The sequence below is a fragment of the Caenorhabditis remanei genome, chromosome V (assembly GCF_010183535.1).
Source record: "Caenorhabditis remanei strain PX506 chromosome V, whole genome shotgun sequence".
Classification (NCBI taxonomy): Eukaryota; Metazoa; Nematoda; class Chromadorea; order Rhabditida; family Rhabditidae; genus Caenorhabditis; species Caenorhabditis remanei.
In genome coordinates this window covers 9,446,249-9,654,790 of record NC_071332.1, presented here as the reverse complement: position 1 = coordinate 9,654,790, position 208,542 = coordinate 9,446,249, and the positions used below count along the sequence as shown (strand labels likewise).

The following is a 208,542-nucleotide window of genomic DNA, read 5'->3' as shown; positions in this document are numbered from 1 at the left end:
CTTCCTCTCATGCTTCCTTTCGCTTTTTCTTTGTAATGTTAAACCAAAGTCTATGATGGATTGAGTTTGTCGAGTAGGTCAACACTTTTCAGAACTTTTTTCGGTTGAGTAAGTTCAAGGATTTCAGTAAGCTTTCACAAGATTCACAGTTTTCTAAATTCGCTTATCGCTCCATGAATCTTTTTCAAATAAAAAATGTCTAGTCCTGGCTGAAAATACTTGACAGCTCTGAACCATCTGAATTTTTTTCTGTAAAATCTCAAAATTTTGAAAATAAAAATATTTTCTGACAGTACATCTCGAATTCTCATCTGAAGAACTACTCTTAATTTCTATACATCCTGCTGTTCTCTTTCTCTCTCTAAAATTCGGAATCTGTTCATTTAATTCTTGAAGATCCTACAATTCAGCCATCCGTTCTTTCCCTTCGGAAACCTTCATTTTTCATCTCAAAAACCATCATTAGGAGCCGTTTCGATCATATTTTTTATGTCACGCTACAACCAATGCCGTTCCGTTTTTTATTGTTCTTGAAACACATTCTTAGGTTTTTTTCTTGCTTCGTCGTTGCTTCTACTCTTAGGCTTCTTCCGCGAGTATTTGCTTCTCCCGTCCATCGTCCATCGTCCTCTATGAGTGTGTGCACCCGCCGTCCCCTTCCCGCACTTGTCGAAAGATGCCCCCTTGTCGCATAAGATATGTCCCCTTCCTCGCTTCTGTGTATGCGTATGTGTGTATGGGGATGGGCAAAAGAGGGGAGGGGCTGTCTATATGTATGTATTAGAGCAGATGGGCGCAAATTGGTTTTGGCTGCTCTACGATGGAGCAGCCCCGGGCCCCAATGGTCCTTCTGCCATCGAAGTCGTGTACCCCTATTCCAACCAGCCAGTTCCCAAAATTTTTCTGAATTTTGGGTCTTCGAGAATCCGAAAATTCTAGTACCATCACCATGGGTCATTAGGTTGGTCGAGTAGCCAAATGAACCCAATTTCCATAAATTTAGAAATAGCCTACGAAACAGAGTCAGTGGGTTGAAATGAACGTTTCTTGAGTCACTTATAGGATACTTCAACTGACTTCATTCATTCGATTTCTTAGAGAAGACTGATTTTGAAAGATTAATCTCTTGATAAGCCTTCACGTTTTTTATTATATTTTAGTTTATGACCAATAATTCTGGCTGCAGGATTTTTCTGAGAATTTAGAGTTATAGTTTTTCCGAAAGCTTAGTTTCTGCAAACGTGCTACGAGGCTAATCAGTGGGTTTTCAGAGTTACTTCTCTGGATTTTTGCTTGCAAACTAAACAACAGTATTAATGTTTCCAGACAAATAAATGTAGACATGGACAAACGAAATCCTCTACCAAACCGGGAGACAGTAACATGAACCTGATGTGATTTGAAAAATTCACAGTTAACTCATTTCTCATTTCACGTGATTAACAACAGGGCGTATTTGCATGAATCAGGAACGCCTAATAAGAATTATGAAGAATAACCGTTACCACCCTGATTTGAATCATTCCCTTCTTTCTGTTGTCTGAAGTTTTGAAATTCTTCTCACTCCCATTTTTGAAAATGATGATTCAGAATCGTTGATTTGTGATTAGTCAGTGCGCCAGAAAAGTACAGTCCAACCGGCAGCCAACTTCGTATCATACAATAACAAAACTTTCAGAAAATTAGAACACCACACCCCTACTGTCTCTTCTTGTATATTTCTTCTCACCTGTTCTACTTTTTTGTTAACACTTTTTGTCGTCTTAAAACTTCAAAAAATGCTTCCCAGGTACTCCTTGGGATACAAACTCGCATGCGCACAGCTGGCTTTTACGACATGCCACCTGGTTATATGCTTTACAACTTTTCGGGGGGTCCCTTCTTCTTTTTTTGCTCCTCTTCTGCCGGAGACTTAAAAACTTCTCCGCCTTGTAGTCTTCTCGAAATACTTTTCTCTCTGAAATTTTATCTGAATTTTGAAATGAAGTAAAATATTCCATCGATCATCAAACTTTATCTTTTCTATTCAATTGAAAGCTGAAAAACTGCCGAAGCGTCACGGACCTCTATTCTCCTTCATCCCAATTTTTGACAACCTGTCAATTCATCGTCCCTTTTTATATATTTTCCCCCTTCTAATACTTCTGAAGCTTATTCATCATCTTACCAAATAGCACTACGAGGTGCTCCATTGGGCTCTCTTTTGGTGAACCTGCCTGAACATGAAGGTTGAGTGACAGGTCCGACTGGAAAACGAGCCCTGCGGCGGCGCGCAAGTCAAAGCCAATTTATGCATCAGTGGTCCCTCTCCTCCGCCTTCTCTCCTGTCCTACTCACGGGGTCCTTAACAAGCCAATCATCGATGAAGTGTTGACTTTTATTTATTCGAATATATATATCCAGTATTCATTTCTTTTTTCTTTATCTTTCCTTTCAATAAGTTAAAAAAAAAACTTCGTTCTGATTTTGGCATAAAAGGATTATGGCGCAGACATCCGCCCGGATTTTGAGTATTTTCAATTTCCGTCTCTGAACTTTTTGAAAAGTGAAAGGAAAGAGTCTTTTGCGTATATGTTTTATTGTGTTTATTGTTTAAAAATTAATGGTGGCAGTGGTGGTCACTTCACAATCTGGGGGTTTCTCTCAAGTTTTTATAACAATTCAGTTCGAAAATTGATCTTTTTCAAAAAAAAAAGCCACGAAACTTATCATTTTTATAATTTTTTATTGTAAAGTGTAGGTCTATTTCTCTAGAAAGACGGTTACAACCTAGGAAAGGAACCGGAAGCGATACCAATTTTTTAGTTTCCAAAGTATTTGTTGATCAACTTACAATAATCATAATCTTTCGAAAAAAAAATTTAGTTGAAGATGAACTCGAATCAATATTTCATAGAAGCTTTCTAAAATTTCACATCAAACATAAACCAAAAGCAAAAAAAAGCAACCCGGTCAGCCTAGTGGCTTAGTTTCCGACGAGCGAAAGGCTAATCCCTAACCTATTTGACCTGTGGAAACCGTACAAAACTGTGTATGACCACGTGTGAACCTATTTTTAAAGATAGTGTAAATAGAGGTTACAGATTTTTCTGGAATAGCAATGTTAGTTGTTTAAAAATATTTAGATGAACTAGGCTAATGAATCTGTAGGTTTAAGCTGATCACTTGATTTACAATAGAGCAATAACTTTTTCTACTTTCTTGATATTATAAACAAAAAATCACATTTTTCAGAGGGCTTCTTTTCCGATAGGTCTCTATATCGTATCTGAAAAACTGGGATCTTTACATCTATGTCTCCTCTCAAATGTACCAGCTATGCCTTCTGAATTTTGATAAGATTCTAACATCACCTTTTCACAAATTCCTGAATATTTTGATAAGACGACTTCATAACAAAAAAGTGCGCATCACTTCAGAAGACTGAACTTCATGATCATAGAACTATTCTACCGTAATGACTGAATTCCAACTACCCTTTACCTTATCCTATCAATTCCAACACCACCATCAGTGTCGAGCGTATTTTCACTGTGTGTATTTCTGTGAGAGTGTGTGTGCGGTTTGTGTTACAACGACGACGCCATGGGGCCTCGGGCTGTTTTCTCTGATTCTCGCCGTGTCGTCCTTCCATCGGGCCCACACTCGTCGTCCCCACCAATCGTCGCTCTTTCGTCAACTAGCATTCTAACACGTCCGAATATTGTCTCCTCTCCTATCACTACTTTCCTCCTGTTGCTACTGCTGCAGGCAGGCAGCTACCGCCAGAAACCACCATCGTCGTTGATCGTGTCGCTTCGGGTCGCCGTCGTCGGCCTCCTCCGAATGCAACTGTTGCGTCGGTCTGTCCCTCCGCCTGGGTAGTGACTTGTGTATATTCTCTCTTATTTTCCCCGTGTGTCCCTTCCTTCCCGTCGGGACCGCTCTATGTTGCCAACTGCCTTCTCCCCGCTTATCCCTCCTCGGGTATCCTCCCGACGTACCTTCTTATCCACTCGCCGTACTCTCGAGACTATCTTCTTCTCTATCTCTTCTCCCTTTTTGTTAGTTTTTCTCTTGTTTTCTGTTGTTTTTTCACTTTTTTCAATCTATCCCTTTCTGAACGTGTGTCCTTAAAGTGTTTCGAAGTTTGATTGGATGATGGCAAGTAGGTTTAATGGTTTAGTTTCAAATGAGAAGGAGAAGAAGACGATGGTCGTGGAAACAACCGGTTTCGTTGTGGCGATTTTCTAAAAAAGGACTGAACTTAAAGTTTGACACTTTGAACACTCCCTCCTTCAAACGTCCAAGTTTTTTGATTTGATTATTAGAGAAATTGACACTGTCGGTTACTGTAAAATTTTTAAATTTTAACTTGAGATTTGGATCACAAGTTAGTAAAAGTCTGAGGAGTATTGAGCCTTGCGTTCACGGATCATTTTTATTTATTTATTTATTTATTGTAGGAGGGAACATGTCACTTATGCTACACCAGTAAAAGGGAGATAACCGGAGAAAATACATGAATAGAGGTGAAGGGGCTAAGAAGAATGTAAACTGTAAGATAATTATAGAAGATTTAAACAGAGTTTTGAACAAATAAGTATTCAAATAAGTGTCAAAGGTAACCAGCTGGCAGTTCAAGTAGATTGTATATATGAAAAACGATATCTTTGACCTCTTCTGACCATCCCTTACATTTTAGTAAAGGTCTATGAGTTTCTCTCGGAGCTAAGTCTTCGTGACTTTTTCCACGTTTTGAGTTGTGCAAAAATTTCCAGACGATTCGTTTTAAAAGTATTCAGTCTATGATTGATAAGTGGCTTCGATTATTCAGGGCCCAACATTTCCTGAGAAACGAAAAATATATGTTATGATGTAGACCGTGTAAAATGCATGAAAGTCGAATCGTTGCTTTTTCTGTTTGACCAGCAGCCGATTTCTGTGTCGCTAACCTAACCCCAACCTTGAATTCCCTTTTTTTGACATTTCATGTGACCAGTCGGTTGTGTCCATACACCATGACTTTGCGCGAAATGTTTCACCTTTTCACGATTTCGCTCCTTCCAATCCATCCATCCGTCGTTGTGTCACACATACAGAGACTACTGTAAGAAAATTTTTGGGGTCGACATAAAATAAGGACTGGGGAGGGAAAGCACTAGCGGATGGCATGGGACAAAATGTCAAATAAGTGAGTTTGTTCGTCTCGAGAAGAGCCCCAGCCACACACACACACATAGATAGAGCGTCTAACACAAATTTAGTTTTCGGGACGAGTCTTCGGAGTTGTAGAAGAAGTCGTCGACGCTACATCTACATCCGGAGGCCGCCATGCAATTCGGACGACTGATTTTCTTGTTGAGGAGCAACAGTAGAAGCTACCAGAAGTCAAACATTTTCTTCTTTCTGTTTATTCTCCAACTTTTTAGGGGGCCACGAATCTTCTTTTTTTTTCAAAAATGAAGATAGTGTAGACCGTGGGAAAATCGGGGCGATGGGAAAAGGGAAATAGGAAAAATGTTCATCATCTGTGTTTTTCTTTCTTCTCTTTTCCTCCCCTTTCCCTTTCATCTTCAAGTTGGTCACTCTTCCTCTATTTCTCTTTTTATTTTCTTTCTCTCTATCTATCCCTTTCTTGACCTTTCCCTCGTTTTTCTTCTTCTTTTCTCTTCCCGTCTCCTGAAAAGATGATAGAATAATGATGATGATATTACAGGGAGTTTGCATGCTCGAGCCGCCACTCTCCGCTTCTGAACACAATAATAACAACACAAAAGTGACAGAAGACTTGAATGAGTTGAATAAGGTACGTGAAGACTTCTGGAAACCAACCGGGGTACGATAATAGGTCCAATCACTTGAAAAAGCTCCGCCCATTCACCTTGGGTATACCCCGCCAACAGCAATGTCCACTGCACTGATAAAACATCAGAAGGAGGGGGAGAGAGCCACGGCGCTCCCTCTCCAACATATCTCCACGTCTCTATGTCTCCAGCGTAGGTGGGTACTGTAGGTATGTGGGTAGATTGGGGGGGGGGGGGGAGAGGTAGTAAGAGGAAGACCTTGAACCGATAGCATGCATCGTTAGGGTAAAGAAATGTGATACCATCTCGCAACATTCGTCTCTCTTTGCGTAGGTAAACTAGTACTACTATGAGTTATTTCAAATTCATTCATTTTTCAACGATTTTCACAGGAAACTAGAACATTCACTGAACATTATTTCTTTATTGTTTCCTCCAATTTCTCTCTCTCTCTCCTCTCCAAGTTCAGAACCAATTTAAGCATCAAAAACTTAATTTGACCTTTTGTCTCAGTTTTCCGCTTTCGAGAAAAAGTTTAATTTATAGGTGGTGTCTTGTGACCATCGGAATTTTCTACTTCATCTGACAGTATTTCGCCGAGAAGTCAAATTTCTGGAAAAATTTAGAGATTTTGATAGCACAGATAGTTTTCAAACTAAGCGGGATGAAATTCTGGCAATAAAAAGCGAAATAGGAAGAAGCTTCGATCAATAATAATTGTTTCACATTCTAGCTTTCGTAGTCTTGCTCTGAAATATTCAGTCTACGTTTCATTTCTTGAAGTTTCTCACCGATTCTAAAAAGTAACAATAATTTCTTATATCGTTCATTCATTTATTTTTAGCTCAAACATATCTGTTTCTTTGGTTATTGTTTGAGATATCAACCGTTTTTCTTTCCACTGATAGCACCACTTTTCGGAAATTTCTAGATTCCAAGGTCATTGAAAACGTCCCCATCTCCATGTTATCTTGTACTTTTGAACACAGACTACGGTAATCGCTTATCAACATTTTTTCTAAAAAAGTTCATGCAATTTTTTTGTTATCAACTATGTCCATCGGTATGACTGCGCTTCCCCCCAATCAACACACACAGCTTTCTTTTTGAATCCCCCCATTTCCATGGTCACTTTTTATCACGTCTGATTTACTCTTCTCCCACTGATTGATTCATTAATCGTCTCTTCGACTGCCTACACTTTCTTCTCTACGTCTTCTTACAATTCAACACACTCTTATCCTCATCGTTTTGCCTTATCTTCCCTGAGAATCAGTGGACATTTGCCTTGCCTGCGCGACACCTTCCTTAAATTAGACTTATGTAGACAAGTACTTTTGGGGCATACTAACACTAAACGATCTAGGTCATTGTCAGTATTAATCAACCTATTTCAGGGGACAATGTCTGGCCAACAGATTGACTCCTTCTCACCTTGGCAAGCAACATCGTCTTCATCGGTGACCGGAACATCAGAACTTTTCGGATCAACGTATGCGATGTTAAGTGATCATGCTTCATATCCAGATCAATGGTCTGGGAAGCATCTCACACAGTCAATACTCTTCGAACAACCTCAAATTCAACCATTAGTAGGGAACTCATATGATCCTCCAGTACGATTCGATCCACCGTATGCGTATCGTGCTGCTGGAGCAGGATACATGTCAGCTATGCCTAGTCTTGCTGCAACGGCCGCCCAGTATTATCCGCCTAGAACATCTGGATACGTGGGTGGTCCACATTTTTATCCTCCTGCTTTGTCTGGAGTTCCGAATACGCAGCAATTACTGTTGGCTGCTCAAGCTGCTCAGGCATCGAATGCTCAACAACAACTTCAGCAGCAAGTTCTTCGACCTGAACCTCTTCGACCCGCCACTCAAAAAGTTGGGAATGGGCTGAATAGGAGTTCAAGTAACAGTAGTGCAGAGACATTGAGGAACAACTCAGTTTCAGTTGCTACAGTATCCCCTTCAGATGATGTGAGTTTCAGATAGATTAGAACTAACGAACATCTAGAAAGTTTTATTAGTTTTTGTATAAAACTAATGAATTCATCAGATTCATTCTGTCAACGATAAGATCTATTTATATTAGATCGTTTAGATTTATTATAAAGATTGTTGTGTTTCGAATGATTGTTTGCAAACCTTTTAAAGAACGAGTCTCAACTTCTAGCCGCAGGAATTTTATCGACGTTCTGCCTGAACCGAAAAGTACTGAAATTCCTTCCATTGAGGCATTCAATCAAGTTTTCATAGTTTCAGAACTCTCTCAACAGCCCTGCTCTCACCTCTTCTGGATCTGCAGCATCTGGGACTCCGCCCCTTGGAAGTGATCCAAACAACACCGATCTTGAAGGGTCTGATGAGGAACGTGTCATGTGTATGGCCTGTCGAGGTGTCTATCCATCCCGTCGTAGCCTCACTGGTCATATCGGACGGAACGAGAAGTGTCGTGAAATTATTGGCAGAAACTATCTGGACGCGTTGGCCAATGGTGTGAATCCGCCGATTCCTGGAACAGATGCAGCTATCAAATCAGGAGCAATCACTACTGGAGCTGATGGCATGTCACCTGTTTGTCCTTATTGTGACAGATTTATTAGTCATTACAAAGGAAATATAAGAAGGCATATTAACCAATGCTGTAAAAGTGCTGAACCAATCAAAAGGCATCGTGTAGAACAGAATGAGAAACAGACGCCGAAGAAAAGAGCGAAGAAAGATGACAATGGGAACAGATATCCGGAATATGCTGACCATGATTCATCCTCGATGAGTGGTGGAGTTTTGAATTCTCCTAAAATGTCGTCACCATCTTCTTCATTTTTTGGAACTGCGAACTCGTCTGATCTGTGTTCCCCAACAGAATATTCTAGCAGTGCCTATGAACCATATCCAGTCAATGGTCACTCTCAGAGATCACCACGAGAGACGGCAGTACTACAAGACGCGTACATCTGCGAGGACTGCGACTTTGTTACAGTATACAAGGGAAACATGAAACGCCATTTGAACACGTGTCACCCGCAGCCTGAGTGTAAAAGTTTGCAAAGCAATCATCTTGATCGATACAAATATAAATTAATTTCAGAGTGGGACCAAAAACTAGAAGGAATGCGTGCATCGAATCTTGGAATCAGTGGAGATCGGTTACAAGAAAGATTGGCAGCACACAAGGCGAATTCATCAAGAGGAAGGAAGCCAAGAAAGAAGAAGGAGAACAACACCGAAGAGGTCAGTTTCTTTCTTGATTCGGCTCTGTAGGGTTGAGAGAATCGTTGGATCTGAAGAGCTCGTTCTCAAATTCAGTGTCGAACTATTTGAATTACGCGTTGTTGACTTTAGTTGTGATTTTTTAGTTTCACACATTCCAAACGAGTGGCAAAATAAGTTCATAGATATCACGATCACGTGCTTCGATGCTTACGAAACAAGTCAAAAAACCAAGATACCGTACTCTCGTCTATCAATCACTAGTTCAACCAACAACAGTGTAGTAATAATGTATCAAGTGTCCGGCAGAGAACATTCTGCTAGCGATGTCTGCAGATTTTCAAAGAATTCATTCGTAGACTTGCAGAATTTTTAATTGGAAATAAATATCTGAACTTTTTCCAGAGCGAACCAATGGAATTCAAAAACCTTCTCAATGCCGAAGCCGGAAGTTTGCTAGAGGCACTCGCCTCAACATCATCAATAACTATGGAAGGATACAATGGAAATAACTTCCAACCTCCGCCACCACCGCCTCCGCCATCTTCAATGATGCTGTAAATATATTTTTTCACTCTTTTTTATTGGCTCTTTTCTGAAAAATGCTCAAGCCTCGAATGCCAATCTAAACCTGTTTTATTCTTCTTTGTTTCTTTTAGTTCTTCATCCGCGTATCCATCATATTTCGACACAGACATTGACTATTTTGTCTCGGTCTATTCCCCCTCAACATATCTCATTCCATGTTTCACTCCTATTGCTCATGACGTCTTCTGCCACGTCATTTCTCTTTCCCCCAAATAATTCTTGCTCTAATTTCTCCCCAACGATGACCAGTGCCATGTCTTGTGATTAGCATCGAACCGTCTAGTTAGCATACTTGTTCCAGAGATTTATTTCTAGATTCATTTTTAATCTTTATCGTTTTTCCCTTTTTTCAATTGTTTTCCTCCTCTCGCTAGGTTCACACATTTCACACAAACTCCTCTTGTTTTTTCCCGGCTTAATTTCAACTGTCCCCCCATATTCTTTCCCATTTTCTAAAATTCTACTTTTTACCCACTCAGGTGCTACTCTAATTTTATACGATTTGCAACCAAAATATGCCAATTTCTGTCCAGCAAATAGGAAAAGATTTTTTGCCATATGAATCAATTTTTGAAAAAATGAAAATTTCTCTGAAATATGTGTCTTGTTCATTATACTACTCATTTCAACATCTCGAACATTTGGAAACACGTGAAATTTCTCATATGAAATTCTCAAATACTCAGTAACCACAACAACTAGAATATTCATAAAATGGTAGGCACGCGAGCTCATTTAATGTTTGATAGTCAGTCTTCATTTCATAAAACTAGAGACTACTTGAGAGTGACTGCTCTGCAAGATTCATGGTGAGTTTATAAACTTGATTTTATTGAAATTTTGAGATTTATTGTTGAGATTTAGTTTGGATTCATTCATGAAAGTATTCGACAACTTGTCATTCGGAAGTATGGAGAAGACACGTGGCTACAAGTCCTGTGAGTTAACGAAACAGCAAGTATATGAATTTATTCTTACTCTTTCGCTTTGAAAACTTAATATTTTGAGCGATTGTTAAGGTAAAAAAATTCTACAAAAAAGAACTTCCAACTTGATAATGTCATGCATAGTTTTTATTGAATTGTGTTTTTAATTCAGGGAACGATCTGGATTCGAAAATGGAAAAGAGAACATTGTCAACCACTACTATTCGGACACAGACACCTACGTTCTCGTAGACAGTGTCTCTATTGTTATAAGTTAGACACCCATTTACAGATTGACATTTCCTTATTACTATTCAGAAGTAACCAAAGATCAAGTCTGGGAAATGTACGGAGGTTTCTTGATTACTTATTCTATGGAGATCGGATGGGATGAACTTGTTCGTAGTATGAGCCCAAACTTGAAAGGATTCTTGGATAATCTGGACAGTCTTCATTATTTTATTGATCATGTCGTCTACAAAGCAAACCTTCGTGGTCCGTCATTTCGTTGTGAAGAGAATCCAGATGGAACACTGATGCTTCATTACTTCACTGGACGTCCGGGATTGTATCATATTGTGAAAGGAGTAGTTAAAGAAGTGGCTAAACTCGTGTTCAATTTAGATATAACCTTGTCAGTTCAAGGAAGAACTCAGAGAAGTGTTCATATGAACAATGGAGAACGAGTAGAGGAACATGTGATCTTTCTGATCAAGGTGAATATTTCAGATATTTTTAAAAGAACTCAGATTCCAAGATTTTAGAATGTTGGGGAGAATCGGCGTGACTCAGAGGCTTCTACCGTCAGTCTTATGACATCGGCCGCTCCAGACTTCGGCGAAATCGTAGATGATAATCTCAGAATGTCACTTCAAGACTTTTCGAAAGCACTCCCGTATCATTTCGTGTTAGATGAATCATGCAAACTTGTTCAATGTGGAGATGAACTATAGTAAGAACTGGTAAAAAGGAAATCTTATAAAAGTAAAATGTTATTTTCAGCAATCATATTCCGAATGAACTTTTGAAACCGGGAACTCCCATTTTAAGAATTTTTGAGATCAATCGGCCTCAAATACCTTTGGATTTTGAGAACATCTGTAATTTCATCAATGCGGTATTCGTTCTCCAAGTGAAGACTTCTCCCTTGAAGAAGAAACACATGGATGCATTGACAAAAGAGGAACAAGAGCAGGAAGCGTGAGCAGATGACCAATGATTCATTCAATTAGAGAACTCTTTCACATTACAGAGATGCTATGGAAGCTGAAAATACATCAAATGAACTGACTCAGGGTTGCCATTTGAAACTCAAAGGTCAAATGATGATGTTGTCCACTAAGAAACATATCATCTACCTTTGTTCTCCTTATGTTACTTCCATTAATGAATTAATGCAGTTTGGAATGCGTCTTACCGCTATGCCGCTTCATGATGCAACCCGTGATCTTATTCTTCTGAATCAGCAAAGACTTACAGATGTGGAAGTGAAGTAGGTTGGAAATGAGGTAATATCTGCTAATTTATTTGCTTTCAGTCTACAATTGGAAGCAAACAATGAACAATTGGAGACAATGACTCGCGAATTGGAGGTGGAGCGTAAAAAAACTGACTCAATTCTCAAAGATATGCTTCCAAGAAAGATTGCTAAACAATTGCTCAGTGGAGAACATATTGAACCTTGTGAATATGAGGCAACGGTCATGTTTTGTGATCTTCCTGCTTTCCAACAAATCATACCAGTTTGCCAACCAAAGAATATTGTGAAGCTCTTGAATGAAGTCTTCTTCAAACTGGATCGCATTGTTGTTCTTCGCGGTGTTTACAAAGTGGAAACGGTTTCAGACAGCTATATGACAGTGTCTGGGATCCCTGACTATACGAATGAGCATGCTGAAACAATGTGTCACGTAGCTCTGGGAATGATGTGGGAAGCTCGATCAGTGATGGATCCAGTCAACAATACTCCATTCTTACTACGAATTGGTCTACATTCTGGAACAATTATAGCAGGTGTTGTTGGAACCAAAATGCCCCGTTATTGTCTTTTTGGCGAGACAGTTACATTGGCTTCTCAAATGGAATCACTCGGATTGGCAGGAAAGATACAGTGTAGCAAATGGACCTACATGCAGGCAATGGAAACTGGAAGATTTGAATTCGCTCCAAGAGGAAGAATTACAGTAAAAGGAAGAGGAGATGTGGAAACATATTTTTTAACAAGAAGTTTGAAAAAGAGCATTTGGGAAATCACGGATCACGAAAGAGGTTTTTAAGGCTTCACTAATTATTATAAAGTAATTGTCTAACTTTCAGACGTGAACGTCAACAGTATTGAAGGATATGAAGAGCTCGAGACATCGATTGAAAGTGCTCAAGCGGCCAGGAATGATAACACCACAAAAGCTAATCAAAATAATTCTGCAGCGTGTACAATTGCATGAAAATCTAATTCAGTTAACAAAAAAGTTTTATCAATCAAGCCAATAAAATATATTTGAATTCGAAATTCTGACATTTAGTTCAAGTTGGAAACATCAACATCAGCAAAGTAACAGTCACGCTCGATTCCCATATTGTAGTGATCTCCTTCTCCATTTTGGAATTTCGAAGTGACAACACGGAACCATCCGAGCTCTCCCCACGCCTCTCCCCAACTGTTTCTGGCAATCCAATATTCAACACCATTCTCATCAACTCCCCATCCGGTCAAAGAGATAATATGGTTTGAATCAAGATCACTTTTCTCGGAGTAAACACCTTTGACGTATTCATACTCGAATTTTTTAGTGGCTCCAATGGCGCAGGCAATCGGTCCTCCCTTCTTGATTTCAGCCATAATGTTTTCACGTCCCTTGACTTGTCCGTAATCCTTGACGTAATAACGAGTGTAGTTGGTGAGAGAGAAGCACTCATTTGGCCAGCAGGATCCACAACGATGGTATGGGTTGCATTCTGAAAAGACGATGGTAAATTAACGATGACGTTAGCTGTTTTCTGAATTCTGACCTCCATTTGTAGCTCTGTATACATTGCATCCCTCTTCGACAAGCCCTTGAATCTTGGCGTGCTCCAAAACATCTCCGATCTCTCCTCCTTGACAGTTACCCTTTCCATTACAGTCAATAATTTCTTGTGGAGAGAGTTGAGTCATTGGCCATCTTCCCTGACGAGCAACATTGAAACGATCGTTGAGTGCTCCTGAATTACTATTAATAGACAAGTTTGTACGGTTTTCAGAAACTAACCAGTTGTTCCGAACACCCAGCAGGATCCACAATACACTGGAATATGTTGGTTTCTGGTTGGAGAGCAGTAGTTGACTCCACTAACGTTTCTCCAATCCCAGCTCGATGGAAGGTCGTTGGCTAGGAAGTTTTCAGATTCCCACTCTCTTGAAGCAGTCTTCGATTCAAAAACCTTTCCAGATTTCTTCAAACATCCACACTTGAGAAATGGACGAGCCTCCTCCCATTCTTCGTCGTTATCCTCAAAGTACTCCTCTGAGAATTCTTCATCTGACGATTCTTCATCTGAATAGGAGAGGTCTGTCCATGATCCCTCGTCCATAAGATCCTCGATTTTGTCATCAGAATCAAGGCTCTGAAAGATTTTACAACATTCAAAAGTTTCAACGCGTATCTCTCCCACCTCATAATATCCCTTTTCAACCTTTGCCTTGAGAACTGGCTCCAAATCAATGTCTCTTTCATTGCTGGAATCCATAATCTCAATAACATTCTCATTGAAGTCTTCTGGATAGACGATCTCTTTTCTTGGAATGTTAAAATCTTTTTTCAGCATCTTTGGATAATTGACAACTGGTTTTTTGTCCATCTCAAATGGCGATTCCAATTTCATGTTCTGAAAATGAGTCCATTCGATTACAATGATATTCCTGATAACTCACTGGCAAGACAACATCCTCCGACTTTTCTGTTTGCTCCTCATCTTCTACGGAATCAACGATGTCTTCAACCATTTTGTTCACCTCGATCGTCATCTCATAATCTTCCCCTCCGAGTTCTTCTGGTGCTGGAAGCTTCTCCATTCCAGTGAATTGTCTGGTGAGACGGAGAGCGATACGTGGAATGTTGAAAACATTCGCCTAAATGATTCATTTTCATTAAAATCAACATTAGTTGCATACCTGACATAATCCAATAACAAGAAGAAGCCCGAGCAATTTTAAATTCATTTTTCACCAGCCACTGGTAGGGAGAAAGAGAAAAATACAAGGAAAGTCGATGCGGGCAGAAACGCAAATTCTCTTATCTTTGTCATCGTTGGCGCTGGGAAAGATGGAGACAATGAGCACTGATAACATTAGAAAATAGTACGGGAACCTCGGAGGTAGATGGTCTTCTGATAGTTTGAAAGAAACAAATTGGAAAAAGTAGGACAAGTAGAGTTGAATTATGATTTCATAAACCAGGGTTGCGAGAGTGAAATGGAGTTGACGTTTACTGGTAGTTGGGATTTGGTTGATTTTGAGTTTCTGAATATAAAAATAAAGTCATGTAGTTGGTTCAAACCACCTATGTTTAGAATCAGGTGATACTGAATGAGGAGGCATGATTTTTTATCGAAGGTTCAAAAATAGTAAACGACATAGCTTAAAGTAGATCGGTTCGATGTGACTTGAGGGTTCTAGCAGAAGCCTAAAGATGCCATTAGCTTCTTATCGTTCTGTTCCCTCATCCTATTCTGAAAACTTGTAACAACCGTAGCCACCGCAACATCATAGACCCCAAATTGACTTCGATCGTTCTCACATGTGTCATTACAGATTTTTCAAAAAAGTAACATTCCAAAATCACTCTCGCTCGCTAGATAACCGCAACACCCCAGATCGAAAATCAGCGTTGCCGTGCCTTCACCAACCGGTTTCAAACATTCAGTTCCGTCGGTTTTGACCTCGAGTGTGCCGTGTGGATGTGTGGAGGGCACGTACCTCTGACATACACAGTATTAATTAGTTTCGCAACTTTTTTGTGGGCAAAATACTACCGGAGGGCGAGAGGTGAAGTTAGAAATAGAGGAGTAGGGACTGATCTGTCCTCGAGAACCAGTTTCTCAACATCATCGTCGATATGGCCGAATCAACCTCAACCCTGATGCCGACTGACGATTGGGGTCGACGACGACGACAACGTGGCAACATCATCCCGATGACATCGAAGACGGCGTCCTCTTGTTCAGGTTATCAAGGAATGAGCCTGTTTCGTTGGATCACACCACCGGTAAGGGCAGTAATTACATTCTTCTGGGAAGGGGGAGGTGGACGCACAACCTGAAAACCTGAATTCTGAATCAAGAACCTGAATTCCCCAATTTACTACTATGTGTTTTCCTTACGACGCCCTTTCACCATGTGCCTTTACCAGGGTTTCAAAAAAACTATTTATTTTTGTCTTCTCCGATTGAGAGAAGTGACCTCCCTTTCAAAAACGATGTTGCTCGTTGAAATTCATAAAGCGAGTGATTTATTTTTTAAATTTGAATTCAAAATGCCACCACCCGGGGTCAAACCGGTCCGATCCGATTACTGAAAATGTCTCTCTTTCGAGAGAGTCTATAGTTGCAAGTTTCTCATTTTCAGCAAAATACAACTGTCCTCTGATTCTTTTTTGTCATCGCAGATTTTTTGATCCCTAGAACCTTTATTATCGAGACAAGAGACAAGACAATGAAATCGGATCCATTCTGCTGGTGGCGTATTTGCATTTTGACTGGGAGATGTGTTCATTTGGAATTCAAGCTAGATCTGCAAGACCTCAAAGTTCTCAGCAACTTATTCATCTACGTGTGAACCCTCATAATTCTGAATCAGTTGTATAGTTGTTTTTTTAATAGAAGCACATTTCGAGCGCTCTTCGATTAGAGGATCTTTTCTGTCAGAAGAAATATAGTTTACTTTTGTGTCTGATTCTGTGTGCTATCTCAATAGGCAGTTTTGATGTTTTCAGTAGTCTTGTTTGCATTTCAGAAGTTGAATACCAATTATCTTTCATAAAGTAAAGACTCCATCGTGAAATCATAAAATTATGTCTTCCAACAGGAAAATAAGGATGTCCCATTACCAGTAGGAAATCACGTTTGGTTATGTCAGCCTTATCTAGGAATTTTTTAGCTGTGCAACCCACACAGCTCTTTAAAATGCTACATAAAATCTAAAAATAATTTCGAAAAACATTTTTTATGCATTCCAAATCAAAACTGAGTCTATATTAACTTCATAATCACACCCGGTATTTTCCATCCAACCTAGAGCTCTCAACATTACAAATCATTCGAATATCAAAAGAAACGAAACTTCGGGATACGAAGTTCAAAGTGTCAATCGTCGAACAGGTGTTGATCGAGACGGGACCTCATTAATCTTAAACTCTTCGATGCTCTCATCCAATTGAAACCTGACTTATCTCTTCTTGTCTTTTCTTTTCGTTCAGAGCAACAAAAAAAGTGAGATTTATGAGGTCGTGTCTTTTAAAATAGATGGTTAGCAGAAAAAGTTTTGATATTCGGCAACTGCGTCCACATGTTTCATTCATTTCGTATCGCTCTCTTGTATTGAAACACTCATTCCTACCGTACTCATCTATAACACCTACATTTTCACGTGTTTTCCTATATATCGTTCCAATTTGCTCCTAGCAAAACAACTGGAATACAATGTTTATGAAAATCTATGTATTCTCCAAAGAACGGGTGTAATTTTTGTGTTCAATGTCCTTGCCTATTCGTTTTTTCGATGTATTCATTCAGTAATATGTCCTTCTGTTTTTTTGTTGAACTTCTCTTCAATGCCATCACATCTTTCGTCCCGTGCCGATTCCATTTTCCGGCTCATCCACCGCCTAATAATTAGTAACAAACCAGTCAAAAAAAGCGCAATAGTTTTTTTTAAAGGAAAAGACTGAGAGGGCAGGTGTCCTTGTCATTTTCTCTTTTCGATTTCAAGGTCTTTTTTACCACTTTTAGAGGACCAGTAGGCTCATCATTAGCCCCTCGTCTCCTCTCTTTTCTCCTTCTGTGTCAGTCATTGATGCCAATTCAATCGGTCCGGTTTCTGCCATTTAGACCATCTGGAGAAGAAGCTTCCACCACCACCACCTACGCCAACGTCGTCATGTTGTGTCCGGTTTCGATTCACTTTACGCTTATGCCATTGTCCTTTGCCTATTGTAGTAGATCGGAAGAAGGTTTTTGATTACCGTCTCATTGAGACACAGACTTTGAAAAAAGAGAGGAAACCAAGAAGTTTCTGTCGCTAGTTGGTTGATATAAATTGATAACCTGTTCCAGTTTTAATGCTGCATTGTTGTGTACCTAGGTACGTATTGAACTTGAAAACTGTCTTTCGAATTCGGGCTATTATCACCGAAAATGATACTGTCATTTTCTATCTTTTTCTCTTTTCTTTTTATTCTTTTTCTCGAGAGTATGCGAGAATTGGAGACATTACAACAGCAAGTCTTAAGACAGTAGTTGGCAATAAGGGAGAGAGTATATTTTAAATTCCATAACCAGTTTGATCACACAGAAACAAACACAGAAAAGTAAAACATCATCAGTAACTTTTTGCAAGTGTTTCATCTTTTCAAAATATTTTTGAGAAAGCGCTTCAAGGGAGAGATAGGAGAGATAGGAGAGTAGGTGTCGTGGGCTTCTGGCACACAGTAGGATTCTCACAGTGATGTGCTCTTTGAAGAAAACTTATATCAGCCTGAAAGTTGGAAGCTTGAAAACGAGACTAATTCTGGTTATACTGTAGTTGAAGCTCAGATGAACCTAAACCATGACTTTGAGGAATCTATTTTTCACCGAACTCCTAATTCATTTGCAAAACGTCCGTCTCGTAGTTGATGTCTCAGAATATTCAAATTCCGAATTCAAACTTTATGTTTCCCGTTCGAATAAAATCCTTTGTTGGGGTGCATTACCACCATTTTCTAGTTCGTCCCTCCCATTTTAACCTCTCTATCAAGGTCGCTTCAACTTGATACTTCTAGTACAGAACGTTTCCCTCCTATCCTTCCTCCGCCAATTTGTCCTTGCCAGCCACACATTTTTTCAAAAGTATATGATAAGATGTGCTCCAAAAAAGTGTCGAGTATTATGAACCAAGTCCCATGATCATTTGAAAACTGATAATGATAGAAAGTGATAAGAAGGGTGAAGTACAAAGTGCGAGTGTGTAAACGTAGAATGATATTACATGACAACAAGTGAAATTAAATAACATTAGACTGAAAAAAAAACAATGTAACTGGGATGGATGACAAAATTTATAACGAAAACTTGGGTAATTGAGTGTGTAAAACTGGAAGTTCGCCTTCTTTTTTCATTTTTTGCCACCCCTCTCCCTTTTTTCGTTTTCTTTCACCATCAAACCACTACACCAAAACTGGACGCTTTTGGGTCCAGGTGTAAGTGTGTTTCTCTGTATATGTGTATGTATTCCTGTCCTTTTTGACTAGAGGAAGAGGTGGAAGTGAAGAAGATTGCGCCTGGAATCGTGCCAACTCGTTTGACTGGTATCTCCCCCCTTCTTCTTCTCCACGCCTTCTCACTCGATGACGACGACCGGACTGTCCTCACGATGGCAACTTCTGGTGTGCGCGGAAAAGAAGAGGGAGAAATGAGGATTGGAAAGAGGTGGAAAGAGTGTGAAGATCAGTGGAGACAAAGTGATCTGACTGGACAGCTAGCCAGCTACTCTACGATTTGCAAAATGAAAAGAGAAAAGAGAGAAGTGGAAGCAGAGGAAGAAGAAAAGAAATGACTGGATTTCATATAGAAGAATATCTGAAGCTTGTATTCTCTCTCATTCTATGTCTCTTCCCTTTTTAAGCGTTTTTAGTGAAGAGTCGTTCTTTGAAAGAAGAAGGACAACATACTTTATGATGTTGATCATCAAGGTGTTTGAATTTACACTTTTTTAAATCCTTCCTTTTTCTGGAATTCCACTTTTTTATTTCCTTTCTCGACATGGTCGTTCATCTTTTTATTTTCAAAGAAGTCAGATCAACCTTCATTTCATTAGTTTTCAAGTTTTCAATTGTATAGTTAAGCTTCCAATTTGAGCATGAGTCTAATAAGTGACTGAAGAGCTTTTCTACTTACTTGACAGATATTCTAGACTTCCACTTAAATTAATATATTCTTGAGTATCTACAGTATCCATAATATCAAACCAACAGATACCTACCTTCTGATCATTTCAAAATATATCTTCTTCCTATATTCACTACCCTAAGACACCTACCGTACTCTCTGAACCACTGTCCGAACCATTATTTCATATCTCTCATAACCTATTTTCCATCCTCTTTTTTTCAAAACTATTGCCCTTACTCTTCATACTATTTCACTACAGTATTCCAAAAGGTCAGATTCAATTACTCGATATCTTCTTTCTCTTTTTCTCTTCATCTCATATACTCTCTCACTTCGACGACATCTTTTCTCTTCTTCCTCGTTTCCATCTACTTCTTCATTTCTTCATCTCCTTCTCTTCGCCCGTTCACAATTTCGATCAACCGGTTTTACCCGGCAAGGTTGCGCAATCGGACCGCCTCTGCTAGGGGTGAGAAAGAAAACGAGGTTATGTGTCTCTGCACTTTGCATCTATCTAGTTGGGTTGAACATTTTGCTCCAATAAACTTGCAGATCTAGTCTCACGGTTTTTTATTTGTTTCACATCTAAAAATATTCTCCGTTGTGGCAATTTATAGACAAGTAAACTCGGCGGAGCTCTTGTTCTTCCTCTCTATTTTTTCTCTTTACTCTTTCAACTCTCTCCTTCAGGTCTACCTTGGTAACCAGTTACCAGTTTCTTGTTTGTGTACCGCCCGCGCGCCTCCTATCGACCTCTCTCGAATTTTTTGCCACGGGTCTCGATTTATTTGAGTCTTCGCTCCTCTCGATTTGGTTCATTGAATTTGGATCTCAAAACTCATTAAGTGGTTTGAAATCCTGAATTTTTTAAACTTCAAGTATTTTTTGATGTCGGAGTACTCTATACCCAAAATCCCTACCGTAATCCACCTTTTCCTAATCTGAACTGTTTATATCTTTGAAGATCGACTCCCTTTGAACGAATCATGGGTTATCTCCGTTTTCGATTTCAACTCTTTCGGAATCTCCTATTTTCGGGAATCTGTTTCCTTTTTCATGATTTTCTTTTCGTTTTCTAAAAAGTTGTTTTCCACTCTTCCATCTTTCCTTATTCATCCGATTGAATCGAGAATTCTCCTTCAGAAAACTAAACCTGTAGATCACTTTTTCTTGAACATATGTTCCTGTACATACATTTTTACTTCGAATCCAGATCATGCTTTTCCTTCTTCTCAGGTTCAAGAGTTTGAGAAATGAACCACTCTTACACATGCTCCCAATGCATACATTGCGGAGCTCCTCAATCGCAAACTCACAAAACTCTAATAAACTTTCACAGGCGCCAAGAATAACTTACCTAGTTTCTGCGTCTCTATTGCTCTCTCATCTCTCAGTTTTCATTTCCACGTGTCAATATTAGCTGACTAGGGGAAGGGGAGAAGAAAACTAAAACAAGTCATTAGAGATAGAGAAAAAGTTTCTATTATATATTTTCGGTGTTTGTAAAAAGTCGAAGTTTAAACTTATCCAGTTCTATTTGCTACCTACTTATCTGGGTTGGAGGGTGTCGAACCTCCACCCGTTTTTGCCTTTTTTCTTCCACTTGGCCATACCACCAAGGTCAATCCTCGTCTTCCATTTTTCCGCGTGCGCGATCCTTCCGCTCCCGACAGACTGACCTCTACGCGTCTGCGCTTCCTTTCTATTCCATTCCATCATCCATTTTTCCTCGGGCCGTTCTTTTCCTCTACGAGGGAAAAGAAGAAGAAGAAGAAGACCTTCAGTCAATTTCTGTAGTAGTCCTTCTCGTTGGATACTGAATACTAGGTCACCATTTCAATCTCTTTTTTTTGTTTTCCCCTTCGCAGAAACAGTTTTTGATGTGTCTGGTCGGAGGGTATCTCCTCTAGTTTTGGTCAAAGTATCATTCGATTCGAATTCTTGAGGAAACACAATTTCTGCTGAATCATCACTATTGATAAACACTACCCACACATTGAGCAACCAAAAAAGACAACGTATTCTCTATTATTTAGCATATCTATTGTGTGAGCATACCGAATTTGCATATCTTCCTCCCCTTCCTCCTTTTTTCTTTTCATCTCCATCATATTTCGTTCCCATCTATTGTGGCCTGTTTGGACACCAAAGTCTCTTTCCATATTTCCATCAGTTTAAGCCTTTCTTCATTTTCCCCTCCAATCATAACTTTTTATCAGTATCAACTCTTGTGAACTATGCACCAATAAATATTTGTCGGCACGGCCAGCCAACCTCGATGGCCTTATCGGATCGGAGGGGTTTCTCTCGCGCCTTACTCTCATGACTCGCCGAGATACTTTCACTTTTTTACCCATGGAATCACAATCACACAATTCTACTTTGGTCTTCGTACCTCTTATCAGTCTTTCTAAGAAGAAAATGGGCGGGTTTGTGACCTTTCAAACGTAGAAGGAACGTTGAAATATGTCTAGAAAATAGAGGAGTTCTGATAATAACAAGGAAGTACGATTACATCTTGGGTTTGGGATTGAAGACGTGGTAAATAGGAAGCGGGGTTGGCTCACAAGCCCTCGTAGCTGATCCTGAACATATATTTCGAAGATACTCTCATTTAAACGCGTGGTCGATTTAGCATTTTTTGGACAAAATTCCGCTACCAATTTTAACTCGCCTCCTTTCATTTCAATTCCTTGATTGAGATGCAGATCCAATGCAAATGAAATGCACTCCCCAATATGTCTTGTGGAATATGAATGAGGAGGGGAGGTCGAAGAGAAGAGAGTGGACCCACCTCGTTTTTCTCCGTTTTTTCTTTACCAATTCTTCTACTCTTGTACACAACTATAGTAATACAATGTGCTCTCACTCACCCCTCCGGGTCGATGCGTCACAACTTGTCGCCCCTTACAGTCGCCTTCATATTCGTCGATTATTCATTCAGAGTTGTTCGTCATCTTAAGTATTACACATATATCTGTCAGGCTTCTCAGCTCTCCTCCATAATTCTCATAGTTTCGAAAAAATGTTTCACGCAAGAGTCCTTGTTTGTGTGGATTTCTCGTGCAAAATGGAGCAAAAGCGTTCTGTTATCAGCTGCCGGCTTCGTCTTTTATCAGTTGAAAAAGCCAGCCATGCCTAGTTTTTTCACCTCTCGACCCTATTCGTCTTCTCGTCAGGAATCTCTCTTATCTCTAGAATTTCCCCCCTCCTCCAATGTTTCGCAGCGAACTTAAAACGCGCCATTCCCGTCTTCCCAAACCATCATTCTTCTCGCATCACATCTAAATCATTCTCTTTCTGCAATATGAACTCGTTCGCCGAGTCAGCAGCACTTCTACAGGCTACTATGTCCATTTCTCCTCAACCTTCTACTGTCATCAATACCAACAATAATAACAGTAACTCTGTTGACTACAATTCATTATCTATCCAGATGCTAGCGGCACCCAACGCCGTCTCGATGACCACTACCAATGGAACTGTGTCGCTTCTGAATGCAACTCCAGCTGGAATGAAGTCAAATAACAATTCGAGTGATAAAGTACCAAGGCAACAATGCTACCTTTGTGATCTACCACGCTGGCCGTGGGCTATTATCAATGATTATATTGAGCCAGTTTGTAGAGGATGTGTAAATTATGAAGGATCAGATAGGTGAGTGAGAAGTTAAGATGATGTAAAGTTGAGAAGAAATAGATCATTTCATTTCATTTTGAAATCTATCTCTCAATTTCAATTTCATAACTTTCGCACAGGTCACAAGTTGACCAAAACCAAAAGTAAATGACACCTTTCTGATAAGACTTTTAACTTTCTCCTTTTTTAGAATTGAACTCGTCCTTGAAGAAACACGTCAACAAAAGAAACTACAAGGAGTCGGTATCACTGATCCAACGAATGCCAAAAACTCCCATCCATCAGCACAGCTATCCATTCAATCGGTTCCAGTCTCTACACAGAATGGTGTCGGAAGGATAAGTCCTCAGAGAACTCCTCAGCCACCTGCTCTCCCAACATCTCCTTTCCAAGTTCCTACTATGAACAACTTGGAGCAAGCATTGGCTCATCAGAGACTTCTCCAGATGACACAATCAAATCCACGTGCTGTTGATGACCTCATTCAGCAATCCCTCCGAAGCTTGGGTGCCCATAATCCCCATCTCTTGGCTCCATTCATGATGAGCATCATGCCACAGACCACAACATATCCAACCAACCCAAGAAAACGAGAATCTGATGAAGAACAGAAACCCGAGATATACGGAAAAGTTCAACGAGGTATGTAGGCGTTGTCAGTACTAGGGTAGAAATTAATAAAAAAGTTGACATCGTCCTAGAAAACCGGTTGTTGCGTAAAGTAGTGGTGCCCCTTCATCTTTCTATCTTCTCTCTGCGATTAGCCCGTGTCTCTTCGCCTCCTCTCGAATTGCGTAACACCCGATAGACCCCCGACAAAAACCAGCCGAATTCAGAAGAATTAGAAGAATAGTAGAGAGTAGAATGAGTGACCTCGAGAGAAATAAAGGGCTAGATATGGGGTCAACATTGGGAGAAAAAACGGAACCGGTTTTAGAAATAGATGGTAGTGTAGTTGTCTATGGCGGCGCCTGGCACCCAGGGTCATCATCCTCTCATCATCATCATCTACCCTTTTTCAGGTGATGCCCAAACGACGACTGCCTCGCCAACTTCCACCCATTCACCGGAACATCCGGGAACAAAAGATCGTAGAGCAGTAGCTCCAATTGAGAGAATCTTAAGATGCACAATCTGCAACGAACGTCTTGAAGATACACACTTCGTACAATGTCCAAGTGTCAATATGCACAAATTCTGTTTCCCGTGCTCGCGGAGCAGTATCAAGGATCAATGTAGAAGCACTGATATGTACTGTCCGTCCGGAGACAAGTGTCCACTAGTCGGAGCTGCAATGCCATGGGCATTCATGCAAGGAGAGATCGCACAAATCCTCGGAGACGAGTACGATGACTTCAAGAAGACTCGTGAGGCTCATGGACTTGCTCCACCAATGGGAGCCAACTCAGCCACTCTTGCCGCCGCTGCAGCTGCCCAGGTTGGTAGTTATTTTTTCAAAATATTTGTTAATGATCATTCTTCTAATCGCTATCACGTGTAATTCAATGACACTTTTGTTTTGTGTGTTTGTTTGTACTATCAATCTATCATCACTTGCACTTTTTACTTGGTTTCAGTTGAGACGGAGACAGCATGCTCAACGAGCCCAACGTTCACTCACCAGAACCTCGATTAACACAAATTCATCATCTTCTTCCTCTTCTTCTTCGTTTGTAAGTCCCAACTAACATTCACAACAGAGCATGTTTCAATTCAGGAAAAGTACTATTTCTTCATTCAAAAACAATATTTTCAGAACGGAAACAACCAAACATCTCCAGCATCCACGACAACCTCCGCAGCTTCCTCTAATTCTGCTGCCACGTCACCACAAAACTAGATGACGTCATTTCTTCATTAGGCACCGATAATTTCTTTCTTCATCTCTTTTTTCTCAGTCCAATTGACTCCGTTCAAAGCTCTGCTCGCAATGCTTTTGTATGCTTCAATATGATCTCTTTTTCAGACCCTTTGAAACTTTCTACTCATTATTTTTGTTCCCAATTTTCCGGTGTGAATTCCAAATTCAAAGCTCCAATTCATGGAATCCTAATAAATCTAGGCATAGAGAATCTCTTTTTTTCTTCAGCAGCTTCTGGGAATTACGGTTTCAATTCTATGTTTTTATTTCAATCTCTGTCATCTACTTTTTTCTTCTTCCTTTCCTTATTAATTCCATCCTTGTCATTTTTACACAACCGGAAAAAAAACAACAAAAAATCCCACCAAAGCTTTCATTTTTCTAATTTTTCTTCTTTGAATAAAGCTTTGAGCAAAAATAATCAACCCATACGAGCAATAATAAAATGAATTAACGAAGGAAGCACCATCAGATTTGGTATGACATCATTATAATTGAATCTATGCAGATGGATGAAATGAAGATATTTTTGAACGATGCACAAATACCGTTCCTGTTCTTGTATTCGGTTTCACCATCTTCAAACACCATTGCGGATGAATTTCCGTATGAAAATATAACATGACGCTTCTGAAAATCATTTTTCCCGGAAACTGTTATCAACCATGTCCAACGTCCACTCACCCATCAAGCGCGTGAATTGAAAGAAAACTGACGGAAAGAAAAACGAACTGATACCATATTGCTGAATTGAGTTTGAAGAGTATTGTGCAGTTGATCATGTCGATCAAATGAAGTGTGTCCTGCATTACACTCTGGAAAATCAAAAAATATATGGGGTGATTTCAAGGAAAAGGAAGGCAAGAGGAACTTATTTTTACCGCTTTCTAGTTTTGATAATATGTTCAAAGAATACTAATTTTGATAATAAATGTAAACAAACAAAGTCGAAAGAAATTAGAAAGACAATACTGCCTATGAAATTCGCATATTGTTCATTTATAACAAAGTATAATGTCCTGTGGGGTAGAACTTTGGGGAAACTCATATCACTCCAAGAATTGTTATGGTGAACTGCATATACTATGATCTAGTTATTTTTCTCAATTGTCACACGGTGTTCCGGAACATGTACTCGGACTACAGTAGTCACTTTGATGTTATAAACAAAACGTAACTAACCTGGATATACATACTGATCCTTCTCCTCCTTCTGCTTAAGCTCACTCCAGAGGAAACTCCTTCTACCTGAATGCAAACAATATTTCTGATATTCTATTTTCCAATTCTTCTTGATATCACTTCCTGTCAGAAGTCATATGCTTCAGACTCACCCGACTAGAAACTAGTTTCAAGAAAGTGGCGAAGTTGAGTGAATTGGAGGTGATTGATAGGCCAAGAATTGAGTAGAAAATGAAATCAGCCAACCACGCAGCACATTCAAAATCCTCAGGCCGCCATGAAAGTATGTCTGGGTCGAAGACAAATCCACACTCTTCTGGAAAATTGGTTGATGTTTTTTCTGTTGGATTTGTCTCTCAGTATCTCTATCTATATGTTTTTCAGAGTTTCCAGTACAATCATACTGCTCAACAAACTTCAAAGAAACTTTTTGATTTAGTTTCTGTAACTCGATTCCCGAATCTCTGTTATAACTTTTTCGATTTCCTATATTCGGAGATCACAATTTTTGATGATGTTTGAGCCAAAGTATCTCACCTGGAAAACCAATTGCAGTGTATATAACAGCAATGCACAAAGCTATAATTATAGCAATGTTTGTGATCGGAAAATTAGATACTTTCATAGAGGAAACTGGGAAGTATAGAACATAAAACCGATTGAACGACATGCATACCTGGAGAAGTGGACCTGGAATATTGCTATTAGGTTCAGTTGGATCGGGTTCATGGGGTTCAAAATATGAAGTTTGGGCGGTTTGTAGAAGAATTTTTTTAGATATTCAAATTTCACAAAAAAGAGAGTTAATTTCAAAACCTGAGCAGCTTTTTTAATATTTTTTGTTCATGGCTCATAGACTCTAATCTGATTTCAGACATCTAATTTCTGGATAACTTTTTTTTCATGTGGAAACGTCAATTTCTAAGCAGGAATAACAAATGTGAATCAGCAATCTATGTAAATTCCCTATTGTCAATGAAGTTACTCATTTCTTCTGTAATCAAACGAGATTCACAAATCATGTTATATTGCTCATAGTCGTTTTACTCTTGTTTTCACATCATTTTTTTGATTGAAGTGTCATCTAAAAGACTTAACCGATTCACCACTCGGAGAAGATTTATGGAAGAAAGTTTCAGAGTTGCTGACATATTTAAAATTTCAAGATTTGAAAAGAAAGACGTACCCAGAATATAGGCTCCCCATCCCGCAACTTGCCCAAACCCAACATTCACGTATCTGGGAATCGTTGCATACGTCGGATGTCTGAAATTATTGAAAGTTGGTAATCTTCAAGCCCGTTTTCTGATACAAAAAAAGAAGTCTTCACTTACATTGCACATAATGGAGTTGACCAACCTAGAAATGTCAAGCAGACTATTGAATTTGGAACAGCTTTTGTGATGCATAGTTTGTGGAATCCACTGAATTGAATCTTTTTGGTTGAAAGTTTGACAAACACATAGATATTTATAAGGAAACCAGGGAGGCTTATCTGAAAAGTTTTGTTATGTTTAGAGTCAGGAGATCCGGGAAATCTTACCATTCCTAGCAAAAGGGCCGCAAAAAATGAAAGTTCGAGCATCCCAATTACTAACGAAAAGAGGGAATGAAGTCTCAATCAGAACCAAAAAACGAGCAGCATAAATGCACACAAATGAAAAAGTCTCGTCTACCAACTCTCTCTTCACAAGGTATCCGCCCGAAAAATTAGATTACAAAACCAGACTGGCCAATATTTCCTTATCAAAAGGATATTTAAAGAGAGAAAAGGAAATAAGAAAATAAATTACTAGTCTTTTCAATTATTCGGTTCGATTTCGAGTATTTCGTCGTTTTTCTTTTGTTTTCTCATACTTGACATGAGAAAAATAACAAATTATCAGTGTCCGTTCTCTCGTTTCTCGTTATTCCGTTGTGTGTTTTGTCTGAATGAAATCTGACGAATCTGCAGATAAATTATGTTCTTGAGATTACTAGGAATGCAAGTTTTTTTTAGTTTATGAATGGAATCAACAAGATTTGGGGAGTAATAAATCAATGCAATAGTGAAGAAAAATCGAAAAAGTGAAGAAGGAAAAGTAATTGGAATTTATTTAAGTGACTCGGATTAGAAATGCAATAGAATTGATGATAAAATTACACAAAAACATCTTCAATCAAACTAATTGTGTACTGTTTGGGGAGTTTAGCTAACACGGGACCAAACGAAAACAAATAAATATCTCTCAATTTCTTCTGTTGGATCTCGACAAGTTCCAGAATTCCAATGAGTTCCACGTATCTGCTTGGGCCGTCATTTCTTTTTCTGAGACAATAATCAAGTAGAATCTTGGAAAACAGACATCGCTCCTTGTCAATTAGAACTTGAGCAGATTTTGAGAGATCAGGAATCGCTGTAAATAATTATTGGTTTCATTCAACAGGAAGTACACTTAAAGTATTAATTATTCTATTTTCAAGTGATTGTTTACATGAAGCATGTGACGTTGACATGCTTTAACATTTGAGCTGTTATTTCACAAAACTAAAAATTCACCTGGATTACATATACATATTGCCTTCAGTAATAAGTACTCTTCGTGTTGAATTCCAATGCGATATAATGGACCAATAAGTGAAGAAACTGTTTGGTAGCCCTCCTCTCTAAATATGAGCCTTATCGAACAGGAAGTATTACATTAAACATACGATCTGTGTGGGTGTTGTGATCCATCTGGCTGCGTGATAAGCTGGAATGTATTGCTAACAGTGAAGTAACTGATATGAAACGTCGTCAGTCCGACTGACACGTGTCTAATTAATATCAGCTGATCCCAGAGATCCAATTGTTGAAAGATTGAGAATGCTTTGATATTTTCAACAATAGTGAGCAGGTTGAAAAACCACCAGTGTTTTCTGAAAAAATTGATAATAAGGGACACTCATTCATGATAGTAACACCTGTCTGGCGAGAAATATTGAAAATAATTGTTTTGAACTTTTAAGGCGGGATCACATTGAACGGGCCAACCAGGAAAAGGCTGAAAGTTTCTGAAGCATTATCGTTTTTATACTGGAATGTCATACCCCATAGCTATCTGCTAGACTCAATTTATTTGTGTTCTTTAGCAGGTCTTCAACTTTCCGGATCTCTTGCCAATTGGGATTGTATGCTGATCTCCGGAAGTTTTCTACTTTTAATTCTAAATGAGTCAACCATTCGATGACGTCTGGTAAAGTAGTTTCAGTTGATATTATTCGTCTCATGGAATGGTTTATGATGGGACCAGGAGGTGATGAACATCGTAAAACCAACAATGATGGGTTCATTCCCACAAAAAAACATTTTTCAAATCGACAAGCCTGGCATCGAAAGAGTGGTGTTCCTATGAAATGAATTGTTAGTTGCTTGAATAAACGAAAAAATGAATTACTCACTTCTCTTTTTCAGATCGTAACAATCTTTGTTCAAATTGCAAATGACTTCTCTTTCAGATAACAGCTGTCGACGGAAGAACGTTTTACAACCCTTACATGTGGCCACATCGCAGTGAAAACCATGTGCAGGACGGTCACAAATCATACATTTCGCAGGTCGGTCCGTTATCGATAAAGAACTAGATGGAGTAAGATAGTTAGCGGAAAGTGACATTGTAAGTAAATCGTTGGATCAGATTTCTTCGATGAATCTTGAAAACCGGCAGTCTGGCAGGAGACAACTATCTATGAAATCATAAAACAGGTAACAATTAAAAGGTCAAATTGTAAGGTTTCTTTAATGTACAGATGGCCTTGGTCGGCGAATAATGAACATTGTGATGTCCTTGTATAGGCGACAAATGTAATTCGTAGTTTACACAAAATTATACTTTATTAAGCTGATAACCTTTCTCCCGCTTTTCCTGAATTTTTGTCATATTGATTTTAACTTTATTTGTTCATTATGCATGCATAATATCATCCAAAAATTGAATAACATGAGGAAACGTGGATATAATTGGTGCAATGTGATAAATATGAATATCTTTCTGAAGTCTTTGTTGATGCACTAATAATGGTATGATTCCAATTAGCTCCGCAAATCTACTCGGGCCATCTCTTCGGTTTCTCAAACAATAATCCAGCAAAACGTTTGAAAATTGTTGCCTCTCCTTAGAAATTATAGACTGAGCGTGCTCAGAGAGTCCGTGTATTGCTGAAAACAGATTTTTGAAGGGAGTTTGGAATAACTAATCAACTGACTTGGATTGCAGAGACATATAGCTTTCAGTACCATGTACTCAGTCTCTTGGATGTTACATCGGATCAAGGGCGCAAGTGACATTGAAAAAACTGGGAAATGATATTCGCTGCAAAGGAAATCCTTTGATTAACTTTCTCTAGATTGCCCCTACTCATTTTGAGGGTCCTCGGTACCATCTGGTTGCATGCATTTCTGTATTTTTTGCGAAACCGCAAAATAAGAATTATGAAGATTCATACAGATTAATGTGACATGTCCTATCAAAACAACTTGATCTTTCAAATCTAATTTCTGAAAGAAAGTGAACGTTTTTGCGTACTCAATTGTTGTTGCCATATTGAAAAACATCCACATTTTTCTTTAAAAATTTTCAATTTCAGAGTTTGCATTAGAACAACGGACTCACTCATTTGCTACAGGAATAACTGGAAAAGTTTCTTTATCACTCAAAATTAGTTCCAAATCAGGAATACATCTCATTCTTGATACTTTTGGAAGGTTCTTGAGCTCGTTTATCGGCCATCCCTTCATTGGCTGAAATATTGTCAAAACTAGAAACTATTGGTAATTTTTGTCGATCCTCACCCCAAGTTCGTCAGCTAACCCGAACGGATTTCCACGAGTAATAAGTTCTTCTGAGCTCTTCATGTATTCTGGGAACGTTGGATTGTAAGCTGACATCCGAAGTTGGTTCAACTTCAACTCTAGATAAGTCAGCATTTCGACAACATTTTTTGCTAGGGTTTCTTTTGATTTGATAATTGTTATCGTATGGTTTTGAACATTTCTATTTTCTACTTTTACAAGTTTCTTGTAATTCGGAGATTCGTCTTCTCCTTTTTTTAATTCCAATGCAAGCGGATTCATTCCAACATCGATGCATTTTTTATATCTACAGGCTTGACATCGTAATTGAAATTGATCTGAAATAGAAACGTAAATCTAATCTTAATTTCAAATAATTAGTACCTCTTTTAAAATGATCGAAACAATCGTTATTCAATTTACAAGTGAATTCAGAAGTCGACACGCACATCCTGCGGAAAAATGTTTTGCATCCCTTACAAGAAGCAACGCCGCAATGGTGTCCGTGTGCAGGACGAAGACAAATTTTACAATCGGACGGACCATACAAAAGAACACATGAAAACATACTAGTTCTGACCGAGATCCGGCTTTTTCATTGGTGGTTGAATTGGATATACTAGGTTGTTGCATATAGCAAAAAGAAATAACTGAAGAATAAAATATAAATCAGAACGGCCGTGTAACTGAAACAGATCTTTGAAACTGCCGAATTAGGAGGAATCGTATTGGGAGGTTGATATAAGAACATAGATCACAAGTCGGAAAAGGTAGTCTAGTCTTACCGAATATTCATTAAACAAGATACAACAAATAATTTGGTTACGGGATCCATCAGTTAGATTGTAATTTTCACTCTCTACCAGAGTTGAGCGGAATTCCGCCTTCCGCCTTCCGCCTTCCGCTTTCCGCCACTTTTTTCTTTCCGCCTTCCGCTTTCCGCTTTCCGCCGAAATTTTTTTATTCCGCCTTCCGCCTTCCGCTTTCCGCCAAAAAATTTTCCTATTTCCGCTTTCCGCCTTCCGCCTTCCGCTATTTTATGATTTTTTCCGCCTCCCGCCTAGAGAATATCAGATTGAAAAATATGTTTGCCTACTCCAATTTACTGATATTTTTTACGTTTTTTCGCAGCAAGACTATCAGTTTTTACCGAAAAAAACAAAATTTAACCATTTCAAGTGCTTTTTACAACAAAATAAGGCCAAAATAGTCTTCTTAAAAACGAAATTGTATTCCGCCTTCCGCCATTTGGCCTTTTTTTCATTCCGCTTTCCGCCTTCCGCCTTCCGCCAAAAAATTTTTGCTTCCGCCTTCCGCCTTCCGCTTTCCGCCGAATTTTTTAGAATTCCGTCTTCCGCTTTCCGCCTTCCGCCCAAAAATTTCTTATTCCGCTTTCCGCCTTCCGCCTTCCGCAATTTCAAAAATCGCATTCCGCTCAACTCTGCTCTCTACTACAACTTGTATTTCATTAACTAAAAAGGTTTATAATCATATGTAACTGCCAGAAAACTAATAGAATAAATGGAAGAAATATCATTAATAGAAGGTAATTTGAATTTACTTATTCGTTCAATGAACTCTCGAATCCTTATGAGAAAATAATATATAATCAAAGTTTGCTTTCATATGACATAATTTCGTGTAGAAACCCGATTCGGTTTTTGAGAGATTTGGGTAATATTGGAGCAATGCACAACAAATAGTAATCTCTTTGCATTTTTTGTTGTCTTTCCAAGACATGAAATATCCCAAGAAGTTCTGAAAACCGTGCAGGACCATTCGCTTTGCTGTTTCGAAGACAATGATCAAAGAGAACATTTACGATACGACGTCTTTCATTTGAGAGAATAATTTGAGAATCTTGTGATAGTTCTGGTACGGCTGAAATAATTTTGTTGGTCAAACTCGATTGATTCAACTGGTAATCTTTACCAGGGTTGCAGACATAAATTGCTTTCAGCAGCAAGTACTCAACAAGTTGTATTTGGCAGCGAATCATAGGATGAATAGACATAACAGCCATCGAATAATGTTTTTCACTGAAACTTTTCGGTTGAAAGACAGCAACACATTTATCATTACTCTCTCTCAGGTTCCTGAGCTCCATCGGGTTGAATACAGCATTCAAATTCGTGACAAATTGAGAAGTATGAAACTTGTAAATTAATACATGTCAGTATAGCGTATCTAGCCAGTGTATATTGATCTTTCGCAGATAATTTATGAAAAAACGTAAAGGTTTTGATGTATTCCGTCGCTATCAATGCGTTACACAATGACCAGATTTTTCTGAAACAATCAAACAATGACTGAATTCAAAGATAAACCGTACGGAGAATGAATGTTTCTCGTCTTACTGTCCCTCTCACTAATTGGAGTTCGAGTGGTTGTCGTTCTCGTATTCTTCTTTAACGTCCACTCGGGCATAGGCTATAAAGAAAACAACTTAAACCAGAACAGTCACATTCCTTCAAACTCACCCCATATTTCTCAGCTAAACTAAGCTTACAGGTACTTTGAAGTAAATCCTCCAATCCAGAGATATATGACCATTTGGGAATGTATGCAGACTCTCGAAATTCTTCAAGTTTAGACTCTAAATAGGTCAACATTTCTATTACTCCTTGATTTTTGATTTCAATTGAGTGCAGCGTTTTAATGTTTTCTGATTGATCAGTTCTTTTTTCTCGATATGACAGTTGGATTGAATCTTCTAAATTTTGGATAGCGGAGGAATTCATTCCAACGTCAATGCACTTCTGGTACCGACAAGATCTACATCGGAGATATGGTTGACCTAGGGAAATTACGGAATTGACTGCTGAGAATTCTAAAAGAAAACGTACTTCTTGTCTTCAAGTTAAAGCAATCTTTGTGAAATTTACATTCCAATTGTTGTTTGAGAACATAAATTCGTCGAAAGAATGTCTTGCAACCTTTACAGGCAATAACATCATAATGATATCCATTGGCCTGTCGACCACATATCACACATATTGCAGGACGTGTAATTCTAGAACTTTTCTGAACAGACTACGATTTTATTACCTGTCGAGGGAAATTCAAAGTATACCTCTGACATATCCATAATTAATTAATAGTGGTAGTAATTGATGTAATAGACGCAGACGGGGAGAAGAGAACAAAAGTGACAAATGCCCACACGGCACTATTAGATTCTTGGTTTCTACACATCGGAATGGAGAGGGAAAACAAGGGAAGGAATGTCAAGAATATGTATTTTATTGGCGCTTGATACGTTTAAAGAGGTTTGGGAGAAAAGTTATTGCACATTGAATTACAAGTTCAACAGATAAAAAAGAATCTCTTCGGTAAAAAAATACAGAAAAATCGGAATGTTTTAAAGACGTGCAGCAGATTTATCATAAACTCATTCAGTTTGAAAACGAAACTGAGACGGTTGGTGCAAAGATACTGCTGCGCTTGTTTGAAACATTATCGTTCTTTTTGACTTGGATGTCCGAAAAATGATTTCTCGAACATGATTATCACAAATAATAAGCAGATATGGAGATGACAGATTGATCTGTGAATAAATACAATGTTGATTGCAGACGTTCGCCGTTTATGACCTACCACATCCACAACAAATATCAGAATATAATTTTTAGTTTCATCCGACCAACTTGAAAATATCACCATTGGGATCAGTATTCCAAAAAACAGAATAGCATGAATCACCAAATCACACATGAGATAATAATTCAACTTCCGAATACTATTCATGAACTGGCTGGACCGATTCTTTAATGCCAAATGAGTCAAATACCCTATCCAAGTTGTGATTATAAAGTAAACAGAAGTTTCCACATTCATCAGAATCGCATAATAATCTACATCCGATTGTATTGTATCAATAAATATGAAAGGAATTGTAATAATGAAACTGTCAATAAATATGAAAGGAATTGTAATAATGAAACTGTCAATTTCTCTAAATGGAATTTACTCGAAACCTATGGATGTTATTAGTGGAGTGCCACAAGGCTCTGTCCTTGGTCCTCTTCTCTTCCTCCTATACATCAACGATATTAGTGACAACGTGGAATCCAATATATTAATGTTTGCGGATGATTTAAAACTCTTCTCTCCTCATTCCAATCTATTGCAAAATGACTTAGCTACTATATCCGATTGGTGCTCCCAGTGGCAAATGACAGTCGCACCAAACAAATGTGAAGTTATTGCGTTCAGACTCTCGACACGCAACCTCAAAAGCAAAACTTCCCCGGATTTCCATATCTCAGGTTTGAAACTCCCTTTTGTCAGGCATATTCGAGATCTAGGAATATTCTTTTCGGACGACCTGTCATTTACACATCATGTCAATATTATTTTAAGGAGATCTCAATTCAGAGTGAATATGCTTTTCAATATTCTGAAGAATTCGACTATGGAAGTGTTTATTAGATGTTATATTATATATATTCGACCTATCTTGGAGTATGGATGTACTATTTTCTCGCCCTATCTCAAACTTCACATTCGGAAGATTGAATCTATTCAGAAGTCATTTGTTCATCGAATTTTCAAAAAGTTTGGAATAGAATATACATCCTATTTCAACGCTCTGGATATATGTGGACTGGACTCTCTGGAGCTCAGGAGCTCAGAAGATTAGTTTTCGATTTGGTATTCATATATAAATCAATTATCAGCAGAGAGATCTATTGTGCAAATGCCTTATTTACATTTATTCCATCTGTTAAATCTCTAAGAAGACACCCATTTTATTTGCGTTGTAATATTAAAAATAGTCACAAATCCAGCTCCCAGTTCTTGACCAACCGTACTTTAAACTGTTGGAATTCTCTACCCGTTTCTTCTTTCCCGGTTAAATCCTCCTCCCGTTCGTTTAAAACTAACTTGAAACATGTTGATTTGTCTAAGTATCTAACTCTTTCTCCCCTCAACTATTAATGTTTCTACTTGTCTCCCCCCTCCCTCTCTCGTTTTTGGCCTATTCACGAGGTAGCAAAAAAAGGGCAAAACTATTTTTCTCTTTTTTACTACTTCCAAAGGGAAAAATAGTTTTTTACCACCTAATTTTGCGTCCTCCAGAATCGGCCCATCAAATATTTATTTATCTTTTTGAATCCTCTTCGGTTGTATCAGTGGCTCCTTGCCCTTCATATCGAATTAAAATAAAATCGTTATAATAAAATCGTAAATCACAGTTATAAATACTATTTTTCCGAATTTCTTTTTCCAAATCTGAAAATTCTCATCATTCACTTGAGAAGAAACTAAACCTCCGAAGCGAATGGGTATTTTGCGTAAGTATACCTGAAAATACACTTCACAATCAAACTGGCGCATTGAATATGGTATGCCCAGATAGCTAGACCATCTCGAGTGCACAGAAGAATAGGAACTTTCTCAAATATCCATTGTATTTTTTCCTTGTAGAAGTCGTCTGTTTCTAGTTTAAAAGTGACACAGTTCAAGAAAAACATCATATTCTGAAGCATTATCTGAGAGTATTCGATTTACAAGCATGCGACTCACCATCAAAATGTCTAACTGAACAAGACGATAAAATAAAGATTTGAACTTCGGATTGAAAACTAGAATACAAAATACAATTACACTTAATACTATCGAAATGGGACCATAACTCAACCAAATCAACATAAATGGACCCATATCTGTGATCGAACAGATTATAAAAATGACGAATGAATTCTTTGAGAGGAACGAACAAATCAGAAAATAGAAGAGAGTTCTAGTCGTGTTCCACAAGTAAATTAAAATAATGATAGGTAGTATTCCACATTCACGTAGGATGTAATCTCAAGAGGGATTTCTCTTTCTGGGCAGAAGTTTTTGTGGCACACTCTTGTTTTGAGCTTCTTCTCGTTTAATAACACGGAAGATCAGAATGAACAAGATCAGACACATCACTTTTATTTCTGACAAAAATCTACTAAATCAATAGGGGAGAACTGAAGATTTGAGTCAAAGATTGATTCATCTTAAAAATGATTTTTCATTTAACTTTAGGAAGCCAAACTCATTTAATATAAAGATTATTTGAAGGTAGAGTTAATGTCACTCGGGAGAACTTGAATAACTGTTTTCTTTTTGCAACGAATCAAGTTTCGGATGTTGTTGTCACAGATGATGAGAATGTATGAAGGAGTTAGAGCCACCTGGAAAGTTAGAAACTCTTTTTAGACGATCGATTTTCAAAACTAAATTTTTTTGTGATCTGGCTTACCAAGTCAACCAGGGACATCATAATGTGAGTTTTCATAAACTTTTCCAAACTTGGCAACACAAATGCTGGCAGCAGAACTCCCAGAAACACAATGAAATGGATTGATAAATCAAATAACAAGTACCGATTCATCTTCTTAATGCTAGCCATGATTTGGGAAGACCTACATTTCAACTCTCTTTGGGTGAAATACCCTATTGAAATAGTCAGCACAAAGTAGATTGATGTTTCAATATTCATGAATATCGAGTAGACATTCTTGCCCGGATCATCAATAGAAACCACACAATAAGGAATTGTTGCGAGGCAACTGTAGAGAAGTGTGAGAATCAAAATGAGTCGAAAGTAATGTTTCCAGATCTGAACACAAAGAAATTTTGGTAGAGAAAAACTATAAAAGCAAAGTACCTCTGGACCATTTGGATATTTGGCCAGAGTGAATCTGAAAACGCATTTCAGAAGAAGACTGGAACTTTGAATATGGTAAGACCAGTTACAGATGAAGTCTCTGATTAATCTGATAGCAGTATGATTCTCCATAAAAATTAATATTTCTTCTACGTAGATTCCACTTGCAACTAATTTGAAGGAATCAAAATTAATGTAAACTACAATGTTCTGAAACTTGAATAATTCTGAATAGAAAAACTGATCGCCGCCTTACAATTATTATATCAAACTGAACAAATCTGTAGAATAAGGATTTGAACTTTTGATTGCAGGTCAAAACTGTGAAAACAATCAAACTCAAAACAAGAGAAAAAGGTCCGTAGATTAGCCAGAGAGCCATTCAAGAAAAGAGATAGAATCTGAAATAATACGTGCTTCTAGACTTGTTCTGGGTAGAAAGATTATAAGTCAACAGCTGAAATTATGACTGTCTCAAGAAAACGACTGTTGTTCTCTGTTTTTCAGACAAAGACTAGAATGTATTATATGTACTTAACATAAGTAGTTATTAACAAAGTAAACTTCAAATGAAACCAGACGATCAATAACTCAGAAACACGAGTTGAAGAAAAGATCAAACAGATGAACTTGTAAGTTTTCCATATCTTTGATTGACATATTTTTGTTCGAGAAGTTACACGATAATAGTAAGTGTAAATTATTTATACTTCATCGTTCTCTCAAGTTTCCTTCTCTATCTTCACTTCTAAAAGTTCTTCTCTTCTCAGCAATTTCATTCAAATAATTGAATTGTGTTCTGCTTCTCTTCTTGTTTTTGAAGCTGACGATGATTTTTTGAACAATCCTCTATAAAACCCGTCGGCTTCTCCGTACTTTATTCATTCACCTCCGATAGACATCTAATTTCCCCGAAAAAAGAGTCTCTGATTTGGAGATTTGCTTCTTCGCACCTTCGTTCTTCCCTACTATGCTTCACAGGTAATTCCATTTTTTTTGTGCCAAAAATACGAATTTTTCAGTTTTCGACGCGTGTCTGTATACTTCGGTTTGTGTTTTCTACTAATATTAAGTTTCGTTTCGTGGAAAAACTCATGGACGCCCGAGCTGAAACAGCTAAGACCTCTAACATATTACAGTGGAAATGGATTTGTCAGAACTATGGTTAGAAGACATTAATATTTCCTCAAAAAATGAATATCTCCAGATTTTATCAGACAAGTGTGAGAAATGGATTCAAAACTCTATCCAGTTACCGATACCTGCTCTTCTGGTAGATCAAAATATTCTGCAACAGCTCCAGTTGAACATTTGTAATAAAATGAGGTTGAACCGCAAGATAAAAGTGAGTACATGTGTGATCAAAGACTATCCAGTATTGCTTGTACAGATTGCTGTCGATGCTGAGAACTTTGGATCTTCGAAGTTCGATTTTGAAAATTTCGAACTCTTAAGATTTTACAATCACACTGACAAAGACTACTTGGTGTTCGAAGTGTCGTCAGAGAATAAAATAATCATACCAAAGTTGGTACTTAACAGTTATATAAAATATGCATATTCTTATAAAATTTCAGGAACTTCTCATATAAAATAAACAATAACCTTAAAGTTCCAACTCAGATCTCCTTATTCTTAGATTTATGGAATCGTGGGAATTTTGTGAATTGCCGAAACATGACGATGCGTAGAGATTCAACAAAGAAAGGAATATACACAATGCTCAGAAACGTTCTTCTTCCACCAAGAAAACCTATTCCAGTGCTCGAATCTGTTAGAACTCTAGCACAACTTCGAGATGAAATGCTGAAATTTGGTATTTTTCCATTTCTAAACGGTGGAACATTCCTTGGATGGTATCGAGAGTGTTCAGTCATTCCACACACTACCGATATGGATATTGCAGTATTTGCAGAAAACTGGAATCTTCAGTTTTCTGAATTCATGTGGACTCACAACTCAAGTTTTAGAGTTAAAAGACAATTGGGTTTGGTAAGATTGGAGAGCGATTGAGTAGATAAAAATTGAAAAATTCAGGTCAATGATTCGTATGAACTCACACTTGTCCCAAAAAATGGCTTCGAGACTCCCGTCGATGTGTTTTTAATGTACAAAGAAATTGAGAATGGGAAAGAAAATCGATGGGTTGGTGGACTCACAAGTAAGTTCATATGTTCTTAGTTACTGCTTTAGATACGAACAACCTTCTTCGCGGAGTGAAATTTTAAAAACATGTTTGTTTCCAATTTGTATTTTTGAATGGTTGGCGGGGCCGATAAAGCGATCGCCTATACACACACGCATTATTCTTCAATGTTTCAATGCCTGAACGTAGCTTGGTCTCTCATGCAAACTAGAACTTTTCCTATATCTACGCGAGAATCTTCTCTTCGCGCTCTTTGAGATTTGCCGTCTGAAACACAAATTCAGTTTATTCCGCGAAACATCTTACAAGTTTTTTGTAGTCGGAGGTTTTCTGGATTTTTGAAGAAATATCGTTGATTTAATGGTACATCTTTGTTTTCCTGGAAGTAAAACGTTTCTTAGAACCTTTTGAAATAATAATAAAGTTATTACTTTTTCAGCCACTGGTATCAAATACAAATACATGTATCCTGAATATGACCCGTGGTGTGCTGCAGATCTGATGGGTCACTTGTTTTGGGTTTCTTGCACTCCGGAAGACAAAATTCAGGTAATGGAATGACTAACTCATTTATATCATTCACGTTTTCAGAAAGAGTACGGAAACACATGGTATCTAGATGAGAATTCTTCAAAATACATTTGGAATGCAGCTCAAAACGCAGTGGAAAATGGAAGATTCTCTCGAGAACAAATGAAGACTGAAACGTATAATGAGTACAAAATAAACGATTTTTCTTGATTTCGCGTTTCAAATTTTCAGAATTTTGTCGCGTAACCACTGATTCATTGTACATAGTTGTATTTTGGTGGCATGTACCGGTTGTAAAGTTTGAAAGATGAAAACGATTGAAGCATTTTTCGGAGATTTTGGAGATAAGATGTACGCAATGACGTCTGGACACTTCTCTTGTCTCAAAGATTGCCGAATGTCTGAAATGTTTCAAAAGCGGAGTAATGTCGTGGGTTCGTGTTGAATTCACAAAGCAGAAGGAATGAAACTAGTCGATATTTTATTAGTTTCTAAAAATGATATGTACATAACTAAGGAACCTTCATCCAATTCCTGTTCTATTTCTTTTCTGGATCCGAAGTCGGAAGTGCTGTTCTTCCATTTTTCTGTCTCTCAGGCATTGTTTCTGGTAATGGTCTTCCTTTGGTTTCCGGAAGTTGAACCTGGAATGCAATGGCGTCGAACAAACACATTACAGTAAGAACTGCATACGGCAAACTTTTGTACGGGCACTGAAATCAAATCAGGTTTTTATCGAAACACGAATCAGTTCATACCAAAATAAATAATTGAGGCCCAAGAATTGTTCCGATTCTACTCGCACTTGACTTGAAAGAAACTGCAGAGTTTCTGATGACTGTTGGATAGAATTCCATAAGAACCATCGATTTGGTAATGAATACTTGAGAAGCTGTGGCAGAAGCAAGCAACGTGGCAATTCGGATAATCAAGGAGTACTCTTCTTCGTATTCTGGAATGAATGAGATGACTTCGTATTAAAATATGGGAAATCTCACCAAAGTAATAAGTAATGAAAATTGAAAACACACAAACTGTGATAGTCAACTTTGAAATCAAGTGAATATGCTTCCTCCCCAATCCTTTGAACTTTATATCAGCCACTCCGAAGGCAATATTCAACATCCAGCGGAGAGTTCCCATGAGTAGTGCATTGATGTACAATGAACCAGACAGTTTTTCGATATTGAACACGAATCCGTAGTTTGTGAATGAAGTTGAGAACATTCCAAGCCACATGATCATTGTCACAGATGCCATGTATTTATTCCAGAACAAGTGTCTAAAATCGTAGTTTTTCCTTTTCTGTGTTCGTTCTGCTTGTCGTTTCTGCTCCGTTTGCAACATTTCTTCAATTTCAGACCATGAATGATCTGATGTGTTTCCATCCACTTCCATTATTCTCTTCAAAACTCGACGAGCATCATCAATTCTGCCTGCCTGAATCAACCATCTTGGTGATTCTTGAACGAACATGAAAACCAATGCTCCCGGCATAGAAAGTGCAAAAATAGCATACTGATAAGTGATCCAGTCATGACAAAGGTAAGCCACCAAACTGAGAAGCATGTAGTTCGGAGCCCAGCTGATCATTGTTGCGATCCAGAAACGATGTTGACGTGGAACATGCTCCATCTTGTAAACTCCATAAGTACTCAAAAGACCTCCTTTGAAAACGGAAAGAAGAGTTCGGACAATTGTGAAGTAGATCAAATCCTTGACGAAAGTGTTGACGATGCTGAGGGATGACACCATGAAGAAGCAAACCGAGAGTACCTGAAAGTAATCATTCAGTGTTTCAAAATTATTGGAAATCAGTTAAATGATTTAGTATGTGTTGCCTTTTCACAATCTCTGGTTCACTGTTTACTATTTTGTCGTTTTATTAGCTTCCATTCCTCTGGAAACAAGATTTCAATCTTTCTTTCTCTTGTCAGATGAAATAATTCAAGAATGTGATGGTTTTTTGATCTTTCCTAAAACTTCTAACTAGGAAACTCTAAGACAGTCCATGTCTCTCTCGTCGTTAACTTCACAGTTTCCTTTCCCTTGTTCCATTACCATTTTTATTTTTGACCTACCTTCAACCTTCCATACCTATCGGCAACCGCTCCCGACGTAACAGATCCAATCAAAACACCGACCATCTGCACAGAAATACTGGTTTTCACCCATGCGCCTTCGCCACAAAAATGACCAAACTGGAAAAAATAAAAATGAAAGTTGGCAAATCGATGATATCTTCCGTCCTCACATCAACATTAATTGAGTAAAAATCGTATTTGGAAGTGATTGTGCAATTGGGAGGATTATGGAAATCATAGGAAGAATCACATATATCTTTGATGAAAACATCCGGACCTTCACAACTGACTTGCTTTGGAATTGCACCTGGAATCGATTACAACCATTGACTGAATTAGAGTGACTCGAAAACTGACCAGCATACATCATATAAAGTGTATTTCCTGCTCCAGAGAGGAGCATAAACTCTGAGAAAAGCAGGATGAGCCAGCAGTATTTCCCAAGTTTCATGAAATTATCTAGTGTTTTTTCCTCTTTTGGAGGCAGAAGTTGAACCTCATTCTCCTGGTTAGGCCCGAGAGATAAGGTGGCAGTGGAGGCCATCCTGGAAAATGGAAAGGTATTTTTTGATCTTCATTCTCTTTCCATAGAACATAAAAACAAAGCGATGGAATTCTCCTCGACTTGTCCTCTCAACCCTTCTCAACCCCTTTTTTCAACACCTAGCGAATGATCATTAATATCACAGAATGGAACGAAAAAATCGGACAAAAAGAGATGGACGATTGAATGTTTGGTCAACGCTCTATAGAAAGAGATAATAAATGGTGTGAAAAAATATATTTATTATAACTACGAAATAAACGAAAATAATTGATAAGATCTAAAGAACTATCTCATAAGACTTCGAGACAGTGCTGAATGCACCTGATCTACGGCCTATCGGTCACTACGTGAACTCAGTCAGGTTCAACAAATAGAGGGAAAAAGAGTATTGGATTCAAAAAGTAAATGAATGTACGAATGAGAAGAAGTGAACGAGAGGGTACAACCCAAAAGGGCAAACCATTCAGATAGGTCGATTGAACAGAAAGATACGAATGGTAAATGGCAGCAAAGACTAACTTTGGGAGAGACGATTTGCATGAATAAGTGTTTTTTCTATCTCTTTTTTGTCCGTAAACTATGTGCATACACACCAGTTTCAAATTGAAAGACACAATGCAGTTGCAAAGCACAAAATGATGTTCATTTCAAAAAGATTTATGACGTTGAATGGAAGAGGTTTGAATCGCTTCGAATTGGAGGACTCCCTATATTTTTTAAGAAGATAGTTCATATCGAAGTTTGATAGGGACCCCCCGCTTCCAGTTTAAAACTCTGAAAATCCTGAAAACCTGAAGAGACGATGAACCAAAACCTCGAAGATCAGCTGTTTGAGAGAGAGCTCCTCCTGAACTTATTCTTATAATCTCCAAATCTCGATATCACATCAAACAACAAAAACAGAATTCAATTTCAAATCCGTTTATTTACACTGCTACTTTTCATTTCAACAGAATTGCCTCAAACATTTAGAGCTACAGAAGAGATACACGTATTAGAGATAAGACATCACAAAGAATTGGAATGATGGATGGAATGATTGTGAAGGAAGATAGAAAGAAAAAGAGAGATCGTGACTAGGGAAACCCAATGTGGGTTTTATCGTACACGTTACAACTATAACGACTTCGAAAATCCGAGGGAAAAATAAAATGAAAGGTTGTTAGAAGCCTCCTCGCTTCCTGGCATCAACCACTTCAGCTAGGAATCCACTTCTTTGGAACTGGTAAAAAATATCGGATTCGGATACCAAGTCGGATGAGTCGTCAAGAGCATCATTTTGATCGATCAGACGTTCCGGAACCTCTCGAAACGGCAAGAATACATCACGAGGATCGTTGTCGAGATTGGGGAATGTGTTCATGTCTGAAAGATTGAAATTATTATTTGATTCATTTGGAGGAGTCAGTCAACTCACTTTGCCTATCAGTAGGAACCGGCGCGGAGGATACTGTATTGATTATTACAGTAACGAGAAGAACAATGGAGACAAGTACAGAGAGTGTGGAGGCAGACATGATGTTGAGAATGGGGTTGTGAGGAAGAGAAAATAATTATAAGACTGATTGGTCTTCTTTGAAAATCTTCAAAGGGGCGGACTCCTTTCCTCTTTTTCTCTTCAAAACGAAATAGTAGAGAAGGCATGGAGACGCGAAAGATTAATTGATACCCGACCCCTCTTCTCTTTTCTTCTCTGTGATTTTCAAAAACTGTGTATCTATTTCGGGCGAACATGTATACATGTCAGATTCTATGGTCTCATTAGTTAGATTGCAGATGCGCCGGATGTGGAAAAAAGGGGAGAAGACGATGAAGAAGGGGATTACTGTACTGCTTCATGGCATCATCATCGAAGTCTTCATCTACATATCATCACACCATTTTGTTGCTATTCTTGGCATTTCTTCGATAGTCACATGTCAATTCTTTTTCTTTGACTGTGATGAACCTCTTCGGGAACACGCACCGACACACAGATCGCAAATAACTCCTACCGTACTCTCATTATGTTAAACACATCAAACACCATCCTCCCATATTTCTTCTTTTGCTTCGTATTCGATACATTCTTCAAAGATACGTGTACTGTTTCTCTTTTCTGCAAAAGAATATGTCTTCTTCGTATCGAATGTTCTTTAAAAGTGACAAGGCGGAGGTCATTAATCTTATCTTCTACCCTTTCAACACGACAATTTAGTCAGTTGCTTTGACTTTGCAGAATGAAGAATCAAAAGAAAATTTGTTCGATATACTGATTAAAATACAATCTTGATTTCATTGAAAAAAGATGACAAAGTGAATGGACAAAGAAGAATTGTTCTCTTTTCTTTTTATCAAAATGTGCGAGAAAATGAAAACAGAAAAGAACTATAGGTCAAATGAATGGAGGGGAATGATTTCAGATAAAGAAAAATGTGATATGACACGAAGAAAACTGGAAAATGAAGAACAATAAATTAACAAGGAACTCTTGTGTTTGGAAAATTCTTATGAATTTTGAATTTTGAACTTTGAGAGTAACTACTACAGTATCACGTCAATCTTGGTTTCTGTTCATGACATGTAAATATACAAAACCTGAAGAGTTACTAACTAAATGGTAACTGTATTGACCGGGAGTCAGAAATTCGCAGACGTTAGCTATTATAGAATTCCTGATGGGGATAAAAGCCGAGAAAAAGTCGCGGGTGTAAACGTCGAGAATTTCGACTCTATTCAGGTATGAGTTATAGGAAGGGCTTTTTTAGTGTAGAACCTGAGAGGTTTTTCTAGTTTCAACGATTATCAAAATCCACCAATCATACAGTTTTGAATTTTGGATCTCAAGTTTTCTCTAGATCAAAGTCAAACGTTCCGTATCTATTCAAGAGCTCGTTAATCAAATGATGAAATTAACAGTCTTCTTATCTTTTCTTATCGCTCTTTCTGCTCTTTTCTTTCTCCCTTTTCCGGGTTCTTTCTGATCAATTCAACAATTCTTCCCCAGTTAACTATGCACCTCATACTATTATTAACCTTGCTACCTTTTGTTTCATGTACTTCTTCTTTTCATCCTTCGGTCTCGTACCGACCAACTATCCCTGAGAATGCTCGTAAACTATCCGGCAGTGATCTCACTTCATACGTAAACAACCATCAAAAACTATGGAAAGCAGAAACGTCCCGCATGACTTTCCAAGAAAAAATGGTAAACTTTAATGACTATCGGACACAGAAAAGTCGTATTCTGATCGTTTTTAGGCACGTGTCAAAGATATAAAATTCATCAAATCTCACGAAGATCAAATGGTTGGAGATTCTGAAAACAGCCAAGTTCTTCTGGACATTCCAACGTCTTTCGATTCCAGACAGAAATGGCCAGAGTGTACTCAAATTGGAGCCGTTCGTGATCAATCCGATTGTGGTATGTAATTTGGTTTGATACTAACTTGTTATTGATATATCTCTTCTCTTCTTTGGAATGAAGAAACTGAAGAGGAAGAAGGGACAGTCCGATAGTGACGTGATTCGGAGAAGAAACCATTTCCAAAAAGGAGAAAGAGAGGGAAAGAGTGATAGCGATTTATCATTTTTGTGTCTATTTTTTGTCGATTGCGACACAAAAACTGTTTAATTTATCGAAAGTATCAAAACATAGAACATCAATAATATGAAAAAATATGACTCAGAAACGGTCGACCGAAATAAAGGCTAATAACGTGACAAAGTACCACACGCGGAACTAATCTTTAGGCTATCGTTATGTCTAGAGAATGTTGTTTTTAACAGAGTTCCCTCATCTGATTTCAATAAGTTAGACAAAAGGATTTTTACAGGGTCGGCTGCTCATTTGGTAGCTGTTGAGTTGGCATCCGACAGAACTTGTATATTTTCAAATGGAACATTCAATTGGCCACTTTCCGCCCAAGATCCATTATCATGCTGTGTGGGATTAATGTCGATTTGTGGAGATGGCTGGGGGTAGGTTGATGTTATGGTTTCTTTGATTCATAAATGGCTTCAGATGTGACGGTAGCTGGCCGAAGGATATTCTAAAATGGTGGCAGACTCACGGACTATGCACAGGTGGTAACTACGAAGATCAGTTTGGATGTAAACCATATTCAATCTATCCTTGTGACAAGAAGTATCCAAATGGAACGACATCAGTTCCTTGTCCGGGATATCATACTCCAACTTGCGAAGAGCATTGCACATCAAATATAACATGGCCAATCGCCTACAAACAAGACAAACATTTTGGAAAAGCTCACTACAATGTCGGGAAGAAAATGACAGATATTCAAACTGAAATAATGACTAATGGACCAGTTATTGCTTCTTTTGTAATTTACGACGACTTTTGGGATTACAAATCAGGAATTTATGTTCATACAGCTGGAGATCAAGAAGGAGGAATGGACACCAAGATCATTGGATGGGGAGTGGATAGTGGAGTTCCATATTGGTTGTGTGTTCATCAATGGGGTACCGATTTCGGAGAGAATGGTATGGAGTATGGAAACAAAAAGTGTTCTTGAAAATACATTTTTCAGGCTTTGTGAGATTCTTGCGTGGTGTGAATGAAGTCAATATTGAGCATCAAGTGTTGGCTGCTCTACCAGATATAGATAAACATAATTGAGTAAAACATAAAAAAATATATTGTGTGTTGTGAACTTTGAATAAAAATTATTAATAAGACTGGTTAGAGACTCTACACTGGTTCAAACCACCGAAAATGTTCGGAGAAATCTAAATTGAAAATGCAGCTGGATTATTTCAGAATATAAAGAGTAATATGGAGAGGGATTTCTAATTCGAAATAAATTAAACTGAAGATTTGTTATATTGAAAAAGACAAATATTTTGAAGTTTTAATTTCATTTATCTTTGAGTCAACTAAATTCCCAGGTGACTTCATTCATCACTTCCTGGTTGAAAATCATCCAGTAGTCATTCATGTCTCTTATGTTTTACTTTACCAAAAGATCGCTTCGAACATTACTCAGAATCAAGTATCCCTCTGATAAAATGCATCTGAAAAGTAGTGACTAACACTTTTTCTCTTTATCTTGAGATTATTACAGACACCTTCACAATTTGTATATAACACAATAACAAAACGGAGAGTTTATTGAATTTGGAATCTTCTCTCAATATGAAAACTGCTGCAGTTTGTCTCACGTTCTCTTTATTTCTTATTACTTTGTTGCTGTTTCTTCTGGAAAAAACGAAAAAGATTATCGGAAGTTATCGGTATCTTCTAGTAGTGTACAGTTGTTTTCTGATATCATACAACTTTGTGGATTTTCTAATGCTACCGGTGGGATATTGAAATAGATTGAGACAACTATTCTATATTTATAGGCTGTTCATATTCACAAGTCAGGATTCATTTACTTTGCCACCAGTGCATTGAAACAGCGCCCTTTCGGAATGGTTTTGGCTGGACTACAGTCGTTGAGTCAGGGAATCTGTATGTCTCTTTTGTCTATCAATTTTTTTTCGATAATTCAGTAAGTCAAATACAGATTTTTCTATAATGTTTTTTTCAAAACTATTTCAGCAGAGACGGTTACGGCAAATACTGGTATATTTGGCCTGGGGTTTCAGCTGTATTGATGTCAATTTGGGCATTAGCAGCTGTCAAACTACATAATCCTGAATATTTCAGGCAATAACTCCTTGCTGCATGATTTATATTCCAAGTTTTATTTTTTTTTTCTTGGGGGAGAGTATCATTCCGGTGCTCTCCGTTTGGGCGGTAGGGAGGAGTTGGGTAGCGACCCGGAAGTATGGATGCCCAACCACCGCAATCTGATCTGGCAATGTGTTTCGGATGGTCTCTGTCTCTAGATCTGAAATAGAGCTCTGGCCTGAAGAACACACGCGCGGACCGGTTGGATGCCGACTTGACCTGGAGGGTGCAAGCCCAAAAGGAAGAGTTGAAGGCGGTGAAGCTCCTGGCGGGAAACTCCGTCATAGTCAGTTGTGTGCCAACACCCGACGACTATGACATAGTTGGAGGAATCCTGATCTGATAATAATCATTGTTCATATAAGGGAGGGGGATGGTAAATACCCAGGGTCCGAAACCATCAAAGCAGCAACTGACCAGCATAGTAGTGATGAACACATAGATCCTGGGGTTCCCTGAACTCGACCCATCTGCACAAACCCACTTTGTACAAATGAACCAAACTGATGAAGAGTTTAATGATTTCTTACATCACAGCTAGCGGACCTACCGTGAGGTAGACTCCCGCCGCTGTAGCAGGCTCGCCATTTCGCACCACTCTTGAATATGGATGCGAATGTGATTAGGATTGAATAAGTCCAACGTTGCTAATTTCTGTATTTCCTATTATCGACTCTATCATCATTCTTGTATGTTTACGAGGATTTCGAGTCACTCTTGAACGTGAGAAGCCAGACATAAAATAGAAATAGACATCTCAAGGAATAATTTATTTTATAGAAATGATATGGATGGCTCCAAACACTATCTCCAACAGTGTTCGTCTAGCACACATTACCTAAACTGTTTGAAGATAAATTATAATATATAATTCTGAATTAAATAAATGATTTATTTTATTTAATCGTAGAGCATTCGACATAAAATAACCCATAATCCAATTTATACAAACATAGATCATTCGGTACATTTCATTCATAATTCGTAATCATTATTGATGCTTCGGAGTCCTGAATCGACTCCATATCCTTTGATATTCTAAGTACCGTCGCCGCGCCTCTTCACTCCATCGACCATCTTGAGACACAACTTCTGAAAGTATTCCATGTTTCACAGAAGAATATACTTTTCAAGGGCTTACCATTATTCAAATCGTTCAATGCTTTCAAAAGTTTTTGTAGTTCTATGCATTGAGAGGTTTTTCGTGGACCTTCGTTCTGGCTTACTAGCTGAAAAAGATGGATCCTATGTGCTACATCTAGACTTTCAATAAAACTAACGGGTCTATCTGTAACAGAAGCTTCTATATCTGCGTACTGTGCTTCAACAGATTCATATTCCTCATTTACACTGTGTAGTTTGTAGTTTTCATCAGAACTTTCAGTGAGAGGTTCATGATTTACAGTAATCATTCTTGAATCCGAAGATCTAGAGTAAGGAACTCTTATGAGCATTTGCTGGGAGCCGCATGACACTGAAATTAAATGAAAGAGGATTAGAAACAGAGCTGAAAACATAATAACCAGGTCAAGAGATGTTGTAGTTGGTTGGTTGGTTGCTCACACAGCAAAAACAATTCGGTGACTGCAATCATGCTGGAACGATTCTTTTCAGGGGGAACTTGTGTGCAAGTGCTCCGGTTCCAACTCATTCAATATCAAATTTCACGATTTCTTTGGTTCTTTGACTTGAAAACTCAAGTAATTCTTTGGTTTTTGGGTAAAAAACGAAGACAAATTCATGCTCAAACAATAATTCATATTCTTTTGTTTTTCAAATATACACATTTAATTGCACTTGGGTGATGTGGAGTGGATAAGAGGAGTAAATCAATTGAAGAAAATGAAAAATAATTCAAAAAAAATGGGACAATATGAACGTAATAAACTATCAATCTGATAGAATGCAAGTGCACAACAAATGCACCCACAATCACACTGAAAATTCAAATTGATAATTTCAAAAAAGGGAGGGAACCCGCATTTTGACAATATCGACAACATCAATCAAACCATCCAAGCATGTTTCAGTTCAGGGCAGATCAGTTAAAATTCAGAATAATAATTACGGTTGGATTGTAATGTCACTAGGTCATCATCATCCACATAGTGCATTGAACCACTTTCAATGGCTCGCCAATAGTTGGAATTCATCCAGGCACGGTCATTCTGGAAAATTTGGGAAAATAGGAATATGCAGTTATATGAAAGCTCACTCTCAATGTTGTCAACTCTCCAGCTTCTACTTTGATTGCGTCATCAACAAACTTTGCCAGATCCAAGTTTTCCAAATCTTCCACAGGAACATTCAATTGGTCACCAAGATTCTTTACCAATGCCTTCATTGATAGCCTGAAAACATTTCTGAGTATTTTCTAATCAAATTTGGATACTCACTTTTGACCTCCGAACCAAATTTGAACATTATGAACATTGTCCAACTTCCTTCCGAAGTAATGCAACTTTTTCAGTGTATCGGCAGCAATTTCGATGGCAATTGTAGTGAGAGCCAATCCAATTGCACAGTACACGAGTGTTACAAACTGAATACTTGATATTAGTTCTCTTGAATTCTGAAAAAATCTAACCAGCCAATCTGTCGACTGTGGTACCAAATCTCCCAGACCAATGGTTGTTAATGTGACAAAATTGAAGTAGATAGCCAGACCAAAAGTCATTCCTTCTTCGTAATAACTCATCAAAAGTGATCCAGCAATGATATAAATGAGGAATGCGAGGAACAATACGACAGTTTCCGTCACTGAAAAGAATGTTACGTTAACAAAAATTATTCAATTGTGTCGAAGTGAATGAAAAATACAAGTACAATAATGATTGGGAGTGAGCAAATTGGAAATTGTGTTGGCAGAGGAGGTGGAAGTAAATCGGCAAGTGAAACTTTTGAGCAGTAAATCAGCAAAATGTGAGCACTTTCAAGAGAAACGTGGCGTTGTGCTCGAAACTCACCAGTTATGGTACTATCGTCCCCTTCATCATTTACATTACTCTCTGATTGACCTATATGAATCTTCTTTTAGATTAAATAGACAAACCCAACACTTTTCAAATGATATTTTTGTTTCCATTTAATAATTTTCAACTGAAGAAAACTCACCATCGCTTTCTTCCACTTCCTCTTCTGGCTCTTCGTCATCATGCGATGAAATATCATCTTCAATCTTCTTTGCTTTTTTCTTCGAACTCTCCATTAATCTCTGTGTTTCTTTAACTTCATTCCCATTTTGATCTTTTTTATTCATCTTTTTCTTCATTCTTCGACATAAAAGAAGGAAGGGTCGGGTCCATGACTTCAGAAGTGTTGCCAAAAACTTTCCAACATTGGCGATTGCCATCATAGCAGTTGGGATTCCGATTGTACCATAGATAATGACGAATACACGACCCCAGAAAGACTGAGGAGCCACATTACCGTAACCTGAAATGATGAGAGATTACTTCAATGATATTCTCGTATGATTTTCAAAGTGTAATGTTTTCAGTTTCTCGTAAAACCCACCAATAGTAGTAATGACTGTAAAACAAAACAAGATAGCATCTGTTTTCGTCCATTGCTCAAAACCATCAATGACCTCAAACTTCTTCAAAGCGACCGCCGACTTTGGCTCTTGTTCCAGCTCCGTTGACCCTAAAACAAATCATAATTTATCGTCGACAAGTTTCAAACCTCAATCCCATTCCATACTTTCCAAAACGTTTTTATTTCTCCCTGGGGATCTCATATTTGTTCAGATGGACATATGGTGGAAACAAGGAAAAAAGAAGAGACAAAAAAGTGTTGAAATCAAAGCTCGATTTGATCGAACAACTCCAAAGGAAAAATGAGCGAAAGAGTTGCCAAAAGAGAATCTCTGGGGACTATTGGAAAAGATAACCACTACTTTTTTGACTTTTTCTAGTAAACGAGTGGGTTAGAACAAAGAAAACTGACCTTCTGGACTCGGACTATCGTATATTGCTTTCAGTTTTCGGAGATCAGATGAATAACATTCATCTAGAAGATTCACATTTGTCTGGAAAAACATTTTTTCAATATGTAAGAAGAACCAGGGGATACATGAAGATGTGAGCAATTTCCTTTTGACAAATGGGCCATTTTCCGAAGTGTATGGAGAACACATTCCTTCGAACGATCCACTAAAAATAAATAAACAATTTCGAAAGGAAGATTTTTTGGATAATGCAAATTTTTCAGCAAGTTTCTTACTATTCTTCCCATTCGTCTGTTTTATTTTATTTTGTGTTTCCTGAGTTCAAACATAAGTTCATGTAAGCTCCAACTCCATCTACATTCTGTCTCTTTGTCTTCTTCATAATCTTTGTCATTTGTCATATGTCGTCACTATCTCAGTTTTAACATTTCCGCCAATTTTTCTTTTTTTCTTCGTGCTCCGTAGTTTGATGTCTCTCTTCCGCCTAAATCTCAGTGCAGAAAGAGAGAAAGAGCAAGAGAGCAACATTTGTATTAGATTGAGAAGATTGATAGGATCTCTAGACTATGAATGAGGAAAAGAGAATGCAAAAAAGGAAGAAAAAAGACTCACAAGGAATGATTGGCATGTCATCTTTGCTATTCCGTCGAAGTCTGAACGATTCTTCTACCTGAAATATGAGCAAGAACATGAAAAATGGAAGAATTCCCAGAAGAATAAGAAAATGATGATGAATGGTGAAAGTGAGAGCTAGACAAAAGATAACACCTCGAAACCTCTGAAATCCCCCAGTGGCCAAACTCCTCAAAAATCTCATCTCACCTTGACAGGAATCCGTTCAATGTATTGGATGAGAAGTGCTCCTGCATAGACATATATTCCGACAAATAAGACGATACCCGCGTTTAGAAGATAGGGTTTGAACTGGAAAAAATATACAATAAGACAAGTTTTAGAGATTGAGAATGAAATATCTGATTTTTTATCTAGAATCATCATTGTAAAACGCGTTTTATAACTTCTTTAGGTTTCAAATTTCAGAGGAGTTGACTTTTGAGTTTAGGATTCACGTAGTCCGGACCAGGGCTGTGCGAAACATTTTTCGGACGAAAAATTTTTTGGGTTTTTCGGTGGTTTTCGAAAAAAATTGAGGCGAAACATTTTTCGGTCCCATCTTTCGAAAAACTTTACTTTTCGGACGAAAAATTTTCGGATAGTTTTTGAAGAACAGTTCGAAAACTTTTGGAATTTTCTGCTGAAATTTGCAAAAATTAGGCAACAAAAATTGTGATTTTGATTTTTTTTTTCTTGAAATTATTTCTAATTTTGTACTCAAAACAGGTTTCTGGGGTCTGTCCATGAAATACTCAAGGGTTCATACAAATTCAAAACTTCTGACTCCGAAAAACAGACAGTTTTCAGACAGTTTTCTTGAAATTTTTTTCGAATTTTTCGGTTTTTTCAATCAAAAATTTTCGAAAAATGTTTATTTTTCGATTTTTTCGGTATGAAGTTTTCGAAAAAAAAAAGTTTTCGAAAATTTTATTCGAGTTTGAAATCTTTGTCTTCTTTTTCAATCCTATTTCACCAGTCTTCACGCCTCGATCCCGACTTTTACGGATTATTTCGTTCAATCAATTATTTTATGACGTGCCTTTCTTGGCAACTTCTGTTTTCTATCACGTGACTCTTTTTTTTGTCTTCATGGATTAGCATTGGAAAAGGAAGTGGAATTGATGATAGACAACTAGGACCCCCCTTCTCCACCCTCCTTAACTAAACTAGGTTAGACCCAATTGTTGTTTTGTAAGCACATACACATGTTGGTCTCTTGAAACCACAAACTTTCCGCCTACAGCACGGAGTAGTAAATAAGTGTGACAGAGTAGTGACACTTTGTCACAAAACTATTCCCGGATTGTTTCTCTTGTCTTGAATCGTTTTGTGTCGATGTCCGCCCCGTCCACATCTGTCCCTCAGGGGTTGTTTGGCGACCCGGACACATCTTCTGAGAGAGTATCTCAATGTTCATGTGTCTACTTTCATTCTATTTTTCAGGCCAACAACCACACATACTCACACTCAATTGTTTCATATTTGAAAGAAGAACACCCAGTATTCTAAGACATGTGGGTAGAGGAATTCAGAAGAAGTTTCTCCCCAAGGAGTCACGTCTTCTCCACTTTTCTACTGCTCCTTCTCTAGTTGGCAAGTCAAAACATAACGAAGAGAAAACGAGGAGCGTGCGCCTATCTGAACATCTAATCAAGCTCAATTTGACATGATAAATTCCTTCTTCCATCCATCCTAAAAGCAAACATGAACACTTTTTCCACTATTTTTGCGTTCGGGTAGACCAAATGGGGTATCATAGACTCCCCGTTTTCTCCGAAGAGCTAACGGATTTCTATTTCGATTTCAAAATGGATTAGGTGGTGAGATAGAAGAAAGAAAGGGAAACGAAGACAAAAGTCACAGACTTTTCGAAATTGAGTTGTAGCTCGTGCGTGTGCTCTTTTCTTTTCTATTGACCCCTAAGAAATTCAGAGTTTTCAATTGTGCAAAATATTGAAGAAGAAGAGTTCGAAAGGTTCTCTGAATCAGGAATTGTTCTTTTTTTGAAGAAAAAAGGAAAAAGATCTGCATAGGTCTTAGGAATGAGCAATGCTGTTTTTGAGAGTTTTTCGAAAGTTTGGATTAGGAAACAATGGGTTTTCAGTAACTTCATGAGTTGAATAAGAAAGTTTGTTTTCAGAAGAACGAGTCCGAAAAACAAAAATTCCTGAAATACAATATTCTAAGCAACTTTCATGTGGTATTGAAAACTTGCAATAGAACCAAATGTAACTGATCAACAATTTCAAAATCACCTTTTGTTAAACCTTCACACATATTGTGGAACACATTCCTTGAAGCTTTATTTAATAAATTTTACCCAGTTTCTCACGGTGGATTTGAAGAGTAACGAGAAGAATTACTGTAGGGTATGAAACGAGTGTTTTAATAGAGAGTGTTTTTACAAAATGGAGATTATTACGAGTGAAGCACTATCCCTATCTCTTGGATCCTGTTACAAATCCTCACCTTTGCGAGATCAATTTTCTTTTTCGACGTCTTCGCCGACCTCGAATGGAATACCATCTCGATTATAAGAAATCAGATTGAAAATATGTATTAGTAATAAAATATTCCGAAAAATGATTCTCCAAAAGACACAAATGCGATAGCGAAAAGCTGTGAAACGCCCGCCACGAGAGCCCAAAGGGGCGGAGTTCAAAAGAAGACGTCCCGGGGTCCTCCGTATGTGTAGAAGAGAAGAGTCTGTCCACTACGTCCATGTCATCGTTTCCCTTTTTTGTTGGTTTTAAGTATTCAAAAAATGAAAGTAAGTGGAAACGGAAAGGAAGGGGTAATCCTGTGTGACAGTGAAAAGATAATACATTGTTTTTTGGAAGAAAAAGGAGAAGAAGAAAGAAAAATGAGGGAACAAAACAAGATAACAGACCTCCCGTTCATAAATTGTTTATGGAATTCGTGAAGAAAAGTGTGGGAATTTGGGCTTTTGACTTTTTCTTCGAATGGAAAAAACAGAGAATACCGTAGTTTGAACAAGACATTCTGGCATTTTCAAATCGAACGCAGACTGTTTGGCGATATGTTTTGAATGGGGGTTTAGATGAAGACAGAGTGTGATACATGATTATATGATAACAAATTATTTGAAACTTTGGATTTCTCTGTACAAAGCATATTTTCAGTAATCCATTAGATCACGTGATATTTACTTTTTACTCTCTCATCTCTAACCCAATTGCACCCTAATTATCAATCAACAACCACTCGAAAAGTACATCAAAACCACCCATAAAGCCTCTCTTCTTTTTGATGAAACATGGTATTGAATTGCAAAAAGGGTGAGCATACACACTCTCTTCCGGCTCTGATGGTTTTGGCACGTTATTATGAGAGCATGAATCGTCTGGAGTAGGAGGTGGTTTAGAAGGCCTTCCCTCCGGTGCACCCACCACATATGGTATCCGATTTCACGTACGTACTCAGTGGTCGTCATCATTTAAAATGTGTTGATCTATGTTGTTGTTGCTAGTAGCACTTGGTATCCAAAACCAATGAATTTGAAAACAGTGATGCGCCGGCCTTTTTTCGCTGAGGTCCTGGTTTTATCTCGTGGGACCAAACATCATAAAAACGTGTATTCCGAGAAGAATTTCCATTTCACCACGTGTTCTTTTTTGAGTCGAAGAATGTGCGGAGCAGATGAAAAATTACTTTTCTTGCGGAGGAGCAGAAAAGAGAAAGGTCAGCGAAACGAAAGTTTGTGTGAAGGGTTTTTTATTGGAGGTAAGACGGGATGGAGGAAGAGATAAATCTATCACTTTTGCAGACTCTCATATTTCACATTTTTTAGATTTCCGGATTTGCAATATGCAGATAGAAGATTTTGAGAAAAACGTGCGAAATTTGTAAAGGAGAATCGAAAAAGTGATATTTTGGAACCTTGAGTTTTGGAGAAGAACTTTGAAAATTTCCAAATTTCTTCACTTTTAGGGACTGAAAAATAATTTCATTATCCAATCCTTCTAATTTCGTACTGTACAAGATACAGAGATTGTCAGAATAATAAATTCGATGTTAACGGTTCAACCATACGATATTACTCATTCCTCATTGTTTCCCACTTTATCCTTTTCTTGAATTTGAAACTCATCCTTCCTGATCTTCTCACTGAACGAAAAAGGGTCAAAGTCTTAAAAGCCACCTCCATTACTCATTGTCATCATTATATCATCTTGCTGCTTTGCAACAACTTCTTCTCTTTTTTCTTCTTCTCCTCCCATCAAACTAGGCATTACCAGTTAATCCTTCCGATGAGTTACGGCCATGTTTTCCAGGGAAGTCGTCTCTGACTTTCCCACCCACAAAAAGTGCCAAAAATGTCAAAGAATAGAGACTTACTTTTTCAAAACGATCCTTAAACGTTCCCATTTCGCATACCTCCTCGAGTTCGTTGATGGTCACGAACCTGAAAACATGAGGGTGGAAAAAAGGCAAAAACTGAGAAAGAGTGGGGAGGTTGGTTATAATTAAATAAGTTCCAAGAAGACCGGACAAGTTTTTTTTTGAGTTTTCTGAGTTTTTCCGCCCAGTGAGCCATGTCTGGGTTGCACTTGAAGGAAGAAAGTCAAGATGAGGAATGAGAAGAAAAAAGAAGAAGATGAAGACAAAAAGTTATGAAAACGAAAGGACATGAATGATAAAATAGAAGTGTGGAGACACGTACAAAGGAAAGAAATGAGACTATTTTTGGGTTCTTGATCAAAGGATAAGTCGAAGGCTTGGAAGTTTTCATTTAAATTATTCGAATGAGAGTCAAACACAAAGAACTGTTCAGAACAGTGATTATAGGCTTTAGCTACAGTACGACAAGAAACTGAAAATAACAATGATATTTTCCTGCAAGACCTAGCTTTTTCAATCTAGTGATCCTCTAATTTCATGGATCTTTTCATCTTTGACGCTTAACGTAATGGACCACCCCTAGACAATTCATTTATTTAATTTCACTTTATTTTTCAAATTAACCCATAGTGGTTTTTAATTAACTTACTTCTTTTTAGCTGGTTTTGATACTAGATTCACCATTTCATAGTCTTCAATAACAGCTGAATCAGACTTAGAATCGGAGAGAGTTTTCTCAGAAGACGAGGAAGTTCGAAACATTGTGTTATCTTCTTTTATCTTATGATAACAAAGGGCTCGAGAGGAGGATAACAAAACCTCATTAATCATTGTGGTCTCTCCTGATGATGGCTACTAGAAGGAAACAATGAAACATTATCATTTGATTACACAACACATCAAACTCTCAATGTTGTTTCTGGTTGTGGCGGCACTTGCTCAAGAATCCATCTTTTTTGCATCTATTGACCCTTCGATAAGATTTATAGAGTCTCAGAAGAGATTTTGGGAACATTTCATTGAGAAGAGGAAGTGATAGAATGAATGATACTGATGGAAATAAGAGAAATTTTGGAAGTCGTAAAGAAACGTCAGGAGAGCAGAAAATCATAAAATTTAGACGAGATAAAATAAAAAGGTGAGGAGAAAGGTCTCAAAGGTGAGTGATTTCTCAGTTGAAATGTCAAAAATCTAGAAAGCGCATTACTGGGGAAAACTCCTCGTTTCCCATTTTCAATTTACAAAATTCAAGATTCCAAACAACTGGAACACACGGAACGAGGCTATGTTAGTGAGCATAATTTACTACAAAACTAGAATTTCGAGAAGAAAAATAAACATCCTTATCTTGAAAACACAATTCGAAAAAGTATAGTCTGCAGCCTGCTTTACTATTCACAGAAGTCCATTCACTGCAACAAAAATGGGATCGTTGTCTACTACAACTTGACAAGAATGCAACATGAGATCGTATACGAAAGATACTTCAAAAACGAAAACTTACCCAAGATATGTCCTGAAATTTCGAAAATTTATGTTATTTTTTTCGAAAAATGAAATGATTGAGATGAGCGAGTCACGGAAGCAATAAATAATGTGTGCGTCGAGAAACAATGTAGTAAAAAAGGTCGTTACCGTTGAAATCCGAACGACTTTATCTGCTTTAGAAGACTCTCTCATTGGAACACAGCTGACTAAAGAGAGAAAGAGAAAACCTCTTGAAATGGGGCAATTAATGGATTACGGGAGAAAATAGCTCCTCGAGGTCGGGTCTTTCTCGAGCACCGGGACAGGAAAAAGTTGAGTATTAAAGTTGAATATGAGGAAAAAACGAGAAAAAACTACTCGGAAATTCAAAAATTTACGACCTACCTCAGTCTGTCGTCGTAGTTTTGTTCATCTTCGTCCAGTTCTTCAATCATTTCTTTTTTATTAGACAACATTTTTGTACAGACAGAATTTTGACCAAATGAGCGTAGGAAGGAGTCAAAAATGAAGAGGAAATTGAATATGTCCGTCACATATATACATTTCTAGTACAAGTTGGGCGCAATGACCGAATACACGCGATTGGAGGGTGAGGAGCAGGACTAAATGAGCAATTGGCTGGGTGGTCCTTGGTGAGGAATATAGAAAAAAGAGAGGTGGAAATCAGATAAAAATGATTGAAAAATTGTCAGTAGTATTACATCGTTGAGACGAGAAATCAGGGAAAAGTATACTAATTTCACTCAAAAAAGATTGAAAAGACTGATAGCATATCCGAAAAGATTTTCAGAAGTTAATTTATATTTAGAAGTTTTTTTTTCAGATTTCGATTAGAGAATAGTTAACTACGAACATTTTAGCAAATTAAGAGACAATAAACTTTTTGAATTAGAAGAAACTGGTTCAGAAAAATTACCGAAGATAAATTTTAAAACTTGCGTCCGAACATCTACCCAAGCCTTTCAAAAAAGAACCGATTTTGCTAGAGCTTATATTGGGCGTTCAATCTCCGCCAAGAACTCATCAAAATTCATATTTTTGTGGACCGCCATGAAAATAAAATGCAATAAACCTTTTCTCTTTTCAAACATTCTGGAAAATATGCAATGGTTTGTTATGATTTTTTGGATGGCTCGAGTCGAAAATAAACTAAAATGCGTCTACGGATGGCAGAGATGTTCTTGACGAAGCGAAAGATGATGACACGTTAGATGTCGAAGAGCCGAACCGTCAGAGATGAATGGGCTCATATGGAACATATTTTCTAGAACAATACAGAGACATAAGGTGAAAGTAAAAACAAAAAAAGAACAACATGCAAGGACAAAAGAAATTATGAATTTGAGAAATTGAGCAGAAAAGTGTAGAAAAGTGAAAAGCTTTTATTTACGTCAGAATCGAAACCAAACCATAGTATTATTATTATTGAAGAGGGAGGAGGGAGGTGAAAGTATAATCTATCTGAGAAAAAGCATCATCGAAGCTAAGAAAAATATATATAACTGACTGAACTGACTGACTGACTGACACTGGAAAGAAGTGAGCAAAAATGGATGAATGAGAGAGAAAAAAGTAACCGATACGCCTGGGAACAGGAGAGAGAGGGTACAACTTTTGGGAGATACAATCGAACGGAAAAAAATATTTTGATAGGAGGAGAAGAGACATTCCATTTCTTATTCAAGGATTATCCAACTTTGAAACCGTATCGAGCCCAGTAGATTATCTGAATAAAGAACATGTTGGAGATCTATTGAGCCATTCATTGCAGAGGCTCAAAGATCTATATTGAAAAATAAAACATTTTAATTTGAAAGTGGGACTAGAGGTATTCCTTGAACTGCACACTTTTTGAATCAATCGTCATGTTTTGATGGGAAATTCTAGAGGATTAAGACGATTATGTTTAAAACTTAAAGTTGTCTTTCAACAGATTACTGATTTTCCGCTCACATTGAAAATACTGAAACCAGCTGGAAATGCGAATCTCGCAATGCGGTCAACTCTCTCAATGACATGTTCTTTCTCTCGTTGCATTTGAAGCTTGTATCCAACAATAGCCAATTCAATTAGTGACAGAAAGACAAATGTCATCGAGCTCAGCATCCACACATCTGGAATGTAGTACGATAATGAGACGGAGAGCAAAAAATCAGAGACTAGACTGAAGGACGTACCAATCGCTTTGATATAGGATACTCTTGGTAAGTTTTTCATGATGGAACCGAAATGAAATATCATTGAGAGCAACGCATTCACTCCGATCATAGTACGTGGAGTTATTGCTTGGGGTCCGAGAGAGAAGGCAATCCAACTGAAAACTAATGTCATATAGATTCTTGAAAATTAGTGGATACCTGATGAAAATTGAGAAAAATGTAGGAAGGTACGCTTGCAGAAAGTACCACATGTAACGACGTTCGAATACGAATGTCACGACTAATTCATCCCAGTAGCCAGCTGGATAGTCCTAAAATACTTTCATTTCACTTTAATTTATTTTCCCTCAAATACGAATTGGTTTACTTGAAATTGAGATCTAAAAGTAGTCGAAATAAAATGTTTCTGATTTATAGCTTGATGTGGCATCCAACTAATCACATCCTTCATGCCTCTCATCCCTCTCAAAACTTTCAAATCCCTTCCTTTTCTCGGATACAAATCAGAAATGTCTCTTTTCTAATGTTTTCTGATGTTCATACCCTTTTAATGACAGCGGGCGTAATGTCCTTGAGCCAAAAGTCTGCGATCCTTATCTGAAATAACTGATGTTTTAGGAGATAGGCGTCTTACAGATACTTCTTGTAATGCGAAAACGGGCGACCGTTGGTTGTTCCATTGAAGTCGAACTTCGTCATTGTTGTAAGAAAAACTGGAAGAAAAAGTGCAAGATGTTGTTGATTGATGGGATCACACGTGGAGTCTTTTTGAAAATGTTTTAACTTTTATAGGAAAAAGAGTACAACCACTTGTGTTGGGCAAGAAGTTGTTTACATATATTTATATTATGTCACAAAATGAATTATATTCAGGTCAAAGCACATATTTACTACTACTAGGCGTTCCAGTCAATAATAACTCAAGAGCTTTCTCCTATATGGTTTTCTGTAATTACATCAGTTCAGTTGAACCCACCTTTGATAGTTAAGTCTACATGATTGGGTATCCATTGGGAAATCTTCTAAATCCATGTTACATGGTCCCTTGACTCGAACTCTCTGAAATCCACTTTTACTCATTTCTCCAAGAATGACTCACATAATTCACCCAAACAGTTCCGTTATCGAATAGTGTGAGGAAGACATTTTGAAATGGCGACTCATAGATTTCCGCGAATTTCGAGTTGACGAAACATGTATTCGGTGTCCACAACCTGAAATTATGAAAAGGAAAGACGGCGTTTATGTTTTATTGCTCAGAATGACTTAGTGAGTGTCTGCTGGTCTAATGTCAGGTTGGCTTTACATGCTCCGAGATGAGAGAATCTGAAAAAAAGAAGGGCTAAATTTGAAATATCACAAAAGTGATCTTTCTGAAACCAAAAGGATCAGGAAGAAATTATAAAGGCGTGATGGAAATAGTTGTATATTTTTTGATAATATTAACGTACTGAAGTTGTCCCTAAAGAGAGTTAAACGGATGTGAGTCAGAATTTGATGATATGATGATAGAAAACACATTCCTTAATTACGTAATTGTAATATTCTATCATCGAAGGAAAACAAGTGATCTTGTTCTTTTTTGTCCTGCACAAGTTCAAAATTGACGGATAGACTGTTTGGTTTTTTATCGCGTTTTCAGTTTTGTATGTAGAATCATACTTCTCTGAAAGATGCTCTAAGTAAGCTTCAAAGAACAAATTGAAACTTTTTGCAGTTTTGAAACCAAACTAGTCTGGCCAGTGTTTTCTGAGTTTTCATTACGGCCCAGTTCATCTCACAAACAAAAAACCCACGCGTTTGTGCAGTATTCGTAGTTTTGTTTTTTAACCAACAGAGAAAATTTCTGAGATTTGTTGAGCTATGAGGTCGTGCCTGTCTCATCTAAAAATGTTTCACTCAAACTCCGTATGAAAGTGTGTTTTATTTCGTTCAATTTTTAATTCAATGTTCGTTTACTTCTCTGAATTCGGACCCATGAGGAAAAAAGTGTGTTGAACCTTAGACCTTAGACACTTGGGACACTATGGGTAAACAACTCGCTCAAAAGTAATATCCTTGGTTGGGAATAGGCATGACCTTCTCACAATGGCAGCCCATTGAAAACAAGATCTTCTTTTCTCAATCTCACCTCAAATTGGGATCCGTCCACATCTCATTGATGAACATTTCCAACTCAAAATCATTCGTCATTTCGGAGATTGAATTGATCTCCTGAATCCAAAATTCAACACTGACTGTGATTCCATTCTTGTCTGGAAAATTTTTGATTCTGATTTGATTTGATGATGATGAGGTTATTGATTAAAATTTGCCTACTTCTTTGCCAATTTATTTTATTGAAAATACTCGCACTCACGTGGCAATTTATGTTTACTGTAGTCCCGTTTCCTGATCAACGTATCCATAAGTTGTGCTTCATTCAAACATTCTGACCGAAGCTCGTGAACTTCTTCAGAGTACGTCAAAACCAGTAGGTTCAGAAATAAAAGAAAAAATAGCATGAATGAAAGGCTGAATCGAAAAGGAATGAGCTTTTCGTTTATGCCTCCTTATTTTTTCTTTTTAAAATGCACCTCAATCCCAGTGAAATAAGAAATTGGGGCCACACAACGAAACAGGAAATGGGAGAAAGGAAATCGTTGTTTTGATGTGGGAATGGAAAAGATTTTGAACGCTTTACTGGAAAAGAATTGAAAAAAAACGAATAAAACCGAACTGCATATCGAATTTCATTTTAATATTGAAGTGCGTAACAATGGAAACATGATACCGATAGATGAACTTTAGAGAGTTAATGGATGCTCATAGTAGTTCCAGATGTCATTTTCTTTCCAGCTTCGGAATCAGTGTAGCCATCGAAATCACCTGTACCCTTCGTTCTTCCAGGCTCATAAACTATTTTCCATATATTTCTCGAGCAGTCAGAATTCCTCTGCTTTCTCATGGGAGGAATTTGTTTTTTTATTCATTTCTCCTCCTCTTTTCACCGAGATCGTCATTATAGTCTAACTTCAATCCCCATCATTAGATCTAGTTTAAAATGATAGGTGTCTCATTCAACTGATCTTCAAACTAAAACTGAACCCGTCACTTTTTGAGCTTTCTTCTATTTTCATTCTTACAGAAATGTCGTCGATGGTATGGGTCGAAAAGTCTTTTCTCGCTTCGGAAGTCGGGTTTGTCTCTACTCTTATTGTGAATTCATTCCTGGTTTATCTTATATTATTCCACACTAAACAAGTATTCGGAGCATACAAATATCTGATTTTATCGTTTTCATTGATGGGTATTTTATTTGCCACAGCCGAGTTCATAATAAAACCGGTAATTCGAACCTCACAAGCAATACGAAACCGGTTTCATTCAGATGACTCACAACTATAAAGCAAGTTTTACGTTTTTCACATTAGCAAGGCCGTTCGGATGCTCAAAAGAGATTGCCATGGTTCTATTAGGTCAGTCCGATGTTGAGATATCCGAGAAAGAGCTACTAGGGCTGTACAGTTACTTCAAAGGATTGTACAAAAATACTTCATTTTCCATCTCTTCCGCCTTTACATCTCAAAGTGATACATCCAACCCATTACTTTTGAACTTTCGGTTCTTGTGCACCCAGACTTTTTCCCGAAAATTCATAAAGTATCACCTGCAAACTTATGACAGACTTTGCTCGATATGTTGATATTTAGACAAAAAGTTTTATTTAGCACGTAAAATTAATTGCAATAGTAATGGTTTTCAGCTGCCTACTCTAGCACATATGCTGCCACAATTTCCCTGTTGGCTGTGCAGTTTGTCTACCGGTATTGGGCGATTTTTCAGTGAGTTCTGGTGTTTTCACACCTCAATTATACTACTTCAGTGTTTTCAGTACTCGCCGTTTAAGTTGTTTCAATGGATTCCGAATATTGTTTTGGGTTTTCATAGCAATGATGTTTGGTGTAGACTGGAGTTCATCTGTATACTTTTTAGGAATGCCTGACGAAGTCTCTGAGGATTATTTGAGGTATTTTTGGGTAGCATCAACTGTTTCAAAGATCTATTTCTGAACTATTTCAGACGAGAAATCAGTGATCACTATGATTTAAATATATCTCATCTTGCCTATTTTGCAGCTGTTGTCTATGTATGTTTTATCGGTTTCAGGTGATCAATGACAGAACTAATTCCTTTTTTCTAGGATTCGGAATACAACATCAGATGGCGTAGTGTTATGGTTATGGGAAGTGTCTCAAAGGTATTGGTGAGTTTTGAACAATAGAAACTAGGAAGTTATTATTCATCCGTTATTTTTCAGTCAATTCAATATGCTGTAATGATATTTTGTGGAGTCAGAATGCACAGGAAAATGGCAGAGAAGATGGAGCAATTTTCAATAACAAATCGGAAAATGCACACTCAATTATTCAAAACTCTGGTTGTCCAGATCACTGTTCCAACTTTTACCATCTTCTCACCAGTATTAATTATGTTTGTCATTCCATTTTTTGATCTACAAATTGGAATTCCAACAGGAACAATTCTGTGTGCACTTTCTTTATATCCATTCATAGACGGACTAATTGTTATATTTATTGTTTCTGACTATCGAAAAGCAGCATTGGGTAAGTTCACTGTTTGTACTTTACATGAAAAATTGTCTGGTTATTGTTGAATTGATCTGAATGGTATCTGACAAAACAATGCATTTTTCAGACATATACCATCGATTAGTCTACCGTATCACATGTGGGCGTGTCAAACTATTCCAAATTCAGAAGTATGATTTCTCGATTAGCGGAGCAATGGGTACTGATGGAAATTCTGTCGTTCGCACGAATCGGGTCGCTGCTAGTTCCAGATTGACTGTTTCTAGTTTTTAAGTAACTTTCATTGCATTGTTTTGATTGATAAAGTAATCACTTTTATTTTATTTTACAAAAAAAAATCAACTATTTACAACTTCGCTCCTATCTTTTCCGGAAGCTCATTTTCCCGAATAACATCCATCAGCCTTCCGAGTTTCGTCAGAACTTGATCATCCAAATCGAAGTAATGATCTACACCCGGAATTCGATGAAATTCTTTACATTTTGACGCAATACGCTGCATTAACCTTTCCGAATTTTCAACTGATACAATCTGAAATTCTATCGTTACCGTCGTGTCATTAATAGTAAACGTACATTATCTTCCACTCCATGAACTGTCAAAACGGGACAAGTGATGTCAATTGCTTGCTCCGAGTTGTTGCATATATCCGTCTGAAATAAGTTTATCAGAAAATTCGAGAAAATGTCAATGAACCCACATTCAGAAACTCCTTGAGACAGTCGATGGACAAGAGAGCGGGATGACCATGTTTGGATGGTGGATATTTGATAAAACCTTTCTTCATAAGATAATTCAAAGCCCCAGGTTGAATTGTGTCCACGAAATTCATATCCAATCCAGTTCCGGGACACATTAGGAAAAGTCCAGAGATCTTTTCTTTTCGGTGTTTTGCGATGTTCAATGCCGGATGGCATGCTCCACTGGTGGCCATTAGAATCCATTTGTCGTTTGTGGTGTCTGAAAACTTAGAAAAAAGAATTCAAATGAAATCTGTAATTATCAAAAACTTTTCAAAAAAAAGCTTTAGTTCCGGATTTATCATCATAACTGGTGTCAGTAAGATTTCGAATAAAGTTTTCCTGATTAGCTCAAAAACAGTTTACATACCATTAAACTTTTCAGAACGTGATTTCATTTTTCTATTAGAACAAGAAATTTTGTCAGGATTGAAGTAATCTCTGTTTCTTGTGGACTGCGGAATGACTTCAGTATGCTCGTTTGAAAATCGATTACTTGAAAAATGAGCAAGAAAATGAATAAAGTAAAACATTTGCATTTTCAAACAACATTTCTGATCTAAACAGTCGCCATTCTCATTTCAAATTCAACATTTGAAAACCAACACTAATTTTTCTCTTCTCTCTCTCTCTCTCTCTCTCTCTTTACTATCTCCATCAGACCATCAGATTACCTTCACATAGGACACCGACCTTCGGCTGATCAAACACGAACATCATTGACCGTTTTCGCTCCGCCTCCCCTCGTGTTCTCTCATCTTCATGTAAAGGAGAATTCAGATCAATTTAGCCACCAACTAACAGCTAAATAAACTACACTGCTTCCATGTGCACCGGAAACAATGAATCACTCTTTCTTCTGATCAGACTTTTTTTTGGTTTTCATGTTTAATGAGACATCAGATTTTGATAAAATCTTTTTGTTCAAAAAGTTCAGCATTTGTGATTTCTCATAAGTTCAACTGAATCATGAACAATTTTGACGATTGTTTTTGAAAAAGGCGTCACACAACTTCAGATTAACCTAATTTTATTGATGCCTTCTGAATGCCATCTTCATTTTTTATTCAATTTCTTTTCCGGTTTTTGGTTTCTTGAAAAGTTTTTCATCCAACTGAACTCACCAATTCTTTCTTCAATATCTCTCCGCCACTCATTCACATTCCACACATAATCATATGATCCCGGATTTTTATAGAGAAATCTAAAAAAAAACAGTTTTCAAATGTTGAAACTTGTTACTTGTAATCATTACCTTTCAAAATAAACATCTTCTTGCTTCTCAAAAAATGCTTGAAGTTGAGTAGCATGACGACAATTGATGGATGATCCGAGTCCATGACAATACAAAACATTTAGTTTTTTGAGGATTCCCATGGCTTCTAGAAGTTTAGTAAAGTGGAAAATTTATAATTTAACGATTATAAACGGTGAAAATAATCAAGTTCACGCATTAAACTCTTGAGATTCCGTTTTCAGAAAAAAAAACGGTTGAATGTATTGATTGATTGGATAATTTGGTATTTTTCTCATTTGAAAAGACAGCTGCAGTCACTGGCGTTCTGAGTTTTCTAGCAAATTATGAGGAAAATAGATAAAAAGTGAAGGAAATCGGATCCCAGCAAATAATATAAAGCGAACACAAGAAACCCGTTTGTTTTGTTGTCTGTCCATCCATTGGTCATCGAAAGACCTGGTCATTTCTTTTTCTTTTTCCATCTCTGTCTCTTGATGAACATTCTCTCTTCTTCCTGGCAACACGCAAGATTACACGTTCAGATGGAGATACGAAGTGCAAACTTTTCTTTTTGTGTTAATTACTACAAATGAGACGGAATGCTTTGGAGACAGTGATCATCGAAATCAATAATTTTCATAATCAGAGATCAAAAAATAATCTCACGAACCAAGTTTTGGTGTGCTAAATTTCATATGGAGCAGGACTTCATTCGTGTGACAGGAGAATAAGATTATTGAGACCACTGTTATGTTTCAGAAATCTTTTTTACCTTAATAGAAAACATGAATGTTTTATTTTTGGATCATTTTGAAGTTTGGGCTGTCTTATTATATCAGAATAGACTTTTGTTTTCATATTAGAATTCGAATTCTCTAACATCAGTTTGCTATGTGCTATTCATAATGCTGAACTCATTTCCTGCAGTTTGTTTTTAGCGCTCACTCTTATCAAAGCTACCAATTTTCGAGACTTGGTCGACCAACCAACACATCACGAAGAGATTATTCACTTCTTTACATAAAATGGGTTTAGCAAATCAGCTTTCGATTTTTTGGCACTCAGCACAGAAGTTTCACTTCTTCACTCCCTGTTCAAGTGCCACGTGTGTTCCGACTTTCTGTTCCCCTGTTTCGTATTTTATTTCAAAAAGTTTATATCTACGTGCAACATTTTTTATGTGCCTGCTCGTCTATCCTCTACTCAAACATTTTGGTCGTTGGCCTTTTTTCTTTTTTCCTCTTATTCCTCTCTTACTATCCGTGTTCCCTTTTCACACCACCCGAATCCACATTGCACTGCCCTGACGTTATGAATATGAACACCTCTGATACTTTCTCTTTTACTCATTCTGTTTCTTTTTGATTTGTGCTCTGGACAAGACTTAAACAAATATTCAATTCGATTTATCTACATCACCTTTCCTCCCCCGCTCATTGTCCATCCTTCCGAGTGCACGTGCTCTCTATTTGTCGCCATGTCATCGTCTCGCCCTTTGTTGTGAAAATGGTAAAAAGTTAGAATGGAAGTGTTCTAAATTAGGTCAAAGATTATTAGCTTCAATTCTATTTAATTTCCTTCACGAAGTCTACAGAAATGATCTTTCGCACGATCGTCGTTTATTGCAATACAATTTCTTACTATTGTTATGTTATTTGTTCAGATTGCCAAGTTGTTTTGTTGATCTTGAAACTTTTTGTTCGCAAACTTTTGTTCGAAACTTCTCTCCGAAAGTGTTAGAATGGCTCCGTTCGGAAAAGAATAAGTAGTTTGGTGAAGTTAGAATACCTGGATAAGAGGGCAGCAAATATCAATTCCACTGTCCACACGTGGTTCCTGTCTGGCAATTTGATTCCTTACTAACATGTAACTCTTCTCTGATTACTGATCGTTCAATTCCCAACAATTCATCAATCTTCTTCTCTTTCCAATACTTTCCTTGTCTCTCAACCGATTTTTTGATTGAGAGATATTTTTTATTCAGCACATATACTACAATTCAATTCTGCATAGTTAATATTAAACATTTATTCATCTCCTCTTCACAGCTATACACATTTTCATTTGTAATCGTTTTTGATCTATGTATATCCCCATCACCTTTTATTTCTCACTCGATTTGTCTTATTGATGCTTCCAACCATTTTGGCTTGTTTCCCGTAGGAGAAAACTACTCTGAACATTACGAATCGATAATAAAACTCCGTGCATATCAAACTATCAAAGTTTGCAATCTTTGGTTGGTGTTAATGCGTCAGAACCCAAAAAAGGATCCGGAAACTTTTTGGGTTTTGATTGAAAACGAGAATTAGGAAGGCAGGTGTTCCACGTCTTCTTCGGGTTGGCTACGAATACTTTTTTTTTACGAAGTCTGATAAATAGGCAAAGAATCAGTTGTTTGCAGATGACTTGTTTCCGATAGTATACTTTTTACTTCTTATGTTCTAGTGAGGTCTCTTTGAACCCCGATTCTCGAACTTATTTTCAAACTTCCTCAAGTTCAACAGCGTATGTATGCATATGAATTACTACTAGTGTTATTTTCAAATTCTTCTGTTTGAAATGAATCTTTGAAGTATTTTCTCTTCATATTGCCTGGATTCCGCCTCTCTGACTTCTAACCATCCGTTTGCCTTTTCATTTTGATTTGAAACATCTCGACCCTCATTTGGCTACGTAATCTTCTATTTCACACCACCAACTACCAAATCAAATGTTGCCTCATTCTTGATTCCGACTTGATTTTTTCTCCTAATTCTGTTATTCTATTGCACCCACATCACACTCATTCAGATTCGGTCAAAGATTATCGAGATTCTCATCTTTTGCGGGTCGTTTTCGGACTGTATCAGGACGTGGGTGTTTGTGACGTAGGAGGCCCTTTTTCTTGTTTCCGAGAAGGCATTGTGTCGTCCTACCACTCCTATGTCCTTACATCGTTTGCGATCCTCACTGACCTCTTCCCATTTTGATTCACTCTTTTTGAACTTTGTGAAGTTTCAGAAGTACAATGGACTCTCCAAGTTGTTCAAAGATCACAAGCACAGATTCTGCAGAATTCGATCTTCCAGAAGTAGTAGGCCTAACTCAAAACACATTTTTATTTTTGTTTTCCAGCTTCTATCGGTTACACAAAATGAACATCGTTCCTCTAGCTCAGAATCACCTGCACCTGTACGACATCTGAGGCCGACAGAATGCTCAATTTGTGGAAAAACAGCGAATGGATATCATTACGATGTTCCATCTTGTAATGGATGCAAAACTTTTTTCAGGCGACTTTGCATTTCGGAAAAGCATTTTGCATGCAAAGCAAATGGGGATTGTTTTGATTTGACAAAAAGAGGTAAGCGTTGTATCATTTCTTTAACAATCCCTCAAAAACTACAAATTGAAAAATAATTAGTATGATCTCTCACTTTTTGCAGCCACTCCGAACAAATGTCGAGCATGTCGTTATGAGAAATGTATTTCTGCTGGAATGAATCCAATGGCAATGCAAGTTGATGAAAAAGAAGCAACTGCCGGAAACTTCAAGAAGTTAACAAAAAGGGTCAATCGATCAGCTTCAAGAGATTCAGAAGATGAAGATGAAGATCATGAACTTCAAATCGAGAAAATGACTAAGAAACAAGTGATAAAAAACATTGCTACAATCGAAAATAAGATGCAGAGAATGGTGGAAACGTTGAGTTATTTGGAATCAAAAGTCAGAAATTTTCGAATGTCAGCTTACAATCCAGACTGGAAAAAACTACCTGGATTAGAAGGATTTTTGATTATGGCCAACCAGATCAGTATTGCTGATAAATCTGGGGTGAGTACTTGAATGAATCACTGATAGTGAGTAAAAATTAGAGATATTCAGCCGATGCCCGGATGGCCAATGAAGGCTCAGTCTCCTCCTCCAAAACCACCGAATTTTGCAATGCAGAAGGGACCACAGTACTCCCCTGATAAGTGAGTTTTGAAACAAACTATTTTAGAAAAAACTGTTTGTTTTATTTTCAGAAAGCAATGGCTACTGTACGACTTGATGGTCACTATTGAATATGCCAAAACTTTTATGTTTTTCCATCGATTAGACATCAAAGACCGATTGATTCTGATGAGATATGTGACACTCGCTTTGATGAATTTACATATTTCATACTTTTCAATGCTGAGAAAGTTTGATACTGTAATTCATCCGGATGGAAGCCAACCACCAATGAAATTGTAAACTTTTTTGAAAGAATCCATGAATCTAGGCTTCCTGTTTTCAGAGGAATGGTTTACACAGAAGTCGTAATGTCGATATCTCCACTGATCAGATGTGAAATTCAAGAAGCAGAATTCGTGTTATTAAAAGCTATTTGTCTTTGCAATCCAGGTAAGACTTTAATTTTAGAAAAGAGAAAATTTTTTTTAAACTGGAAAACTGTTTCCAATTCACAATACTGTCACAAAATGTCTCACCTTCCGAGTTTCAGCGGTTCCTGATCTTTCTCCACACGCTCAAGAAATTCTTGCCAAAGAGAGAGAACAGTACGCAGAGGCGTTATTTGATCATTGCCTCCGAAATCGAAAAGACGGTTTGGGTCAGTTTGCCGAGCTGATTGGTATGGTCGACCTGCTGGAGCGTCAACAAAGAATGCAAAAAGACCTACACCTCCTACACGTTGCTCCATTTGTTGCACACATTCCACCAGAAAACAAAATGCGTTTAATAGACGATATTATGAATTCCTAGTTTTTTATACTCTAGTTTCATTTTTCAATTTTAAGAAGAATATCATTTTTAGATTTGTCAATTTCCAGTGATACCCGTGTTAATATATTTGATCCACCTCATTCCTACTAACTACTGTGATTTCCGTGACTACAATGTGTATATTTTTGATCTCAATCGAACGTTTTTCTGGTTTACTATAAATTTATGTCATCATAAAAAATGGTTTTAATTCCAAATAACGCCCGTGAATGGGTTTTACCTAACACCTTTCTTTGTTCTTTTTTTAAATGTTTTTTTTCAAATTTCAGAGAATTGGAGACATATATGGATGACACTCGTTGTTCAACAAGTTCGGAGAATACAATTGAATTACCCGAGGTATTTCGAAAAGTAAAAGAAAACTAATTACTTTGATTTTCTGTCTTCTGTTGTAAAGTGATGAACAACTACATCCACTATTCTCCTATTTTATTAAAATCATTGTGTCTTTCTTACAGATCTTGACTCCTAAAGCTACCCGCTCTGCACAAAGGCCAACAAAATGTCTGATTTGTGGAGGCGTGGCTGCTGGGTTCCATTATGATGTTCCTTCTTGCAATGGATGCAAAGCTTACTTCAGAAGATATATAATATCGGATAGAAATCTGAAATGCAAGAATAAGGAAGACTGTTTTGATTTAACTATACGAGGTATGTACGTGCTATGGGATCCTTCCTTTTTGATTGACTTTTTTCAGAGAAGCCAATAAAATGTCGACCATGTCGTTACAAAAAGTGTCTAGACGTGGGAATGAACCCACTTGCTCTCGAAGTTGATGACAAGCAGGCAGACGCTGGTAACTTCAAAAAAGTGACAAAAAGAATCAAAGATCAAGAAGAAAACGAAGAAAAAGAAGAGACGGGTCAATCGAAGCAATTGGTGATGCAAAAGATAGAGTCAATGCATGAGAAAATTCAGAAAATAACTGATATGCTGACTTATTTAGAGTCAAAACTAGAACAATTTCAATTATCAGCCTACAATCCGAACTGGGTGGATATTCAAGGAATAGAGTTTTTATTGCGAAGTGCTAACAGAATCAGTTTAGCTGATAGATACGGAGTGAGTCATTGTTTGTTTTGGTTTTTCTCTTTCAAATTTTACATTTTCAGCCAATGCCTGGCTGGCCCCTTTCCAATGATGAATATACTTCACTGCCACCGTCGGTGATACCTGTTGTGAGGAAAGGACCTCCCCCATATTCTCCCGATAAGTAAGTCTAATTTCTAAATTAAACTTTCAAAAAAATAGAATTCCAGAAAACATTGGCTATATTTCAACTTGATCACAAATATTGAGTACGCAAAAACTTTCATGTTCTTCCATAAACTCAACTCAAGAGACCAGTTTGTTTTGACCAAATATGTCACGTTGGCCTGTCTTAATTTACATGTTTCGTATGCATCGGTGGCCAGAAAATTTGATTGCAGAATACAACCAGATGGATTGAAACAACCAGTTAGAGAGTAAGTGAAACCAAGAAAAAGAGTAAAATAAGATTCAATTATTTCAGTGAAGATCACTACTCCAATTCTGTAATGTCTATTATTCCTTTGATTAGGTATGAAGTCCAAGCGACTGAATATGTTTTACTCAAAGCAATATGTTTATGCAACCCTGGTTAGTTATTTTACTATTTGGATTTCCGAAAAACTAAAGTCTTTCAGCAGTTCCTGATCTATCAGAACATGCAGTCGTATTGTTGGCAAAAGAACGTCAAGTATTTGCAGAAGCACTGTTTGATCATTGTCTACGAAACCGAACTAATGGACCCAGTCATTTTTCAGATCTTATTGGAATCATTGATGTGTTGGAACGTCAACAAAGAATGCAGAAAGATCTTCATTTACTACATATTGCACCACTTGTGGCGAAAGCTCCGAAAGAATTTAAAATACAAGTTATAGAAGATATCATGGATTCATAGAGCTTTAATTTTTATTCAAATCTCATTTACAAAAGGCATCATTTCCTAGCATCAAGGGTCGTTGAATAAACAATATTCTTGGTAGACTTGAACTTAAATTTATTGGCTAGAACGTTTACGAGGCTGGACTTATTTGATGCATATTTGAAGTGGATATTGGATTACTGGCGTCAACGGCAGACCCACATTTCAAGATTTCTGAAAATCTTCAGTGTGATTCAGTTCGTAAAGACTGACTTCATTCAATTACTTCTTACACATGTTCTGTATTCCGAAACGATGAACATAACCGCAATACTATCTAATGCTGGGTACAAACTCAGTGCCCAATAAAAAATATTTGAGTGGAAACTGATTTCCAGATCGAAAATCGGTATCACGAGCATTGGCATCATAGGAAAAGTAAGAAAAATTGTGGGAAGAGCTATTTGAATGATAATAGTTTTGAAGAATTGCATTTCTAGATTTCGATGACGGACGGATACGTGTTTGAGTTGTTTGGTGATGTTTATTTGCATTTTTACAGCACAAAAAATGATGACTGAGTAGATAAAAGATAGGATGGATGAGCCAACAAAGCAGTATGAAAGATTTTTCCAACGAATATTTTTATTCGCATCCTGAAATCAATAAATGACATTTCAGAACCCCTAACTTCGCTCACGTATGCGACCAGAATCAATCTTGCCATTTGTTTTATATTTCTCGAATAAATTTGACGAAATTCCTCTTTTATGTACCCATCAGAGTGTTCATCTGGCTGCATTAAAATCATGCCCATAACACAAAACACAATTCCTGGAACCACAACAACAGGCACCCAAATCATACTTTGAAACCCGTAGAATGTACTCAATAATTTTCGTTTTCCGAGCAGAGTAGCATATCGAAAAATGAATTGAATCGCCACAAACGTTATCAAAGAGCAATATAAACCTGCATAGGCATCGATGAACACCACGTAGAAAAATATTTGATTTTCTGGAATGTGGTTGTGACTGAAATACGTCAAACTACCATTGAAGTTATGGAGATGCGGGCGAGAAAGAAATTCGGTGGCATCGAAAAGAATACAAGCAAAGGCAAATATGATTATCATTTTCTTATAGGTTCCTTTGATGAATGTCACATGATAAACAGTTAGATAAATCAACATCGAGTTTATGAATAATGCAGTTATACACCCGGCCAAGACGATAATTTGGTCTGCATCAACCATCTCGTCGATAAATTGTAAGGCTTCGGCTATTATCAACCCGGGCACGAGTTATGAATTCCACTGGGAAAATGATATGTCTAGTCTTAGAAACAGACGTTCGTTTCGCTAATAATAGGTCATGCCAAGTGTTCAAAGCTCTTTGAATTCAGCTGAAGTAGTCCTGAAACATGGGTGAATGCTTGTGAAACATCAGTTCTTAAGGTCATTTGACATTAATGACGACATTCTCGAACATTCAGTATCTCCTGTGACATTGAAAGAAAACGAACAGTTCATAGAGCCGGCAAAATTTTTCTTCCAAGTTATCTCGTGGTACAAAAAACATATTTCTCCATTATCAGCGAAAATTCCAAATTTAAAGACTCCGATATCAGTACTGAAAACCACGCGGAGACGGCATGTTCAAATAGATCAAAAAGAACAAAGACTGGCGAAACAAAATCAAAACAACGTTTAAGAAAAGTTGACTCATCAATTGACCACTCTTTTTTCTTCTACATTCTTTCAGCAAGATCAAGAACATTTCTGGTAATTTACAACTTATGAATCTCCTCATTTCGGCTAGTGTGTTGTGTCTTGATGCTTATCAAAATTGTAGGTTGTGACATTGAAGTGTCAAGCCATTCCGGAAAGTGGAAGAAGATACTTATGGGTTTACAATCAGTTGGCTATAAAAATAAGGGGTGGACAACACGTGAAGAGCATCGTTAAATGATGAGAGAGTTGCATGCTTTCTCTCGAGTTTGTTTCTAATCAATTCTGTCGGCGAAAACGGTTTCGATGACCTGGAAAGTCACTTTTTCTAGTTGAATGACTTTCATTTTTCTCATTTTTCTCTTTGAAAAACTTGATGGTATCTCTATTTCAATGTTACAAGACCAGGTCGAATGTTTTTTGTTTTGCTTTGGTTGTCTTTGCTAGATCTGATTTTTCTCTTTTTCTCGGTGTCTTTCGACATTTTTTTTGTTTTCTCTATTCCAAAAAGATTGATTCCAGCCATCATCATGCTCAAACAACTCTTGCTTCTACTCTTCGTGGGGAGGTCTTTAACCTACAATTTCTATTGGTATGACAAGACACAAACTCTTCAAAACCGTCAAACGATGGTCCATTTATTCGAATGGAAATGGACGGATGTTGCGAAGGAATGTGAGAATTTCCTTCAGTATTATGGATACGGCGCAGTACAAGTTTCCCCACCAATGGAACACATCAAGGCATTCCCAAATAACAACTATCCGTGGTGGGTCAGATATCAGCCTGTGAGTTACAAATTGGACTCAAGATCTGGAAATGAGCAAGAGTTTCAAGACATGGTGAATAGATGTAACAAGGTTGGAGTGAGGTAAGTGGGGTTATTATGGGGAATGTCTTCAAATACTGTTTCAGAATCATCGTGGATATTGTCATGAATCACATGGTTGGAATTGGACAAAAAAGTGGTTCTGGAGTGAGTTCCAGCGGAAGTTCGAGTTTCGATGGAACTCATGGAATTCAATCATTCCCAGGTGTCCCATACTCTTTGGGAGATTTTAATAACCCTAAATGTGATGGAGACATTCAAGGCTCCGATTACCAAAATAGTGCGGAGCATGTGAGTTTATGCCTGTTCTTTAAATTCAACATGACACTATTCAGGTGAAAAACTGTCGGCTAGTAGGGCTCCTTGATTTGAACCAAGCGTCCCCAACTGTCAGAGCAAAGATTGTTGCTTACTTGAACAAACTCATCGATATGGGAGTTGCTGGCTTCCGTCATGACGCATCGAAACATATGTGGCCTCAAGACATTTTGAATATTTTGAATGATGTTAAAGATTTGAGAAGTGATGTAAGATACAAATCAAACACAGAAAGGTTAACCGATGTTTCAGCTTTTCGGATCAAATCAACGTCCATTCGCAGTTCACGAGGTCATTGATCGAGGAGGTGAAGCTGTCAAATGTGGCGATTATCTTGGGAATGGAAGATACACAAACTTCAATTTTGGAGCAGCTGTATCTGCAGCAGCCAAACAACAATCTGATTGGAAATACTTGGGTAACTTGGGACCTGGATATGGATACGGTAACAATGAGGATCATGATGTTCTTAACTTTATCGATAATCATGATAACCAAAGAGATTCGAGTCCATATGTGGTTAGTTGCATTTTGTTGATTCTCGTTCAATTTAGAATCAAAATTGTCTCCAGGTCACTTACAAAGACGGTCAAAAATACAACCTCGCTGTCAGTTTCATGCTTGCCTGGCCATACGGATATCCAAGAGTTATGAGTAGTTTCGCATTCAGCTATTCGGATCAGAGTCCTCCAAATTCTGGAGCCTCTAATGACTATGCGGTTGGTGTTATTTGAATAATTGAAAATGCCAGAAACCGTATCAATTTCAGACAACAAGTCCTAAATTCAATGCTGACAGTACATGCGACACAAGTTCCGGATGGGTCTGTGAGCATCGTTGGCCCGCCATCAGACAGATGGCAAAGTTCAGAAGCTCAGTTCAAGGAACAGCAGCTGCTGAAATTGTGACAGATAACCAGAGAATTGCTTTTGCGAGAGACGGAGCTGGTTTCTTCGCGTTGAATCAACAAGGAGGAACATGGAATAAGTGAGATCTCTCTCTTGATAAATTGTTGTTTGCAAATATCTACGTTTCTAGAATTTTCGTCACAACGCTTCCTGCAGGAGATTACTGTGATCACTTCTCTGGAGGTATTGACAATGGAAAGTGTGCTGGAACTAAAGTGACAGTTAGAGATGATCGTAAGTTGCAAGTATTAAAAAAACTTTGAATGAACTCTTTTTAGAAACTGCCTACTTGAATGTTCCATCGAACTCAGTGATTGCCATTTCTCTGGGATCAAAACTGGTTCCATACACCCCACCATCTGCTCCATCTGGCTACAGTACCACAGTTATCCTCTTGAAAAAAGATACCAACCCAGGACAGAATTTGTTCATCAGAGGAGGAACTAGCAGCTCTCACAATGGAAGTTAGTTGTTTTTTCTATTTTCCCCTTTTCCTTTATAATACTTATTTCTAGAATGTTCAACTGGGCCATTCCAACAATCAAGTGATCCATGTGCTATTCCGATCTACCACAATACTGATGTTCCATTTGTGTATGCTGAATACTTGTCTTGGAAACAACAAGATAATTATCTAGATTTCGAAGGAGCTGAGGAGAAACAAGGAACACACGACGGAGCAGTTGCTTTTGGAACTCCATTGGCCTACTCTACTAACGATAATACTGCAGTGGAATATCAGCCATACAACAAATACGGACCTGGATATTGGATGGCTGTACTGAAAATGGATTGCTCTAAAGCTGAACAAGGATGGTTTGAAGTGAAAGGATACGAATCTCCAGATATTGGATGGGAAGGAGATGTCAAACAAGGATCTTGCAGTGGAGCTATCGGAGGAACAGCTCCATTCTCTTCAATCAATCACATTGCCAAATGTGGAGCTGTTAATGTTTTCACGTGGGGTTCAGGAAGTTGTATTGTTGATTCTGCGTAATTCACTGAGAAACTGTAAAGTAATGTATAAAAACGTTTATTTGTCATTGGTTCATAAACTTCTTCTATTAGAAACCAAAACGCTATCTTTGTGAAAAGAAACTTGAGTTGAGGAAATAGAAGAAATGAGAACAGTATCTGGGGATCCGGGTGATGCTAAAAACGGTAGAAGAAAGAAAATTATCGATTTGACTCCCTCCCGAACTGGTTTCGTAAATGCAATCATTGCAATAGTTGAAAAAGATCCATGAAATGAGATGAGAAGAAGGAGAAAGTAGGCGACGCCTGAAATCAGAGAACATGACTTAAAGTCAACATATTCTGAATAATCACCATCATACGGTAGAACAAAGACAATTGCATAAATGAATCCAATCAACGGAGCTCCTAACATAACTCTTTTTTTTTTTTTTTTTTTTTTTTGTGTATGCTGAATACTTGTCTTGGAAACAACAAGATAATTATCTAGATTTCGAAGGAGCTGAGGAGAAACAAGGAAAAAAAAAGCCTTCGCTTTTGGGTGCTCAGAGCCTTAGACAAGGTGTCCAAGTGGATTGCTGTGAGAATCCTAAAGCTACTTCGCATTCCTACTCCGATCACCTTTGAGGTTTATGTAGGGTGGTGGATGGTCGGGAACAATTGCAGAAGATAATAATACAAGGATAGAGTAAGAAGGATACGTAGAAGAGACCGGGATGTTTTGTTGGGTAATGAGGCAAGAAAACGGAATGTGATGAGTGGTGAATACAATACGGTGGGAGAGAGGGTATGAGACAAGGGTAGAGAGCTGAGCAGATAAGAACTAGTAATTAAGATCGCTAAGAGTAAGATAGTTTTGTAATGGAAGGGCACGAAGCCGAGTTCTAAAGCAATCAGGTGTAGGGATAGAGATAAAAATACTCTCAGGAAGAGAATTCCAACAAGCAAGGGATCGAATGGATAGATATTGGGAAAAACATTTATATTTGTTCGGGAGAGTAGTTCTGACATAGTATTTGTGTCTCCTTAAATGGCTCAGCTTCGGATAAGTATAGAACAGATGATTCGGCCATGTCGTTACAAAAAGTGTCTAGACGTGGGAATGAACCCACTTGCTCTCGAAGTTGATGACAAGCAGGCAGACGCTGGTAACTTCAAAAAAGTGACAAAAAGAATCAAAGATCAAGAAGAAAACGAAGAAAAAGAAGAGACGGGTCAATCGAAGCAATTGGTGATGCAAAAGATAGAGTCAATGCATGAGAAAATTCAGAAAATAACTGATATGCTGACTTATTTAGAGTCAAAACTAGAACAATTTCAATTATCAGCCTACAATCCGAACTGGGTGGATATTCAAGGAATAGAGTTTTTATTGCGAAGTGCTAACAGAATCAGTTTAGCTGATAGATACGGAGTGAGTCATTGTTTGTTTTGGTTTTTCTCTTTCAAATTTTACATTTTCAGCCAATGCCTGGCTGGCCCCTTTCCAATGATGAATATACTTCACTGCCACCGTCGGTGATACCTGTTGTGAGGAAAGGACCTCCCCCATATTCTCCCGATAAGTAAGTCTAATTTCTAAATTAAACTTTCAAAAAAATAGAATTCCAGAAAACATTGGCTATATTTCAACTTGATCACAAATATTGAGTACGCAAAAACTTTCATGTTCTTCCATAAACTCAACTCAAGAGACCAGTTTGTTTTGACCAAATATGTCACGTTGGCCTGTCTTAATTTACATGTTTCGTATGCATCGGTGGCCAGAAAATTTGATTGCAGAATACAACCAGATGGATTGAAACAACCAGTTAGAGAGTAAGTGAAACCAAGAAAAAGAGTAAAATAAGATTCAATTATTTCAGTGAAGATCACTACTCCAATTCTGTAATGTCTATTATTCCTTTGATTAGGTATGAAGTCCAAGCGACTGAATATGTTTTACTCAAAGCAATATGTTTATGCAACCCTGGTTAGTTATTTTACTATTTGGATTTCCGAAAAACTAAAGTCTTTCAGCAGTTCCTGATCTATCAGAACATGCAGTCGTATTGTTGGCAAAAGAACGTCAAGTATTTGCAGAAGCACTGTTTGATCATTGTCTACGAAACCGAACTAATGGACCCAGTCATTTTTCAGATCTTATTGGAATCATTGATGTGTTGGAACGTCAACAAAGAATGCAGAAAGATCTTCATTTACTACATATTGCACCACTTGTGGCGAAAGCTCCGAAAGAATTTAAAATACAAGTTATAGAAGATATCATGGATTCATAGAGCTTTAATTTTTATTCAAATCTCATTTACAAAAGGCATCATTTCCTAGCATCAAGGGTCGTTGAATAAACAATATTCTTGGTAGACTTGAACTTAAATTTATTGGCTAGAACGTTTACGAGGCTGGACTTATTTGATGCATATTTGAAGTGGATATTGGATTACTGGCGTCAACGGCAGACCCACATTTCAAGATTTCTGAAAATCTTCAGTGTGATTCAGTTCGTAAAGACTGACTTCATTCAATTACTTCTTACACATGTTCTGTATTCCGAAACGATGAACATAACCGCAATACTATCTAATGCTGGGTACAAACTCAGTGCCCAATAAAAAATATTTGAGTGGAAACTGATTTCCAGATCGAAAATCGGTATCACGAGCATTGGCATCATAGGAAAAGTAAGAAAAATTGTGGGAAGAGCTATTTGAATGATAATAGTTTTGAAGAATTGCATTTCTAGATTTCGATGACGGACGGATACGTGTTTGAGTTGTTTGGTGATGTTTATTTGCATTTTTACAGCACAAAAAATGATGACTGAGTAGATAAAAGATAGGATGGATGAGCCAACAAAGCAGTATGAAAGATTTTTCCAACGAATATTTTTATTCGCATCCTGAAATCAATAAATGACATTTCAGAACCCCTAACTTCGCTCACGTATGCGACCAGAATCAATCTTGCCATTTGTTTTATATTTCTCGAATAAATTTGACGAAATTCCTCTTTTATGTACCCATCAGAGTGTTCATCTGGCTGCATTAAAATCATGCCCATAACACAAAACACAATTCCTGGAACCACAACAACAGGCACCCAAATCATACTTTGAAACCCGTAGAATGTACTCAATAATTTTCGTTTTCCGAGCAGAGTAGCATATCGAAAAATGAATTGAATCGCCACAAACGTTATCAAAGAGCAATATAAACCTGCATAGGCATCGATGAACACCACGTAGAAAAATATTTGATTTTCTGGAATGTGGTTGTGACTGAAATACGTCAAACTACCATTGAAGTTATGGAGATGCGGGCGAGAAAGAAATTCGGTGGCATCGAAAAGAATACAAGCAAAGGCAAATATGATTATCATTTTCTTATAGGTTCCTTTGATGAATGTCACATGATAAACAGTTAGATAAATCAACATCGAGTTTATGAATAATGCAGTTATACACCCGGCCAAGACGATAATTTGGTCTGCATCAACCATCTCGTCGATAAATTGTAAGGCTTCGGCTATTATCAACCCGGGCACGAGTTATGAATTCCACTGGGAAAATGATATGTCTAGTCTTAGAAACAGACGTTCGTTTCGCTAATAATAGGTCATGCCAAGTGTTCAAAGCTCTTTGAATTCAGCTGAAGTAGTCCTGAAACATGGGTGAATGCTTGTGAAACATCAGTTCTTAAGGTCATTTGACATTAATGACGACATTCTCGAACATTCAGTATCTCCTGTGACATTGAAAGAAAACGAACAGTTCATAGAGCCGGCAAAATTTTTCTTCCAAGTTATCTCGTGGTACAAAAAACATATTTCTCCATTATCAGCGAAAATTCCAAATTTAAAGACTCCGATATCAGTACTGAAAACCACGCGGAGACGGCATGTTCAAATAGATCAAAAAGAACAAAGACTGGCGAAACAAAATCAAAACAACGTTTAAGAAAAGTTGACTCATCAATTGACCACTCTTTTTTCTTCTACATTCTTTCAGCAAGATCAAGAACATTTCTGGTAATTTACAACTTATGAATCTCCTCATTTCGGCTAGTGTGTTGTGTCTTGATGCTTATCAAAATTGTAGGTTGTGACATTGAAGTGTCAAGCCATTCCGGAAAGTGGAAGAAGATACTTATGGGTTTACAATCAGTTGGCTATAAAAATAAGGGGTGGACAACACGTGAAGAGCATCGTTAAATGATGAGAGAGTTGCATGCTTTCTCTCGAGTTTGTTTCTAATCAATTCTGTCGGCGAAAACGGTTTCGATGACCTGGAAAGTCACTTTTTCTAGTTGAATGACTTTCATTTTTCTCATTTTTCTCTTTGAAAAACTTGATGGTATCTCTATTTCAATGTTACAAGACCAGGTCGAATGTTTTTTGTTTTGCTTTGGTTGTCTTTGCTAGATCTGATTTTTCTCTTTTTCCGTCTTTCGACATTTTTTTTGTTTTCTCTATTCCAAAAAGATTGATTCCAGCCATCATCATGCTCAAACAACTCTTGCTTCTACTCTTCGTGGGGAGGTCTTTAACCTACAATTTCTATTGGTATGACAAGACACAAACTCTTCAAAACCGTCAAACGATGGTCCATTTATTCGAATGGAAATGGACGGATGTTGCGAAGGAATGTGAGAATTTCCTTCAGTATTATGGATACGGCGCAGTACAAGTTTCCCCACCAATGGAACACATCAAGGCATTCCCAAATAACAACTATCCGTGGTGGGTCAGATATCAGCCTGTGAGTTACAAATTGGACTCAAGATCTGGAAATGAGCAAGAGTTTCAAGACATGGTGAATAGATGTAACAAGGTTGGAGTGAGGTAAGTGGGGTTATTATGGGGAATGTCTTCAAATACTGTTTCAGAATCATCGTGGATATTGTCATGAATCACATGGTTGGAATTGGACAAAAAAGTGGTTCTGGAGTGAGTTCCAGCGGAAGTTCGAGTTTCGATGGAACTCATGGAATTCAATCATTCCCAGGTGTCCCATACTCTTTGGGAGATTTTAATAACCCTAAATGTGATGGAGACATTCAAGGCTCCGATTACCAAAATAGTGCGGAGCATGTGAGTTTATGCCTGTTCTTTAAATTCAACATGACACTATTCAGGTGAAAAACTGTCGGCTAGTAGGGCTCCTTGATTTGAACCAAGCGTCCCCAACTGTCAGAGCAAAGATTGTTGCTTACTTGAACAAACTCATCGATATGGGAGTTGCTGGCTTCCGTCATGACGCATCGAAACATATGTGGCCTCAAGACATTTTGAATATTTTGAATGATGTTAAAGATTTGAGAAGTGATGTAAGATACAAATCAAACACAGAAAGGTTAACCGATGTTTCAGCTTTTCGGATCAAATCAACGTCCATTCGCAGTTCACGAGGTCATTGATCGAGGAGGTGAAGCTGTCAAATGTGGCGATTATCTTGGGAATGGAAGATACACAAACTTCAATTTTGGAGCAGCTGTATCTGCAGCAGCCAAACAACAATCTGATTGGAAATACTTGGGTAACTTGGGACCTGGATATGGATACGGTAACAATGAGGATCATGATGTTCTTAACTTTATCGATAATCATGATAACCAAAGAGATTCGAGTCCATATGTGGTTAGTTGCATTTTGTTGATTCTCGTTCAATTTAGAATCAAAATTGTCTCCAGGTCACTTACAAAGACGGTCAAAAATACAACCTCGCTGTCAGTTTCATGCTTGCCTGGCCATACGGATATCCAAGAGTTATGAGTAGTTTCGCATTCAGCTATTCGGATCAGAGTCCTCCAAATTCTGGAGCCTCTAATGACTATGCGGTTGGTGTTATTTGAATAATTGAAAATGCCAGAAACCGTATCAATTTCAGACAACAAGTCCTAAATTCAATGCTGACAGTACATGCGACACAAGTTCCGGATGGGTCTGTGAGCATCGTTGGCCCGCCATCAGACAGATGGCAAAGTTCAGAAGCTCAGTTCAAGGAACAGCAGCTGCTGAAATTGTGACAGATAACCAGAGAATTGCTTTTGCGAGAGACGGAGCTGGTTTCTTCGCGTTGAATCAACAAGGAGGAACATGGAATAAGTGAGATCTCTCTCTTGATAAATTGTTGTTTGCAAATATCTACGTTTCTAGAATTTTCGTCACAACGCTTCCTGCAGGAGATTACTGTGATCACTTCTCTGGAGGTATTGACAATGGAAAGTGTGCTGGAACTAAAGTGACAGTTAGAGATGATCGTAAGTTGCAAGTATTAAAAAAACTTTGAATGAACTCTTTTTAGAAACTGCCTACTTGAATGTTCCATCGAACTCAGTGATTGCCATTTCTCTGGGATCAAAACTGGTTCCATACACCCCACCATCTGCTCCATCTGGCTACAGTACCACAGTTATCCTCTTGAAAAAAGATACCAACCCAGGACAGAATTTGTTCATCAGAGGAGGAACTAGCAGCTCTCACAATGGAAGTTAGTTGTTTTTTCTATTTTCCCCTTTTCCTTTATAATACTTATTTCTAGAATGTTCAACTGGGCCATTCCAACAATCAAGTGATCCATGTGCTATTCCGATCTACCACAATACTGATGTTCCATTTGTGTATGCTGAATACTTGTCTTGGAAACAACAAGATAATTATCTAGATTTCGAAGGAGCTGAGGAGAAACAAGGAACACACGACGGAGCAGTTGCTTTTGGAACTCCATTGGCCTACTCTACTAACGATAATACTGCAGTGGAATATCAGCCATACAACAAATACGGACCTGGATATTGGATGGCTGTACTGAAAATGGATTGCTCTAAAGCTGAACAAGGATGGTTTGAAGTGAAAGGATACGAATCTCCAGATATTGGATGGGAAGGAGATGTCAAACAAGGATCTTGCAGTGGAGCTATCGGAGGAACAGCTCCATTCTCTTCAATCAATCACATTGCCAAATGTGGAGCTGTTAATGTTTTCACGTGGGGTTCAGGAAGTTGTATTGTTGATTCTGCGTAATTCACTGAGAAACTGTAAAGTAATGTATAAAAACGTTTATTTGTCATTGGTTCATAAACTTCTTCTATTAGAAACCAAAACGCTATCTTTGTGAAAAGAAACTTGAGTTGAGGAAATAGAAGAAATGAGAACAGTATCTGGGGATCCGGGTGATGCTAAAAACGGTAGAAGAAAGAAAATTATCGATTTGACTCCCTCCCGAACTGGTTTCGTAAATGCAATCATTGCAATAGTTGAAAAAGATCCATGAAATGAGATGAGAAGAAGGAGAAAGTAGGCGACGCCTGAAATCAGAGAACATGACTTAAAGTCAACATATTCTGAATAATCACCATCATACGGTAGAACAAAGACAATTGCATAAATGAATCCAATCAACGGAGCTCCTAACATAACTCCATGAATGACAGCTTGTATGAACAGACTTGTCAACAACATTTTCTGTAGTTGAATTGTACGTTTTGACAAATGTCTCGAAAGTTGATCCAACTTTTTCCAAATAGTGAAGAATGTTTGAGGGATGATAGTGGCCGCAGTCAACATTGCAGTTATAATGAGAATCATGAGTGGAGTGAAAACTGGATCGAGGAGTGGTGGGGCTGTGACAACTGTGTTACAGAGAACGTGAATTGAAATGCCAGGGTTCTCCTGAAATAGAAAACATGTTAGAAATGAAATGGACCCATCGCACCTCATAGAGAACTTGTTTGTAATGATCTTGTTTTGGATGACATCTGGGAAGGGTAGCGAAGCAAAACACTGGGATAATGATTACAATAACCCAGAAGAAAATAACAATTTTATGAAGGACTTTCTTATTGAGAGTGTCATCACTAATTGTTGCATCGAAACGATATTTGAACATTTCGAGAATAGAGAGACCGGTATCTGAATTCATAGAAAATATTAGTGAGACAATGCAACTATCACTTACGGATAAGACAAATAACTAGCAAATAGAATTGTATGAGACCACTGACATCGAAGTATTTCAAGAATCCAGCTCCACGAAACACGGGATACGGTAGATAGGTGACTGGTAACATAAAGAGAGATATATAAAGTTCAAACATAAGATTTCTGAAATGATACCTTATGATTTGTGTTTCTGAATGCAGCTTACCCCAGAGTATGCCAAAGAAGATAATTTCTGTATTCCTTCAACGATTTGGGACACTTATTGATCAATGCGTAAATTGCCATCAAATAAAGAGGTAAAGTTAAGAAGTGAGTAAAATGCATCATCAATCTAAAACATTGAGATCATTAGTATTTTTTCATCTTCTAAAATTTACTTGTATGGATTAGGGGCGGCAGAGAGACAGTCGGCAGTTGAAGGTGTCACAGATAATATCAATTCAGTAGTTGTATCCATTTTCTAGAAAAAATACTGAAAAGAATTTCTGAATTTTTCTGACGATCAAGTTTTGACGATTCTCCGTTTATTGACCGAAGGGATTTTGATTAAATTTGGGTGATGAATTCAATTTTCCCAATTCTGACAGCTTTCTAAGAAAGAACAAGCATGATAGTTAGTCAACGAACTGGGTTTTCAAACAGGGTGATTGATTAATTTTCAAAACAAACTACTTTGAAAATGGTCAGGAAATTCTTTGAAACACTAAAGATAGGAAATTAATAGAACATTTGAAAGTTGGCTTCAGTTATATTTTTGGTTTTCGCAGTGCATATTATCTAGCAGAAAAATACAAAGACATAAGCTATAATGATTTTTTTTAAAAAGAGATCACCACAGGCAATTTGTTCTCATAATATTTCTTTCATTTTCTCCAACTTCAGATTCAAAAAAAATGATGATGAATTCTGCGAAACATGAGGAAACAAACTATTTTTTTAATTTTCAGCTGTACTGAATAAACGATGCAAACATAAGAAACTGAAAATAAACGCATTTGATTTTTTATGAATGATCTTTTGTAATGAAATTAGTAATGAGCGGACTCGTGCACAAGATGCAAGGAGAAACAAAACTAATTTTAAAAACTCAATTTATCTGAAGTCAATGTGTCGTGAAAACTTTGATATCTGTGAACTTTTCTTCTCAAAAAATCGAATTCGATTTGTTTCCGTACGGAGAACAAACAAACGTCACAAACGGTTTGTTACTTTATTTATCAGTTTTTATTGGAAGCGGAATATCGAACAACATTAATGGAATGTTGGAAAGTTGGAAATCTGAAGATTTGAAGAATTGCAATTTTGATTGGTTTTGTCAGGATCATCATAGCAATTGTAGATACTAATCCATGAGTTGTTAGACAACAAAATGCAATATTTGCCATCACTGAAACAAAACTTTCGGGTCAATCTCAAGTGAAAAGTAACAAACCTTTCTGGCGAGCACCGAAGAATGCAGCATAAAGGAATAGAACATTGGGTCCTCCCAGCATGATTCCGTGGATGACTGTCTGAAAATATGAACTAGGATTAATTGGAAAGCATCACTCATCTGACCTGCACAAAGAGAGTAATCAACAGCATTTTATGCATCCTCATAACTGCAGGTGACCGATGTTCATTATCTCTCAGATATTTCCATAAATAAATTGAGGTTGATGAAGTTGTTGTGACTGCAACAAACACCACAATCAACCAGACTCCTAGATTGAACATTGTGATTGGATCCCTATATGGAGCTGCAACGACCACCGAATCACACGAAATTACTGGAGGAGCCTCTGGATAATTGTATAACAAATCCCGTTTGCTGATAACTTGTTGGTCAAGTGCGTAGGAGTAGGTGGATATGTTTACACCAATAAAAAGTAATAAAGTTATTCGAAAAACATAAATATTGATGCGAAGAAAAGTGTAGAAGTATGTGAATTTGAAGTTGAATAAGCTGGCTTTGAACCGAAACATGAACATTTCAACTATCGAGTAGGCCGTTTCTGAAATTTCCTCTCAGTCAAACCAGTGAATAAATCAATATTTATGTTTTTCGAATAACTTTATTACTTTTTATTGGTGTAAACATATCCACCTACTCCTACGCACTTGACCAACAAGTTATCAGCAAACGGGATTTGTTATACAATTATCCAGAGGCTCCTCCAGTAATTTCGTGTGATTCGGTGGTCGTTGCAGCTCCATATAGGGATCCAATCACAATGTTCAATCTAGGAGTCTGGTTGATTGTGGTGTTTGTTGCAGTCACAACAACTTCATCAACCTCAATTTATTTATGGAAATATCTGAGAGATAATGAACATCGGTCACCTGCAGTTATGAGGATGCATAAAATGCTGTTGATTACTCTCTTTGTGCAGGTCAGATGAGTGATGCTTTCCAATTAATCCTAGTTCATATTTTCAGACAGTCATCCACGGAATCATGCTGGGAGGACCCAATGTTCTATTCCTTTATGCTGCATTCTTCGGTGCTCGCCAGAAAGGTTTGTTACTTTTCACTTGAGATTGACCCGAAAGTTTTGTTTCAGTGATGGCAAATATTGCATTTTGTTGTCTAACAACTCATGGATTAGTATCTACAATTGCTATGATGATCCTGACAAAACCAATCAAAATTGCAATTCTTCAAATCTTCAGATTTCCAACTTTCCAACATTCCATTAATGTTGTTCGATATTCCGCTTCCAATAAAAACTGATAAATAAAGTAACAAACCGTTTGTGACGTTTGTTTGTTCTCCGTACGGAAACAAATCGAATTCGATTTTTTGAGAAGAAAAGTTCACAGATATCAAAGTTTTCACGACACATTGACTTCAGATAAATTGAGTTTTTAAAATTAGTTTTGTTTCTCCTTGCATCTTGTGCACGAGTCCGCTCATTACTAATTTCATTACAAAAGATCATTCATAAAAAATCAAATGCGTTTATTTTCAGTTTCTTATGTTTGCATCGTTTATTCAGTACAGCTGAAAATTAAAAAAATAGTTTGTTTCCTCATGTTTCGCAGAATTCATCATCATTTTTTTTGAATCTGAAGTTGGAGAAAATGAAAGAAATATTATGAGAACAAATTGCCTGTGGTGATCTCTTTTTAAAAAAAATCATTATAGCTTATGTCTTTGTATTTTTCTGCTAGATAATATGCACTGCGAAAACCAAAAATATAACTGAAGCCAACTTTCAAATGTTCTATTAATTTCCTATCTTTAGTGTTTCAAAGAATTTCCTGACCATTTTCAAAGTAGTTTGTTTTGAAAATTAATCAATCACCCTGTTTGAAAACCCAGTTCGTTGACTAACTATCATGCTTGTTCTTTCTTAGAAAGCTGTCAGAATTGGGAAAATTGAATTCATCACCCAAATTTAATCAAAATCCCTTCGGTCAATAAACGGAGAATCGTCAAAACTTGATCGTCAGAAAAATTCAGAAATTCTTTTCAGTATTTTTTCTAGAAAATGGATACAACTACTGAATTGATATTATCTGTGACACCTTCAACTGCCGACTGTCTCTCTGCCGCCCCTAATCCATACAAGTAAATTTTAGATATATTCGACCTATCTTGGAGTATGGATGTACCATTTTCTCGCCCTATCTCAAACTTCACATTCGGAAGATTGAATCTATTCAGAAGTCATTTGTTCATCGAATTTTCAAAAAATTTGGAATAGAATATACTTCCTATTTCAACGCTCTGGATATATGTGGACTGGACTCTCTGGAGCTCAGAAGATTAGTTTTCGATTTGGTATTTATATATAAATCAATTATCAGCAGAGAGATCTATTGTGCAAATGCCTTATTTACATTTATTCCATCTGTTAAACCTCTAAGAAGACACCCATTTTATTTGCGTTGTAATATCAAAAATAGTAACAAATCCAGCTCCCAGTTCTTGTCCAACCGTACTTTAAACTGTTGGAATTCTCTACCCCTTTCTTCTTTCCCGGTTAAATCTTCCTCCCGTTCGTTTAAAACTAACTTGAAACATGTTGATTTGTCTAAGTATCTAACTCTTTCTCCCCTCAACTATTAATGTTTCTACTTGTCTCCCCCCTCCCTCTCTCGTTTTTGGCCTATTCACGAGGTAGCAAAAAAAGGGCAAAACTATTTTTCTCTTTTTTACTACTTCCAAAGGGAAAAATAGTTTTTTACCACCTAATTTTGCGTCCTCCAGAATCGGCCCATCAAATATTTATTTATCTTTTTGAATCCACTTCGGTTGTATCAGTGGCTCCTTGCCCTTCATATCGAATTAAAATAAATAAATAAATAAAAATAAATAAAAACTAACGATGAATTAGTGCATTTATTGTATAAAATTGAAAGAGACCACTAAACCCAAACTGAGTCATTATTCCGGTAAATCTCAGCAATGGGTACGGAAGATGGACAACAGGAAGGAGGAACCAAGAGTTATATACTTCGGAGATAAAGTTTCTGAAGGAAACATAACATTTTTAGCCCAAAATGGAGACAACGAGATACTTACGTCGATGTGTGCCATATCAGAAAATTTTTGTAAGTTTCAAAATATGTCGATTTCGTTCGAAAAAGAGCGACAATTGCAACTGCATAAATAGGAAAAGAAACTATGCAAATAAGGTGTAAAATCCAGTAATATTCTGAAGAAGTCACCACAGAGCAATCCATTCGTTTGTTTGAGTCACTTGGTGTCTATGAAGTGGAGAGATTTAATCATATTTGATATCGCTAAATGTCTCGTGATTTGACATTTTGGTTGCAAAGATAAACTTGATTTGAAGTATTTTTGAACCAAAATTAGTTTACCACTCAGTGGACTGACACCAGCTTAGAGGTCACTAGTGACAAAAATAATATAATTCATTTCAGGTTCATCAACTTGAAGCTAATTGTAAGGCTGCTATGAGGATTAGTAATTAGGTCTCATTCAGTTTTCAACCAATTCAAATTCCTACGGCTTTCTCCGCGGATTTTTAGATGTGTAATCATAAATTCTCAGAAGACATAGGCTTCAGAAATAACATTTATGTGTAATGCTTCTTCTCCCTTATTCTCTGTTTCTTACTTTCTCTATGTTAACTTTCTTTCGGGTATTTTGTGGCTTCTCTTATTTTCTTCGCTGTCCATAATGTTACTACACAAAACACTTCAACAGGACTGTTGTAACAGTTAGAAAAAATATTTTTGAATGCAACATCGAAGATTAGAATAATAGAATGAATAATTCTTTATTGACATACAGATAAGCTTCGAATTGTTTAGGCAACAACGACCTTCGAGGCTCTTCTGCGAGAAACACTGCGTTGAACAGCGACAGATCTTGCTGGGCATGGACAGTAAGCAGCATCGGATCCTGGTTGTCCATCTTGTCCTGGTTGTCCAGCCTCTCCGTCTTGTCCTGGATGTCCTGGTTGTCCGTCTGGTCCTGGTGCTCCTGGAGCTCCAGCCTGTCCTGGTTCTCCAGCGGCTCCTGGTTGTCCATCTTGTCCAGCTGGTCCAGCTGGTCCTGGTGCTCCAGCGGCTCCTGGGGTTCCAGTTGATCTTTGTCCGTCTTGTCCTGGAGCTCCTGGTTGTCCATCTTGTCCTGGTGCTCCTGGTGCTCCAGCATCTCCGGCTGGTCCTTGTGGTCCTGCTGGTCCTGGTTGTCCGGCTGGTCCATCTTGTCCTGGTTGTCCGTCTGGTCCAGCTGGTCCATCTTGTCCTGGAGCTCCGGCTGGTCCTGGTTCTCCAGCTGGGCACTTGATGCATGGTCCACTCTCTCCAGCAACTCCAACAGCAACTCCGTTGGTTCCTGGCTTTCCAGCATCTCCCGGATGTCCATCATCTCCTGGGGCTCCTGGAGCACCTGGTGGTCCTGGTGGTCCAGCTGGGCATCCAGATGCTTGAGCTCCACAGTTGCATTGTCCGGCTTGTCTCTTAGCACGTCCGAAGAGAATCTCAGATGGAGCACGAGTACGCTCAACCATTCCATGCCAGGCACCACGTTCATTCAACTGAAAATCGGTTATAGAGACGTGTCCAACTGGTAAATACTCACCTTGAACTCATCCATTGTCTCCATAGTTTGATCGTAGAACTCATTGATATCATTGAAGATGTATCCAACTGTGAATACACATCCAAGAATAGCAAGACCGCTCAAGAAGCTAGCGCCGTAAACAAGTGTTTTAGCTGACATTTTAGGTGACAGTGGTTATTTGCTTCTCACCGATTCCTTTTATACCTCATTATTACAGCATGGCGACTTCATTTATTCACTTCCGTGTGTGGTATCGCCTGCTGTGAACAAGAAATGGAACAAGCCACAGAATGTATGAACAACAGCGATAAAAAAGAAGAGACTAATTGTAAGCTGGCGGTTGAAAAAAGCTTGTGTATTTTACACTTTTGTTCGAAAAGGTTGTCTTAGGATTCTGTTTTACTCAAATTTCCGATATCGTATTTAACAGTTTATTTGGTGACCAGGATTTTTTGTGAGATATTAAACGGATTGTGAATAATTTTGGAGGGGTGAATGGATGAGTATCCTCGTACATATATATAGCACATTATAACTGAAAATCTATAAAACATTTTTGAGGTAGATAAAACGTAAAAGCAATCACGGGTTAGAAAAACAATGACTGATAAATTAAGACACCAGAAATTGTTACCCAGGAGAATGAACTAATGAACTAACAATAACGACTTGAGATCAGTAACTCAGAAGATTAGAATAGCTGTCTTTGATTTCAAACACATATAGTATAGGGGGTGTATATACAGAAAAATTCTCTAAATAAAGTACAAGAAAATCTAATAACGCCGCTTCCACCTCTTCGGTGCTTTTCCTCCACTTTTTGCAACCTTTTGAGTCTGAAAAAGCTTATTATAAATAGTTTAATTGAATATGTGTTTTTGAACTCACCACAACTTCAGGTGCTGGAACGTCTTCATATTCTTCATCACCATGCACATCTTCCTCTTCCTCTTCGAATTGAGCATCTTCAGGGACGTTACCGCGGCGCCAGTCTTTTTTAAATTTCTCCATCACTAACTTTTGATCTGCGTTGAGAGGACGGGGTTTCGTTTTGAATGTCTGTCGAGCAACATGATGTATCTCTGACAACGACTCAAAAACAATCTTTTCAGCTCTTCCTTTTTCTTCTTCTCGGTGGTAACCTTCCCGCCGCCTGGCACACTCTTCTTCAAAATGTTTCAGAAAATCAGCCTGTACGACGTAAAGTGGAGTGCAAAGTCCAACTTCTTCGGCAGTTGGAACCACTTTCTTGGGATGCACAGGTTTCGATGGAATGGCAGCTGATGTCGACGGTGCGGGATCTTGTCCCTGATCCACTTTGCCTTGTCGAGCGTCTCTTATCTGTTTTCTTGGTGACCCTCGCGTCGATTTTTTTTGAAAACGATTCAAGCTCTTCCTTTGCGGTTGCTGTTGTTGCTGCTTCTTTTGTTCCATTCGCTGTAGCTGCTGCAGTTGTTGTAACCGCTGTTGTTCTTGTTTTTTGCGTTGTTGTTCAATTTCATCATTAACCAGAGCTTCTTCTTGTCTTCTTTTTCTATTCTGACTGATCGGATATTTACGTGGGCGGCCTCCTTTCTTAACTATTCTGAAGCCATCTGGAGACTTGAGCTTTCCTTGTCCATGTAAGAGAATTGTGTTTGATTCCCACTCTAACTGCATTTCCTCAGTCATGGTATCATCGCCGATTTTCCTCCGTGAGTCTAGGACGAGCTTTGGATCAGGATGTCGCAGTAGATACTGAAAATATGTGAATAACAATACTTTCAAAGGTTTTGTTCGAATTGTTTAAAAAAACACATATTGTTTCACTTACTTTCCGACTCCGTTCCCTCATTTCGCTGGCTGTCAATCGTGTTTCGTCGTCAACTGTGACAGTTCCTCCTCCAACTTTATATTGAATGAGGCACCAGAGACCAACAAGAAAAAATTGAGAAAGTGTCCGGAAGTGTGGAGATGAAATAAGTGTAACAAAGTGTTGAGCAACTTGGGTAGCATCTATTGGAATTTTCGGGGAAAGTTTGTCTTCACGACCATGAAGAACACCAACCAAAACGGCTACAACGAACGAAGCGAACATGAGTTTTGGACGATTTTCGTCGTCCTCTATCATTTCCTCTGGTTGATTGTCTGCTTCGAACGGTATTAGACGAAGTGTGAACAGTAATTGCCAGTATACTGACCGCACGAAATTTGTGTTGAAAAACATCGTTTCCCATTCATTTTCTTCGTCAAGCATCAGCTTCAAATGCATTTTCAGGTTTTGTCTGATGACACCTGTCTCTGATTCATATTCAGGAATAGATGAAAAAATGTCAGCTAGTAGAGCAAAAAGATTGGCTGCGGGAAGTCCGGTACCTTGATGTTTGAATAATTTGGTTTGATGAACGGTATTTACAAAATTCGTGAACTGTTGCTGAAAAAAATACTTTTAGATAATCAATAATAAACTTTCCAGTACCGTAGCATTTTCAGGTGAATGAACTCCACTTTCACTTCCTATACGATTTATTACTATGGCGGGATAATCACAGTGAACAAGCATGGCGGACTTTACGACCTCAAACTCAGCACGACGTTTCGTCGGAATTTCGTCAATCCAACTGTCGAATTGAGCCCATATTGGAAGTCTAAAAATTAAAGTTTCAGGTAAGATTTAAATATTGAAGTATAAACCTTGATAAAAATCTGCTTTTCGAATTCCTAAGCAACTGTTCCCCGACATCGCCTCCATCGTCGGCCATCTAGTAAATTTACGAGGACCAGCCTACAAAATTGTATTTTTTATGAACATCAATTTGTTTTAGAAATAAACCATTATATTTAAATAAATTTTTTAAATAAATTTTTTTACACGAAATCAAAAAACTAATTTTGAGAGTGAATTTCGAATTGAAAGATGAAAGCAGAACTTCAACTTTTCGATGAGTTGCCCACGAGGACTACACGGCTGGAGGACTAGCACCACAGGTTTATAAACAAAGCGCGCCCGTTATTTCGGAGTGTCGTTTCTTGGAAGACCTCATATTTATGAGGCCTCATTGAAGCTCTCTTAAAAATAGTCGGTGTTCAACTATGTATAAACATTATATTGAAGGAAAACGACTCACCGTTTCACTCGACTTCTCAAAATAAGTAGCATTCTTATTTTACCGAGTTGTAGTTGTAGAGAAAACTTCTTTATAATTATCTCTTCCACTCTGTCTCTACCAAGACTATGAAAGATCATAAATCAGAATTTACTAACTTACGTAGAACTTAGCAATTATCTTGCATAGAAGATCAAACATTCATCAGCTGACTTCTATTAGATATATGATAATGAACTGTTCGATACATGAAGCAAACAATAATCAGAAATCAGAGATGTATTGGAAATTAGCTTTGCAGTGTTGGCCCATAAATTAAAATAATATATCCCGAGGCATCTACTCACTCTCATCCAACGAATTTAGTACTCACTTCATTTGAAAGATGGAATCTCATTTTCTTTTCTTTCTAATCACCTTCACATTTTCGAGTCCCATCGGCCCAGAGAGATATACTGTATCTTTTTCGCAAGATACTTCGTCAAGGGGTTTTCGTAGTATCTTTCTCAAAGAAATAATAGACAAAGGTTGTTTATGATAGAGATCATAGCATCTTAATATAAGATTTCAGTAAAAAAGGACAATTCTTCTCTAAAGTTTAATATTTTGGCTTCTGATGAAATTCACTTTGGTTTTTACAAATGCTCCGAATACACTCTTGTTACCCGATCAAGAATTCATGAGGCATCTTTCAGTTTTTTCGGAAAAAGTTTAAGAAACATGGAACAAATGATTGGTCGGAGTTGTGCCAGTGATAGTCATACCGAATCGTGAGTAATAAAACCTCGAAACATATTGTTGAATTATTAATGTCACTTCCAGATTTGATATCGTAATCATTTCGGAAAAGCTAACAAATGTCACTGTGAGCTTCGAAATTTCCCCGAATAACTTGATAGTAGCAGAGAGAGATTCGATCTATCGTAAATTATATTTTTGGGGTAGCAAAAAAGAGAATAAATTTACAGTTCGGGCTATGTTTCCCCAAGAGGTGGAATTTCATCTCAAAGGTTTTAGTCGAAGATCATATCCGGTTCAATTGAAATCTGTGATGCAAAGGGTCTCCGAAAACCGTATAGTTCAGGTCAAAATGAATTCAGCACGACCGGTCAATTATACCATACAAAGATGTGGTTGGGAGATTCCTGGACTCGAAGTCATTGATGAAAGTTCTGCGAAAAGTGTATTGCAACTCATCGAACGATCCTGTGAGGACGAATGGCTCGACGACAGCGTGAACATCCTTATCGTGAACGACAAATTCGAGGACACTAGAGGATCGATTCGGTTCGAACTCATCACTGGTTCTGGAGAACTTTCGTTCCATAGAAGTGGAAATATATCTCTGAAACTCGTCTCCACAACAACACAGCCAGCAGCTCTTCATGTTATCACACACTCCAAACAGATGGAAGGCAGTCATTTATGGGTGATTGTAATTGCCTCTGTTCTTCTATTCTCTCTTTCAGGTTTTAATCTGGCACAGAAATGTATTTTGAACTGAATTATTTTCAGTTTTTATAATATTTTGGCTTATTCGGAAGTCCTACATTCGACTGTTCAAATCTGGATACTATGAAGTGGCAAAACAGGAACACTATAGACTACCTTCACTGGGATCACACTTTAATGATATTGAATCGATTCGGTATACAACAACGGAGGAATCATTTTAAACTTCTCATAATTTATTTAATTTAATAGATAGGATCAAAATAAGTAATAAAAGAGAAACAAAAAATTCGGTGGTTGTGATATGACAATATGAAATTCCATCTGGAGATAGTTTAACAAAATATAATAGACAAAAAACAAAATAATATTCGATTAGAACTACTAAGATCTACATATACAAATTAGAATGGGATCTTCCGAAGGGCTAGAATAAAGCATGAAATAGCAAGGGAAATCGGGTGGGAGTTCAATGTGATAACTTTGATAAATACGAGATCTTGATTGTTAGATTGGTGATATAGTAATATAAATACTCACTCGTTTCATGTGTAGCTGCGACAGTAGGTTGTGAGCTTAAATTATGAAGGTTTTCTAAAATTCGATTCATCTCAGTATTACCTGATCACGGCGAATATCTGGACACGCTGATGTGAGGCGGAAGATCTCACGGCTGACGGATCCACTCAAGTCCGGCTTTTCTCTCGCAATGCTTCTGCTGAGCTCTTCTTTCTGTTGAACCTGAAAAATGACTTATGCTATCAATAAATATTTCGGCTTCAAAAGACTGAACCACCACAACTGGCTGCTCAAACTTTCGCATTACTGAACTCTCTTTTCTTTTTTAAACTAACCGTGATTTTGTCTCTTTGTTGCCTTTTTCCATATCTTCTGACCAAAACTTTGTTTCTCGGATCGTTCCGAATTTGACGATCGACCTGAAACAAGTATATCTTTTTTTGAATAAGGATAAACTCATTCCTACCTTGTCGTAATCGATGCTCAACTGTTTGGAGATTTCCTCCCTGTCGCGACTTCCTTGTGGCCAATCCCCTTTCTCTTTTCTCCAGTTGATCATTGTCTTCTCTTTTCCCTGGAACAGTTTTTCTTAATACAGGCTATAATTCATAACCAAATCTTACAGTTATTTTTGGGAGATTCGTTTTTCTTTGACGGTACTCTGCTACTTCCTTCTTCCACCGTAGCTCTCCAACTGGATCCTTGAATGCTTCAATCAGATAACCGGGAGCCTGACCTCTTTTGATCAACTTGATCTGCTCTGGATCAAGAGTCAGGTTACTGAAAGATTCCGGATTGGACGCGGTTCTTTTCACTGCCCTCTTGATTTGTGTTGATCCGGTTGTTTGGGAGTGGATGGAGGAGGTTGATGGTGATTTCTTTGGGATCTGAAGTCAAATAAGAAGGATTGAAGACCGATTCCACATTTCTCACCCGAAATCCCTTGGAGAAATCGGGAACTTTGATAATTGAGCAACTCTGAAACATGTTTTTAATTGTTATTTCCCAAATACACATAGTTTAAAAAAAAATAAAGAACCTCGTCATCCAATTTCGACTTGAAACCATATTTGCTGACGGAAGAATGTGGGTTTGTTCTGAACATTTTCGAATTCTGAAATTGAAATATTTAGAAATCAAAAAAACTCAGAATCTCTCTTGTAACAACATTTTGGATTAAAAACTCACCAGGCGCACTTCGAATTCTGTTTTCTTGAATTCCTGATTATGTTGACTCATAAAAGTTGCAGATGTCTCATTGTTCTTTTTGTCGCTGGATTTCTAAATATAAACTCTGTCATTTACTTCAATAACCAAGAGGAAGAAGAATAGAAATAGTTAGCACGTGGGTGTAAAAAAGATATGCTTGAGCATATACTTTTTTACTCAGAAAATGATTTCCCATGCCTTCAACGGAATTTTTTTAAGAACTCACATTGTTGTGAGACGATCCGGGAAGCATATCACTATCTTTGGCCTCGTTTTTATTGAAATCATTGTCTGAACTGGACGGGATCTGATGGCTAAGAGACGATGAGATCTTCTTCTTGGGAATCTGAAAATACTTATTTATAGTCCCGCGCTAGAAAAACAAATTCAAAACTCACTTTGTATCCATTCAAAGCAGATGGAATGTTTGAGTTCCAAGAGGTAACCGATGAGCAGGAAGAATGCATTTTTCAGCGATTTGTCTAAAAGAACAACTTTCAAATGTGCTACACGAACTAGCTAAATGAAGGAAAGTGAAATGGTGCACTCGCATTCTTTTCCCCCACCTGATAGATGCAGGAATCTTTGGAAAAGTAGAGATGAGGAGAAGAAAGGGGCGGAGTTATTGCACATAGATACTGTCAATGTGGAGAGGAGAGGAGTGCCACCAAGTCACTCACAGCTTCATGCAATTCTTTCGATTACGCAATCCATGCAGATGAGGGGTCATAAAGTTATGATTCATCCAAGATTTGAAAGAAAAAAAAGAAGGAAAATGAGACAAATAGAAACATGGTTATATTCATCAACTCGACAGATGCATTCCTGACTAGAAAAATATACTTCAGAAAGTAATCTCATGAGAGGATGACGGTAAAGAGAAAAAAGTGGAGGTTCAAGAAGGTAAGAACAATTCGACTGTTGATAAAATAGTGGAAATCCACACGAAGAGAAAGAATGCGAGTTTACTCAAATGCTGCACATTCGAGACATATGTTCTGTATGAAGAGTTAGTAGAAATCACGGAGGATTAGAGAAAAACAGAATAAATGGGCGGAATCTACTCTGCTCCGACAGTCCTCTCGAGGAACTCTTGAATTCGTAGAGAGGCAGAGGGCTACAAGTTTCTGTTGAAATCAGTGAGATTGTATATATCTGCGATGATCACGAGCCACATTTGAATATTTTACACAATGTAGTAAAACGAAAAACAACAGAATAAAAGAAAAATGGGCATAGAATGTGAGCACTGAAATCTAATATGATGGCTAAATGGAGAGAGATAGGTGGTGAATGTCATCAAAAGACAAGATGAGTTTATGGGCGCCATGGTGAATTGAGTGACAATTTACTAGGATCAAATGTCGGGATATGCTAAAAGGATCGTAACCCAACATCACAAACATTATACTATTATTCAACAAACACGGTTTATTGAAGAGATGAAAAGCCAAGGGAGCCGCCCATGTTTTTATCATCTTGACTCCATCTTCAAGAGGATCTTTATGCGAGAAAATAACAATATTTTAACAATTTGAAGAGATATATTTTTAGTCCGATGAAACATACTATCAAGGTTAGTGTACTCTAATCAAAGAAGGTTAATAAAGACAGCATTGTAGGAATGAAGGCCCTCGTGTATCTAGCGAACCATCCGAATTTCAAGGTTTTGCGCTGACAGACGTTTCTAACAGAACGATGTATGTGATTTCAAAAGCCACTGCTTTTTAAAGCAAATGGTGATATGTTATGAAAACAGTAGTGTATCAAGGTTAATTCAATTTTTTGAATAGCAACGAACTTAACCCTCATAAATATTTCTGAAAAAAACATGAGCCGGCTTTTAAAAACTGTTTATCATTAATTAAGAATGAAAAAATCAATTAGAAGTAGTGAGATTGCTTTGTTGTGAGCTTCGAAAGTCAGGTTTTCTGAAATGTTTGATCGCAGTTCTCCGAATACGTCTCAATCTAGAGCCATAGTTCTTTATCTGGAAAATAAATGTATATAGGCTGTCGGTCAAAGGGAAAACAATACTTTATACATTGGAATTATGATCTGGTGATGGTATGCCACATACACTTGAATGAGTTTATACCAGCTCGGATTGATTTCTTTTGTTGGGACATTCTTCGAGAGATCATCCAGTATAGATTTCTGCTCCTTCTGAAAACTTGATGGGGTATTCATCATCCGGTTCTAGCTCACAGGTAGTCTTTCAGCACTCTTATTTCCCAAGATTATGGGTTCATATATAAAAGGAGTGTCGCCATTTGACGTTTTACGAATTACACTCTTTCGAATTTTGTGAATAACGCTGATGTATTTACGGGTCATCGTAGTTACTGTAAAGAAAACAGAAATTTAAGCTTAATTAAGAAAAGAAAAATAAATCAATCATGCGAATTGTTCCCGAATGTAACTACTAAAAAAGTAATTTTCTGCGACCACAATGATAAGATGATAACGAACCTGGCACTGTCAAAAAAGGGGTAAGAGAAGTAGCTCTGAGGTGATAGTCAACCACTTTCAGAAGAGGAAATACGATAGCAATACACTGGAAAGGGTAGGGAGAAAGGTTGGTATGAAATTGTGTCTTCTGGAAAAAATGTTGATAAAAGATGGCGACGAAATGCTGAAGTTCTCGACCAATTGGGAAAATCCTGAGAAGGAGATGTAACTCATGGATCGATTGAGAAAATTCCTAGAGATCAGATGATGGACCATCTAACAAAAAGTGTGCTGATGTGAGAAAAGCAACTGTAGTATTCAACCTTGTGCTTGGTTCATAAGCATTACTTGCGTAGTTGTCTGATGTTTTCCAAACTATTTTTCGCATGGAGAAGATTGATCATATTTATTATACAAGTATTTTTTTTACAGATCTGAGATGAACGAGAAGAATTAGTGAGAAGGATTGATTATGTATTTGCAGGTACTAGTTTCCTGCGAGAATTATGCCGCTTGATCGGTTTCCCCATCCTGAGCCGTCTTTGTTCGGCAGTGATGCGATTGAAAAAACTTTTAACCTGTAAAATATATTAGTTAACAAAATGAAAATAAATCTCTCTTACCTGATAAAGCGAAATATTTGTTCTCTCACTAATTCTTCTCTTCGAATGCCTATCCGGAGGGTTCATCGCCAGTCGTCTCGCCTCGTTCTCTAGAATCATCGACGCTTCGTTCTGAAAATGGAGTAAAATATGATTGAAATGTCATGCGACACGGTGAATGAACCGTTATTCGCTGCCTGTATTTGGTACCTGGTTTAGGTCCCTTCTTATGACCTCCTTTAGTTACTGTACTAGCCTGAAATAAAAGTGTGTTGACTTGATTAGAAAAAGTGGATTTGTTACCAGTTCTTGAAAAGTTGGAAGCTTTTGTTTCCGTTTTGGTGCCCGCGGAGGCTTCAGTGGTGGCAAAGCGATGGACGGTGCAGGTGGAACTGGGTCTGTTGTTGATGGTGTCGGAACATGTGGATAGTTTTGATGAGGATCAATTGGTGGATGAATAACTGTTGGAGGGAATGGAGAGAAGAGAGTTGGAATCGGACTCGTGTATCCCAGATATGGATCAAAACTTGGGTGTGGTGGCATCGTCCATGATGGATGAATACGTGACGGTGACGGGATCATTGGACTGGTAATCAGGTCTGGTCTACTGGAGATCTCTGGTAACATTGAGGTCAGAGGGAGTGGATGAGGTTCTTCTTGAGTTCCTGAGTCAACTGAATGTCTCCTTTCAGCTGTTGACTGTTGTTGTTTGATGTGATCAGATGACTCCATAATTTGACAGCATGACGCCACGAATACTTTCGAGAAGTTCTCGAGATGAGGACTAAATATCCAACTTTTCATGTAAGTTTCAAAGTCTTGATGATCTGATACAGGTGGGGCCAATTCCGGATGTTGTTTCAGAATCGAACACCAGACACTTGTTACGTAAATAGATAGGACCAACTGGTCTGCTTCGGCGTGGTTAGCAAGTCCGACTTGTTCCTGAAAAATGATTTCTTTAGTACAGTGTTATTTGAAAATAGATCAACTTACAAAACACACTTGTAGAACATTAGCTAAACTCTTGTAACATCTCATCGCATCTTTTCTGTCAAATTTTATTCTTGCCCAGTTAACGCTTGTGATCATTGGAGAAATTGCGAGATACACTTCATGATAATGCATTCCTCTCTGTAATTAAAAATCGGTGTAAGATTACAATTCTAACTCACCACGTCTGAGTTTGGAATTTTGTCCAAAAGAATATCTAAAAAGGATTCTTCTCTCTGAAAAATCTATATTCTCACTTATTTTTCAAGATTAATCACTTACGAAACGTTGAGGTTGTTCTACCCGTCCATTGATAAAACTAGTGACTATTCTTGCGATAATTTCCTGAAACATGGTACAATTGGTTTGCTTATTTGGAAGGAATACTTACAGTAGGAGGAATTTTGTCATGTTTTGGTTCCGATATGGTTTCGATGAAAGTAACTAATGTAGATGATATAAAAAGAAGTAAACTTCTGAATTTCATAGCAGTGGCTACGTGTCCATGTCTAATTCTACTCCATATGTCCAGTCTTTGCTGTGGTATAGGAGTTGGTCTTCTGAAAAAAAATGGTTTTAAGACATGGTTAATTATGGATCCTGGAAAACACTTACGTTTCTCGTTTCGGTGTTTGGGGCTTGTCATCTTCTGCTTTGGGAATATTTGTAGGGGAAGAAGTACTTTCTTGAACTTCCATTCTTTTGATTGTATTGATTTTAATACCCGGATTTTGAAAATCTAAAAACGATTTTTTTTTGAAATGTAACGTAATAAGTAAATAGGAGATGATTAATCTATCTCTCAAACAAACCGGAATTCAAAGTTCGTTTCTAAAGAGATACGAACTCAATTGAAAAGAAAACAATCACATGTCAAATTCAAAAAAAAGAAACCGAGAATCGAAAGTGGCATACTGCAATGGTTTTTCAAACTCGGAAGGCGAAACTGATAACAGTACACACTCTTTTTCTTTCTCTCTAACTGAATAATGATGGTCACTGATAAGGTAAAAAAGGGAATGATAGTAATAGATTCATTTTATTTCGGAACTCACAATAAAACGGTTTTTATTTCATTTCTTTTCCAATAATCGTATTCAAACAAAAGAAGAAAGAGAGCAAGCGAATTACACGAAAAACCTATGATGGTACAGTACTAAAAAGAGCGACCGACTACAGTTCTAAAACATCAAGAAAGCAAGAAAGGAAGATCATTAAAACGGGGGTGTACACATTCGGAGAAATGGATATGTGTCCAGTGAACACAGTTTGAAAAGCGGAAAAAGTTATATACGCGAAAAAGCAGGAAAAGTAGATGGAGAAGTAAAAATTATTATTATGGCTGTTGGAGATGGATGGATATATCATTTTCTGGAGGAGCTAGCACGCTTGCGGTTTTGATATTCATCATGCCAACGGCGATCCTCAAAGTAGGCGAAGATCTGAAATGATCGAGGTCATATGGACTTTCAGATTATTGAATATATTACTTGTTCTCCACTTTCAATGTAAAGATCAGCGGCAAGAAGTTCGCATTCATTACGACTAGGTTTACGATGACCCAACTGCCAAAGAACTTCTAGTTTAGCAGTGTCTTCTTTCTGAAATTAGAACACATATTATATTGAAAATCTATGAATAAAATTTACCGATAAAATTTCTCTCTGGAAGAGCGCATCATCCTCGTCCCCACTATCCTCATCATTCCCATTCTGCTTCATTTCTCTCAGTTTTCTCCAGACTTGAGTGGTCTCCAATGCCAAGGTTTCCTCGTCTCTGAGACCGCTGTAAATAAGAAGTTTTGAAAGTTCTTCCATGTGAATTAGACTGACCGATACTTATTGTATGTACGTCTACGACGTTTATCGAAGAACCCGTAGACTTGGTGCGGAGCCAAACTCGGGCATCTTCTTGAGAGAAGCATGCATTCCGACGCCGTGACGTGGCGATTACCAGAGTTCCAGTAGCGGCAAAGCATCTGACGCTCTGCTGGCTGAAAATTAACAGCTGCTTATCAAGAGACGGCGAGAGAAGTTCATTACCGTCAGCTGGAATGGTTGTGGAAGAGGCGCAGGCATCTTTGGATAATAAAACGATTTGAACGCCTCTCGGTAGGTCCAGAAGAGTGCCGAGTAGTAGGCGTGCTCGTCGAGCAAGTGACTCTCCACGGGGAAAATCAATTTTAAGTCGATGTTCTGAAAAATATATGAGAGTTTGTAAATGGAAATACCAACAAAAAACCCACGATTTCATGCATTGCCATAAATCTTGCCATTGCTGCGAAAGTGATTGATTGCTCGTGAGCCACGTGTGGTGGGTTAATGGTCTGAAACCCATAAAAAGTTAAAAATAAGAGAAGAAAACAACTAACCCCGAGTGGAGGAATTTGAGAATGAAGATGTTCCGAGTAGCGAAGTGATGACTTGACATCGAATGGATATGGCGCACCGTCAACTGTGAAATTTTCATGATCCTGAAAGTACTGGAATAAGCCATTATCTATTTTAGGAATACACGTACATGAAGTCTCTTCAAGACATTCTTTACGAAGTTAGATGTCACATCATCAACTGGGCAAATCTCCACTCCGTTTATGACCACTTTGGACATGAAACTCAATGGATTAGCACTTGGAGAGCAGAGTCTATCCAAAGCAATTCCTTCGGCAACTATTGAATCTACTCCAGTTTTGTTAAGATTGTTGAGGACGGCAGTCATAGAATTGAAGAAGACTGGAGTATCAGTGAAAGAGTGAGTTTCTTGCTCATCTGGATCAGAAGTGTCCATTGGGGACGGCGACGATTGTTCGGCTGATGAGCAAGATGGCTGAGAAGAAACGGGCGGAGCGGAGCTGCTGCATGCAGAGCTGTAACAGTCTGAATCTTATCTTATAATTCACACATACGTTGATCAAAGACTTCTTCTGATATTCCATGATCTCTGGTCATTTTCAAAAGACCTGAGTGTTCGCCTTTTCTCTTGTCAGGGCGTGTAAAATATGATATCTGCTGATACCGATATTCGTCTTCGAAACCGATCGTTTGTCGCTGATTATTACAGGTTTTAAGGTATGTAATCGAAACTTTTACTTCCCCTCCAGCAGAAACTTTCTATTTTTCATCTCTCTCTGTTTTCTCTTTTTTCGAACAAAATGTATCTGTTTTCTTCCGCTTGAAATTGAATGGTACAGATTCATGTGAACTTTTCTTATTGTTGGTTATCAGTTCTGTTTTCTATTCAACTGTCCTATTCTCTTATTTTCCCGAAAAACACAATTTAAAATCAAATAAAAGCGGACAACAGTTTGATTTATAGAACAGTTCGAGTCGTCTGTATCTATGTGTCATATGATTTTTAATTCTCTTTCTTGATTTGTCCGTCTCCCCTTTTTCTTGACGAACCGAGTGATAAGAAGAGAATGATGACGCTCGTTTTGCTAATTTAAACTTCGTGGAATACAAAACAGTTCAAAAAACCACGTACCTCATTGTGTTGTTGTCTTGGATACACTTGAGTGCAACAACTTTTTGCAGCAGTTCCGAAGCAGTGGTACACTCTTTGTGATGACTTGCGAACAGTAGATTCTTCTGAAATGCCAAAGGTCAGATTAGCTAAGAGATCAGAGATTCTCTGCTTACACAGAATTCTACAAGATTCGGGTCAGCGTCGGGAAGAAGTGTTGGAAAAACGATAGGTACCATAGGAGTTTAGAAGCTGGAAGAAGGGAAATAATATTCGAAAGAAAAGAGAAGAAAGTTCAGTTCGAATAGGAACAACAACACATGAATACACACCGAAAACCGATGCATTTATGGACGTATCAATATAAAGACAATCGGAAAACGCAAAAAAAGAAAAAAAGAAAAATGATAGATATTGTGGGTGGAAGAAGAGACATTGTTGTAACAATGGAGAGGTGATAAGGGTGATAAGCACGATGATGAGAAGAAGATGGAGAACCGCCGAACCCGCGGAAAAGATCACCGGAGTAGTGAAGAGAGTTCGTTGTGATTGATGACTGTGTACCTTCACTTTGTGTGGTGTCTATTCTAATCACATTCTTTTTGACACCCCTTTGACCACACTGTTGAGTGTGTTTGAGTGTAGGTAAAATAAATGGTAACGCATAGTTTAAGAAATAGTGTTCGCACTTTTGAGACAAATAGATATGATTTTATATAGATAGAATAAAAATAAAAGGATATACCCTTGACATCTTCAGGTTCTTGATAGTTTGGCATTTTACAAAAGTATCTTCGTCTTCTGTTTAGTCTTTACTCACAACCACTTCTTCTTCTTCTTCAGTCTTACTGTAACTATCCGCCAAATGTACCAAAATTCAAAGACCGGGAAGATTCATCGGGGAACACAAGAAAAATAGATATGTACGGAAGCGAACTACCAGGGATTTTCAAAACTTTCAGATGTTTACAACACTTCGACCGGTGATAGTAAACATATAATGAAAAATAGGGAAACATGATGCTATTTCCGAATTAGATCATGATAAGAATTCGCAACAACGTAGGTGGAAATACTAAATTGAGAACTGGGAAAAGGAATAACATGTGGAGAAAACTAGTAAAAGAGATGTTCAGGAATTCAGGGAAAATACTCGATATTCTGAGTTCATTCACTAGGGTCTAAAGTTCAGAACTCTCGGAATAGACACCTCCGGAATCTGTATCCAGTAGCATTCCCAGTTGTGAGGTATTCCTGTACTAAAATAAAAGTGATCTCCATCTCCGTACTCGTTTTTTTCTTCACTCTCTTCAAAGTTTCTATGCTACATATTAAAACTTTCTTCCGATTATTACACTAAACTATTGCATTGTTAACATCATGAATCTTCTCTAAACTTTACAGTTTGCAGAAAATTGCTTATCTTGCGAACAGCGTCGAACTTTAAACTAGGGTATTCGTTCTGACAATGCAGGTCAACTCTCATCTCGTCTAGATGTCGAAAACGTCCAAAACCTGCAATAACATGTATGAAAGCACACCACCAGCAGCAGCAACCAATGAAAACTAAAAGGAGAGAAAAAGAGCAGTTCGTCCTCCGGTCTTGTCACATTCTCAATACATTCACTTATGTTTTGTACATGTTTCTCTCGCCGTCCGCTCCACGGAATTGTTATCAAAAACGAAAGGAAAACGTTGGTCGCAAAGAAACATCACACACGCACACAGGCATACAACACTCAGAGACGTGGTGATACATGTTTCTTGTTTCTTTTCTTTTCCGTTTCTCTTTGCCGGCCAAAGCATCATCATCATCAGAGGAAGAAGAAAAAACAGTTGGGACAAGTGGGAAGAGGACGGATAGAGGAGGGACGGCGGCCGATGGAATTCAGATTCAGAGAAGAGATTGTGACAATGATGATGGTCGCAGAACGAGAAAAAAGAAGAGAGTGAGAAAAAGAATGACACGGGATATGAATTGATGCTAGGGCGACAATTGAGAACTTTGAGCTCAAACGGTCGATACATTCAAACATTGGAATGGATGGAGTCCCGAAGAAAAAAAAGAGAAAAGAGAAGAAGAACGAGTTGAGTGTAAAAAATGAAGACAGAGCAAAGGTGACTAAGCACAATAATTATTTTGTGAACTAAAGAGTTGATAAATGTGATTATGATGCATACTGTTTACCATCTATGAACTTTCAATATTTGCGAAATCGTCTATTCAAAAGGTCAAAACATCTCGATGGTGAGTATTGTCAAACTCTCAGAACTATTCAACTCATCGTTTTTGAAGAACGATGAATATTTGAGATTTGGAAACCCTATCCGTTGTTATTTGAGCAGTACCTCCACTACTATACCTAACTTCGAAAGTCTAGCATGGACATGACAGAAGGAGACAAAAAGTGGAATGAGACAGAAACTGACCCCCAAAAAGTTTGTCGAACAGATGTTGCGACGGAATAAGAAGCACATGTTCTTGGTAGAACTTCAGTTTTTCTTTGTGTCAAAGACATGTTCATGTTTGAACAGATGTTGAATAAATTCATGCAGTTTTTTGAGTAACTGATTATTGGGAATGTTAAGTTTCTATTTGGAAATGAGTCTATCGAATAATTCGAATAACAACACTCATTTTGCCAACACCACTGATATCCTTCGAATGATAGTCATAAAAGGCACCCAAAAAGATGCAAAATGTTCTCACAGAAATGACTTTTTGGAATAGGTCCATTCCGTTACTACCCGTAAATAACATTCTACGAACAGAGATACTAAAATTAACTTTTATCAAACTTGGCATTGCACTTATTACGCGTATATATCACGTCTTCTGTGAAGGGGAAATGAAAATGTTCTCTCTCCAAAGAATACTCTCGTCAGAAAATGGGCGGAGCAGACTCTTCTAAAACAAGAATCACCTATTTTCTATCTCTCGCTCTCTTGTTGCTTAACAACATATTTTGAGTTCTATGTCTAATTTTACTTGTTCGAAATACTCCATTTCACTCGTAATAATTGTAATCAAAACATCAGAGCCAGTGGGGAGACAACACAAATGAAAAATAAGAAAGAGAGACATTCTAGAAAATTCTTGAAATCAGAAGACAACGAATATTTTATATTTTCCGAATCGTGTTAAGACATGATAATGTATTTCCGGTGAAAAATAGGAAAAGAGAAGGGGAAAAAAGAAAAAGATATAGAACTAAATCTCGAGAAATGCTGCATCATTTTTTATTGGTTTGGAGGTGTATACACATCATACATTTCGTTTCTTAGGTTTTTGTTTTCGGAAAAAGAATGCGAGGATTATGACGCGGAACTAAATACATTTCGAGGATTAAGGTACATTCATTCACAAATGGATTTGGTTTGGCAATGCGAATAAATGTCAGAAAATGAGGAGAAATCCGAAAATAGAGATATCTAGTATGGAGTTCAAAGCTTAACAGGAAATTGGGCGGAGTGCACGTTTTCTATTTCGAAGGGAAAACAAGAGTAGATCAGAAGGAATTCATCTTTTTCGGATTTCACAAAGTAATCCAGGATTTCAGAAGTTTGGAACTGATCGGGGTCGAATCAGAAGGTATCCTGCAGGACATCTGACTGGAAAAGCAAGTTCAAATGATTCAAAATAGATGCTAGATCATCAACTGACTTCAATATGTTCTCTCACTGATCAAAAATATTTCCCATTAAAAAGAAACAAAAAAACATCAGGAGGGAAAAGGGGACAGCAGGTGGTGTGAAATGAGGAACAAAGAAAAACAACAAAAAAACGTTTTTCACCTTGAGCCGCTTCTACTCTTTCTCTCAGACCTACTACACTCCCGTTTTTAAAAACATAAGACATATGAGTTCTTGTTTTGATTGCAACCGGGAGAGAGACAATCAGAGATGGAAGAGAGAGTTTTTTGAGAGTACAGCCTCCTTCACGACACAAAGTATTCAAGGATTATGTGGTTAGATGTCGACGTGTTTGTGGTTTGAAAAAGAATAAGAGGGGAAAATATATTGGTGTGGAGAGCACATTGAATGTCAAGTTTCGAGTCAAAGAGACACACTTTCTTCTATGCAGATTATCTATTTCAGGAGGTTGGCGTCAAGATTAATGATAATATGTTTGAACAGATTTGGTTTTTCTTCACTTTTCCAGATTAGAGGAGAGAACATACGTATCGCCTGCACAAATATAGATCAATGCGCAATGGCTTTTAAAGTGAATAGTTGAAGAGTAGATACATATGTACTTTACAAAAGCAAGTGCCATATTTTATTCTTGGAGTATCAAAGAGCCGTACAATTGTGTTTGCAGACTGGAAATGAAAGATCGAATAAGACAGTGTTGCAAAACTAAATGAATCTAATATTCTTCATCTCAAAGACATACGGAAGAACATTTTGAGACCAAATAACACATATTTATTCCCAAAAAAAGAAGCCGAATATCTTTTGATTCAGAATGGGAAACAAAGGCCTTCGAACAAATTATCATTGTACTCGCGAAACTTCTCTGGGTTCACAGGGGTTTCGTGCTCAGCTGATTTCGCTGATTTCCTTGCTTCTGTCTTTTTCAAACGTTCATCTCTTCTCACTGTATACAAAAGTTTCTTTATCAAAGACTGCTCCAATTCCACTCCTGTTTTTTTGAAAATCCTGTTATTAATCCTGCCAAGTGCTTTTTTTGGAGAACCGTAAAAATCTTCAGGATAATAAATGAATTGAAGGAGAAATTCTTTCACTTCGCCCTGAAATAAATTATGTATATGAAGAATGAATTTATATAAAACTTACAACAACTCGTGGACGTCGTTTCTTCACAAGATGACGTGGCAGTGAAGGATCGATCTTTGCGCACTGAAATAGAGAATTCCATCGTTCATAAGAATGACTCAAATTCACCTTGGCAATAAGAGCTTTCAGTTTGTCATCATCTGAAATTTCGGCACCAGGTTTGAACTGTTGTTCAGGTTCACCACTCACCACCCCGCTCTGGAACAACAAAGATCTTTCACGATCTTTCTTTTATTGTTGAAAACTTACGGTAGACAACGAAATGGTTTTGGAGATCTCAAGAATCTGGTCCTTTGGTTCAATCCCGGGGTTTCCCGGGAGTTTTGAGTCAGAAAGACTCTCAACAGGCTCCTTGGCAGTTGAACTCATATACAATGATCAAACGATTTGTTCGATAAACATTATCAAGGAAGAGAGGAGAAAATATGGAATGGGCCTATTTCATTTGCATTTTAAACCTCATAAAATATGTGTTTTGGTTCCTATTATAATATTTTATCGCATGGTTACTGTAAAAATGTTTCCTATTCTAACTTCTTAAAAAATATATAATTTATCTGATTTAACACACTTTGGTTCCGAATTATCTCATCAACCGTTTTTCTCAATGGTGCATTGTTTTCCTATGTTGTTTGATTCATTCGCTTCCCTTTATTTGAAATCAATAATTATTTGATAGTCGGAATGTTCTTTCCTCTACAGTAGTTTTCATGCGTTCAGATGAAAACAACAATAAAAATATACCATAAATCAGTCACTTGTTATTTATTGAGAATTGAATGTTTTGAAAAACGGGTGCCAATAAAATTAGATGTATCATTAGGTGCATCATTGATGTGGACCTGCGTGCCAAGATGGGTTTGAATTCTGAAAAAAGGAATAAAGTTTCAGAAATCGGATTGAACATCACTTACGCTCGGAATCGTCGATTGATCCAGATGTCCATGAATGCCATAGTAGTTCGTGTTCATGAAATCCTGATAGTGATGCCAGTATACTTCATTGAGCCAACCCTCACCAAATGGACCTTCTTGGGGAGTTCTCGTATTTTCCTCTCGCAAATCTGATTCCTTAGATCCGGTTGATGCACTCCGAGAATCCTTCAAATCAGCTTGCTGGACCAATCTGTCTGGCTTCTCTCTTTTCGGTGGAGGACTCGGTGAATCTTCAGCTATCAGTCTCTCCAGAATCGACATTGGTCTTTTACGCTCTGTAGCACTGCTCTGAGAAGTTGAAACTGTCGTCTCTTTAGCGGGACAAACTTTTCTCCATGACTCCAGACTTGGCAGTTTCATCGGTGTTGATGGTTCAGAGTTTACCGACTCACTGCGTCTTGGACTCGCATGAGATATCGCAGAGTTATAAGAAGAATTCGGCGAAGTCCAGTATCCTGAATCATCTGCAGGTCGATGTTGAGAACGTTGAGGGGTTTCAGGGGTTTCAGAACGGTATTGATACGATAATGAGGTTTCAGAAGACCTTTGAAATTCATGCGGATCTTCGTACCATTTTGGTATATTTGAATCGATCTGATTTTCATTTCCATCTTCGCTGCTATCTTCTTTGGATGGATTTAGTGCATCGAAATAGCTGTTATCCCAGTAACCGGACATCTGAAATAAAACATCTATGAGAAAAACCAAAAAACAGGCAGAAAAAAGAAAACAAATGATGAACTTGTATGAGTAAACTATGAAAGTGAATTTTAACATCTGTCTGCCAGGGAAAGTATCTAAAAAAGAGAGAACAGCTGAATGATCTTTTTTGGGAGATGAATACACTCGTTTCGAACAAAAAGTGAAGAGGAAATAGTGGGTAGACACGACCAGCACCCTCCCTCTTCCTAATTTTCGACCCGCCGTAACACTTCGGAGTGTTAATGTGAAAATGAGAAATGATTTCCTTTTTTGCCGCCAAAAATACTTTTGAAAACGAGCACAATGACGGAAAGTGCAAAGTTCCACAATGAGAAAAGTATGGGATTAAATCGGAATGACATACTGTCGGACTATGGGCTTCATTAACTTCGTAGTTTCAAGAGAAGTACAATGCAGCTCATATTTGAAACTCAGCCCGATTTCGTATAATATTTCTTGGACCCTTCAATACACTAAAGTCTGGTTAGCGTGAATTTCACTATTTGGAACTCTTTCTTTGAGAAAAAAAAAACTATCTTCCTTGTTTCCATATCCAACTCCGTTAAATGCTCTCATGTGTATATTCCTAAAACACTGTCCATACACTCGATCTTTTACTTTCTCTCATCTCCTCACACATCTTTTCCAATCCCCTCTACGCAATCCAGCACCTGAAATTTAGTATGGCTGGTGTCTCTCTCAGTTTCACACTCTCTCGTTATTTTAGTGCTCACTACGCAACTCGGTCCGAATCTGTTCATCACACCCATCCTGTGCTCCTTTTCTTTCTCAACGGATAGATGACATAACCGTAAAACAAGTGTATCTGTAGATTACGTCAATGAGGTCAATTCAGGAGTGAATAGAGTTGAAATATACGGAGAAAATAAGACATAAAGGGATAGAACGGTGTTTGGTCAATACCAGTGGAAAAGAAAACATTCGAAAGTGCGAAAAATTTTGAAAATTCATTAATACGAGAAAAGAGGTGATATTGACAACACATGCTTTTTAGACGGAATAATTTGAAAATAAATGTGAGTGAGGCTCGTGACTAATTGAGGGTTATTAGAGATTTGCTCATTTCGGTTGTCTCCCAAGTGGTTTGAATATCATTTGGCTCAGTCGTCTTTCGATCTTTTTTCCTGAAATAAAGGTTGTGATCGGTGATTTCACGCTGTATCTTACAATTTTCTGAAATGTCTCCGACGGTTACTGAAGTATAGTCTCAGACGTTTCTCTGTTACATTGTACTTGAGTGAGAGTTGTTGTATCTCTTCGGGACTAAACATCGTGTTTTCATCAGGACAAAGAAGCTGGAGCTGAAAGCGAGTTTTAGTCTGGAATCCAGAAAGATTACGGTATCTGTGAATGCTGAAAATGAGCTCTAACCGGCAAGGACATTGTGCTCCCATCTTCGTTTTTCTGAAAGTCTAACATGTTGTGTTCTTGTGTCTTCTGATAATTGAAAATAAGATTCCACGGGATATGAACATAATTTTTATCCGGTGTGAAAGATGCAGGTGGTGGAGGATCGATTCCCTAAATTGAAAGATTTCTCTAATGTCAAAAGCTTGAAAATGACTTACGTCTTTCAAGAGCAGATTGTCAATTTCAATATGTCTAAGTGCACACTGAACCAACGTTTCGATTCCGTCTGGGTACTTTCCATCATCTTTGAAAACATCGGCCAACTTCAAAGCCTCTTTCGGTTTTCCCTCTCTCAACTTCACAGCTATTTCTAATTTCCAGCGAAACATGTCTTTATCAGGCATGTGAGAGCACAACTCTCTGATTCCACCAGTTGAAGTTCGGCCTTCAAGAGTTGCAGAGAGAACCATCGATTGAACAAAGTTGATTTCTCTGAAAATTCTATTGTCTTCTGAAAAAATGGAATAAAAACACTAACTCATTCATGTTTCCGTGATATTTCGAAATCAAAAGCCGATGAATGAACAGATGAGAAAATGAGAGAAGGTTGAGGGCCAAAAGTGAAATTGTGCGCCTATTGGCAGTTCAATACTGTTGTTTCAATGAGAGAAGAGAAGCAGAGATATGTGGTCAATTGGATGAGAAGTTTAGGGTGGTTTGTAAGGAGCTGCCTAGTTGTAAAACAAGATCGCGGGGACCATATCAAAACCACCGATGTGTCAGTAAATAGATGCAATTTGATACTTCCCAGAAGCTAAATCGGATGAACTTATTCAAGAAAAACCGAGGCTTCAGCTTCGCAACTTTGATTGCAAAGCTGAAGGCAGTAAAATTAAAAGCTGGAATTAACTTCTCTCACGATATGTGCGAGGTTGAGTTATTGATTTGGAAGGCGCCTAAACACCCCAAACCGGAACAAAATGATCGACTTCTTGAAAATCTTTAACCGGAGGCTCTTCAAAACGTCTAATATGACCCAAACAAAGCCTAAAAGACAAAGTCTATTTCCGAGTCTAGGTGGTCCTCATAATCGATTCATTCTCTTGAATTTTTTGTTCACAAATTTCCCTCTCCGGATTCAACCAGGATAATTTCATTATCCTTATTACATATTTTCGAAAGTTCACATACACGTGTGACATGCTTCACACCTAATTATTATTGATCCTCTCACATAAACACTTGCGCATCTAATCGTGTCCGTTGCTCGCTTCCTTTGCAGATGTCATGACACAATATCGTTTGTTATTCTGACCCTCCTCTTCTCTCATAATCTCTTCTCGTAAAGATTCGCACCTATTGATGTCCTCATGGGTCAATGTCTTCTGAGGGGCATCAGAAATCAAATGACATATGCATCCAATGTTTGCATTTAGTTGAAACTGTCGGCCGCTCTTTGTTTTTCTGAAATCCACTGACCACCCAACAGTACCCAGTAGCGCATCTGACCTCAATAGTCGGTAATCGAAAAGGAAAGAGTGAGATACTGTATTAAGGAAATAGAACGTCTCAATAGAGAGAAGGATTATAACAAAAAATAGAAGATACTCAGAGAGCATATGATACTGTTTCGAAAACAAGTCGAATGCCAACAAAAATATGGAGAAGAGAGAAAACAAGGAAATAGTATTGAGATGATGGAGGGCAAATGCTGAACATGCAGGGATACTGTAATTAAATGAGTGACTATATGTGAGAAAACGGTCTGAGAACATATTTAAAAACAATACAACTCGTGACCAAATTTTTGGCGTCATCAACTTTCTCTCTTCTTTCGATTCAAACTTGTTGCGTTGCGAGCTCTGATTCTAGTTCTGTAAATATTGATTTCAACAACAGATTTGACAAGAAGCAACTCACGGAGTTGAGTTGGCGAGGTTTTGGAAATAAAGGTGGATGTTCGCAGGATCCTCTTCGTATTTCTCCGAGTACATTTGAACACATCCTTCAGATATGTGTCCATCGTATCTGTCGTAATGACGGGTAAGCTGTTGACGGGTGATTTTATGAAAAATTCCATTAATTGATTTTGTTTATACGTTTTTTCTCACCTTTAACCCTGTCTTCAAGGATTTTGGATCTTTATTATCGCCAGAGGTTTTCGAGTTTTTACCGGAAACTTTAATTTGGGAGCGATCAATTTCCTGGGGACCATTGTTTTGAACTTCCGTTTTGGACACCTCGGATGTCTCGATATTAATCATTTCACATGCACAGCCAACTAAAATCAGAGCGATTTCTTTCTGATCCTGACCGTTGAATTGATGACTTCCTGCTAGTTTAAGGACTTGTAACGGTTTATTTTCCATTATTGCTTCAGCGATTTGAAAGTTCCATTTCAAACTGTTTTCATCAGAAATGTGTTCAATATACGCCTTCTATAGAAAAGATTTTGAACATTTTCAACTTTTACCAAGACCAATTTCTTACCAGTAATGAAGGTTGGAATGTTCCATCAAGAACCAACGACAATACTTCATCTTCGGTAGCTGCTTGTTCGTCGGTTTCTATGATTCTCATTACTGGAAAGAACTTCTAATTTTGAGATGAAAAAAAAAAACAAAGATAAATCGAACGATTTGGTGAAAAGCCATCAAAAGAATTTTAATCAAAGTTTATCTAAATTTACGACATGATTGGGGTTATTACAATGAAATGGATGCGTATATGTCTGTCAGAAAGAAGAAATGGGGGGGGGGGGGGGAGGAGTTTTAAAACCTTGAGAAATTAATCACACTTGTGTATGCACATTTCAAATGAAAGAGATAGGGAACTGGGTTTCGTCTGGAATCTGGATAGTGAGTGGCTGATCGAGAGGGACACGGGTAAGAGGGAATTGATGATAGACGCTGAAGCCACTAGATGGTGGAGTAGGGTACAATTGATATTCCGGATTGTTGAAGCATTCTTGGTAGAAATCGAAGTTCTCGTACTCATAGTAATCTTCTTCGTCCGCTCTTTCATTGTTTATCCTTTTTTTCGCTTGTCTTCTCACTGGTAATTCATCTCTGCACTTTTTGAAACGAGCTTCAATGACATCGAGGGACAATCCAGTTTTTGCTGCGAGCGATTTTAGTTTGAGAGCTTTCTTTGAGTTGCGTCTGGACATGTAGTAGTTCTTCAGGTACTCGCACATGCTTTTCGTCAAGCCGTCTTGGTAAATTGGATCGATTGAAAGAGGAAAGCGACAGTAATCCATGGGATCAAGCTTCTGAAAAAATAAATTGTCATGTTTTCCGTGATTGAATTGATTCGATAACTTACCGTTCCTGTTTTATTCTCTTGAATTTTCCTATAAATGTATTGGAAGAACGAATGATGGACTTGATCGAAATATCCAAAAAAGATGATTCTTTCAGCTTCGTAGTATTGACCATAGACAAAGTAGAGAACAGTTTGGATCTTAGCAAAGAGCTGAACGTAGTTATGCTCAATGACAGTGGAAACTTGGTCTCGCAGATTCTCCTGAAATTCAAGAATAAAAGAAATGAATTAGGCTTAAAACTGAACTTACCAAACTCTGTTTTGCCGAGATCGAATTCTCTTCGATAACGTTCTTGCACAGTTCATCCACAACATTCATGAGCTGAGGGAAATCGACACTGAAATAAAATGTGAGAAATGGGAATAGAGAAAAGTGAACACAATTGGTAGCTTTCAAAATTGGATGTTTGTCTGTTATCTCAAAGTGTAATTTCTGGTTAATTAGCGTACTATTCTAGTTCTATCCAACGATGTTTTTCACAAAATATAAACTTGCACAGAATATGTTGCCGGAAGCAGCGAATTCTCTGGGCTATGTTCCAGCTCTGACACGGTCATTTTTGGTGATTCAAATGAACAGACGGATAAAAGACCTCTTGACTCTGATGGACCGGATGGATTACCTCTGTAACAAATATGTGTATTAAGAGAGTGACGGATGTCAACGGGGGCAGGCCGAAAGAAAAAAGGAGGTGAGAGAAGGATGACCGTGCGGGAACATTATGTGTTTGGTGTGTGCATCTAGGGGGGAAAAGAAGAAGACGAAGAAGGGAGGAGTTATATATTAGAGTAGAAGAGGTTGCGAGAGAATGGTAGGTTGGAAATTCAAATGAGACAGAAAAGAAGAGAAAATGAAGATGTTGTTTTTGTTTTTAAATTCTTCGAAAATCCAAAGTATGACCTTAAAAGTGAGATGACCAACATCCGGAAAGAAATATTTTAAAATGTCAAATGATAAAGAAAAAGGAGAATAAAAAGCATGCAAGTTTTTGAAAACAGCTACGCATATTCTCAAAAGACTTTGCAAATTAGTTTTGTTATGAGTACATGTCCTTGGAAAAAACACTTTCAAACTTCTCTTCCCAATCAAGTGATCAAATTCAAAAACCGGAAGTAATTGTGAACGAGTTAATTTTGAATTTACGAGTTAATTTCATAGCTCAAAGTTATCTGTTTCGTTGATCTAGAGAAGAAATGAACGTTGATACTTGGTGTATCACTTGAGAAATACAACATTGAATCATTTCTCACGCTTTTCTCTGTGCAAAAATGAAACAAAAGTTTTGATGTTAGCAAAAATCAATGGATTTTCAGTCGGATATCATCTCGAAAAAGGATATGATTCAGTCACTGAAAATTGAAAACAACACTCTTGAATAACAGAACATATGGTATCACTGAATCTGAATCACGATCGAATTTTTGTTGTGAACGAAAGGAATGACACAAACGAAAACGACACATTGCCTCTTCCAAAAAGAAAATATTGTTTCTTTCTCTTCCTCAAAATTTCTTTCTCTTGTTTATGGGACAGTGCCAAGCACGGTGGCAACGAATAATGGAGCGGTTGACTATCAAAACAGAAAATCTTCTCTTTCTGATTAAAGAAAATGTATTTCTTGAACATTTTAAAATGAGTTATTTGATCCCAACAAATAAATGTTGCAATGAATGCAAAAAAAGTATTAGCTCTCATGAAAATCCAATTTCCTATTATTCCCATAATGTGGTGTGAAACTTGCATTTCAAAATACTCGGAGAATTGGTCAAAAAAGGGAAAGTAAGATTTTTGATTGAAAAGTTAAAAATAGTGTTTTTCTCGGAAATTCAGAGAAAACAGAATATGTAGGAGGGATAAATACTTTACTACAACTGCTATAATGACCCGTTTTCTCAAAGTCCAATGAGATCTATGAGATATGATCGCCACTTTCAGAAAGATTTATGTTAGGTGAATGGGACAAAGGTGTTCTCTAAACTAATAGAGCAATCGGAAGAATACTCGTGGGAGTCTAATTTCCATTGGAAGGATGTATTCTTCTCCTGTCTGGTTATTAGTTCATCAGACAACTTTTGTTTTGATGGAAACTCTCATATGATTATGGCCACGAGAGAGTTTTTTTTTGAATTAAAATACTTCTGATTCTGGATTTTTCCGAATACAAAAAGAGGTTTAGATATGGGAAAATAGTCAAAAGAAGGTAATGAAATTTCGATTTATTTCATAAGCTCATCAGAATCATTTGGGTGTTTCAGACTTTTAGATTCTTACACACTCTGATGAACTCGTGTTTGGATTTCGTTCTTAAATTTAATCAAGCGCTCAAGATTACATATTTGCGTTCTGCAGAACTCGGTGAGGTTCTTCACTTGATACCTGACTTCAAGCGGAACTTTGTTCCTTTGTTCAACGTGTAAAATTTAACATCTTATAGAAGACGCAATTAGAATTCTGATAGAGATTAAGATACATGCCTGCTTTCAGAAGAGATTAAAGCATATCAGAATAGTTATAACCTTGAAATCATACGCTTAGAGTTACACTGTCTGGATTTGAAGGTTGAACGAGAACGTCAGATGTCACTGTCTGGAATCTGTACACTAAAAACATACATATTTTGAGGTTGTTTATTGGTGTTTGATCAATAAGCAATCTATGAAATATTAGAAATTCAACTTCGAGTTCTCCTACAATTGAGGGACTTTTTCATGGGTGACAATCAAAGATGAAGAATGAAGGAAATTAGAACATGGGGAAAGTACCCATAATGATTTTTCTTTTTCAAATTAAGAGTAGAAAAGAGAGAACGGGAATGACCTTTGAGCAACGAAAGACAAACAAAGGTATGGAAAAATGTACTTTTAACGATTCGAAGGTAATGTGTTTTTCCGTGGGAGAAAATTTATACTGTTGAGAACGAAAAAGGGACCGAGCATCGAAAACTCTCAACTCGGAGGTAGGGATGTTTGAGCTACTTTTCAAATATATCTTCGAGTTCCAATCAACGGAGTAAGTGCCTGACCTGAAAGCTAACTATTTGAAAATTTTCTGATAATGGAGATTTTTCTTCAGAAAACGAAACAACTCTGTTTGAGAGCTCCGTTGTTGTTTTTGTAGGAAACAAATGAAAAATCACGAAAAGACCTGAAACACTCGTACAACAGTTGACCAGTTTCTTTAAAAAGGGTCATTGAAAAAAAACTACGTACTTTGTTCTGGAATTACTGGCTTCCCAGTATACAACTTTCCTCTCATGGATTATGAAAAATGTTTCAAATGTGATCTGTACTTCCCATTATCCCTATTCTTCCCCTGTTTTGGGATGTTGAAGAACACTTTATTCGAATGCATTTTTCTGAGAACAAGTGTATTTGTGTCTCATTCATTCTGACTGCGGAATGGTTTTTGGAATTTCATTCATTACGGTCAGGACGTATTCCTTCACTTTTCTTTCTCGATATACATACTTTTCACAAGTTTTACAGATTGACAGGTTTGCTTTTTGGTTGCCGGAGAAATTCCACGCCTAATATCAATTAATCAATCAATCATTCATTTCCTCACTCAATTCATCAGAAAATGAAAAACGCCACTTTCATTTTCAGGACACCCAAAAAACTACTTATCACGTAAGCAGACTTCAGAAACACCTGCAGAGAACGTTGTCGGGTACAACTTTATTTACTGATCAGTTTATATTTTCCTCCGTTCCGAGAGTTCCCTGTGTTCTATTCATTAATATTTCTATCTTACATTATTTGTATTTTTGAGTTCAAACAATCAGTTGTAATTCTCATTTCTTTTTGAATTGGTCATGCTAAGTAAAGGCGGAGCTATTTAAATCGTGGGAACAATGGTGATGGATCATGAAAACAAGCATGTTGTCACGGAAGTACGTTTGAAATCAAAAGATTGAGTAATGTATGAATCAGAATTTAATAGTCTAAAACAAAACAAATGAGACAAATTAGCAAGATGAGTCAGATAAAAGCTTCAAGAAAAGTTAAACTGACTCCTCATAAATGAAAATCATCTTCAAGATTAAGGAAATTTATGGATATTTCATTCCGGCAGAACAAGAAATCGGGGATAATAGTTTCTCAAAATTTTGAACCACACAGCGGAAAACGTTTCGTTTCCATTCACAATCCTCTTTCAGAATAGTTCGTATTTACCGGAACAGTTCGCATCGATTGTTACAGTAACAGTTGTACCAATTCATTTCACATTTAAAATTCTGATTCTCAGAAAGCTGAACTTCTGTAACTTAGAAATGATCAGAAGTTCAAATAAATAATGACTCTATGATTTGGATATACTCCTCATAAAACTTTTAAACAACCTGTTATTGGAGGCAAAAAAAGTTTTTACATGAAATTGCATGTATAAATCTCTGTATTATTACATTTCAATACTTATTCTTTCCCTTTTCAGATCAGAGTTGTTTGATCAACACGCTAAACGAGCTGAAGAATATCAATGTTGCTGTTCATATTTATCCCTTTCATTATGACCAAATACTATCCGGAGTATCTTGAAGAGGTGATACTTTTTTCAATTTCCTGTCAATCAATCTCTTGATTTCCGTTCTGCAACAAAAAGTAGAGAGAAAGATGTTGAACATTTGGGTGTGGGAACATAGACCAAAGCCATGACCAAGACTCAGTATCCAATTTTGATCTGAGAAAAAAAGAGAGTATTTCTTATGACTTTTGCCCATTTTTTTCACATCACTACACTTGCATTGTCCTAGAGTCACACATCCTTTTTTTGACTTTCGTTGCAGCTAAAAAAAAGTTTTGAAAAAACAGTGCTTCCTATTTTCAATATAAATTTAAATGTTTCAGATGGAAGAACTTCAAGATCCGTCAATCAGAACATGTGCATATCAAGATCGTACTGTAGTCACTCAGACTATTATGTACATTCTTCAATTGGCTTATGCCCTTCCAATCTCCATTTTGTATTTGTTTGTGATTCTGAAAATTCTGAAGGCCCACAAATCGGAACAAATGTTCTCGGATGCATATTTTAAGATATATGTGCTCGATGGAGTTGTGGTATATTTGTGGAATTCATAACACTAACCATCGTGTTGATTTCAGAGTCTGATTGTGGTGGTTCTGGATTTCGGTCTGACTCGTCCTCTTATCTATGTCAATCCATTATGCTACGTCTTCTGGAATTGGTTTCCAAAGCCAACGTATATTCTCACACCATATCTTTTTGGGTTTAACTACTTTCAATTTGCAAAGATATTCTCAATCTCATTGCTATCTGCAAACAGATTCACATGTGTTGCATATCCGATCTGGCACAAATTGGTTGGTTCCGTTTTCAGATATGTTATGTATAACTATTTTGAACTAATTTCAGTTTTGGAAGAAGCACACAAACCACGTCATCATTGTTTCTATGGTTTGTCCTGTCCTTTTCACGTGGCAACTTGCTATCTCCCCAACGCGACTCGACATTTATGTTGGTGAAGCGCTACTCGGTTATGAAAAAGTAGTGCCATTTGTAAGTTGGAAACTTATAGAAACTATCACTGTAGTACAGTACACTTCCAGGTTCGAACAACACTATTCAAGCTTGTTGTCAGCTTTGCGGCCTTTCTTTTCATTCTTCTCACCAATATAAAGACATATCGACTCACGAAAAAATTCAAAAACAAATTGAAAAACTTGGAGCGTTCATTAACATTATCAACCGTTGTCATCAGTGCGGTTTTTATAATTTATATTATTATTCAGGTAGGATTCTCAAAAATAATTAAAACTTTAATCATTTTTCCTATTGTCGCAACAAAAAAGTTCCGACATTTTTTCCCCCTCGGTGTTTGCAGACTCAAGCCAAAATTTGATAATTTTGGCTTGAGTCTGCAAACACCGAGGGGGAAAAAATGTCGGAACTTTTTTATTTCGATAATATTTCAGGCGATTCTTCTAATATTCTCGACATCTTTTCTTGTTGAGAACCTTGCTTTTGGTAGTATCTTGAAGAAAATAGAGTTCATTTGCAATGATTTTTATCTAATGAGGTGAGAAAAATGCGCAAATTACTCTAAAAATCAGATGACTCTCTCCTTGACGTCTATCCAACTCATCTGATGTTTCAAAAGTGTTAATGAGATCATAATGATCATTTTTCAGCTCTCCCATCGTCCTTCTCATCATGAACAAACGTCTTCGTTCTTCATTATTCAAAATCTCTCCAGAAGTTCCACAGAATACTTCAAATACTCGGCAATCATCCAAAAATGGAGATACTGTCAAGATCATTGTGAAGTCACCATCAGCTAAAACTCTAACAATGTGGTAAACCTATGCTCCTTGTTATTTTATTCATCAGTGTTTGTGTGTAGTATTACCTCTAAATAAAATTATCAACTTTTGATGTGTGTGCATCAGTCAACCGAATATTTATAAAAATAGAATTTCCAAAAATTCAAGAGGAAAAACGAGAAAAGCCAAACATCAAAACATATGAGTTTCGGTTATTGTGACTGGTCTTGCAGAAACTTCGAGAATTCTCTTATCTGAATTCGATCGTCGAAGTGAGCAATGAAGGATGGACTTCCGGATTTTTCTATCGAGAATGAGCAAGACGACGGGACCACTAGAAATGTTTTGAATGAATAAAATTAAAAATTATATTCAGTGAATCTCACCTTAACATGTAAAAATCATTGACAAATTGAGTTGCTCCCAAGAGAAAAGCTGCAATCCACGGGTCATCCACAAAAGTATCAAGCGGAACCACAATCTGAACTACTTGAACTGTCAGCATCAACACAAAACCAACTGAAGTGAATATTGTTGCAATTGTCAGCGAAACTTCAACTCTTCTCATATGCTTTCCGAGTTTTGACAACTTGTAAGTAGTCACAATGCTCGAAAATATAGTAAAGACGAGTGTAGATCCACCAATCAGAATCCGACCGAAAGAAGTTCGAGCCCACCAAAAACGATGCTCATACATAATGAGTCCTTGGCCTTTATTAGGTAGAAAACTGGTTTTTGCAATTCCAACGGGCCAAACGAACAGAATTGGAATGATCAGAACTCCAATGAGAACTTTTTGGCAATGGCGAATCCAAATCTAGAAAGATATAGTTGAAACTGCTCACATTTAAAAATTTGAAAATTTACCGATTTATGGATTAGCGGGTAGTTGACGGATGTGTACCTGTTGACACTCATTGCTAAAGTTGAGAGCATTTTGGCAAATTGAGCATAGAGATAGACTGTGAAATATGGTGTAAGGTAGTAGGAATCATATTTTAGAAAAGGTACAAAGTATTCACAGACTGGTCGAATGTAGGTTGTCAAACGGAGAAAAGATATATCAAGAAGAAGGAATATCAGAGTCTGGAATAGAAGTTATAAAGTATTTTTGGGAAAATAAGATCGAACAGAATCAAAAGTTTGGAACTTTCAATGAAAAAGAACAAAACTGTCGAAAAATAATAATACAAAGTCTAATGAAAAAATCATGAAAAGCGCATACCACAATTCCATCCACGAGGTGTAAAGCAAAAAACGAATCTTCAAATAGCTCGCAGTGTCTTCTTCTCTTGACAATCGCTATCAAAAATGAAAAGTATAAAAACGCAAACGGCAAAACATAAGAGAGTTGAATACCGAATTTCATATATTGAGATTCATCCGAATCTCCAGAATCACAACTGACTCGATCACGAAGATATCCTATTGCAGCATCTATTTCAACCATCATGAAGACAGTTTGAATGAAATGAATGAGAGCTTGAGAACTGATATTGAATAATGTATCAAAATGAAATGAGTGGGAGTGTCTTTCGAAGAAATGCTCATTGATCCGTGATCTTCACTTGTTTTGGCACGTATTCGTGATCCACTATCAATGTAATAAATTATGCTAATGACCAAAACAGAGGATATTCAGAAAACAAGAGGCGCCTTCAATATCTAATCTCTGATTTTCAAATGACACCAGTGTCTATTTGTACATCTGAAACTCAAAAATTGAAGAAGGCAACATCGAATTCCCTGTTGTATTTCCGTTCGGCAAAGAAATATCATCAGCTACATGTTTAAAAGTGCAGAAGTTCTTCATTCCAAAAGCCGAAGGTGTATTGTTTCATTGGAATAATCAGAAAATCAATACAACAAAAGACACACTGACCCATTTCAATTAGCATGAGATTGAACCATTGTAATTGGCTGAATCGATGCTTTCGTTGTTCTTCTCGAGTTCTTTTGATTTTTTCCGCAGATAAATAATGAGGCTCTCATCTTTTTGTCAAGAATTAGCAGCACAACTGGACCACTGTAAATATCAGAAAAGTCTTTGGGAAAAGGCGCTGAACCTACCTCAACATATAGAAGTCATTACTGATCTGAGTGGCAGCCATGATAATCTTGACCACCCACATTTTATCCAATAAATTTTCAGCATTGACAAAGAGATAACATATTTGTAAACCGACAAGCAATACGAATCCACATGCAGTGAACACAGTGGCCATATTCATTGAGAATTCAACTTTCTTCATGTGTCCACCGAGTTTTCGAAGTTTTGAAGTAGTTACAATACTCGAATAGACAGTGAATATAAGAGTGGGAACTGCTACTCCAAGTCTACCGTAGGTGGTTCGAGCCCACGGTAATTTGTGCTCATAATTTATATTTCCATTTCCTTTGAATGGTAAAAAACTTGTGGTTCCGATTGCAACTGGCCACACTAGGAATAGTGGAATTACGAATATTCCGAGAATCACTTTGTTGCAGTGTTGAAACCAAAACTGCAAGAGCAAGTTAAAAGTGAGTTCATATAATTTGCAACTCACAATTTTATGGTTAACCGGGTTATTGACTGAAGTATATCTGTTAACACTCATTGCCAATGTGGACAACATTTTGGCCAGTTGAGCATACATGTAAGCAGTATAAAATGGAGTCAGAGTGTATGCAGGATCCTTGAGTAATGGTACAAGATATTCACAGACTGGACGGAAATAAGAGGTCAAACGGAAGAAACTGGTGTCTGATATTAAGAAGTAGAGTGTCTGAAAATTGAAGAAAAGTTGATGGGAGAATATAGAAATAGTTTAGTTTTAATGATCAAATATGTGAGATTTTTTCAATGGTTAAAAAGCTAAATTTGACTGAAAATGTCTGCAGTTTGAATCTGTCAAGAAAAATTGAAGTTTGAGTTGTATTTGAGCTCCCAAATATTTCGAGAACAAATTGCATCTTTGAAAACTTTTTTTATTGGTACACAAAGTTTAGTATAGAACTACGGTACCTACTACTTTATCTCAAAGAACTCACGATAATCCCGTCTGCCAAGTGTAATGTGAAAAATGAGTCTTCAAACAGCTCTCGATCCTTTTTTCTCTTCACAATTGTGATCATAAACGAAAGATACAGTAATCCGAATGGTAGCACATATGCCAATTGCAGTCCGAATTTCAGATATTGTAATGCATCGGATTCTCCAGAATCACATCCAATATTTTGGCGAAGAATCAAATCGACAGCATCTGGAGTTGACATTTGGAACACAGACTCCAAAGGAACAAATGTACAAGGAATATATCAGAAGAGGAGTAGTCGGGTGTTATTAGCGGTCAACCGTGACTTGTATTCAAATTACTATTTTTCGAATTTCCTATATCAGATGGAACGGAAAGAATGCGTAAGTTTGAAGAACAGAGAAATGATATCAGGCAATGAACGAGGCTCAGACGGAAAGGGAAGAATACGTGAATTTCGAGATCACAAGTTCCCACTCAATAAGAGAAAAGCGCGTGAAAATATATAATTCCCGAAAGAGATGTCTAATTGTTTTGAAGTTTTCCGGTTCTTGTGCTCATTATGAGTATGATTAGTCTATCAAGTGATCAGACAATGAGTTGCTCTCTTGGCTCTTTGGGAATAAGTGATGTTTTGAAAATGAAGTTTTCTGAATAATCAAAGAACTGTATCTTTCTAGATCGAGTCTTATGAATTTCGATCAATTTCGTTATTGACCATATAGTTTAGTAATCCGAGTACTTGTATATTTCGATTGTTCGTATTGTTCAGCAGACATTGCTGCAATCTGCCCCTCGCCCCGAGAAAAAGAGGAAACTTCACACCTATTGAACGTTGGTATTGTTTTTGTTCAGTTCTGCGTTACACTAATTGGCCGACCATTCACGACTTTTCTCTTCCCGACTGCCTAAAAAGCAGCTTACGACCTGTTCTGTTTGTTTTCGGCTTCTCCTTCTTCCCTGTTTCTCATTCTCTATCAAAAAGGTTGTCTCCTATGCTGTCCATCACCTGAATCCTCCGCTCCGAATTATACGCACTTAGAATCATCTCGAAATGTGGTTCCATGGTCACAGGTAGTCCGCCACGGACGCAATATGGGCGATATATGGGCCGCGCGTGGACTCAGCACGAATTCGCAGAGGATTGTATGTGGTCCGTATACGGTCCGTTTTGAGTCCGCGCGCCGAAAAAGTCGCTCCTCTCCCTCCTCCTCCCCCTTCCCGCTTCTCTCTGCAATCGATAGAAAACAGTGAAAATGTGATTATTAAACCAAATTTATTACAAAAAACCAACAGAAATTAACAAAAACGAATGGGGAAAAATTGAAAGAATCATAAAGAAATTAAAGCAAGTTCTTGGTCGACGGTTAGATAAGACAGGCGTAATCGAATTGCGGAGAGTTGGTGGTGGAGAGATCAAGAGCTGTGCTGAAATGAAACGGAATTAGAATTTACGGCGATGTGAAAGAGACTTACACATACGATCCTTCATCTAATTCCTTTACTTCCTCGAGATATTGCTTCAGAGTAAACGCGACTTCTTTCGGGGTGGTGTCCATTTGTGCTTTATATTCCTTACGGAACCGATCACTGTAATTTTAACATTTCATCACCAATTCACAAGCAAATCATCTCACACAAAATTTGTCATAGTTTCTCTAGCCACGCACTGCAAAGTAGTTCGAATGTTTAAGTCGCTGTCTTGTCGGAAACCTCTGATTACAAATCCTATAAGAAAACAGTGACTTCATTTTCGTAGGAAGTATATGGAACGTACGAACTAATGGTCCGAAGAATTTGTCGCCGAATGGAATGTAACCAGCGTTTGAGTAGTCTTGGGCAGAATATGCGACGAAAAACGGGTCTCTTTTAGCGACCTGAAAGAGAATACTGTTATTGAAAGCTTTGTCTTTTCAAAGAATTACTTCTTTAAAAACAAATCGGAAGAGAAGTCGCGCATCGCCATAAAAACGAGATGATGTCCACTTAGAAGCTTCAGATGGAGTAACAATCGAAGAGAGTTTGAAGGTCTTTTTGCACGGTAGCATAACATTTTCCTCGTTCTCCGTGGCCCTCCTTAGATCGAATCCGATTCCTTTTATGAAATCGCACTGGAAATCAGCAACTTATAACAGGGTGTATATGTAAAAGAAGCGTTTACCTCTCTATCATATATTCCTTTGGATTTCTCAGCTTGACGAAGACGGTTTACCAGTTTATTGTTCTGCAAGTGTTAAGTATAAAAACCCTTACCGTGTCAGTTACCATTGCAGTATTAAAAGCCAGACCCAATGCCAACTTTTCCAAATCCGAATTTACGTTATGAAACTTTTGGGCAAGTTCTAGTATTGGGTAGAAGTCTGTTTCTTGAAGGGTTTTAGAGAGCTTTTGAAGGTTTTCCTGTAAAACGTGAATGGAATAAGAATTATAGGAAAAATTATCAACTTCGCATTCCGATCGTGACAGCGGAATTCCTTTTTCCAAGTTGTAGAGATTATTAACGGTAAATCCAATCGGATTCCATTTGTCATTATTTGAAGAAAACTGAGACCCTTCGCCTGTTTTCGAGTGAAGGAAGGGAGTGACACGTGCGGCATATGAAGGTGTCGTGACCAGAGGAGCCGAAGTGGGCGCATCGGACTGAACATTTCTCATTCCATCACTGAACATCGAAGAGCTACTTGTATCAATATCCACTAAATCTTGCAATGGAGCCGTTAGACGAGATGTTGAATTCTTCTTTTTAAAGAAGTTCGTAGGTGGGAAACGAGGTGTTTTCGGAGTTTCGAAGACTTCGTGCTGAAAGCAAACGTTACGAAATTGATACGAGATATGTGACCCACTTTTACACAATTTATAGCTCTTTCCATTTTCACATTTCGCAATTGATGATAAGTGGCTGCTTCTTTAAGAATTTTCGAAGTATCTTCAGTGGCAGTAGTCTCAGTTTCAACATTTTCGCAGTTGCCGAAGTTCTCATCAATTAACATATCGTCTTCAAAGCTCGGAGTAGGTGGAAGTGAATAATTCAAACCGAACCTTTCCGGTTCGATAGGCACTGGTTTCTTTTTTGAACACTCCATAGAAACGGGTTTTGTTTTAGAAGTTACGTTAGAAACGGGTTTTGTTTTCGAAATTTCCTTAGATACCGTTTTTGTTTTATAAGTTTCGTCAGAAACTTGTTCCTTCTTATTCTTCACTCTCTTCGCAGCCGGAATCCCAACACTATCAACTACATCGTTAGACTTCTTTATACGTGTTCGGACCATATTTACCCGTTTTTCTGGAAAAATAAATTCATTGGAAACATTCAGTAAACAATTAAGACTAAGAAGATTTTAAAAAATAATTTGATAAAGCAACAAACAATACGGCGTCGCCGGCGCCCTGAAAAGAGCGAAGAAAAAAAGTCGTCCGAGAGTAGTACACGGCCTAGAATATCAATGACGGCCACATTGAAATTGGAGGGAAACGGAAACATTTAAACAGGAATAAATAGATTGGAGCGGAAAGAAGTGAAAGAAAAAGGACAAAAAGAAATAGAAATTAATTCAATTGTGAATCATAGTGCCGTTCACTGCTAGAACACATAATCCATCACCACAATCTATGTAACTTCCGATAGAAATCACTGATTTCAAAGGTACAACGACCCTTTTTTCCGACAATCGACAGTATTTTACTCCTTCGTATTCTTTCAACATTCGGATAACTTCCTGTCCGTAATAAAAGTTTGTTCCATCCAGTTCTTGGAGAGCTTTAGAAAGGGAGGAAAACTGATTGACATCATCAATCTCCGAAAACGGCTCGGTTATCAACTGAATTTCCCCCAACTCCATCGTAGCAGCGACAAATCTGTGGCACTCCAGCTGCCCATTCTCCTTCACCGCGTAAAACACGTCATCCGTAGTGTTTCGATCGTGATATTCAGAAATAAGTCTTCCACAAGGCAAGGAAAGAGACCCATACAATATACGTCCTTCAGAAAATGGTTTATCTTCAGGTTCCATTTGGGAAGAGATGACATTCTTGCAGGATACTTGTTGAGGGGAAAGTCCTTTGGTAAAGGACAGAAACTTCTTGAAACTCGAACTAGGGTTGTGGGTAGAACGTCGAGAGACTTCACGTCTGATGGAGTTGTGGATAAGTACTCTAAATAAGTTAGAATGGGCAGGAATAAAATATAAAAACTGCTGACCTCGAGCACACCGTTTCCGGAAAGTTTCTTGTCAATCTGGAGCTATATCCCATTAATGCAAATTGATATGAACTCTCAAATGCAAAAGTACCAAGTGGACCGATGTTTCCGAATGTATGAATCACGTCAGGCAAATGGAAGAGTAATTCCTGAAGAGTTTACTGTATGAATCGCTTGCTTTTTTCTAACCCACATGAGTTTTGCAATTCAAGTACTCGTTGCTAGCTTCCTTCAGAAACCACCGTGCCGCAGCACACATCTGCTCATCAAACAGCGGAGGTCCCATCCCTGTCGCGAACATTTTATTGGCAATCATGGATAGCGCAACAATGGCAAATCTTGCTTCTGCCTTCAGAAAATCACCATGAATAGCTGACAGTGCGATGTTGAGTCGGAAAAACTGAAGATTCCTTTACCTACAGAACATAAATTAAGGATCCTTACTGATATTTTGTCTGTTCCATTCCGACAGTTACTGATATCACTGAAACTGGTTGGTAGAGTAACAGAATCCAACGCATTCTGAAGATCATCGCTGTTACAAACGAACAAATCTGACTTCGGAATGATCTTGTTCACTTTCGAGAATAGTTCTGAAACAATACATGTTCCAAATCGTTTGGTTTAGTTACCTTTGGTGATGTGTTCACAGATTCCTTCTCCAAGATTGTGCAATAAATCAATTGGCGTTTCATAAGGTTTTACATATGAAATGATAAGAGTAGGAACAGTTCCGAATCCATTCACACCGTGTTCCGAATCCAGGACGGTGAGATTTCCAGGTCTTTTTTCCACTCGTTCTGAAAAATCAGGTCTCTTTCACTTGGATTATTTTCTGAGAATACTGTACTTTCTCCTTCCATTTTATAAAATGTGCCAGGAGAAAGACAGTAGAAACAAGACGATGATCCATGGTGTGCTCTCATCCCGAACAAACTTCTTTTCGCCTGAACATTTTCAATCATCAAAATTTGTTTCACCCACATTACCGGTTGATCTGCACAAACAGTAGCAATGTGAAGTTTGTATTTGTATTTTCCCACAGTTCCTTCTCTACTCTCACAATCGGTCATAATGATGGGCAACACAGCATTCCATAGGGTCGTGGATGGGTTGCTGCTACTCTCAATGATTCCTTCTAACATCACATTACTGCTCTTCTGCATATCGTTTGTTGGTAAATCTACCAGCATTATAGAAATAGGCCACAGCTTCCTACAAATACCTCACGGTTTGCATAAAATGTTGTACTACTCACTTCTGTGTTCCCGGAACAGCGACTCCATCAATTGACAAGATTCCAGATAATCGAAGTTCGTACTCATTCTCTTCTAAATCTCTCAGGGGAGAAAAAAACTGAGAAGCCAGGTTGTGAGTCTGTTGTTTTCCTTCTTTCAACTCTTTTCTAATCGAAATGACTTTATTTAAATAGGCAGACATTAGCTGCTGTAATTGACCCATGATTCCATTTCTAACAAATTTGGCCGGAAGTTCATTGCAGCTGAATAGATTAACTAAAAATTATAAAATTCCATTAATTCATACCATTTCACGTTGTCTTTTCCATTTGAACCACATTTGTTACAATGGTAGGAGATGCTGCATTTATTCTTTTTGTGATCCCAGATTTTTCTGACTGAACTAGCAAAATCCTCGTCGTGTGCCGATAGGAATCTTTCAAATCCTGAATTATCACCAAAACTATTTGAACTATCATAAATCAACATTATCAACCGTTCTCGGATAATCTTTCCAAACACGCAGAGGCAAGAAATTGAAGTACTCGGTCAGGACACGCTATCAAATCCGTCGTCAAATCTACAAATCTTCCTTGTTTCTCTTTCTAAATTCCTGAAAACCTCTTCTACCTGAAATCAATGCATTCGAACCATTTCCTTCACAATCATGATCAACTTCTAGCTCTCCAAAATCCAATGTAAGGTTAGAGTCATTGACCTCTTCATTTGTTGATAAGAAAACAAAACTTTCACTATCGCGTCTCGGACGTGGCAGTGATTCTCTTTCATCTACCCTAGGATGCATAATATCTGCAAGCTCTATCAGATTCTTCATAATCCTACGACGTGGAGACTTGCCTTTATCATCATGAACTCTTTTCCTATTCGAATGATCTTTGAAAATAGACGAAGGCATTTCAGAATCTTTTCAATTTTGTAACAAAAAACAGAATAAATTACCAGGATCAAACAAATTAATATACTCCGAAAGGAGTCCGACAGCTCTGGAAGAGCTTTTCCAATAAACAGCCACGGCCAGTCCATATGGACGATTTCGCCAATCCATATACAGTCCACGCTGAGTCCGCGCGCGGACGCCTGCCGCCCACTTCCCTCTCTTTTCCCCAAGTCCACACCGCGTCCATATACAGTCCGCAGCGGACGATATTTCCGCCACGGACTCTATACGGACGGGAAATGGGACTGAATCCGCATGCGGTCCGCACGCCAACTACCTGTGGTGTAGCGGTTAGCACTCAGGACTTTGAATCCTGCGACCCGAGTTCAAATCTCGGTGGAACCTATCGTTTTTTGTTAGAATCGCAATTGTTTTGACCATTCACTTCAAAACGTACATTAACACACGTTTGTCAATTCTCTTTCTTCTCCCGTTGAATACTTTTTCATCTTCTTCTCTTCTTCTGCCGACCAGTTCGTTTTCTCTCATTTCTCCCGTTTCCTGTGTCCATCCCGTGCCCCGGTCGGCTGCTCCCCTTTCCTCTCTTGTACAGATATTACATAGACACGACACAGACCGAGGACTGCAAAACGCCCCGCTCTTTCTCTCACTTTTCCTTCTCTAAATCTCTCCCGATTTTCTTCGATTGATAGATGCGAGACTCTTGAGGCAAAGAGAAAATAGAGTCGAATCATTTTTCTTCCAATATTTTTAACTGCTAGTCAATTTCGCAATGCTTTCATTCCTGAATGTTCCATCAAAATGTCATCAACTTCATCAAATTATTATTCATGTTCGAGAACTGTACCAGTAACAAAGCTACTGTAACCAATGAGATCCACAAATAGTTATCTTTGCTTCAATAATAACTAAGTAATCTGCTCTAAACCAAAAATCTAGATGTAACTTTTTTCACTTTTACCAGAAACTTCAAATATTTTCATTAGAAAGGTTTCTACAAACTAAATGTTTCATAATGGTGATGGGCACTAAATTTCCAGTCTGTACAGTATCCTTCCAAATAATGATTTTTGATGTTCACGCCCAGAGAACCGTTTCTGACTTGATTTTATAACGACCGTCGAATACTCTGGAAGTAACATTCTGAAGAAAGTTGACATAAAGTTTCTTGACAACTGGTCATTTTTGAACTACTGATAACACTCAAGCATTTCCATATCGTTATTCCTTCTTGGCCTTTTTTCTCTCTCGTCACCAAATAAAATTTAAAAAACTCTGAAAACCACATTGATAATCCCCCTACTTTTTCTGCTTCGTCCTCTTCTCTCTTAATATTTTCCTTGTTTTAACTGTGTTTTAACATACAGTTATTTGCATAAAACAGTGGTGGTGGTTGGTAAACACAACCTGTTGTTATTCTCTTTTCCTTCATTCCCCCCAGTGCTACTACTCAACTATTTCATTTTCACCTCTTTCTGCTCCTCCTGTTCTGAAACATTTTCTTGTCTCTGCAACTCTGGAATTCTGATATTTCGCAGGGCTCGATATGGATCGTGAAAAGCGACGAAGCGAAGAGCATGAGGCGGAACTCGATCGCAGAATCGCCCTCATTCGGGAAAAAAACCAGCAGATTGAGCAACGCACCAAGGTTTGTTCCTTTCTGAAAAAGCCATCTCTATTCTGAATTTTCAATTTTTCAGGAGATCGAAGAGGATCGTGTACGCAATGAGGATTCGACAGCGAAATCTCCAAAGGTACGACATATTTCATCTTTCTTCATTTTTTGGAAAAAGTAAAACCGGTTCAAAAACTGTACAGTTTGGAAGAAGAATGGGATGAAAGAGAAGGCGTTATTTATGTGACAAGAATAGGAAATAAGAAGAAAGGGGGTGAAAAAAGGAAAAGGGAAGATAGATGAAAAGAGATGATAACACATATTGAACGGGCGGGAGAAAGAGAGAAAATCACAAATTAGTAGTCATATTCGGGGAAATTAGGAGGATGAAGTGGTTACTGAATGGTTTCGCGGGTTAGGAGAGAATCGAAAATCATAGAGAAAGGTATTGAAGTGTGGTAAAACCTGTTGAGAGGGTTGAGGGGAACATTGGTTTCAAAAAACTGTTTCAGGTGAAAAGTGGATAAATTATTCTCCTTTGAAAACGCTATTTTTGTATTCCTTTTTCTCACATAAGCGTATTCTAGTTTTTTGTACATTCAAATAAGTCTATAATTACAGTCATCGTCTCAAACGCCTCCTAAATTGACGACTCCAGACCGTAATGGTAATGGACAGTGGAGTCGCGAGTGGGACAAAGGAAAGACACCGTAAGAGCAATATATAAGCTATTTTTCAATATCTGAAAAATCATATTCCAGTGCCGAAACTTGGCGGGAGAATGTGCCTTCGATGGACTTGAAGGGTCGATTGGCGGGTCAAAATGGCGCTAATACTAATAATAATAATAGCAGTAATGGAAACGGAAATCACACGAACAACGGCGGAAACGGTGGATCTGGAGGAAACCGAAAAGGTGGAAAAGGAGGACAAAATGGACCAAGGAATCAGAAGGATGAAGTGAAGATTCCATCGAGATTGGAGGGTAGAATTACTTTCCCTGGAAAACAACAAGACGAGAAAGATGGAGGAAACAAAGGTGGAAAGCGGGGAAATGCTGGAGGAAAAGATGGAAAAAGTGGAAATCATGGAAAAGGTGGTAATCAGAAAGATGGACAGCAAGAGAAGAAGAATTCGGTAAGAATCAGAACTGTTAAATTCTTTAAATCTCTCGAAATCTTTACATGAGATTATGAAAACTATGAGATACTCAGTAATTTCTGTACTCGTTTTCTCGTTATTGAGCATTCCTGATGACATAATTCATTAGTAGGGGACTGACTCTGACTCTTACATAATATCTGTCATAACCCCTCTCAACACGTCGTGAGTACATAAATCATTGTGCCGATCATAGTTGTTATTTCTCACTTGCCCGCCATCAATCTCTTTGAACAGTACCGCTCTACCACACGCCTGCCGCTTCCACCTGCTGCCACCGTCGGGAGATAGTGTCTCAAGTTTCAATAACACCGACTCCGACACCGATTGGCCTCACCAGACTTGTCTTTTCTTTTTGCAGATAACTGGTGCCGATGGAGGAGAAGCCCACAAAGGTCAGAGAAGACGTGGAAGCCAAAAAGACCAAAAAGAACAGAAAGAGCCGAAGGAGCAGAATGTGAAAGGCCAGAAGAAAGAGAAATATGGAAAAGGAAAAGTGCAACCGGTTGGAGATAAGAGTGCCGAGGATAAGGTATTTGGGATAAAATAGCTGGAATGTTAATGAAATTATTTTTTCTTTAGAAGAAGAATAAGAACAATCGCACCCGTCGTGAGAGTGATAACTACGCGGTTCGAAAGGTTGTTCACAGAATGGTTGACAAAGTCTGTTGGATGGAAAGAGTTGAGAAGAGAAAGGCAAAGAATGAGTTGCTTGGAGAGCATGAAGAGTTGGAAGAGGAACCGAAAAGTGAAGATGAGGTGAGTTTGGAGACAAACCGATAGTTTTGATTTGCCCAAACCTACTGACTACTCTCTCCAAATAACTTTATTTCAGGTTGATGGACAAGACCAAGAAGCGGTAGTTGAAGAAAATGATCAAACAGCTGATCAACCATCTGAAACTCAAAATGAAAAAGATTCTGAGACATCTCCAGAACAAGAAAAACAAGAAGATATCAAGTCTGAAACACCAGAAAAAGAGGAGACTTCTCAAGAAACTCTTCCAGAAGAAAAGAAAGAAGATTCACCGAAACCATCAGAAGAATTGAAAGAAGATAGCAACCAAAATGTGATCAATTTGGTCCGGGAAAAAGTAGTGACCATTGCAACAGCTCAAATCCTTTAATCCTCCGAAATTCTGTGATTGAAAAAATATGACATTTGTGCCTTAAAGCTTCCCATTTTTCAGTTCGTTTCAGTTATTCATCGTCGTCTTATTTATTACTGCAGCTCTTTTTTGTAAATAAAGCTTCTTCCCACGCAAATTCAAGTTTTAAATCGAGAATAATACAGACACACAGAGAGGCAGAATATCTACCAACAGAAGACAGTAAAAAGAAGAGAAAAGAAGAAGACAGCTGTTATGTTATGAGGAATGAAAACGAAATCGCTTTTTTGTTTCCAAACTTCCTTCTCACTTCTAAAACACTATCAGTTTTCAAATATTTTGTCAGGAGAGTCTCAACTTATCTCGCCGTGCGAAGCAATATGCAACCAAACTCCTCGTCGTTTCATCCTCATCACTTTACGTATGTTCTAATGGATATTGACACGAAATTTTATCAGATTTCAACAAGAAATCTGCTGGAATTTCATCCCCTGAGTTTCTTGTTTCTTTTTCTGTTACTTATATCTTTTTGAGTCATTTTTCAGTTGTGATACGACAAGATACACCGAAGAGCAGGTTGCTTGTATTTGTGAAGCGTTGACTAACGATGCCGGAAAGCTGGTCAGTTTTTATATTATTCAATGCTTTGATCATTCAAAAAAAATGGAAAAATGATATGATATTTCAGTCTCAATTTGTATGGAACACGTTGGAACGAGACGATATGCGAAACAATCAATACATCTTAAAAGCACAGGCTTTCTTAGCCTACCACTCCAATAATTTCAAAGTGAGCTACTGATTTTCTATCTAATTTTACCTTCTTTTCCAACATTTCTGTTTTCAGGAGCTCTACAGAATAATTGAAACTCATCAGTTTGCCTCAGAGCATCATTTGCCTCTACAAGAATGGTGGCTCAATGCTCATTATCATGAAGCTGAAAAACTGCGAGGTCGTCAATTGGGGGCAGTTGGAAAATATCGAATTCGTAGAAAATATCCGCTTCCTCGGAATATTTGGGACGGAGAAGAAACTAGTTACTGTTTTCGGGTAAGTTTTTGTGTTTCAGGGTTTTTATTAATTCAAGTTTCACGTTTTTTCCATTTTCAATGCTCGCATTCAACTTTTATTTTCAGGATAAATCTCGAGTCCTGCTTCGTGATTGGTACTGTCGTAATTCGTATCCAAGTCCAAGAGAGAAACGAGAACTGGCCGAGAAGACACATCTGACAGTCACACAAGTTTCCAATTGGTTCAAAAATAGAAGACAACGGGATAGAGCAGGACTGCCTGAAGGAAAGTGAGTAGAATTCTGTAAAATTTGAGAACGAAAGTCTCATCCTTTGATTTGTACAGTGCAAAACTAAACTTTTAGTGATTGTCTGAAAATTTGTAAATTTAAGATGTCCCTATTTTTCAGTATTCATGTATTGCAGCATTTTTGTTTTCAGAGATTCCCTGAAAGACATTGGTGGAAGTGAAGAAGAGGAACTGAAGTTGATCCGTAAAACTGCTACGAAACTCTCAAACCCATTCCACAATCCAGCAGATTTGTCTTCATATTCTGCTGCTGCGGCTGCTGCAACGTTTCCTGGTTTCTATATGAATTATAATGATATGATGATTGGCACTGGTACATCTTATCAATCTTTATAAAGTCCCTTCATGACATCATTATTCTACCACCCAGAACATGCATTTCATGTAAAATATTTGGAAGAGGAGCAAGAAATGAAAAAGAGAGTGGTTGTGGAGAGGAAATTGTGTGTGACCATAGGTGAAATTTGATCCCGAAATGCTTCTCTCACTCACTCTTTTCGAGACTACGGTAGTCGGAAAACAAGAAAAAGAGTAGAGAGCACCCAGAGAAATATCGATTATGTTTTGAAAGATTTGAAGTGAAAAATTTAAGATGAAAAGCTTCAAAAAATTAGTGTTGAATTCGAAAGATGTTTTCTACAGAGTTTATTGTGTTTCAATGCAGAGAAGGCCGATAAATTCCGAGGCGCGCAAGTACTGGTTGAATTTTCACAAAGTCCTTCTTGGGAATCTGAAAAACATTAAAAGATAATTACCGAATTCTAGTTTTGTCCGGCTCGTTTGCTTTGCTTGAAATCTTATCTTTGCTTGAAATCTTATCATCCGATTCAAATGGAGTCATAAATCAATCCGCACCTCTTCATCAACTCATTTTTATTATTCATAAGAACCAGCCAGTTGTCTTCTACATTTCCTCTTTCATCACTGCTTCCAAGACTCCCACGACGATTACAAAGTATACAGAGTAGTAAGCAATTTGATCCGAAACATCTTGTATTTCCTCCTCTTCGTCCGTCCGAAAGAAACAAAAAGTTCGCGCACTGTAACTTCTTTGAAGTGACCGAAGGACCACATGTTTTGGTGTATTTCGATGTGATCATAAGCTATTTTAACGATTTAATTGCTTGTATCCCAAACTTTCATTATGAGAAAGTGAATGTTTAGGTAACTGAGAGTCACCTGAGAATCTTTTGGAAAATGAAATTGTTTAGATTCGAACGCATCGATTGTTACGTAAGTTGTTTATGGTTTCTGTTTCACAAAGTGATAAATAAATGAAGAATAAACAATTAGTCAGCTAGATTCCCTCTCTCGGTGATTCAGATCATTGGAATGAATTTGCAATGTTGCAAAGTTCGTAGAGATGACACATTTCAATGTTGTCATGTCACTTTGAGGTTTCCTACCTGGCATACATCTACCTGGATCTTGAAGAATTTGCGCGCGCAAGGAAGGGAGGCCACTTGTCAATCATTTTATTGCACATTGATGACAAGCGACACAAGTGATATTCATTAACAGGAAGCTACGAGATGTTAACAACATCCATACCTACAGTAGGACAGAAAACAGAGTGGAACAGGTGGAGATTTGTGGAAAGAGATGATCAGAACTCGGATTGCGAAAATTTCTGTTTGGGAAGAATCTCATAGAAATGAATAGAATGATCAAAACTCGTTCATATTAGGTCTTGCCATAGAACTAGATTTCGAAATGCCGATCTTTTATTCAATCGAATATTTCAAAAGCCCCAACTTTCTCTTGAACAGAAGCATGCAGTACAAGTTGTAGAGTACCACTTTTACAAGGACGTGTGGTACATAAACATGACCGTGTCAACCAGTTATCATCTGTCATTGTTTGGACAAGAAGGCACCCTTTAGTAGTCGTTTCACTGGAACATCTGTACCGCGCAGGATGGTGCTCAATATGCTCAATATTGAAAGATACACATCGAACAGAAGGGTGGGAACGTTTTGGAGTGAATGAGGGTTATGAGCTGCTTTGAACTGGGAGATATTAGGGAGCTAAATTGAGTTCTCTTGGTCCAAAACAAATGTTAAATTGCGCAAGGTACTTGGTAGTCAGGTGTATGAAGACAATGGAAGAAGGTGGGTACGGGTTAGCCAAACTTTGTGGATGCTATGGTGAGTAGAAAGTCTAAAAGTAATAGAGTTCAATAATCGTTCAGAAAAGGCCAGAGAACTTGGGTTCAAGACTCATCAGTTGGGTTGCCGCTGAAATTGGAAGTATCTTCGGCATGAATTTCCTCAAGGTTTTATCTCGTTGACAATATTGTAGGAATTTTGGTTTGAGTATTTTATCTTGATTGTCTCTCGATCAAAACTGAAACTAAAAAATAGATAGATACTGGACTACGTGGTCCAACGTATTTCTCCCTTTCCGGGACATTCCATTATCTTTGGGAAAAATTGAATGGTTTTCCCCATTATCACGAATATTCAAAAAATCCTTGAATTTTTCACAAAAAAGCAGAATATTACCGAAAAAGATTTTAATGTTCAAAACGAGGTATACTGATAACTGAGTACGGTATTAAACTCAAACGAATGAAAAGACATTGAAAGCAACGTGTCTAAGAGAGTTTGAAACCTGGTCACCATGATGAGATGCGGGAATATCAAGTGAATGAGTTCTGGGTTGAGGTCCGAGAGCTCGTGAAATAGATATCGGTACAGGTGTAAAATGATATTCCAACTGGCGTCTGCCTCCTAACACTACTGAAGGTTTTTCTCTCGTCTGTATGCTTCAACCCGAAAAGAAACCAGGAGCCAACAGAAGAAACGAGCGAGAAGGAAAGGAAGGCAATGAGAAAATAATAGGCAAGTTTAGAATTTCAAACCTCGGATACTCTTACTTCCCCACTGCGCTCCGGTGCTCTGCCTCTCGCATTTTCAAGAGCTCCCATTACCACAATCCCAATTTTTTCTTTTAATTTTGATACCCAACTGTTTCATGATAATGCCCCAAATGGTCCCAATGATACCGTACTGTCAATGGGAGGTCTTTTATTCTATTCGTCAGAGAAAAAAGAGGCGGAGCTATGAGCACACACACACTGCTGACGAGAGCCGACGGGGAGACCTCTGTGGGACGAGACAAGAGGACGACGCTCACTCACAACACCACTCACCACCGCCTCCTGTCCGCTACCGGTCTACGGCTTATTCCAGATTCAGAAGCTGACACCTTCTGATCTCAGATTGTTCAACATGCAGTCATATAACCCGCAAAATAGCTTGACGTAAGTTGAGACTTCGTGAGTCTGGAGGCAACAACTCGGAGAAGAGATCTCGGGTTACGATCTTCTTTGGTAATTGTATACGTGGCAACGCGACACCGATGGGCGGCGGTGGCGCCACGGATAGTTTTACTTTAGAGGATTCTTTTCTCGTTCTCGTCTCATTCTTCATCTGAGTTCAGTTTCTGTTTTTATGTTCATCATGTTTCAAGTTGAATTCTCCTTTTCCTGAACTGAATCATGTTTTGTTTTTATAAGTTTTAGGCTTTCGTAGACACAAACATATTCAATTTTTGTGATTCTACAGAATTGATATCAAGAAATTCAGTAGGCGTTCAAAACTGTTAATTTTTATTACTCTAGTTAATCAGCTCTGAAGAATATAGGCCTTCTCCCTCCAGTTATGTTAGCTCCCGTTTCCAGACAATATTTTAAACAAGTTACTTTTAAATATCTTATCAGCACTTACAGAGCAACTACCTCATATTCGGAACAAGAAATCGTGTGCATTTGTGAGTCTCTGTTCAACGAAGGACTCCAAAATGGGCGAACGGAGCAGTTGGTAAGTCATTCTAATTTTTCCTAAAACATTTGCAACAAATTCTTCCAATTTTCTTCCAATTCGTTTCTTCCATTCTTTCTCATTTTTCATCATTTTCTGTCCTTCTTCTTCTCGCTTCATCGTGCTTCGAACGCAGGTGTCATGTGTCACTTATCACTAGTTTTGACGAACATTTGACGTAGTCCCAATCACTGATTTCCTCTTCTCTTTTCATCATACACCCCATTTCATCAACGAATTTCTTTGCGGTTTTGAGACACCGGAACGATGAGAAAAAGATGAAACGAAGGTGACAGAAGGAGTGTGGCTTGGCGGAAAGAGAGAATGAGAGAGTACGGTAGTTGGGAGCTCGCGTGCTTTTCCTTTTCTTTCTATAAAGCAAACAAAAGTCCATTATGGATGAAAGCTTGATGACGATGACGGTGTAGGGAGCAGATGTTGAAGATTTTGAGACGGAGAAAGAGCTCAAAGAGCAAGAAACGATATTCAAAAATAAGATGGTAAACAATGAATTTGTTTAAAAAAGAGCATTTGCTCTATCGATAAAATGTATAGCTACATACAATTCGCTGGTCATCAATTTAGTTCTGTATTACTTGTTAGTTTTATCAAACATCTTCCTACATTTTGATTCATGTCTTCCTTCTTGCCTTCAAACTAAAATAGATTCCGAAATTACTTTTTCTCTTCTTTGAACACTGAAAATTGCAACTGTCCTGCCTCAAGTTCATTCAACAATTCCCTTATTTTCCAGGCGACATTCATCTACAACCTTCCACAATGCTACCAAAACATGGAATCCGCACTGAAGGCTCAAGCTCTAGTCTACTTCACAACTCAAAACTGGAAATCCCTATACAGATTGTTGGAATGTCATAAATTTTCCCCTCACAACCACACAGTTCTCCAGAACTTGTGGCTTGATGCTCATTATAAAGAGGTAAGTTTGATGTGATTGTTTACCCTGGATTAGGCCAGTGTATATCCGCTCCAGGTATCGGGACCACTTGTTCAGTTCAATAAACAAACATTATATAATATTATGTCATAGTCCGCGAATGTGAGATCAATATTAGACAACCAGAGTCAACGGTCATCTTATCATTCTGATTTTTCAGGCAGAGAAAACAAAAGAAAGAGAGTTGGGAGCAGTTTGCAAGTACCGTATCCGTAAGAAGAACCCTTTCCCAAACACGATTTGGGATGGAGAGGAGACGAATTATTGCTTCAAATCGAAATCTCGAAATGTTCTTCGAGATGCTTACAAAAAATGTCACTATCCGTCAGTAGATGATAAGAGACGACTTGCTCAACAAACGGAGCTTTCGATTATTCAAGTGAGTTGATTTATCTGTTTCAAACCTTCAAATCGCCTACACTAAATTAACTAGTATCTTTATCCGAACGGTCAACTTTTGCAGGTGTCTAACTGGTTCAAAAACAAGAGACAACGGGAGAGAGCAGCTGGTCAGCTCGACGGGTGAGTATGGTCCGAAGAAGGGACCTTTTGGTACTCTCGGAGTCAAGCGTATCTTTCTGTTTGTCCTTTGATTGCGCAATCGGACATATTACTTGGATAAACGGAATGAAAGGCCAACATGGACTAAGCATAACGTCTCATGAGAGGGAAGTATAAAAGAGAAGGAAAATAAGGATTGGGTATTAGAATGCTTCAGCACAGAAACATGAAAGTCTTCTGATTTTAAAACTTCCTACATTACGGACCCAAACTACTGACTTTCTCCATGTCTCAGCTTCTCCTCTATTCAAAAAGGTGCAAAGAAGAGGATAGGGCACCCCGCTGTCATTAGTGTTTGCCCAAACTTTGAAGTAAAAGAGTCGTTGACACGATCGCGTCGGCTACAGAACAATACGCATTGTTCCGGTGGGATCCTTGTCAGAATGTATATGAAGAGCTTCTCAAACAATACAATTGAGAAGCTCTGAGAAAAGTGTTGGGTTGGTTGCGACGGTACATCTTGTTAATCAGAAGTTCAACGATATTAATTTATTTTAAAAGACTCTTTCAATATGAAACAATTTATTTCAGAAGCTCTGCCCGATCGAACGACAGCGACGATGCGTCTTCTGGATGTGAATCGAAGCCACCGATGAATATTGACAGCCCAGTACCTCCAACTATTCCAAACACCTTTGATATTCCTCCATATTATCCGTCACCATACGCATTTGCTGCTCCTCAATGTGACTTTTCTTACATTCAAAATTTGTGATTTTTTCTTTTTGATTGAGTTATTAGATATTTGGAAAATCGTTTGACATACCCACACCCTGCCATTTCAAGTATACTTTCTACCAGTATTTTTAATATATTTGTTTTAAATAATAGTATTTCTGAATTGAATCGATTCCTTCATGAATTGACAATAAATTATATTTTTGAAAATATCAAAGACAACAGAAGGCAAACTATTTTTCTTTGTGGCAAGTGGAATTCACTGGACACATCTTCGAATCACAACTTTTCCCAATAAGAAGCCTTGTTGAGCTTTTGTAAGTGTACTGCACTTTTTGGCGACCTGGAGGACAAGTCACGTTGAATACAGATCTAAGCTCTGCTGAAATGAATGGCTGGAGAAGATATATTTAATTAGGAACTCACCGAGATCTGCACTTTTACAACATGTTCCTTCTCGTGTACAATAGAGCAAATCCTTCTGATCGCTGTTAACGTTTCGATTGCAATCTTTCTGAAATACAGTAATCATTCTCAGAAAAATTGATTTGGACTTACATTGCTACGACACTGAAACGGTATTACTGGATTCCGTCGGAAAGGGCATCCTTTGTAGTTTTCTGGAAATAAATAAACTCAATTTTTTTCAAGTGGGTAAACTGGTGTGAGAAATCGTTGTTACCTTTCAAGCAAGTTGATGCACAAGTACCAACACTGTCAAAACTATTTTCATTTTTCAGGCATTCATTCGATTGGAAGTTCATACAAAAAGCAGTCGAAACATCAAAATGAAACTTTAGTTTCGGTTTTGGCTTGCAGTTATCTGACCCGTTCGAATTCATTACTAATGGTGCTGTACATTGTGGCGGTAAAGCTGAAACTGGATAATCAATTAAGTGACGAAATAGATAAACTGACACTCCGGAAGTAAAAAAGCAGGTAGAAGATGATAAATATGAGGAATCGCGACCATCAGGGTGCTGAATATAAATATTGAAAAGGAAACGCAGAGAAACTGGCTATAAAAATTTTATTTCTTGAAACGAAAAACAGCGAAAAAGGAAGAGAAGATCAGAAGTTTTAATCACTGCTACAGCAAGAAGCAAAAAAGTTTCCATCATAACAATTGGACCCCAACGGACAAAAATTATGAGTACATCTTTTACCGAGAAGTTGAATCGTGATTCCATTGAGTTTTTGTTTCACGGATGACTGACCAAGAGGGCACGGAGGATTGTAATCGGAGTCAACTTTGTCTGGAAAAACCAGAGTTGTTGTTGAGTTTATTGCAAAAATAGGAAAAAAGTGTATCAGTGTCTCGAAGTTATCAGTTCGTTTACCTCGTTATGTTCCATTTATTCAATGTTAGAATTGAGAGATTCCTCGTTTCATTTACCTTTAATTTCTTGTTCACAGCAATGCCCATGTCCTTGTCCAATATCACAATATCTTCCGGTTCCGCAATCACAATCATCCGTACATGCTGTTCTTCCTGTTATCGTTTTATAAATTGTGCTTGCTGCTGGGCACTTGTGATGATCTACTGAAACTTCACCCAACATGTTTGGATATCAAGAGTCACTGACCTGGCAAACATTGTTCATAGCAAGCTTGAGATGTTTCGAAGTTATTCCAGTTGTCCCCACATCCTGTGAAATTGAAAGCGAGACACGTTTCAGTCGGAACATCCATATGGTACTGTAATTGGCAGGCACTTACACAATGTTTTGAATTGTATTTGTGGTAAAAAGAAATACTTTTACAAGTCTTCTGGTGATGTTTTATTCAAATCAATATACTCACTCGGATTGACCATTGTTTATTGCAGGGAGTAGTTCCAAAAACTAAAGGATCGTGACACGCTCCAGCAATATGTTCCTTACCTGATACTATTATTGAGTAACTGAGATATATCACTCAAGCTCACCTGGTTTAACATTTTCCAAGAAAAACAAAATAACTAGTACTAAAAGAAGCATTGTCTACAAAAAGAAATACAAACAATGACGGTAGTGTAAAACAAATGTTCCGATAAATCTTTTTTATTAACTTCTGCATCAAGTTTGTTTACTTCTTCAGTCGACAGTGACACAGTTACGATGATGAAATGATGGTGATAGTGAAAACACAGTGTTGATCTACTCGACCCGGATAAGTTGGATCTCGTGAAGTTAGAAGTGAACGTCTCTGACTATTAGCGGATTAGAGAAGGTGGTTTTGCATTCTTGCAAATTTCTGAAGGTTTCTCTGAAGACGGACGCTGTGAGATTCTGACAGGATAAAATGTTCGGGCATGACAATTTTTATTCAAATGAAGCATTTCCAGACAAATTATTTCCCATAAACTGGACAGTTGGCTTCACGAACGCAATGTGAGGACCATCCAATCTCCGATCTCACATATCCTTCTGCACATTGACAGACGTTAACGACACATTGGAGAGTGCAAATTTCCGGATTAGGTTCAAAACATGTTGGTTCGCAAGGTGTTCCACATTCTCTGAAGACTTCATTTTTTCCGCAATAATGTCTAAAGAAAGCAGCGTCGCTGGTGGAGACAAGAAGAAGAGCCAAAGCAACGAGAAGAATGAAAAACTTCTGGAAAAGTAAGTTGAAATTATATAGAAAGATAGAGTTTGCTTTCCTGAGACTTACCATTTTCAACAGAAAATGCTGGGTGAAAATGAAGAGAGAGGACACATTTTATAGGTTTTCTGTGAGACAAATTATCAATTGTTGTTATTGTTATTATCAATATAAAACTTCCATTGAGCAATTTCTAAGAACATTTCAGTTCCGTCTTCTTACTTGTTGAACAAGAAATTATTGGAAAATTCTATAAGATCAAAACACCATAAGTTGAAAAACCAGGTTCAAAATTTTAGTATTAAAAAGATATAAGTGAGATACATAAACAACTATAACAGATGAACTCTGATTGACGGGGTGCGACGAAATTATTGTAAAATTATTTGAAAACTGATGTTATGTTTTTTCCTAGCTCTTTTCATTATGTAAGTACCTATGGGAAATTATTTTTACAAATCTCGTTTAGTTTTTTATTAGCTTGTTGTGTAGTTAAAGTTCTTTATCGTCAGTGTCTTGTATCCGTTAGAACTTGATTAAAATTTGAAGTGATTCATCAATGAAACTGAAGACATAGAGAGGCGAGAGATTTCAAGAGCTGGGGGACAAAATAACTGAAAAACGAAAAAACTAAAAAGCAGGGAAGGGAAAGAGAAAGAATATTCTAGTGATATAGCTTCAGATAAAAATGAAAAAACGGAAAAACATAATCACAAAGTGAGAAAAAACAAGAAAAATAAGGGAAAGTAGAGGGGGGTCAAGAGAAATGAAAACGATTTAGGCACCTTTGTCGACCAGAAAAAGAAAACAGTGTTTTTGGGATAAAAACGGTTCTTCGAAATTTCAACTAAAACCTACATTTGAAACTCCAGAGAAACGTTTTTGGGTTGACAACTCGTAAAACTCATTATTGAATTTAAAAACAAAAAAAAAGAAATTATCGTATCCTAAAGAAGTAGCGATGGTACAGATTAAAGGAAGGGAAAAAGGAAGAGAGAGAGTGATCCTTTCTGGAACGAGATGAAGAGATAGAGAAGGAGGGAAGAGAGGAAAAATAAGCGAAACAGTTCGGAAAGTGTTTTGCAAGGAAAAGTTTGATGAGAGTCGCACACAGTGTGCATGAGCAAACTGAGAGAAACGCCCGGCAAATGATAAATGCGGTGATATGATGATTGAGTTGGCTTGAAGAGATTTTGGTTTTGATGTTGATGTTGATGAATGTCAAGAGTCAGATTCTTCTTCTTCGCGATCGAAAAAATTGAAGGAGCTGACACAGACAACCGTCGATTTAGAAGCCTGGGATGATACAGTAGGCCTCGAGAGCGGAGAGGAGAAGGTACATTAACCAGAGTGAGCAGAAGAACATCGAGGTCATCCACTGAAATTAGAATATATACTTTCAGAAGCCTTTATAATGGAATTTCAGTTTTGAAACCAGAAAATAATTCTCAAATAGCTTACCCTCAAGGCGGTTGGTCCTCCCAATTCTCCTCCAACTCTCTTGTTTCTTCTCAAAACCAAAACTGCGATACACAACAAAGCTTCACAGCAGAAGATCAATACGGAGAATCCAAGGTTTCCTGGATCAACAATGAACTTGGTTCCCTTGTTCCAATGGTAGATGGCAGCCATTGACCAAGCGATTCCGATACCCAAGAAAACGTTGACAGCGTTGGATCCCGTGACATTTCCGACGGCATTATCGGCGTACTTGTCTTGAACAGCAGACACCTTTGAGGCGAATGTATCTGGGACAGAGGTTCCGAGAGCGACGAAAGAAATAGCAGTGACGGCATCCTTAAGTCCAACCCAGCATCCGAATTGGGAAGCAAGATCTCCGACAACGGCTGTGAGGACTCCAATCATGAAAATAGCGACAACGAATGTAGCCCATCCTCCGATGTAGTCAGTTGGTGGTATTGTGGCGAAAGTGAGTTTCCATGGAACAGTCAGAACATGCATGAAGTAATCCATACATCCTGGCTCTTCTGGTGCCTTATCCTCATCTCCATCATCATCTCCCTCATCATCATCATCGTCATCTCCGGCGGATACAACAAGAGCCTCCATGAATTGTTCTCTCCATGAGTGAGTTCCGAGCATGATGCGGGTGTTGGCATTCTTGATCATACGGTCGACGATTCCCTGAAATGGTTTAGAGTATAGAAATATTCTATGCTGTTTGATAATGCTTACTTGGAATTCCTTGGATTCTCTGATGGTGATCTGGCACTTGGTGAATTCTCCGAGTCTTGGTTTTCCCATTTCAGCGATCTCAAGTTGAGATGGTGTCAGGGCAGTGGTGACCTCATCATCTCCTATAAAGGAACTATTATTTCAGAACAGTCGGAATTCCAAAAAGAACAGGAAAAGAAAATTAAGCCAGAGGCTCAATCAACTCAACAGTAACAGATTGATAGGCGTGTGTTAGCGTGTGGAACAGAATTACAGATTTTTTATCATGCAAAACTCAAACAATCACAAACCATTACCGCCTTTCATTCCAGCGATCCATGATCCAAGACGATTTCGGAATCGACTTGTGAGGTGAGGTGAGTTGGATTGTGATGATCGACGTGGATCCGAAGATGGTTGGAGCAAGTCAACACTGGCAGCTCGAACGGATTTGTCGGTCGGAGCAAGTGCTGTGAATAAGTATGAGAGGGTGTAACGGGGGAAGACAGTCGGGTGGAAGGAGAAGAGAAATAAAGAGTGGAATAGGGATAGGATGGGTATTTTGAACTTAAAATGTCTGTTTACTATCTGAAAAACGGGGTTCCCAGAAAGATATTGAGGATTGACATGTTAATTACAGAAGCGTTTGGTACCACTACCATAATTAAGGGGGAGGGCTCTGAATCTCAAGAAATGATCCGAGAGAGCACAGTTTCCCCCTTCATAAATATACAACATCACCTACCGGTTTCAGTGTTTGAGTCCTTGGATTCTGAAGCAACTGACGATCCACGCTTGCGTTCCATACGACGTTGGAATCGCTCTTGGATGCGTGACAAGTCTAGAGAGAAAGAGTCAATCACAAACACAACATTGATGAAACGATGAGGTGATAAAAGATAAAAAGTGGGTGTTCTTGTTGATTTTATTGTGAATTAACCCAGCTGAGAGGGCTGTGTGCACGTAGAAGCGTTGTTGTAAGATATTAGCTGAAGACCCTAGAACACACTTACCATTCATCTTCTTAGCCCAGATTGGTGGGGAGAGTTCAATGTAGAAATAGTCGGAGCGTTCGTATTGTTCGGTATCAATAATTCCGATGTCGATCGTGGCTCTGTAAATGGAAAAGTTTCATAGTGTGAGTTTCATTAAGGTTTGCATACTCGGTCTGGTTATCCTCGAAAACGATCTCTCCCTCCTTCATCTCGAAGTGCTTGTCAGCTTGGGCAGTTCCTTCGGTGGTTCTGAAATTAATTATTGGTTATTGTTGTTCGGGAGATTTCTGGGTGTCCAAGCCATGCTCAAGTGTTTGTTCTCCGGTTCTTATGAAACTATCACTTTTTATCACTTTTTTGAATCAGAATATTTGATCATCATAACTACAGTGTAATTTTCTTTCTACATCTTCAGTTGCTCCCGATCTCTCAAAAAATTGTACATACTATATACGCTTTTCTTCATTTCTATCTCTCCTGTATTCAACTTCAGGTCATAGTTCAATTAGTCTGTACTCACCCGTTTTACCTCTATTCTTCCACCAACCCAATCATTAATCAAATAAACTATTTCTACTGCTTTCCCCCCTCAATCTCTCGCAAAATTTCTCAAGCATCGTGTAAACACCGTCCTCAAATGACGCACTTACTCTTCGCGGAAAGAAGGCTAACTGACTTTAACCCCTCGCATTAATCAACATCGAAAAGAGTAACAATACCTGAATGGAATGACGACCTTTCCTCGTGCACCAGAATGTCTCTTCATCTGGAGTGACAAATGTCCGCAGTTCTCAACAACTTGGAAGTGATCGTGCTCGAATCCGAAGACTCCTGCATGATCGTCATCAAGAATCATGATGGTGGCGGTGTTTGGCATCTCAAGTTGAGCAACTGGAAGTCCTCCAATTCTTGTTGGGTCGATGATGATTCCGTCCTTGGTGCGGACACGAAGGTTGGTAAGACGGAGATAGAAGTGCTCGTCCTCCTCAAACACATCATCGTCGACAACATCGATGGTGACCTTCTGATGTTTGTCTTCTGGGTAGAAAGTCAAAGTTCCCTTGACTGGAATATAATCACTTCCAGCGTTGGCAGTTCCGTCTTCAGTAAAGTAATCGACCATGACAGTGAGACCTTCTGGTCCTCCATCTCTGAAAAAACACAACAATCTTATAGATCTGAGAATAGAAAAAAAAACAAACCTTCCGACAACAACATCAAAAGATCCAACACTTTCAAGAACAGTGTAGTGAGCTGGATCCAAGAAGATCTTGCAAGTGTTGTCACGCAACTGCTTCTCTTGTGCCTGTACCAACTGAAATTAGCCGAGGTGTTCAGAGAGTTAGGGTTAGTCCTTGCGATGCACCACACTATTATGATCTGATTTTAAGATATGAGAAGTATAGTTTTAAAGTTTAACCATTCGAATGAAGACCGTGTTGTTTCAGTATTTGACTGTCAGTACTGCCAGGATAGAATTGAGAAGAAGTATGAGCTATCAATCATCTAATTATATACCAATCTCTGCCGTTTCATGCTAATTGTAGAAGTGAGAAGTAGTTGTTGTATTAACTTTTAGTTAAAGAAATATGACATTACCATTGATGCATGTATCAAACTTACAGCATCAAGAGCCTTATTGTGCTCCTTATCAATTCTCTTCTTCACAATATCTCCTCCTCCAATAAGTCTGCGAGTAGCTTGAACACGATAGAAAGCACGAGACTTTGGTCCTCTGAATATTTGAATAAAAAAAACGAGAAATTTTCAGTTGAAATGCATACCTGCTGATCATTTCATACTCGGCTTGTTTCTGGAGTTCTGTTGGGGTAATATGTGGATTTTGTTTTCTGATCTCTCTCATCAACTCAATGAATTCCTGACGATGTTCCTCGAAAGCCTTGAGAGCTGGGTCGGTTCCTCCCTTCAAGAAATTGGTATTTTGACCTCAAAAGAAATAAAAAGATACCTGTGGTGATCCATTCTCCAACATCTTCATTTCCTCAGCCTCCGTGGCGATCATTTGTCCATGGGAACCCCTGCGGTATCTGTGTGGCAAGAATTTGTTTTGGATGATCTTGATGTCAGCCATGTAGGCGGTGAAGACGGTAAGTGGGAAGAAGATGAAAGTAAGAGCTCCCTCCCAAATCTCAATCTCTCCTGGGGAGAAGAAAGCGAGAATCAAATAGAGCCATACATAAGCGAAGATTGACCATGTTGCGGTGACACAGAACACGTCCAAATGCTTCTGACGACGGATCTCTCCTTTTGGAATAACGACGACACAGATGGCAATGATCATGAACAAATTGAAAGCGGCTGAACCGACAATAGTATTTGGTCCGAGGTCTCCAGCTTCGAATCCTCTGGCAATAACCTGGAAAACACAGATTCGGTCAAAGCTCTTTTTCGCAGTTTTTCATTTCTTCCCGTCGTTTTTATTATTCAGGAAGCAAAACTTTTAATTTCTCACCTCAATAATCGAAAGCAAAATTTCTGGGGCAGATGATCCGAGGGCCATAAGTGTCAAATTGGAAACGGTATCGTTCCAAATGCGCACTTGGACTGCCATAGGGTCGAGTCCCGGTCGTTTTACTACAATCGTTCGTTCCATTGATGTGATCACTTCGATGGAGCTCATGAATCTGTCGGCGACGATTGAAATTCCCAAGAACATATAAGCGATAACAAAGAAATAGATAACTCCACGGAGTACTCGATCGCCTGTCGTCAGATCCAAGAATGGCCTCCTGTAATAATTCCATTTTCAGTCCTTTTTTTAATTTTTTTTTGTTGTGATTTTTCAATTCTTTTCAGATTCTCATTCTCATCTACACACATGTTCTTGATTTTAGCGTTCGTCGTCTTTTTGAAAGTCTCGACACGCGAAAACCGATCAGTCTCACTTGATTTATACGGCTCATTTCCAGATGTTTCTCATTTTTGCATCGCTTCACTTTCATTTACACATCATTCCTCTTGGAAACAAATCTATGAAAAGAAAATAAGTTGTTTCTTATTGGTTCAGAGTTCATGATATTCGGTTTGGAGGGAATTTTTATTCTCTGGCAAAAAGTTTTTCTCGTGCAGATTTATCTTCTCAAGCCATGTAATGGGACACTCCGATCAGATGATTTTTATTACTTTGCAGTCAATTTTTATTTGACTATTTTTCAGTCATTTCAATTCAAGAAACCACCAGTGAAACGGGGTATTCTTCTTGCAAACAAAATCTCACCAAATTGGTACAACGAGTCCATCGATGCAGTTTCTAGTGGCATCAGCGGCGGAACAGTTGGATCCGGCATCTGCGAGCCCTGCAAGGGCCACCAGAGAGGCTACTGCTAGCCAACACCCTAGGCGAGTCATTCAACTGAAAAACTTAAAACTTAAAATGTGGAAAAACAGCGAAAGGCTACGAAAGCTGAATGATAAGAGAGAAAAAGAGAAATAAGAAAATAAGAATGAAGAAAAAAACAGGTGTTATTTGAAGGAGGTGATGGTGGGTCATTATAAATGAGTAAAACGAAGAGCAGAGACGGGAAAAAAATAGAAAATTGGAAAAGAAAACATATAATGTTAGAGGTCGGGATGGATCTTTGATAACTTAATTATAGAGGTTTTCAGTTGCAATTTTTTTTTACTCTGATGACAAGTTCACGAAGGAGCCCAACGTAAATGTTATCAAAACTCAAATCAAGTGGTCCAGTTGATAGCAACAACTGTCAGGAAACAAGATGAATGAGGTAGAAAACAGAAAAGAGAAGAATCGAAAATTCTCCAATCTTCAGATGAAGAATTGAAGAAAGAGCAAAGATTCGGAAAAAAGATTATATGCGCTTCTATCCCTCTGGTGCTGCGTTGGGTGTGTGGATAAAGTTGATAAAAAACGCAAGAAGGACTGGGAATGACGAGTAAAATTTGAAAAAAGGGAAGAGAAACAGAGAGATGAAGATTGAGAACATGCACATACAAACACACGGAAAGAAAATCTTGAAGATGAAGATGAAGAAGAACATGATGGTGATGACTGGTGTAATGACGACGACGACGAAAGAAGAAAAAAGCCGAAAAGAAATAGAAAAGAGAAAGAGGATCTTCCTTCGGGTTCAACTCGACTTTTGCTCCACGTACTCTAACTAGAGGAAGACGCTTCCTCTTGCCCACCAGAGGGATGCACTATAGATGAGGATGGGGCGGAACCCCCCTTCCGATGGATCGAGAAACATCTAGAGAAGCGCCGAACGGTCTGAAGAAGGTACACACTACGCGCCCCCGGGGGCACCACTTGAACTTGCTCCTCACCTACTAACTTTTATCTTTGGCTTGCCTTATCTCTAGCTCTTAACGACTCGTTTGTTCTTACTTTACAGGCAAAACGAAAAGAAATCTCAAGTGTAGTTCCTGTTGTTCCGTCTATCAAGTTCAATTTTCAGAACAAGAATTCGAATACATGCAGAATTTAAAACCCTGGAATGACCTGCGGTAACATGAGAAGTCTTCAACTATGAAGTTCCCGAAGAATGTGAAATCAAAATCTCAGCAAAAAATTCGTCAAACTCCGCCCTTTCTACCACTTTTCTTTCAATTTTCATTGCTAATTGAACACAGATTTCTCAATTCTTTTAGTTTTTGCATGTGAAAGAATTCGAAAATGAAACAGAGATCAATGAAACATTTTGATCTTTCAAAATGCCAGAGAAATTAGTTTCTTCTTTTCATTTCAATCGTTTGAAGGATATAATACTTCTGATTTTCGAAAAAAGATGAATGAGAAAGGATTAAGCGAATTACGAGATATGGCTTCAAGGTGTTCGAAATAAGTAGAACTCTGATCTCATCAGCTTTTATTGTTTTCAGTGATAATTAAAAGGAATGTAGGAAACCAAACATTTCAGTTTTTTAGATACTAAATATCTAGAACGTTTGAGATTAAGGAATGTCAAAAGAGACAAGAATATTCTGCAGTCAATAATCATTATTTCAGTCACTTTCCTGTTTTATGGATCGGAGTATATGATACATTTTACAAAAATGAAAAAAACATTTACATGGCAAGCCAACTCGACCTATCAAATATTCCACGTGTCTACTTTATTGCAATTTATTGGATGACCAAATATGAGTAATGGCTTCTCGTGGCATTTCCAAAAAGTGATAACATAAAGTTCAGCTTTGGAATAGCTTATCAAGAGTCTCCCCAATTTTTGCTTATCAAGTCTAGACCCGAAGTTCCCAAAAGAATAAAAAACTGAAAACTAACGAAAGGAAAGAAGATTGGAGACAAACAAAAACTCTTCTCTATTTCTAACCTTCTATTTCTGCTCGCCTCTAAATATATCATTATTAATCTGGCGACACGCGATCTGTCTCTTTTTCTCTTCTTCTCTCTCATTTCTTCTTCCAAAAACTCCGTGGCCCGTTGCTGACCCACCTGCCTTATGCTCTACTGAGCTTCTGCGCACTACTGCTCTTTTCTGATAAGAGGATGATTAAAATATAAAAGAAAATGAAGAAGAAGATGAAGAATAAGGAGAAGCTATTGATATTAAGACCACCTACTTTTTTCTTAGTCTCTCTATAGAAAAAAACAACAATAGTATCGAAGAATAAGGAGAAAAAGAGGAAAAAGGAAAAGGGAGAAACGGGAAAATGAATATGGCTCCTTGGATTTTTCCTATTCTCTTCTTTATTTTTTCCCTATTTTTCAGAAGCAGAGTTCTTTCTCACAACTATTGAATATCTGTGTTTGTGGAGTGGGTGGAGGAGATGCCCGATTTTGGCAGATTTTATTATAGAGAATAAGGTCAAACTGTTGAATTGGAGAAGAGCGTACAAACTGGATAGTACCAATTTTTAAAGGCACACACCGATACATATAATCGGTTTATGGCAATATGAACGGTAGGTTCGATTCATTCGGACATGGAGGTGGAGGTATACAACTGACGTGAGGGAAAATAAGCGATATGGATAGAGTTAGAGGGAGAGAAACAGATGTCGGATTACGGTTTGGATTATGATTATGACGTGGCAACGCAACAGACAAACAACTGAACATTTTTCACGACAATGTTGATATGATACCTGAGTAGACTCTCCTTCTCTTGTAACTGTTGCGATGCTATTTGTGAGAAGTTTGCAAATGAGATTATCTGAGGGCGTCTGTGTTCATTCAATCAAAACACGAAGGTTTTTTTTTTCAATGATGTATCCACGTTGTGAGAATTGGCGGTAAAACAAGAAAAGAAGGGAGCAAGAGATCAGACAAATAAGAATGACGAGCACTTGGAACGTGGGAAGTTTCCGATTCGCTGTTTTAGGAATTTGCATTTTCACTTTGTGTGGTGCTCGTCAGAAGCTTATGAGAATTAGAAGATGCTGCGAAATCATTTGATGGCCAAAAAGTTCAGAACTGGAATAGTTTGAACAGGAAAAAATATAATATTTAATTTGCATACTTGCAAGATTTCGAGTCATAAAATGTATCAATTTTAAGACAAACTTGCTCTCAATTTCCACGGAGAAGTTTCAATACGGGAAAAGGGATCTGGAAAATCTTTTGCAAAATCCAAAATTTATTTGATATGAAGCGGCAAAATTAATGGGCATTGGTATATGTATACCTGGAGCTTCTCTTAAATTCCCTTGACTCCACCCGTGATGTAATATGATGACAGTCCCTACCCGAGTGCAATGTACTTTTCACTATCCCCTTGCTAGATCACTTACAAATCCCTCACTTTCTTCTCGTAGACAATACCACTTTACCATTACTACTGCTATATACTCCCCGACTTCTTTTCTCTCGACCATTGTGCTGAAGGGGAAGTGATTGGTTATACTCTTTCTCTATTTTAGCTCCTTGTTTGATTAGAGGACGAGGGGAGATGCACTAGCACTAGCCACTTGAAAGATAACGGTTGCGCCGCCCGTTTGGTAAGAAGTAACTGCAAGATTGGAGGGAGATTTTGGAAATCAGAAAAAAAGGTTTCGGTTTTTCGAAAAAAGGAAATGGGAAGACTATGGTATTGCGTGTTGAGAAAAGGAGGGAGGACGACCTGAAAGCCAAGATAATAGTGGTGGGGCTCATGACACTAGCAATTATTACACGGGCCTATGGAGAGGAAGAGCTGAAGAAAAGGGGAAGGAAGCGCACGCGATATGAACGATTATAGATGCAAGTGACTATGGTTTTCCACCAAATTCAGTTCCAAAAATTATATGTCAATCAAAAAAGAGGAACGAATGAAGGTGGTCCGAGGGAGCGAAACCGCAGAGGCCTTGTCACACCATCCATAATATTTTGCCGCCGTTTCGGCACTCGTCGACACTCTGCAGACACATACACTCGGATCGAGTTACACGACATATCCTTTGTTTTTTTGTAGATGATGGCCACATAGAAAATAGAAAAAAAGATGATGAGAAGAAGAGAAACGTCCAGATTTCACACGAAGAATGTTCAGAGAGTTTGAAACATTTCAAAAGATGTTCTATTGATTTGGATAGTTAGATTGGTGCAGTCAACTGCGGTAATAAACCATGCTTGAAATAAGACTTAAGTCTCATCAATTGATAAACGGGGCTGGATGAACTAGACTCCTTTAAAACTCAAGTTTACAGTATAATAATGTAGAAAAGATCCCCAAGTTTGGGATAAGAACAATGTTTCAGAAAACTTGAATAAAAGAGCAGATGTGAGTGCGGCTTGAGGGCAGGCCACCTTGAAACAGCAAGACTGGAACGAATGAACATCAAGCCGACCATCCATTCTTCGAATTTTCAAATTCTAAATAAAATCTACAAAACTCTTTCACCCCATTTCTTCCCCCTTTACAAAAAACGATGGGCGGAGTCTATTTTCTACAAGAAATGGCATCGAAGCATCCGAATCTTCCAATATTGGTTGGTGCTTTTGACACTCGAAACAAGTACTTGTGAGATGTGTGTGTTGCCAAATGCCAAGAGAGAAAGAGAAAAGAGATTTTGCTGAGATTTCGAGATTGCGAGGGCGAGAAGAGCCGATCAAACAATCGGACTGAGTGAGGAAAGAGAGTTGAGCTCTGCAGAGCAGCAGCAAACGAGTACAGTACCATTGCGAATCCTCACTGCCTGTTTGCGTCACACTTGATCAAGGGGTTCATCGGTTGACGAGATATCAATGATTCATTGAATATCGGTTTTGACCAATTGTGAGAAAAAATGAAAGGATCAACAGGTTGAGGTGGCAGTATTTGTTTCGAAATAAGATAATCTGAGGGGGGTTGGCGGGTTTATCAGATTCGGTACAGTTCAAAGTCAGATTTAGGTTCTTCGATATCGAAAGAGTTCCAAAAGTTCGGACACTTTCTGAACCTTTCCTAAAAACCTATCACATCAAGAAATCATCAAATTGTAGTATAGTAGTGGATGAGTCGAGTACACAGAACATTTTCTGGGAAACGACCAAAACGAGAAGAATATAAAAAAAGAAACAGGAAAGAACGGCGATGCATAAAAAATGCATAGGAAGAAGGAAGAAAAAGAGGAAGAAGGTGATGATGATGGCCGCCGTGCGTGGATTTGAAAGCAGGGATCTTCAACCTTGAGTAGAGAAGAAAAGGTACATAAGAGATACATATGTTCCAGGTTTACGACAATAACGTGGAAAATGGCCAGAGGGAATATGATATCTATTGCAAGGCGATTGCAGAAAAAGATGAAACTTTGCACCGAGGTACAGAAAAACAAAAAAGGATTTGAGACCTATTGAACTGTGAAAATGGACTGACTACACTATTGGAGCATTTTTAGTAAACTGGAGAATAAAAAAACACAATTTCAGAGAAACATATTCGTTCGATCCAGAAATTATAGGTGTTCCTCTAGAAAATTTATGATCTTGTTTTTTAGGAGTGAAATCGTGGAAAATCTAGAAGTATAAGAAATAAATTCAGAAACAAAAGATTGAGATGTCATGAAAATCAGAGTAATTTAAAAGGTTTGGATTTTGATTGCAGCCTCACTTCTCACGTTCGTTCTCTGAGAACTCAGGGAGAAATAACAAATTAATAAACTGACACCGACTAGTATTCTAATCTGTCTTTCTGAACCAATAATGAAAACTTGATTAGTTTAACCACAGTTCCAACTATTTACTCTGTTTTCAATGCATTTTCAAAAAGCCGAATCAAGAAATTAGTTTTTTTTCTCAGTTCTGCCTAGGCGATTTTTGAAAAAACAGGTCGTTCTCAAACTGAGAGTGAGAGCCTGTCACTATAGAATCAGGAACTAAAGGTTATCAGTTTTAATTTAGAAAAATAATCACGCATCCCGAGTCATCAGTATGTTTTGCTCTTTCAATATACACACGTACTCCCTCTGTCTCACACTTTTTCTTCATCTTTTCCGTTTCTCGGTTTCCAAACTTTTTCTCGAAATTCTCCACTGATCTTCATAGTCTTTCACTCATTTATTTCTCGGACACTGACTGGCAACATTCGATTTCTTCCCAAATCTCTCTCCCATCATCCATCGAAAAACGATTAAGATCCGAGATGTGTGTGAGAGTGTGTGTGTATCTTCTTGGTCCCCCGAAACCAACTGGTCGAAATCAAAATGCTCCGCGAGCCATCAGATTCATCGCCACAGGAGAAAGAAAGAGAGAAAGTGTCCCGTTGAGTTTTCTCCACTGATGATGGGAGACGTTTTTCGAGAAATTTGGGAAAAATAAGAGAGATGATAGAGAGAAAACATAATCCGAACAACATGTTCTCAGTGCTATTAGATGGGATTTTGGGATCTTCGTACTCTTTTTGCAAATTGAAACGAAAAAAGTAAGATTGTTCGGAATCACTTGAGTTGAGCAGAACCACATGCTGGAATCATTGGTTCATGAATCCTGGAATTGAAACACTCCAACGCGGCGAAAAATTTGTGAAAGGGAAGATACCGGGTCTAAGCTATAATTGTATACAAAGATCGAAATTTTACACGTGGGTGGTTGGTATGAAACTTGCAACTGAAAAACTTATTCCTATGGAAAAAATAATAAATCTGTGGAAGGTTAAGTTTTTAGAGTCGTGAACCAATGATCCGGTACATTAAAAATCATAGAAGTTCTTCATCAGATGGAAGATGACTATATTTAAACCTATCCTCCTCACTAGTTCATATTTTCTCGGGATATCCTTTACCTACCCAAGAGAGGGGTTTCCCCCCTTCGTTGAGCTAATAATAACTGTCAGAAAATCTGCAAAGTCTATACAAACTAATTCTCGCCTGAGTGCTTTTCACAAGATACTTTCACAAGATGTAACCTAACCGACCAGAACACGCAGACACTGATTACTGTATCCCTTTTCTCAGTCGTCACAAGGTCATTATGAACTTTGACATACCTGTAGATACCATTGTCACTTTTCACTTTCACCACTTGAGAAATTCGGAGCTTGCGCGCAAGCCATTTTTTGTCGTTAGAACTCAAATCTCGGTCTGGCATAGGAGCACAAAAGTAGAAAAAGTGAGGAGAGCAGATTGTAATGTACATACCTTGTACTACCTTGAAGCAATGTTTGTCGAACTACTACAGTAATTTACGAGAAAATCGTCTCTGTTTTATCTTATTTCTCTACTTTCTACATATTGTATGTATCTCAAGTGCTTACGTGAATGAATGTGTGGTGAGAGCCTATTGGCTTCGGGCAACTAATTGTTACTATTGCTGATGCTTCTGTTGGAGAATTTACAAAGAACAAAATATTTTGATGGGAGCGCTGATTGAAAAAAAATGTACATTGGGGAGAGGTGCGATACAAGATTTTGGATGCATTTTTTGACAGTGAAAGGTCTCAAAATGTATCTCCTAAAATCGTCATAGTTTTAATTATAATTTAAAGATGAGCACTGTTTTTTTTTTGAAGTTTCAGAACCATCTGAACACTTCAGAACACCAGAACTCCTGATATTAAATAATTGAAACCCTTCTGCTCAATAAACGCTCGTATTAGATATCAGAGAGATTCCATCTAGATCCGATTAATTCTAGAAATAAAAAGAAAATCCTCACGCTAAATGTAGCTTTGTTCCTTCTTCATGACTTTGTTGTTGTTTCTTATTTCTTCTCGAGACAGTGTTCTGAACAACTGTTACTCGGCACGAGTTTCCAAAGAAACATAAAGTTCATGTTTCGATTAGTAAGTGCGATCGAAATAAACACCAAGTAACTGGTTTTGTGTGAGTTTGAAAGCCACTAGATTTAGAAAACGGTAGATCCCTCATCTTAGGTATTTCAGATGTTTAGAAACTTATTCAACATCCTAGTATCGGTAAATTCGTAGTCTTATATGAAAACACATGTCTTTGAAAAACCGCAAAAACACAAAATGAGCTTCTTGGCACTCCTCGACATCACTCATCACTTGGTCCGACTGGGCGGGTCCGTCCGTCGTTTAATGACTTTTCGGGGCGGTGGCAACGAGAATGTCGAAGACGGCGGGGGACGGCTCGCAAAAAAACAGGGCTTCATTTCATTTGACACACACATACACAACACATATCCTCCTTTTTTGCTCCAAAAACTCCTCTCGTTTCCGGATAAAAATTTTGTGCATTTTTCTTCGCCTTTCCGGCCCAAAGGGGTTTTTTCTCACTTTTCACAGTCAGATGAGCTTGACGGAAGCACAATTTCCGGTATTTCTCTTCCGCATAGTCACCGAATATTCCACGTCACACACATGACTTTCAAATGAAAAAGTTTAAGTTCAAGACTTGACATAAAGCTGTGTGGTTCTCGAGGAAAAAGCAGCAAGAAAAGGAAGGAAGGGCAAGATGAATTATTCAGGAAGTGTGTGTTTCGATAGGAATAGAAAAAAAGAAAGGAAAACGAGTTGGAAGATGGTGGTGGAATGAAAGCGTTTAGAGAGAACAAACCCACTTTTCTTGGATATCAAGAATAAGTTTTTGTAAGGGCAAATGGGAGTTATGGTAATTAGAGAAGGAGCTGGAAGATAACTCAGCTATTGAAAAAGGTGAGATGGAATGAAAATCGAGACGAGGAATGTCTGGAAATGGCAAATAAGAACGAAGAAAGTTATACAGATTTAAAAAAGCCTAATCGAAATGAGGGAATGGATCCTGAATCTTTTAAAAATGAAGCGTTCTTGTTCTCGAAATTTGCACTTTTTTCCAGACTGGGACTATGTGACAGTTCAGATTATTTTTATCTACGTTTCAAACTTCCAAGCAAATCGATCTAAACCCGAATCAAAACAATTTCGAGTACAAGATCAAAAAATTTTCATCAAGTTCAAGCATCCCATCAGTTTTTGATCGCAGAAAAATTTATAACATATCTAGTCTACCAAAAAGATCTCAATGGGTTATTTGAAAATGTTTAATACAGGTAAACTCTAAACTTTTTTTTTGAAAGTTATTGTGAAAATGAAAATCATTCCTTCCGAAGTTTCAACTACCATTAAAATCTCTAAACTGTCAGTTTTTGAACTGTGCGAAACTCCAGAAGTTCAAAACCCTAAAGTTCAGCAGGTAAAATATTTCTGAAACTTCTTTTCTGAAATGCTCCAAATTAACAAAAAGCATAAATACATACGTAATTAGAGATGAAAGAAGAATTGGTGACAATTGGAAAGTTAATAAAGCAGCCAAAAGCACTTTCTGTATATCTCTTTAAAAGGAAGAGCTCACACTCATAAAAGTGCTTCTCTTTCTTTTTTCTGACTCCATTTTTCTATCCTTCTCAATTTCTACTTCTCCTTTTTCCTCTGTTTCCTTCTGTCCTTTTTTTTCTTTTTGCAACCGAAACAACACAAAAACCGATTCATTCATACACTATGACGTTGTGAAGAATAAGTGGTTTTGTTGTGGATTCGGAAGATTCGGAAGTCAGAATCAGAAGACGAAAAAGGAGAAGACGAAGGAGAAAAAGTAGAAGATGTTGACATGAGTGACGTGTCAAAACAGATAAGAGACATTCGGAATTCGATTTGATGCTCATGGTGATGCACCGGAAAACTCTTTAATTTGATTTTCAAAAGCAATGTCTGCTCTGAAAGCTTATCTTTTCTTTTTCTTCTTCTTTTTCTTACTCTCCTTTCACACAAATTGGAAAAGTGGAGAAATAGAGAGTTAGAGCACGTGATGGAGAAATAGGGTAAAAAGGAAATAAAAAGGAGAAAAAAGGGAAAAAGGAGAAGGAGATGTCCCGCGGGAATAGTAGGACAACAGATGCAGTCAGTCTGACAGAGCGCTTATGGAAATGAGGAGCCAACAGAAATATTGGAGGAGGAGAAGACCAGTTTTGGGAGAAAGAATGGTGTCAGTAAGAAATTCATTGAAAGAGGGAGAGATGAGCAGGACCAGTTCTAAATCTGGGTTTTTACTGATTGTAATCTGAAGTTTTGCAAACTAACAGAAGAGTTCCGGAGGCAAAACTTTGAAAAATTGATTAAAGGTTCAAGTTCGTTTAGTGGAAGGTTGCCTATGGTCTGCTATTCCAACTACTCCCTTTCACCTTTCTATAAATCTGGAATATTTCAATCCAATACAAATATCACATCGTTCTCTATTCAGTTGTGAAAGCTTTGGAACGAGAGCACGCAAAAAAAGACGAGTAATAAAAGAGAATCAAGTGCGGAGCTCATTCACGCGTTTCCAGGAGCAAGTCTTTCCGCGCGGCGGCGATTTATGAGAATGGTGTCGACGAATGGGCCAGAAGAAGATGAAGAAGCTCATGTTTTTCTTACTAGGGTTTTTTGTTTTGAGAAAGAACTGGTAGTACAACTGAAAAAAGGAGAAGTGAATATTCTTTGTAAAATTTGATAGCTGTGAACTTAGCTGAAGTAGCTGTAAATCTTCCAGTATTGAATAAACTAGCAGTTCATGTTTTACAGTTTCCACAAGATCTAGTTTAGGTTTATTAAAGATAACTTTGATTCAAGTTTTCAGTCTGACCCATATTTAGAATTGCGTTCTTGATCAATTGAAGTAAGAATAAATACAATCAGTCAAAAACGGAGGCAGTGAATCGGAGCACGTTCACATGATTTGCAGAAGGAACAACAAGAAAAACAGATGGAAATATCCGTAAAAAGAAACATGAAACGCAATGTCATCGTCTTCGACGACATCAATCTCTGATCATGAATGCTGGAGTCAATATGAGGGAAAACACAAAAGGAGTGAATTTGAGTGGTGGCATCGAATATCTTGAAGAGGACAAGCAAAAGCACTGATGAGATGTTGCCAAGGAATGAAGAAGAGAGCAACAAAAAATGACGAAGGATAAGAAAGTAGGCGAAGAGTGAATGTTTGTAGAATAGGGAGTGCAGGAGGAGGGAATGTCTTCACCCCACGTTTTTTTGTCGAGAATTAAAGCTAATTGTTTAATTAAACGGTTTGACCACAGAGGCAAGGAACATGCTAGTTTTAGATCTTTCTTGGAGTTTCTGGTGTATTTATATTGTATTCAGAGTTCGTTAGAGCATTGATTTGAATTTTCAGAAAGCGGAAATGTGATTGTTCGAAATAAAGTTGAGTTTAGTGGTTTTTCGAACAGTTTGAACAAAAATTTATCTGCCAGCCCAGCGAAAACTATCAAAAAAACTTCATTCTTCCGAGTTCCCATGTTATTTTCATTTCACATCATCATTTTCTTCTGAAGACGTCGCTGTCATCAGAAGAGCCGACAGCTGGTATTAGGAAGTGTCATCATTGGCGTGAGACACAAAAAACTGAAATGAGAAAAAAAAACAAAAAAATGAGGAAATGAGTAGAAGCTGAGAGAGTGTGTCTTTTGAAAATGAGCACTCTTTAGAGCACAGGCAGAGCAAAGTGGATTGTGCCTTGTCGGAGAAAAACACCGAAGCCGAGTAGGAAGGCGGAGATAATCAAATTCGTCCCATGGACTAATAGGAGCTGCTTTTTTCTCGCAATACTTGGACATAATGCAACGTGTTTTCCTGTTTTTTGTTTTGTTTTTTGTTTGGGTTCAGGTTTTTGATTAACACTTTCTCGTTTCATCTAAACCTAGTAGTCGAGAAACCAAAACTGAAATTCGAAAAGAAAAGAAAGAACCCAAAAAATGGAAATGAAATAAAGAAAACCTTGTTGTCATAGCACCCATTTAATCAAAAAACAACCAACTAGAGAACTAATAGTAAGCTTTCTCGGAAAGTATTTTTCCTACAAAAAAAATAGCTAGTGGAAACTGCTATTTGACTAGTTATTTTTACGGCCAAACTGGGAAGAAATAGAGCAAATATACATGATATTGAATTGGGTGAATACATATTTAGATGGGTATGCAAAAATGGAATACTTTAGGAGAAAAGAAAAATGAGAAGAAATGATTGTAGTGGTCAGTTCATGTTCAAGATGCTCAATGGATAAGTTATGTCTAATTTTTCGATCCGGTGGATTGATTTTGCGACTATTTGATCTTAATGAAAGTTATGTCATTTCTCTGATAAACTTGATTACATTAGATCCATCAACTGATTCTGGCATTTTTTGTTTATAACTGCATTGTCATTTCTTAGATTTCTTTTTTTCATATTAAGTATTTTTGCTATTTTAATCACATCTGTTCCAGAATTTCAATACGAATATTTCTTTCCATTTTATATAGGAAGACGACTTGCAAGTATTTATCACGGATTCATAATGACACAATGCTTTTGAGTTATTCTTTTCTACTGAATTTAGAAGTAATTGAAAATAAGCGTCCAAAGTTAAAACAATACATTGCCATCTGGGCATTCTATTTTCAATCTCTTCTAATGAAGAGTTCCATAATTGAATTCCATTTGAAATGAGTTTTTGATAACTGAAATCTTCGTTAAGACTCCTAATTGACCAACCAAAGAATGGTGTTCCTATTGCAATTGAAGCTGACAAGGAAGTTATTTTTCTACCATTCAAGTGATCTCGATATCAACCGTTCTTATCATCTACAGAAATATAAAAGGGTGAATGGTGATCAGTGCTGACTCATTTTCAATATGTATTTCCTTCCTCTTCTTCTGGCTGTGTTCTCCGGAACGATTGCATTCTCAGTTGATGTTGCACCACATTGTGAACTCCCATTGGATATGGGCAAAACACCATGTAAAGATGGAAAAAAGGAAATCAGAGTGAGTTTTTATTTTTATTTTGGATAGCCTCATTTGAAGAAAATGTTGAATGCCTATCACTTTTCAATTTTGTTTGATCCCAACTCTTTACAGTATCACTTCGACACCAGAGCATTCATGCCACTTGCATTTGAATTGAATACACTGGATGCGGCGGGAATAAAAATAACTTCAAGAGTGATTCAGAGTGTCGAGATATTTGTCTCGGAGTAAGTATGTGTCTCCTTCTAGAATCATGTGTTACTTGAAACCGAATTTTCAGTTGACTTCACGGGATGCGCTGCCGGAAGTGATCCTTTACCAAAAACAGAACTTTGCCAGGAAGATGTATGAACTCGTTGTTAACCGATAGTAGTGAAGAACTTTTTTTCAGAAAGAATGTGGCCCAAAAGGAAAATGTGAATGGTTTGGAACGTTCAAGCGTTGTTGTGATAAGGAAATCACCGAGAAGTTTGGTGCTGATTTCTCTCCAAAATGTGCCAAAGGCAAGAAAGTTGTCGCGGAAGGAGAATGATCTACCTTCCCGACTGAGATATTCTTACTCACGCCACACTGGCGTTTACCAGATTCACCAATATCTGAGAAATGAACTCCCACTACAACATTCAACGTGACCCGTGAACTCCCAAACTGATACCATCACCATTCTGGACGTGCCACTGACCTTAACCTGGTGACCTGCCGATAACAATCTACCCTACATTCGTGTGCATATAAGGAAGGAAAACCGTCAGTCAAGCCACTCTACCTCTTCTCTACATCGACCAACTCTCGAGTCCTCCCTCCAACTGCTCCCATCACTACGATGCCGTCTGTCAAGTCAACCGAAGCTAAGAATCCTCAGAATGGTCAGTTATTGTTCCGTTGAATAAATGTTGTTAAACCTCTCCCTTCTTGTTATTCTCGTATTAAACCCGACGCGGTTCCACCTTACCACTTGCGTCGGAACAAAAGTTGTGAAAGAGAATATCGGAGGCCTCAATACCGTTATCACTGGAAAAACTTGCAAATCGAAGTTCTGTCCAGCTGGAGCAACAACAGCTTACATGCCACTTGCATTCGAGTACACTGGATGTGGAGGAAACAAGAACAACTTCAAGAGTGAAGGAGAATGTCGTTTGACTTGCACTGGATGTAAAAGCTTTCCATTTTTTGAAATTTTCTTAAAATTGAATTTCAGTTGATTACTCCGGGTGGGCTACTGGAAGTGCCCCAGTTAAGACCAACCCCTGTCAAACTGATGTAAGTTTAAATTGATCTATTTTGTCATAATTTACATTTCAGAAGGACTGTGGACCAAAAGGAATCTGTAAGTCTGGAAACCAGATCAACACTTGTTGTGACAAGAAGATCGAGAAGAGTTATGATGCTGATTGGAGTCCAAAATGTCCAAAAGGAAAGAAGGTTTTAAAAGTAGAACAAGGAGGAATACCAATCACTGTTGTCGGAAAAACTTGTAAATCGAAATTCTGTCCAGCTGGAGCAACATGTGTCGAAGGAACATACTTTGCAACTTGTTGCAAGTAGAATTATATATTTATCGTGCTCGTAATAATTTTCCGATTTGAAATAAACTTCATGAATTCTTATGTCTTCATTTAAACACATTAGCACGATCTGTATTGTATAATCTTTTTCCAAAAAAAAAACTAAATTCTGCATTTATTACTGGAGTGTCTTGACGAGTTGTTTCCTATTTTGTCTTCCTTCCCATGACATCCAATGGGTATTCACACTTACTGTCATTTTTCTTTTAGAATTTGAAATGAGAATCTACAAATTGGAATTTATAGAGTGGAACTCAATTCGTTTTTATCTGTACTTACTATTAGATTTCTTCTCAGTTTCGAAAACCTACTAAGAAAACAACAAAACCCTATATGTCTTCCCTAGTGGTCAAATGGGTTACGGTAACAGATATTACATTCAGTGTTGCACTTGACACTCGGTTGTCATATTAGATGCACACAGTTGCCGTCTGCTGGATGCACCTGTGTAGAGATATTCATTTACCATGTTGCGCAACAAACAGATTGGCGAGAAAACCAGTCGATGAAGAAGGTCAGAAGAAGAGGGTACGAGAGAGAAACGAGCAGACGATCACTTTAGAGAGCACGATGTGGAATTACGAACTGTGGAGAACAACATCGCGAAAAGCTAATGAAAATAGAGTATTATGACTTCGGAAGGCTGCTACAGTGTTTCTTTCTTTGAATTCTGATTGGTGATCATTGATCATTCAATTGAGTGTGAGATCATCCTACTTCTGTCTTCCAACTTACCCAACATTTATTCACTCGAGCAATAAAACTACAGTACTCTTTGTTTGAAATTTACTATGAATAATTTGTCGATGGTCGATGATTCACTTGGACAGTTATCATCGACATAGAGCAAACAAATCATTTTCGTGTACCACTGTCCCTCTCTCTCTCTCCCTCTCTTCTTCTTGTTCCTGCGCCATGGCGTCCCAGGCCACGAAGGTCTCCAGTCCTTATTGTTTTATTGCATTGCTGTTTTTGAACGGGGGTCACCTTGGCGGCATCTATACCTTTTGAGAATGTTGTTTTTTGAATGGAGGCCACATGGTGGTGAGTGGGAAGAGGAAAAGTTTCTTGGCAACAAGCCAATTATTCAAATTCGAAATATGAATATGTTGAGTACAGATGTCGCCAATTTAAGAAGGCATAAATATTATATCCGGTGCTCACAAAAAAATACATCTAATCAACGTTCGCAATTCATTGGAATTCGTACATTAAATTGCTGGAACCAACTGCCTGAGCATGTCTTTTCTGTTAAAATCTCTTCCCGGTGTTTTAAATCTAATATCTATAAACTAGATCTTTCCAAATACCCACAACTCACATAACTTCTAACATGTGCCCCTGGCCTAAATTATACATTTCTATCAACTTTATCTTGATGTAACGTGTCAGTGACTTGCTCCATCGTTTCAATAAATAAATAAAAATAAATAAATCACGAGTTCTTATTTAATCAAGGAAACTCTTGAGTATTCTGGAAGTGCTACAGTAACCGATAGCTCACCCTGATTTCACTCTCGTGAAATCAGAATTTGGTCACATCGATGACAGGACATTCCGACATTGCAAACACCCAAACTGTGAAATCTCTTGTTTTCATTTTGCATTCTTTTCTTCGTGTGCAAGAATCATAATAACAAAATTTAAATAAAAAGAAAAAGAGAGACGCAGAACAATATGCATGAAATGTAAAAAGACGTATCTGGAAAAACGCTTATATAGATATTGTTTTTATTGTTTCTTTTTCATACCCATTCTACTAGTATTTGGAGTCAGAAAAACAAATAAATATAAAAGTATATCCACAAATGTGCAAGGGAATATACACGAAAAGAGAGATAGACCGATGTTGAAAACATGTGATCAACAATTGCTTTATTTTGAGTATCGATTTGTAATGTGAGATTGTTTTGAAATCGAAAATTATGAAGAAATGTTGAGTCATCTCCCTTTTTAACCTTTTTTTCTATATTCAACTCTTCTTTTTTCTCCCACGGTAATTCATCATAGCGCTTACTTGTGTCCAGTATTTGTATTTTCTTTTTTTAGTTTCACTTATGACCCACGATATTTTTGTTTTCTGCACACATTTCGAATCAATATCAAGAGACTCTGCTGCTGCTTCTCTCAAACCACGCCTACTAGATACGGTATCGCTTTCTCTCGCCAACACTATTACCAATGCTTTCGAAAGGCGGAGCTTGACCTCATGGTCTCTTTATTCTCTCCCGGGGTGTGTCGAGTGCTGCTTTCTTTTTAGTTGTGTCTCACTTATGTTGCTTGGTTGCTTGTCAGAATTCAGATTTTATAGAAATTTATGGGGGTATTTGAGTTTAGAACTCGGAAGAATAGAACTGCGACAAAATAAAACTGTGAAAATATAGAGCTGACAAAAATCGAACTGCTACAAAGTGGAACAGTGAAAGTTAGAACCACAACAAAACAGAACTCAACAAAATAGAACTGAACACAATGGAACTGCTACAAAATAGAACTGTTACAAAATAGAACTCTAGTTCGAATGGAGCGCGTTTGCATTTTTTTCTTTTTAGAAGAATCAGAACGACTTTTTTTTTAATTTGAACAATTATTCGATGAAAAATATGAATTTATTTGAGAAAAGTCAAAAATAAATTGAATTTTTGCAAAAAAAATGCAAACGCGCTCAATTCGAACTAGAGTTCTATTTTGTAACAGTTCTATTTTGTAGCAGTTCCATTGTGTTCAGTTCTATTTTGTCGAGTTCTGTTTTGTAGCAGTTCCATTTTTTCGTAGTTCCACTTTGTTCAGTTCTATTTTTTCCTGTTCTATATTTTCACAGTTTTATTTTGACGCAGTTCTATTCTTCCGAGTTCTAAACTCAAATACCCCCAATTTATGGGGGTATTTGAGTTTAGAACTCGGAAGAATAGAACTGCGACAAAATAAAACTGTGAAAATATAGAGCTGACAAAAATCGAACTGCTACAAAGTGGAACAGTGAAAGTTAGAACCACAACAAAACAGAACTCAACAAAATAGAACTGAACACAATGAAACTGCTACAAAATAGAACTGTTACAAAATAGAACTCTAGTTCGAATGGAGCGCGTTTGCATTTTTTTCTTTTTAGAAGAATCAGAACGACTTTTTTTTTAATTTGAACAATTATTCGATGAAAAATATGAATTTATTTGAGAAAAGTCAAAAATAAATTGAATTTTTGCAAAAAAAATGCAAACGCGCTCAATTCGAACTAGAGTTCTATTTTGTAACAGTTCTATTTTGTAGCAGTTCCATTGTGTTCAGTTCTATTTTGTCGAGTTCTGTTTTGTAGCAGTTCCATTTTTTCGTAGTTCCACTTTGTTCAGTTCTATTTTTTCCTGTTCTATATTTTCACAGTTTTATTTTGACGCAGTTCTATTCTTCCGAGTTCTAAACTCAAATACCCCCAAATTTATTTGTCAATGCGCAATAGAAAATATTCTCGAGTACGGTAGACAATAATTGGTGAGCATCAGCTGCAAACACCGCCACGTCATTTCGCATACCGTTTTATTTCAAAAATGTTCCCGATTAAACTTGTTTTTTTCTGAAAACAATTGCTCATATTTTCGCAAAATTTCGCATATTTTCACGTTAACAATTCGATAACCCTATATTCATACTTATTAACTGAAATACATTCATTGCTCTAGACTGTTCAAATCGATTTGTTCAAACACTACAAGATTGCTGTGATGCCGAAAGGACAGAGGAAACTAGAAATAGTAAAACGTCGACAAACAACATCTGGCGACAGAGAAGGCTCGAGTTCAGTTGCTCCTGTTATTGGATGTCCTGTTTTAGATCCTATACAATGTCAATGTCGTGAGTAAAAATATTTTGATCGTCCACTCTTCTTTTCTGTTTTCAGCAAAAGAAGAAGTAAATCCTTCGGAAGGTGTCAAAATGACTTGCACATGGGAGTCATGTCCATATTCTAATCAACCGCTTCATACGGTCTGTTATCAACTACTCGAGGATAATCTAGTTAAACGGTTAGCTACACTTGGTAGTGCTCGCGGATGGACAGTACCGCAGAGACGGAACAATTTATGGGAGAGAAAGGGGCAATCGCTTATTGGGAAATTTTGCCGATGTAGATGTGATCGAGGACAAATGACAAGAGACAAACAGGCTCTTTATGAAAAAGAGGTAACGGAACTGAAGGTCTATCTGACCATTTGGATAGTCAAGTTTACAGAAAGCTGTGGAAAAAGAGAAGAAGAAGAAGGCCAAGAAAGCGAAACAACTCCCTGTCCTTCATTTTAACTCAAAGCCATTGGCTGCAATAGAAGAAAAGAAGAGAGATGGTGGATTCAACTCTCCATCGGCCATCTCTAGTCATCATCAAACCTTCTCTACTACGTCACGGTCTCGTCTTCATACGGATCGCTCAACTTCTTCCATGCGGACGTATACTGTTGCCAGAACGGTAAGTTATCGAATCAAGCGTTATTAGAAGAACATTTGAGTATAACAAATAATAAATTCTCAACTTTCAGTGGTCTGAGTCTTCGTTTGCCGGAGAAACAAATGGACAGTACGACAATAATGAAGACTTTCATCCTTCTGATTGTGATTGCGTTTTTCATTATGATTATGATGCTGACGAAGATAATGATCATGATCACATCGAAGAAGACTTTCTTGATATTTCTGATGCTCGTCAGCATTTGGAAGTCATAGTTCCTGCGCCAACACCGCCGCCACAAGTTATCAGCTATGCTGCGACAATAAGAAATACTGATAACAAAGTTGTCAGGGATCTGAAATCTGCCAATTCACCAGACAGTGGGATCGGGCAAGCTACTCCTCGATTATCCTTTTCTTCGTCGAACGAAGATGACAATGACAATCGCCAAGGAGGTTTTCCACCTTTGGAAACTGAAAGAGAGAAATCTGAAAGAATTAATCCATTAGGATTAAGCATTCTTTCGTCAATTGAGGTGTCTTCAACGGATGAGAATCAGGCCGAGGAGCCTGACCATTTTCTGGAGCTCACCGACACGCCACACTTGTCAATGAAGCGAGAAACTCTTCGCACAAAGAAGAGTATTTCTGTGTCGAAGCTTCCACTTGCCACACCAACACAACTGTATTCGGATGAGCCGCGTTGTGGATTCCGCTTTAACGCCCCTGTTCGAGAAATGATGGACATGTGGAATGAGGCCACATCTTCAAATTCGAAATGCTCTATTGATGATAAGGACGAGAAACAAGGTAGTTTTCCATTTCTTACGTCGGAAGATGCCGACTCGAGTTAGTATATTCCTCAAAAAATCTTTTTCCAGAAGCCCTCGAAATCTGTTGGACTCCTTTCTTCGGCCGGGGATTCAACTTGGGAGAGCGGCTCTTCTATTTTCCGTAAGGAGAAACCTCTTATCGTGTTCTTCAAATGTTTTCAATGCGTTCTTATGTTCATTTTATGTGTATTTTCTTAAACTTTGCTTCTTCTTTCGTCGAGGTCTTTCCGAAGAGCATCGTTATCTACTATTATACATCTCGAAATTTCCACGTTCTAATAACAAAACTTCTGTCCGTTCTTAACCCTTTCTCATAGCTTTAGAAACCCACCCACTTCACAATATGTAGTTTTCCAATGTTCTCGTTAAATGGCCAATGTTTTTCATCTGACAAATATTATAATCAAAATAGATAAATTAAGTATTTCTCCTTCGAATCAAATGCATGCTCGCAGACTCTTTCTAATGAACCCATCTTCACCAGAAATGCTACTGGAAGTGTAATTCTTTAGATTTTCTGACACTTCCTTAATTGCCTTCGTCTCGTTTTATTTATTCTAATCTCTACATTTTTGCTCTCTTTCACTTTCACTTGAGCAATCCTTTCATGTATCCTTTCACCCTATTTGCGAACTTTTTCTACCATCATTTTTGTGTTGAAATAAACCTATGTGACGGAACTAATATTTAGTAGGCTAAAGCAGATGGCAATGGCAAAACCTTCAAGGAAAAATATACAATTGGTAAGGAAATAATAAAAGAAGAATACATCGCTTGACAAGAACTCGTATTTTTGACTCGACTGAAACTTTTGAAAAGCTAGCTAGCAAACAAAAAATTTCCAGATAGCCGTTTTTTTGTATAATCGATTTCCGATTTTTCACCGAACTTGTCAAGCATTGCATCAGGAAGAATGGGTGAATATGAACAAAATTTAATAATTTCCTTCCTCCTCGTCCGGAGTATCGTCCTCGTTGACCCGACACCGCGGCTGTGCGTTTTCGTTATTGATCACAGAGCGAACGCGGCGAGAAGTGAAGATGAGTTTGAGACGGAAAGCGTCACCTCCATTGAGATAGTATCTGCAAACACGCAAATTAGTTTCTAAACTTTTAGATTAAGTTGAGTGTTAACTAACTTGAGAAGTCTTTTCTGGCGAATAAATCCCAGATTGCTGTAAAGACGTTGAGCATTCTTGTTGGAAACCTCAGTCTCAAGTACAATTTCATCACATCCTTTCGATTTCATTGCGTCGATAGCACGACGAACAAGACGAGTTCCGATTCCAAGACGACGGCAAGATTCATCAACAGCCAACATGGCGAGATATCCTTTACGACGTCCGAACATATCAATTTCCAATTTGCACAAAACCGCTCCGATGTATGTGTTGCTCGTTTGATCATAAGCCTATAAAAATAGTACGAAATGAGATGGTTGAGTACACTCTTTACTTACTAAGAAACTGTACTCTGGCCAGTTGTGCAAGAAGTATCTGTAGGTATAGATGGAGTACGGCTCACTGAGATCTTTCGTGATCAGACGCATAATATCATTGATTTGTGCCTCATCCTTGTAGGGCAATATACGAATATTTGGTCCAGCCATCTCATCACCACGCGGAGCCTCATCTTGACTGATCATGTGTTGGCAGTGTGGCCATTTCGAAGCTTCTGGGACTGATTCTTCCATAGTTAGATCGTTCTGTTAATTCGGAAACATTATTTGGTTCCTACCAGACAAAAAGAAACTGATTAGTAGATCATAATCCGCCTCTAGATTATCGACTAGACTAAAGCCTTTACATGAGTCATCGAGACAAATTTCTGACCAAGGTTTTTGAACACTATACACTTAATCAGTACCCCCAGAAATGTGGAAAAATAAAAAAGCTTTTTTTAGAATGGAGTAACTACTGTTTTCATTTCAAACTACTTTCAAAGTGCTCACCGAATCTTCACTGATGGAATTTTTGGCACTACGATTTCCTGGCTTGTTTGATACTCCGGCAATCTGAAGACACCGTCTCAAAGTGCCGATTGTCTTCTCAAGATTGGTTGACTCGCGGTCACTTCCGAGGTCTACAGGCGTCGATGCCTTTTGTTGAACACCGATTGCCATCTTAATGAGTTGAAGAGCACCGGGTTAGGTTTTCTGAAAAAAATTGGAGGGATGAAAGCAATTCAAAAGTGCAACGAGGTGAAGAAAAACTGAGACGAGTATAATATCAAGAATTTCGGAATTACAAACTGCATGATTGTCGGAACAATATTCCAAAGAGAACTTGTAAAATTTTAAGTCTCGGTATCAAAAACGCACAAAATTGAACTGAAATATGTCTCGTCAAACGAAAAATGATCAGAATTGAGAACTGATAACAGATAACGCACTCTTCTCCGACTTTTTTGCCCATTTTGAAAGAAAAAAAGAGAGATAGAAAAAAAGAGGTGTGAAGTAAAACCTTTGGACTTTGGTCAAGCACAGAAGGAGAGGCGTGAAGAATAACTGAAGTGCATCTGGCGTGATTGATATGATACGTATCATGTCAAAAAGATATACATGTTTCTCGCAAGGATCTTTGTAGATATCAAATTTGAGAAACAAAGATTCGTGACTGATAATGAAGAGTGAAGGTGTTAATGATTTGATACTGATTTATATTTTTCTTCTTTTTGCATTCTTGGTATCATCTCGTTTGACAGGTTGAAGAAAAGTTTATTTTTGGGTTTTGAAGAATATTGAAGTATATCTCCTTAAGAAACACGGTTATTCTGCTTTCAGAAACAGTCTATCCGTCTGGCAGCGAATGATGTATAACTTGTCATTACCTTAACACGTTTTTGTAGTGAGACTGAATGAATTCATAGTCAATAGTCATCACAACAATGCCTACTGAAGATCGGAAATAAAACGCACGCGTCTTGTTGATCACGCTGGGAAAGCAATTGTCATCAAAACCAGAGTGCAACATCGCCAAAGCACACGTTTTGTATCGGAGGTTTCAAGAAGAAAACCTACGCAACTTTAAAAAAAAGATACCTTGTAACCGATGTTGATATCGGTCAAAAATAGGATCCAATCCGTCAATACAAGGACGGCTAAGCCGCATCAGAGAACAAAATCGGATATATTGCTGAACCCGTTTTCAATAAATTTTGGGAATGACACCCGCCTGAATTGAGGTCGCGGCATCACATGTTTCGCAGGAGGGCACCCCGCCTCGAAAATGACCGGCGTACTTTGTGCTCTTGTTGAGTTGGAGTGCAAGATTGTGGGATGCACCGCATTTACTACATATGCAGATGCTTGATTAAAACAGATATTTTGGGGAAATGTCCTTTTAGGGAACTCAGTTTGTTTTGAGTTTGGTTTAACTATTCCTAGATTCAGCTTTTATTAGTAAGGATGGGAGCATAGAACATTGGAACAAGTAGGAAGCACGTGAACCGGATGCGCGTTCGATAGCGCCGAAAGATGTTTTGTTTTGACGGTGGCAGCAATACAACAAAACATCGGAGACTGGTGAAAAATTGGCTTCAGTGAACCTACTTTACCAGAAATTCGAATTTTTTATCAGTTCGAAGAGAATCTTTACCCAGAAACTGTTTGTTTAAAATATTAAAGGCGGCATCTTCCTAGAAACTTAATCAACTCTTCTGTAAACATATACTGTAGACTAGGGAACTAACCGAGTGTAACCTTTCCGATAATCCTCCAGTGTGGAAATAAAAAGAACACAAAGTACAATCAACCACAAAACAAGTGTATACGGTCAGGACTGAAATAGGGCAGGAACAACGAAACAAGTGAGATGTAGAGAAGAAGAGAGTGCTCGTCGGTGCCAATCACCGTGGTTTTATTGACGGGAAAGTGGGATGGGAATTCCCTATTCAGTTTTTCACATGCACAAAATCTAAGAACAGTGGAGGAGATGCACACAGTACGACGGTCATGTGTGTGTGGACATAAACAAATGTGTGCGTACATGTACGAGGAAGCTGATGATAAGAATATTTATAATCTCGAATGTGTTGTGGAATTGAACCAAGTGACCATTTGAAATATTTTGAAGTAGTACATTTTCAAAACTCGACAACTCACTGCTCTCTTCCTGATATTGATACGATTCTGATCGAGTTCAAGAGTTCAACAGTACTTAATGCAGTAAACTAGATAAATTCGAGAAGTTCTACGAGCGTTCATCACGTCATTCCGTGTTCAGTTACACCTAATTACTTCTTTATAAAAATTCTTTTTTTTCGCGAGAAACTGGTTGTCCCAATTACCAAATGTCGATTTGAATTTGGTCAAAGATACCGAAACACGGCGAGAAAGAAACAGTTGAATACAGACGAAATTTGTGTATTTGTATCAAAAGAGAACTGATCGGAATGGAATTGAAAGAGAAAGACCCTGGCGACAAGGACGGTGACTGATAGCAGAAGAGGCAAAGGCGGAGCGTCGCGGGGAATACCCGAGCCCTTTTCTTTTTGCACGTACATCACGTGAACACAACGTGTGACATTTTAGTGTCCAATGCGCCTCCTGGCACAAGAGCAACTGACTGAACGGAAAAAAGCTTCATACTATCGCTTCCTGAACAATAGACTATCTCATTCAACGCAAATCGGAGGTGCACATCGAGGGCATGTGACATGAAATCGAAAAGAATACTCAGCTGACCAGAAGTGACCGATTGTTGGCTCGCTGATAGCAATGTTACACGACAGCGGAGAACATTTTTTGTACGATTACAACACGTCTTGAAAAAGCGACGATTGACAGGACAAATATTTTGAACTGAAGTGATGAACTTTTCAATTCGATTGATTCAACACTGTTCGTGTATAGTTTAAACATAACTGAAGCAGGGATTCCATTTTGAAACGTCCGATTTGTCCAGTTCTACATCTTTGAACACTGTACATTTCAAAGAAAAAGGCTTGCAAAATCGCAACATCCGAATATTTAAGGACCGTGTTCTAATCGAATTATCCGTTTTACGAATGATGACATAAATTGGATACAGATAGACTTGGAACATGAGAAGTAGGAAGACGAACATGGGAAATATTTGAAAAAGCTAGAATACTTATAAGAAGTTCGAACTAAAAATACAAAAAACCAAGGAAAACCATAACAATACTTTATCCAGAGGGAACTGCGGACAAAATGATTAAGGATGGGGACAGAGTTATTATTAAACAAAGAGAAAAACAGTCATAGTTAAACAATGTAATTGTCAGATAAAAACGAGTATCGAAAAAGGGATCAATTGAAAATTAGAAAGTTTTTATGGAGATTAGGAAAGTGGTGTTAAATGTTTAGTGCCAAGCTTTCGAAGAGATCGCGAGTCTCCGCAGGAAGTTTATCAAATTTCTTCTTCAGTTTTCGCTCGCGCTCTTCATCCGACAAGTCACGATATCTGAAATTCATCAAGATACATAATAAAAATTGTAAAAAAGAAGGCAGGGACAAAGTAGGCCGGTAAGCTTTAAAAAATCAACAAAATTCTTTATTACTTACTTTTCGTTCTTAGATCTGCAGAAGAGGCTGAATGCAGTTTCGATTTCTTTCTTTGCAGATTTATTTTTTGGTTTCTTGGGAGTTTTTGGAACAATCGGTTTTGAATTGTATTTTTTATCGAGAGATTTGATCTTGTTGCCGATGAATTGTTGCTGTTCAAGGGTCAAGTTTGGATGAGAATCGATAAAATCTTGAAGACGAGGAATATACTCTGTATGTAGCTTATGAAGTTGTTCGTCCATTTTTTTGCTTCCAGCTACATCCTCATTCATTCCTTTATGAGCAGCTCTCATAGAGGCACCAGAGAATGCTGCTTTTCCGCCTTTGAAGTCAATTTTGTTCTCTTTGATGTAAAGTTGGAACTTGGTAGGTGGTTTCTCCGGGAATGAAGGAAATTCGGACAATGCCTTGTCGCCGCCCAAGTAAGAAAGGAGAACGGTTGACGCATCGTTTAGTTGGAAGTTGCGAATTTTTGTAGCTTGCTTAAGATATTTCCGATAATCAGTTGCAAAGGCTCTGAAAAATACATTTCGTATTGAAGAGAGAAGTACAGGTACCTGGTATCAATTATTTCATTCCGGGACTGAATCCATTCAGTGACTAATCTCTCCATGTTGTGCACCACAGCCGTCGTGGCGTTCTTTTCTTGAACGAATGCAGTGAATGATTCTACCAACAGTCTGAATGCATCAGGCTCATAGTTCATCGGCCCGTCATCATGTCTTGTCTCCTCCGCTTCAGTGTGAATAGTTTGTTCTTCCTCATCTTCGTCTGGATCAGAGTCCTTCAAATGAAAACAATTTACTAAACTTAACATAAATTGTTACAACAAACCGATGAATCTGCAGCTGGTCTCTTTTCAGCTCTGACTGGTGTTACGTCGTCGAACTTCATCGTTTTCTTTTCTTTCTTTGGTGAAATATCGGCTTCACCGTTGTTTTTGCGTTTTCCCATGACTATCTGAAAAAAAAACTTTTAAATCATGTTGAGCTAAAACACACGGAAGAAACCAGCGCTGAGAAAAATCAATATTCTACATTTTTTCCTTAGAATAATTATTTAAGTTGTGAGGCGAACTTATCTTCAAAACCTATGTTATTTTGTACGAAATTTTTAAATTAATTTTTCTTTAAAATGAACGTATGCATACGCGTATGATAAGTGATCGAAGAAACGACAGAAAAAATAGTTTTATTCAAAAGTTAGGACGTTGGCAGGCTGCCAAACATTCTATTGTTTGCATTAGAGCGCGATTGCGGCGCAGGTTTTGTAGCTTTTGCGCGGCAGTTCAAAAGTGATATTTTTCTCAAAAGAGGAATTTCCTATGAATTTTCTATAATTTAAACAATCTATTATTTTAATTTTGCAAATGGGTTAGTAAGATAATCGATTTTATTTTTATTCAATATAAAAATACCGTAAAAACTGTATTAGAGCGACATGTCGCTCTATTTTTCAACCGTCTCTCAAAAAAATTCTGTGGTTTCAGAAACTCACTAAAGTTAAACGAAAAAAACTTTCTGAAAGTTCTATTTGTTGATCTAGAGGTTACTAATCACGCTGCTTCTAATCAGAACCAAGAAAATACACTGGGATAATCATATTCATGAATCCTGAGTATTGATGGGTGTCGTTCTATTAGAGGTGTCGTTCTAATACAGTTTTTACGGTAACTATAATAGCTCTGTCAGAACGTTATCCCTGAATTTGCTATGAGTTCGAACTTGAAGAACAGGAAACTTCTGCGTGATAGAGTTGCTAGAAAATTACAGAACAAAAGATCACTATTTGAGGTATGTTCTTTACGTCATGTTCGAAAAAAAGAGGGGTGGAACGATACTTTTGTGGAGTAGTGTATATCTGGTAGGTTCTAAATCGAATTGTTTTGATATCAAGATTATTTATTCCAATAATCAAGACTGGCCGCATAACAGATCGAAAAGAAGATCCGAATCTAACTGGTTCCAGAAAAAAGACAGATCGCGTGTTGCTTTTGAGAAATTCAGATTTTGTTTCTACAGTCTATTCCAAAGCCCGGGTTTCTTAAACAACACGTATGGAAAAAGAATGTTATATGGGATTTTCTGACAGATATGCTTTGAAAATGTGAACTTAAAATAGAACTAACATATGTGAAAGAAAATATTCTGTTCAGTCCAATGGTCTTTCAAGAAGTAGTAATAAGATCTGATTTAGTTCACCAGAGTAAAGTTCATCGAAAATATCTCGTGGTTTCGACAATGAATTTCTCAAACCATATTAAATTTCGTTTCTTTTAGTAGTGAGTTTCTGAAAACCTTCTGATCTTTTGAAATTATGCTTTATTGTATTTACAAAATACATATTTTTACAGAACAGGTTGGGGCGATAAGCTTCAAAAATAACAGTTTTGAAGACGTTCGTTTAGAATTTAGCAGTTTTGACGTCTGATGCATCCGGAAGGTCCTCTGACGAATCCTTGATTACATTGACAGACGTTAGGAATACATTGCATAGTACACGCCTGTGGGTTTGGGTTCTGGCAAGTTGGTTCACAGGCGGTTCCACAAGTTCTGAATGTCTCGTTAGCTCGGCAACGTTGAGGAGATTGGGAGGTAGCTGGAATAGTAACTTTTGATGAGAAATCGTTTTCAAAATCTCTTACATGTGTTATTGTTGTTATTGCATTGAGAAGGTTGAACACATTGTCTGGTGATTGAGTGGCGGACGTACCCACTGCGACATTGGCATACGTTGTTGACACATTGTTTGGTGCAAATCTGAAATGAGAAGTCACAGAGTCAAGCAGAATAAATAAACAAGCTTACTGGGTTACGGTTGTTACAGGATGGTTCACAGGCAGTTCCACACTGTTTTCTCTCTTCGTTTCTTCCGAAACACCGGTTTCCGATCATTCCTTGATTTCCCATGTTTCCTTGGTTACCCATGTTTCCCTGGTTACCCATATTTCCTTGGGTTCCTTGATTTCCAGCAGGTAAAATCTGGGCTGAAATTTTAGCATCATCATGAACCTAAAACGTTTTTCTTTAAATCTTACCATTTTGAGCATAAACGGAGCATCCAATGAGAGCAAGAAGAGCAATAAGAACCTTCTGAATTTATTCTTTTAAAATGTTTACTCCTCTGAATCAAACTAACCATTGTTATAACAGAAGTAGTAAACAGTAGTTATTCAGTCGATCAACCGTTTGTTGACCTTTTTCCGAAGTGGCAAATTGAGTGTGTCCCTCCATTTACCTTTTCGCTCTTTTATACATTTTCTATCGTACCGCCCATTTCTCAAAAATACGAAAAAGAGTTCGGTGGATCAACTAGATACCAGTTGTTCACACATAACTGACGCGTATTTACATGATGACTGATGCTGACATATGTGTTTTTTCTGTTTTGCTAAATGGTTGGAAACGAAAGTTGGAACAAACATCAACCATGCTCTATCTGATTCCTCTAGTTTTTGAACGTTTGCAAGATAATTTTATGCTAATCTTGTTATGACTTCCGATCAGAAGATCGAAATATAAACATAGTTTTATTTTTTGCCGACAGTAGTAGGTCATAATGGATAATTGACATTGTTTTGACACGACGAGAGGATAATTAGTCCCGACGCCCCATTGAGTCATAACTGATCTCCAATTGAGCTGTAGTACAATTAGGTCTTACATTGTTTACTAAGTTTTCATTGCTTATCCCGAGATGTTTTGTGAATTGTACCTCTTCTGATCTTTCTTAGAACTCTAAGAATTGGTTTTTAAATCTTTGTGCTCGATTTTAGAAGTAAACTTTAATATTCAGACATTACTTTAATACGAATTTATTGAACAGTTGAGTAATTTCTCGGCATTTATTCGAATCAGGCAAAAATCTTCTTCGGGCAATCTTTTGATGCACTACTTAGTTTCAGGATGTTTGACATATCCAGGTTTACAACGAGTCACACACATTTGAATGCAAAACAACAAGTTGATTTTTGACACCTTGAAGTCTATGCACAAAATAAACTTCAAAAACATTCTAGTGCAAACAAAACTGTTTATGAATTCTTTTTATGTGTCTATAATTAGAAGTTTCCTGGAAATCATGAACCACTGTCAACCGCTAACTTTCAGAAAGAATCAGTACTCTGTTTGATCTGATTTGATAGTTTGGTTTTTTTAACCAAAAATGAAAACATCAATTCAAAAAAGTGTGTCTAATATTACACTTACTCACTGGATCTGGTTCATCACAAGTTGAATCGCATGGAGACAACATCCCCTAGAATATTCTTTTTTTCGAGCAAGCAATAATTGAAACGGAGAGAATGCAAAGGATAAGGAGGGAACAGAAAATAAATAACTTCTGAAATATTTTTGTTTTAAAAAAATATATATTTTCAACCAAATCAGTTTATCATTTTGTTTCTTCTTTCTTTTTTACCTTTTTTGTTTGTTTAGAGATCAATCACAGAACTAATATATCAGTTCTTCTCTTTCATTAAAACCATTGGTCAAAATGATATGTCATTTTTCTGACTTGAGAAACTATGAATATTCTCTTGTCGCTGATTTTGCTACAGACACTGTCTCCACGTGTAAATCAAAGAAAGGTTAGAGTTTAAAATACGATTTCTTGTCTCTTCAAATACAAATTCACCCTGACGTCACTTTATTTGGACAAATATTAGCAAGTCTCGAAGGTTTTTTGGTCTTTACTTTTCTAGGCAAGTAGTTCATACAAGTACCAATCACGTCTACGAAAGAAATAGAAAACTTTAAATTTTTCTACAGCAAGTTGAGAAATAAGTTCCTTTTCTACATTTTGACCCTGGTGGGCAGAAGTTAGATTGACAGTTCTTCCCAATTAAAACTTGATTATTTTCCAGCGACACCGGTTCTCTTCGAGTCCCACAAGCTGGCGCGTAATCTGCGTTCAATTTTTCTGAAATTTAAAGTTCAAAAGATCAAGTAATTCAAATGATACTTCTGATAGCTTTCCTGCAACATTTCCCTCCACCCGAAAGTCTTTTGGAGCAGAATCCTTCCGGTACGCAGTCTTCCTGGAATCAGTATTCTAACAATTGAGCCTTATAAGTAGATATAAACGATTGAGCTGATATAGAAATGCTGAAAAACACAACTCACACTTTGCTGGCATAAATTACTCCCATCTTCTTTTGTCAATGGTTTAGAGTTGACTGGACAACCGACATTATCAGTTGGAGTACATGAAGCTTTGCACTCAGAATCCGATAAGAAATTGTTCTCATTACTTTCACACCCCTCGAATTCAAAAGCCATACATAATCTGGTATCGTTGTCGAAATGGTACTGAATAAGAAAGGAAACTGATAGAACTTTCTATTGTTGAGACATACTCTAATTGTCGGTTGAGATGAGCCGCATGCCTTTCCGAAGGCGATATGCTGCGTACATATGTTGGGTGGGTCTTGGGAAAAGACTAGAACAAAATTAAATTCAAAGTAAATTGAAACAGTTATTGTTACCCACCTGATACTAAGTTAATTGCTAAGACCAGGAAGAAGATGGACGGGTTCATGTTTCTGGAGAACTGTCAATCTACTTGGTTTCGAGAAGTTCATATGAGGCAGCTGAGACACTGAGAGATGAGTGAAAAACGGATGAAAGTGTTACGGTCAGTTGTTATCAAGACAACTAATAAACACTTGACATACTTCCTGGTTAAGAAATAGGATTGATGTATGAGATGAAACTAAACCAGACTGATATTGTTGAGTCGTTAACATATATGTTTCATGATGAATAGAGGCGTAGAAGTTGTCGTGAGAGCTCCAGAGAATTTATATATTCGATCGTTTACTCATTGGAGATCAGAAGAATACCTGCGGAAATCTCCAATAAAAGAAGACATAACGGTTTCACATATTTCCAGAATTTCAAATGGAAGAGATGAAAAGAAGTTATGGGAGCAGTAAAAACTGGAAGAATCATCTTCGGGATGAGACCTTTAGTGACAAATGATTATGTTCTATTTTGGACGTAAAGTGAATCACCAGACAAATCTAGCATCAAAGAACAAAGCTTGGCAAATGAGAGCCTTGTCTTGTTTTGCTTGGAAAGCCGAAAACAGTTTAGTCTTCTCACGATTGTTCCAAGAAATTGAGAGGCTTGTTCATCAAGAAAAAACCAAGCATAGGAGTAAATGGCATGTTCTTTCCTAACCTCTTTCTTTCTGATTTGTTATTTCTGATGAATACGTCTATAACTAATTCAGAATCTTTATTCACAATCAATGATAATGTGGAAATGTTGTATTCTGGAGTTGCCTTCTTCGTGTTGTCAATGTTAATTTTTCCTCTGTATTTCTTCATCATGACGGTGAGAACTCGAAAACTAATTTTCGAAGAGTCTTGTATCAAACAAAAACACATTTTCAGGTGATTTATAATAAATACTCAAAAACTCCAAGCATGACATACAAATTGATGAATATCATCAACTTTTTACAACTCTGTCAGGGGATTGGCCATTTCATTACTTCTCCTATTTTAATTTTTCCAAGAATGCTCATAAAGTTTGATATAGCAATAAGAGTGAGTTATTCCCGAGTTAGACGGAAACTGATGATTTTTCAGATAATTGGATGCATTATGAACTCGTTTTGGATTGCTGACCTTCCAGTTATGGCTCTTTTGGCAGTTTGTCGTATTTTCATATTCTGCAATGTAATTGGCTTCAAAACATTCCATATCTCAATTAAAGTTGTCTTGTCTCTGATTTTTTCTTGGATTTTCTTCATCATTCTTGTTGGTTGTGTCACTCAAAATGTCAAAATGAGTCCTCCAATGTGGGGTTATGATTTCGAAGTTCCGTATGCTTCAACGTTCGATACACTAGAAATATTTTTGAGTTTTCCTTGTTTATTAGTATCTTATTTGTCATATTTGACGATTATTTACTTGATTTATGGGGTACTTTCACTCGAGAAGTTGCAAGATTGCAGTTTTTCTTTACAGAAAAGAAACTTCCAAAGTACAGTGAAGTCTCGGAAGAATGAAGTATCCATTTTACTCCAGTATACTTTTGTTACAGTTTACATATCTTTCATGGTTATTATCTGGCATCCTGTTTTATTTCCAATTTTATCTTTTATTGACATGACGAACAAAACAAATCAAGCAATGGTGAATGGGCTCTGGATTCTTCATTGCTATGTCAATCCAGTGATGATGCTGTTATTTAATAGGTGTTCGAAAGGTTCTGACTTTGAGTTCAAGAATCTTTTTCAGGTCTATCAGAGAAGATGTCGAAAATATTTCAAACTTGGAGTTTAATTGTGGTAAAACGATCCAACCAACAGTAATTGTTTCTGTGTTTTCTGTAGTATAGCAATAATAAGTTTGAGTTTGTCTTTTGAATGTATAATTCTGAATTCTTTCTATTAAAATGTAATAAATTAATCCTGAAATATGGCATGAAATGAAAACAGGATACAAACTTCAAAAACGAACTACAAACTTTATCAAATTCAATTATCTAACAGTCTGAATCTATGTTCTCTCGCTCATATCACTAGTTTCTGTATAGAAATTTCAGAAAAATGGGAAAAATAACTCAGGAAATCGGGGAAAGTACAATCTGAAGCAACCGAATAAATATTTCAAAGTAGATTATCCAAAAAATGAAATGAGAGAGAATTTCATAATAAGAGTCGGGACGCTTTTGAAGAAATCCAGAAAGCTAACATTAGATATCAGAAGATTATCATAGGAAATACTAATTGAATTTCGTTCATTCTGTTTCTTTTTCTGTCATTTTTTCACAAAATATTCACAGAAATTAAGAATAAATTTATTCAGGATTGCCAAACATCAGAGTAAAATAACTGGAAACATTTGAGACTCTTCTTTGAAAAAGTAGTTGAAACAGTGTCAACACAGTCTAGTATACCTCTGTCATCGTCTATCAGACATACATATTTTGGTTTTCAGTTTTTTCACACTTTTGAGTTTTTAGTTCCTGTTCACTTCGTGTTACGTTTTTTGTTATGATCATTTTTAATCGATCTTGATCCAATCTAATCCCTACATGATTTATAAAAGATTCATTCATTTTACAGTTTCAGTCTGTTATTGGTCACTCTTACTCTCAATCATGTCTACTTCTTTATTTCTTTTATTCGAATGTTCGTTCATTTTATTTGTAAGCAGTGATTTACTGGGTAGTTTAGCTGGAAATAAGCAGCCTGATAAGAATCCAGAAGTCTTGAATGCACCATGTGGACCAATTAGAGGAAATATATACACCTTCGTGAGTTGGTTCAATACGAAATGCAGAAAAATACTTAATTTATAGGGTACTAAAATAGTAGATGGCTATCTTGGAATCCCTTTCGCAAAACCACCAATTGGAGAGCTTCGTTACAAGAAACCAGCACCGTTTGATAAATGGACAGAGCCAAGAGATTGTTACGAGTATGGTCCTGGATGTCCGCAAACCGGACAATTTGCGGGGGTGAAAAAAAAATTTTTAATGCTAAAACTATATATTTTCAAAATGTTTAGTTAACTGCCACAAAAACGTGTCCGTTTGCCGAAGACAATTGTTTGACTCTGAATGTTTTTGCACCCCGATGGACATCTTCTGAATTTGTAATGTTCTGATTCGTCTATTCGTGTAATACCTGCTTATTTCAGCCAAACGGTTTACCAGTTCTAGTTTACATTTATGGAGGAGGTTTCGAGATTGGATACACATCTTATATGGATGGATATGCAATGAGTGGAACTATTCCACAAAGAGATATTGTTGTGGTTACAATGAACTATCGTCTAGGTCCCCTGGGTTTTTTGACTGTTGCTGATGGAAAAGCAAGTGGAAATTATGGATTATGGGATCAAACACTTGCTCTACAATGGGTTCATGACAATATTGCTGCATTCGGGGGAGATCCAAACAGTGTGACACTTTCGGGTACAAGTGCAGGATCGGCTAGTACAGATTTCTTATCATTGAGTCCACATTCAAACGGTACGTTAAAAACATGTCTAAATGAACTGATGCATGATTTCTAGGTCTTTTCCATCGGTCAATCTCAATGTCGGGAACCGCTTTCTGTAATTTTGCTATCCGACCTCAAAGAGTTGAATCACAAGTTGGATTAGAGTTTGCTCAGTTTCACGGGTTCAAAGGAAATGGTAGATTCGGTTGTTTCCAATTGTTTAGACTTACGCGGATTCAGATTCTCAAAACCTTATCGATTGGTATCGTGCTCAAGATGCAGCAAAATTCAAAGATGTAGCCGGATTTAAATCAACTGCAGCTGGTGTTGTTCCTTTTGTTCCTAATTTCGATGGAGATTTCTTTCCAAAACCATTCGACATATTGAGGAAAGAAGCTCCAAAGAAAGATGCAATGATTACTGTAGCAGAGATGGAATCTGTTGGAATGAGTTGGTATTTGTCTGAAACTATAGTAGCCTAGTCTCTTACAGTAATCTTCAATAAGCTGTTCGCGGAACCTTACAGTAATTTTGGGAAGTTTGTCGATGAGACGTATGGATTAGATGTCACAGACTACTATGAAGACGTCAAGAAGAATCTTACTAGCTTTTATCTTGGTGGTGTCAGTCCGTTGGATAGAAATTTGACCAATAAGCAAGTGGTTGATGTGAGAATTTCGGAGAAATCATAATAAACGTCAACATGTTTTCAGTACGTCAGTGATTCCGTATTCAATAGTGGAGCTCTCGATGCTGTCAGATCATATGCGAAATATGGGAACAAAGCTTATTTCGGATCATTCAATTATTTCAACAAGGCATCAACTGATATAGCTGATATGATGCAGCCTTTCAAAGCAGCTTCTCATAGTTCTGATTTCAAATATTACTTTGGAAGTGGAGTGATGACTGGATTCAATCCGAATGATGAGGAGAAAAAAGTCATGAATATAGTAGGAAACATGATGTCGAATTTCGTGAAGTATGGGTAAGTTTATCATTCTTGGGATTTGAAATCATACTGATTTTTTTCAGTGATCCGAACGGAAAGAACAAAACAAAATCATGGAAACCATACAATTTGACTAAACCTCTGATGTATTATAAAATCGATTATCCAATTAGTGAAATGGCTGACAACTTCCAAGACGGAAGACTGACAATTTATGATGGGATCAATCAAAATTCCAAGAAATATCAAGAAATCGTTTATGGTTTAGCAAAATTGTCGAAGAAAGTGAAATTTAATATGTCAACATCCGGCTAAGATCTTTGTTTTTAAATTATGGTAGTTGTTGTTTTCGATATTATCTGTATTTTTCTAAAGTGAAAGAGTAGTTTTGATAAAACTTTTCCTCTTTGTGAATTTGCACGTTGTTGGATGTATCTTCCAGTTTTTTCAGTCGCAAATAATCAAACGACATTTGTTCACATCAGTCACAAGAGCCAGTGTAATCTCGAACCGTTTCCGTTTTTTTAAATAACGTGATTTCTCAGAACGAACATTTTGACTTGATCAAAACACCTGTTCAGTGTAAGGCTAATTCAGAAACTTTTCCAATAAACCAAATATCTAACAAGGTTCATGTACGCACGTTTTCCAACAGGAAACATTTTGATCATTTGATGTTGTATATCATAAGATCTCTTAATATTCCCACGGTGCCACAATACTATTTTGCATAAAAGAAACATGTAGAAATAATGTTGATTTCTTGACTTCTGCATTGCTCATTCTGATATCATGTCTTTCATGAACTCAACTTTTCTACTTCAAACAAACCACGACGTAGCAATGATTGAATACGGTGTCGCCTATTTTTTGATTGCATTCCCATTAATTCCTTTGTTTTTTGTAATAATGAAGGTACAGTTTCTCATACTTCTTCAAAAAATAGTTCCCGATTTCCAGGCGATACAACTAAAATGTCGTGAGAGTCCAAACATAACTTATATTTTGATGAATATGGTAAACTTTTGTCAACTTGGCCAAGCTTTTTCTCATTTGATAAGCGGACCAATGCTCATTTTACCTCAACTACTAATCAAACTGGATGTTATTGTCAGAGTACGTGGAACTAAAATCAAATTTCCTAATACAGAACTGAACGATTCCAGATAATTGGATGTGTAATGAACAGCCTGTGGATAGCTGACTTCCCTCTGATGACTCTTCTTGCCGTTACTCGTATTCTCATATTCTCAAATGTTATTGGTTCAAATCAGTTTCCTATTTTGATAAAACTCATATTGTGTTCTATTATTACATGGGCATTATTTCTGATTATTGCTGGATCGTTTACTCAGAATTTTCTCCTTGTGACTCCTGGTTGGGACTACGATTTTACTGTTTCAAATGCAGAGACTTTTGCAACTTTGGAAGTTATTATCAGCTTCGCATGTCTTTCTATGTCCTATGTTTCATATATTTCGATGGTTTATTTGATTTATGCGGTAAGCTGAACTAACACTTTTTTTCTGAAAATTAGCTAATCAAATGGTTTTAGAAAAAGAATACGGTAGGGTGTGTTCACTCGAGAAAGAATGAAATTTCGATTCTGCTCCAGTCAACATTTGTAACTACTTACATAACTATAATGATATTTATTTGGCACCAATCATTATTCTCAATGGTTTCCTTCATAGATATGGACAATCAAAGGAATCAAGCTATTCTAAACTGTTGTCTCATTCTTCATTGTTATGTCAACCCGATACTCACATTGGTTTGCAACAAGTATGGTTTAAGAAAAGAAATTTCAAGAAACACTCTCTAGTTTATTTCAGATCTATTCGAAATGAACTCTTGAAATTACTGGGAATCCGAAAGGGAAAACCTTATAACAATGGTGTTGTATCTAAGCTATCTTCTATTCATCCAACTGAAACAAGCCCGAATTAAAACTTATTGAGTATATTGTTCAGATTTTCTTTTCATTCTATCAAAACCATTTCAGTTTATCGTAAAAAACATGTTTGAAAAAAATTGGATACGTTGCTCAGAAAAAATGCGGAAAATTATACTTTGGGAAAACATTTAATTCATACCGGTAAGAGCTGTCACACAGCCGGCCGTGGGTTTTTTCAAGATACTTGCAGACTCAAAATTATATGGCGACCCCCACTGTTTTCTGAGCTGCTGAATTCATTTTTAAATAGATGGCCCAAATTTTGTCCACTTAAATGGAAGGGCCGCGGGCCTGCCTTTGACAGCATGGTCGCCGAAAATCCCTTTAACTTGAATTTTGCGGGATTTTGAGCAGGCATTGTGTCACTTGTTATTTTCGATATTATTTCAATTCCTTCTCATATCAGATACAAAATTTTCGCTTCAGTGAAATCATAACAAACCAATTGCCGTTTTTATTATTTGAGTACTCATTTGTCTTTTATTTTGTCTCAGTTTTCCTCATGGCTTCGTCCGACTCTTCTTCACTATTCCAATTGAATCCAGACGTGGAAATGAGAAACTTTGGTATTGCTTACTGTATGGTGGCAGTTTTTCTACCCGCATTGTTTTTCTTGGTGATTAAGGTCAGAGATATGCAGAGATTGTTCTTTGTTGAACCTTTTAGATTACAATTTCAGGCTATTTACATGAAAGATCGAGAAACTCCAAATATGACTTTCAAGCTAATGAACATCATCAATTGTTCTCAACTAACCCAAGGAATTACTCATTTTCTTACAGGTCCTAGCCTCATTTTCCCCAATATTGTGACCCGTTACGGATTTATCGTAAATGTAAGCCAACAGAATTTTCAGAATTCTATAGAACTTAGTCATCAAGTATTCTCAGGTAGTCGGGTGCACAATGAACACATTCTGGATTGCTGATTTCCCTATGATCACTCTTCTGGCTGTCAGTCGGGTTTTAGTCTTTACAAACAAAATAACGACTCATCGATTCCCGAAATTCATGAAGTTATTTATTTTCTTATCTTGGACCTGGATAGCATTCGTTCTTATCTATGGCTCAATCACTCAAAACTTGATCTTCGTGTCTCCCGGATGGGATTATGATTTCAGTGTTCCATACGCAGAACTTTTCTCTGAATTGGAGATATCATTGAGTCTCTCTTGTCTCACAATATCTTACTTGGCCTATATTTTCATGACATTCTTGATTTATAAGGTAAGATGACGAACGACTATTCAGTCAACGTTACAAAAATGAACCTTTTGACATAAGCAGAGTCAGACTTCGAACTGGTTCTCTGAGTTTGTGCACACATTGCTTTGTTTTGGTTTCTGCATATCTGGTTAAAACTTCATTGTTATTAAATTTTTTTCTTTTTTTCTGCTTCCAGTAATTATAATTTTGCAGAGAAAAAGTCTCATGAGTTGTGTTCAAACTCGCAAAAATGAGATTGCAATTCTTCTCCAATCAACATTTGTAACTACATATATAACAGCAATGATCTTTGTCTGGCATCAAGCTCTGTTTTCAATGATTCCTTTTATTGATATGGAGAGTAAAAGGAATCAGGGAATTCTGAATTGTTGCTTAATTTTTCATTGTTACGTAAATCCAACAATGACATTGATCTGTAACAAGTAAACAAGTGGTATTTAAGAATAAAATCTACTCAAAACTTTCAGATCTGTGAGACAAATATGTTTGAGAATGTTGGGAATTCGAAACAAAGCAATTGTCGCTACAAGAACAGAGAACACATTTACAGCAATTCAAATTACAGTAACCAATGCAATTTAAATTACTTTTTTTATTATTTCACATAACCGAATTATTCCGAAATAAAAACCTTAAATCTTAACCATTCCTAGAAAAATAAATATGGTTTTATGTGGCGGCATTCCGACTTCTGTTTGGAAATTCTACAATCCTCTATTCACTAAATGATGTATTTTTTCCAATAAACTATTCTCGATACAAACACAAAATTTTCAAGAATAGAGTCTTCCCATGCAATCTGATTCACACACATGTGTTTTCTAATTCCAAGCATTTTCGAAAAAACAACACACTAATTTCGGTCTCTGATTGAAAACGAGATGAAGTGATCTGCGTGTTCACAACGTCTTCGTCGTAAATTACACTTTTTCTTTTTGTTTTTCTTCTCTTAATCTGAATTCTGAGTTTTCGAATCCCTTCAATTTGGGAGTTAGAGTCAGAATTATTGTGTCTGGGATGAGTGTCTATTCCACTACAACGTCAGATTATGACACCGCTTCTAAATCACTCTTCGATGCGAACGCCGATAAAGAAATGTTTTATTTCGGCATAATTTATTTCATTCTCTCAATGTTCAATGCTCCATTTCTATTGGTCATCATATCGGTAGGAAACTTCTTTTGCTTCTAAATTTAAAGCATAAATTCAGACTCTCCATCTGAAGAACTGTCAGACACCAAACATGACCTTTAAAATGATGAATATCGTTAATTTCTGTTTACTTGGACAAGGATTAGGACACTTTCTCACTTCTCCAGCTGTCATTTTTCCAAATTTATTGAAAACTTTTGACACTGTAGTCCGAGTAAGTAGACTATTCTGGAAGCCATTCCATCTAAATCTTCAGATTATCGGAGCAACTATGAACACTTTATGGATATGCGATTTACCTGTTGTAACTCTGTTAGCTGTTTCTCGTATTCTCATATTCTCCAACATGATACACTCTCATAAATTCAATGGAGTCATCAAATTTCTTCTCGGCCTGGTTCTCTCCTGGATTTTCATCCTTTTTCTGTATGGTATAATTTTTCGAAATATGGAGATGTACCCTCCCGGATGGGGTTACGATTTCACTGTTCCATTTTCTCATATTTTCGATACTTTGGAAATATGTCTCAGTTTTCCATGTTTGATTATTTCATTCCTCTCTTATATAAGCATTGCTTACCTCATTTTTATGGTGAGTTTCACTTTTTAATGTATTCCCAGAAATTGTGAAGTTTTCAGGCGAAGAACTTGAGAAGCAGTGTTCAATCTAGAAAAAATGAGATAGCAATATTGTTTCAATCTGCGTTTACAACAAGTTATATATCAGGGATGATATTTGTATGGCATCCAGCTTTGTTCACAATGTTTACATTCATCGATATGCAGGACAAGACGAATCAAGCGATTCTGAACTGCGTATGGATTATTCATTGCTATGTTAATCCGTGTATGCTTTTAATTTTCAACAAGTTAGTTCTGGAAAAAAGGAATTAGAATAAAAAAATGTTTGCAGATCAATAAGAGGAGATTGTTTCCGTTTTCTGAAAACTAGAAACATCGATAGAAATCCGTCTAGAACAGTTATGATGTCAATTGTATCCATAAATTAGGGATCAATACAGTTTCAATCCGGTTATATAATTTTGAAACATGGAAGCGGATAAACTTTTTTAGAAGTTCTATGTGGATAATACAAATATTTTCTAACCAAATAGAACATTTTCTCGTGCATATATTTTCACTTGACGGGTGCTAGTGACCACAGGGCAAAAAGGTGTATTGGAGGTCAAGAATCAATGAAACTTGTTTTCGGCAAAAGGAGGTCATCTTGTTTTGGTTTTTGTTGTCGCCGAAAAACTGTTATTCCATAGCTATATTCGCAATAAAAACTACAAAAAATTCGAACTACAATCAATGAAAATATTAATCTCTAAACCCAAATGTTTGTCATCTTCGTGTGTTTTCTGCCCGTAGTTTCTGCCTGCGTCTCTATATAATGCCCTATTGGCGTGTCACTGTGACCACAATTGCAATCGCTGCCTCTATCTGTCTCTTTCTTTTTTTACTTGTTTCGATTTCATTGGAAATGGGAGGCTTTCTATCTCATTTGAAACCTGAAAACAATCAAGAAGTTTTCAATGCTACGTGTGGTCCAATAAGAGGAAATATCTATAAACATGTTAGTTTTTTTCAAAATAAAATCTTGACGTAACTTGCTTTTCAGGAGAATAAAATTGTAGATGGCTACCTTGGAATCCCATTCGCAAAGTCTCCAATTGGAGAACTCAGATATCAGAAACCTGTGGTTGCTGATAAATGGAAAGAGCCAATCGACTGCTACAAATACGGTCCAGGTTGTCCACAATCTGGCGTTTTTGGAGCCACTGTAAGTTTAAAGTTTTTTCTAACAATCTTTTTTACCTCCTTTCGAATTGATCTCGAAATCAAAACGAGCACCACTTTTTCAGTTTGTTCCAAAAGACTGTCGAGAGTTCGCCGAGGATAATTGCTTGAATCTGAATGTATTTGCTCCAAGATCTAACTCTACTGAATTCGTATGTTTACACTTGTTGTACACTAGACTGAGCTGAGATGTTTCAGCCAAAAGGTCTTCCAGTAGTTGTTTACTTCTATGGAGGAGGCTTCGAAGTCGGGTTCTCTTCCATGATTGACGACTACTCTCTGTCTGGAACTCTTCCATTGAGAGATTTGGTCGTAGTAACTGCCAATTATCGTGTAGGTCCATTGGGTTTCCTGACAACTGGAGATGACGTTTCGAAAGGAAATTATGGATTATGGGATCAGACTCTTGCGCTCAAATGGGTCCAACAACACATTTCGTCTTTCGGAGGAGATCCAAACAGCGTCACTATTTTTGGAACAAGTGCAGGCGGAGCAAGTGTTGATTTTCTTGCATTGAGCCCTCATTCGAACAGTAAAAACGGATTTTTGTGAACATTAAAAACTTGGATTTGTTTCAGAATTATTCCATCGTTTCATGGCGAACTCAGGTTCGGCTTACTGTGATTTCGCGATTCGTCCGAAGGATTTACAAGCAAAAATTTTCAGAGAGTTTGCCAAGTTACATGGATACACTGGAGAAGGTAAATCCTTAATATTTTCCAATTCACTAAATTTAAACTTTTAGACTCGAAGAGCCTGCTCCAGTGGTATCAATCGCAAAAGTCTGACAAGTTCATTGAAATCGAGAAGTTCGAAAGGGCAGCTTCTGGATTCTTATCATTTGTTCCCAATCTCGATGGAGATTTCTTCCCAAAACCATTAGATGAATTGAGAAAAGAAGCTCCAAAACTAGATGCAATTGCAACTGTTGGAGAGTATGAAGGGCTTAGTTTCGGTGAGCAAAATGCAGATTTTTTGTGGAAATCAACAATGAGTTTTCTCTTAAGCAATGGCAAACAAAAATTTCGAAGAAACAATAGACGTGATATTTGGTTCGGATCTTGTAAATGATCCTGAAGGCATCAAAAGAAAACTTTTGGATTTGTACATGAAGGATGTTGATGTTAATGATACAGCAGCTGTCACCAAGAGATTAGTTGAAGTGAGGGCTCAGGAAGAAAATAAAAATGAAATATCTTAAATTTTCAGTTCGTTGGAGATGCTTGGTTCAATATTGGCATATTTGATACTGTAAGATCCAGTGCCAAATATGGAAACAATGCATATCTCGCGTCATTCGATTATTTCAATAAGGACAATATTAGTCCAATGGCAGAATCATTACCATTCAAAGCAGCAACTCATGCATCCGAATTGAGATATATCGTCGGAGAAGGTTTTGGAGAATTCACTCCGAATGAGGAGGAACTCAAAGTTATGGATATGATGGGAACATTGGTTTCTAACTTCGCTAAATATGGGTAAGCCAGGAAAACATGAAGTTAAATGAAACAAAAAATTGTCTAGAAATCCGAATGGAAAGAATGGGCCGGAGGTCTGGGAGAAATACAGTGCAGACCATCCGGATAGATATTTCAAAATCGACTATCCAAAAAGCGAAATGAAGGATCATTTCCAGAATGGAAGAATGAAGATTTTCGATGAAATCAATGAGACCGGAGAGAAATATCAAGAAGTTATCCATGGAAAGAAATTGTAGAGTGATACTTTGTTTGATTTTTTTCTTCGAAATGAAGCATTTTCACTTCTATTTTAAGAGCTATGGGCTATCGGAAAGTTTCACAGAATACGAGTGTGCATGTGTGTTATCATTATCGGATTATGAAACTTCGTCTGTTCATCATCTTGTGAAACATCGCTATCAGAGTCGTTTAATGAGAAATACTCTCAAGCTGATTTCAGATCAATTTGAGAAGAATTCTTGAAATCATCAGGAGTTTGAAAGAGAAGACCTTATAACAGGTGTAGTGTCTAAACAAACATCTATCCGTCTGACTGAAACGTATCCAGTTTGAATGTATTTTTAAACAGTTTGTTAAGTTAATAAAGTTTATTTCATGCCTTTAAAAATGAATGAATTTAAAAAACAGTTGTGCTCACTTGAAGATCTCTTTGAAAATTCAGCATTCGTCAAAGAAAAACTGAAAAATTATAGCATAATTGATCGGAATGGTTATTTTAACTACTCTACTCTGTTCCACTAGAAGTTGAGTAATATTTGAATGATTCAGGAAAATGAAGTTGTTTTAATGAAGTTAAAAACTCACACGATCAGGATCAGGATCACCAGTTGGAAGAAGGCCGTAAATGAGGACTGTGCTTGCAATTAGAACTTCGTTGTTTTCTGATTTTATTATCATTCCCATCAGATATCCACTTTTATCAATGACTGCACTCCCTGGAGATCCCGCGGGACTACCGACAAGTATTTCTCCCACTGAATAAAAATTTATGAAAAAAAAATGAAAAAAACAACCAACCTGCGCGGCGCAAAATATCACCTACTGACCACTGAGGAATTATTTTTTCTTGATGAATTCCTAATAAATTGTAGGGTTTTTTTGTTCCACTGGGAACTGCACTACGCAGAAAATACGGAAACTCTTTGTCATCACAAGTTTTAAAGTGAATGATCTGTTTGTCCGGAGTTGTACCTTCGACTACAACCTGAAATAATTTTTTTTGGAACGAGGAAGGAAGAATATATTCAAACCTTGATTTCTATCGATGGGTCAATCAAATTGTACAGAGTATGTTCTGTTCCTGGCTGGAAAGTGAGATGATCACTGAAATTAGAAACTGCAAGGCGTTCATGAACAGCAATTACGCAGTCTTGTTGATGTGATCCATTGGGTTTTGTCGTAGTGAACAACGCATTTTCACTAATTTTGAAGATATCCGCCATCTGGAAGTATCAAGAACAGTTGGAGTTTATTAGCCAGGACAAGAAAGTGAATTTAAAAGAATTCACTTGATAGAGATTGATAATGTTACTTAAAACTTTACTCATGAACTTGGGAGAGCAGAAGAACAAGTTCTTCGAATTATTCAAACGCGAAAACCGTTAATAACTATGATAATTTCTACAGCATACTATTCGCTTTTCAGAAGAATTCATAGTCTAAAGTGAATAATTCGGTAAACCAGGAAGAATTGATACCGAAACAAGGAGAGAGGGAGACAAGACAAACAAGACCGCTGAAAAAGGTTATGAGCTTTCTTTTGATTGATCATAACGTTTAGTATATTAGTATTAAATATTTAATGTAGATATTAAGTTATTGATTGTTTTCATATATAGTTAGCTTAGAGCATTACATTCTGATTAAGGAACCACAGCCATGAAATTCGTTCACATGTTTTCGGGCTATTGAGATTCGGCGGTTTGGATATAAAGTGCATTAAGTTGTCATGACTTCCAAACTTTGATTACATATAAGTAGTGTATGTGTATATCACGGAGATCAATACCACAGTAACAACATTAGATCACTGAATGCTTTTCAAGCTTAAAATACTATTTCTATCAGAATTCTAGCATTAAAAAATGTTCGTCATCATTCGCAGTATATTCCGGTAGATTTTAAACTGTTTTTTACACAAATCAAAGTTTCGGCTTTTTGAAATTAAAAACAGCTAATAAGCTAAACTTTTTAAGCTCTTGAGACATGGGAACCAAGTTCGTCAGTGTGGTTAATAGGTCAGAAAATAAAAACCCTGGCTTATTTTATCTAAAAACAGTCAAAAACATAATATCTACATTTTATTTTTCATACACCACTCTTGGAAACAAAAATTTACGATTTTATTGATTTTCGAAAATGAGTAGAAAACTTATTTAACGTGGTTTCCATCTGAATGTTTCTGTTGGAGCATAATTAGATCTAAAAATTTGTTTCCCAAAGTTTCAAATAAATGTCTACATATTGAAAAAAACTCTTTACTGGAAACCAACAATGTATTACTTTTGAGAGGTGCTGCAGTATATCGACTATTCGCAGAGCGTCTTATGCCAACATTTGGTCATTGGAGACGCTGTTGATGAATTCCCCCAACAATGGGGATGCCAATGGTTGTTATTGAGCGTTTCTCTGCCTCCTGCACGAGAAAAGCGCCTATCTTTTGGCACGTTGTTTGCGTCTCTTACAGAGAGACACGTCTTTCACTCTCTCACTGAGATTAGACTGCAAAAATTAAGAGCGAAATGTGTACTCAAACAAAGAAAGATTGGAAAGCAAACATTTTTTTCAGATGCCGTGATGAAGTGTCTTACAGTAACCCTATTCCTTTTAATTCTTTTTCCACAATTTCAAACAGTTATAACGTACTTCGTTCTGAAGTAAAACTTTCGTATCACAGCTCAAAATGTAGCTGATAACATTCGCAATAAGATATCCGTTTAGTTTTTTGGATATCGAGCCCAGTTTTTTTAAAACCTCCGAAAATCGAAACATTTTCACGGCTTTCAACTGAGATCTCCAAATTTTATACTAAACACAGTTTTCAACCAAGTTTTATGTTTGCTACAGTGCTCCACATAATGATACGCCACCCTTCAAAATTTCGAAAATCTCAAAAATGAGAAATGATGAAATATAGTTCGTAACCGTATTGAAAACTCTCTATAAGTAACATTTATTAGTTACATAACAAAAACAAACTCGATATAACAAACTGAGAAAAATCAAATTTTTCGATTTTTTCGTTTTTTTCAATCCACAAAATGATACGACACTTTTCATTTTTAGCATTATTTCTCTATTATTCTTACCATTAATCACACTAAAACCGTTTTTTTCGCTACTTCATTGGTTTTCACACCGATGGGTCCAAGAAACTTGCTGGCCGTTGATGAAAAATGCCAGATGGACACTCAAACTGCACAGATATCGTCAATCAATCAAATTTCGAAAGGAACAAGCTGTTCGGGAGGTACATTCTGTCCATAGGTTGTGATTCCAGTAGATTGTGGTGCAAAGAGTTTTTTGGAAGGGCATCCACGTTTTCTGACCGATACAAACGCAGAACCATGCATTTTGCTCCAAGTTTCAGTCACTCATGCTCCTAAAATGAGTGTCGAAATAAACTTTCCAGTGTCTGGAAACACTGTTTATCGACTTTTATTGAAAAGTCATATTGGGAGACTCAGAGAAATGTAAAACGCATCGGATATAGGTACAGTAACCCTCACTCAACGTAAGCATCTGGGTTGTAGGTATAGAGGTACAGTAACCCTCACTCAACGTAAGCATCTGGGTTGTAGGTATAGAGGTACAGTAACCCTCACTCAACGTAAGCATCTGGGTTGTAGGTTTTCAGCAAATTTAAGGAGGTAATCACAATAAATCTCTGTTATATCCGATGCGTTTTACATTTCTCTGAGTCTCCCAATATGACTTTTCAATAAAAGTCGATAAACAGTGTTTGCAGACACTGGAAAGTTTATTTCGACACTCATTTTAGGAGCATGAGTGACTGAAACTTGGAGCAAAATGCATGGTTCTGCGTTTGTATCGGTCAGAAAACGTGGATGCCCTTCCAAAAAACTCTTCGCACCACAATCTACTGGAATCACAACCTATGGACAGAATGTACCTCCCGAACAGCTTGTTCCTTTCGAAATTTGATTGATGGACGATATCTGTGCAGTTTGAGTGTCCATCTGGCATTTTTCATCAACGGCCAGTATCATTATGTGGAGCACTGTAGTATGAGGGTTTTCCGTTTTCGGTCTATGCCGGTCATACTATAGATGCAGTGCTGTGAAGGAAGAGAAGATATCGTGTGGATACTATCTATATTACATCACAAATCAACACAATTTATAAGTTTTAACTCAGAAAAACTTTTAAAAAACTGCGGACAATGCATTGCAATGTTATAAATTCATAGAAAATCTGAATTTGATGCGGAGCTTTGCTATAATTTTTCAGTCGCAGTGTTAATGTAAGTTTTGTATAGAAAAATATAGCTAAAATTCTCCTCTTTCCATTCATATAATTTTCAGTCTCCAAATTTTATGTCTTTCGACTACGTTTTCAATTTCAACAAAGAAAATCAGTGTTCAATGCAATTGTGCTCTATTTGCACGCGTGAGAGAGTGGAGACGCGAGACATCGCTTTTTTCGTGCAGGAGGCAGTGCCGGCCGTGTCCATTTGGATGCTAAATAGATCGTGAGAGTAATCATTATTCAGAAAATCAAGCAAATACTGCTTTCAAACAAATAGAGAGAATCTTTTTTTCGGAAAAAAGCAAAATGTAAATTGAAAAATATTGAATGAATGTATGAATGAGTGATATTTGAAAAAAATAAAGAATGAGTGACATTTGAAAAAAATTAAAGTCAAAATGGTACAGGAAATATATTAGGAATTAAATACATTGATTATTAATTAGTCTTTTCTAAAATATTCCATTAGTGATAACGCTGCTTTGAGTAAATCTACAATAACTGGAGTGACTGACAACTCTTTCTAGCCGTTGTTCATCAGTTTCTAATTTCCTCTGGACTGTCACTGCACTTGTCTTGAAATCTGCCCCCTTCAAGCGGTTACATCTCCTTTGATCGGAAGCCTCTTTGTCACTCACATCGAAAAAGAACCGATTTTTGTGAGTGTTCATTCCGATAAAACGTCCGTTCTCGCTGAAAAGAGCTGCTCCGCTGTCTCCATTTACAGTATGCGATGATCCATGACAAAAATATCTTAAAAAGTGCATGTGATTTGAAGGCGAAATCAAGTCTTACTGAATTTTTGACTCACGACCCCGGTTTTCCAATAAACTTGTCTTATGTCGTCTAGCCCCACAAAGTTGTACCGTAGCCCTGGATATGGTTCGATGATACCGGCAGGATATACTGGAAACTTGTGGTCCTCACCAATTGCTTTCAGAATCACGAAATCAGCTTCATCGCATTTTTTAACGAATTTCGTCTGGAAACAAGATTCAGATAAGATTCTCATTGGTTCTTGTTTTCTGTTATAGTTAGCTGTTCTAGCCACTAAATTCTGACGAACAGATCTACTGAATCAAATGGATTGTAACATTTCTGATACTCTAGTGTTAAAATAACTGACGTGAACAATTCGCTCTCCTGCAACTTGTTTTAAAATAACAACTTCGTCAGTCCAATTTTTTTTTCTCCAGAAAGAAGAATGTGAGTAAGTGCAAGCGTATGATTCGGAAATCGAAATAACGCAGCACATAAGGTCACGATCTTTTCCACTGCGAGACGGAGAAACAATTTGATACAAACATTGTTCCATCTTTTCGCAACTGCCTTCGGACATCTGTAACGACAATCTTCATTCTCTAATGCATTTGTGAATTCAAATGGAAGGCAAATTGGGGTATGGAAAGATTTATTGGAACATTTGTAAATGGATAATTCGGTTTTTCAGCATTCAAACAGAGAAAGGAGCATCTGATGTGAAGGTAACGGCCAGCAGCTGCAAAGTTCGTTGAATCTAAAATAATGTTTGCTATAGTTTTTATTGAAATGTATCAAGAATTAAAATCTAAAGACTTACTTTCTGACGCGGCAATAATTTCTGAAACGCTCAAAAAACTAGGTTAGTAGTGTTTCGACCCTGAAGCCAGACACATTTCAATGTATTGGTTCACGTAGAAGGTCGGGTACTCATCAGTGGCTCCCTTCTACGGCAATTTTCAAAAAATTTATCGAAAAAAGTAGTTCAATTCTAGATTTATGTTTTCATACGTCTTCAACATTACCTGGTTCATTGGCACTGGGTTACCGGAAAAATACTTGTCAAGTGCAGAAACAAGATTTTCAGTGGGCTTCATTTCAGATGTCAAATCGTCCATTTCCGAGCATCTGAGCTTTGGTTTCTTTCTTTCTGGCTCCCTCGGCTCCTGTTCTTCGCGATCTTCGCCTTCCGGATTGTTCAGCTGATTCTTCTGTTTACAGAGCTCATCGATTCTCTCTTCTTGTTGATTGACTTTTGAAGACAATTTCTTTACGAGAAGAACCATCTGAAACAAGAAATTGTCAAGTTGTGACTTTCGCTTTACATGTGTTGATTTGATTACGTAAGGACAATTTAACTTAGCACAATCAGTTAAAACTTGCTATATTTTTATCGGAAGTGTCTCCATTTCATTCATTTAGACGATCGAATATTCAAAATTACTGGAAAATGACTTTCCTTTTAATTTTTGATCGTACAATCAAAACGTTTTCCGCATGAGTAATTCATTAATGAAAATAATTGATTCAAGACCTTTCGAAGGCCATTGGTTGTTTATTTAAATAAATGTTACCTCCTTAACCCCAGCTTCATCGAACTCAATACTGCTTTCGTCGTCTTCCACCTTTTGGAGCAAGCTTTTGTGGCTCATGGTCGAAAGAGGTTTCGCCTGAAATTTGTTTGGAGTTATCGAGAGTATTCACCTGTCGTTCCCGCCATGAATTGACGAAATAACCTCACGAACTATATGAAATTAACAAAAGTAAATTTAATGGCGATAAAAAATAATATCAGTTGTTACATAAAAAACACTCAAGCAAAAAAGTTTAAAATTCAATAAAAATTAATTTATCTTGAAATTTTTTTTAAGTACGCAAACACCGAAGTGAAGCGCACAAGTTTTTTCTACAGTACTTAGCTGTATGACTTTCCGATCAGCAGCTCATTGATTTGTAAAAATGTACTCGCGATTCGCAAAACGATGTTATTAAACTAGAAATATATTGTGTCTCAAATAAGATAATTTTGACGTCAACTTTGGTTTGAAACTCGAGCAACTTTAACATCCACATTCGTATAATATAGAATAGTTTTTATTTATTTAAAAACTATGGTTTACTTGATTGAATACCACAATTCACTTTTAGATTAATCCAGAAAGATATCACAACGATGCTCGAAATCTAAAAGTCTTTCAAGTTCACAATAAAACTCAAACTACTTAACATTTAAACATGTTGTTTTTTCGTAAAAATGGGAAAAAATGTGAACGAAAATTCGAAATTCTGAAGATCCTCAGCAAATTCACTGAGATTGTTGCTCTGAAATGAAGTAATGAAAGTGTATGATTTTCTCAAAATCTGCTACTTTATTTCGGTAGTTTTTGATTTTGAATTTGATTCTCGAAGCGTTTTGAAAACAACTAACTAGGGAAGGCCCTCGAGTCAAAGTGGAGATATGGGACGTGACCTATATCGTTGGAAAGCTGAGAACACGCTGATTCCAAATATATATTCAGTTTTTGCCCTCGAGGCTTGGTATTCGAGAAAAACGAGGTCAAAGTTTGAACCCCTAACAAGTCATAACCTTACCGACGTCTTAAAAATATCGGCAGCGTGGTGTAGGCGGTAGCAGTGTAGTCAATGCGCAATCACTTTTTGGTTCAATTCCATCCGGCCACCAAATTTTTTTTGGTTTTTTAAGTTTCGTTTTTTATCTATTTGAACAAAACTTTCAAAAAAACAACATCCCGATCCAAAAAAAACGAAACTTAAAAAACCAAAAAAAAATTTGGTGGCCGGATGGAATTGAACCAAAAAATGATTGCGCATTGACTACACTGCTACCGCCTACACCACGCTGCCGATATTTTTAAGACGTCGGTAAGGTTATGACTTGTTAGGGGTTCAAACTTTGACCTCGTTTTTCTCGAATACCAAGCCTCGAGGGCAAAAACTGAATATATATTTGGAATCAGCGTGTTCTCAGCTTTCCAACGATATAGGTCACGTCCCATATCTCCACTTTGACTCGAGGGCCTTCCCTAGTAAGAGTTGGGAGGGAAACAAGACAAAAAAGAGCAGAAAGACGCAAGGTGTACAGAAATTTGGACAATATTAAAGTAAAATAGAAAGTGAAACAATGGATTCCATTTCAAAAAATGGATGATCGGTTCAGTAAAATTTCGAATCTTTGGGAACAATAGTAATAGTTGGGAAGAGTATGGCTCTGGCAAATCAGTATGTCAATGTGGGTGAGAGTGTCAAAGTTTATACAGAGAATGGGGAAGTTCTAGAGAATGTACTAATGAGAGGGGAGATGGGAGGCGCTAGATGGATTACTAGAGCATCGGAACGGAGATCTTGGATCACACGGTGTACATTTGGAGAATGGGGAATGGTGAATATACTCGGGATTTTAAAAGTTTTGAGTTAAAAGTTGGATTTGCCAGGAGGTAAGACCCTTAAATTAAGTGTCACATTCGGAAATGAAAACTCTTCAAAAAGTGAGATGGGGAGATCGATAAAAATAGGAAAAAGAATCAACAAGGGAGGGTTAACCCGAAATAAAATGAATATTCAAAATGGAATTGATATATGATGACGTCGGTTTCTTAGAAACTGCTCCAGAATCGAGCCCATGATGCAGCCATTGGGAAGACGAAAAGAACCCAAGATGGTGGTTTGAAGCTAGCTGATACCTCGTTTTCTTTCTGAAAAATAACAACTTTTATATAAGAATTAGAATTATAAAATGACATACTCTATCTTCTGGAACTCTGCTCATCGGTCTTCTCAGCTCCTCATCTACTTCCACGTCATCAACTTTAACTACATTTGAATCAGAATCATGTGGCAATTCAACTCCATCTGGAGTAGTTGTCGTTGTTGCTTCAGTTGGAGACGTCTTCTGTTCTTTTGTTGTTCTGCGCTTTTCTTCAACCTGTTCATAATCAGAGAATCCGACTGGAACAAGATCTGAAAATAGTTCCAATTACAATGAGTTTTGTATATAATGTTGTTTACCATCTTCATCATCGTCAGCACCTCCTGCAACCCGTGGATCTGGCTTGTCGGCTGATGGGAAGAGGGCATGTTGTGGAGCTGGATGGGATCCTTCGTCAACGTAGTCACCAAGATTTGGAGCGTCATAATCGACAAGTGGATTTTGCTTGAGGAACTCGGCAGTTGGTAGGAGTGGAGCCATTGGGTCAACTGGAAAAAAACGATAGTTGGAAAGCAACTAACTTTTCATAGTTTTAGTGCGCTAAAATTGAACTTTCTTTTCTTTCCATATGTTGCAAACTTCTCTATGCTTGTCATCAACCGGCGCCGATAGCGCCAAACAGTCTGCCCGTTAGTTTCCCTTCTCTATATTTGCCTCTTTTCCCTTTTTTCTATCTCTATGTCGTCCACTAATCAGTGTCTATCGGACGAAGCACACACGAGATGGGCTCAGAGCCTGATGGGCCCTTTGACGCTGACGCAATTGCTCGATGTGTTCGGTTGCGCGCACAGTGCCCTAGGAGCGCGTCATTTTTTATCTTTCTCTCTGTCTCTGTATCTATGTGAGAGCAAGAAACGAGTGCTATTTTCTTTTTCTTTTGTTAGTTAGTTACAAATACGCAAGAGAAAAAGAAAAGCAATCATAAACTGATAAATACTCTCTTGCACGTTGCAGGTGTTTTTTGGAAAATAAAGAAAATTGCGAGAAAACTTTTCAGCTACATGATAGAGAACTGAGCTTCAGGTTTGAATGAAAATAAGACAAATGAATACCTTCATCAGTATTTCTGCGATCAACGAGTTTGTTGCAGAAATCAGTAAAGCACATGCAGTGCTTTCCCTTTCCATCTGGCTCCAACCAACACCCGTCTTTCGCTTCTTCCATTTTGCTTCCTTTCATTGCAAGAAGACAAAAAGCAGAAGCTGTCTTGTTGTCACCGGCATCAACTGTAACTTTTTGAGGGGTCAGCATTGAGATAAGTTGGGCGGTATTGATATTTCAACTCGATATTCAATTTTTTTTAGAAACAAGAAGGTCTGTGTAGATTAAAAATTGAGAACTGAGGTAATTTGAATCGGGACTATTCATTAAAGAAGAAGAATTTTCTTATCAAACACCCGAGTTAGGAAAAATGAAGTTCAGATAAAGCGAGAAATGAGAATAGGAAAACGGTAATCCGATAAAGAGAAGTTTTTCTATAGATTTTTGAATATTGAAAACTTGGATTTCAATTATGACTCTTCTAATTTTCGCCCACTAAGAAACGTTCAGTAGATGAAACATTTTTAGCTTCTGTTTTCAATTTTTTGACAACTGAAAAGCAACTCACAAATCATACAAGCGACTCCATGACACGTCCTTTCTTGATTGCATTCTTTGTGATCTGGACCCGTTCCATAGCAGTCAAAGCACTGAAGTGCGTTGGTGATCTGAAGTAATAGGAGAAAACTGATGGCAGTAATGAGTTTCCGTGTCATTCTTTGTATCTGTAATTATTCATTATGAATTTCAGAAGACGTGAATCATGAGACAAGAAGAAAGAGAGAGCTATGATATTCAGACAGGGTGGCACCTTTGTGGCGATTTCTAATTTCAACAAAAGAGGCAACTTTTGAGCAACGGACGAACCGAGTGGGCGGAGTCCGGGGCGGAACGGCTTGGGGTTTAGAAAGTGAAAATAAATACAGTCCAGCGCGGAGAGCACTCTCGCGCGCGCGACATACAGAGAGAGCAACATAGCGACGAGTGATCTTTATTGGTCTGATGATGTAGAAGCTGTAGACCTCCGATGATGCTCGAAAGGGTATCATAGCGAGAAGGATCGGAAGGAAATATATATCCTCCTACGCGAACGAGAGCGCGAAAAGGATAACACTTATTTGAGGGTGGGACGGTTGCTGCTCCTGCACACGAGGTATCACCTTTAGATATCAGTTTATTTTCGGTAACTGATTGCAGGAGATACCGAGTGGAGCAGGTGCGGAGAGGAGTAAGCAATGGTCAAATGGGATAACGGAAGATATATGGATAGAGTGATGATGGTGGTGATGGTGGTTGTGGGAGCTGAGCTGGTGAGGATGATGATGATGGTAAATATTGAATTTATAGAAGTGTAATGGAATGTGGTGCGTGGGTTTAGATGATTCAAGCTACAAAAATGTTCCAAATAGAACAAGAGGAAGCACTCGAGTAAACGGGGTGTTGTGGTTGTGAGGTTACACTTTTCTAATACTAACAGAAATTCCATTTGCGTGAATTTATTTTAAGTTTTTAGCTTTACAGTAGCTACTTCTACATGAACTGACTTCATCTAACCTGTTCTCCACAAGACCACTCCTGTACAGTAATCCAAAACATAGTGTATAGAAAAAAAGAAACAGGTTGAAAATATAAACACATCAAAAATTGTAATCGGATCGGTTCAAGACATGATAGAAAAAAAAAAGAAGATGGAAGTGGTTT

At 37.6% G+C, this 208,542-nt stretch overlaps 59 protein-coding genes across 59 annotated transcripts; 26 read left to right on the top strand and 33 right to left on the bottom strand.

The window, feature by feature from the left end:
* Positions 1-5,707: 5,707 nt before the first annotated feature.
* Positions 5,708-9,565, top strand: GCK72_018564 (uncharacterized protein; the record flags this gene model as incomplete). The annotated part of the gene is made up of 6 exons (XM_053732625.1): positions 5,708-5,788; positions 7,184-7,768; positions 7,946-8,002; positions 8,054-8,834; positions 8,883-9,025; positions 9,410-9,565. 6 exons carry the CDS (start codon positions 5,708-5,710, stop codon positions 9,563-9,565), a joined length of 1,803 nt encoding a protein of 600 aa, XP_053581538.1.
* Positions 9,566-10,306: 741 nt separating this feature from the next.
* On the top strand, positions 10,307-12,962 carry GCK72_018563 (uncharacterized protein; the record flags this gene model as incomplete). The annotated part of the gene is made up of 8 exons (XM_053732624.1): positions 10,307-10,401; positions 10,691-10,791; positions 10,837-11,234; positions 11,283-11,470; positions 11,521-11,718; positions 11,771-12,010; positions 12,056-12,786; positions 12,835-12,962. The coding sequence occupies 8 exons, from the start codon at positions 10,307-10,309 to the stop codon at positions 12,960-12,962; spliced, it is 2,079 nt and encodes a 692-aa protein (XP_053581537.1).
* A 74-nt stretch (positions 12,963-13,036) lies between these two features.
* Positions 13,037-14,716, bottom strand: GCK72_018562 (uncharacterized protein; the record flags this gene model as incomplete). The annotated part of the gene is made up of 6 exons (XM_003114162.2): positions 13,037-13,473; positions 13,528-13,719; positions 13,767-14,121; positions 14,170-14,382; positions 14,429-14,626; positions 14,669-14,716. The coding sequence occupies 6 exons, from the start codon at positions 14,714-14,716 to the stop codon at positions 13,037-13,039; spliced, it is 1,443 nt and encodes a 480-aa protein (XP_003114210.2).
* Positions 14,717-15,611: 895 nt separating this feature from the next.
* On the top strand, positions 15,612-16,330 carry GCK72_018561 (uncharacterized protein; the record flags this gene model as incomplete). Its single annotated transcript, XM_053732623.1, has 2 exons — positions 15,612-15,761; positions 16,193-16,330. The coding sequence occupies 2 exons, from the start codon at positions 15,612-15,614 to the stop codon at positions 16,328-16,330; spliced, it is 288 nt and encodes a 95-aa protein (XP_053581536.1).
* A 1,236-nt stretch (positions 16,331-17,566) lies between these two features.
* GCK72_018560 (uncharacterized protein) lies at positions 17,567-19,306 on the top strand (the record flags this gene model as incomplete). Its single annotated transcript, XM_053732622.1, has 2 exons — positions 17,567-17,723; positions 19,002-19,306. The coding sequence occupies 2 exons, from the start codon at positions 17,567-17,569 to the stop codon at positions 19,304-19,306; spliced, it is 462 nt and encodes a 153-aa protein (XP_053581535.1).
* Positions 19,307-25,821: 6,515 nt separating this feature from the next.
* GCK72_018559 (uncharacterized protein) lies at positions 25,822-27,908 on the bottom strand (the record flags this gene model as incomplete). The annotated part of the gene is made up of 7 exons (XM_053732621.1): positions 25,822-25,956; positions 26,324-26,389; positions 26,476-26,639; positions 26,861-27,013; positions 27,510-27,589; positions 27,658-27,818; positions 27,867-27,908. The coding sequence occupies 7 exons, from the start codon at positions 27,906-27,908 to the stop codon at positions 25,822-25,824; spliced, it is 801 nt and encodes a 266-aa protein (XP_053581534.1).
* Positions 27,909-28,462: 554 nt separating this feature from the next.
* Positions 28,463-31,584, bottom strand: GCK72_018558 (uncharacterized protein; the record flags this gene model as incomplete). Its single annotated transcript, XM_053732620.1, has 6 exons — positions 28,463-28,719; positions 28,863-28,969; positions 29,015-29,221; positions 30,955-31,082; positions 31,134-31,471; positions 31,518-31,584. The coding sequence occupies 6 exons, from the start codon at positions 31,582-31,584 to the stop codon at positions 28,463-28,465; spliced, it is 1,104 nt and encodes a 367-aa protein (XP_053581533.1).
* A 5,599-nt stretch (positions 31,585-37,183) lies between these two features.
* GCK72_018557 (uncharacterized protein) lies at positions 37,184-37,914 on the bottom strand (the record flags this gene model as incomplete). Its single annotated transcript, XM_053732619.1, has 3 exons — positions 37,184-37,306; positions 37,375-37,734; positions 37,783-37,914. 3 exons carry the CDS (start codon positions 37,912-37,914, stop codon positions 37,184-37,186), a joined length of 615 nt encoding a protein of 204 aa, XP_053581532.1.
* Positions 37,915-38,752: 838 nt separating this feature from the next.
* Positions 38,753-40,669, top strand: GCK72_018556 (uncharacterized protein; the record flags this gene model as incomplete). The annotated part of the gene is made up of 8 exons (XM_053732618.1): positions 38,753-38,763; positions 38,922-38,946; positions 38,990-39,127; positions 39,173-39,309; positions 39,360-39,774; positions 39,820-39,943; positions 40,368-40,477; positions 40,520-40,669. The coding sequence occupies 8 exons, from the start codon at positions 38,753-38,755 to the stop codon at positions 40,667-40,669; spliced, it is 1,110 nt and encodes a 369-aa protein (XP_053581531.1).
* Positions 40,670-40,998: 329 nt separating this feature from the next.
* On the bottom strand, positions 40,999-43,087 carry GCK72_018555 (uncharacterized protein; the record flags this gene model as incomplete). Its single annotated transcript, XM_003114181.2, has 6 exons — positions 40,999-41,172; positions 41,218-41,411; positions 41,458-42,235; positions 42,541-42,660; positions 42,714-42,850; positions 42,901-43,087. 6 exons carry the CDS (start codon positions 43,085-43,087, stop codon positions 40,999-41,001), a joined length of 1,590 nt encoding a protein of 529 aa, XP_003114229.2.
* A 1,165-nt stretch (positions 43,088-44,252) lies between these two features.
* GCK72_018554 (uncharacterized protein) lies at positions 44,253-44,607 on the bottom strand (the record flags this gene model as incomplete). The annotated part of the gene is made up of 2 exons (XM_003114212.2): positions 44,253-44,455; positions 44,508-44,607. The coding sequence occupies 2 exons, from the start codon at positions 44,605-44,607 to the stop codon at positions 44,253-44,255; spliced, it is 303 nt and encodes a 100-aa protein (XP_003114260.2).
* Positions 44,608-46,375: 1,768 nt separating this feature from the next.
* On the top strand, positions 46,376-47,714 carry GCK72_018553 (uncharacterized protein; the record flags this gene model as incomplete). The annotated part of the gene is made up of 4 exons (XM_003114496.2): positions 46,376-46,493; positions 46,906-47,050; positions 47,094-47,578; positions 47,626-47,714. 4 exons carry the CDS (start codon positions 46,376-46,378, stop codon positions 47,712-47,714), a joined length of 837 nt encoding a protein of 278 aa, XP_003114544.2.
* A 2,047-nt stretch (positions 47,715-49,761) lies between these two features.
* On the bottom strand, positions 49,762-55,860 carry GCK72_018552 (uncharacterized protein; the record flags this gene model as incomplete). Its single annotated transcript, XM_053732617.1, has 14 exons — positions 49,762-49,862; positions 49,912-49,999; positions 50,051-50,244; positions 50,839-50,938; positions 50,986-51,121; positions 51,167-51,312; positions 51,358-51,530; positions 51,885-52,205; positions 52,287-52,415; positions 52,719-52,800; positions 52,845-52,924; positions 53,332-53,389; positions 53,542-53,643; positions 55,804-55,860. 14 exons carry the CDS (start codon positions 55,858-55,860, stop codon positions 49,762-49,764), a joined length of 1,767 nt encoding a protein of 588 aa, XP_053581530.1.
* Positions 55,861-57,579: 1,719 nt separating this feature from the next.
* Positions 57,580-58,458, bottom strand: GCK72_018551 (uncharacterized protein; the record flags this gene model as incomplete). The annotated part of the gene is made up of 2 exons (XM_053732616.1): positions 57,580-57,760; positions 58,346-58,458. The coding sequence occupies 2 exons, from the start codon at positions 58,456-58,458 to the stop codon at positions 57,580-57,582; spliced, it is 294 nt and encodes a 97-aa protein (XP_053581529.1).
* Positions 58,459-60,871: 2,413 nt separating this feature from the next.
* GCK72_018550 (uncharacterized protein) lies at positions 60,872-63,847 on the bottom strand (the record flags this gene model as incomplete). Its single annotated transcript, XM_053732615.1, has 7 exons — positions 60,872-60,910; positions 61,138-61,298; positions 61,362-61,498; positions 61,542-61,654; positions 62,443-62,557; positions 63,475-63,598; positions 63,703-63,847. 7 exons carry the CDS (start codon positions 63,845-63,847, stop codon positions 60,872-60,874), a joined length of 834 nt encoding a protein of 277 aa, XP_053581528.1.
* A 1,428-nt stretch (positions 63,848-65,275) lies between these two features.
* GCK72_018549 (uncharacterized protein) lies at positions 65,276-66,208 on the top strand (the record flags this gene model as incomplete). Its single annotated transcript, XM_003114502.2, has 5 exons — positions 65,276-65,352; positions 65,406-65,472; positions 65,527-65,589; positions 65,644-65,950; positions 66,042-66,208. The coding sequence occupies 5 exons, from the start codon at positions 65,276-65,278 to the stop codon at positions 66,206-66,208; spliced, it is 681 nt and encodes a 226-aa protein (XP_003114550.2).
* Positions 66,209-66,281: 73 nt separating this feature from the next.
* GCK72_018548 (uncharacterized protein) lies at positions 66,282-68,053 on the bottom strand (the record flags this gene model as incomplete). Its single annotated transcript, XM_003113921.2, has 5 exons — positions 66,282-66,467; positions 66,512-66,589; positions 66,637-66,896; positions 67,801-67,880; positions 67,932-68,053. 5 exons carry the CDS (start codon positions 68,051-68,053, stop codon positions 66,282-66,284), a joined length of 726 nt encoding a protein of 241 aa, XP_003113969.2.
* A 2,870-nt stretch (positions 68,054-70,923) lies between these two features.
* GCK72_018547 (uncharacterized protein) lies at positions 70,924-72,645 on the top strand (the record flags this gene model as incomplete). The annotated part of the gene is made up of 7 exons (XM_053732614.1): positions 70,924-70,986; positions 71,031-71,259; positions 71,342-71,730; positions 71,782-71,873; positions 71,925-72,131; positions 72,179-72,285; positions 72,386-72,645. The coding sequence occupies 7 exons, from the start codon at positions 70,924-70,926 to the stop codon at positions 72,643-72,645; spliced, it is 1,347 nt and encodes a 448-aa protein (XP_053581527.1).
* Positions 72,646-72,951: 306 nt separating this feature from the next.
* GCK72_018546 (uncharacterized protein) lies at positions 72,952-74,594 on the top strand (the record flags this gene model as incomplete). The annotated part of the gene is made up of 7 exons (XM_003114250.2): positions 72,952-73,005; positions 73,125-73,317; positions 73,365-73,729; positions 73,780-73,880; positions 73,927-74,133; positions 74,181-74,287; positions 74,335-74,594. 7 exons carry the CDS (start codon positions 72,952-72,954, stop codon positions 74,592-74,594), a joined length of 1,287 nt encoding a protein of 428 aa, XP_003114298.2.
* A 115-nt stretch (positions 74,595-74,709) lies between these two features.
* On the bottom strand, positions 74,710-75,813 carry GCK72_018545 (uncharacterized protein; the record flags this gene model as incomplete). Its single annotated transcript, XM_053732613.1, has 3 exons — positions 74,710-74,792; positions 74,845-75,214; positions 75,259-75,813. The coding sequence occupies 3 exons, from the start codon at positions 75,811-75,813 to the stop codon at positions 74,710-74,712; spliced, it is 1,008 nt and encodes a 335-aa protein (XP_053581526.1).
* Positions 75,814-76,817: 1,004 nt separating this feature from the next.
* Positions 76,818-79,339, top strand: GCK72_018544 (uncharacterized protein; the record flags this gene model as incomplete). The annotated part of the gene is made up of 9 exons (XM_053732612.1): positions 76,818-77,158; positions 77,203-77,407; positions 77,452-77,643; positions 77,687-77,953; positions 78,007-78,153; positions 78,204-78,421; positions 78,473-78,576; positions 78,621-78,806; positions 78,858-79,339. 9 exons carry the CDS (start codon positions 76,818-76,820, stop codon positions 79,337-79,339), a joined length of 2,142 nt encoding a protein of 713 aa, XP_053581525.1.
* Positions 79,340-80,347: 1,008 nt separating this feature from the next.
* Positions 80,348-81,596, top strand: GCK72_018543 (uncharacterized protein; the record flags this gene model as incomplete). Its single annotated transcript, XM_053732611.1, has 5 exons — positions 80,348-80,731; positions 80,782-80,882; positions 80,929-81,135; positions 81,183-81,289; positions 81,337-81,596. 5 exons carry the CDS (start codon positions 80,348-80,350, stop codon positions 81,594-81,596), a joined length of 1,059 nt encoding a protein of 352 aa, XP_053581524.1.
* Positions 81,597-81,711: 115 nt separating this feature from the next.
* Positions 81,712-82,815, bottom strand: GCK72_018542 (uncharacterized protein; the record flags this gene model as incomplete). Its single annotated transcript, XM_053732610.1, has 3 exons — positions 81,712-81,794; positions 81,847-82,216; positions 82,261-82,815. The coding sequence occupies 3 exons, from the start codon at positions 82,813-82,815 to the stop codon at positions 81,712-81,714; spliced, it is 1,008 nt and encodes a 335-aa protein (XP_053581523.1).
* Positions 82,816-83,815: 1,000 nt separating this feature from the next.
* On the top strand, positions 83,816-86,337 carry GCK72_018541 (uncharacterized protein; the record flags this gene model as incomplete). The annotated part of the gene is made up of 9 exons (XM_053732609.1): positions 83,816-84,156; positions 84,201-84,405; positions 84,450-84,641; positions 84,685-84,951; positions 85,005-85,151; positions 85,202-85,419; positions 85,471-85,574; positions 85,619-85,804; positions 85,856-86,337. The coding sequence occupies 9 exons, from the start codon at positions 83,816-83,818 to the stop codon at positions 86,335-86,337; spliced, it is 2,142 nt and encodes a 713-aa protein (XP_053581522.1).
* Positions 86,338-86,388: 51 nt separating this feature from the next.
* On the bottom strand, positions 86,389-87,712 carry GCK72_018540 (uncharacterized protein; the record flags this gene model as incomplete). The annotated part of the gene is made up of 6 exons (XM_053732608.1): positions 86,389-86,621; positions 86,670-86,985; positions 87,029-87,225; positions 87,272-87,417; positions 87,461-87,586; positions 87,633-87,712. 6 exons carry the CDS (start codon positions 87,710-87,712, stop codon positions 86,389-86,391), a joined length of 1,098 nt encoding a protein of 365 aa, XP_053581521.1.
* A 760-nt stretch (positions 87,713-88,472) lies between these two features.
* On the bottom strand, positions 88,473-88,971 carry GCK72_018539 (uncharacterized protein; the record flags this gene model as incomplete). The annotated part of the gene is made up of 3 exons (XM_053732607.1): positions 88,473-88,642; positions 88,688-88,766; positions 88,813-88,971. 3 exons carry the CDS (start codon positions 88,969-88,971, stop codon positions 88,473-88,475), a joined length of 408 nt encoding a protein of 135 aa, XP_053581520.1.
* Positions 88,972-89,468: 497 nt separating this feature from the next.
* GCK72_018538 (uncharacterized protein) lies at positions 89,469-89,967 on the top strand (the record flags this gene model as incomplete). Its single annotated transcript, XM_003114203.2, has 3 exons — positions 89,469-89,627; positions 89,674-89,752; positions 89,798-89,967. 3 exons carry the CDS (start codon positions 89,469-89,471, stop codon positions 89,965-89,967), a joined length of 408 nt encoding a protein of 135 aa, XP_003114251.2.
* A 4,085-nt stretch (positions 89,968-94,052) lies between these two features.
* On the bottom strand, positions 94,053-96,017 carry GCK72_018537 (uncharacterized protein; the record flags this gene model as incomplete). Its single annotated transcript, XM_003114097.2, has 5 exons — positions 94,053-94,112; positions 94,165-95,013; positions 95,090-95,689; positions 95,735-95,903; positions 95,950-96,017. The coding sequence occupies 5 exons, from the start codon at positions 96,015-96,017 to the stop codon at positions 94,053-94,055; spliced, it is 1,746 nt and encodes a 581-aa protein (XP_003114145.2).
* Positions 96,018-97,458: 1,441 nt separating this feature from the next.
* GCK72_018536 (uncharacterized protein) lies at positions 97,459-97,785 on the bottom strand (the record flags this gene model as incomplete). The annotated part of the gene is made up of 1 exon (XM_053732606.1): positions 97,459-97,785. The coding sequence occupies one exon, from the start codon at positions 97,783-97,785 to the stop codon at positions 97,459-97,461; it is 327 nt and encodes a 108-aa protein (XP_053581519.1).
* A 574-nt stretch (positions 97,786-98,359) lies between these two features.
* GCK72_018535 (uncharacterized protein) lies at positions 98,360-100,009 on the bottom strand (the record flags this gene model as incomplete). Its single annotated transcript, XM_003114032.2, has 10 exons — positions 98,360-98,389; positions 98,436-98,555; positions 98,669-98,752; positions 98,800-98,907; positions 98,957-99,220; positions 99,267-99,311; positions 99,373-99,447; positions 99,522-99,614; positions 99,769-99,888; positions 99,941-100,009. 10 exons carry the CDS (start codon positions 100,007-100,009, stop codon positions 98,360-98,362), a joined length of 1,008 nt encoding a protein of 335 aa, XP_003114080.2.
* A 2,454-nt stretch (positions 100,010-102,463) lies between these two features.
* On the bottom strand, positions 102,464-104,286 carry GCK72_018534 (uncharacterized protein; the record flags this gene model as incomplete). Its single annotated transcript, XM_053732605.1, has 8 exons — positions 102,464-102,571; positions 102,617-102,727; positions 102,780-102,851; positions 102,899-103,540; positions 103,592-103,729; positions 103,871-103,933; positions 103,980-104,148; positions 104,204-104,286. 8 exons carry the CDS (start codon positions 104,284-104,286, stop codon positions 102,464-102,466), a joined length of 1,386 nt encoding a protein of 461 aa, XP_053581518.1.
* Positions 104,287-104,952: 666 nt separating this feature from the next.
* Positions 104,953-107,289, bottom strand: GCK72_018533 (uncharacterized protein; the record flags this gene model as incomplete). The annotated part of the gene is made up of 10 exons (XM_003114074.2): positions 104,953-105,030; positions 105,079-105,189; positions 105,238-105,373; positions 105,421-105,581; positions 105,631-105,783; positions 105,834-105,914; positions 105,960-106,061; positions 106,109-106,454; positions 107,072-107,175; positions 107,227-107,289. The coding sequence occupies 10 exons, from the start codon at positions 107,287-107,289 to the stop codon at positions 104,953-104,955; spliced, it is 1,335 nt and encodes a 444-aa protein (XP_003114122.2).
* A 4,224-nt stretch (positions 107,290-111,513) lies between these two features.
* GCK72_018532 (uncharacterized protein) lies at positions 111,514-112,219 on the bottom strand (the record flags this gene model as incomplete). Its single annotated transcript, XM_053732604.1, has 4 exons — positions 111,514-111,804; positions 111,851-111,913; positions 111,959-112,048; positions 112,100-112,219. The coding sequence occupies 4 exons, from the start codon at positions 112,217-112,219 to the stop codon at positions 111,514-111,516; spliced, it is 564 nt and encodes a 187-aa protein (XP_053581517.1).
* Positions 112,220-112,678: 459 nt separating this feature from the next.
* GCK72_018531 (uncharacterized protein) lies at positions 112,679-115,328 on the bottom strand (the record flags this gene model as incomplete). The annotated part of the gene is made up of 5 exons (XM_053732603.1): positions 112,679-112,717; positions 112,765-113,463; positions 114,735-114,827; positions 114,880-115,029; positions 115,077-115,328. The coding sequence occupies 5 exons, from the start codon at positions 115,326-115,328 to the stop codon at positions 112,679-112,681; spliced, it is 1,233 nt and encodes a 410-aa protein (XP_053581516.1).
* A 1,346-nt stretch (positions 115,329-116,674) lies between these two features.
* GCK72_018530 (uncharacterized protein) lies at positions 116,675-117,438 on the bottom strand (the record flags this gene model as incomplete). The annotated part of the gene is made up of 4 exons (XM_053732602.1): positions 116,675-116,732; positions 116,779-116,886; positions 116,977-117,296; positions 117,349-117,438. 4 exons carry the CDS (start codon positions 117,436-117,438, stop codon positions 116,675-116,677), a joined length of 576 nt encoding a protein of 191 aa, XP_053581515.1.
* Positions 117,439-117,670: 232 nt separating this feature from the next.
* On the bottom strand, positions 117,671-118,501 carry GCK72_018529 (uncharacterized protein; the record flags this gene model as incomplete). The annotated part of the gene is made up of 3 exons (XM_003114313.2): positions 117,671-118,129; positions 118,183-118,383; positions 118,433-118,501. 3 exons carry the CDS (start codon positions 118,499-118,501, stop codon positions 117,671-117,673), a joined length of 729 nt encoding a protein of 242 aa, XP_003114361.2.
* Positions 118,502-122,692: 4,191 nt separating this feature from the next.
* Positions 122,693-124,504, top strand: GCK72_018528 (uncharacterized protein; the record flags this gene model as incomplete). The annotated part of the gene is made up of 6 exons (XM_053732601.1): positions 122,693-122,725; positions 123,031-123,243; positions 123,289-123,507; positions 123,560-123,703; positions 124,120-124,223; positions 124,336-124,504. The coding sequence occupies 6 exons, from the start codon at positions 122,693-122,695 to the stop codon at positions 124,502-124,504; spliced, it is 882 nt and encodes a 293-aa protein (XP_053581514.1).
* A 155-nt stretch (positions 124,505-124,659) lies between these two features.
* Positions 124,660-125,920, bottom strand: GCK72_018527 (uncharacterized protein; the record flags this gene model as incomplete). The annotated part of the gene is made up of 4 exons (XM_003114327.2): positions 124,660-124,801; positions 124,854-125,284; positions 125,335-125,553; positions 125,693-125,920. 4 exons carry the CDS (start codon positions 125,918-125,920, stop codon positions 124,660-124,662), a joined length of 1,020 nt encoding a protein of 339 aa, XP_003114375.2.
* Positions 125,921-126,354: 434 nt separating this feature from the next.
* On the bottom strand, positions 126,355-127,722 carry GCK72_018526 (uncharacterized protein; the record flags this gene model as incomplete). Its single annotated transcript, XM_053732600.1, has 4 exons — positions 126,355-126,493; positions 126,538-126,968; positions 127,014-127,232; positions 127,498-127,722. 4 exons carry the CDS (start codon positions 127,720-127,722, stop codon positions 126,355-126,357), a joined length of 1,014 nt encoding a protein of 337 aa, XP_053581513.1.
* Positions 127,723-128,848: 1,126 nt separating this feature from the next.
* On the bottom strand, positions 128,849-130,564 carry GCK72_018525 (uncharacterized protein; the record flags this gene model as incomplete). Its single annotated transcript, XM_053732599.1, has 7 exons — positions 128,849-128,909; positions 128,958-129,071; positions 129,119-129,209; positions 129,259-129,358; positions 129,407-129,592; positions 129,735-130,280; positions 130,325-130,564. The coding sequence occupies 7 exons, from the start codon at positions 130,562-130,564 to the stop codon at positions 128,849-128,851; spliced, it is 1,338 nt and encodes a 445-aa protein (XP_053581512.1).
* Positions 130,565-135,382: 4,818 nt separating this feature from the next.
* Positions 135,383-137,738, top strand: GCK72_018524 (uncharacterized protein; the record flags this gene model as incomplete). Its single annotated transcript, XM_003113981.2, has 7 exons — positions 135,383-135,484; positions 135,537-135,590; positions 136,073-136,161; positions 136,213-136,588; positions 136,974-137,144; positions 137,195-137,371; positions 137,448-137,738. The coding sequence occupies 7 exons, from the start codon at positions 135,383-135,385 to the stop codon at positions 137,736-137,738; spliced, it is 1,260 nt and encodes a 419-aa protein (XP_003114029.2).
* Positions 137,739-138,100: 362 nt separating this feature from the next.
* Positions 138,101-139,377, top strand: GCK72_018523 (uncharacterized protein; the record flags this gene model as incomplete). The annotated part of the gene is made up of 6 exons (XM_003114048.2): positions 138,101-138,141; positions 138,266-138,341; positions 138,409-138,510; positions 138,568-138,771; positions 138,858-139,021; positions 139,173-139,377. 6 exons carry the CDS (start codon positions 138,101-138,103, stop codon positions 139,375-139,377), a joined length of 792 nt encoding a protein of 263 aa, XP_003114096.2.
* A 2,897-nt stretch (positions 139,378-142,274) lies between these two features.
* Positions 142,275-145,099, top strand: GCK72_018522 (uncharacterized protein; the record flags this gene model as incomplete). The annotated part of the gene is made up of 6 exons (XM_053732598.1): positions 142,275-142,306; positions 142,775-142,865; positions 143,620-143,805; positions 143,984-144,202; positions 144,287-144,345; positions 144,916-145,099. The coding sequence occupies 6 exons, from the start codon at positions 142,275-142,277 to the stop codon at positions 145,097-145,099; spliced, it is 771 nt and encodes a 256-aa protein (XP_053581511.1).
* Positions 145,100-145,295: 196 nt separating this feature from the next.
* On the bottom strand, positions 145,296-147,041 carry GCK72_018521 (uncharacterized protein; the record flags this gene model as incomplete). Its single annotated transcript, XM_003114057.2, has 9 exons — positions 145,296-145,444; positions 145,489-145,576; positions 145,621-145,682; positions 145,745-145,936; positions 146,229-146,318; positions 146,459-146,605; positions 146,649-146,760; positions 146,866-146,945; positions 146,990-147,041. The coding sequence occupies 9 exons, from the start codon at positions 147,039-147,041 to the stop codon at positions 145,296-145,298; spliced, it is 972 nt and encodes a 323-aa protein (XP_003114105.2).
* Positions 147,042-151,596: 4,555 nt separating this feature from the next.
* GCK72_018520 (uncharacterized protein) lies at positions 151,597-152,202 on the top strand (the record flags this gene model as incomplete). Its single annotated transcript, XM_053732597.1, has 1 exon — positions 151,597-152,202. One exon carries the CDS (start codon positions 151,597-151,599, stop codon positions 152,200-152,202), a length of 606 nt encoding a protein of 201 aa, XP_053581510.1.
* A 14,617-nt stretch (positions 152,203-166,819) lies between these two features.
* Positions 166,820-167,465, top strand: GCK72_018519 (uncharacterized protein; the record flags this gene model as incomplete). Its single annotated transcript, XM_053732596.1, has 4 exons — positions 166,820-166,951; positions 167,045-167,128; positions 167,183-167,278; positions 167,325-167,465. The coding sequence occupies 4 exons, from the start codon at positions 166,820-166,822 to the stop codon at positions 167,463-167,465; spliced, it is 453 nt and encodes a 150-aa protein (XP_053581509.1).
* Positions 167,466-167,823: 358 nt separating this feature from the next.
* GCK72_018518 (uncharacterized protein) lies at positions 167,824-168,478 on the top strand (the record flags this gene model as incomplete). The annotated part of the gene is made up of 3 exons (XM_053732595.1): positions 167,824-168,085; positions 168,132-168,193; positions 168,236-168,478. 3 exons carry the CDS (start codon positions 167,824-167,826, stop codon positions 168,476-168,478), a joined length of 567 nt encoding a protein of 188 aa, XP_053581508.1.
* Positions 168,479-172,217: 3,739 nt separating this feature from the next.
* On the top strand, positions 172,218-173,890 carry GCK72_018517 (uncharacterized protein; the record flags this gene model as incomplete). The annotated part of the gene is made up of 5 exons (XM_053732594.1): positions 172,218-172,347; positions 172,394-172,674; positions 172,724-172,954; positions 173,025-173,742; positions 173,814-173,890. The coding sequence occupies 5 exons, from the start codon at positions 172,218-172,220 to the stop codon at positions 173,888-173,890; spliced, it is 1,437 nt and encodes a 478-aa protein (XP_053581507.1).
* Positions 173,891-174,699: 809 nt separating this feature from the next.
* On the bottom strand, positions 174,700-175,886 carry GCK72_018516 (uncharacterized protein; the record flags this gene model as incomplete). Its single annotated transcript, XM_003114120.2, has 4 exons — positions 174,700-174,847; positions 174,904-175,175; positions 175,224-175,469; positions 175,716-175,886. The coding sequence occupies 4 exons, from the start codon at positions 175,884-175,886 to the stop codon at positions 174,700-174,702; spliced, it is 837 nt and encodes a 278-aa protein (XP_003114168.1).
* A 3,195-nt stretch (positions 175,887-179,081) lies between these two features.
* Positions 179,082-180,245, bottom strand: GCK72_018515 (uncharacterized protein; the record flags this gene model as incomplete). The annotated part of the gene is made up of 4 exons (XM_053732593.1): positions 179,082-179,190; positions 179,292-179,807; positions 179,876-180,075; positions 180,126-180,245. The coding sequence occupies 4 exons, from the start codon at positions 180,243-180,245 to the stop codon at positions 179,082-179,084; spliced, it is 945 nt and encodes a 314-aa protein (XP_053581506.1).
* Positions 180,246-181,701: 1,456 nt separating this feature from the next.
* Positions 181,702-183,545, bottom strand: GCK72_018514 (uncharacterized protein; the record flags this gene model as incomplete). The annotated part of the gene is made up of 5 exons (XM_053732592.1): positions 181,702-181,889; positions 181,936-182,050; positions 182,099-182,277; positions 182,329-182,383; positions 183,504-183,545. 5 exons carry the CDS (start codon positions 183,543-183,545, stop codon positions 181,702-181,704), a joined length of 579 nt encoding a protein of 192 aa, XP_053581505.1.
* Positions 183,546-184,242: 697 nt separating this feature from the next.
* Positions 184,243-184,829, bottom strand: GCK72_018513 (uncharacterized protein; the record flags this gene model as incomplete). The annotated part of the gene is made up of 4 exons (XM_003113987.2): positions 184,243-184,329; positions 184,415-184,600; positions 184,648-184,730; positions 184,781-184,829. The coding sequence occupies 4 exons, from the start codon at positions 184,827-184,829 to the stop codon at positions 184,243-184,245; spliced, it is 405 nt and encodes a 134-aa protein (XP_003114035.2).
* Positions 184,830-187,405: 2,576 nt separating this feature from the next.
* On the top strand, positions 187,406-189,519 carry GCK72_018512 (uncharacterized protein; the record flags this gene model as incomplete). Its single annotated transcript, XM_053732591.1, has 8 exons — positions 187,406-187,561; positions 187,607-187,765; positions 187,948-188,281; positions 188,326-188,448; positions 188,493-188,702; positions 188,745-188,920; positions 188,966-189,240; positions 189,288-189,519. The coding sequence occupies 8 exons, from the start codon at positions 187,406-187,408 to the stop codon at positions 189,517-189,519; spliced, it is 1,665 nt and encodes a 554-aa protein (XP_053581504.1).
* Positions 189,520-190,005: 486 nt separating this feature from the next.
* On the top strand, positions 190,006-191,154 carry GCK72_018511 (uncharacterized protein; the record flags this gene model as incomplete). Its single annotated transcript, XM_003114447.2, has 5 exons — positions 190,006-190,119; positions 190,165-190,320; positions 190,371-190,706; positions 190,760-190,989; positions 191,040-191,154. 5 exons carry the CDS (start codon positions 190,006-190,008, stop codon positions 191,152-191,154), a joined length of 951 nt encoding a protein of 316 aa, XP_003114495.2.
* A 509-nt stretch (positions 191,155-191,663) lies between these two features.
* GCK72_018510 (uncharacterized protein) lies at positions 191,664-192,969 on the top strand (the record flags this gene model as incomplete). Its single annotated transcript, XM_053732590.1, has 5 exons — positions 191,664-191,786; positions 191,841-191,996; positions 192,052-192,387; positions 192,580-192,809; positions 192,855-192,969. 5 exons carry the CDS (start codon positions 191,664-191,666, stop codon positions 192,967-192,969), a joined length of 960 nt encoding a protein of 319 aa, XP_053581503.1.
* A 435-nt stretch (positions 192,970-193,404) lies between these two features.
* Positions 193,405-194,381, top strand: GCK72_018509 (uncharacterized protein; the record flags this gene model as incomplete). Its single annotated transcript, XM_053732589.1, has 4 exons — positions 193,405-193,554; positions 193,598-193,753; positions 193,796-193,970; positions 194,326-194,381. The coding sequence occupies 4 exons, from the start codon at positions 193,405-193,407 to the stop codon at positions 194,379-194,381; spliced, it is 537 nt and encodes a 178-aa protein (XP_053581502.1).
* Positions 194,382-195,025: 644 nt separating this feature from the next.
* Positions 195,026-197,062, top strand: GCK72_018508 (uncharacterized protein; the record flags this gene model as incomplete). Its single annotated transcript, XM_003114509.2, has 9 exons — positions 195,026-195,118; positions 195,164-195,325; positions 195,408-195,494; positions 195,541-195,874; positions 195,921-196,043; positions 196,088-196,297; positions 196,350-196,504; positions 196,552-196,823; positions 196,870-197,062. 9 exons carry the CDS (start codon positions 195,026-195,028, stop codon positions 197,060-197,062), a joined length of 1,629 nt encoding a protein of 542 aa, XP_003114557.2.
* A 421-nt stretch (positions 197,063-197,483) lies between these two features.
* Positions 197,484-203,725, bottom strand: GCK72_018507 (uncharacterized protein; the record flags this gene model as incomplete). The annotated part of the gene is made up of 7 exons (XM_053732588.1): positions 197,484-197,504; positions 197,631-197,800; positions 197,844-198,030; positions 198,077-198,268; positions 202,126-202,296; positions 203,099-203,359; positions 203,648-203,725. 7 exons carry the CDS (start codon positions 203,723-203,725, stop codon positions 197,484-197,486), a joined length of 1,080 nt encoding a protein of 359 aa, XP_053581501.1.
* A 1,962-nt stretch (positions 203,726-205,687) lies between these two features.
* On the bottom strand, positions 205,688-207,557 carry GCK72_018506 (uncharacterized protein; the record flags this gene model as incomplete). Its single annotated transcript, XM_003114410.2, has 5 exons — positions 205,688-205,786; positions 205,837-206,051; positions 206,100-206,288; positions 206,853-207,026; positions 207,410-207,557. The coding sequence occupies 5 exons, from the start codon at positions 207,555-207,557 to the stop codon at positions 205,688-205,690; spliced, it is 825 nt and encodes a 274-aa protein (XP_003114458.1).
* Positions 207,558-208,542: the final 985 nt, after the last annotated feature.